At 38.5% G+C, this 255663-nt stretch overlaps 1 protein-coding gene across 1 annotated transcript; it reads right to left on the bottom strand.

The window, feature by feature from the left end:
• Nucleotides 1-61971: 61971 nt before the first annotated feature.
• Nucleotides 61972-205583, bottom strand: GLIS3 (GLIS family zinc finger 3). Its single transcript, XM_062513254.1, has 10 exons — nt 205541-205583; nt 177297-177504; nt 172609-173713; nt 102090-102251; nt 100852-100962; nt 85455-85596; nt 76228-76387; nt 69955-70136; nt 63261-63440; nt 61972-62108 (listed from the first exon to the last, which is right to left on the bottom strand). Exons 2-10 carry the CDS (start codon nt 177425-177427, stop codon nt 61972-61974), a joined length of 2310 nt encoding a protein of 769 aa, XP_062369238.1. The 5' UTR covers nt 177428-177504; nt 205541-205583.
• Between the last annotated feature and the right edge of the window lie 50080 nt (nt 205584-255663).

Raw genomic sequence — 255663 nt, 5'->3', positions numbered from 1 at the left:
GAAAATGAGACACAACTATAAGCAATCATATTTAACAAAAATAGATGGAAATGCATTCAGTTAATTCAATGAAAGATAAAAGATATTTTTATAAGCATCTTTCATTCTATCTAGCAAATATATATTTTAATTTAGCTTGTATATGGGAAGGTTTCATGATTTGTGTTTCAAACAATTTTAAATTTCATATTAACAAGGTGAAAACCAAATAGTGGTATTGTATACTGAGTAATTTTACCAGAAAACTGTTGCCAGAGTGATGTGACCTAATTCCAAGGTAAAGCTTTACAACATTCATGTCATCTATGTTGCTAAAGAAAGCATTGACCTTAAGTATTTTAATTCTGGATATTTTCTGTTGTGTCAGTTGTCACTTGCATTGTTATGTGCTTGGCAACCTTAGTAGGGTGAGCTGTGGTGAATGTGGTAAAGTTGGACTTTGAATGTTGGGCTGTTGATTTTTCTTCCTGAAGTCATGGACCTTATGTGTCTGTCTGTGTGGAAAGAATAAATCAAGGCCTTGGCAGAAATTTAAAATATATGTATAAATATCCCTATACATCTTCCCTGAGCCAGTATATTTGCAAATATTTTAATCTATAGCAACATTTCAGTCTGCCAGAAAATTATTAATCTCTTTGTCAAAGAGAAGTAGCTACTTTTGTTACAGGAAGATTATTTAATCACTTTTATATTTTGATGTTTCCATCTATGAAGATAATTTGCAGAGGTACCCACTTAGATTACTCAGGACCTAGTGGAACCTGTTTCAAATAATTTAAAATAAATTTCTGCAAATTTGTATCCCAACATTTTATCAATTTGATCTTTATCAAAGAATACATGTCTCATCTTTATTTTTGATGAAGCTTTTTTTTATTTATTCAACAGTTATTTGCTGCAAGACAATCCACAAAACATTCAGTCCCTTCATAGAATTTTTGTAACTAATGGCAGTATTAAACAACCTGCCAAATTTAAATATGAAAACGGTGTTGATTAAAAGTGGTTGTGTTGCTAAAAGATTTCTGTTTTGCAGTTAGATGCAGAATATGCTGCATATATCAAAGTAATTTTATACCTTACTATGTGGATAAGAAATAATCAAAATATAGTCAAAGTTTTGGTTGGACAGAAGTTGCTCATGTACCTGGAAAATTATCACTTTTTATTGCCAGATTTGAAATTTCAGCACCTCTGAAAAAAATATCTGGGGTCATATGCAGGAATTTCTACTGCAATTTTGTATGTTGAAAATGGTAATGGAAGAAAGACTCTTCCTATTAATGACTTTTTTTTTTTTAATACTAGGTTTATAATGCTTTTAAGTTTTCTGTTTTCAACAGAGCTACATTGCTATCCCTCAGAACTTTTCCAAAATACAGAACCTTACACAGTTTGGATATTTTTTATAAAGTTGTAATTACTCTGTCTGGTAATTTCATATAATATTACCCATTTTATATTTAAGTCCATTTCATAGGTTGTTTGCATTTCCAAATGGCTTTCAGATACGTTCTGCGATTTGTAGCATGAAAACATGAAGCAGTAGCATGAAATCTGAAACGTACCATAAGTCATTCCTGTCAGCCATGCTGCGCAGAACACAGTAGCTGTCTATCTTATGAAACAGGATGAAGACAATCCAAAACACTGAAGTGAAAGTGCATGAGAGCAATCAAACTGTACTCATCGGTACATCTAGTCCAGTATACTTACTGGTCCAGATAATGTAAGTTAATGCCTAGACAAGTGCAATAAGAAGCATAAGCACATTTTGCTTGTTTAACTTTGCCACTCTATGGCCATTTCCAGCTCAGTGATTCTCTGAACCCTCCATGATTAATCTTTTTTTATATACATCAGAAAATCTTTTCCAAGTACTTTTGTAGTTGTCCCTTAAACTCATGTATAAGCTTTGCATTTGCAAAATCTTTTGTCGAGAAAAGCCAACTGCCTGGAAGCTTTTCTATGAGGAAACAAGCCCTTTTGCTTTCTCTGAAGTCAAGTCCCATTGATTTTTGTGGTTTTAATTCTGAAGAGTGCTCATGATATGGGTTAAAAAGGCAAAGGAGGTATGTATGGATGCTGATGTTAAAGGATAGGCAATTTAGGCAGATCTAGAGACTGCTATGTCCAGTTGCTTGCCAGGCATGATTCGTTTGGATACTGTCACAAATATACAGAGGACTAACAATTCCACTTAAGTAAGTTAGTTACTTAGTTATTACTTACCTTTTGGGTAATGATAGGACATACCACAATCTTATTCTTCCATTATCTAATAGCCATTACAAGTAATTCACGTGAGTATTTTCTGCTTATCCCAGTGTATTAGTTTGGAAGACAGGTGTCTGCTAGGAAGGGCGGCGGGAGCCTCCCTTGGAATGCAAAATGTAAACCCCCTCCCTCTGAATTGTTATAATTTTGAAATTAAGGGGCTCTCAGGCAAAGATATGAGAATAGGAATAGCAGTCCTTTACTAGTGTGTGTAACAAGGCAAACAAACAACAACCATCTCAGCATCACCCACAACCAGAACAGGAACCCAGGACCCTTCTGGCCGCGGGCGCTTTCCGCCGGGTGCAGTTCCGGGCACAGCCAGCAGGGGCGCCGGTGGCTCCCGGCGGGCAGGGCGGGCGATGATTCCCCCGCGCCTGCAGGGGGCGCTGTGGGGCGGGCTCGGGGAGCCGCGGTGATGGCGGCCGGGCCCGGCCGGGAAGGGATGGGAGAGAGGCTTTGCTTCACAAACCTGGGGCAGCCGATCCCCGTGCCCCTGCGGGACTCTGAGGAGCACCGGGCCGGAGCAGCAAGATGTATCGGCAGGCAGGGAGTGAGGGGTACAGCGTAGAGAAACCCAGAGCGGTGCTGAAGAAGCAGCGGGGACGGGACAGCGGCGGCCTGGCTCTGAGCAGGGCAGGGAGAGGCGAGCGCGGGATCCCGGGCGCTCGAGCAGGTGGGGATAGGTCCCTCTCTTAGTGAGGTAGGTGATAACAAGGTCCCAGTTCCCCTGATGAGCAGAGGCTCACCCCCTGGCAGAGCAGCAGCTCTGGGCTGGGCTCTGGTGGCAGCAGTGAATTCCCTTTCCCAAGTGGCAGCTCCGACCACCCTCCTCTGAGGCTGAGAATGAGAGAACCAGCAGCTGCCCCAACCCCTGTCCTTTACCTGTCCAATTCTCACGGTATCTCTGTCCCTTGGAGAGAAGCTCCCCAGATGATAGAAGAGCAACCAGATGCCCTCCTTCCCCCTGAGCTTGGCCGCTTCTTCATTTTCTTAAGTACCCAGTAGTTAGTGTGTCTTAATAACTTATGGGAAAAATTCTATAGGTAAAAAGGAACAAAAGGAAAGAAGCTTTACCCCCAACACGCCCTTTTGGAATGAACATGCCCTCGTACTTGGTGGTCTGTATACCTTTACTCCATTACTCCATCTAGATGTGGTACATGTTCTCCAAATGCCTACTAATCGTTTGAGTTTTGTATAAGGTTAGGTGAAGATGTCTTGGTCCATAGAGCCAGTCCCTTGCAGTTTGCATGAACAATATATGGGGTTTTTATGTTGACTTTTCTTCTTCAGTTAGCATCCTGGAATGTCACAGGATATAACTAAAATATTTTGTGTTAGAAGGGTCTTTTAAAGGTCATCCAAACATCCTGCAGTGAGCAGGGACATGTCCTGTTAGATCAGGTTGCTCAGATCTGTGTCCAGCATGACCTTGAGTGGTTCTGGGTCATCCACCAGCTCTCTGGAAAACCTTCGGCAATGTTTGCCCCCCTTGTTGTAAAATATTTCTTCCAAATATCTAGTCTGTATACCCTTCTTATGCTTAAAATCATTACCCCGTCCTATTGCTACGTGCCCTACTGAAAGGTCTGTGTTAATTTTTCTTGTAAATCCCCTTTATGAGTACTAAAAGGATGATTAGATTTCCCAAGAGCCTTTTCTTCTCCAGGCTATTCAACCCCAAATCTCTCAGCCTTTTCTTATAGCAGAGGTACTCCAGCCCGAAGCTTTGTGGCCCTCCTCTGAACCTGCTCCAGTACATCCATGTCTTTCCTGTACCAAAGATTCCAGAGCTGGATGCACTACTTCAGGTGGAGTCTCACTAGAGCAGAGTAAGAGGGGACAGTCACCTCCCTGGTTAATCATTCAGGTACACCAGGATTTCTCTATCAGTCTGTACCAGGTAGGTGAAAACTGAGACTCCTTTTCCTCTACTGACTTAACTGCCCGTACAGTCTGCATGTTTGACCTTGGGGATGGGAACAGATGGCTTCACTGCTTTGCTGGGCAGGAGACTCAGGTGTGCGTACACTTTAGGGTTGCCTAGGAGCTCTGTTATACTGCTGTGCTGCTCTGCAAGTCCTGGGCTCTGGTGAGGATAAGTTGATACCTTTTCCACATAGATAATAATTGGTTTTCTTAAACTATATTTTGTCCTGACTGTTGGTCCTCTCATCAGTAGCTGATGAGACATCACTGGTAGACCATCAGTTTGATGTCTTCCTTGTACTATGAGCTCTCTGTCCACACAGTTTTACAAGAAGTGCACTTTTCCTGGATTCCCTGTAGGTTCCTGTATGGCCCCCTGTTGATAATTCTGAGACACAAGTGTGGGCAATACCATCATTTGCAGGAATAAGGAAGGGGTAAGATTGCAAAAATTGATTATAAAGTCTGATCATAAAGAGCATATGTAAAACTGGTGACACCTAGCCTCTTATGTGTATGAAAAGCACTACATAAGCTGTACATACTGAGAGCTTTCTGCTCCCACCTCTGTATTCTTAAGTGGGTGCAGCTTGATCACTGAGCTGAGGCTCTTGCATCTACATTAGCAAATGAAACCTGTGAACTCATGGAATGCACCTTTCCTTGGTTACATTGGAAAGTGTTTTGAAAAGCTGTATGAAGTTTGTATATACCAAGATGGTATCATGAAGGGAATCAAAGCACAATAACTGAATGGGATAGATTTGCTTTGGCAGTGTATGAGCTTTAGTATGAACTAAAATACTGTAGTAACACATCCATGGATAATTCAGAAGCTTGACATGTTAATCAGTATTTTCAGTTTAATTAGGAACTTAGAGATACAAAGGGAGGGTGTATGACCTTTGGAAGAATAAGTAGGTAACTCAGGAGGAGTACAAAGATGTCATTGGCACACGAGAGAGAAAATTAGAAAGGCAAAAGCTCAAGTAGACCTTAATCTGGCCACTGCTGTGAAAGATAATGAGAAGTGCTTTTATAAACACCTCAACAAAAGGAAGGCCGAGGAAAATATACATCCTTTATTGGGCACGGAGGAGAACATTGTCACCAAGAATGAGGTAAAGGCTGAGGTCTTTAATGTCTTCTTTGCCTCAGTGTTCAATAGTTAGACTCTTATCCTAAGGGCAACCAGCCCCCTGAGCTGGGATACAGGGAGCAGAACAGATCTTCTGCAATACACAATGAAATAGTGAGCCATTTAGACACTCAGGAATAGATGGAATTGGATGGGATTCATTCAGGGGTACTGAGGGAGCTGGCAGAAGCGCTCACCAAGAAAATTGTCACCATTAGTCCTTGCTAACCGGGAAGGTCTCAGACCTGGAGGCTGGCCAATGTGATGCTCATCCACAAAAAGGGCCAGAAGGAGGATCTGGGGAAGTAAAGGCTGGTCAGTCTGACCTCAGTGCTGGGGAAGGTTATGTAACAGATTATCTTGATTGTGGTCATTCAGCAGATAGAGGACAACCACGGGATCAGGCCCAGCCAGCAGGGTTTTAGGAAAGGCAGGTCCTACTTGGTCAATTCAATCTCCTTTTATGACCTGCCTGGTGGATGGCGGAAGACCTGTGAATATTGTCTACCTGAACTTCAGCAAAGCCTTCAATATTGTTGCACATGGCATTTTTCTGTAAAAGCTGGGAGCCCATGTCTGGACTGGACACTGTTCATTGGGTTAAAATCTGGCTGGGTGGCCAGGCCCAGAAAGTGGTGGTGGATAGAGTTACATCCAGCTGGTGGCCAGTCACGAGTGGTGTTCCCCAGGGCTACTAGAACCAGTTCTGTATAGTATCTTCATCAATGACTCATCAATGACCTGTATGAGGGTGTCAAGTCTACCCTTGCTAAGTCTGCGGACAACACAAAGTTGGGTAGCTGTGTTGGTCTGCTGGAGAGTGGGAAGTTTTTTCAGAGAGATCTGGACAGGCTGGATCATGGGCCAAGGTTGCCAGATCCTGCCCTTGGGTCACAACAGCCCCAGGCAGTGCCACAGGCTGGGACAGAGTGGCTGCAAAGCTGCCCACAGGAAAAGGACCTGGGGGCACTGGGGACAGCAGCTGAACATGAGCCAGCAGTGCCCAGGTGGCCAAGAAGGACAATGGCATCCTGGGCTGTTCCAGCAATAGTGTGGGCAGCAGGACCAGGACAGGGATTGTCCCTCTGTACTCAGCACTGGTGAGGCCACACCTCAAGTCCAGTTCTGGACTCAGTACAAGAAGGAAATTGAGGTGCTGGAGCCTGTACAGAGAAGGGCAGTGGAGCTGGGGAAGGGTCTGGAGCACAAGTCCTGTGAGAAGTGGCTGATGCAGTTGGGGTGTTTGGACTGGAGAAAAGGAGGCTCAGGGGAGACCTGGTCACTCTCTACAACTGCTTGAAAGAAGGTTATAGCCAGATGGGGTTTGGGCTCTTCTCCTAGGCAGCAAGTGACTGCACAAGAGGAAATGGCATAAAGCTGTGCCAGGGGAGGTTCAGGCTGGACATCAGGAAGACTTTCTTCACTGAAAGGGTTATTAAGCATTGGAATGGGCTGCTCAGGGAGTTGGTGAAGTCACAGTTCCTGGAGGATTTCAAGAAATTACTGGATGTGACACTAAGTGCTATGGTTGATTTGACAAGGTGGTGATGTGTCAAAGGTTGGACTTGATGATCTTAGGAGTTTTTTCCAACCTAGTGATTCTGTGCTCATGTGATTTGAAGTTGCTTAGAGTTTGGTTGCACTGTGTTTTTAATAAACAAGTATCATACACAGAAGTGTTAGTCATTATTTTTTAAATTATATTGAGATATGTTCCTAGAGCACCTTTACCTGTATAATGAGTAAAAATAACGCAGGATAAGACATTTGTTGTTCTGCAGTATCTGATATTACAAATATAGAATATATTTTGTAGGCATGTATTATGCCACATTGTATTTGAAATAAAGAAATACAAAATTGTTTGGTTGCCATGCAAAATCTGAGATTTTAGAGCCACTCAGTATCTGTATTTCTTTTCAGAAAATTACAAAAATTTTCAGCCCTATTCCTGAAAGAAATTCCTGTGATTTTAGAATTCAGGGTCTTTAGTTGTTTAACCAGAGTTGGGATAGTCATTTAAACAATTGCTGCAAAAGTAATTTTGCTTCAAATTTTTAATGTCAGGGAATGGTGCCAAATTGATGACTTTTGTAGGTGTAGCAGTTTCAGATGTTGCTGAGTCTAAGCAGTGGTGTTAGTACAGACACCAGAGAAGTGTTTGGCTGGCTGGCTAGCCATAGATGAGGCTTTAAAATTTTTTCTTTGCACTCAAAGACAATGGCAGAATAGTCTTTGGATGCGTGGATAAAATCATCCTCTTGATCTGTTCTGATTAAATCAGTCCACTCTGGACAGTGACAAAGGATAAAGTAATTAATTGTCACCCTCTGCACGCTGGTGTCCAGCAGAGTTAGTGCAAGTCCTTGCCTTCATCACAGTATGGCTGGACTTCATAACTGCTGTGAAGATCAAGTGAGCATTGTCCTTTCCAGAAAAACAACTTTCAGGCACCTGAAGTAGTAAATGAATGCAGCACACAGTACTGGTTGTGAGAACTCTACTGCCTACTCCATGAGTGGGTGATACTGCAGATGAAATTTAAGAATCTAGTAGAGACCTTCTGTAATACAAATATCCACCCAGAAGAACATATGCCTAGTAGATCTTAATTTAAATTCAGCATACAATTATAAACCAAATCATCCACATCCATTTACATAGATTTGGCTTCTTTGCTGAAGTCAAATGGGGATACTTCATCACTGGCTAGGCTAGAGTAGACCAATCTAGGGTCTTCTAGTAGGCTTGGCATCTGTAAACAACAGCCTTTGTTTGTATATAAGGCTTTGGATGTTGAGTCAGCGAGCCAGCCACAATGTTATGAAAAACAAGTATGCAGTGGGAGTTGTGGTATACAGTCAAGGGCATTATAGCCTTCCTTTAGTATAAATATCTACGGTTTTGCACTACAGTTTTTTACTCATTGCAGTGAGCTTGGAGAAAACATTTATTCAAACCTCTTATGTATGTTTTCATTTCTCTCCTAATGTGTACAATCAAATCTGTCAAATTCAAAGCCTGTTACATACTAACACTTAAAATCTGTTGCTATTTTGGGATTTATTTTTTTTCTTTTTGGTAGCATCTACAATTAAAATAATGTAAAAAGACTCAAAAAGGGTACATCACATTCCACATAAGCAGAGTCCCATTTACTTGACTGCAGCGATGTGGGGTTCTCCATCATATTTTCAGAGTATGTACTGCTCCTGGTTGCTGGCCTTGCAATGGAACAAGGCTGTCTTTGCACATGGGTGGTGGCTGTAGGGCTGTGAAATGGAGGCAGACAGGTGTGTCGCAGCAATGACAGTCAAGCAACAGGGGCTGCAAGTGCCCAAAAGGCCTGCTCCGGGAGGCTGGTGGGGGACTTGGGCTGTGCAACCACAACAAATCTCATGCTTGTTTAAAGCAGCAGGAGACAGGAAGAGCAGAAGTACTATTTGTAGAAGCTTGATAATCAAGGCAGGTGCAACTTCTTCCAGCAAGCCTGACCATAATTTGGCACCTCACTCAAGAGGTGAAACAAGCTCCAGTTCTTTGAAGAACATGGCTGTAAAATCCTTCCTTGCTAAGAGGATTGCATGAGCTTCCTCAGCAAGCTACCCTGGGCTGTGCAGGACCATCTTATGGGTAGTTGTAGGCCAGAGTAAGTAGAGTATTTTGTGAGTGTAGAACTTCCTCACCAGGCTGCTGGTCATGGGATTGCCAGGCAGGAGCATGGCATGGCAGCACAGCAGGTAAGTCAACACAGGGGAGCCCTGGACGCATTGTGCCCTGCAACAGCAACTATGAAAGGCAAAGGCCAAGACTCAAGGCAAAAAGTGAATAGTCAAAAAAAGGGGCACTGCCATTAGAAAGAAGCAGAAACAAATCTTGTTTTTCATCCCTCTTCCGGCTAAACCCTCTTTCCCCTCCCCACCCCAGGTGCTGTTTTGTTTTCTTAAAGCATGTGAAATATAGTATGAGAGACTACAGATATGCTCCAAGTGCCCTTGTACTTTCTGAATACAAATTCATATCTATTCTTTCTTGTTGAGAGAATATTGACAGTGTGTCCAGTCTTTGTTCCTGTGACTGTGCTATGCCACCATTGGGTCTAACTGAGGTTCCAGCTCCAGAACTGTAGAAGCATCAAAGCTAGTTGGCACCTCTGGAGCACACACAGTCCCATCCCTGCTCAGAAGAGGTCAGCCACAGCAGATTGCTTAGGGCTGTGTGTCCGGCTAAGTTTGAATATTTCTAAGGATGGAGACTTCACAACTTCTCTGAGCATCTTGTTCCCAACCACCCTCGTTCAGCCTTCAATCAGTCACTATCACAGTAAAGAACCTCCCTCTTACTTTTGAAAGCAATTTTGTGTATTTTGATTTTTGCTGTTTCTTCTGTCACTGGGGACCACTGAGAGGACCTTGGCTTTGTCTTTACTCTGCTTGTCAGATTTTTACATAAGCTCTTCCTGAGATTTCTCCATGCACAGCTCTCTCAGTCTTTTCTTTGGTGAGAGATGCTTCAATCTCTTTATCATTTTGACCCTTTGCTGGACTCACTCCTGTATGTTCATATATGACTTTTGCTGGAGAACAAGTGCACAGCACTCCAGGTGTCTCTTATTGGGGCTGAGCAGAGAGTAAGGATGAAATCTCCCTGGCTGCTGGCAAGACTCTTCCTGATGCAAAGAGGCTGTTGGCCTCTGCTTGTTGGAATTCTGAAGCCTGGGAGTTTTGAACTTTCCGTAATGTCAGGCACTGATCCTCAGAGGAGCACTGCTTTCCACTTGAGGCCTTGGAGAAGGCTTCCAAAACTGAGTGATGGAGTTAGAATCACTAGTGTGTAGTTTGGATAGAAGTGTGTAATATCACATGGTAAAAGGTTTGGAATTTGGGGTTTTAGAATATAGTAATGAGTATGCGACAAGATGGAAGTTTTGGGGCAGAGGTTTTTTCTTCCTTCTTGTTCCTTCTTGATTTTCAGTAGTACTTTTTAAATTGGATAGAAAGTGCTGCACTGCGGGTCAGAGGTGTTTGATCATTGGGTCAAAAGTAAAAATAATGTAGGTGTTAGCTTTTAATTGGACTGTTTGGCTTTAAAAACCTTGTAGCGAGCGAGATACAGCTCCATTTTTTAGCTTTTAACTCGTTAGGTAGAAGTGCTGTAGCACTCACTGTACTATAGATAAGAATTAATGATCAGCTTAGTCCAAACATGAAACTGTCTCTCATGCTTTCAATCCCAACTCTGACTGAAGAGGAAAAAATAAGTTAAACAGTAATATCTGCTGTAAATGCTTGTTGCTGGCTCATGGTCTACTCATCCTCCAGGCCCTCCAGATGTTTTTTGGTCAAAGCTGCTTTCCAGCTGGTCAGTCCTCAGTCTGTGGTGGTGTGGAGGCTTATTTCCCCCCAAGTGCAGTACTTTGCATTTTTCCCTGATGTTTCTGTTGACCCATTCCTCCAGCCTGTCCAGATCTGTCTGAATAGCAATGCTCATCTCAGTTTTGAATCATCTGCAAATTTTCTAAGGTTGCACACTTGTCCCACCACTTCTAGGTCCTTAATGAAATGTTAAATAATAGTGGACTCAGTCTCAATCCCTGTAGCATACCAGTAGTGACCACCCCACACCAGCTGGTGTGTATGCAAGTCACTATAACCCTTTTAGCCTGGAATTGAGGTGAGGATGGTAAGTTTGTAGTTTTCTGAATCCTCCTTTGTGCCCTTCTTGAAGATGGGGCTGGCATTTGTTTTTTTCCAGTACTCAGGAACCTCTTCCAGTTGCAGTGACTTTCAAAGATACTTGAGAGTGGCCTCACGAGGACAAGGACCAATTCCCTCAGCACTCATTGTACACCCTCAGTACAACCTGTCGTGTCCTGTGGTTGCATGAATGTCCAGTCTATTTCAGTGTTCTCTAACCTGCTCCTCCTCCACCAAGGATAAGTATTCCTGGCATGAATCTTTCTCCATGTTCTTAGTGAACTGGAATAGCTTTGTCTCTTAAGACTGAGGTGAAGAAGGTATTGACTTCTTGGCCTTTCCCATGTCCCTTACTTCTAGATCCCTGACTATTCAGCAATGAGTCCACATTTTCCCTTCTCTTTTTCCCAACAATGAACCTGCAGAAAGCTTTCTTTTTCTCCCCATATCCCTCATCAGAATCAATTTTCCTAGCCCTTCATAAACACCTATCTTCACATTAGGATCTGCCTAGTAATCCTTAGCCATCATACCCAGCCACCTCATCACCCATCCTAAGCCAGAAAGCCAGCCCAGGGCAGAGACCCGTGCATCCTGACTGCTCTCTCACATAGATGATGATGTCCCTTCCGCACCTTCCCAGCCTGTCCTTCTTGCAGACCCTGAATCTGCCCATTGCAGTTCTCCCATTCTGTGAACTGTCCCAGCATTCTCTGTGAACACCAAATCTTGTTTCAAGCCTTATAGTTATTGTATATTGGTGCTTTTAAGCACAAAGTAACTGTCACTGTCAAGATGATGAATGTATTTTCATAATCTTTTTGTGTATCACAAAAATCCTATTGCACTTCAGTATTTGGACCTCATTTTACAAGAATCTAAATAAAATATATGTGATAAAAGTGCACTCTTACTTTACATCACTCTTAAGAAAAGTCAGGAGTATATTTTCTGAATTTAGACATCCCTTATACAGAATTTCATGTAAGGTTTTAGTTGAATGCATTTTTAAATGACCGTGATTAAGTGGATGTATCACAAATTATAAGTTATTTCAAGTAACTGTAGCATGTTTTATCTTTTATTTTTGGCAAGGTGTAGGGGGAACAGTAAGATCTAGATTGTGCAAGTTGCTTACTGCCAAATTCAGTGTATATTCAAATACAATTATATCATCCAAAGGAGTACAAAGACAGTTTTTGAAGACAGGAGAACAGAAACATGAAGAAGTGTGAAGATTTTTCCGGGATCATACACTGAAGCAACAGGTCAAAAAACTTGGATCCTCATATTCTGCATCTTGCTAAGAATATTTTACTTCTCTGATACGTGTACAATTATTACATAAGTTCATAAGGTACAATTTAAAGCCAGGAATTTCATGACACTGTTATTATCTTTATTTCCATTCAGAGAGTACAGTCTGTAAATTGTGGTTTGTGGCTGCAGAGACACAAGAAGAAATTTTGGCATACAGTCCAAAAAGTATATGTTCATTGTCTCAGTAAGCATGTCACTCTGTCATAGAAGGAGATTGAGTTGATCAAGCAGCACCTGATTTTCACAAACCCTTATTGACTGTCTCTGATCCCCTTGGTTGCTCTATATTTGCCACATGATGAGACTCAGGATGATCTATCCCATGACCTACCATGGTACCAAGGCTGACAGGCCTGTAGCTCCCCAGGTCCTCTTTCCAGCTCTTCAGATAAATAGAAGTCACATTTGTCAAAATCCAGTCAGCTAGGACCCTCCTGGGTACCTGGTTTTGCCAATAAATCGTGGAAAATGGCTCAGCAAATATTTCCACTAGCTCCCTTAATACCTCTGGTTGCATCCCATCTGGTCTTATAGACCTGTGTGTCTAAGTGGTGTAGCAAGCCAGTGACTTGTTTCCCCTTGGATTGTGTGAGCTTTGTCATTCCCTGCAAATGTCAAGAGAGAGGAGAACAAACACTACCTGTGCTCCTGACCCCTTAACCACTCATCCCAAGGCCCTAAAATCTCTTTTTTGCCCTTGGACAGAGACCAGTAGAGCCATGAGGCTCTGGTTCCCCCTACTTTCTGCTCCATATTGTGTATTTGTGAGCAAAATCCCAGGAAGGGGAGAAAGAGCAACGTGAAGGTATTTGTTTCTGCAAATCAGAATGAAGAGGTCTGTAGGAAGAAGGAGACAATATGTCCTAAAAGCAAGGCCAAAAAGAAGACAGGAAGAAATTGTATTAGTAGCAGGTAAGCATTTTGACAGACCATTTTTAGTAGGTGTTAAGTTGAAGGGCAGTAAAAGAATAAAATAAAATACTAAGATTTGTTATGTTACAAGTTTTTTTGCGTATAGCAGCTTGTTGTCCTTCACCTCTTTGATACCTAGTGCCATTTTGCTGTGTTACCCCTAGTAGTAGGATGCAGTCATTGCACATTGCTTTTGATGCAGACAGCAAAGATGTTGTGATTGTAAATGATATGGTGTTGGGTGTCCCTTTTGTATGTAAAGATTTTGGCATAATAAATGAGCTACTGAGGCAGCTCTAAGTTTAAAATTAAAGTCTGATTCTGGCATTTCTGGAATTTTAAGCATAACTTCACAAATTTAATATTCTTTCAACCCATTTTTTCTGTAGGGAATGTTAAAAGAATCAGCAGTAGAGATAATTCTGTCATGTATATTCACAGCCAATTAGACTCTCTTCAACTTCCCAAATACTCACACATGATTATATGTAATTCTCTGTCTACAAACCCAAAGAGCCAGGAGGATGCCTTCAGAAAGAATTTGTATACTTATTTATGCAGTTTCAATAGTTGAAGGAATAGGATTCTAGAACAAAATGATTGTGAAATTATTAATTCTAATATGTACTTTCTTATAAATGTAATGCATTTTGTTTTTAATACAAGAATGTTTTCTTTTTACAAGTTTTCATACAGTAGTTCTTCCTTTATAATTACTTTGGGGTTTATGTTTTGTTTTGGGTTGATTTTTGGTTTTATTTTGTGATTTGGGATTTTTTTGGGGGGGTATTTTGGTGCTTTGATTTAGTTTGGGGTTTTGATTATTTTAAGTGCTTGGTTGGGTTTTTTGGTTTTGGTGTTTTGTTTATTTTTTTGTTTTGTTTTGGTTTGGTCTTTTTTAGTAAATTCCATGGAGATCTCAAGATTATTGCAGCTCTGTTTTTTATTTCACATTTTGTATTTTTTTAAATACAATATATGATGCAAAATCAGTGGTATTCTATTGGATTCTCCCTCAATATATATTGCACTTTTCTTGTTTGGATTCAAATAGACTTACTCAAAACATGAAAAGCAATTTCTCTTGTGCTGGACCTGTTGATTAAGTCTCTAGGATCCATGCTTATGGAATCTATATAATTATTAGTTTACTTAGCAAGATAGTTAATTTCAAATTATGATCTTTTCACTTCTCACCAAAAAAAAAAGTCCAGTATATGTTAATAATTAAAGTATCTGAAAAGTGACTACATAATATAGCACCTTTTTTATTAGGCAAAGACTCTGTATATACAGACATGACATATGTGACGTGAACCCTGGAGATCTCATAAGCATTGTGAGAGACAGGGGAAGAACTAAACAAGAGAGGAGGAAAAACTAACCTTCACACATGCATGTAAGCCCTGTAGGACTTCCTGTCCATCTACTGAGAGAAGAGCCCAGTTGCCCCAAATGAAAAAGGATTAAAGGAAGAGCCTGGGGTTTTGCACTGTTTGCTTGGGTTTTTATGCTCCAACAGGAAACAAATAGCTTGGGAGCCAGCTTAGGATGCATTTAACCATTGCAAAAGGTAGCATGCCAAGCATTGACTTTATCCACTACTCTTCAGCCTTCTGTTTGTGTACTGGAATGTGTTTATGCCTTTCAGGTGACATTTTGGAAATAATAACCCAAATATAAGTGACTGCAGTGATAGGAAGGGAGAAACTGAGTAGCATTCAAGAACTAATCAGAGATAATTTAAAAGCAGAAGAGGAAAGTGCCTGTGTGATATTGTGGGGCTAACAAGATGCACTGTGGATGGTAGCTTGCTGCTACCATTGCTGGCTGCTAGTTTATGGAAAGTGTCATTCTACTATTCTCCTTCAATGCTCCAGTAAGTCTGCCTGGCAGTGCCTGAAAGTAAAAAAGTTGCACTGAAATTTTGAGTGCATAATGCAGCAAGTAGCCTCAAATTCTCTCTTTTTTTTCCCCTATATGATGGGTTTGTGAACACACAAGTCCTTTTCTAATCAATCATTTTTGGAAGGAAGCTAGCTCAGCACTTTTAGGAAGCCTTCCCGGAAGACTCTCTCTAAAGTAATTCTGAAAACTTAGAGTAAATTTTCAAATATAAGAAAATTTGAGTTCTTACAGCAGTCCAAAGCAAACTAAGCCTAGAACTGTCAATCTTTCTGCACTGAGCTTCCATTACATACAAAAATTCAAGAATGGAAAACTGCCCTTAAGGCGTTCTCTGTTAGTCCTGCCTCTGCTGTTTCTAAAACTTTGGAAATCTCACCCCTCCACACTCCAACTCAGATTGCAACTTCTTGGTGCGTGTTAGGAAGGAAATGCTGAATCTCATTTTCTGGTATATAAAAATATCTATGTGGCTGTAACCAGCATGTATCAGTACTAGAAAAACACCAGGGAAGTGGTAAATCTGAACACCGGTTAATGCTATCAAAGCATTTTGACTTATCATAGTTCGATTTTGCCAAGGTTTCCCAAAAGAGCTGGACAAAGGAATACTGCCACAGTATCTGGGACTAGCACCATCAAAAGTACGAGTAAGGAGCAAATCAAAACAAGTAGGTTGCTAATGGCTCTTCTACCCTCAAAAAATGGCTGTACAGATTGTACTGTGTCTCCTGCTGAGAGAAAATATAGGAAACTCCGTTGTAACCTTTCCTGTTTGTCAGGGCCAGAAGCTATGCTGCGCCTGCTGCCTGGTAGCTAAGTGTTTATACAGACCATTAGCCCACTCTTGGTCCCTAATAGCCACATTTATAGGACCTTCAAAATACTAGCTGTCAGTCTAATGCGGTAAAAATAAGTGGCAGAATTTTACTGACTTGTCAGCAAAACTGTGTAAGAACTAAACTTAAGTAATCCTGATGCTGATAGAACAATTTTATCTATTTTTACCTTTGGAAAGCTAATGTGGAAACCAGTTAGAAGGTTTCTGCCATAGGATAACATTAATTTAGTTTAGTATTTCCACTTTCACATGAGTAACAACATGTCTCAAACTGAAAAGAAATGAAAGAAACAAATGGTAAGGAAATGTTTTTCCAGCTTGAAATTTTAAAGATTTTTAGAGACTGTACTTGCTCAGTCTGTATTTACCTTGGCAAGTATTCTTCCTGAGTCACAGGTACCCAAAATGAAGTCATGTTTAAAAGTCAAAATACAGCCTTAAATACGTGTGAGATATTTTCTCTAGATGTGGAAGGACAACTCCTTTAATCCTCAGCCATTACAAGACAAACAACATGCCTTTTCATCCTTTTAAGCATTAGTGTATTGCAACATTTTACTCAGGTCTTGCCTCCAATTACTTTGCAGTTTATTCTTTCTATTCCTGCATCTCATTGACTTAGCTTCTCTTCTCACTTTAGGGTTCTAGTGTATATTTTCCAACATCTCTTTCGCTTCTCACATTTTCTAAGCAGCATTTCACAGTGCCCTGTTCAAATCAACTCTCTTCCCCATACACAGAAGGACAGCAAATCCTCGTAACCTGGTTTTAATTTTATTTTTTTTTAAAGGTGGACAACAACAACAACAGCAAAAGCCATTTGGAAAGCATTTTAGCATCAACTTAACTTCTAAGAATGCCTGTTTACTGAAAATTCAAGTCTGCAGTAATTTAAGACACCTATGTGTGTATAAAAATTTTCTGACTTGGAGCAAGCAATGCTGCAATGCTTTGCTTTCAAGCTAGCAGAGCAATATCAGCATATCAAAGCTCAAAGATTGCTGCTGTAATGTATCAACTAAAATTGGGATAATTAATTCATATATGTAACCTGCATGGGTTTTCTTTCAGTCTGAATTTTCCACTGAACTGTACTAGCTTATTTTCTGACTTAATTAGAAAACAAATACTAATTTTAGGGAAAAGGTGTCTATTCTGTTGACTTCAGCCCTGCAGAAAGCAATGGAAATGCATGGGCTTTTGAGTGGTAAAAGGAGAGTGCTGAGCATTTTACCAGTTACTTACCGAAATATACACACCAAGGTTAGTATGTGGTAACATAAATAAATTAACAAATGGATATAATATACATTTCCTACAATGTCTTGGAAAAAGTTGAAACCAGTCCAAACCATGTGCATTACAATAATAAAGGTAAAGATAAAGATAAAGATAAAGATGCTTAATAATAATGATAATGATAATGGTAATGATACTGATAATGATAAATTAAAAAAAAATCAAGTGAAGATGGAACTAAGAAGCATTTAACCATTTCTCTTGGAAGAGGATTAGGTGTAACTGTGGGATAACACAAATGACAGCATTATTATAGGCCAAAATACTGCACTAAACCAGCTGAAATAGTTCAGAAAAGAAAATATTTGCAAAATGCTTTCTACATACCAAAAGACAGTATAAATTTACATTGGAGGAAGCCCTCCTGGGGTCACTAATGTTTAAATTTTTGTCTTAGCATCTGATTTGTGTCATCCATTGCCAGCTGTTAGGTGTAAAGGGAATGGCTTATCATCTGAGCTTGACTTGGGGACCAACAGGCTGCTTTGGAGCCTGCTGTTCTCTCACAGCTACTTTAAATGCCATTAGCTTCCAAGAAATGAATATTTGGAGTCACTGGAATAAAAATCTCTACTAGGATTAGTGCAGTTACTGCAGCAATACTCAACCACAGTCCTTTCATAGAAGTCAAAAGTCTCACTTTGACACAAAGACCTAAAAAAAGCCAAATTGTGACCAAAAGATGAAAGGCAGACAAAGCTAAAAGTGGAAATACTCTGATTTCATTGTTCTGCCAATACACAAATTTAATTAGATTATTTTCCTTTATATTTAAAATTATGCGTGTTTACTCTTTCATTCTTCTGGAAATAGAGGAAATGATGGCAAGAAATGACTGAAGGGTGAAGATGGCTAGAGACAGATAGGACAGATTTTAGTACAACCAACAAAGCTTAGCACATCAGAGTTAAATAGTCAATGAGGTTTCTCACAGGTATTTCCATTTTTATAAAGTAGGAGCTTTGGTGGAGTCTGAGAAAACAGAGACGAGAGGGATCAGATGAAGGTATGATTTATAGCCTTCATGATCTGTCTGCATTGGCCTTGAATGCACAGAAGGAGCTGAGGAACTTCCACGGGGCAGGTAAAACCCCTCCACCAGCCTGTTGGTCCACAAATCATGGGGGACCTCTGCAGCCTGTGTCTGATCTTTTCCAATAATTTTTGTGGTACAGTTAGTATTGAATTTATGTGCTAGAAAAGTGCTTGGCCACAGATGTGAAATCAGTAATGAAATAATTAGGAGAGACATTGTTTCATTTCCCTCAGAGTATAAAATGAATTATTTTAGTATTTGAGAGGAAAGGCCACAGTTTGATATTGAAACGGAGAGTGGCAAATTAAGCGCTAGTTGCACCAGCTAGCACTAGTTGACCTGCACAGTCTTCTGTGTAGACCTGTGAGCTAGCTGAACATTGCATCTAGTGAACTCACATTGCAGAACAGCTTCATGACAATACTTTAATTAAACCTGCAAAACATCAGGCAAGCATATTTTAAAGAACAGGGATGCTTCCAAAACCTGAACCGTCTCAGCATGTCTTCATAGAAGATTTGGTCCAGCCCTCTGGTAATGTTCATGGCCCTCTGGATTTACTCCCATAGAAGTCCTATAGCTGGATACAGCACTCCAGATGGGGGTCTCATGAGACCAGAGTTGTGGGAGAGAATCCCCTCCCTTGCCCTGCTGGGTGAGCTGCTTTGGCTGCATTCCAGGACACCGCTGACTCTCTGGGATGCAAGCGCACATTGCTGGTTCATGCTGAGGTTCTCATCTACCAACACGCTCAAGTCCATCTTTGCAGGGCTGCTCTCAGTCCATTTATCATCCATACTGTATCCATGTTTGGGATTGCCCTAACTCAGCTTCAGGACTTAACATCTGGCTGTATTGAGCTTCATAAAACTCACACTGGCCCATTTCTCAAGCTTGTAAAGGTCTCTCTCAATGGCATTCCCTCTTTCTAGAATATCAACTGCACCTAGAACATCAATTAAGCTTAGCAAGTAAACTTGCAGAGGGTGCACTCAATTCCACTCTCCATGTTGCCAACAAAGAGGTAAAATAATATTCATCTTAGTACAGATCCCAGAGGGACCCAAGTAATTACTGGTCTCCACCTGGACATCAAGCTGTTGGCTGCATTTTTCTGAGTGAAACATCCAGCCTATCCCTTATCCATCAAATGTTTCACCCATGAAATCAGTGTCTCCCCAGTGCAGAGAAAAGGATGTAGTATGGAACAGTATCAAATGCTTTGTATGAGGACAAGTGGATTATGTCAGTCATTCTTCCCCTATCCACAGATGCTGTAACCCCATCTAGGAGGCCATCAAATCAGGCAAGCACAATTTGTCCATAGTGAAACCATGTTAGCTGTCACCAGTCACTTCCCTGTCCTCTGTACCAGTCACTTCCCTGTCCTCCATACACCTCAGCATAGTTTCCAGGAGGATTTGCTCCATTGTCTTGCCAGGGGCTGAGGTGAGACTGACTGGGTCTCATATTTCATTTTCCCTGGGTCTTCCTTTTTAATCCTTTTTAAAAATGTGAATTATGTTCCCCTTTTTCAATCACTGGGAACTTTACCAGTTTCAGTGAAACAATATCTCCTTTAGCCTTTACTAATATCCTTGTTTGGCCTGATGGGACCATCATTTCTCTAGGGATTGCTGTTTTTTTGTAAGAGAACATGGTGCATCCATCCTGTGAAAAGAAAGCTAAAGTGGATTGTATTTTTTTCTCAGTCATTAAGTATACTCTGCTTAAGTACAACTCCTTTCATTGCTGGACATATATGACTGTTCCTAGAATTATACTTGAAATCTTTATAGTAATCTTCAATTCTATTAAAAAATTACAGTATCATACTCATAAAAACTGTTCACAGCATAACACACCATATTATTCCTAGTTCATGCAACCATCCCCAAACAAAACTAAATATGGGAAAGAAATACATGTTAGAGTCACTTACACTATATACAGGCATGTCTGAAAAAGACAGTTTAATAAAATGTAAAAGTCCCTATTGGGTAATCTAGACAATTGATATTTAAAACCAAAACAAATTCAAATGGATTAGGTTAATCTATATGATATGATAATAATTCTGAGCTTTGTTGCAAGGAACCTAAAGGTAAAATTAGAGTTTCTTGTGCATCTAATATATTGAGACAGGTATTGTTTTTAAAATATACTCTATAGAATAAGAAGTAGCTAAATCTGTCTCTACCTGTAATCTGTTCAGTTGAAATCTGTTCTGTCATATCTATTTATGATGTTTTTTTCCTCACCTGTTCAAAAAGCAGTGATGAAGATTTTGAAACTTATTTTACACTTTTCTAGTGGTTAAATCACCAAACGTACTGTGCAGTATATATAGAAGTGATCTTAGGAAGAAGTGATCTTAAAACATGCTTATAGGTAATAGGATTTTAAAGAATTTCTGAGGCATTTTGGAGGACGTATATATACAAAGGTACAATCTAAAACTGTTTTGAGAAATTAGCTAATAGTTTTTTCATTAATGTTAATTATTCCTAACTACACAAAAGGACTAGATGAAAGCTGCTTAGGCATTCATTAAAATTACTGCATCACACATACCAACTGAAATGATTGAAACCTTTCAAAAATCATGCTCACAGGAAGTGGAGAAAACGCACATTATTATCTATCTTCTTCATGGGACATGAAGACTTAGAAAATCAAGGTTAAATACATTAGAACAAGCTTAATTCCTGGCAAAAGTTTATAAATTAATGGCAGGTCAAGGGGAAAAGTATGGCTAAGGTTGGAATACACTGTGCTTTTGAGCATGTGTAACTTCAGGCTAAATAATGTTTCATTAAGAGTAAACATTATATTTCCTCTCTGTCAAATATATCTCTTTCTTTTTTTTCCAGTTTATGTCATGATCTCCACTCATGTTGACACTAAAAAAAAGGTAAGAAACCCCAAACCTTAAATGTTAGTAGTAGTAATATTAATTATAATAGTAAAACATATACTATAAAGTGGGATATAAGCAGACAAATATAGGGTAAGAAATCAAGCTTTTGTATTAATGCAGTAAAGCTAGACAATTAAAATGGAAATCTCATGGGACTGTTTGTTCTGCCCATTCTTGCTGCTGCCATGTGATACCGGCATAAAATTTATCTGAAGTTTTTCATCATGATGGTCTTGATTCCACATTACCACATGATTTTGATCTTATAATCCTGCTATAGTGAAAACTCTCACAGAAGGAAGGGAAATAAATCTGGTATTAAGGAATATCACCTTTGTTTAAGACATAACTCATTATATAACTGAAACATTTCATTTACACATTTAAACTGACTTTTAGCAAGGCAGCAGCTCTACAGAGGAGTCTTGGCTATTGAACAATAGTGAATAAAGGGCTCCACACTTTTCCCCATCTGCTTTTCCAATTATTGAAATAAAAATAACAACTCTGAATGGGAATGAAGTATAATTTTATATAACACTGCCTTGCAAAAAATACATTTTTAGTGTTGTTAATTTAAAATTTCTTGATCTGAAATCTCCTCAGTACTGATTCCATCCTGCAAACTTTATTCTCTTGAGATTAGTCTTTAGTAACACAGCTATTAACTGCCAGAAGCTTAAACACGTCCTGCCTTTGTATTATCACAGTGTAACAGAGGTGATCATGTCTGCAAAAGATCTTGTTGCCAGCTGACGAGCAATACTGCCAGGTCCAACCTCTTCCTGGCAGAAGAAACTGAGAGATACAGAAGAACACCCACTATGTTCTTCTAAATTGCTGCTGAGTTTAGATTAATAGTTTCAAGGCCATGACTTCAGGATTCTCAGTTCACCAGGTTACACACTTAGCCAACAGCCAAGCAATAAAACAAATAAGCGTCACTGACAGATTATCCACATAAATTTAAAAAACAAAACTTGTTTCTGGTCAAGACAATACTTTGAGGCTATTGACTTACCACCTTCCTTTTATTTAGTTTATGCTTTTCTGTTAAGTAACAGATGGATCCAGCTTAAATGAGGAAAATAAGTTACTTCTCAAAATTGTGCAACTCTTGGTATACACATGGAAACAAAAGCTTTTATCTCATGTGCTGGAAGGAATCACCAGCCATTTAACTACTGATCTTCTTGAAGTTCAATTAAATCAGAGCTGTCTAGAGACACTTCACTGAAAGAGGCAAGGGCCCTGGCTCTGGGGCATTCATAAGAGACACTAGAACCTAATGATTAAAACAGACTGTTAGGATTAAGACAATATAAAAACAGTTCTCAGTAGCTATGACAATGTACATGGAACTGCAGCTCAGGAGCACTTTTTTCCTTTCAATGAGACAAGCTATAGGAAAAAATAAAGCTATACAGCTTGTGTTGTTGTCCCCATCTTCTGATCTTAAGGCCAGACAGAAACTGGGGATGGGTTGTGTATTACTTCAAGATCTCACAGTCAGATGAATAGTTAAATGTCACTCTGAAGATAAATTGTATCAACCACACACCTCTACCATCTATTGAACACTGAAGTGCCTTACTACTCAGAGCTGCTTTCAAGCACCTCCTGTTGTCATCTGGATGTGTATATCAGGTCCTCATTAGAAGTGTCTTTCTTGGTTATTTTAGAAATTATAAAATGAGAAAGGTATCAGGAGACTTGAGCCCAAAGGCACTGCACCTGTTACTAGCACAGTGAAATCAAATACCATTCTGTGCATATTTTGCTCACCATAACTATAAAATAAACATTTCCTTGCATTTTGCCCTTACACAAAGCAAGAAAAATTCTTCAAAGATTTTGACAGACCCCTTTTGTGCAGCATATCACCTGGAGACATATGTGCTAATCAGCATCCATGAGTTTTTCTAGGCATATTGGAGAAAATATTGGAAATTAGGATTGCTGAAGAAGGCCATATGGACATGCATAAAATCAGAAGATGACGTATGTTCTGTGTGCTTTGTAAACATCCAGAGGAGCTGACTTTACTGTGATATCTGTATCTATTAGGGCAGCATTAACTCTTCATTCACAAGCAAAATTACTTATTTTGATATTAATGTTTTGGTTTGTGGACTGCCATGTGAAAAAAAATGTACCATACTTAGTCAGCAAAGTCAACTTGAAGATGGTGGTCAGAGAACCTTCCTTGCCATACTTACTCAAAGCCTCAGAAATAAAGCAAACATTAAATTCTTAATATGAAACAAGCCAATGTTCAGACTTGTATCATAAATTTGTACCATGATTATTCTTCACCTCATATGAGTGATTCTCAGAAGTTTTTATACCACATTCATTCTTTCAGTTAATCAGATTCATGAATCTCCCTTTCAAAATAAAGACAATGCATTGATCACAGCCCTCATTACTCTGTACAGCTTCAAGCTGAGAGATGAAGTGGAAGTACTCTTTAGTAATAAATAGATGAACTGCATATTTATTTCACCAGAACAATAATGAAAGAAAAAACTGTCAGCCTGATTATCATCTGCGAAGATGTACTTCATGTACATCAGCACTGAAGATGATGAAAATAGACATATTTACATTAGCATTACCTTCAGTCCAAGCATGAATTATAGGGTGTTTTACTGTTGTGAACAAGATGCTCTGGAGTAAAAGCATATCACTGTAAAATAATGCCATTCATCATGACTGAGAAAGAAAAAAAAGGAAGAAAAAATAAACAGCTTGTGCTGACAAACACTGTCAGTTCTGTGTTTAGTCTTCTACCGACTTGTGCACTTTGGTAACATTATGTAAAAAAACACATTCTTGCATGTTCATGATTTGTTCAAGTACCATCTGCCAGGACTGGGAAAAGCTGACTGGGTGCCTGCAAATGCAATTTCTGCAGAGAAACGTCTCTTTTGGCTGCAGGAAAGGCAGCTTCACCTAGTGACATTTCTGTCTGTCTGTCTGATTTTTAAAGGGTGGAGAGATTACTTAAAAATGCCATCTAGTCTCATTTCCCAGAGGAAATGCAGTTCCCAAAATACTGCCAATTAAGTTCTGAGCTCTAAAGCCAGCAGTTAACACTCTTTGGATATCTCAATCATTCTGTAGATTCAACTACTTAAAACATTACTTTCTGATAGTATGATATCTTTCAAAAGAATTTCCCTGGCACACTTTAAATGAGATATCAGTTTGACTTTAACTGTGATCTCTCCTGAAATAGCATAAGTCTACCTATTTACTTTTGATCTCCTAGTATTTTTTTGTATTGCAGATAATCAAATATTTATCTTTATAACCTAGAGCATATTAGTCCTCAAAGGTCTTTCAAAGAATTTTTCAAGAAAAGGCAAACTTTTGTCAGGTTTGTTTTAGATGGAGCATTACTTGTACTTGGTACATGAGGGATTTTTCCAAGACAATACCTAATGCATGGTCAATGCCATTGAGTCAAATAAGACTCGACTTGGACAGTGTCACAATTTGGAAGTGGATGACTCACACCTTCTGAGTAAAACTTGGTCTATGACCTGACAAAGACTGCTTCTGACTCCTTTAGTACAAGTCAGAGAAACTGAAAGCACACCTTTGAAGTGGCCAGATGTGAAAAGATGAAAATATGTGTTGTGCCCTGAACGGCCTAGACTGACTGCTGTAATGAGATGTTTGGGTGGAAATGTGAGTGAAGTGAGCTTGATCGGAATGCTAATGCAGCCATAAGTAGAGCTGACCTGATTTCTACTGACTGAGTGGATGGGAAATTAATTTACACAACCTTTATTGTGCTTTTTCTGGGAAGGGAAGATGTCAAGTACACATGCATTCCAGGTTGTCACAAGAATTAATTATTTTTTAAAATTCTATATGGCACAGTTTTGCCATCAGATTTTGCAGAATTTTGAATAATTTGGCAGATTTTGCAGAATTTTGAATAATTTGGCTTAATTCACTCACTTAGAAAAAGTAAACTTCTAAGTCAAAACAGACTTGTCTTGTTTGCTTGACTTTGTTGCCTGTGTACTCCCTTTCACTAATCAGGCTTTTTTCCCTAGTTTGATTCACATTTGCAAAAGTGAAAATTGGCTTATCCAGTGTTAGTGATAAACATTGGTCAGTCCCTTAACATTTCCAGTAGATGGCTACTCAGCTAAAAGCAACTTGTAGTGGAACATTAATCACAACTTGCAAGAGAACCTTGCTACAGGTGAAGACATGCAAAGGCAGGAACAAGAGAGTACCTCTGTGGCAGATTTGATGTTGCAAGTATTACCTGGAAAAAACAGTAATGCCAGTAAAAACACATATGGGGTGTTTATCACTACAATAGTGCCCAGTTCCGTGTAGAAGAAGATTGGTTTTCAGACTCAATCTACATATAAATATAAAAATTGCAAACTGCTCTAAAGCTTGAGGACCCGTGCCTTAAGAGCTTCCCTAGCAGCTACTCACTGAGTAAGTAAGCTACTCACTAAATGAGTAGCTTCAGCCAGTGTCCTGGTTTGAAAGACAGGTGTTTGCCAAGGAAAGCAGAAGCTTCCCCTTGGACTGAAAAAAAAAATGTGATTCTTCCGATTATTATAATTTTGGAATTAAGAGAGCTCTCAGGCAAAGATATGGAGGTAGGAATAACAGTTCTTTACTAGTATATCTAACACGACAAACAAGAACAACAGCAGCTATGAAATTACCCACAAACAGAACAGTAACTCAGTCCCAGTGGTTTTTTTTGGCTGCAGGCACCTTTTCCCTGAGCTGCAGTTCCCGGTGCTGGGGGCGGGCGGGTCCCGCAGAGCCGCAGGAGGGCTGGGGGTGATGGCAGCGCTGTCCCAGGGGGAGAGAGAGATGGAGAGAGAGCCCTCCACTCACGGTGTGGGTCCTGGTGCTCAGCAGAGTGCTGGATGGTGGTAGTCCACAGCGAGAAGACAGCCAGGCAGGGTCCGATGGTGTTTTCCCAACGCTGGGATGGGACACAGGCAGCGATTGTCCTTCTCGTCCGAACTCCGCGGGGGAAATGGGCCGAGGCCCAGCCTTCCGCTTCCTCTTCTGGCTGTTTGAATCTCGCGGGGCTTCCCTCTTCCCTCCCGTCCCCCACCCCTTGTCACCAGGGCCCAGTCAACAGGTATCTTAGCATGACAATGGGGAAAATTCCACAGAGGGAAAAAAAAAGGAGAGAACTAACCCTCAACATTATCCACCCCGAATTTTCCCCTACCATCATGCTAAATCAAATAAAAATCTTCAAATTATAGACATCCATACAGTTACAGATACAGGCACAGTATTGTAGGTAGTTCACCCTAAAACAAGGTCTCCTTGGGGTATGCATCTGGTCTTTCCATCCCTTTGCATCACCCAACAGGTACAACCTGGCCCTTGAGCAAAAACCACCCCACGAATTGGATTGTCTTTGCTGGAGGCAGGGTTCACCCAAACAGTTTTTCCTAGCATACCTCTCATATGCACCACTGGAACCTTGTCCCCATCTGGTGTTCTCAAGGGCTCAGACTGGGCAGGGCCTGCTCGATTAGTGGAACCTCGGGTGTTCACTAACCATGTGGCCTTTGGTAAATTAATCTCCCAGTTCTTGAAAGTCCCCCCACCCAGTGCCTTCAAGGTAGTTTTAAGCAGCCCATTGCACCGTTCCACTTTCCCAGCCACTGGTGCATGATAAGGAATGTGGTACACCCACTCGATGCCGTGTTCTCTGGCCCAGGTGTTTATGAGGCTGTTCTTGAAATGAGTCCCATTGTCTGACTCAATTCTCTCAGGGGTACCATGTCTCCAAAGGACTTGTTTTTCCAGGCCCAGGATGGTGTTACGGACAGTGGCATGAGGCACAGGGTAGGTCTCCAACCATTGAGTGGTGGCTTCCACCATGGTCAGCACGTAGCGCTTGCCTTGGCGTGTCTGAGGCAGTGTGATGTAGTCAATCTGCCAGGCCTCCCCATACTTATATTTGGACCACCGCCCCCCATACCAGAGGGGCTTCACTCGCTTGGCTTGCTTGATGGCAGCACACGTCTCATAGTCATGGATAACCTGGGAAATACTGTCCATGGTGAGATCCACCCCTCGGTCTCGTGCCCACTTATGGGTAGCATCTCTGCCTTGGTGACCTGAGGCATCGTGGGCCCATTGAGCCAGAAACAACTCTCCCTTGTGTTGCCAGTCTAAGTCTATCTGTGACACCTCTATCCTTGCAGCCTGATCTACTTGCTTATTGTGTTGGTGCTCCTCATTAGCCCAACTCTTGGGGACATGGGCATCTACATGACGGACCTTTATGGGTAGCTTCTCTACCCGACTGGCAATGTCTTTCCACTCATCAGCAGCCCAGATTGGTTTTCCCCTACGTTGCCAGTTAGCTTTTTTCCATCTTTCCAGCCAGCCCCACAGAGCATTGGCTACCATCCATGAATCAGTGTAAAGGTAAAGCTTTGGCCACTTCTCTCTTTCAGCAATGTCCAGGGCCAGCTGAACGGCTTTGAGTTCAGCAAGTTGACTTGATCCACCTTCTCCTTCGGTACCTTGTGCAACCTGTCGTGTGGGGCTCCATACGGCTGCTTTCCACTTCCGGTTCATCCCCACGATGCGACAGGAACCGTCAGTGAAAAGAGCGTAGTGAGTTTCATCTGCTGGCAGTTGGTTGTATGGCGGGGCTTCATCAGCCCGGGTCACTTGTTCTTGCTCCTCTTCATCGGCAAGACCAAAATTTTCACCTTCTGGCCAGTTTGTAATTATTTCCAAAATCCCAGGGCGATTTGGGTTTCCGATACGGGCGCGCTGTGTGATGAGGGCAATCCACTTGCTCCATGTGGCATCGGTGGCGTGGTGGGTAGAGGGGACCTTCCCTTTAAACATCCACCCTAGCACTGGTAGTTGGGGTACCAGGAGGAGCTGTGCTTCTGTGCCAATCACCTCTGAGGCAGCTTGAACTCCTTCATAAGCAGCCAAGATCTCCTTCTCTGTTGGGGTGTAGTTGGCTTCAGACCCTCCGTAACTTCGGCTCCAGAATCCCAGAGGTCGGCCTCGGGTCTCACCAGGTACCTTCTGCCAAAGGCTCCAGGACAAGCCCTTGTTCCCGGCTGCAGAGTAGAGCACATTCTTCACCTCTGGTCCTGTCCTGACTGGGCCGAGGGCTACAGCATGAGCGATCTCCTGCTTGATCTGGGCAAAGGCTTGCTGCTGCTCAGGGCCCCAGTGGAATTCGTTCTTCTTCCGGGTGACCAGGTAGAGAGGGCTGACGATCTGGCTGTACTCAGGAATGGGCATTCTCCAAAAGCCTATGGCACCTAGGAAAGCTTGTGTTTCCTTCTTGTTGGTTGGTGGAGACATCGCGGTGATCTTATTGATGACCTCAGTGGGGATTTGGCGCCTCCCGTCTTGCCACTTTACTCCCAGGAACTGGATCTCTCGGGCAGGACCTTTGACTTTGCTCCTCTTGATGGCAAAACCGGCTCCCAGCAGAATTTGGATGATCTTTTCTCCTTTCTCAAATACTTCCATTGCCGTGTTCCCCCACACAATGATGTCATCAATGTATTGCAGATGTTCTGGAGCTTCACCCTTTTCCAGTGCAGCCTGGATCAGTCCATGGCAGACGGTGGGGCTGTGTTTCCACCCCTGGGGCAGTCGGTTCCAGGTGTACTGCACGCCCCTCCAGGTGAAAGCAAACTGAGGCCTGCACTCTGCTGCCAGAGGAATGGAGAAAAATGCATTGGCAATGTCAATGGTGGCGTACCACTTTGCTGCCTTGGACTCCAGCTCGTACTGGAGTTCCAGCATGTCCGGCACGGCAGCGCTCAGCGGTGGAGTCACTTCATTCAATGCACGATAGTCCCCAGTCAATCTCCATTCTCTGTCAGACTTGCACACAGGCCAGATGGGGCTGTTGAAGGGTGAGTGGGTTTTGCTGACCACCCCTTGGCCCTCCAGCTCACGGATCATCTTGTGGATGGGGATCACGGCATCTCGATTTGTCCTGTACTGCCTGTGGTGCACTGTGGAGGTGGCAATTGGCACTTGCTGCTCCTTCACCTTCAGGAGTCCCACTACAGATGGGTTCTCTGACAGTCCAAGCAAGGTGTTCAATTGCTTAATGTTTTCTGCCTCTACAGCAGCTATTCCAAAAGCCCACCTGAGTCCCTTTGGGTCTTTGTAATAGCCATTCCTCAGGAAGTCTATGCCTAGAATACACGGTGCCTCTGGGCCAGTCACAATTGGATGCTTCTGCCACTCTTTCCCAGTCAGGCTCACCTCAGCCTCCAGCAAAGTCAATTCCTGTGATCCCCCTGTCACCCCAGCAATAGAAACAGGCTCTTCCCCCACATGTTCTGATGGTATTAGGGTGCACTGTGAACCAGTATCAACTAATGCCCTATATTTTTGTGGCTCTGATGTGCCAGGCCATCGGATCCACACCGTCCAAAAGACCCGGTTTTCCCGTGCCTCTCCCTGGCTAGAGGCAGGGCCCCTCTAGCACTGGTTATTATTTCCTTCCTGGGCATACATGTTGGAGGTTCCCTCAAGGGGATCTGACAAATCATCCTCCCTTTTGTAGTACCCTGCATCTTGGTTATGGGAAGTTGAGGCTACCTTCACTTTAGTGGAGCTCTTTTGGTTAGTGTTTCCCTCCCTGAGTTGACGCACCCACGCTGCCAGGTCAGAAGTGGGTTTCCCATCCCACCTCCTCATGTCTTCCCCATGGTCACGCAGAAAGAACCACAGGTCAGCTCGTGGGGTGTATCCTCTCTCCCCAGCTGGGGGACGTTGGGCTCTAACTCTGGCATCTGTGACTCGCACTGGTGCTGTACTGACCTTCTTCATCTCCTCCCTCATCTCTCTCATCTCCTCTCTGAGTTCCCTAATCACAGCAGAGACCTGAGCCTGCATTGGGCCATTCATTATACTCTCAAAATTTCTGAGCTTATTGGCAACAGAACCCACTGTCTCGTGGTTGGTGTCAGCATTAATGGCTGCAATGAATGTGGTGTATTGAGATGGCCCCAGGTGTGCCAGATTCCACAACAGCTGCCCTGTGCACCTGACCTTGTCGGGGTCATTGTCATGTTGTCCACCCCTCCCAAAGAGTATCTCCAGTACTGCCACTTCTCTCAGCTGTTGGATCCCCTCCTCAGCGGTTTTCCAGCGCATTCTATGGTGGTGCTCCTGCATTCTCTCTCTATGGACAAACCTCTCTCTTACACTCATTAAAAGCCGCTCCCAGAGGGAAAGGGGGCCTGGCTCCCTTACGAATATGTGATCCACACCTGAGTCCTGGGTCAGGGGTCCCAAATTCCTTGCCTCAGTACCATCCAGCTGCACACCTGTACCCATAAGGCCCTAGACCCGCAGTAACCACGTTGTAAAAGCCTCACGGCCCCTTCGTACAACATCTTTACGAAGATTACGGAGACTCTCGTATGACAGGGACTCTGTGACGATCTCAACCTCTGGCTCCCCTGCTGGTTGTGAGGGCCCTGCTTTCTGATCATTATTATCCAGGTGCTTTGTTTTCACCTTAGACTTTCTAGTTTCCACAGGGGCAACTACTGCTGGCTGTGAGTGCCCTTGCAGTTCAGCTGGAACCTGGCGAGATGTAACATCTGTGGGTTCCACTGCTGCACCATCAGGTTCTCCCTCTTTAAGGCAGGGGGAGAGTTTCTCAAGAGCTGGGGAAAGGTACTCCTTCAGTATTTGGCCCATCTCCTTCACTAGAAACCCCACCCACTCTGGATGGTTCCTTTCTGAGGTGAGCTCTGGGGCAGAATCAGGCTCAGGGGCAACATCCTTAGCCTCTGGGGCAGAATCCTTAGTCTCTAGGGCAGAATCCTTAGTCTCTGGGGCAGAATCCTTAGTCTCTGGGGGAGAATCCTTAGTCTCTGGGGCAGGGGCAGGCTCTGGGACAGAATCCTTAGTCTCTGGGGCAGAATCCTTAGTCTCTGGGGCAGGGGCAGGGCAAGGGTCAGGCTCTGGGGCAGAGTCCTTAGTCTCTGGGGCAGAGCCAGGCTCTGGGGCAGGGCCAGGCTCTGGGGCAGGATCCCTATTCCTTGGGGGACGTATCAGGGTTGTCATCCAAGTCAATCTCCCCTCATCTCGGAATGTTAAATAGAACAGGTTTACAAGGCCTATTAGCAATGTCAGCCACTGTATGACATCATTACTGCTTAGAAGAGATTTGAACCCCTCAAAAGCTGGTGGAGCAGACCCAAAAAACTGTGTAAGGGGTTGGGACAAAATTTTCCCTGGTGTCATATCCTCATAATATGTACCATTATTAAAGTAACCCCAAAAACATACAGTTAGAGTGTGATAGCTCTGAATCCATGTGCTCACCTTCCAGAGGAAGTTAAAAATCCATGAATTTCTCATGTTATCAGCCCACAAAAGGAACTGGATAATAGTTACAGCAGCCTGAGTTATAGGACCCATGTTCAAGTAAGGGATTGCAAATGGGAGAGATAAAGCTGTGGCCACATGGAGCCCAAACCATGGTAAGCTGGACAACATGATGCCACCTAACACAAAACTGAGGTAGCTCAAGAACTGTTATTCCTTTTTCACCCTTTTCTCTCAATGCCCTCGGGCCCCAAGTTGGGTGGCCAAAATCTGTCCTGGTTTGAAAGACAGGTGTTTGCCAAGGAAAGCAGAAGCTTCCCCTTGGACTGAAAAAAAAAAATGTGATTTTTCCGATTATTATAATTTTGGAATTAAGAGAGCTCTCAGGCAAAGATATGGAGGTAGGAATAACAGTTCTTTACTAGTGTATCTAACATGACAAACAAGAACAACAACGGCTATGAAATTACCCACAAACAGAACAGTAACTCAGTCCCAGTGTTTTTTGGCTGCAGGCACCTTTTCCCCGAGCTGCAGTTCCCGGTGCTGGGGGCGGGCGGGTCCCGCAGAGCTGCAGGAGGGCTGGGGGTGATGGCAGCGCTGTCCCAGGGGGACAGAGAGATGGAGAGAGAGCCCTCCGCTCACGGTGTCAGTCCCGCTGCTCAGCAGAATGCTGGATGGTGGTAGTTCACAGCGAGAAGGGAGCAGGGCAGGGTCCGATGGTGGTTTCCCGACGCTGGGATGGAGGACAGGCGGCTATCGTCCTTCTCGTCCGAACTCCGCGGGGGAAATGGGCCAAGGCCCAGCCTTCCGCTTCCTCTTCTGGCTGTTTGAATCTCGCGGGGCTTTACCTCTTCCCTCCCGTCCCCTCCCCCTTGTCACCAGGGCCCAGTCAACAGGTATCTTAGCATGACAATGGGGAAAATTCCACAGAGGGAAAAAAAAAGGAGAGAACTAACCCTCAACAGCCAGTATCTGAGAAATTATGGAGTGTAGACGCAGAAACTGATATCTCTCAGATTTGAGAAAAAGCTGCTTTGTGTTCATTTAGTCTTTCAGTGGCAGGAGTGCTAATTTTAATGGTGAAGGGGTAAATACACCAGCACTTACTTCCACCAGAGAGGTATCACAAACATTGTCAGGTAAGCATGTAAATGGTCCACCCAGGTTGCTGTTGAAAACCAAGTTTGGAAGAGAACTCTTGTTTCATAGGTTTCTTAGGCTGTTGCCTCTCCTATAGCTCTAGCTGAAGTAAACCAACTCTGCCTCAGAACCTAGGGTCCTAACTATTCTTTAATACAGGACTTCCATTCATCATGTCTGATGTTTCTTTGCTGAGTAGCTGCATGTGCATTATTTCATTATCGTGCTGGAATACAACTTACTCAGTACAAGAAGAACTCATTGTGGCCCAAGGTCAGAAGTATTTCAACAATATAAAATTGACCCTTAGAATTTCTCTGTTACAACAGCAGATGTGGTTCCATCTGTGGTTTTCAAAGACACATTACACATGTCATAAATGTAAAGAATGTAATGCTTCGGGAGCTATGTATGGCAGCTCTCAGAAGCAAAACAATTTGTTCCATTGTTTGTCAGGTGATTAAACATAACCATGTCAAAAATCCTCTGTAATGAAGTTGTACCCCTTAGCAATAAATGCATTAAATTAACTGAGTTAAGTTCTTCATTTTCAGATGAGTAAGACAGCACTGGCTTTTTTCAGGTTTTTAAAGCAGCTTCACAGGTGCAAGACTGATATTCAGAATAATTTCAGAAAGGATCCTAGTCAAGAAACAAGGGAATAAAAGAGTGTGCTAGAAAGGAAGACTGATGACAGACAGGTAGATCACCAAAATTCTGTAAGAAAACATAGAGCTAGATGCAAAATTAAAAAAAAAAATTACTCCTTCCTAGAGAAGCTGTCTGTGTGGAGTCTGCTAACACTACTGCTCAACAGTATAGGGGTATAGTTTTATTAATAATTTTCAGACAAAGGCTTGCCAAATTGTGTCACTAGTTTTTGATCTCTACAGAAGACCCTTCTGTAGATCTCTAAAAATTCCCTGTTATGTGAATAAAGGATATGATTATTAGCACATTTTCCAAGACACACAATTTTATGAAAAATGAATACCCTCATATTTCTTTCTCATTTGGTTTCTGGCTCATATCTCTTCCAGTTCTTTATCCCCATCATTTTTTTGTTCAAGCCTACTATTCTATTTCCTCCTCTGTCTTGAGAACTTGAATTTTGCTGTTGGCTTATATTCTGTTATTATGAAGTCACAGTATGAGATAACTTACTGTAGGTCCACTGAGCCCCAGAAGATACTGCTTCAGTAGAAAATGTGGACCCCTTGCTAAGGACTGTAATGAAAATGAGGATAGTAGTCTATTGTCCACAGCAGTTTCATTTAATGACTTCAAAAAGACTCAGGGTAGTACATCATTACATCATTAACTGCTGAGAAATTCCTGAAATTGGTGTAAATTTAGTATGGGGAAAGAATGGAGACTAAAAGACTCTTAAATTTACCATCTGTGAGTTATTTAATGGCATGTTAAGAAAGTGAGGGTATAAAAATTATTTCTGCATAGTTTCGTAAAAATCCATTTTCTTCTGTTTTCTTTTCCTCTCTCCTTCCTACAAAAGATATAAAATTTTATAGTTTTATTGTTAACATCCACTTTGCCAGGCCTTAATTTCTTGAGGATCTTTAAACTACCAATAGCATGAAAATAGTTTAATCTGAAATCATATTTGAAATACATAATAAAGAATCAGACTTTAAAGTCTGTAGTTTGTCATTGTTTAAATTCTTAACTGATTTTCTGTTTTGTTTCCCTGTTTTATTTTTTCCATTTTGGTACGTAAGATTGTTGGTTGTTGCCATGGAAATTCTAATTTTTTTCTATTATTGAAGCTTTTCAGAAGAGAAGCCCTTCTTTATGCACATTTTATTTCCTGTAGAACAAATTATCACACTGACTGCTATTCAAGTATATAATGTAGCATCATCTTCAACACAGCATTATGCCTAGATCCCCAAATTCTTGCCATAATGAACTCTTGTATACAGTTCCTGAATGAAATCTGAGGTAAGGCCTTTCTGATCTATCCACACAAATAAGAAATGTCTTTCAGGGCTCAGCTACCATCTTAATTTTCAACGTAAATATGTCAACACTATTTTATCTCTGAGCAAAGCAAAATGTTTCACTTACAGCTCTTCACCATGCTAATGCAAACATACTTTCACTAAACTGTGGTTTTCATTACCTACCTGTACCCTGCTGCACTCTGGAAATTTCTCTTTCACCAACCATAAAATACCGATTTTCATTTTTATGTCTCCTTTTAGTCTTACCTCCCATGTTTTATTCCCTCACCCTCAGGAATTCAGCTTCTTTGTCTAATCTGTCTATAGTAGTAGTCTTTGTTGCCTGTTGTTAGTACACACAAATTAACATTTTCACATACTTCCTTATGGTTAGAGACAACTTAGAGACTAACTACCTTAGCCTAAATTATTTCTATTGCAAGTGTAAGGATTTTGATGGGAACATCATCAGAAACTTCAGTAGAATTGTTTTGTTGTCAGTCATAGTTTTAAAAATGCTATTAAATGTGTTTATTTATATTCTGGTGTCATTTCAGGCATCTATTAACAGAAGGGAAACAGATCATCTCATGTGTTGTGATCGTGTCCACATTTTGCAATCTATAGTGTTTAGTCAAGCACAAATATTTGTAGTTTTGTGCAATATATATACACATATATCTAGTTGTATCTACAACTGTATGTATAAATATATATCTAAAATATATGTACCTCTCCATATGTATATTTTAAAAATTATAATTTAAGTTTACATTATTTTTTTTAATCTGAGGAGATGAAAAACATAGGAGGAAAGCACTTTCTCAAGCTTTTCTATAAAAACACAGAGAATAGGATTCCTAAACAGAAGAGTCTAGAAGTTTCTTGAAAAGATGTGATAATTGCAGAAGTGTAATAGCACTAGAAGGCCTGCAGATGTCTTTGACAATCGGCAACATTTTTTTCTTTATTCATTGTCTCATAAAGGAGGAGTAAAACCAGGGCAGTCTCCAGACAGCTCTGCAGGCTCAAGACCAAACCAATATAGAAAACAGTTCCCTGTTTCTTTGCTAAGGTATACAGCTGCTTGCCTGTAAACTTATCAACAAAGATTTATGTTTGTGTTTGCTTTTGTTTTTATCCCTATCAGACGAGTACAGTTCCATTTCAGGGAACTGTCCACTTGGCATTCACACCCTCAGCTCTCACTCTGAATTAGCATTACCCCTCTGGTTCCACAGAACCAAAATGGTGCTTGAGAGCAGCCTGTGAGGGGAAGCGTGTTCAACTTCTCTGTGCATGGTACCTCAGTGAGAAAATTCAGGACTCATCACTTCCACTCTGAAAGCACAGAGCACAGTAAATCTCTTTCTGTGGCATATTGAGGTTTTGCTGCACTATGACTCCTCTAGTCTTGTTATCTTCTGTTTGTGCTGCGGAAACACTCTGTGGCCAGTTACTGTTTGGGCTGCTTGGGAATAGGAAATGAAGCTTTAACACCATTAGTCCCATTATTGTTCAACATGTTAGGATAATTCTTTTCAGATTTACAAAAATTATCAAAGAGCTTTCCTAAATAGAGCTTGAATGTCTTAAAAATAAATCTCTGAGTCTTTAATGCTCTACAATTATCTTGTCTATTATCTCATCTTCCACTTAATCTTTCATGCCTTCTCCTGATCTTTTAACTATATGGAGGGATTCCCATTTAAAAAAAAAATATGACTTCAAACAAATTCTGGGCTTTTTTTCCCCCCTCTTCTGATGCTTCATAAAATACACTTGAAGGAAATTAGTTTTGGGTCCTCCTACAAAGATCACTGGCTATTTCAAACTTGAAAATAGTATCAAATTATGTGATTGCATTAGAGTACCTAAATTTAAAACAAAAATATTCTTTGACTTGCCTAAAGGACAAAATTATAATGCTATTACTTTCCTGTGTTAGTTTGTATACAAAGTTTTTCTGCCCAGACATAGCATTAAGGTGATTTTGGAAGGTAGGTCTGTGTGGGTCAATTTCTAGATTTTTCTGCAAATACATGAACTTGTCCCACACAGGATTAGATACATAGGCTCAACAACATTGACTTAGAGACAATATACCACCAAAGTAATTTGGCTTCATTCTATGTTTTAATGCATTTTTCATCCATATTTTATAGAAGTTAATTCATCACAGCTGTTGCTAGAAGTGTAAGAGGCCCAGTAGTTGGTTCCTGCCTTATTTTGACTGGTTAATTCTGCACAACCAAGTACCTAGGGAGCAGGTAGAGGGAAGCAGGTTACCTCCTGCTTCCAAGATAACTGAAGGCCAGAGATCGCAATTAAATGTATAGACAATTTATTCAACAATATCCCAGTCTATGACCACTGCCAGAGTGAAAAGTTTTATCTTGTGTTTGCATGGAATTTTGCACATTTCTTTGGGTAGAGAAGAGGGTGGGGAGGGTGGAATCTCTCCCTGTCTCACTGGCAGTCCTCCCAGTGCTCCCCAGGAGCCTCTTGGCCTTTTGGGCACAGGGCACACCACCAGTGCCCTTTGCATGTTGATGTCTCCAGGCCCTCCAGGCCCTTCCCTACCAAGTGGAGGTGAATCCCACAGGAATGCAGCGCAGGGGCCTCACTGGCTGTGGGAACTCTGCCAGCAGGGCTGGGGACCCATGTGGGATGTGGGATAAGTCTGTGGGGCTGCCCCAGCACTGTAATAGGAGATTGCTGCAGAGCTGCTGGAAGTGTTCAAGTCTGGTGTTGGTGTGTCTGGGGAAAGGATTGAAAATGAGGGACTGGCATGGGCCCAGTGAGACTCAGAGGTGAAGGGGGTGGGAAGCCCATGTTTTGGCCCCTGGCACAGACATGCTTTGCTTGCATGCCGGTCTGCTTCTTGGGTGGCTCCCAAAGTCCCAGGATGCTTGGAGTTTAGAGCTTTGCTCTCCAAAAAACACCAAGCCAAGGTGTGCAGATCAGCAGATGGTCCCTAGCAGTATCTTTTGTGAAGCCTGAACCCAGCCCTCTCCTGCATTCCAGCCATGGCAGTGGGGTTTGGGGCTGGAGGAGTTGGGCTGCTGCTGTATGGAAGTGTCAGAGGAAGGCTCAGAGGGCTGTGACAGGGGGATGACCGAATTCATTTGGGTGTGGAAGCACCAGGAGGGAGCGGGTTGTCAGCATGGCCTGCATCCATGGATCTGGCTTTGCTCCAGGTCAGGCATTCTATTCTGGTTGATGGCCACAGAGCTTGGGCAGCAGGGCTCTGGTGCTTGGGGAGCTCAAGTGAAAGGGATTCTGTTGCAGCATTGATATAAAGAAATACACAGCATATTCCTGTTTTGTTCTCCTACACTAACAAGGCACTATTAGAAAGCATTGCCTGAAGTAGCTTTCTTTGGTTTTGAGAGAATCCTGCTCTGAAAAGCTTCAGTGTCCAAAAAGCCAGTGGGTTTCCAGCACCAGCACAATGAAGTGGAGAACCCCAGCCAGCAACCAAGATGCATGCACCCACTTACCCACCCCCTCCCCACTGGGGAGGAGTATTGGAAAGAAAAGAATAAACCTTTTGGGTTAAGAACACTTTAATAATTTTAAAAATACCAATACTATTATGACTAATAATAATAATAATAATAATAATAGGAATGAAAAAGACAGACGGAGATAAAATAACACCCCCACCTGCTTAGTGTATTCACATGCAATACAGCAAGGGTTTGTGAGAGAAGCGTGCCCCCGAAAGCCTCTGGCCGTTCATCCCAGGAGCAGGAGGGCCATGAGCCGCGCCCCCAGCACGTGCGAGGGGACGACAGGTCCAGCGGCAGGGCCGGCCGAGCGCCGCCCCGCAGCCTACGGGGCAGAGGTGCCGGAGCTCCTTGGAGGTCTCCCTCGGCCCCTCGCCGGCCGCCCCCTGCTCTCGGCAGCGGGCTGGCGGTGGGGCCGCGGGCGCAGCCGGGAGCGCCAGTGCGGGGATGCGCCGCGCACCCTGCGCCCGGCCGCGGCGCTCTGCCGGCGGCCGGACGGGCCGACCTCGTACTCCTGGTAGTCGTCGTCCGCCCTGACCGTGTGCAGGATGCGGCCGAAGAGCTGCCTGCAGAGCGGGCAGGCGGCGCGCACGGCGGCCCACCGCCGGATGCAGCCGAAGCAGAAGGTGTGCAGGCAGGTGCCCACGTGGGCCGCGTTGTCCACGTCGCCCAGGCAGATGGGGCACGGCCCGGCTGCCTCCGGCTCCCGCTGGGCCCCGCTCGAGCCGGCCGGCGTGGCTGAGCCGCTCTCCTGCAGAGCCTCCTCGGCACCGCGCGCCATGGGCTGCAAGAGACGGGGCCGAGTGCCGGAGCTGCTGTGGAGCCAGGAACCGGCAGCGGAGAAGGGCCCGGAGCGTGGGCAGAGAGGGGAGACGGGAGCCTCCCGAAGGGTCTCGGTGTGGGGCACACAGGGGGGACAGGAGCCTCCCGAAGGGTCTCGGTGTGGGGCACACAGGGGGGACAGGAGCATCCCGAAGGGTCTCGGTGTGGGGCACACAGGGGGGACAGGAGCCTCCCGGAGGGTCTCGGTGTGGGGCACACAGGGGGGACAGGAGCCTCCCGAAGGGTCTCGGTGTGGGGCACACAGGGGGGACAGGAGCCTCCCGAAGGGTCTCGGTGTGGGGCACACAGGGGGGACAGGAGCCTCCCGAAGGGTCTCGGTGTGGGGCACACAGGGGGGACAGGAGTCTCCCTCAGGTCGCAGGGAAAGATCTCGCTGGAAAGTGACGGAGCAGCCCCTCCACTGCCTTCCACAGGGGCCTCCCCCTCCGTTCCCCTCAGGCGCTCTGCCCCCATTCCAGGAGAAATGTCCCTTGCGCTGCTCCCGCCCAGCCAGCGGGACTCGGCTGGCACGAGGTACCTGCCCGGGCCGGTCGGGACGGAGGAAGTGACCGGGAGCCCTCGGCGGTGCTGTGGGGCACTGACAGCGCGGGGCCGGGGTCCCGCTGGAGGCCGCACGCCGGGCCGGGGCTGCGAGCACAGGAGCCTGCGGCACCCGGCTGATGCCTGGTGAGCACAACAAACAGCCCAGAGGGCGCAGACCCAGCTCCACGGCGTGTCCGATGTCTTCTGGTGGCCTTAAATCCCCAGTTTGTCAGGTCCCGGGTGAGCCTGGTGCCGCCGTGTCTTCTCCAGGGTGAACTGTCCCAGCTCTCGGCTTTCCCGCACGGGAGGCACTCCAGTTCCCTCACTGTGTTTGTGGCTCTCCCCTGGGCTCTCCCCAGTATCTCCTCACGTCTCCTGGGCTGGAGAGCCCGGAGCTGGGCACAGCGCTCCAGAGGGCAGGATCCCTCCGTGTCCCCCTGGCTGCACTCCCAGTGACCCTGGCAGGGTATGGGGGCGCTCACCGCTGGCACGAGTTCCTCCTGAGCCTTTCTGGTTGAGCCTTGCTGGTTCTTGGGGGTTATTGCTCCCCAGGTGCAGCACTTGGAATCTCCTTTTGTTAAACTGCATGAGGCTCCTGTTGGCTGCTTTCTCCAGCCATTTAAATAAAATTGTTGAAAAAAGACAGTTGTTTCGAAAAACAAATGTGATAAGGCAATAGTAGGAATGTCTAGGTTAAGAGGTCCCCTTTTCCTTCAAGGGAGACCAGAGAGAAGAGGAACAAGAATGAAGAATTAAATTTTCATTCTTTTTGAAGAAAAAATGGTGGTTTGTGATCCAGTTGCAAGGTGAATTAAAACAATCATACTAGTACATCATTGCTCTCTTTTATGCTACTCTTGACTCTGAGAGGCTTTTTCTACCTCACTTTTGGCCTTCAGAAATTTGTTGTCTTGGTTTGTTTAGTTTTTTTCCCTAAAATCTAGGATATCATATTTTCAGTGATAAAAGATTTTTATTGGGAGGTTCAAACAAAAGGTTTAGTCTCACCCCTGTACCTTCAGTTTCCACATCTTCTCATTCTTTTGTCCTTTTTAAAGTCAAATTTTTATAAATTAATACTGGTAAATGTACATTAGTGATCCTATAGCATCTGAGTCATTCTGCAGTATAGCCGTGAATTGTAGTGAATCCTCAAACTAGTCTCCCATGTGTTTGTAGGTTTGCATTTCATGAAAAAGAACCTGAATGGTAGTAACTGATATTTTAAAGCATTGTTATATGTACTGAATTATTTATGCAGGTTTAAGGTTGAAACCAGATGTTTTTCTAAATCACAAAATCACAGAATCATAGAATGCTAAAGGTTGGAAGGGACCTTAAAGACCATCTAGTCCCAATGTCCCTGCCATGACACCTTCCACTCAACTAGGTTGCTCAGGACCTTATCCAACCTGAAAAATAAACATCTGCTTGGAATATTCCTCTTCATCTCTAGAATGTTTTTTTCTTCAGAAAAAAATTCATCAACTTTCAAAGTAGATTTCTGAAAAAAAACATTTAGATAATATATAGAAGTCACTGACTTAAAAATTGGCATGTATTACATGAAAACACACACTTGATCTGGTGGATATAATAACAATAATAATAATAACTGATGGATGTAATAACAATGTCCTAGAGAGCTACAACAGCAGTTGTTATCTGTAGTTCAAGAATGCTGCACGTGAGTATTGAGGTGCCTGCTGCATGAGCAATAACATCATCATAGGAAACTGTATCTCTTGGCATATGCAGATTTGCTCTTAGGTGTTTGCAATGATTTGCAACCCACTTCCGATTCTGTCCTGGAGCTGCAAGTAGAATGTTGCAGGTGACAATAAAGAAAAAAAAAACAAACACATCATAATGATTTTGTAATGATATCTCAAAATTTGCGTGTTTGTCTTATCAGAACCTTGTTGTCCTTTAGGTAGTACATAAAATTCCTGATACTTTCAGAGAGAGCAAGAGCAAGCTTTAAAAAGAAGGGCAAGGAGGGAAAACGCATGAAGTAATTTTGGGTACTAAAGGCAGCTACTGAAGCAAACCTCTATTCTATTTTTCAGTAACATTTTCTTGTCCTTTTGAAGTACTCTGTACAAGTTTTACACAATCAACAAGGGAAACTGGTAGCAATAATGAGGGGGATTAGGGTAATAAGTTGTGATGAAATATATTGCAATAGTGAAAAGGAATCTCTCTCTCTGTTAGTTTAAAAGATAACCAAAGACACTTGTAATAGAAATGCATTAACATTTGGGGATCAATGGTAAGTCGTATTCAATTTTGTACAGTAGAGTGCATTGAAAGTAAGCTTCTTCCTGCAGGAGATTTCAGCTCAATGCCACAATACCATATTACCACGAGACAACATGTTAAAATAAATGCACCTTAAAACGAGTCTGTGGTGTGGTCTACTGTGGTGGCCAACAGCTGGCCTGGAGGCCTCACAGAAATAGGTAGCCGTAATTATAATTAAGTAACTAATATATAACTAATTAGGTAACTAATGATTACATAACTGGACCAGTAGAGGCGGCTCGGGACGCGATTGGCCAGCTGGCTGGGTGGCGGCAGCGGAATTCAGCCAATCAGCACCAACCGCGTGGGTTTTCGGGCAGTGTTTAAAGGGAACCGCGCCCAATAAAAATCGGCTGTTGTCTCATGACCCTCGAGTGTTGTGTCCTGTGCCTGTGTTAACTGTGACAGTCTGCTTTTGTTGTTACAACTGACAAAAAAAGGAAAAAAGAGACACATCAAAAATGGTTCGCATAAAAGGGATTTTTTTTTTAATTGAAGTTTCTTAGTAAAATATATTTTCAAGTGCATGTTTTAGCCCATTAGTGTCCCTTTCAGTTTGTGAGATCAGGTGGAGAAACTTCTTACACCTACACAACTTTCACACTGCCCTGAGGGCTGGCAATTAGTAAGGTAAGTACATCTCTATTTGCAAAAATAATGTTTTTTGCCACTTTTGATTCTCTAGAAGTTTCAGAGAAAGGAATTGTCTATTTGATTGAAATGCTACATTCTACCTTGCCTCACAAAAAAAGATCACGGTATAAAAGAAATTCAGGTAACACTATTCTTTTCACAGTAGGCTACAAAGGAAAAAGCTTAAACTGATCTATACAAGCCATATGAAGTAACACAAATAGCTTGTATCTTAGACGCATTTAATTCAATAAACATACTGTCAAGTTACAACAAAAAAACTCTTTCTAGCTGTAAGAGAGGCCTAGCATCTCTTCAGGGTAATGGCTGCCTTATTGAGCAATCAGATAATAGTAAATCCTCTTGCTAGAAGCATCAAATTGTTTTTCACAGTAACTCAAAATAGTTTTTCGTTTGTATAACAGTCTATATAAAAGATCGCAGTGTATTTGGTGCATGAAGAAGATTTTTGTGTGGACATAATACAGCTACAAATCGAAATAATATGTTTACTGTTGAGGATTACCCAGTCTTTAAGGCCTTACTTCATGACATTGGGCTACAATGCTTATTTGATTTAAATGTGGTGAAATATTTTGGTGAGGACAGCAACAAGAACTGATTGGATTCCTCTCTTCTTCCTATGTATGTGTCTGGAAGTATTTTACCTTTTTCTACTAGTAGAGAAAAACTGCAAAGATCTGTATTTTCACTGATTTCACAGGCATCTTCAGGTGACCCAATATCTAGCAATGTAAATTAATTATGCAGATTGTATATTCTCTGTGGTATATCTGTATCCTAAACCACTGACCAGATGATAACACAGTTTTGTGTTTTGACTGAAGCAGTACTTTCCTGGCACCCTTATTTTCCCCGTTCATTATGTTGCTACCGCTGCTAGCTATTAGGTCAGTGATGTCAGTTATATAATGTACTGATTCAGGTTAAAAAACAACCATTAAATGTGACAAGAGGTTTCTTCATCCCCCATATTATGTTATTGATTTGTTCGACAGAACAGTGGCAGGGTTTTCTTGTGACACTTTCACACATTGTGTTGGATCACATGTAACTATAACCTAAAATGTCAAGTGACAGCCCAAGATATATATATATATATAGTATCACAGGCTGTCTTTCAATTGTCCCCCACAAATGAAGGACACATGATGCTTAATGAAAGTTGGCAGATTAGCCTGACAGAGAAAGGTTCCTTTTATGTTTGTAGCTGGGTTGAGTGTTAATTTTGGTGCCATGGTTTTTTGAATTTGACACGATTTTTGTTTAGAGACCAAATGCTGCTTTTTAATAAGTTTTGAAGAAATACAAGGTTCTTGTGTTCTGTAGAGCTGCCCTCCTTTGAATGCCTAGAGGAAGTGTGCAAAGCAAGCCTAGCTTCCATAAGAAATGTGGGAAGCTGATTGTCCTGATGCTCCTTTTTGTGGGTCAGCAGAGTTTTGTCTTGCCACTTCAGGGATGGTCGCTTTCCCAGCTCTGCCTCCATTCCTTCTCTTGAAAAGAGCTGCTGGGTAGGAGAAAACAGCATCATCCAGGCTTTTTGCAGTGACCCTTCAATTTTCCTGCTTTTCTAAAAAAAAAAAAAAAAAGAAAAAAAATTAATTTCCAATAAATACTTTGTTTTCTGTAACATTTCTGAAATTCCTGGTGAGAAATAAATTTGTCTGGCTTTGTTATTCTGAAGTCTAAGATGATGGAGAAGAGCAAGATGGGGAATTTCAACCATGTGTGAAACTCAGAACTGCCTGCAAAAATATTAAGCCACACTAAGAAATTCTTCAGTCTGTTTCATAGTTTGAATGTTATTGATAAATTTTATAACTGATTAATAGAAGTGTTATGTCTAAATTCTGGTGATTTTACAACCCCTTTCATTGAGTTGTAAAAATGTCTTTCACTTCAGCTCTAAGTTTGCAGTTCTCTTTTGTGTCTTACACATGTGCTAGATTTCACTGCCAAAAGACCAGGAATGGTGGAGAAATGTCTACAGATGGCCTGTATTGTACATATATTGCTTACCTGTAATAAATTATTTGTCTTACCTATAAAACAGACATAACTTTTACACATCTGTGTAGCTTAGACACTTTCTACTTTATATGCATTCCCATATGAAATAAGTTCTATGCAATTAATTCACAAATTTCAGCTTCTTTCTTTAAAACAATATTAAAAAATTAGTTTAACATTTCAGACACAGTGTAAAAAATTCCAAATGTTTTCTATGGCTGTTGTGATGCAACAACCTATATATCATGCTGTGCTTTTATAGAGGAGTTTATATGGTGTGTTATCATAGTCATTGTAGGAATTTAAAGTAATTAAATTAAAGGAATTAAAGTAAAAGAGAGAAATAATTTTCTAACTCCACATTGCCCTTAACTGTTCTCCAGAGAAGTGCACTGAGGAAGAGTCACTGAGTTGATTTGATGAAGGGCTTCCCATCATTAATACATGACTCCAAAAGGAAGAGCTTAACATAGGCTTAGCACACAGTGTTTGCAGAAAGAGCTGTTGTGGAAAGGAACAGCAGGAACCTCCTCAGTGCTCTAAGCAGTCAAACAGTGCAGGAAGTGTCTGGGTTCTATTTGTGATTGCTGTACCATTTAAAGGTTCCTCTTCTCTGGAAAGAAATATAGCATTTGTACAGTAAAATAATTTTCATCTGACCTTTTTTTTTTTTAATGGATACAAGATTGTAGTTTATTAGATTAAACCTGTTTTAAGATATTATACTATCTTGTAATCTCTCAGGTCTGGTGCTAGTCCAGCTGCAGAAGACCTGTTTTATTTGGCCTCTTGTGAAACAATGTGTCCTCAAAAAAAAGCCATGCAACCTTTTCTTTGGTTTTTTGATGATACTGAGCATTGAACTACTCTTCCAAGTACATCTTGACTTATAATTTAAATGCAGTGCTTAGTTTATTCAGCAGGGGTCATCAAAGGTCTGGATTTTCTTTGTCTACTGAGGTGAACTGAATTATGACATTTCACAGATTTCTTCAGGACTTGGCATTTGGAAATGTTCGTTACATTAATTTCCTCTTACAGCTGTATTGCTCAATCTGTTGTAACTACAGAATGCATTCTGAAGACTTATTTCAAACATCTAAGACCACAGTGTTTGCTTTGGCATACAACTTAATTCAAGAGTCTTTTTTTATATGGTATTATTTTTCTGTTAGTGAATAGTGTAAATGAAACTGTTAGAAAATGCAAGAGCCGTAATTTGTTCTTTGCAAATATTTGTAAAAGCAAATATGGGATAAAGTGGCAAAGCTCGCATTAGGTACAAATTTGATCTTACTCTGAACTCTGGACTATTTTGACAGCAGACAAAACACTTTTCATATTTGATGACATTATAATGTCTCTGAAAGGCAGCAACAAGGAAGAAAGCAGATGCACATTTTTTTAATGAAACACTTCAAGTAACTCCTTTTCCAGCACTGGAAGAAATGTGTACTGCTGGGGATAAACAATGCAGTGTAACGTCAATATGACTCATGTTATCCATAGGCTTTTGTCACTATAATGCTACAGAAGAAGTGCATATTTTCCTGAACCAAACTTGTTGATGCTGAATTATCAGATCAAGCATGTTCTCCATCAACTTCAGAGACTTTTGGATGTAAACCGGAAACAGTTTAACTCACTTTGCCAGGCACTTGCGTATGTACTTCCTAATCCAAGCCTGACAACAGAGTCAACAAGAGCCAAGTTCTGGGTGGCCACAGCAAAATCAGCAGCTTGAGCTGCTCCAACTGAATCCGAGGTGCTTTTCTTACTGCTAGTGAATAATGGCAGCTCCTTAACCCTAAGATTTTGTGGCACAGAAAATTATTTCTAAAAGGCTGGGATAGTCAGGTAGTGTGATTAAAGCATGTGTATTAGAATGTTGGGTAGAGAGATGAGCCCAACAGACCACAGTTCAGACAGTAATAAATGTCCTGGCATTACTCTGTCATGCCTAATAGTCTGTGGTAACCTACTGTCTGCTCTAAACTTCATTATTGCTTTCCATGGTAGGTGTATTTAGTGATCACCTCACTTCCATTAGAACTAAATACCAGACCTGTGACACATGAGTTTGTCTCTTTTTGGGGAACCTCTAAGTTCTCTGTAAAGTATACCTTCCACCCAAGACATTAGCCACCTTCAGAATTGCCATCTTTGAGACAACTTAGAAAAACAAATTCAATTTCTATCTGCCTCTTATAATTGTCTTAAACACGATCACCAAAGGATTTTGCCTACTATGGCAAAGTATATAAAATCTGCCACTGAAGCCCAAATATCTACCCGCAGGGAATATGCTTGGTGTTCCCACATATACCTGAACATGTATGAACCCATTGAACTCTCTGCTTTGTGGATACCCCTACTACTGAGTAGACCAGAAGAAGAGGATGAAAAGGCCAGCATCGGCTCCACAAGGAAGGTGATTATCTTTCTGTTTAATCTGTCCTTCACGTCACCCTGCCCTCCTCTCTTTTCTATTTCTTTCTCTCTTCACCTAGCATATACTGTTAAATAAATTCTGTACCACTGACTTTGGCAGATGGTCTCTTTTGCTCCTTAATTTGGGCAGAGGCATCTCTAATAATTAGATCATAACACTCTCCTAGGTGGAAGGCAATATAGCAAGTCATTAATACTCATTAATGTAAGTATGGACATTGACAAAACATTCCTAATTTACAAATACACAGGTAATCTGGGTTTAGGCTGTGAAAGTAGGAGTGTGTGTTTGCTTTTTTATGGCAGTGAGGCTTTTTGTTTCCTGGCAGACAGCAGTTTATCTTTACTTGTGTTTCATTTATGAAACTGTAAGAGTCAAAAGTAGCACATGGGTTTGCTATCAATGTTATCTATGAAATTGTAACAATGGGATATGTTGCAGACTCCATTAAATATGGGGTGCAGTAATACTGAAACTGACAATTTGAAGTATGAGAATGCACTTTACCATCGTTTGCCATCTTTGGAGCAGATGTAATTGATTCAGTATTCACTTCTTTCTTCAATCTATTTGGAACAATTCTTGCAAGTTGAGCAACTTTTATGTCCTCTCATAAATGGGTGCAATTACCTGTACACTCCCCAGAGTAACAAATGTTTCTGTGCTGCAGAAGGGAAGAAAAGTGGAAAGAAAATTGTGATTGTAGCACTGAATAATACTTGCTGTGATTCTATGACTCCTCATGATTAAACAACTGTTATATCATGCTTCCCGTGCCTTGCAGACAAGCAATACAATTGAAAATGTTTTGCAGAAAGAATAATGCCGTTATTTAGGTGCTTTTGCTTTTTTTCCCATTTCATAAAGCTGTTATAGCTTTCTTAGTTGAAGCTCCATTTAGAAATAAATACACAGAATAAAAAAAAAAATAGCAATTTTTTTATTGATTTTAAGACTTGTTGTCTTAAAGACATATGTCCTTAGACTTAATGTCCTTGCCATTAAAAATGTGGCTTTAAATTACTCAACTTTACTTTTCATGGAAGTGTGGGGTTTCTTTGTTGTTGTTGTTGTTGTTTGTTTGTTTTGTTCTGGTGTGGTTTTTTTTTTTCCTGTTACTATTGTTGTTGGTTTGGTATTGGGGTGGGGGGTGTTGTGGATTTTTTTTATTTGTTTTTAACCTGGGGGAAACAACATAACTGTAAGAAAACAGCATAAAAACAGTCTCTAAATTAATTGCTGGAATTACATGTAAAGGTGTAGGAAAAAAATGTGAGGGGGGTTTCTTTGGACAGATTAATCAAAAGAGTATCTTTACTTTTTAGAAGTAATTCACTTTATATGCTATTACCCCTGTAAATGGATGGATTATATGAGAAAAGTTAAATATACTAAAGCCAAACCTTTTGAAATTTATAAACCAAATAAAATTAATTATCAGATGCAAGCAATAGCAGTAGGAAGTGTGATAGCACAAAATAGCGAGTAGTCATTGTACTACTTCCCAGTCACAATTTTTGAAGACTCTTACAAGAAAACCCTCTTGGTTTTATTTCATTTTGGCTTTGTTTTCTCCTTTGTTGTTAGTAGAAATAACGTACTGTGAAATACTAGTGAAATCTATTAATTTTATCCATTAAAAATCTATAACTTTGGCTTGAAGGTTTCTTCTTAGGTTTTAAAGAGGAAGGCTGAGAGGATCTTTACTGCTCTAGCTATGGATTTTGCCATCTATTTTCTGCATGTCCTTTACTTGATATGCCATATAATTGCCATCATTAAATGCTACACAGTACTGGAGTTCCTTCAGCTGGCTGCTAATAACCTGGCAAACATGCTGCAGGATATTTTCATATTAATTATATATCCTTACTGTCTTTTCCAGGTAACTTAAAGTGTTGAACTATGACAAATAAAAAGTTTTCAAAATGGGTTTAGAAGTAATTTTCTTAGTCATTTTCTTTCAAAAACATTTCGATGCCTGTCTGTTTCTTGAATTAGTTTCTCAGCAGTAATGCACTTGGAATTGAAGATCAGTAGTTTATTCATAAAGTTGTAATTTAAGCTAATCATTGCAGTTGGTACATTTCCAACTTGTACTGTTTTTTTCTCCCAAATTACTTCTTTGACTGATAGATTACTGTTAAGATATGACAGTTGTGCTTCTATGCTTTTAAATAGCACTTCAGTTAAAATCTCCTAGACTTTCCACTGGATTTCCCTTTTTTTTTTTAATAAACCATTGTTAGTTCTGCTGTTTGCAGCATTTCAGAGTCCTTTGTTACTTGTTTAATAGCTATTGGATTTTTCATTTTAAAGCTCTTTTAGTTGGGAAACTCAAAATATCTTCCCTTATTTGTTGTTTGTTACTATGGCAAATTCTGTCCCAGCAAATATTTCATTACAAATCAAGTATCAAAAGTGGGAAGTGAGAGACTGGAAGTTTGCTACAAACTCTACATTGAAGCTGATTGTGTTTCCTTTAAAGGTACTTGCTGTACCTCTATGTAAAGCCTGGACATTTTTAATTGGTTTTGACAGCAAGTAGTAATATTCTGAGTTGTTCCAGGGATATGATGTTTAGAAATTTGGTTAAGGTTTTCATCATACCCAAATATCTGTGGTGAGAGATTTTTGCTGTTGAATAGTCTCTGTTACTGCTGAGTTGAAGGTGATCTAGGTCAAGAGTCTAGTTTGCACTTTACCTCAGTCACTTCCATTACTCAGACTTAAAACATTTTCCTGGCATTACACTTAATAGAATTGAGAGATTTTACTATTCTTCTTCTTGACAAAATCTTTCACTTCCCTAATCTTGACCTTGGTCTTCCCCTTCAGCTTCTCTGGATTTTAACTTTCTATTTTTATTTCCATGTGATTGGAAACACTGCACTGGTTTGTTCTGGCTGTTTGAATTCTTTTACAAAAAGATTACAGGGGCTTTGGGTTTTGTGATTTTGGTTTGTTGTTGGGTTTTTTTGTTTGTGTTTTTGGAGTTGGTTTGATTGTTTGTTTGTTTGGGGGTTCTTTATACTGATAATTTACTATTACTTGAAAAATCTGTTGCTTTTTTTGCTTAAAGTCTTTCCACACTTCCCTGTTGTGTTGAATAGCACAAGCTTGTCCATTAAAAACTTACTAAACAGGATTTTGCAACTTCACAGTTTTAATTATACCCTTAATGGTTGAGAAAAATATATTAATTGTTTTTTGGTCAATATTTACAAAAATGTGCTCATAAATAGTTAAAAGTGTGCAAAAAGTACTGAAGAGAAGAAAAAAAAATTACATGTTGTTTTGAGATAATAAGATAAAATAAAAATCCATAATTTCTTAGAAGTTTTTGAGGGTGGCCAAAATGCATAATAAGAAACTTTTAAATCTGGGGCCAGATTTACTGCAGTTGATTCTGACTCAAAGCAGACAGAAATTTCAAGATAAAAATTATAATTTACTTATCAGTTGTCATATTGGAGATTTGTATCTTTGCCTTCTCTTCCAGTTGCAGACATCCTACAAATACATACAGCTAGTTTGTTTTGCTTTACATACAAACCGTACAAGAATATGGAACAAAATCTAAACAGTCCTTAGAAAAGTAAATAAATACTGCTTCAAGATGCATGACTCAAGTATTCATCATCATCTGTGGCTCTTTTAAACTTACTCTTACAGAGATTTTGGGACAATAAGAAATCAGATTTGCATTTTGAAATACTATACAGTTTACAGCTTACAGTTTACAGTTAATGAATGGTAGACAAAGATGAAAGATGTGCAGTGCATATAGTTTCTCTCAGCATTACCAAGAGAATTACTTAATGTTATCATACAGTCATCACAAATATGGGATTAATGGTTAACCATGAAGTGTACGAGTCATGATGCCTTCTGCTGGTGCTTGCTCCAGAGGCTCTTTTCTACTGGTATAACGTGAGAAGAAATATTACGGATTTCTGTCTAAGGATCTAATTTTAAAATGAACAACAAACCAAACACAAAAAGGACCAGCAAAAAATGTCTTTGCCTCTGAGAATAAATTGTTAATAGTTTTGCTGTATTCTCTCAGCTGAATTTAAGAACACATAATCATTTCAGTCCAGACTTCACTGTAGTTTGACTGTGGTAATGAGAACATTTTACCCACACTCCATCTTGCTTTTTAAGACTGCTAAGAAATAAACTTCTCACGTCATTCACTTTTCAGTCACCTCATGTTGCCACATCTGTGGCAGATTTGCTTTTGAAAAGTAAAGAATGTGACATTAATGACAAATTACTATGCATCTGCTTGCAAATAGTTTGTAGTTTCTTTATAGCCCATCTTGTTACCCAGAACATTATAGAGAAGATCCTCAGAGCAATATATAACTGCTACCAGCTGTCTTAAAAACCAAAATTAATTTAATTTTTATAGTAGGGTGTTCTTTTGAGTTCTTCAGAGTCAGGGCTCCAAGGGAATGGAATCGCATTTTCCAGCATGGTCACCTTCTAAGGCTGAATGCCTGATTCTGATTCTGCCAATACCGATTTCTGTCAAGCTAGTACCAGGAATTTCAGAGAAACTGCTGTGGGATTATAACTGCCATCATAACACAAATACATATCTGATCAGTACCAGCTTCCTACAGAAAGGAAAAAAAATCCTGTGAGCTCATTTTAAAATACCTCCTAAAATTTGACTGTACTTTCCCATGTACAGAAAACTGATTTTTGCATTTCATAAGCATCATAATAACTTCCCAAATATTTTTATGAACAACCTTTCAAATATCAATAAAGTACACAGCACATTTCTGCTAAACACAAACATTCTGTGTATTCCTACTGTAAGCATAAAATTAATTCCATGGAAACAGAGTGAAACCACTTCAAACTCAAGAGTAACTTAGCTCAAAACTGGAACTATCAAACATAAAGAAAGGAAGTGGAACAAAATTAGCATTGTCAAGCAGTAGGACTGAGGACTGAGACGGTCAACAGATTTAGAAATATCACATACCAACTGAATGAGGCACAGGAACAGTTACAGGAGTGATGGAACAGTTTCTTAGAATTCTATGACTCAGCAATGTTATTTGGGTTGGCATAAGATTAGATTTTTTAAACAATTTTTATATTTTCACTTGTCTTATGCAAGTGCCACATGTGTTACTAGGGCTTGTTGCTCTGAAACATGTAGAGACCTTATCCTCTGTTTTGTTGATTTTGTTTGTGCACATAATTTTTCTTGGTTTTATGCAGGTTTAAAAAGTCTCTTGAATAGTAGAAGAAACACATACTTGCAGTTGCTCTGCTGCTTGAAACATTTTTCTTTCTAATTTCACTTTTTGCTTTTTGGAATTGAAGTAACTCAGTGGCCAGTACCAGCTTTTGTCTTTCGTTGTGTATGTTTTTAAGTTGTTTTACACAACAAAGAATCCCTTGAGTTCAACAAGGCATAAGGAGACCTTTCCTGACATTCTTAAGAATATTCTAGACAACTGTGACCCTAAGGGAGCAGGCAGGTGTGGGGCCTAGATCTCTCAGCAAATGCAGAAAAATGCAGAACCCAGGCAGAGCATGCTGTTATTTTTATCAGCACTCTTCTCTTGAGGCAGACAGAGGAAGGTAAAAGGGATAAAGCCTCAAGGTTGTTTCACTCAATTCCTGCATTTTAGATAGCAGCTGTTATTGTCTCAACATGTTATTCCATAATAGAACTTACCTTGGATGAAGAGAAGTTTTGCTAACCAGCATCCCTGAGTTTTCGTCAGTTGCTAACCTTGTAGTACCATGAGTATCACTGAAATTGGATTTGTTACCTTCAGAGATGCTTGATGATAACCTTGTAGAAAGACAGCAACTCCAGGAGAAAATCTGGGCAATGCATCTTTCCAATATATCCTCACTTAGAAAATGCACACCCACAGAGGAGAGACTGGGGGGCAGGGGTGGTGGGACATTATCTTTGCTCTGAATTTGGTTTGGGACATAACTTGATTCTGCTTTTCAATTTTTTTTCCAGACATGCCAAGCATATATTTTAGGGGACTATCAGAATTATGCTATTCAAATAATTCCTTAAGAATGAAACCCCTTGAAGAGGTTTGGTCAGGCAACCTTCTTCACCCTGTTGTTTCTGGAGTGCCCTTGCACCCCACTGGATTTTGTTACTGTGAAGAGACATGTTTAAAATTTCCACGTACATTTTTCAGGATTAACTGGAGGAGATTCAGAGAAGCGAAGAACCTCCCAATTCTTGCATGTAAAATACAACCCTGCTGCAACAAGCTTGTATGCACTTATGCAGGTTAAATGATGTACAAACAGGTGACACCATTATTAGCTACCATTTTTCATCAAGTAATCCATCTTTTCCGCTGAGAAAAACGAGCCTATCTAGAGTGCATGAAATGTTGTACTGAAAGCGTTATCCTAGACATCTCAGTGAATTATTAACATGCCATCATGTCAGGTGCTCTTTTCTTTGTCCCCTTTTTCTCTCACTCACTTCTGATAATTAGTTGAAACTCAGCATTCAAGAATACTGCCTTTGTTAAATGCCTGTGGGATGAGGTAAGGCTACAGGATTAATTCCAACATTTTACAGACCTACACAGTTTAGCAAGTAGCAGTTTTGAGAGGCAGAAGAAGTAGATTACTTACTTCTTCTCTCCTCTACACCAAACCCCAAGTATATGAAATTTAGATGAGCTTTTAGTGTGTTACTTGCTAAACTTGATTTAGTATTCATGTTCATTACATACTTTTGCACTATAGACTGTAGGAGAATCACTCCTTGTTCAGTTCAAACGGGGCCTGGATTAAAGTTAACATTTCTATGTCACTCTTTCAGAGACTTCTCTATTATCCCCACTTCAACAGAAATCTGGATGAGAAGATTACAGAGGTTCTTCCTGACTTTGGGGTGATATTTTCTATACTTCCCACATAAGCACATTTGTTGTACAATGTATTCTGTAGGTGCCACAGAAATACCAAGGAAGACTGTATTCCAGGTATCAGTTCTCTCTCAAAAAAATAATGTGAGACAAAAAAAGAGTCAAGGAATAAAAGAACAGGAATTTGTGAATGCAAAATTCTCCTCTGTGGTATAGTTTATGCAGTTGGTTGTGTAGGGAAAGTATGGGTGTACAACTTTGCCATGCCAAAATGATAGTATTTCTGAAACTTGTTACTAGGAGGTACATATAGTAAAGTGCCATTGAGAATCTGCTCAAGCATTTACATGGAATTGAAGTAAGACTCTCAAGTGCAGTGGGCATAAAATCAAGGTAAGACAAAATTAGAAGGCACACATCACCATTGCATGTTTTCCATGTTGTAAGCAACTTATGCCTTCTCATAAGCAGTGATTTCAGTTTCTGATTATGTTTGCAATGGCTTTACCTATACAGAGAATATGTAGTTTGTAGTCTTATAAGTGCCACTGGGAACTGAAACCCAAAATTTAGGTTAATGATGCCTTCTCCTCTTGGTTTAGGAAAAAGCCTTGAGAGCTTGGAAAGAAAAAAGCTTTCATCAACTCTTGTATGTAATTTCTCTGTCTCTGCACATATAGAGAGATATATGTGTTGTACTATGACTTTTTATTTTTTCCTTCATTTATCACATTTCTCTCAGTCATGTATTTGCTGAACTTATCTCTGACTTATTTTTGCTTTTGAATCCAAATGTCAAATTTAGATTTGTGTATAATTCTCAAGCAAGACATACAACATCAGTTTTTTCTACTTACTTTTTTCTGCAAAGAGAAAGGGGTAAAACTTACCCTCATTCACATTTGTGCAGTCCCAAAATTATTTAAATGTTTAGTGTGCTTTGTCAGGAAGACTTTCTGAACAACAAAAGAGAAAATATATCATAGGAGAGAGAACAGAAAAGAAAAGATAATTTTCCCCTCTCCTTTCTTAGTACTGCTTATAGTATAAAAAAAGTATGCTAAAGCCACTAAACGGAAAGATACAGCAGTAAAAACAGGACAGTATTAATGGGGATTAATTTGATACACTATGTTGCATTAATTGGGAAACCACCCAATATTAGGTTTATGCTCCAGTTTTTCTTTAGTGCAGGCAGCCAAAATTATATCGAGTGCCTTTGGTAACCATAATCCTCCCAAGTCCATTGTACAATGCAGCTGGCCAATCTTCTGAGGATCCTTCCTGTGGTGGGATTCTCAGGCAGTGAGAGACACCAAAACCACTGACCTTTGCAGAGAGTGTGCAGGCTGTGGTCAGCTGTGGGCCACATTGGTCTCCAATTGCTTCAGTGAACCTTTTGCCTTCAGAGTCCTCCAGTTTTCATCACCAGGCCCAGCACTGGTGCTCCCTTGGCCTAAAGGAGCATCAAGGTCCCTTTTAGCTATCATTTCCCTTAAGGTCCTTGTTTATCTGTTAACAGACTTCATTGTGTGTGATGACTGTGATGTGTGTAAGTCCATAATTCATACAGTGAAAATAACAACTTCATCAGTAAGGCATGAAAAACTGATCAGACAAGAATTCTGTCTTCTCATTCATTGTTCCTCAATGGTAAATGTCCTGTTAGAGGTCACATAGTGATGTGAAAATAAAATGGACGATGGGACTAGCATGATCAATTATTTTAGTCCTTTAAGCCATTAAGCGTAGCCTCCTTGACTGTCATGTTAGGGTTAACTACAGCTTAATTACAACTGTGTGCTATGCAAAATGGTGGGTTGATGAGTGAAATCACAGTGCTGCCAGTCTAGTTGTTAGGACTGTAAATATGGCAGTCCAAGTTGCAGAAGCCACTTTGGGTTTTATTTTTTTAACATTCCTGGAATAGCTGGAGCTAGATAGTTTATATGCAGCCAAGCTTGAAGTTTTCCCACTGATACATTTTTGATAAAAAGGAAAAAAGTATAATATTGAGGAATGGTTATATTTTTTTCTGTCTGCCTAGGTATATTTGTAGTGCTTTATCCTGTGTACCTAGCTGCAACCATGCATAAGGTTTGCATTTTTTGGTTATAACAAAGGCATGTTGGAGCGTTTAACTAGACACACAGAAAGGTGTTCTTTGTTACAGTTCACTGAACTAACCTATCTCATTTGTGAATCATTAATGATACTGACTGCTGGGTAAATTTGCTTTGGTTGTAAATCTATAAATGGCATGGGAAGATGTGGTAGAATGATTTTTCATACTTAACTTCTAAATGAGAACATTACAGTTTCAAAGAAGGTGAAGGAAAAATTATAAATTAACATTCTGTAAGAAGACATAGGAACCTTACAAGAGCTAACGTTTTTCATTCTGTATGATTAATTTTACCATTCTGTTTCTTGTTATTGCAGTGAGTATACACAGTCATGCACAAGTTGTTCACTTTAAGACTATCCATTATGGGAGAACATTTCTAAAACTGTTTTTTAAGGAGTCCTATCTACAGTGGGTAACAGACAAAGGGAAAAAAAAAACCAAGGAATTCAAAACATATATATGATGTTACTTGGAGTTACAAAGTGATCCAAGGTAGGAAACAGCAAGTTTGAATGAGAAGCATTTTCTTGAAGATCATGGCAAGAATTTTCCTGAGGAGCATGGTCTAGGAAAATGGTCATCTTTGTTTGCATATAGAAATCCTCATTCTTATCTGCAAATATAAGGTATTGTGTAATTAGGAGCAGTAAATATAAGTAGATACAAATTGAGAATGGAAGAATTATATTTATTTTTTCCCCCTTTTGAAGGAGATTGCTGTACATAAAGCTTTATTGAAGTATTTTCCATTAGGGCAAAGCTGCTATGAAGTCACAAATACAGTGGGCTTTGGCACTTGGGAGAACTCATAGCTGTTAAGTACAAACAAGCAATGAATTCACATAGTCTCTCCTGCCCCCCAAATTTTTATCTTGTATGAATTTCTGATGATTCAAAAAGGGATTCTGTTCTGAAATAGGAAAACCCCAAACACCAACACTTTATAAAATAAAATGTTTAGACAACTTTCATTCAGAAGTTATGTTATTTGGAGGAATATACCTGTCATATAATGACATAATAATGACTATTTTTCTATAGGATAGTTTGCAGGACATCATGAAACATTGGTCCAGCTCAAGTACACAGGATAAAGCACATGGCTTTGAGGTATTTTGAGCACGTTACTTTCCACTGCATATATACTTCTTGTATACTTCTCATTTTAAGAGCTCTCCACTAAAAAGAAAAAATTGAATTTCGGAACATGTGAATTCAGCAACTCTCAGTTGTTCATAGTAGCTTATAGAATTCACTAACAATATTTGCTAAACCATGGAGTATTCTACATGGAATTTTCTACATTAAATTAAGATGCAGGGTAAATAAGATTGCACTAGGCAAAGCTAATTTTTAGCAAGACTCTACAGGATGACATATGTAAGTGTCAGTGACTTGGGCTTAGTAGTTTTTTATCTGCTCATGGTTGACACAGGTCCAACCATGTCAATAATTTCATAGTAAGATCAACTAGGACCATTCTTTTCAAAGGTGTCCTTACAATCCCGTAACAGGATTTTTCTGCACTTAATTATTTTATTGGTTTGTATTTTGTCTTTTGATTTCTAGTCCAATATGTGGGTGTGGTACGAGGTAATTTCTTATCTCTCTGTTGGGTTCTCAGGATGTGTTTTTGGATATAAGCATGCATCAACTTCTGTCTCTGTGTTTTGTCTTTATTTTGTCTAATGCAGTGTTTAAAAAAATGCTCTTTTTCTTACATTAAGTGCTCTGAAATAGTTTCATTGCTTGAGTATGTTATAAACAATAACCAGGAAAAAAGCAAAATACCTTGATATGTTGTACTGTCAAATCACATGACCAAAGAAACTCATAAAAATTAAAAATTATCACAGCCCAAAAATATAATTAAATTTTCATCTTTTATTTGTGTTTCCACCCAGAGTGTAAACACACACTGAGGCATTCATTTATCCCTACAAATATCCAGCCTCATCATAACAAGAATTAAATTCAGACTTAAAACTCAGAGCCAAGTCGGTTTTTTTGAGAAATCTCCAAGAGTTTATTTCCTATTTCTGTTTCTAAGTATAGGAATCAATACAAATAGCAGTAGTTTTATGGTGAAGGACAATGGCTGGAGCTCTTTATAGGCATATCACAATATTATGTTCTAAAGGTAATGTAATGGAGTTACAATCTTCCAGTTTTATTTTGTACCATGCACATACACCTTTCACTTTTACCTTTTACATAAAACAGAATGTTATAAAACAGGACAAAATAACTTATGATTGTATGAAAAAAACCTGTAAAAATCACAAAATAACACATACTAGTAGAGCAAAAGGTGTAACTAATTCTTTTGAATTTTTGTTTTTTTTTTTCATGACATGCAACAGACATTTCTTTAGAGCAAGATATATCAGCCAGATATACAGTATGGCAAATTAAGATCATATGTATATATGTAAGCATGTATAAATATGTAGATTACTCTGTAAGGTTTAGGAAAAAACATAATCCCACTTTCTCTCCTCACCAAAGTGCTTTGTATAAAAAATGTTGCACAAGATGCTGCTTTCTGTACAGATGCTGCCTTCTGTACAGCACAAAAGAATTTATTTTTCTTAAATAAAAACTCACTGAGCTAATTTTAATTTGTGGTCTTTTTCTTTTGCTTTACCTGCTTCAAGGAAATATACATACACACACAAAAAGCCCCAAACCAAGAACAAAATTTCATACAAACAAGAAAAAAGTGCCATTAAAAAAATTGATATAAAATTACACAGGGAAAACAGAATAAACCATTAAAATGTAATTTTTATACTCATTCACACATTTTCAAGAAAAGCTGAAAACAGTGGCCTTAGCACTGCAATTCTTCAGCATCTGGTAGTAGTGATCCACAATGCCTGTATGTCTGTGTGTGTACATACATAGAAAGGGAGACCCAAATCCACATGTGCACTCATACACTTCCACTTATACACATGCACTTTGTAATTTCAACTCCAGTGTAGAACCATTTCTAATGCAGATATTAAAAAAACACTGATTCGGTACACAGTTGAATTGTATAAAGGAAAACTGTAAATAATTTCTTTTGAATATTGTTTAATGTCCGTAGTCTAAAATAACTTCATCTCTTAGATATTAATCCCTTTAGAAAGTTAACAATACAGCAAGTAGAGTAACTACACAAAACTCACTGAGGCACAAGTATTTGCAAATAACTCAGTTATGCAGATAACCCACAAAACTGTATTTCCTCAAGCACCATTTTTGATTATGACAAACAGGATTCCCTGTATAAACATCCAATATATATGAGATACAATGGGGCTCTTTATGCAACTGCCCTCAGTGATTAAAACAATCCCTTGAAGTCAGTCTAACTCCAAAGAGAATAATAAATAATAGTGAAAAATCCTCTTTGTCTCTGAATGGGAAGTAAACAAAGGCATACTTTTTACAGACTGGTAGTTGAAATTAATGTGTTTTGGCTGTTCTCTAGGGCCTTCTTTGCAGGTTTAAGGCTCGTGGAAAGCTGAAAATATATATATTATATGTATGTGGAAGAACAACTTAATGACTTGCAAACATTTTCTTTTTTAAATGTAGCTGATGAACCCCCAAGTTAAAAATGCCCTTTTTGAATTCTGTACTCTCACTTTCCCTTTGGTCAGCATGTTTCAAAATGTATAATCCCCCAACTCTATAGAACAACTTGAACATTCAGATGCTAGAAAAAAATTATTTCAAAAGATTTAAAAGTCAATGCAGTATACAGATCTGAAGACAGCAACAGTATTTCGGTTTTGTAAACAGCAGTGGAAAAATTCTGGACAATCATGTGGTTAAAAGAATTTTGAAGGATTTATGTATACAAAAGTATATAGGCACATGTCTAGGTACATGTCTATGTCTTCATGTAGTCTGATCCTGCCATTGGTGACTTTGGTGGAACAAAACACAATTCCACACATTTGAAATGGAAGTGTTCAGTCTGACTAATTATTCCTACTTTACCACATCACGCTTGTGTAGTTACACAGAATGGGCTTTAAGATAGTACAAAATTAAAGCTTTATTAAATAGCAAAACTTGCGGTCAATGCAAAAGGACTGTCTTTTTGATTGCACATGTATAGCTGTGAAGGATGCCTGGTGTCATTTAACCCAATGCAAATCACATGTGGTAACATCTAGACCTCTTAGTGCAAGCTGGAGAAGAGGGACACACTCTCTTGTGATGTGAGAAGCAGAATGTATGGGGGAAGATCTTGGCACAAAAATAGCTGTATTTTAGTTACTTCACTTCTTGTTGTACTTCATTTATGCGCATGTGGTTTATTCATATGTTCTATGTATCAGATGAAAAATCTCTCCATTAAATATTTAAGCACATGACTGCACATAAGAATATACTTCATGAATACAAACCTCTAAAGATTTCCAGTGTTCACAAACACCTGGGCATGAATTCATCCACATAACTGCAGATTAGATTTGAGCCAAATTGGACCTAACAATTCTCAAAAGCTTGCCAGGAAAACAAAAGAGTTTGTATGAACCTTCTTTTTAAGTTTATCTTTTTAGAAGAGTGATTTCAGAAGCATAGTTATGGTCCAGACTGCAAGAATGAATTTTTCTGTCCTTACTTTATCAGGTCATGAGAATATTGAGGTGTACCATACACAGTAAGAAGTCCAAAAAATGGATGAATAAGAATTAAAACAAAAAACTCAGTCTTACTAATGTAAGAGTTGTTTTCCAAGTATACAGGATCACAGTGATGACATATCCACTGCAAAATACTGGCTTAAACTTTTAACATTGTATGTTAAGCATAACCTACTTTGCTTGCATCCTAGACTAAATTTGACGACCTTGAGCCTGACATTGATCAGAAAAATGAAAACCACCAAACCAGTCCAGTTTTGTCTCCCTATGTAACCAGAGAAAACATAGTACACTTAAGAATAGTTCTCTCTTCCTTCTGAAAATGTGTTATGGATAAAGATTAGGACAACCAAAATTTAATTGAATCAGTACAGATATCCTTTTAAAGAAATATTTGGAATTTAAGGAAGAATCTTTCCTACATAATATTTTAAATCTTCCTGCAGAATACTATAGCACATACAGCAACAAAATGCTCTACAATCTAATTAAAAGCAACTGAAAGTTAAAATGTGTTTATGGTTATCTGGCAGATGTGCTAAATAGAGACAAAGTCAACATAATTTCTTGTGTATTTAAACCTTCTTATTCATGCTTAAAGGGTCAGAATGAATATTGGGAAAACAGTAATAGCCATACTGTATGGCATAAAATAAAGAGGGAAGGAAAGGACACCTAACCTGAGGATTGTAAGAAATCCTCTACCAACAACGTTTGATCCAAAAAGAAGCCACACCAATGCCTCCAATAGGTAGTGCCAACATATATGTCAAATTCCTCTTCCTTCTGGATACTGGTGTGGGTTAAACTTTGGAAGTATCATATGCAGATAGGTTGTGCAAAAACTGAATGCCTTTGAACTGTTTGTAGAAAACTCCGGTTTTGCTTCTTTTCCTTTTTTGAAAATGGAATTTTCTAAAGCTGTGTTCTTCTGTAAGTGCACCCATTCAGCTTGAAAGGATTATAGCCAACAACCAGTTTTCTTATTTGGTCTCTTAATTCCCTTTGAGAAATTAAAATAAGAAATAATTTAAAAAGTATAGTTGCTGTACCACAGATGAGAAGAAATGGTTGCTAAGGTTGTGGCAAAGCTTGCTTTATCCAAACATTCTCCTTCGTACTTGGCTACTTGCAGTTCCTCTCCATTATGTATGTATATTTAGTCATATCCCCATACATACATGGCAGTTTCATGGAGAGAAAAAATTTGAAGGGAAATAAGAGAGGGGCAAGATGAAACAGAATCAAGTTCTTGTAACTAGACATACATTACTTTAGCCTTCAGTGTATACAGAAGAAAGCTGGCTGGAACAATGATCCACTGCATTTACTTGTAGGAAACTGCTGTCATCTGGCATGCTGCAAGCTGAATCACCAAAGATACCTACAGACCCTGCTGGAAAGTCATATACTGGGAGAAGAAACAAAACAAAAAAAACACAGTTAATAAGTAGGATAACTATATAATTATGTCTGACTACTTATGCATAGCACTGGAAATGGTTTTAGCTCAAATACACAAATAAAATAAATAAGCCAATATATGCATGAAATTAATTACATAACTTAATGCTAACCAAAGGAGGAATTTTCCGTTCTGTCAGAATCAATTCTGAAGTAGAGCAGATTTCATTGCAACTAACACCTCCCCATTTAAGGGTGTTAAAACTGTGATCATTAGAGAAAATAAACTTCATGCTTGTTTAACAAATTTCATCATATTGAACACAAGATAAAAGACAACAAAATATAAAAGTCAAGTAGACCCTGGCACAGAAATTACTACCTTGTACAAGTGGCAATAGTAAGCCCAATAGTAACTGCAGACACACTCCCATCTTTTGGATAACACGTTTACATACTGTGAGATACCTCTTTGTAATTTTAGGTGCAAAAGGCACTTCCAAAGCACAATAATTATTAAATGGATTCATCCTGTGTGGAAGGACAGTAGAAGACCTGGGCATTAGTTGAGCACTAAGATTAGGCTCACTGTCTTGTACTGATCTTTTGCACAGAGATCTTTCATCCTTACAGAGCAGCATGCAAGCCCCTTAACTACTTTTCATCTAGGCACAGACTAAGTTAAGTGCACACAGGTGAGTGTGCATCTAGGCAGTTTTTGTCATGGAAATGTGAATAATTGAAATTCAAGACTGATAAAAAAGAAGAATGCATCAAGCAAAATCAGTAGTTTGAATCATCTCAGGTCCCTGCCACAATACGTGCAGTGGAGTGGAGTGGCTGCACAAATATCACAGAGGGCTCAAAGGACTGTATTATTTCTAGTCAAATACACAAGCCAGAGTCTGTCTAAGCCCCAGAGGCTAGAACCTTGAGGAGTCCTCAGCAGCATGCAGACTGTGCATAGGCCAGTTGTTACTGCCACCCTCAACAATGGCTGGCCTCAACACAACCACTCCATGAAGGTCTGGAAACATCTCCTCTTTGTAAAGAGTCAAATCCATCATGACATATCCCACCCAAACACACAGCTCGAGCACATCTGCCAAAACTCACAAACTGGACGCAATCACACAGGGAGCCACCAGCTGTTATTTACCTTTGATACCAGAATGATCTGAAAAACTTGGATGGAAAATGCCAGGCCCTGCCTGGCCCGCTGATGTGAGAGCTGAGCAGTCAACAGGAGGAGCCATATTGCAAGAAACACTGTCTTGTATGTTTTTCTGAGTGTCAGAATAATGTGGAGGGCAGAAAGTCTGAAGCTGCCCATGAAAACCTAGAATGAGAAGAAGGCCATCAGTAAAAGACCTGGACAGAGATGCAAAGGATAGTTTTGTGTAACCATGGCCATGAGAATGATAAAAACGTCAAGTGTCCTACCACTCGGTTTTCAATAATTTTAAACAAATAAAACAATATTGATACGATGCTCCCTAAAACTCCCTCAAGTTGCTGTTAATTTCAAACATAATCTACTCCATGGACATTCTGATTCCAGCATGACCTGTGAGAGGAGCTGACTGGTTGGAAGCTGAAATTTTTCAGGAAATTTCTCCCTATACTGCGCAATCCTATGTTTGAACTGGTACTCTCCAGAGGCACACTGTGCATCTGCCTGAAAATCTAGGAAAATGCTAAATTCAAAATAAATGACTACCCAAGTTAAGTTTGAATAAAATCCAAGGATCTATCATTGATGCCAAGACAGCTGGCTGATAGTAGAGTTATGCATAGAGACTCTAATCAAAATTTTTTTACGATGGAAGGAGATCACGGAAAAGTAATGTAATTTTCCTAGATACAAATTCTTTTCACAATTTAGTGTCAATTATCAATCTTTTTAAATAGAGAGTCATAAACAAAAATTAAGTATATGTAGTTCCCTTTCCCTCAGTTAGTTAGCAGTATTCTTAATGCGTTTGTGTGCATCTGCAGTGCATCAAGGCACAGTGCTGAGGTCTTAGAGCTGGAGACCAGCATGACAAAGCAAAATTTCCTAACCTGGTGTCTTCAGAGCCAAAGATAATAATCTACAATACAGCTGAATGTAGGATAACATGAAAGTATATCCAACTCAGGCAGTAGCCCCTGACCATACTTGAGATATCTGTTAGGTAACTAACTGTACCATCAGTTTTCTGTGTTTCCATGCAGCACTGGAAAAAACTAAAAAAAAAAAGGCAAATGGGCTGGCTAATAAAGCTCCAGCAACTGTTGATTTCAGCTCCAACTCTTCATTGTAAAATCTTGTGTCTTATTAAACGATTTAAATCACACACTAGCACAGGGTTACATCAGCTGTGTTTCTTTGAATCAGTACACTACAGCCAAGATTCATGATGTCAAGGTACAGAACAAATAGCTACTCTTCTGACATGACAGCATTACTTCCCTAGGAAAGTGAAATATTTTTGAATATGGTAGAAGAACTGTAAGCTGTTAGAATTGCTTCTAAAAGCAAGAAGTTCTTGTTTTTTATCACATAAAGAGCCTTGTCCTGAAAGATGCTGAATATCTAAAAAGTCCTGGTAGACAGCTCAGCTCAAATTCATACATACAGTTGTCCACATAAATTCATAATAACATACTTATCCTATTGAACTGTTGTGGACGGAGATTTCATTATAGATATGTAATGAATGACTGCCACAATTATTATTTCCATATGGTAGGAAGTTTCTGATGGACATCTATTTTCTCCTCAGTCATATCTCTGCCTGTCACAAAAAAGAGAATATTTTCTCAAGAAAATCACTGTAGTTGCCATTCAGAAATGCATGTCACATGTGAATAGTCTTTGCTGCTATGGCATGTAAAAATTCCAGCTGTCTTTGGCCTGAAATACTTCAAGATAGTGTTTCTTTGTGGTATATTTCTGCATGTCCACTAGCCAAATTACACCAACACCAAGTAATCATGTGGTACCATCTATCTGTTAACAAAAGGAAAAGAAAGAGTAAGAGAGAGAGACACAAGTTACATACTGTACTAATTTGCAAATCATTAATACTGGATTTGCAAATGTGAAAAAAATAGAAATGTTTCTGTTTATTAAAATCTTAGTATTTGTAATTTAAAGATAGCTGTTACTGTATAGAGTCACTAATATAACTAACTCATATCAGCTAATTTTTTATTTTAAATAAGTGACAACATTTTATTTTCTTTAAATGAATACTTTGCTGCTTTTTTTTTTATTTCTTCCATAACTCAGACAGCTCTGGTCATCAGATTAAGTCACAAATACGTGTGAGAAGAGTTACAGACACCATTTTAAACCAGGTTTCTGAAGCAAAAATGTTTGCAGTATCAGGTGCATCCAAAAGCAAGTCAGCTTTGTCCATTCCCAAAGTTTTACCTTAGTCTATGATACACAGCACAGAAATTTTCTTACTGTGAAGAGGGAACTTCTGTTGCTGCTCTTTCCTGTCATACCTAGCATGTCTCTTCTGGTTTGTCTCAGAGCTAGCCATACTTTATTCCTGCAGCTGCCTGTGTACTGTAGGTGCCTGTGTCTTCAGACACCTCTCTTGAGAGTAGCTTTTCGTGGTTGAAAAGAATCACCAGTGCAGTGCAGGTGTTGGGCCAGTTGTTGCAGATTTTGGCATGCAATATCTACCTGGGAAGCTGTCATTCCAGTCTCCAGGTCAGGATAGTTTCAGATTTACGGAATGGTAATGCAGTAAAAGATACTACAATCTAATGAAAGGAAAATAAGAGCTTCACTTCTACAGCTTAGTGAGGTATCTAACATCATCACTTAAAAACATTCCATGCAGCAAAGAATATTGCGAATTTCACGAGAGCAAGAAAAGGGAATATTGAGTCAATTATGTAATATTAACTGAGGTAAAAGAAAGTCCTCTCTGACATTACCATGTACGTTGACAATCACTCAGAACAAATAATGAAACTTGAACTGTAGACAATATTCTTCCAAGAAAAAGACATTTCACAATACAAGTAGCTATTAAATACAAGAAGGCTGTCAGTCTTAGATCTCATACATATTTCTCTCTAAAGGATAGTACTCCGAGATCACCATGATCTTTTAAGATGTTCAGGCTTTCAGAAACTGCATCTGTTTAGAACTTGTTTTCCTCAAAAAGCTTTTGGATAATGAAACTCTTTCTTCCTTGATAAAGCAAATTTAAATGGAACTGACAAGTTTAAGACTACATACTGAGGCAAATTGTCACTTTTGTCTGGTAGCAGACTGAGCTGAAGTGGCTATAGTTACAGCACTTTAAGTCTTGAAAAGGCAGGTTATGAACTGCAGGAGATAGAAATTAACAGAACTTCCCACAGCCACTTCTTGTATACATAATAGTATTGTGTGGAGATAACTCTATGGTGTTTTTCTGCATTGTAATGAATTGACCAAGGAACACAGCAATCTTTGTGCTGGTACTGAGAAAACATGAACTCTTGAAGAATCTGCTTTTGAGAGAGAGAGTTTAGGTAAGCCTTTAAGGCACACAGGACAACACTTACAGTGCAGCACATAGGATGAGAAAGCTGTGCTTAAGCTGGAGGGAGTACATTCCGACAGAATACCTTGTACAGTGACAATAGGTTACTTGATCTTTGAAAAAACATTTAATACCCACATTGTGGGTTAAAGTTCAATCTACATTGTCTTCATGCCAGTTTCAAGTGCAAAGATCTTTAGAATTTGAACTTTGAGTTGTTATCTGTGTGCATATAATTTCTGTCAGCAGTATCTATTTTCAAAACAGGCTTTCCTAAGAGAGTGAGGCAGACACAGTAATGATAATGTGGGGCTAAGTAAGGTACAAGTTTAAGGTCCAAGCCCTTGAAAGTCAACAATTTATTGATCTCAGAAGATAGTATTAAATTGACTTTTAAATTTGTACATGTAATAGGACTTCAATTCAAATGTGACATTCACTCAGATGAGGATCTCTACTGGGCCTTCTTATGAAGAATGATAACCCACATATTTTGTTCTTTTAAATCCTCTTTGGACTGTAGGAGAGAGAGATGGGAACACAATAGCATTGTTCTGGCCTGCCCTGAGGAGAAGATGGCCAAGGAGATATGAAGGCTGCTACACAAGCCAGCACAAGTCCTGTTTGGAGCAACAATTAATCCAGGGTGATTTGTGAACCCCTGGGAGGCAGGATTCTTTGGAAAGTCTACTTTTAAGCAACTGGTTGTGCTCCCAGTTTCTAGGATACCTAAAACTACCATGCCCATGAAAGAAAGAATGTGGTAAAGCCATGTGTATAATTGAAAGACAATTGTTGTTCCAGGCAGGAAGACAGACCCTAATATCTGGATGCCTTTCCAGAAGATGAGTTCTTGCCAAATGCTAGCAAAAAACGGAATCAAATAAAATGTGTTTTACTGGGCAAACAGGATGGCTAACCTGATCTCTTCAAGTCTTGCACAAGGAATTTACTGGATTTGTTCTGGCATGTTTTTGAATATGTCATATGACAACGACTGTATATTAAGAAATTTCACCCTGTACTCCATTGGTCATACAGTATTAGTGAAACTTCCATCAGAGAATATAGAAAGCCAACAATAACTGCTTATGTCCATTGGTAAATTTCTTCTAGTACTATCAGTGGGGTAAGGAATTACCACTTTGTGGAGAAAACCACCTCTGTCAGATCCTGCTTCTCTGTGGCTAGTACAATAAAAAGACTATAACAGGATTGGCATTTTTCTTTCTCTGCTTCACATTTATGAACTCGGGGAGATGCCTGTTTCCTCTCTGCCTAGAGAGACTGCTTACATCAGTGGAAGAAAATAAAAGAAGCCTTGTGTTGTGGTTTGACACTGGCCAAATGCCAGACACCCATGAGAGTAACTCACTCACCCTCCCCAGCTACAGCTGGGCAGCAGATGGAAAAAGAGAAAATAATTAACGTAGGGCTCCTGAATGAGATAAAGGCCAGGAGAAAACTTCAAGGGCTCAACTTAAGGTTGCAAAGTGAAATTTACTACTAACAGAATCAGAGGAGGATAATGAATGTGAAATAAGCCCTTATAACACCTTCCTCCCCCCACCCCCAGCCCCTCCCTGCATCCCACTGACAGAACAGGGAGACAGGGCTTGGGAGTTTTGGTCAGTTCATCACTGAGATTTTCTTCTGCTGCTCAGGGAGAGCAGTCCTGTGAGGCCATGGGGTCCCTCCCTCGGGCACATAATTCTCCATGAACTTCCCTGGCATGGCTCCAAATCTCATGAGCAGCAGTCCTGCCGAAACTACTGCAATGTAAGTCCCTTCCTCGGGCACACAGTCCTCCTGAACTGCTGTGGCTTGGGTCATTCTTCCACAGGGTGCAGTCCTCCAAGAACAGGCTGCTCCAGTTTGGAATCTGGGCCCTCTCTCTCCACCAGGTCTCCAAATGGATTACAGCCTCATCCAGGCATCCACCTGCTCCAGCATGGGCACCTTCCCCATGGGCTGTGGGTGGATCTCTGCATCCCCCATGGATCCCCACGGGCTGTGGGTGGATCTCTGCATCCCCCATGGATCCCCACGGGCTGTGGGTGGATCTCTGCATCCCCCATGGATCCCCACGGGCTGTGGGTGGATCTCTGCATTCCCCATAGATCCCCATGGGCTGTGGGTGGATCTCTCCATCCCCCGTGGATCCCCATGGCTGCAGGGTCACTGCTGCTTCACCACGGTCTCACCACAGCCTCCAGAGGAATCTCACCTCCAGCACCTGGAGCACCTCCTGCCCTCCTTCTGCACTGACCTTGGTGTCTCCATGTTGTTTCCCTCACACGTTCTCACCTCCTCCTCTTCTCTGGCTAGGAAAAGCTGTGCCTACTTTGTTTTGAATTTCTTCTTCAGTCTGTTATCACAGAGGTGTTACCAGCATCTCTGGTTGGCCCAGGCTTGGCCAGCAGCATGTCCATCTTCAGAGCCATCAGGGATTGTCTCTGCTGGACATGGTGGAAGCTTCCAGTAGCTTCTCACAGAAGCTGCCTTTGTGCTCACCCGCACTACCAAAAGCCAGACTATGCAAAGCCAATATACCTTACTCTTCTCAGGATGTTTCCTGTGATATCTACAAGAGTAATTCTCAGGAAGCCTGACCAATAAACAGATTCCTAAGACCTTTAGAAGTCCAGTTTGCTATGCACCTTGTGTCGACAAATATGGCAAACCATGTATTTAAACAGTTGAGAGGAAACAACACTACTGCTGTCAACACACTCCTGAAATGTTAAGGTAATTAGCATTCAGTCTCCACCAGCTAGGAAAAACAAACAAACAAAACAACCTACAAGCTGATTATTTTCTTCTTGGTTACAGAAAAAATATACAGTATTGAAGAGAAAGGTCTTGTAGTAGCTGATTACACAGCACAAGTGGGAACACAGCTGCAGGAGTCTTCTGTGCTTACAGAACAAGAGTTTTCCATCTCTCCACAAGTACAAAAGAGAAAAATATCCTACCTCTTGAAAACCTGGTTAACACTTACATGCTAAATCAGGAGGGATTAGAAGTGTAACATTAGAAAATTAATAGCCATCACAGAATTTTTTGCCATTCTGTTTCAGGAGCAGAGCTGAAAATCAGTCTGAAGAGAAACATGTAACTCCATACCAGGATGAATAACAAGTAGCTAAGGTAAGAATTTTAAAGAAGTCTGAAGGCAGCATTCTGAAGGCTACCTCCCAGGGTCTTTCAAGGAAAAGTGCCTGAAAAATATCAGTGCCAGTCCCTGAAGCACTTAATTTGAAGATAAGCAATAGCAACAAACTACTAACATCAGTGATGAAGATTCTTCCTTCTTACCCTGAATGTGAAGGGCATTTGGCGGAAAAGAAGGGCTTTCTGCAGGTTGGTATGTCTTCAGAGGCATCCCTGCAAGTTGTAGAAGCTGAGGAGGTTGTGGAGTCTGTCTCTGCATCATGGGCTGTTGAATTGACATTCCCTGGGGACTGATGTGCTGAGGAGAAAGAGCTGGAGCAACAAACCTAGAAGTTCAAAACGATAAAAACTGTTAAATCTCTGATACATAAGAGCTAAAGATTGTTTTTACTTTATTTAGATAACTTTAGTTATATGCACAGATACAGATTTCCAAAATAAGAGTGAGCAGCTTAAATAGAGATGACGTATTTTTAAATGGTGATATATCATTTGACTTGACATCTGGGAAATTAACTGGCTGAATTGTCCCTTATCATGGAAAACTACTATTAACCCACTCCTTCTGTGCATGTGTCTAAGTCATAATAGGAGGATATGCCTCAATGGGGACCTGATTTTGGAGGCACTGCCAGCTGTTTACTGTAAGGCTTTGTATCAACTTTATTTATCAATAAATAGCTGCTCTTGCTCACTGACAGTGAGAGATGAGTTCAGGTCACTGGTCACTGAGGCGTTAGGTATTAGGTTCAGGACCAGGTTTCAGGCTCTAGTAAACTTTGTATGTTACACAGAGCTACTTGAAAATAAACAATCTGATGGCAATATAATGCAGGTAAGGGCAAGTGTTAAATTACTTCCGGAATCTGACCACATCCAAATGTTAATCTGAATTCAAACTATAAATTTAGAAGCCTGGAAGAGGAGAGAATGCTTGAGAACAAATCTGGTAGCACTGCAGCCATAGAAGTTACTCACCTCAGTTGTATGTTTCACACTGCCCTGTCACTGCTGCCACTACAAGCACACATACTACTTTTGAAGATTTTACACAAGAGTTTTATGGAATTTGATTTTTTACTCATTTTTTTTTCTGCATACCTCGAAGTACAGATAGGTCATACAATCTGTTCTGCAGTCAGAAAGCTAGGATTTTAAGAGCTTCAGAAAGCCCTGTCTGTGCCCCAAATAACCCAATAGACTGATGGGATCCAGCTAGTTGTTAATGAAAGCTCAGGAATGGCTCTGGGCCACTTTTTCATCCATGAGAGGAGACCTGGAAATGTTCCCAAAGACCAAAAAAGAACCATGATATTTCTGCAAGAGGGTGAATGGAAAGTGACGTGGTGATCCCGTTGCAGGTCAGCCTGTCTCTCCACCACTAAAAATAAGTCACAGGTCTGCTAAGGAGGAATACCCTTCTCTGTGTGCCCAGTGGCTGCTGCTAGGAGGGATCAGTACCTTCAGTTAACACAGTCTGCCGGTGTTCTAAAGCATGGATCTGGTCCCTATTGTCCTGAGACTGGACTTCAATTTACTAGATAATTTTTTTTTTTAACCTAATAAAAAACCCACATTTTTCCTAAAGAAGTGTAAGGAAGTTCTTATCACACCCTGAATACAACAGAAGGTGCAAATCCAGCAGCAGCTCTAAAGAACACCCCTGGGCAGAGTCATCATACAGATTATAACTGTATTTAAACCCAAGTCACTTGAGATTTTTTATGCTGCAGCTAAGAATCTGCATTTTCCACATGTTTTCTATGTAATTTTGACTTCATTTGAAAGGTGTTTACTACATTTCTGGTGAACCATAATCTACATTTGCAGTGTAACAGCTATCAAGATGAACTTTGGGTGATGTACTGCCTATTCAGTTTTCTGTGAAAAGCACATTTTAAAGCATATTAGGTAGGGTTTGGATGGTCCTGGTGCTGATGTGATATTAACTTAATAAATATATATTACTTCAGAAATGCTACATGGAGGGAGGAAATTAAGATGTTACTACTGAGCCAATGAGTCTTAAATGTGTCAAATATTTCATTGTTCCAGATAACTAATGCAGAGTAGACTGAAAGACTTAACAGGGATGAAGAGAACAAAACATGCACATATTTCACAGTAAGAATAGAGAACATTTTTTTTAGAAAATCATTAGGTATTTTGTGTTAAAAATGTCAAGAGGTATTTAAAAGGTGCTATAATTACCTGCCTATATGTCTCCTGAGTAGTAACTGACATTGGTTTTTTGTATATGAAACACATAGAAAGACTGTTAGCTCCTGCAAGAGATTGAGAGCCAAGTACAGACAGTCTAAATGCTGTTATTATTTTAAAAATCATGGGATATCATCCTTTGTGTTTTCAGGATTTCAGGATTAATTTGTGAAAATTAATTGCTGAAAAATTATTTTAACCAGTGGCCACTAATGGGAAAAAAGCTTCCTCCCAATTATAATGCACTATATTTTGCAGACAGAGAGAACTCCTTTTTAGTAGACATGATTTAGTATAAATAAACTTTATAACATATAAAGGTCTTTCTAATTATTCATAAATCAACCTGGCTTACTCATATCCACGAACATAGTTATCTACTTTTTCTTTCCTTCTGCTTAACAAAAGAGAAACTTATACTTGACACAGCCCAGATTTGTCTCTGAACAAATCTCATTATATCCCTGGGAGAGCAGCTAATTAAATTTTGCTCCTGAAACACTCCGGACCAGCTTGTAACCACTTGGAAACTGCAATCAAGAGCTGTAGTCAAGCCCAGGTGTCAAGTCACTCAAGAACCAGCCAGATTTGCAGAAAGTTGCCCTTCCCTATACCTGATAGGTGTAAAATCTGAGCGGGAATATTTCTGGAGCCATTAAGAAAATCTGGGACTCTATGGCTCAGGTTCAGGGTTAGCCTTCCTGACACCTCTGACTCAAGCATTCGTCATTTATATGTGTCGTTTGCCCACTAAAAAGAAAACCTAATTGAAAGACATAATTAATCCTCTGAAGTGTCCCATGCCTGGAAATAAATTAATGTACTTATTTTGAAACCACACTGTTAACCAAAGACCCTCTTCTAGACAGCCCTATGTATGCTACATACAAAGGGCTTTGTAACATGTGAAGGTTGAGTGTCTTGACTTCTTGGGTAGGACTTCCAGATGCTTTTGCTTCTGGAAGTCTATCTTGGAGCTACTTACTATTCTACAGTGAAATCACAAAGTGAATATAACTACACACTCAAGCAAAAAGAATCACTGTTGCAGAACTCATTGTAGCATAATGGCACTGCTAAACGGAACCCTTTGGCCCTAAGTTCTTCTTGTCAGCATGACACAGTCTCTAGAAATTCCTGCAAAGCTGCAATCATGCTTTAGGGACATACTAGCTGTGGTTCACACGCGGATAAAAAAAATCACCTGGAACATCAAGTCCATGAAAAATTTTGTTCTTGTCTCACGCTGATTAACAAGTTAATTATTGCTCAAAAGTAAGCTGTATATTTGGATAATTCATTATGTAAAGAAAGAATTTAAAAATATTAATTTCAAGCATTTAGCACCACCAGTTTTGGGGCACTCAGCCACATATGTTAACTCTGTCATAAAAACCTGTAATTTTTGATCTGAGTTTTAATTAGATTTTTCTTTCAGTTTATTTGTACACTTATGTCTTCTCGTGTTACAGAAGTGAGTTAAAAGGAAGTGAAGTACATATTACCTGTTATAGATATGCTTTTGGGTACACATTTGGTACCTTCACTGAATAGCTGCAGTAATTCATATTAGTGGAACACTCAAAGTTAATATCAAAGAGCTGGGACTGACAAAATATAAATTTGCACTTTCATCATTTATACTGTCTCCTTTGATAAATGAAGTGGTTTCTCAGATTCAAACTCTCTAACTACCTTGCACTATATGTTCTCAAAGTTTTGTACACATAACGAATGCAATGTAAGATGTGTTCCATGTTTGGGTCAGTTTCTCACATTAATAAGGCTTAATCAAGTCTGCACTTTGCCTCACGCCACCTCGAAGGGAAAGACACAAACTATCTGGAATATCTGGAAAGTATCTGGAAATGCAGAGAAAGTGCTTATTTCCTTCTGCTTCTGTCTCTCATAAATCTGAATCTGCTGTCCAAAAAGTGGCACAGACTTGCCTCCCAGCATCTTTAAACAGCCAGGCCAGTTTGGATCAGCTTCAGTCCAACAAATACAGCCTTCTGCTGGAGCAAGGGCTAGCCAGCCTTTCCTAGCTCTGTCAGTTCTGTGTCAGGAACCACACAGCATGGAACCACAGAACAGTCTGGGCTGGAAGGGACCCTCAAAGGTCATCCAGTCCAACCCTTACAAGCATGTGGGACAACAAACCCTCTCCTTGCACCCCTACATCCTGCAGTCCGCTCAACATTGAGGTTGAAATAAACAGGATGATTCACACTTGTCCAAGACACTATCTCTGCCACTTTCTCTACTGAAGGTTTGTTCACATTTTCACCATTCTCATTACACCCATGAAGTGAGGTGAGAGACTACTCACAAGGCCCCCAGGTGAGTGCATGTATTAGATTCAAAATGCACATTCTGTCTCAGTTCTTCTTTTAAACATTTCCCTTAATTTTTTGTATTGTAATCAAACCAACGCTGCTGTAGTACTTTTTCTCTTTTCTGAACTTCAATTACCATTTGTTACACTACCTAAATGAAGACACTGGAAGATTTTTTTTAATCCAAAGTAGCTCCACATAAGGGAGTTAGCACTTAAAGCCTTTTTAGAGGGTGTGTAAACACTTAACACATTAAAAAGGAATATACCATGCTAGCTTTTTTATTATTCTGTAGAGTACTCTCTTAGCTTGACATCTGAAATTCATTCAATCGAGTTAATGAAGTCTCACTCTAGGCACCTCTGCTATGGTTTTGCAGCAGAAGAACCTCAGAAATGGGCAAATAACATAATTGTTTTTTATAATGACATTTATACCTATAACAGCTATTAATGTGTCTGTGCCTGTCACCTCATGTCTGGCAATCATTGGGTTTGCATGGATGAGGACATGCACTGAACAGAAAACTATACTGGGACAGAAAAGCCTCTGTGTCAGGGGAGCATGGACAGTCCCAGAGGGTGTGCACAGAGGGCCAGAGCCAGCACAAGGGAAAAAGATCAGGGTCATGGGGGCAGGAGTGGGGAGGAAGGAATGAACCAAGTAAGTAGGTGAGCTCTAGTGATCATGAGGCATAGGCTCCATCTCAGACTGATGTACAAAAAGCTCAACAACTTCCAGTGGCTCCAGAACTGCCTGAATTCATGTGAAGTCTGAAATAAAAATGTACTTTCACCTTTTGTTAGCTTCTCAAGACATTGTGTTCCTCTATCTTCCTGATAGAAGCAAGAGTGAATATTGCTTTCATCTAAAGAAATTATGCTCATTTATGAGTAACTGAGATCTAGTGAATGTTGTTTTCAGGTTTATAATTGGGGATTTCGTACTCTTCAAATTACTGTCATATCTGTCACTCAAGGAAATTAAATACTTTGAAATATGTTAGTGAAATACAGCAATTTATCACTTAGAGCACTGAAAAAGAAATCTAAAAATAATGTTTAAGTATCCATGAGCAGACAGTAAGAGTTTAGTAGTTTGTGTGATGATGACATGACATCTTCATGACTTTTCCACTAAAATCCATTTACTTAGACCTCTTCTGACTTGTGATTTGATAGACTTCTGGTTTAATGAGCTATAGATTTCCACATCTGCAGTACGTAAATCTTGGCAAGATTGCTGAAAATAATTTAGGGAATGTCTAACAATGAAAATCAAAACACATCCAAGCAATTGGTTTTTATGCCACTGAAATATCTAAAATAATAGAATTTAAAATATATGGAACTGTCATAAAATAAGTCCTGATTATAAATGAAACTCTGAAACTAGTGAAATAAAATTTTGCTAATTATCTATTGTTCTTCATAAAATGGCAATTAAGAAAAACAAGGCAAAGTCCTCCTTCAGAAATGCTTACTATAGGGAGAATATTGACAGAATATGACTCTTCTACAAGTAAACAGAAACATGAATCTCAGGGCCTCCATTACGTAAAATACAGCTGCAGTCATCAGTGTGCCAGCTGGTACCACTTTCCTTGCTTGGACCCTTTGTTGGGATCAAGAAGGGATTGGAGGAAGTCCTTGAAATGGAGATGGGTGGAAAGTCTCCCTCCCAGGCCGGAACAACACTGTTCATTTCACCTCCTCCTCCTGATAAATCCCTACCCAGAACAGTTGTTAGGCCAGGGTGCCACCAGTGCCTTTCTGCACACCAACAATTGCATTTGCCCCCATCCTCACAGCTCTGAAGACAGCCAAACCTCAATCTCCAGCTGGGAAACACAGGGTCTTACCTCTCTGAGTCTGCAGCTGCAAGAAGAGGTATCTGGGGAGGATGCAGAGGACTGCCCTGTATGTTATGACCTGGGGAAGAGTGGCTGCTGGAGTGGGACAAGGACACTGCTCCAGCTGCTGTTCCACTTTGATTAATCTGTGTGCTGGGGATCACAGCTGCTGAAAGTAAGAGAGAAATAATGCTCATCAGGCAGGAAACAACACTGATAACTGACCAAACAGCAACAATATTGACAAATGACCAAATACCAACATGCAACCCCTCCTGTCAAGCTCAAATGCCAACTCCTAGCTGCTGAGAAAACGAAAGGTTTTATGAAGTGTTGTTTTCCATACACAGGAAAGAAGAAAACCACATGAAAATAAGTAAGTATTCTTTACTGCTTCCAAATGACATTTCTGTGAAACAAGGCATGAATGATCCCAGCCATGCTCATTGTCTTGGAATTTTTTGTCTGAATAGGGCTGCAAATCTTCCATAGTTTTCTGTTGTAGAAGAGGTGTCAAATACTTCCTAAGATATGTATTTTTAGAACTAGTGAACAGAAAGAACATTTTCAAAAAATGTGAAATGCTTTCTACATTTTCCCTTCAGCTGTAAAAATCACAAATTTCTTGAAAAGCAATATTGCTATCATTGGCCCAGATTCCTCACTAATACACACAAAAATTTTAAACCGTCCTTAACAGTGTAATAATTTTCTACGAGTTTTCTCTTGTATTCTTTCCAATAAGGAAAGTTTCCTGACTGTTCCCTTCGTACAATACAGGACTTTGTTTGAATGTTGTAATTAGTTGGTCCCAAATCCTGTAGCCTTATTTTCTTTTAGCCCTTTCAAAAAAAAAAAAGTTTAAATCAGAAAAATTTAAGTCTTTCTAATCTCTGAAAATCTAGTTACCCCACTGTTTCTACTGACATCTGAGTCAGGTAGCTTGTGCTGATGTTGACTGGCAGACAAATACATTTAAATACTTTATGAACCCAGAGAATGAATTAGATAGTCTGTCTAAAAGATAAAAACCACCTCTCCTGTTTGTCTGTTGTATCTTCCAATCTCTTTTTTTAAAAAGTATTGTTCAGGCATAGTTTACAGAGTAAAATTCTACCTATAATATTTACATTATACTAGTGAGTATCTTGGAGTGAATGATTTCAGCTTGTTGATGAAATTCTAGAGTTAAACCAGTTCCCCAGGGGGCACTGTCACCAGTAAAACATCTTGCTAGGCTGAAATACGTGCATGGATGCTGCAATCCTAGCAGAAGAAAGACTGCTTTAGAGGTAGCCTCACTACAGGTAAGTCTTCAAGAAAATGATTTCACAGGTCATCAGTTTCTCATTCACAGGTGTGAATTTTGCTACAGAAGATCAAAAGGGTGAAAATTCACCTCACCTCCCAACTCCTCAGCCTGTTTTTGGAAAGACTAAATTAATCTTTACAAGTCTGCCTTTGTGACACACTGGGTTTTCACCAAGACAGAGTGAAGAAAAGGCTCATGCTGTAGTCTCATTAATGAGCAGTCTTGGACATCTTTTGGCTGGTGGAAATGACACACAGTGCAAGATGACAGGGAGGAAACCACTTTGTAAATAAAAACATCCAACACAGATGATGTAGAGGTAGTGTCAAAGATTAAGGGAAGTTGACACTGGTGGTCAAAGGTGGAGGAGTGGAGGCTGACCTTGGTGCCAGGCTCTGCTCTTTCCTAATTTGTGTGTGCACCAGAGCCTCCTAATCACAGCCTAAGTGACAACAAACATCTGACAGTAGATGTCCCAAACCTTAAAGAGGACTGGAGGAGGCAGATCCCACAGGAAGATGAGACATGACTTAAGACAGCAGAGTAACTCACAAAGAAATGGATGAGGACATTCTCTTACTAAGACAGGGGAATGGATTTACTCCACTTGGCTCATGCACCCCAAAAGCTACTTTCTTCATGTCTGTCTCTCAGGGTAACATCAAGACAGAATGCAAAAACAAAGGAATGAACTTTTGAAATTCTTATCTTACATGCAGCACAGAAGAAAATACTGAAAAACAACCAAACACACATTCTGACAGCAAAAGCAGAGAGAATATTTAATGAATCAGTACACTGCAAAGGAAAGCCCTGATTGTCTAAATAAAACGAGACTAAATTATTTCTTGGCAAAATAGGGTAACCTGCATTTTACCATGACAAAAACTGATAAAACTGTAAAAAATATACAATGACTTAGTTTACTAGTACTGTGGTCTTTGCATTTAAAATTAACCTCTTCAGGATCAGGAGTAAAAAGACTGGATTATGACCAGGTCTTCAGCACAATGTAGCTGCTCTTCCTGATGCAGCTATTCTCTACCAAAGCCATTATTAGCATTCCATGCAAGTATTTTGTAAGCCACGCTTGCACATTTTCTGGCTGGTCCAGGCTGTGGTAGCACAGGCTCCCATAGCACTGCCCAAGACATGGTGGCTCTGTTTCTGGGAAAAGGTTATCTGTAGTCAAGCATGGGCAGCCACTGCCAACCTTCTGGCTAGCTTTCCCAGCAGTACTTTATTTTTCTGTTTCTCATGAAGAGAGAGTACACAGTATAAAGTAAGAGGCACTACAACAGGCACTAGAGGACTAGATAGGATATTTAAGGATAAAAACACATACGTATTAGCTGCAAAAATATATTCTTTTACCCGGGGTATGTTAAATACTCACAGCATGCTGAGTGTATCTGGGCTCCCATTTTGTAATAAAGCAATATGGGAAACCAGGGAACACCTACTGGCAGAGAACACCTACTACCAACAACTTTTGTCAGTGCAACTTCTTTCAAGATACCGTGTTAATAAAAGCACCTCCTTGGGCACCCGATGAAGTGAAATCACAATACCAGCAGCTGCTGCTTGGCAAAAATGCAACTATTGAAACTTCCCAGTGTAGACATGACACTGATCCAAGCTTCTGCCTGAATCTTGTAATTACGACCTGAAGGGAAACACTGTCAGTCATTAGCAGTGTACAGATATATAGCACTTGAAAGATACTGTCACTGACAGGTTACTTCACTAGTGAAGACTGATAAAAAACTGGGGATGCTATTTCAGTAACTGCTAGAAAACTTGACCACAAACTTGGCCAGCAGTGTGCCCTGGTGGCCACGAAGGCCAATGGCATCCTGGCCTGTGTCAGGAACAGTGTGGCCAGCAGGAGCAGGGAGGTCATTCTTCCCCTGTACTGGGCACTGGTGAGACTGCACCTTGAGTGCTGTGTCCAGTTCTGTGCCCCTCAGTTTAGGAAGGATGTTGAGACACTTGAGCACATCCAGAGGAGGCAACAAGGCTGTGAGGAACAACTGAGGGAGCTGGGAGTGTTTAGCCTGGAGAAAAGGACTCAGGGTGACCATATCACTCTCTACAGCTCCCTGAAAGGTGTTTGTAGTCAGGTGGGGTTGGTCTCTTTCTCCAGGCAGCAACTGACAGAACAAGAGGACACAGTCTTCAGCTGTGCCAATAGGTTGGATATTAGGAAAAAGTTTTTATGGAAAGAGTGATAAGGTACTGGAATTGTCTGTCTGGGGAGGTGGTGGAGTCACCGTCCCTGGATGTGTTTTAAAAAAGACTGGATGTGGCACTCGGTGCCATGGTTTAGCTGAGGTGTTAGGGCATGGGGTGGACTCAATGACCTTGTTGGTCTCTTCCAACTGTGTGATTCTGTGATATGTTTGTGACAGCCAGCATGCACACTGACTCCAGTATAGCACCACCACCTATGTCCACACACAATGATATGTAGAATTAAGTATTAGTTTTAAGTGGATTTTAAACAAATAGAGAAGAGGTATAGATTAGATGTTAGGAAGAAATTCTTTACTGTGAGGGTGGTGAGACACTGGAAAAAGTTGCCCAGAGAAGCTATGGATACCCCATCCCTGGAAGTGTTCAAGGCCAGGCTGGATGGGTCTTTGAGAAACCTGGTCTAGTGGAAGGTGTCCCTGCCCATGGCAGGGAGGCTGGAACCAGATGATCTTTAGGAATTTTTTCAATGCAAACCATTCTATGATTCTATCATTCTATGATTACTTAACAAAAAGGGTTGCTACAAGAATGCTTTTCCCTTTATCAATTCAAGATAAACTAACACTTTTAAAGCAGTTTTAAACATATTCAGATATCTTGAAAAAAACCCCAAACAACCTCAAACTAATAAAAGCCAAAGAATTGTGAATGCTGTTCCTCTGTATCCCTTAAAAAGTCCAAGCTACAACATTATTTACGAGATAGATATAGCTTAGTCCCAACTTAGTCCTGACTGTGAGCCTCAGATTCGGTGACAGGCACAAAGTTTCAGTCAAAGAGAGGAAGGAGTCGTGTTTTCTTTTCTGGAGTCTTGTCACATATCCATTCATCAGTACATAAGAATTTTCCATAAGAATATTTCTGCAAACAATTCTTGATGGGAAACTAAACTCACATGTATCCTCAAAATGCATAGGAACAAGTTAGGGGGTTGCAAGAGAAAAAGGTGATTCTGAATAAAGTTTCTCTAAGAAAAAGAAAGCAAAAAAGTAGCACTTCAAGTGTCACAGAATCTAAGACCAAAAAAAGTAATTTTTTCAATGGAGTCAGAAACTTATAATTTCATGGAAATATTTAAATGCAGAAATTTTAAAATTACCAAAAATGCTCTAATTGAAGAGGATCTTGGACTTACTACCATCAAATCAGCACTCTTAAAAACAATTTCTGCCACCAAAATACCTCACCTCTAATTATTGACAGTATAAATTTGGAGTAGGGCTGAGAGTTCTTATCATGTAGAGTAAGAGTGTGCAGGTCTAATTTTGTAGATCAGTTAGTTACATATATACATACATTTGCAGTGTTGCTCTTTTAAAATTACTAAATATAGCTTTCTATTTTTGTGAGGAATATTTATGAGATCCTTGACAACAACTGATTTACTACTGCACAGAAGGAAAAATATGGAATATTTTTTGGACTCAGAAGCATCACTTGCATATATTCTCCTCTTTCACTTCCCCTAGGAAGTCCACACTTCCCTACAGGATTTTGTAGCCAGGAATATGTGGATATGTGCTGTATTGAGTTGTAAGTGGCAAGCCCAGCAAATGAAAAACCTATTTTCTGGTCTGCCTTTGTCTTCAGCTCATCTGTAAATCTGAAGTCTCCTGAGAACATGAAACTCCAGAAGCCATCGTGCATCAAGAGGTACAGTAGAAGTAAAAATTGCATTTTCAACATTATAAGTCTGTCTCCAAAGCTGGTCTGTCACCTGGACTGTGTGCACTGATGGCCTTTTTCTCTTTTAGGTATTTTGCAGGCAGATCATAGGTACTGGAAAACATTAAAATACTGAATAAATAGAGCAGGGTCTAGACCACCATTTTAAGCCATTCCTGAAATGGCATCTCTAGATCACATCCCTGACTTTCATTTTCTTCTTTTTTAGTGGATTGTGGTTTCTGAAGTTCAGTCTCATGATGCATGTGACTATAAATAATGCAAGTGGCCATGTTACCTAAAATGTTTGTAGCAGTCCATTGGTAAATGTTCATAAAAAAAGGAACCCAAACATTACATCCATTTTTGGAGTGCCATTAATTTCAAAATAGAAATCATAAACTCCTAAGTAAAATTGGTAAATAAAAGGGCATGTCTGAGAGGAAGCAAATTATCCTCCTTAAACTAAGATATTAACATTTTTTTGCCCCCTGTAATGTGTGTATGGTGCTACCTGGGACTACATCACATTAAGCAGGAATTCTCGATACATATGCAACACATAAATTCAGCCTAAAAGGTTAAAACAGAGATCCTCTGCATTACTGGCAGTCCTACATTACTGCTCTTTTTGCATCCATTCCCTCTGCATCAATACAATTCTGTTTTTCACAGCAAGGGCTATTCATGTGTCAGTTCTTCCTTCTCATTCTTGTTTTATTTCTTACAGGAATATGCTGTAGCTACTTTCCAAGGCTGTCATCCTTAACAAACTACTTTCTAAAGAAAAAAACAGACCCATTTTTTAAAAAAAAAAAAATAAGACTGGGTTTTTTTTCAGACATCTCTTCAGAACTCACTAGGACAATTGCTTTAATAAAATTCTTTCATTAATTAATCATTTCATTAATCTATTCCTGTATGTGTCCCTGTCCTCTACGTACCTGTTGTACCTACTTGCTTTCCTATCATTACCTTAGATACAAACACCTCGGGGATTGGATTTTTTTCTTATTATGTGCACAGAGCACCCAGCCTAGTACTATGTCAGTGGGGAGAAAAGCCCAAAGAAAAGTGTTACTCAAGCAAAGCACAGCAAGTCATATGCATAGAAGTAGTTAGGTCAAAGTTTCACAATACAGCAGAAGACATTATTTTAAAAATACTTAGAATTCAAAGAAGTTCTGTAATTTTACTGATCCAATTTTAAAATCCCAATTTGCAAAGAAAATCATGCACTTGACAAGCTTTAGAAAGATCCTTTGCTAGCTCTGAAGCAGTGCTTGGTGTGATATTCAGTAACAACTTATAAATTAATTAGACATTCTGGATTATGCTTAAATATGAAATGGTGATGTTTTACCCAAACAGCACAGTAAAAAGATGGGGGTAATTTCTGCTGCATTATTTATGATTCTTCCAGTTTTAGTGATTCCAGATTTCCCTATACAAAGTAAGTTCACACTATTTCATGGTAGAAAAGAAATTCATCCCCATGTTGCTATTGTGAGTGCATTGCTTGCATCTTTATTCTGTGAACTGAGTAAACCCAAATTCCTAGGTATTGTTCAAAATTAAAACCTAGACACTACCACAATGCTTGGCCCTTAGTCTATCTGCTTGCTTTAGACCCATAAATGTAATTTTGTGTTAGTTTTAAGCAAAGAATGTGTCACGCTACCTCACTGTATTAGTAAGATTATAGTCAGTTTTGATTTCTTCTACTAAATCATAAAGACTACAAGATAAGGAAAAAAACACTTTTGGAGACTTAACTCCATGTACCAGATGTGTAATAAAAATACAGTTTGTATTTCATTTAAATGTATCTATGTTTATAGGTTCTGTATGTTAACAGTACTGAGAAACTATAGTTGTCTCTACAGGTGTTCTGCTATGTAAGTGAAAATGGACTCGCATCTAAACACATACTTGAGGCAACACACTTATGCTTTTGTGTATTTTACTTTTCTCTCTATGGGTCATGAACAATTTTCATGTTGCCATTTCAATAAAATAATTACCTGCCTGTTGGAGTTATCTCATTTGTTCACGCAGTATATTATCCTGCAGCAGCCCTGATGAGTAGTTAATGAAACAATTTACTTCCACTGGATTAGGTAGTTGTCAAAATGGAGTGACACGGATTGATCTATACCTGACATATACCTGACTCAGTTAACTGATGTGAAACAACACAAGTGAATGGGACTGTGAGAAATTTGCCAAGTTACAGATAGCTGGGAGCACATGGAAGAGAAAGCAGATTATTACTTACACAGAAATTAATGCTGATAAGAGCACATTGATTAATTACCATAAAAATTAACTTACCATAAAAATTGCCATACAATAGGAAGCAGTGCCAGGAAAGAATAAATAAATTATTATATCAAAGAGGGTTCACAGTTAGTAGTGCTGCAAACATCAAGTACTGAAAGACAATGCATGAGTGAGACCACAGAAAGTAAAGTCTCAGACTCAGAAGCTGTCTGTGAAACATCATGATGACAGACAATTACCAGCTGAGGGCTGGCTGGGGGCAGGAGCTTTACCCAGCTTGTCATGGGCAGCAGCTTGTTCAAGCCACTGCCAGCCTGTGTTTGGAGTTACCCAGCAGAAAGAGCTGGACATTTAATATGGGCTGGAAGCTAGGGAGGGGTGCTCAACAGATTGCTGTGGCAATCTCCTGTGAAAATATCCTCAATTTCTGCAACCTGACACACTGTCCCATCCCAGCTTCCATTCTGTCTAGGAACTTGAAAAGAAAACTTAAAGCTGAGTCTTCATTGTTTCTCAGTTTTGCATGTTACACTTGGTGAAACCATTATATATTTTTTTTTAAATCTCAACATCCCTCACTATCCAACTCCCTCTCAATCTACAATGTAAAATAAACAACTATAATCAATCACATGTTCTCTGTAAGTGAGCTTCTCTGCCAAAAATCACATTTTTAAAATCTTAAACTTCCCTCTTCTTTCACGTAACAAATGTCACACTTAGTCTGTGCTCAGACTAAGGCATTTAAAAGTTAACAGCATACAAGCAATACCAACTACTTAATAAACTAGAATACAATCAATCACAGCTTTAAATGTCCTGATTTTTGTCATATAAACCTACATCATCACCACCTATTGTGTGACTTACAGAAGCCTTGACAAAAACATGAAATAGAATTGATAGCTTTACAAGCCTCTCAGTAAAATAAAACCAGTTATTGAAGTGGGCACTTCATATAATGTCATTTTCATCACAGCAGAGAACATCAATGAAGCCTATTCATTTACTTCCTACATCTGGTTCTCACTTAAAAGTTGAAGTGATAAAAGACATAATGCATTCTGCTTGAAAGTTAGAAACAGATGCCCTCATAACCACTAAAATATTACATTAAATAATACCCATTGCCCTCTTGAGCTTTAAGGTTTATTATCACTCAAAACTTACCAATTGTTTAACATTTATTTGAAATGTTAGCAAAAATTGTACATGTAGGCAGTTACGACAAAGGTATCTTAATAGGAAAATCTCAGATACTTAACTGAAACAACACAACAGGACCATTACATTCATAGTGTAAATGTGTTGGTTATATATTTATAGTCAAAAGTATGTGAACTCATAATGCAGCATTTCAGTTTCTTAATGTAGACTGATATGTGATTCATGAATAAGGCAGAGGGAAAATACTGTGATTTTAAATGAAGCTTAATGTATTCAAGATGTCTACAAGGAATGGTAGAAGTAAATTGGTAGCAGAATAAAAATTTAGAGCAAAAATACCCATCTGTGTTGCATTAGGTCTTTTCATGGGTATAGTATGATTTGTTCTGCTTCCCTCTGAAAAACATAGAAAAGCATGTTCTTACGTTATTTTCCATATTCTGTCCTTCTTATGAGATAGATTTGGATTTCAGAGTCCATTCTAATCTAGAAAATTATTCCTAATATTAAGTGAAGAATAACACAACAGCTGTTTATATGTCTTATTCTATACCTGGGTAAATATCACAAGCAGGCCCTGGGGAGTGTCCCATTGTATTATCCACAGCATCATGTGGTGACAGGGCTGGCTGGAGAGGCTGAATTGCAAGGCAGTCATTCAGGATGTCCTGGCCAATCTCTGAGCTTGATCGCAACTGAAAAACAAGAGATAAAAAAGGAGAAATTATAATGAAAGATGGACATGGACAAAAGAAAAGAAATAAACACAAAAACCTTAATGTTGAAGTTAAAGAAATGGAGCATAATTAGAAATCTTCTCTTTTAAATCCTCATTAATACCATCCTTTCATTCTAGCAGGCACTTTTTGAATCTGAGGAAGAAAACACTTCCAGATGCTTAACAAGACAATAAAGGACAAGGACTACTTGTACAGGTGGGATCTTGGACAGAAGGACTTCAGTGTGCCCTTCTGTCACACACTGCAGAAGAGAGGAGAAGCCTACTTAATAGGCATTGGAGGTTTATCAGATGTCTGACATTACTTCTGTCATCAGAGGGGTACTATAATGTATGCAAATATTTCCGTGCTGAGTTAGTGCCTCACCACAGGACCAGAAGAGCAAAGGTGCTTGTAACACTGGAAATGAGGGACTGGGAACAAGCAGCCAGGAGAGGTAATATACAGGCAAGTCAGGATGGAAATGGGACTACTTCATATGGACTAAAGTTATCTTGAGATCCCATTCTTAAACAGAAGAGGACTACATTTGTTTCGTATTACAGCACAATTGTGTGTGCTCTGTCACTGCCAGTCATCCTACATGCATGCATTGCCACTTGCCTGGTACCTGAACCATCACCAGCAAGTCTGTTAATCTGGCTGATCACCAGAAAATTCACTAAGCAAACAACTAATAAACAAATTCATAACAAGATTTTTCCTTTGGATGAAACTGGATGGAGAGTCTAAGTGTCTAAGTGTGAGGCTGCAATAAAATACAGTAAAAAAAACTACAATTAAAAAAAAAATCCCAACACCAAATTAAGGAAAAGGGAGAAAGTCTGATACAGCACCCTAACAAGGATGGCACAGCTGTAATGCCTGAGGCTTGCTGTGCCCTGAGGTTTAGGGCAGGTTATGGATGCTGCTGCAGGCTGCTGTGACTGATGCCTGTCCTGATCTGCTGCCTGATGTTAATGGTATACATAACAAAAATTTGGCTGTTCCTTAAAGTCATTTTGGCTGGTGTATTTGTTTTAAAGCCTGGAAAATGAAGGTCTGTGCTTACTAGCATGTGGAGTACTGCAGTGTCTGAGATGCACTGTCATGCCATCCAGGTTCATGCAGCATGATGGAAAGAACCCTGACCTAGTGCACTTGGATGTGCTGCACTTTCCCAAGAAGCAAATCTCACAGAGGCCACTGAGGCTTCACCTCACTTGTTTGGTGACATGGGGGGTGAGCAGCTAATAGTTAACTAGAACATAGCCTAGCACCACTAAAAACCTCCTAAGGGGAGGAGGAAGAACAGGAAGACAAATTTCTGCACATACTATACTCAGAAATGAATCACAGAATGTTTTTAATATAAGGAACCAAGTTCCAACCCCCCCTGCCACAGGCATAGACACTAGATTCCACTAGATCAGACTGTTCAGAGCCCCAACCTTGCCTTGAACACCCCAGGGACAGGGCAGATGAAGAAAGAAGAGTAAGAGGACATAATTTTGAATGCAATCATAAAAAGACCCATTGCCACAAGATGACCCATGTGCCACAAAATGCCGATAAACATTCCAATTACTTTTGGTAATATGCACTGCTGCAAAACCATGGCAACTGAGTGGAGAGTTGGTCTTACACATCATAAGCACCTGACCCTGTAGCTGGAGATACTACATAGCCTGAGGTACCTATGCACACACTCTGCGTGCTCGAGGTTCCTTCTCTTAAAAACTCACCCAGTCATTATTAAGTCTGAAGTCACACTATCTCTGTGAGGTGCATTTGTTATTCTAAAATTGTATGAAGGGGGAGAATGGATGGGAAAGAGGGAGAAGGGAATAAATACCCCAACAAATGATTTTGTTTATTATCCATATTTACAGTCTGTTATAAGTACAAACAAAGCTTCTTCCACTTTGGCACACATCATTGTCTGCTATTAACCAGTCACTGTGCTAGGTTTGCTGATATCACTAGTAACATGGCTTTTTCATGAAACTTGGTGCTTGTGAAATTAAATTGTAAAGTTAAATGTCCTCATTCATATCCTCACAGTTATTAATAAGCCTTACGTGAATTTAAATTTCTATGGAAACCAAAGTGACTATAATATGAAAAGTCTGACTTCTATAAAAGAATCAGTGTTCTATCATGCATAATACACAATCACAGAAGTTGCCTGTGTAAAGTTGTCTCAATATTCTTTTTAAGAAACAGATCCATTTTCTATGTCAAATGACACTCACGGATAAAACAGTGAGAAAAACAAGAAAAGGAGAGCTAAGTATTTACACATTAGTTATAAATATTAAGTAATTCTTGTAAAATAGAATAGGCAACCACCTATTTCACAGATTGTTCTAATTTGGACTGTTCAGGAATCTTGCATTCACAAATGCTTTGATGTTTAGAACAAATCTATGTTGACAATCTGTGCTGGCATAAATTTTCTGGCTTTTCAAAACTTATAAAAACCAAGAAAACCTAGGATCATCAACAGAAAAATATAAATAGAGATAGAAACACTGTGAGACAGCTCCGATCTGATTTCTGAGGATAGTTTTTATTTCATGCATTGGCTATTGTTGATTAGTATTTAAAATCACAAGGGCTAGAAATACAATTACAAGGGCTATAAACTTAAACATGCATACATAGGTGTAAATATACACATCACAGCATGTAATATATTAATAAAATGTGTGATTTTAGATTGACAGGGTATGTATTTAATGTACATATGATGAAATATCCTGATCAAGAGGTGGAACTCCACTGACTTGTGCAATAGCAGGTGCACGCTGCTAATTCAAATTTCCATTAAAAAATACTACCACAGGCATTCTATACAAACTTGCTGGGAGTAATTTTAATGTCCCCTGCTGCCAGGAATGCCTGTAATTTGCCCTTTAAGAGTAATTACTTTAAGAGTAATTACTGGAAAGAGGAGAGCAAAGGCTAGAGAAGCCTTCCTTACCCTACTCCTTGAGTAGCAGGACCAGAAATGGGAAAGTTTCCTTCAGCAGAGCCAACCATTAAATGACAGCTGTTTCCCAAACAAGTGACAGCTATAAAACTCTATTTCTTATCATTACAGTTTTCTCTTGACCTAGGCAGTAACAATGCTTTCTACAGTTACTGGTCCCCCTTCCTCTGCCATTTAAAGCTCATCCTCCTAATGTTTTCCCAGATCTTTTCTCTGTAAGGAGGCATACACTGTGGCATTTTTAGAATAAAATAGAGGGCAAAACACAGATTCTGGTTCAAACACAGTTGATCAAGGCATTTCTTTTTCTTGTAAAGACACTGAGAGTAAAAACCCACTCTATCTTAGTCACATATTTCTACATATTTCACAGAAAACTTGTAATTAAAATTTTCAACTGAAAGCAATGTCTTGCATTTTGACAAATGCAGGGAAATTAGGGCTATGATTCTTCTTCAGTATGTCAAGAAACACAGAACAGACAATGAAAAGATGAATGATCTTAAAACAAAGCAAAATCCACTAACTATTCACTACAACGGTAGAATTTTATTTTCAGTTAAAAAAGTTAGAAAGGAGGAATAATTGACCAGCTATGACTGCTGCCATCCATTTCTTGCTCTGTTCTAACAACACTGTATTTCTTTTCAAGCCTGGACTGTAGACTTGCCATTCAAGTGCAAAGGGAAGTTGACACTCTCTTTGACTTCTATATGAATTGTATCCCAGCACTGTGACTCCCAGATCTCCCAGCACTGTGACTGAAATATATCACTTCCCCATGACCATCTTGCTTCTCTCATGATCACTCAGCTGAGCACCAGTACAATCATGCTGGGACTGAAATCCTGGCAATCTGTTTTTAAGAACTGTATGGTTAGAAAGTTACCTCACTGAGTGGTGAAATGAAAAACTGACAAATCTGCCATGCTGAGCACAGCCATTTTCTGTGTGCTGTAATGTAACCTGAACTTATGGCTGGCCAAAGTGCAAGCTAACAATCAATTGCTCTGCTCACTTAAAACTCCCCTGTATTTGATATTTGTTCCAATTAGTAGTTTTTGAATTTAATAGCTCAGTTTTATTGTAAAACTTGTGAAGTTTTGTATTTGGAAATACAGAAGCACTTCCATTATCACAATGTGGTAGGTTTTTTGTAATATATAAGACAAATAATTTTTCAGTCATGGTTTACAACTGTTTTACTTCTGTGTCAATCAGCTAATATTTATCACCTTTCAGAGCAATGGATGGAAATTCTACTCTTTTACATTTTGCACATAAATAAGTAATTACCCAAATTAAATGAAACAAGCAGAAATAATTAGAAAGGAGTAAGATTCTTATTCCTCAGTTTTCAATTCCATTATATTTGAGTTCAAAAGCAGAGGCGTGCTGTTGATTTGATGCATGACCTAATCCCAGAGAAAATGTCTCCTTACAAGAAAATATATTTTTTTTCATATTTCTCTCACCAGTGTGTGGTCTGTCTGAGATCTGCACATTTTTGTACCACCTGGGTAGTTTCTTCAGCACTGCTTCCTGTACAGAAGTCAGACACCATCAAGGAAAACATGGTACGTGTGTTTATGAACACACTTTGTAGGAAAAGAAACAGTATTGCTTGAGAGATGCTAAACCACACTAAATAGTTCAGTAATTTCAAAACCTGCCTGCATGTACTCAGATTAATTTGATTAATTCTTCAGCAAAGTCTAGACTCCTTCAGTCATTCAAACATGCCAGTTATCTCATCAAATCATAGCATTTTAAATCTCACACAAACGTGTGCTTAATATACATGCATGTTGTGCACCTAGTCAAGCATTTATATATGTAAGTGAGACATTAGTATAATCTATTTTTTTAGTGCAGGTTAGATATGTGTCTGCTGCATCTAAAACCAGCAAGAAACCCCCCTTAAATACTGGTATGTTTCATTGACAGGAATATATTTACACTAACTGTAATAGTTCTAGAGATGTATTTTTGTTTTGCGCATAAAGACAAGGAGGAATTTCTGCTATTCACATGGTCTGTGTATTAAGTTTCCTAATGTCAAGTACACAGTAAGTCAGTAGTTTTTACTTACTTTCATTGTCTGTAATTTATGCTGGCATTTTGAAAGCAAAGCATGACCTGTCTATGCAGAGCCACATTTTTATTGTACTAGTTTTTCTGAAGGAGTACACAGAATTTAATATTTACTTGTACAGTTAGAGTAAAATAATGTCCTGTTAGTATCATGACATTAAAAGTACACAGAAGTCACCACCAGAAAAATTTAAGTTCACTATGAAGCAAAGTTGTAAGACAGTATTTACTCATGTTATAGTTTTTCTTGTTAGATACAGATCATCCTTTGATTCACATAGATCAGCTTCAAGGTCCAGCACTTTCTTGCACAGTACTAAACCTTTCTGACAACAGACAGTGACACAGAATCAGTAAAAATTGTCCTAATTCTTGGCTCTGGAGGCTACAGACATCTTGGGGCAAAGAAGCAATGCAGACAGACGGGATTTCTCTGTGCCCTTTGTTTTCAGTGTGTGCAGGACTCCCAGAGAGAAACGTTCTGCTAATTGTCTACCACAGCTTTCAGATATGCTTCTGGGTGAGTGTGTGTGTGTGTGTTCTACTTTTCCCTACTTTAAGACCTAATTTCAATTAAGCACTTGGCCAGAAAAACAATAAAAATCAAGTTAAACTAGCCTACCTGCACAGTAGCGATGTTAGGTTCTATTCAAGTTAGTTATTTTTGCTACTCTCAAAGTTTTACTGTATTGAACATTTGAGTTCAATATAAAAAAGGTTTCCACCTTCATGTTCTAGCATAGATCAGGAAAACATATCAAAAATGTTTTTTACTGTCTTGCATTAAAAATCTAAAGTACCTGAAACCTACACAATTACAAAACTTAGGCAAATTTCAAGTCAAGAAGAAATTCTGATTTTAAAGCAATAGTACAAGAGGAAAACACTATTCATTCTGCTTTTATTATGTGTAGAAAAGAGAGTTTTATTTTGGTTGTTATTACTCTAATTTGAGGAATATTTTGGATTATATCATTACTAAAAGATACAGACCACCAAGAAGACCACTTTAAGGGGAAAAACTGGAGCTGGGACAGATCCGAAAGGAAACTTCAAATTTACAGAAATCTGTAAACAATCAAATCCACCAAACAATCTGAGAACCTTACTTTAAAGAAGGGAAGTACAGTCTGAGTGAGTTTGGTGGCCTTTTTCTAAAATAAACAAAACAGCCACAGTTCTGTTGAAAATTACTATTTTGCTCTACACAACTGGAAAGCACTCATATAGATCTTTGAGCACACACACACACACATATATATATATTACCTCTTTTCCTGTCCCACATCAGGTTGTATCAAATCTGAAATAAATTATACCTGTGACCCTTTCTATTTCATCCTCTTCTTCAGGCAGTTCCAAGAGGCTTGTAGCTGATTTGTTTGTGAACATTAGTCTAATAGCTGGCCTGTTCAATTCAAAAAGCAGGAAAAAACCTACTGTTTCATGCCAGACTGATTTGGGAATATAGTTATTATGATATTGCTAAGCTTCAGTTTTTCCAAGTAAATGCAGCCTGACAAAGAAAACACTTGTACTGCAGAATTATTTGTTTTCCTTTTCTGAATATATATCTGTTTGGCAAATTTTCACTTAATGGGAGGAAAAATGTGTAAAATAAACACATACTTATCCACCAGGTGCTTCATTTAACACAAACATATTTTTCTTCATATTACAGATTACCAAAAATTGCCATGGCAATCTGGAGATAATACCAACAATTGCTAGTATACAGAAACAGGTTTTCAGATTTAATTTTTAAATTTTTCCTTCTTTAACTGAAGCATCCTTTATATTACACTAGCCTTCACTTTAAATATTTGATTCTTTATCTCCACTGGAGCCTAAATGCCCACATGTACCAGGCCATACATGAAAGTACTCTCTTCAAAATAATATCTCAATAGAGACTAGGATTAGAACTGAAAAACTCTACCACTCTACTATCAAGAAGTCAAAATTATTAGCCTTCAGGCATACAATTTTTCTTTTCAAAGCTTCCTCAGGACATCCCTGTACATTTTCATTCACTGTCTGTGAGCTGTCTGTTTAGTGTGCTACATGGTGTGGTACAGACATCAGCCAGATAGGAACTTTCTAACAGTTTTGGTTGTTAGAGAGCAGGCATTCTTTAGTGCAGTGTGCTGGTTACTCAGGGGATCCTTCCTCCAGCTGAGTGCCCTGAGGAGCATCATAAAAACAGAGTGTTTATCTTACACACCAATCACATATTCTTTAGCTATCCCTTATCAGATGTATATCTACTACTTTATTTTACATAGTTGCACCCCTTATCAGAAGTCCTTATAGGTTCTTTGGGGTCTTCTTTGATGGTTTTCCACATCCCATGTCCTTTGTATGTGGCTCGAGCCCTGCTTTTGTGTAAGTGCAATATCATTTTGCATAACTTCTGCTTCATCAGCAGAGCTGAGCTGCCATCCTGCTTGCATTTTGTGTGGCTTCTGTTTGCCTAAATTACATCCTTCATCTATTTCTCCAAGGCTGTGCTGTTCTATTCTCCTTATCAGAGTAAAATGTTGTTCTGTTCTACTGTCCTTATCAAAGCAAGACAATGATATGAAGTGTTGGCTAGGCTAGCACAGCTAACTTTCCAAGTTTTTACTGCCTCTGGTTTACTGCAGGACATTTCTGTGTCAGGCTGGGGTTTTTGTAGTTGTTAAAACTCATCTTACAGAGCAGTCTCACAAAGTGTTGTGCCAGAAAAAGGGCAGAGCTCTGCATCTCAAGGAGGAAACAAATGGGCACTGCAAGTGAGGCCAATATATAACATTGCTTCAGTATTACAGTAGTGAGTATTAGTATAGTAAGGAGGACTCCAAAATCAGTACCTGCCAATGCAGCTGCCCACACCCATATCCAACTGTGTGAAATCACAGAGGAGGTCTCAGCCTGGAACAGGAACATTTGCTGAGGACAGTACTAAAGACTTGAAGGGTATTTGCGCTGGTGTCAGGGTGCTGAACTGCAGCCTCCTGGGCATCCCATGCACAGTTTAAATCTTGCTTGCTCAGACCATGATGATGCTTAAGGAGCATAATGAACAGGACTGTGCATTCAAAGCCCAGACTGAAGTGTGAGAGACTAATGAGAATCACAGAGTTATGGAATCATAGAATCATTTAGGTTGAAAAATACCAGTATCATCACCAAGTCCAAGTGTACACCCAGCACTTCCAAGTCCACCCATAGACTCTCTTTACCAGGCTACTAAAAGAAAGATTCCTGTTCTGTCAAGACTATGCTCATGCATATGCTGTGGCAGGGAAGTGAAGACAAAGAAATAGAGAAAAGGATATAGTTTGATATCAAAAATGGACCTGAAGAACATGAAATGCTATGAGCATGAACTGACAGCTGTTTACAGAATTTTGAGACAATCTGGATTTCTTTTTCCTGCCATGGGTGTAAATGTAATGAAGGTGACAGCACTTATTCTTTCTTATGCACTTTTCAACATGTCACACTGCCAGAGCTCACAGGAGTATAAGCTCAGGACAGAAACCAGGAAGGAATCAATACACAGAATAACAAACACTAACCCATAAGTAAAATGAAGTAACAATCTCCTGGTTATGAAACTGCCACAGCTGTCAGAACACCATGAAAACCCCTGGGGGTATATCACCTTTTCCTTATCCCTGGTGAACAAATTTTAAATGTAGAGCAGGCAAAGCATATCCCCCACAGTGGATCTTCCTAGAGAGGCATGCCTTGTGCACCCCACTACAGCACACACACTGCTGCTGGTGGGGCACAGGGCAGTCACCACAGCCAGTGCTACACTGCTTTCACAACCTGTTTTCCTGGGTCTCACTGGCCACACTCAAAAGAACTGGTCATTCTGAATCTCAAAAGTTTTCCAACACATTGTATGATTAAATTCCTTAAACACTGCTGCCCATTCGTAATCCCTTTCTACAAACGTGCCTTTCATGAAAAATTGTTGAACGCCATGGTGTCTGATTCATATTTCATTCTGGAGACAGGAAGCAAAGGGATTAAACTTGGGGATTAAAACACTTACTCCTTACTGCATTTTCTTCTGCAGAATAGTTTCTTAGTTGCCATGGGCACTGCTCACTGTCCCTGTGGCCCTGAATGCACTTCTTTTTGCATTAGTGACATCTTTTAAGTGGACTTTATAGAGAACAAATGAGGAAAAATATCCTTATTTTCAACTGCTCTCAAAGCAAGAAAATAGATTTGCTTCTCTTTCAACCCATTCTCTCCCATTTGCAGTTTAAACAGTGAAATCTGAACTAAGAGTCTCAATAAGGTTAAGCAAAAACTGAAAGACATAGAAACCACTTACCTCATATGGTAGTATGTTTGCTCCCCATGAGGAAGGTGTTCACAAACAGAGCAACTCCTCCAGATTAATATAGTCACATAATGGAGACTGTCACTGGTAATTAGCTTAGTGCCTGGATGACCTTCTGAAACCCCAGTGATGTAATGATCTAACCCTCCTCAGTTCCCTCCTTCCTCATCAATTAAACATTCTGAATTAGAAAAAAAATTTTAAAAATAATTTCTTTCATGTAAGAAACAGAATAAGCACTGCATTTCTTGAGTTGCAAAAAAAGCTTTGTTCAAATACTGAGAAAGAAAGGAAAGAAAAAACCTGGAAACCCATCATGAAATTAACAAGCAAAGGGTACTAGCTAAAATAAATAATCCCTAGACACTGTTTCCTTCTCATGTTATTCACAAAATCTAAAGACTGGTATAAAATTTTGGTTTTTCTAGAATCTTTAAAAAAACTGGTAGCTTCATCAGTTGTGTGGTAAAATCAATATGTAGTCTCAATAAATAGCCTGTTTCTGCTGTACTGTAAGGGTATTAAAAAGTGAACCATCAAGAGGTATGTAGCTCTGTAAGAGCCAAGAGGTCTGTATTACTCTGCTTAGGGAATGGAGTATTTGTTGACATAGCCCACATAACAGAAAGCCAGACAATCTCTCAAAACTTACAGAACAAGATGGCTTCTGTAAAGTTCAGGTGGGAGCCCTCATCAAGATCAGCAGAAGCCACTCGGAAAGGGAATGCCAGTAATTGCTTTGGCCAGACCATTTATATCCTTGTGCCACTGTTTTCAGTGTGCTCCACACCTAGTGTGGACTGTCTGCTCTACTATTAGCCTCTGCTACAGTCTGGAGTAGGAGAGGATCTGGCTGTCATACTGCCTGCTTCATCTCAGCAGTGCAGTCTGTCACAATTTTTCTTATTGTAATCACAAATAATATTCTGAAAACTACCTACCACTGCTAGCTGATCAATCTTGGAAGAGCAACAAATGTAACAAGGGAGAAATCATGCATAAATAGCATCAGAGAGAGAAATTCTGATTGCCTTCTGTGCTTTATTCTTGCACAGCAAAATAACACCTGAAAAAACCTCCTTTCAGTCAGATATCACAGGAACAAATGATAGAAGCATTCCATCATGATTGAGATAACGTTTTGCTAACTTCCCAAAAGTGACTGTTCAGCCATCATTTTACAGCTGACCAATCTGTATGAAAAAGAAAGTTTATCAGGCAGAAATAATTGAGTCTTGAAACCCTGCACATAACCCTCATCTTCTTTGGTCTCACCACTCCCTCCATTCCTTAGTGATTTGGCACATATACCATATAAACTGCAATTTTTAAAAATCCCCATCATGTCTAGATAACTTTCAGAAATATCCTTTGGACTGCCTTTCCTGAAGCTATGCCTCTATTATATTTGATTTCTGGCAGAGAGAGTACAAAAATTTTTGTCCCTGGAAAAAAACAGAAAAATAAATATAGTTCTTGTGTTAGGCCAAGACTAAGTCATAACCTAGGAGTATCAGTGATGCATCTGCTGAGGTGTTAACCTATCTGGTCAGTTGAACCCTTGTGTGGGCTCCTCCAGACCCATTTGAATGATCTAAGATGGTTTACAGGACCAACAGCTTTTAGAGGCAGTTGTCAGGCAAGCATTCAGTACCTCAAACCTTGTGTAAATAATATATATGACCCTTAAATAATTTTAATAAAAAGACCAAAGAAATGATCTGGTCAATATTGGAACTGCCAAGGAATCAAAGGCTGGTCAGCTGAATGAGGAAATTATTTGGTATTAGTCATCATTCAATTCGAAGTCCAGACTAAGGCTTTTGCATTCTCTTTAGCTTGTCTTGCTTATGTTAACTGTTCAAATTATCTCTTCCTTTTTTTCACAAAGATGGAGCTAATTACTTTTTAAATAATAATAATAATAATAATAATAATTTATTATTGTATTATAATATAATAAAAATAACAAATAAATCTTTAATTATTTAACATTATTTTAATTAAATATAAACAGTCTTTTAAATCTTTGTCAATTTTGGTTTTTTTGGAAGGACAAATAGACTTAAAGTACTATTATATATGACAATATTTACTGGTATGGATAAAATTAAAACTATCTAAAAGCATATCTACTGCATTGTTCAGATGATAAGGTCAATGTTACTGACTGATCTTGTTTTTGCCAAACATCTGCACAAAATCAGAACAATCTTCTGTCCTCTTAAAATTATCCCTTATCTGTTTGACAGTGTACTTTTAAAAGAGAAAACCTTTAAAAAAGGCAATAGACATTGCAAGAATTCATTACAAGATCTACAAATCCAGTGGAGATTCCATTCCATTCCATTCCATTCCATTCCATTCCATTCCATTCCATTCCATTCCATTCCATTCCATTCCATTCCATTCCATTCCATTCCATTCCATTCCCAGTGGGAATTGCACTGAAGTATTTGAAAGTGAATTAAATACTTTCTTTAGATTTACAAATACTGATTTCTTCAGCATGACTGCTACAGAAGTAGCAAATTACTTTTCATGGTACACTTGAATGGAAAAGACAATGATCTCATGTTTGTACAAGGCTGACTGCTATCTTACCCGACAAATGGATCTTCATGATGACCATAATAGTGGTATTGACCTTCTATACAGGCTTCAAACCACTGGGTCTCTCTTGCAAAGAAGGCTGGGGAGATGGGCCTGCTCACCTTGAGAAGAGATGACTGAGAGGGGACCTCATCAATGCCTGCAAGTCTCTGAAGGGAGGATGTCAGAGGCTTTTCTCAGCAGTGTCAGGCAATAGGACAAGAGGCAACAGGCAGAAACTGAGGCACAGAAAATTGCACCTGAACACGAGGAAGAACTGCTTCACTGCAAGTGTGAGTGAACTCTGGAACAGATTGCCCAGAGAGGTTGTGGAGTCTCTCTCATTGGGGATATTCAAAAACTGTCACACAATCCTGTGCAGTGTGCTCTGGGATGCTCAGAGCAGGGAGGTTGGACCAGATGACCCCTGTGATCCCTTCCAACCTGACCCATATTGTGGTTATGTGCTCTAAAAACACAGGATCTGGATTTTGTTAATGCCATGGACGTGATAATGAGTACAATGATATGAATGATATGAGTAGAACAGAACAGCATTTACTCCTACCAAGGACAGTAGAACAAAACAGCACAGCCTTGGAGAAACAGATAAAGGATGTAACTTAGGCAAATAGAACCCATACAAAATGCAAGCAGAACGCCAGCCCTGCTCTGCAAGGCTGACATAGCAGAAGTAATGCAAAAAATGATACTGCACTTACTCAAGAGCAGGGGTCAAGGAACAGGTACCTAAAAAGGACATGGGACATTGAAGACAGACCCCAAGGAACCTGTATTGACTTGATAAGGGGTGAGATTATGTAAAATGAAATAAAACTGGATGTATATCCAGTCAGAGGGGATATCTAATGAATCAGAGATCATTTTTGTGTAATAAACACTGTTTACTCAACACTTGGGCATTCTATTGGAGACAGTATCCTCTGAGTGACTGGCACACTGCACTAAAGAATCCCTGCTCTCTAATACCCACCATGTTAGAAAGTTTCTATCTAAAAGCCATGTTAGAAAGTTTCTCTCTGGTTGACTGTAGTATCCATGACAGTGTTCCATAATTTCATTTTCATTATCTTCAATAAAAAGACTTACAAACTTAAAGAGCTATGGATTCTTGATTTTGAATACAATGCCATCAGTTCACAGATTAAAGATATTTGTGCTTTACTGATATCAAAAAACTGCAGCCAACTGAAAATAGGCTTACTTGTCTAGTCAGCTTACAAAAAAATCTTGTAAATTGTTGTCCTTTCAAAGCCGAAATGAGAACAAGATTAAAAAGAGAACACATTTCAAAAGTAATTGTAGTTGAGGGGCATGCTGTACCTTAACATTCCTCTCAACATCACTTTAATCTCTTATTTTGGGAACTGACTAATTTTCTTTCACTGACTTCCTAGCTTAGAATAAACCTCATCTATCTTCCCAATGGAAAGATGAAATCCTGTCAGAGTCAGCAATTTTTGCTTTTAAAAATATGACAGTAAACACTGCTTTTCACCCCACCAAAATATTTTAAAATTACAGACTGAGAATATTATGATGTGTAGAGATTATAAGCTTAAAATGTTTTACTATAAATTTTCAGCATCTGTTCCCAGATATCTACATGCTATTTGTGTACATGTTTGCCCTCATTTCTATGAAGAATTTTTCAAATTACACAAAGGTGATTAAAGCAGGCATGACTATCTTTACTCTCTCATGGGCCTGCTTCTGTTTGAAGACTAAATGAAATTTTATTGTACAATCCATTAAATTACATTTACTAAATGCATTTGTGCTTGGATTTTCTTGGTATATAGGATTTCATGTCATTACCTGGCGGGATTCCCAGTTCAATGTATTTAGTGGATAACTAGGGCTTGGGAAGTGAAGGGGAACAGTGGCTGCATTACAGATTTGCAGAAAAGGAATTTTGCCATATATGGTAAATCACAGACACACATCAACAGAAGTTGCTTAAAAAAACTGAGAGATGGAAATTTACCTATATCCCCTTGCATAATCCCATCTTTGAGACCCAAGGAAAGAGTCAAATCTTCGAAGAAACATCTACAGAATCCAGGGTGAAGACTCAATGTAAATATCAGCACAGTACCTAAGATTTCACTTCTGTGAATATATTTCATCCTGATATTTAAGTCTATGCAACATCAAAGACACATTTGCAGGTACAGTCCTGGAGAGCCAGGAACTTAAGATGCCACAATAATGTCACCTGGTATGCAGGGGGAGGTTAAAGGAAGGATTAAAACCAGTCAGGCACGATATATTAAAGGAATCCATGACTAACAGGGTGTGACAGCAAAGGGTTTCATTCTTTTCAACAGAAAAGATCCCTAGGGTTTGAAGTATTAGTCCACTGTGCCTTTATCACCTTGGAATTTTTATGGTTATTTTTGATGAATTCACATTTTTGTAATAACCTTTTTGGTATTAAGCCAGTTTTCACTTTTAATTAAATCCATAAATAACCTTAGTTCTTCATTAAAAGGTTTGTTGTTCTTATTTTTTTGTTATTATTACTGTCAGGAAATATTTCAAATACCAAAGTATAATGTTAGTCAGTAATTATAACTTCACAAAGGTCCAGCAACTGTCTGTGTTGTACCTCATAAACATTATGCCAGTGATTAAAAGGCGATATGATGAAAAATGCTACAAGAAAAAAATTCCTTTAGGTCACAGCTCTTTAGAGATGCACTTATACATATAAACAGTTGATGACTCATGGACTTGACATCCACAGGGAATCAGCACTGTGAAATATCTTGGCATTATTGGAAGTACCTGGAATATGGAAACGCAATTTAGAGCTTAGTCCCACAAAACCTATCCTTCTATGTGAGACTGGCCAGTATTTTGCAATTCTGTGTATTTGCCAAGTGGCAGAATTCGAAACAAAGCATTTCTGTTTGCAAAAGTTATTTTTATTTGCCTTGTTGTGTGCCTTTAGTGATTAACCATCACATCAGAAAACATAAAGCATTAAATCAGGCAGCCCCATTAAGTCAAAAATGAACTTACCTATATATGAACCACATCAATCTATAATTTGCTCTTTTTTCTAATTTAATGTCCAAAATCAACCCAAGTATTTGAAGATGCATTGAAACATCTAATATTTTATAACACTGATTTCTTCACATAAACTTTACGCCGGTCAAGAAAGCAGAAAAATTACCTTTTTCCTGACTTGTTGATCTTTGGAAGAATGAGCTTTCACATGTTTTCTCAGGGAACTTGGATCTGTGTATCGCTTAGTACATCCTGGAATCTCACATGCATAAGGTTTCTAAATTAAAAAGAAAAAGGATAATGCTACTGTTATATCACAGATTATTTTAATTCAAGAGAATCCTTTTTTTGAACCTTAGGATGCTGCAAACCACATTACTACAGAACAAAAACATTGTACATTATTACAAGCAGAACGCTTGACAATTTGTTAGAAAAGGAAAGGATGAAGCAAAGCTTTAAAGGAAGACAAACAAAAGGAAAGCTTTAATTTATAGCAGCATTCATGATTACCTTTTTTTTTCTTAGTAGTACAGTGAATATTGCTAGATATACTTACAATTCTTCCACCCACAGAGCAATCTTTGACTTAATCAAAAATTACAGTCTTTAGTGAATCAGATAAAGAAACAGCAGTAAAGGCCCAGAAAGACTGTTTAGGATTACAGAAGGATCTGCTTCAGAAAAAGAGAACAAGAAAAAGTGTTAGTTTTCTATATTACAAAGAAGGGAAGCAAAAACCCAATCAAGCATTGAATACTGAAGTTCAGAGGTATTACACACAAAAAAATAATTATGCATTTTAATGTCAAGTACTTACTGACCAACTCCTCCAGTTCACATTCTCTAATAATACATCATTTTAGAAAAACACCTGTAAAACATCCTGTTATATCCTTATAGTTTTCTGAAAAGAATGCCTAATAAACTCTGACTCATATAAATACCTCACCTTGGCTGTTCTATCTGTCTGTCTCCCCTGAAGACTTGTGGGTGCACTAAGTATATTATTTATTTACTTAAATATATTTATATTTATTAAATATATTTTATATATTTAATATACAATATATATAATATTTATATTATATTTACACTTTTCTATATTTATATGGTGTATTTTATACTAATGCTAAGCAGAAAATGAACATTAGGTCCAACTACTTTCTGAAAGTAGCTATTCAGCAATTTATCCACTTACATTTTACAAAGAATTGCTGAAAAAACCTTGTACACATTACTAACTTGCCAACCAGAGCACTGACTACTCAAAATGGGTGATTTATTTCTTTTAACGGCCATTTAATTCAAATGGCACTGTTGTAATTGTATTTCCTCAAGCTGGAGGAAAGGAGCAGATGGTCTAATGCACAGGGGACTGCAAAGGGACCGCCGTGTCCTTACGGTGTCCAAGTGTGTCCTCTGGTGCTTGGCGCGGTCGCTGGAGTTGCTGAACGCTTTCTGGCAGCCAGGGTGCTGGCAAAGGTACGGCTTCTCACCCGTGTGGCTCCTTAAGTGAATCTTGAGGTTTTCTAGTCTGGAAAAGGCTTTCTTGCAACCCTCAAACTGGAAAAGAGAAAGAAATCGTTTGAAAGGAAAAGCCCACACAGTAATCTGCAGCAGCAAACACCCAACAGAAGGGTAAAAGGGTGTGCAGAGACTTCCAGCCTGCTACGGCTGGGTAGCTCTGCAGGACCTGGCTTCCCAATGTGGGTGTTGCTGCAGAGTTCAAACCATTTATACTGTAAAAAAATGTACCTATCCTTCCTGCATACAGCTGAATTAGGAGAGTATGTCCTACATTCTGCAGATGGCACACTGAGACCCAAAGGGACCAACCAGCTGAGAGTGCAGCACCTGTCTGGGAAACACAGCACTAGCTGATTCTCCTCCCTGTAGCACACAGAGAGCAAAGTGGTCACTGTGAGGTTCCCAAGACCTCTGCTAACTATCCCTGTCTCAGCTTCAGACTTCTGTGGATATTAGGAACTGAGCCTAACAGAGGCATCTCTCAGTACCAACCCAACCTAAAGAGCAACAGCAAAGACATGCAGGGAAATTTCAGTCTGCTCTGCCTTTCTAATGGTGATACAAAAAGTGAAATGACTTAGTAAATATATTTTTACCTTTCTGCCATAGCTAAATGTATGAAGTACTGAAAAGAATGCAAGCCTGTCAAAATAGGATGTAATTTCTATGGGGAACCAATAATCATGTGGCATAGTACTTCTGTACCCAATCAAGTACTGCATCGGAGGGAGAAATCTATGCTTATATGAACAGAAAACAAGTTTTTCATCCATCATGCTCTCACAGTATACTGTAACCTAAGGGAAACTAAAAGATCCCTTCTATTTGGCACCAGCATTTTTATATACACTTGATTTCAATTAGACCTAAATATTTGTGAATATCAGAAGTATAGGCTTTCTAAAATTCTATCAGTCAGGATCAATTAATTACATTAGTTTCAGCTGCTACATATCCCACTATCCAACATCCATCTAAAGGTTCTGATGCATAACAAACTGCTAGTTTGTGTTTCTTGCATGCTTGCAAAAATGATAATTCTGTAGCAGAGATATCAAACGTTTCTAAAGCTAACACAAAAATTTCCATCATTTCACTACCTATTAATTTTATTCACTTGAAAAGAAACGGGCCATTTTACACTGGTGTCAGAATGACACAACTAAATTTTATAATATATTATGAAGTGCATGTATGTTTACAAAAGCACAAGTAGGAAAACTGACATAATTATGGTCATAAATAGCATGCCTTTCTTACAAATCTGTAACATTTTCAAAAAGAAGAGAAAAAATATATAAAATCTGTATCACTTGATTTTAAGCACATCTTTTGGATTACTGCAAAAAAAAATTCACAAGTTCAAAGAATAAAGTATAAAACACATTAATTACAGTAATTAAAGTATAAAACACATTTTAACATATAAATGAATTAAAGTATAAAACACATATATTACCTATAAACCAGAAGTATTAAACTTAAGAAATTAAAGCTTGATATAGAGGATGAATTATGCCTGCTACACCATAATTGCAATTTATCTTTCTTACATATGCACTTCAGAAAATGTCTCAACCCATGAAACCTTTTATTTATATTCTATCCCTTTATCCAAACCAAACCAGTGTTTTTCAGATTATCTAGTTTTTATCACTGAACATTAACTTATGCTTGTATAGTGTTGCCTTTATGTTCACAGAGTGCAAGTGTAAAATATTTTTACTCTTAAGGATATATTTTTAGAAAATAGTACAGGATAAAAAAAATACACCAATATATCTTAAAACTGCCCTGATAAAAATATCACATTTTTCTAGGAAAAAGTAAAGATTGGAGACAGCACAAAAACATGAGAGGTGAAAAACTGATATAATAAATTAATCACAAAAGTGATACAATTACAGAAGTGGGCTGGAAGGGATCCAAAGGATCATTTAGTTCCAGCTCCCCTGCCATGAGTACATAGTCCTGCTGAAACAGGCTGCTCAATGCTCCATCCAGCCTTGGCTTGAACACTTCCAGGGATGAGACAACTTCTCTGGGCAACCTGTGCCACTGTCTCACCACCCTCACAATAATAAATTTCTTTCTAACATCTAATATAAATGTACTCTTTCAGTTTTAAGACTTCAAAAATTACTTTCATAAAAGCAAAATAATTCAAGAACACCTCTGTTAAAATCAGACAGGTATTTACTGATTAGCCTTATACAGACAAGTTATTATTTTGTAATAACATCATGAAAAAACAACCATACATCCTAAAGACTGTAACTATGCTTTACATAAGAATAATTGCAATACCTCAAGAAGCCATTAATTTTGTAGGGTAAAACTCAACCAGTGAAGAAATTGTAGAAGCATGACTCTGTTTTGTTTATTTTGCAGCTTATTCAACTGAATTTTAAAGTATGCAAATGAACTTAAACATGCAAATAATTGTTTATATGGCTGTAAAAGTACCATTAATTTTAAATAGGAAAAATTGCTTACGTAAGCAGAACTGGGGAATCTTAATATACAAGTTTAAAAATTATTATTTCTGAGGGCTTCTGCATTGCTGAGCATAAATTGGAAGAAAAGATAGTTCTCTCTTCCCTCCACAGCTTCAAATTACTGTCTGGCATATTCACAAGGCAATATATAGTTTTGTGTTGCTGGAAATGTCATTCCAGCAAAACAGTCTACAAGCCTGTATTATTAAAAAGACCATCTTTACTCAACAGTTAGTGAATGTTTCTTCTATAAATCTTAAAGCCGTAGAAATCTCTGATACTTAAGATAAAAGGAATTGAAAAGATACTCTTTTCATCAACACAGAACATTTCAGTGGAAAATTTCAGTGGAAGTATCATGACAAGACATGATCACTTATGGGGGAAAAAGGTCAGGTAGTTGATAGATGTTTTTGAAATGGAACTCATAATTTTCTAAGATATCAACTGTTGTAGTCACTTAAGTATATGGCATACCTTTAGCATTCTGAATATGTTTAACAGTCCTAAACATATGCTGATTAAACCAGATATTTTGCAAGTCTTATGTGAAGTTAAACGTGCAATGTTTTCTTAAACTGCAGTACAGAAATCAGTTACTGAGCTTTATTTTTAGTGCTGCATGCAAACTGAAACCATTTAAGTAGCTCATACAGAAAATTTCCTCTGTGTACTTCTTAAAGTTCTTTTTAAAATACATTCATGTTTACTTTCTCCTTTTATAAGGACAATTATGAAAAGCAAGAAACAATATATTTACAGGGAAAGGTAATATGTCAACAGAAAAATGTCAACAGAAAGAAAAAAGCAGTGTTATGACTTTAAAACATTTGTGCTCTCGTGAGTTAACTGTTCATCCTTGTTTACACAGAGATGATATTCAGCACACCAGGCAACTCACCTGTAAAATGACAATGTAATTTCATAAGTTATATAAAAAAAAATATATGCAACATGCAAAGCCCTGCTGGATGAACCATGCATTTCTGAGTCCTGACTGGAATTCATGACAAAATATATTTAGACTCCTGAACTATAGAACAGTAAGGTAATACCTGTGTGAATACTTCAGTATCCATAGCAGACAGTCAGTGACTAAGTGACTAAGAAATTAGTCAGTTTTCTTTGCAAAAGGAATTGTTCTGATTATCTCAGTTGATCACTAGTATTGCAAGGATTGAAGTACTTGTTCTGGCAGACATCTGTCTGAGCTCTGATCCATTCACTGAAAAGCATGTAGTCTTCATATAAAAGTCAAACACAGCCAGCCTAGCTTCTTAATCCAGTATTTAATATTATCTGGTATTAAATATATTCATGTTTTCCCGTCTGAATTGGCTTTGCTTCAGCACCCAGGCAGTGTATTTTCTTTTGTCATTTTTCTGCTGTATTTACATTATAAGTAATGTAAAAAGTAACTTTTTTGATTCTAGTTATTTTCTGTTATCAAGTAATCTAACATTCTCCCAAACAATTTATACACATCAAAAGTATTTGCCTTTTCACTATATGCAATATTTTCTCAGACTTACTTCAAAATTTAATCGAAACCTCAAAAAACCAAAATTAAATTAACTGCTTTTAGAAATATTGACACCTGATCAATATTTGATTTAATAGAAATGTGCAATCTGGTATACAACATAATGTTACTGTCCTCAAGTTTGGGTTTTTTGTATCTTTTTTCATCTGAACCAGTTACAAAGTGATCCACAATTATTTCTAAGCACCACTGTATGTGGCAAAGGACAATCATTTATTTTTTTGAAGTGTGAAGGATTGTCATGTGTGAAAAAATATTTATGGGATATTATAATGAATACATTTCATTATATGTTCCTCATCTTGTCTGTCTCTAAGCTTACTAGGAGGGGGTGGTTTTCCTTTTTAAATTTTACTTTGCTAAGCATTAGCCTGCCTATAACCATTAAATTGCAGCAGCTGGCTTTCTGTGTACAAGAGCTAGCTATTTCCCACACAAAATCTCAATAACAAACCTAGATTCTTCAGGGACAGAATATATTTTTTCTTCAATAAAACAGAATACATGTCTTAGGAAAGAAGCAGAAGAGACTGAGAGCCCCTCAAAAGGCTGTGATACAGGGTAACACATGAACTGCATTCAATTGATCTGAGAAAGTTAGATATGGCATGTGCTCGACAGAAAGGAGAAAAACTCTTCAAATTTCTGCCAATCTGACCTGGGAGAAATCAACCCAACCCTAAGTACACATAGAGGATGAATTAACCAAGCAGTTCAAATGCATGCCCGGAGTTGCAAAACACCAGCTCATATGTCTTAGGAATCTGTTCAGTCATGGGGAATCTTTCATGATGCAAAATGAGGAGAAAAATGTGCACCCAGAAACCCTTCTAGTGAAATTTGGTACAAAAAACTTAAAATCAGAGCACCATGGATTTTTTTAGGTTGGAAAAGACCCCTCAGATTGAGTCCAACCATCAGATCGAGCCCAACCACTACCCCAGCTCTGCCAAGTCCACCACTAAACCATGTCACCAAGCACCACATCTAAAGGTCTTCTTAGTATCTACAGGGATGGTGACTCTGCTGCTTACATGAACAATCTCTTCCAATGCTTGACAACGCTTTCAGTGAAGAACTTTCCGCTAATATCCAATCTAATCCTTCCCTGGCACAACTTGGAAGTTATTTTCTTTCATCCTAGCACTTGTTACTTGGAAGAAGAGAGGGACACCCACCCCAGAGCACTGTACTGACTAATGTATATATTGATCCATACCCAGTTACAACAGCAAATTGCTGTCTGAGATTGGCTTGACAAGCTGCTTGACTTGCTTACTTTTGTAATATTCATAAACTGACCCTACGCATGACAAGTAAAAGTTCTAAATATTAAAATTTGAAGGGAGATATCTTAATAGAAATACAAGCCATTCCTAGATTTTAGGAAATCCTGTAATACATGAATACCTATGTGCAAATGGAAGGAATGGTATTCATAAAAAATGTCCAGGAAAAAAAATAAATCTAGAGTAGCATATACATAAGGTCCTAAAATAAACATTTGAATTATTCAATATTCATGCAGCATTTTTTAAGATTCATTAGCAGCTAAAAGGCACATTAATTATTTAACAATGTCCATCTGTCAAATAATTTTGAATGCTTTGAAATGCTGACCAGGTAGGCTCTTCTGTGTCAGCACCAAGGCGAGTGGCATGACAAGGACAAGGTATCTCTTTGCAGCTGTGTATTTATCACACAAACAGATGTAAAAGCTGTTCCTTACATGGCTTTCAAACAAAAACAATGTATTTCAAGCATTAATTAATAGTCTTGTAACCATTTTTCTTTTTCAACAGTATTAGCAAGGTGCTGCTCTACAAAAGATGTGTTTGCAAAAACATGAGAGTCAGACCTCATATGAAAACCTTTTAAATAGCTTTTTATACCCCTAGACTCTCCAGCCTGGCAATCTTGTGGATGACACATAATTAGTGTCAGACATCATTCAAACTGCTAACATCAGGTGCTCTCTGACAAGGAGGCTGCAGTCACAGCTGAGATTTAAAGGTCCAGGTTCATCTAGTGCAAAGTAAGTGCTGTGCTTTTAACCCTTGAAGTGTTTAAATGGGGGAAAATGTAGCATTCAGAGCAGCACTTCACCTTAGTGCCTATCTGAACAGAACACATTTTCTAATGTGGTGGCTGAATGCTTTTGTGAATGCACTAGCTTATATAAGGTCATATATTTTCCTCAAAAGTGTCCAAAGGCTGGCATTTATTTTTTGCTTTTATAGTTAGGCTGATGAAATTATACAATGTCTTGGAATTTATTGTTCCAGTAAATAATGACAGATTATGTTTATATGTGTTACATAGATTATAGCAGGTATTTCTTTGCCCAGTCTTTCAATGACAATTTGGTCCAGAGGTAAATAGTCTCTTTTTCATTCCTCTGAAATAGAAAGTTCCCTTCACCACAGTATCCTCCCTTCATGTTTTTTTCTGGCAGATTCCTTAAAATTTTATGATCCAGCATGCATAAATATAAATGCAAGCAGAAGATAATTACAGACCATGACAAAATCTAAAATAATTTGTTATTTAGCTTCACTGAACTTCCTACCTTAAGTTAAAAGGCTTATTATACTCAATAGAATAAAGTTCATACTATTAGAGAGATGTAAGACTTATGGGACTAGTCAGTAGGTACAGCTATAGGGCTCATATTTTAAGATCTTATGACTAAGAAGCACATAATGTCTTTTTTTTTATGTGTGTCTGGATTGAACAAGATTAATAGACTGTATCCTAATCTGACTTCAGTTTTCCAATACATCCATCTCTTTGGGTATTTTTAAGTAAGAAGATACACATGCTACTATACAGGCAATGAAATCAATGGAAAAGAGGATATATCAATACAGAGCAAAAATCTACACATCAGTTCACATGGGAAACTGAACCAGGCTACTTTTTCAGACAGATGTACATCGAAAGGTTAGGTTCTTGCATCCCCTTTGAACAATCCTCATGTGTTTTGGTCACACTGTACACGCTTGATTATTATTGTATATAGACAGATTACTTGAGTGTCTCAATAAAATTTGCTTTTAATCTCCTTTCCAGGGAGACTGGTATTCTGATGTCAGTTCTGTTAGGACAGTGGACAAAGCATGGCATCACATTGCAGTACAGGAAGAGGTATATGAGTAAGTAACTGTCCCTGCCCACCACACTATTTCACTGCAAAACTCTCCTTACAGAAGTTTTTTTTTATTCCTGTGTTTTTTATAAACGTAGCATGCTCCTTTTTTTCTTTTCATATTAGATCTCCAGAGGTCTTCATGCTTTTCATGTTCTAGAGATGTGTGGCACAATGTAACTTTATTTTCTAGGTAACACCATGCCTAAGGACAAAAATACCTCAGTTGAAATTAAGCACATTGCAATGAATGTTATTTATCCCTGAAATAATGGTGTCAAGAGATTCATTCACCATGGTAATGTCTCTTGTTTTCATCAGTCTTAGTAAGCATGGCCATTTCAGCCTCAGAAGCTATTTCTGTTGCTGTAGAGAAGGTAAATATTATGACAAGTCCCTTCAAAAGAAACTATTACTGAATATATCAGCTGCTACTGATTAAAAAACCATATGGTACGGAAACTATTAGAAGAAAAATGAACATTTTGGGAATTCTTTCTTTTCTTCCTTTTAGAAGACCATGATTGCATTTTATTTTTTTTACTAGTTTTACTCCTTTCGTTCTCTTCCTCTTTGGCTTTTCTAAAAGGTTGTCTTTGAGTCTCAAGTAACTGAAGCTATCTGTAATCATGAAGTTTTCTCTACTGAAAGTTGTTCACTGCTAAGGCAGCTGCTATTATGGTCAAGCCCAAGAGTAGTCCTAAGCATTTGAATACTTCTTCCTTCTTGTAGACACACAAGAACTAAACAACCTTTTCTCAAGTAAAAAGACCCAGTTATTTCCTTTCAGGTATTTGAAAAGACATATGCAGAAATACCATCTTCAAAAAAAAAAAAAAAAAAGCAAATGCTACATCTCACTTCTGTAGTTCTGTTCTCTACACATTTTCATGCCAGAGTTACACTATAAATTGCGATCATAGGCGTTCATATATGGAGATGAGTAGTGTAAATCACATTCTCATCAGGAACATTCTGTTGTTTTAGAATTTGCTCTTCATTAATTTCACAAAGGACTAAAATCTGATCTCTATTATGCTAGGGGAAAAAAGGAATAAATAGCCAGGAAAGCTCTGAAACCAGGAAGTAGAAATGGGAAAGAAACTGTTTTGAGGATTGTTCCTCACCATACTCCATGGTAAGACTACCATTCATAATTCATTCTGTTTTCTATAAATAGTAACATCATACAAATATCTACCACAGAAATAAGAGTATTCCATTTCACCCTGTCCTATCATGTCCTAACCTTTCCTATTTATAAACATGCAAATTGAGACTGAAAAACTGGAACAAATATGCATGCTGTTCTACAAACACTAAAAAAGTATTTCTTCTTATAGTTATTTGAAAATATTAACACCCAATTGCCATTTTCACAGATACAAGGATAATACAGACAGAAGAGCACTAAGACAGTTCTCAGGTAACTCTCAGTTATGATGCATAGATCACAGCTGATACTGTAAAACTTTCAGCATAGTGTTCAACAAATCTAGAAATGAGGTTCTTTTTATTCCCAGTAAATGCACATAAGGCCAGCTGCTATCTGGCACGGGGTCTCTTGGTAAACTCTATTTATCATTTTAAAAGTCAAGCCTTAACTTTCTGAGTTTGGTTTTTTTTGTGTTTTTTTTTGTTTTGTTTTGTTTTTTGTTTTTTTGGTCTTTTTCTTTAATTAAAAAGGCCATTAGACCACTGTCAAGAGCAAAATGGGCAGTAAGAAATCCATTTGATATTTCCAGAGTGCAGCATTTGCACTCAAATGCAAACATGCCCAAGATACAGTAGAACATCTCTAAAAATGCTAACTTCATGTCCAAAGAAATTATGTACTTTTGCTATCCTGGAAGAAAAAACTTGACTAACTCCAAATTTGACAAGCTGACACTGATATAACTTAAAGGGCCTGGTTAAACTAGTTTTATTAAAGCAAAAGCATAAGCATAATTTCATGGGTTATAGGCAGTATGCAGCTTGAAGTGCCTCAGACAAAAAGCACAGTGCATACAGGAAGAGGCATCATTAGTAGAAAGAAATTTGCTTGGCCAAACCTGAATTTAGAAGATCAATTTTCACTCTATAAATGCACCAAACAGTATCCTGAAAAGGCATTTATCTTAAATTGAATACAATATTTACATATCTGATGCACTATTTTCTTCTGCCAAATTGTCTCAAACATATGTAACCTCTAACATAAACACAATTTTTACACATGCAAGTTGAATACTTTATTGTTAATATAACAGGATTAAACTGTGCCAGTATGTAATGGTTTGAGAAAGTATGCTCTCAAAGTATGCTCTTTTGTAGGGATGCACAGGAAGCACACTGTTTGATTTCAAGGACCAAAAAGTCTGATATTCTCCATTGTGTAACAACAATCTTATCAGGGGACAGAATTTTTTTGCAAATTTCATATGTCAAAAATTTATTTGACTCTTCCATAAGATAGATAGTGCTTCTAGAATGTTTCTTATGGAATTAGTAAACTCAAGCTATTCAATCCATAGTGTATTCATGGTCTAGTCAGTTCATAATGGAGAAAGAACTGGTTCTGCTACACTATGCCAGAACCTCTGCCTGTAACTATGATTTATAAAAAAGATGCAGTGGTGATCAGAACTTTATAGATATTATTTCAAAATTTTATTTCTTGCTCTGCTTTTTAGTAGTTTTTTCCCCCTCAAAATATAGCATATACATCCTTATAGCCATGGCTGTAACAGCAATGGGAGATATGCACCACTTAATTAGAGGTTTGTTTTAGGAATTTTTGGTTTTATTTAGTGCCAGGAATAACAAATACACAATGGAAATGGATTTTTTTCTGTTTGGGCTTGGTTGTTTATTAAATTTTATTAAAAAGTACAGATTGTATGACAACACTTCTAGCTTTTAGCCAGAAGTGAGGAAAATGGAGCACAATCTAGTTGCTATAAGGTCTTTTAAAGCTAAACAGTTCAATAGAGAATTAATACTTATATTATTTATACTTTTAACAATAATTAAATTTCCATGACCTCTATTGTGACACTGACTGACCAACTAGAAACTACTACTTGAAACTCACGAAGAAGAAGGAAGAAGGAAGATGAACACTGAAAAAGACAACGCCCAAAATTCTCCATATTGTCCTATACCCATTACTATACTAAAAATACCATTAATTTAAAACCCATCACCATTTGAAAGCACACACTTTTAATTAACTACACACCCATGATTCTAACTTCATCACTCATATTTAGAAGCCTTCTCCAAGGCCTCAGGTCAAAAGCAGTGTTTTCCAAGGGGCCAGTGCCTGACAGCACAGAATGCTCAAAAATCTCAGGTTTCTGGGATCCAACACATGGCCATCTAGTATACTTGTACATATGGCTATAAGAATTACTTGGCTATCCTCTAACTATACTACTAACTTCAAATTTCCATCCTTATGGAAGACAGGCAAGACTCATACTGTTTCTTTCTACCTCTGTTTCATAATGCTTGCTCTACCAAGATAATGCCATCTCACTGATATTCATGAGAAATTTTAATCCTGATAATTGTACATAAGAAGCAAACAAGAGTATATTACCTTATGATGCTTTTAACTATTTGGATGGAAGTAAATCATAGAGAAGTTACAGTCAAGGCTATATACATCAGTAGATATTCAACATTTTCTAATACTTGAAGTGGATATTTTGGGGTTAACGCATTCACTTGAACAGCCTGAAGCATACTTAATCAAAATACTCTGCAATAGCTAAAAGCTACCCCACAAACCCCAAAGCTGAATAATTAGAAAGTAAAGAAAATTCATATTTTAATGTTTATTTTCTAAGTTCCAGAACTTTATAAAACATTACTTTTAAATCAGATTAATTGGTGCTCTATTGAAAAGCATCCAGATTAGTATTTATAGCTACTGAAAAAATCTGGACCAGAAAATGCCACAAAATCTACTATTCAGCAAAAACTTAAATAAATTAAAATGGACCAAAGGTGAATTCTTAAACAACCTTAGCATGGCTGCATTACTGCCAAACACTACACTCATACAGTTATTACACTCAAACAGTTGTGTCATAATAACCAGGTCCTAATTCTGCATTACTTAAATATACCACACTTTCACTGAAGTCAGTGAGAATTCTGAATATGCAAGGAATGTAGAATTACAAGTAGTTTCCTAATCCCTAGGTCAAAAGCCAAGATAATTATAATGCCTCAACTCATAATGTTGCTGGCTGAACCACTCTGCAGCACCTTTTAGGGCATTAACAGCAGGATTTTGCTGAATTAGTCTAAAAATCATATCAAGAACTTGCCTCTGCACTCTGATTTGTAATAGGTAATTTAAACTAAGCAACCAAAAGATTAGAATGAAACGTATTTGAGCTGTTTAGCAATGTAGCCTTACCTCTTCTTTCCTCTTTGTCCCCTGTTAAAGTGGAAACCAATAATACAAATCAACATTTTAAATCCTCATTTTATCCTTCTCTGAGCAGAGCTACTTACACAGCTGTCTTTTCAGGGCAAAATACAGACCACTCGCAAAAAAGAACAGTTGTGGAAAACAAGGCAAGAGTGCTTGCATTTTAATCAGTGGGAGTCCATCACAATAGCAAACAGCCAAGGAGGTTTATTTTTTGCCCCACAAATAAACCACATAAAAATTTTCAGCAGCAGTCAAAATGCACTTTTCAGCCCAGTAACTGTTTTCTGTTCTTGGCTGCTTAAAACTCTCAGCTTTTTTTCAAATACGAACTGTGTGTTCAATTAAAGAATGAAAAAAGAGCAAGAAAAAAAGAAATAAAGCTTTAATGAAAGGATTAAGCCCTGTATTTTATGGAGAAAGAACATAAATTAGAAATTCTTTTCAAATCTGGAGTATGAATTCTTTAATCTTCTGCCCTGCTGTGAAGTGTAATAAGAATAAAGGCAGAAAGAAGTTTTTTGCTTCATTGAATTTGTTCAGTGGAAGATGTGCTTTTGACTATCTGCAACTAAATCTCAAAATTCATGACAACTCAGATAATACTCCCACATTTTATAAGCCTGTGTATTAAAAAGAGAGCTAGGAGAGCTTACAGAAACCCACCTAGTGAGCAAGCTCTCCATATTCAAAAGGGCAAGTCAGGAGGCCATGTGGATGTGAAGCAAACAAGCCATGACTGTGAGAAGCTGGTAACAAGACTTCACGTACTGGCAATGCAGCTCTTCAGTGTGGTGTGGCTTCATAAGCAAAATAATATTCAAAGTAGCCAACAGAACTGATTGGTGGGTGTGAGTTAGAGATAAGAAAACCAATGGAAGAGGTTAAAGGTTGGACAAGGTCAAAGTGTTGATTACTGTTCATTGCTTCTTTGCAGAATAATTTACTAAAATCTAAATGTTATGCTTTGAATTTAAAATTAAAACAAAGGTAATTTGATGAAAAAGACAGAAGTCAACAGCAATGCTAAAAGCAGAAATAAGCATAATTTTCCTTTCAGGATAGCAAATCCCCTTGTGCCATGTCAAACTGAGAAAGATTTTTGAGATCCCATGACAGTAAAAACAGCCCAAAAAATGAAAATATAAATACTGAGAAGTTATTTTCCTCTGTTTGATGCAGTGCACCTAAGTGCAAAGAACCAATATGTACATACAAAAGGAAAGAAAACAAGGCTGATGGTTCCTCCTCTTCCTCCTCCCTCTCAACACCAAAAAAACCCATAGGAAGGAAGCAATATGAACTTCAGGTAATGGCTATGGTTTACTGCTTTCTGACATTCCATTTAATGCCAGCAAAGCTCATCCCTTGCCTCCAACAAGTTGAGTACGTACTGCATCACCTAAAATTCCATTTACATGCACCAGACCCTCTTGCCTCTTGCAGACATGCCTCACAGCAGATAGAAGAAAACATGTGGTGTGCTCAGAAATCACACTGTGAAGGTAGTTGGGGCTGTATTGCAGGCAGGAGTCTGGCCACGAGCCTGGGCTAGACCATGGCTGCAGTCAGGACAAATGGCAGTCACTTCACCACGACTGTCCCCAGGGAGTACGGGTTGATGGCTAAGATAACAACGTGATGCAGAATCTGGGAGCACAAATATTTGGGTTAGACCTTGGTTTGGAAGGAGGCCGGGCCATATCTAAACCAACAAATGTGTCTGGCTACCAGGAACAGGACTCAGGGCTCAGGGCAAGGCTAAGTACACAGAGCAGTCTGAACGGCCAGGCTAGGAGATGGACTGTGCTCTACAGAGCTGCTGGCACACAGCTGCTGCTTGTAAAACTCTGGTTAGGGCACAGTATGTTTTTTTTATTATTATTTTTTTTTTTCTAAAGAGCTCAGCAGCCAACAGCTTCTGGCTCAGGAAAATGCCAATGTCAGTATTTTCTGACTCACTACAGTCATTATTTCTTCTACCACATAGATGGTATAAAAGATTCAAGTTTCCAAAAACAGAAGATAAGGTAGTGAAAAACCTAGGTGGATCCCTGTACTCATTTAAGTCACTCATATAATAAGGGATTTTGGTCCCATCTACTGAGATGATGCCTTATCCAAACAAAATCCTTGTGACAAAAGACCTGTGGTAAAGGGACTGAGAGGGATAAATGCAGAACAGTTCCCTCGGGTGAGCCAAAACAGCTGCTCAACAATGAAAATGTTAATACAGGGAAAGTTGAGGAATAAGGTAATAAAGTCATTGTGGTGTTGAACATATTTTTATTTTCCATTTTTCTAATAAAGTTCAATTATTCATACAACATTACATCACACAACCAACCTCTAAAACACTGAAGACCTTCTAACCAGCAATATAAGCATGTTGGGATTTCAAATCAGGCATATCTTAGATCTGTGCTGAACATTTTTCTTTTCCTGGGACTCCTGAGAAAAGTAGCATGACAGTGACTCAGAAAAAGAATTCCTATGTAATTTAGGATTAAATCACGTTCTCTGCTCTATAGCATAGATTGTTCAGTGCATGTAGGAATGCATTTCTTCCCCTCATATTATGAGGAGATGAGTCTCTTACATGGAAGGGGTTCTCACCATAATTGAGGTTTCAGCTATAATAAGCCTTAGGTGATCATTAGAGAAGGGCAAAATTGAGTGAATACAGGAATTCAGTAATAAATGTAGGGTGACAGTGGAATAATCACAAGCCTTGATAAATGTAATGATTTTGTTCCTATCATGAAAGAGATAATTTTCAAGGGAAGGCTCAAAGGGTTTACAGACTTTACAGAAGCAAAACACTTCTGGAATGAATCAAAAGCTAGGATGAGAGAAGCCAGTCCAAAACACACAGGGCCAAGCAGACGAATGAGATGCACAAAATAGGGCAGGTGGAAAAATAAGACTGGTACACATGGCATAATTACTAAGGGGAAGTACATACACCCTTTCTCAATGGGTGAATTACTAGACTTTGTTTATTTAAGTGGTATGTCTGACACCACAACTGGTTGTGGAATACCCAGAGGGCATTTTAGATAACAGCAGGTTAGTGACTGTGCCTAATTTTTATTGCTTATGAGTCCAGCCAAAGAGAACAAAAGACCCAAATACCTGCAGATACAGATATACAGGGGATAAGCTCTACAATTTTCTGAGAGCAAGGATAAAAAAAGCTTCAAATTTCATCAAGGGAAAATAAAAGTATGACTCAGTAAATAACTTTGTGCAATTAGGGATTTTTTTTTCTCCTCTTTTTAGTGGACATTACATTCTTCTTAAAATATATTTCCCCAGGGCAACTAAACTTTTACTTCATTCCCTGTGAATCATTACAGCATTCAATAGTCTTTGAAATTAATCTTTTCCCACTGTCAAAGGAAGTTTTAGAGAATCTACAACAGGTATCTGAGCTATTCTTACACTGTTGGACATTCATCATGCCTGGTTTTTCTTAGCTGAAAACACAAACTTTATTTTCTATTTTAATTGTTTGTACCATTAACACAGAGCGAGATGATAAAAAATACAGATAAGTGCACAACATCAGGACTAATTGAGAATGAATAGCAGATGAAGCTTACTTTAGCTAATGGAAAGAGAAGACTAACTCTGAGCCTGGATTATGCTCATTTCCTAATCAAGTGCAATGCTAAAAGTGCATGTTGATGTATGTCAGAAAATCAGCAGAAAAGCTTTATTGCACTTCACCTCTTTGGAGTTTCTGTTTCAAAATAACTTTATGTTTACACTGCTATGGAAAACGTTACCATATGCTAGACAGATTTCCAAAGGCAGAGTAAGAAAATCTGGTATCTGTATTACAAATATATTAAGTGGATTGATAAAACTGATAGGCATTTGTAATCAATAACTTCATAGATAGAGAGGCCTGATTATTTTCAGGTAACAACCACACAAAATAAGTGTGCAGGAAGGAGGGAATGAAGAGTGAGGGGTAAAGTGGCATGATTTTAGAGATCTGGAAGAATCAAGAAGCTGAAGTGAATAGGCAGGCTCAGGATAGAACATGCTTGACTGAACACTTATTGTCTCCAGTCATACCAGCAGAACTGTGAAAAACACCTCTGATACCTATATTCTGTTCTTCCCTTTCTATCTTATATACTAATAAAGCATTGAAACTGGAATGGTTTATCCTTGAAGATCAATTGAGTTTCAAACCTTGGAGATAACTCAAAGAAGGTGTACTGCGCTGGCAACTTGTGCAACCCCTAGAAAACTGACCATCTGCAGAAAACATGAGGGTTTCATTTATTTATTTTCAGCATTGTTACAGAGGGAACTAGAGCCCAGCAACGACGAGGAATGTTGATGATGATATTGCTGGTAAAATGGTGATATGGATTATTCTCCTTCCTGCATTAGTGTTCACTTATAAGAAGGCTGCAGATCTTATAACCTTTGCTAGCTCTGCTAGCAGTGACCTTTGGAAGCTTATTAACAGTGTATGCTGTATTTACAAAACAACATACATTATGAGATGCTGATGTTAAGGCTATGTTTCGATAATGGTTACATTCTCTTTAGAAAAAGATATGTTCAGATCAAACATTAAACATCTCCATTAACTGCCTGCCAGCTGTTACTTCGCTGCTTACATTACTTAATTTCTTCATTTTGGTTGCTTTGTCCTACAGTCTAAAAACCCAGGGAAAGCCTGAATAAGTCTTTTGTGTCCAGCTAAATCAGCATACACACACTTACCTGAAACAGTGCAAGACACTATTGTTCATAAAAGTCTAAAGGCTTTTATGAAGATTCGTCTTTAGTTTCTACAATGTATAGCATGAACACTGTTTGAAAGGCTGTTGTTTCCTTCAGTTTCCTGATATCCCACCAAAGCAAATGGAATTGATTGAAATACAGCCTACTGATGCTTTTGTATCATTTTAGAAGCTAATGGCAACCTTCCACCTCTTTTGTTGAATGGTGTAATTGGCCTGCCAGAGAGGATCTGGTATTTTAGCATGTTTCTTGTTTGTCTGAGCTAACCAATTATTTTGCAGTTGCTATCCAGGCTGCCAACTTTTCTTTATTGGGGTCATTAAGCTTGTCAAAACTAGTTTGTCACCACAACTGCTGACCCTCATTGCTTTTGACAGCAGCACAAGTGTCAGACTAAAGAGGCCTTTGCATTACAAGAAACAAAATGACTGATCAGAGCTCACCAAGCATCCTGACCATATGCCACAGCATGCCCTTCTGACACCAAGAGAGGTGGAAACAGTACCAACTAAATTACATGAGGTCACCTAACAACACCACTAATCATTTTGTAGAATATGTAAACAAAGCATTAAACAGCTAAAGAGGAAGAATACTTGAAGGCAGTATGTGACTACATGGATGATAGTGAAGCATTGGGTTGTTTTCATTTTAGTTAAAAGATGATGCAAGTCACTTAGTCTGAAACAAAACTGTGAAAGAAGTTACCAGCTGAGTCAGACCATATTTTTGGAAAGCTGATCAGACCCAGCAGCTGGCAGTAGCACAGTTTTAGCCCAATCCAGCAGATCATTACTGGGTAATCCTCCCTATATTCTTGGCCACCCAAGTGACATCTGAATCAGGCCAGTGTCAGGTTCCTTATCTGATGTAACACTAGCCATTAAATACTTAATACCAAACCGCACTTACTAAAATTTATCATTAAACCATCTGCATATACCTAGATTTTTTTTCACTGAAAGTACAAGATGTAAGAGCCTTATGATGGAATTAATCCCTTCTAATTATCCATATCATTTTATTTTGGTGGCATAAAATTCATAACTGGCTCCTTCACTGTTGTGATTATGATCACAACATTATATATTAATGAGGAAGCTTGGAATTAGCACCATGACTTCAGTTGCTATAGGGTATTTGACAGAAGAAAATAAATAAATGAGAAGTGTCAGAGGAACATTTTCTCTCATTGCATTCCTAACTAATCAAGGCACCAGTTCTGGAAGAGCCTTTATCCCCAGTACCATAAGAGCTCCTACTTGGTTCAGTTGAGATTACTTGCACTGCCATAAATTAATTCCTTAAATAAATCTTCACAGTGTCAGGACCTTCACCTGTATGCTACCCTATAGTACAAGAAAAGTTCTGTAAATACAGTGGCAGCAAGATGTGTTCAGTTTTCCCCCTAGAAGCCTTGAAATTCCATCACCTTTTCTCCCTACTTTTTGTAAAGCAGTTATTTTTCTAAGCCTTTAGAAAGACATCCTTTTAATGAAAGCAGGTACATGCAATGTAGCTCAGCAAACACAATCCAGTCTTAAGATACAATGACTGCTGTTGGATTGTATGTCTATGTGAAATATACTTATTTAAACAAAGCTGAGTGACTTAATGTAATGTAATGACTTTGAATATCCCTGTTCCCATTTTAAAAAAGAAAATAAAAGAAGACCAAAAGAGACAAAGAAGAAAGAAAAGCAGAGTAGTGTTTCATAGGATCCCAGGATTCTGTGTAGTCTTAATGATGTCATTCAGTATTTAATCTCTGGTGACAAGAAGGCTTTTTTTCCCTCCTTTCAGCAAGAAAGGAAATTCAACATGAACAAAGCCCTGTATCTGAAGCCAAGATTGGATGTGAATCTTAATTGTTCCTAGTCTTTTCTATCCCTTCCCCCTGGACGTAAAGAGTAGCCACAACCAAAAGGTTATGCTTGAAAAAGTCACATAATTATTTTGAGCTTATTTTTAATTTATATTTGGGATAGGGTTGTACAAAAGGACTATTCCATTCACTGTCAAAAAAAAAAAAATTACAATGGTCACTGTAGTGAGAGTTGGGGAAATGACAAATACTGCAACTTGCCAAGCATCACAGACAAAAGTTTTTAAAATCTGCACATTCCTTGAGTGGCAAGTTTAAAATCAGGCAGGAGTGAAACCAAACTGAAAAGCAAAACCAGGGAAAGAAACTGACATGACACTCTTCATATTTCCTAACTGCTGATCATTTCTAGAGTGAGGTACTCCTCATGGAAAACAAATTACATTATTTTTGATGTTTTTTATTTCATGGAACAGGTTTGATATTAAGAGTTGGTATATGCAGAGGAAGGAGAAAAAAATGTTTTTCTTTCTGTTTACCATAATGTTTAGCCTTCACACACAGCCAGATGAACTCTTGCTATCATGTGTTGTACATCAGAATTTTGCAGTGTCAAAGTGTTGAGTAGGCCAAGTAAATATTAAAACCCAATATTCCTAGTTTGCATCAGGAAACCTTAATTTAGAATTTTTTATGATTGTCCACTAGCAACCTGAAGCAGTAAAAGTTCAATGCAGAAACAATGGCTAAATGCATTTGAACAGTTCCACAAAGATTCTAAGTTAGGGAAGAAGCTCCTTAAGTTGCAAAGCAGTTTGTGTCCTTGTTTGTTTGTTTGTTTGTTTGTTAAGGATTTTCATCAAAAGGCATAGGAAAATAAACCCATTATTATATAGCTTTTGTTTTCTGAAAAACTAAGAAATACACCCACCAAATGCAGATTCTTACCGTACTAAGTGTAACGTACCATATATCACCAACAGGTGCCAGGGAATGACAATAGAAAGAAAAGTAATAAATGTACCATGCAAAAGGTACACAATAAACCATCTGCATGTCAATAATCCTCTGTCATCTTCTCATCATTCTTTTAATGTGCCCTTAACTTATAACTGTTCCAGGAACCAACAGGGAGGAATCAGATTTGTTCAGATTACTGTCATAATTTCAACCAGAAATCTGTGACCCTTGACTCCTGAAGGCAGAGTCAGAGAAGTACAGCAGTGATGAAAAACTGCATTTTGATAGTAGCTTTTCAGAGTAGTCATTCATTCCACAGCTAGACTTACCAGTTTAAAACTCGAGGTCAAGTCGCTATACCTAACTGACCTTCTGCACTGTAGAATCACTCTTGGGGGGTTTTTTGTAGGAATAAAGCACATTTTTCAGTGTTAGGGATTCCTACAAAACTATCCCCTTAACTGGTATGTGGATCTGGCTGCTATCAGAAATCATACTTTATAAATATTAGAATGGACAGAAGCTGACTAGAACGGCGAAGCTGTGAAAGACAGCACAGTACAGCGACATGTAAAGATGGAATTAGGTTTCCAAGTATTGTTTATAGTCAAGTCTAAAACAGATCTCTAATTAGTTTGAGCATTCTGCAAATCTACGTATTTTAGCACAGTTTTATAAAAAAAATATTTCAAACTGGCATTCATGGCTATCCAGGGGAAACACCCTTTAATGTATTCCTAAATATTTGTGCTGTTTATACAAGAACATGGATAATTTTAAATAATAAAACACAGCCTGTGTACCCATCCAGAATATAAAAATTGTTTAGAGTAAAGGGCTCAATGAAAAACATTAGGATCAGTATGTGAACATAAGAGTTGTCTTTTTATGCAAAGAATTTCACGAGTGAGAAATTAATGTGAACAAGATAAAAAAGCACCTGTAGAAGATGTGGCATTTCACATTCATTTTAATTACATATAAATACCTACACAAGTGCAGCAACATCAACAATCAAACCTAAGGAAAATTATCTCATATTCTTTATTACAAAGTACATCCGAGGCTGAAATATGCTACAGGAAATAAACTGTTCTATGAATATGCAAAAAAACAGATGTGCTTACAAGCCATTCTATATTTAGTATAGAAGAAAAACTAGACCTGCGTTTTTTAGATTATCAGTCATTAAGTAGTGACCTGGATTGGAAAATGGTTAAAGATCCTGTTGTTAAAGAGATGCTGTTTACAGCTCCAGGGTATATTGTCATAGGACAAGCAGAAATGGCTTTAAACAAAAGAGGATATGTTCAGATTAGGTATAAATTAGGATTAGGAGAAAACATTTGTTGTGAGGGGGACCAGGCACAGGAACAGGGTTGTACAGAGAAATTGTGTTTGCATTTTTCCTGGCAATGTTCAAGGCCAGGTTGGTACAGTTTTGAGCAATCTGGTCCTGTGGAAGGTGTCCCTGTTTATGACAGGGAGACTTAAACTAGATGATCTTCAAAGCCCCTTACAACACAAAGCATTCTATGACTATGAAACCAGCTGACTGTATCTTTGAATCAAAAATATACTTTGCTAGTTAATTTAACGTAGTGATTTTAACACTGTTCTCACTTGATTGACATATATGGAACAGGTCTATAAGATAAGGTAACTGATGTGTACTGGTGCCAGCCAAAGCTGACTCCAACTTTAACAGCACAGTGACACCAAATGGTTTCCTAATTGCTCCACCAACACCTCTGAGGGAAGTGATGATATTGCAGTGTCATCCTTCATCTATAAAGTCAGGTAGGGTAGTTTCTATCATTAGTATTTAAGCAAGAAGCCTTAACAAATATGCATACGACTATGGAAAAATCTATGCAATTATGCAACTTTCAAAGCCAGCAAAACACTGGAAGAATAAATGTCAGCAGAAACCAGCTACTGGGAAAAGCTTTGTACTGTGTTATTCCACTGTCCAAAAAACACACTATCTATGGTTGTGCCTGAGTAGTCTGGATTTTTTTCAAACTGTTAACACTTGTATTACAAAGCAATATAAATTTGTTCCTCGTTACTTTGTAGACCTATCTTTTCCAATAATTCATCAGCTCATAAAAGCCTCAGTAGAGCCTTCTCAAGCAAATGACAAGGTCAGAAGAGCTTCTCATCAACTTTCTGGTGAGTGTGAATTTACAGCTTCATCCACAGGCACATTAGAATGTCAGGTATCTTTCTACATATGATAACAAAGAAAAGGAGAAAAAGTGAGAGAGGATGAGGAATCTGAAGATTTTCTTTCCAGGGAAACTCTAAGATTCATCTTTAGATTTCAATGTAAGTTATTAAGTTTTCACTCATCCAAATACAAAGTAGAATTTCTCAAAAATAAATTTTAAACAAGTCAGAAGAGAAACTCCAACTCACTGAAAGCTGGACCCTGGCAGCAGCAATTCAGTGAAATTATTGCCAGGATCCCCTTCTCTACACCTCCTACCTAGCCACAGGCAGTGATGGTCCTAGGTTTTTCTAGGTTAAACCTACATGCAAGTTAATATGACTTAACAATGTTCTGTGTGAAAGCTCAGTTAAATTTTTGACTAATTATTGGCTTGATTGTGGTCCTGTGCTTTACTATCAAGACCAAACCAAAAAATTTCAACATTGAGTTGAATCATACAATGTATGCAAACAAATTAGTTGTTGCCTGCCAGCTGTAAACCTTGAGCTCTTCACAAGACACATATGCATCACAGAGCTCCAAAAAGCAGGTCTTCAGCATTTAAAGCTGTGCCCTCTGATCTCTGCTGTTCCAGTATCCCTCCCTTCCAGTGCATGGTGTAGACAAATACACTTCTAACCTGTATAAACATAAATTAATATACTAATATTAACTGGATTTCCAGATGTGTCTTACAGAGTCTACATCTCATTATTATTTTCCACTTTAATTGCATTAATTTCCACTTCAATTTTGACATTGTTCTGGTAGTGATCAACATGATTAAGATTTTTCAAAATGCCACTACATGTTGAAATTACACGCTTTTACCATAGGTTTTCATGTTTGATAATCAGCACTTCTCTCTCTTGTTTCTTTAGCAGCCAGCAAGTCAATTTAAAATTTTATTTTCTTCTATTGTAAATGCAAAGAGAATGCTGTTAATGTAACTTGAAAACATTCATAATTTTGTCTTCCAGTAAGACATTAAACACAAGCAGTGCTCTGGCACTAAAGAGCAGAAATAAACAAGTAAACAAGATCCCAAAGTACGTTCCTTTGGAAGCTGTCAAGAAAGTGAAACAAATAAATTTGAATCAGAGTTTAGTTTTCCTGGCATGTATTTTATCTACTTCCAATGGAAAAGAAAATTTAAAGCAATTCACTGAGAATTTAGGACAAGATTTTTATAAGACTTCAAACAACCAGACTTTTTTTTCATATATGGAAAGCTAGAGTACAGACTGCATGTGAATGAGTTCTTGGAATTTCAGTTTATGGGACTTTAATGTGTCTGACATAATAAAACCTAAGGACATAAATAGCAAAATAATCTAATTTACTAAAACAATTTCACCTTGCCTAGGGTAAATTAACTTCAGTCTCGTTACTTGAAAAATTAAGTGTATATTTTTCCAGTTTTTACAATGTCAAAAGACAACTGGAAAATCATGACTAAAACAAGCTATATTAACTTCTCAAAACCCTATAATAACTTACTATATAACTATAATAACTTACATATATGTTATTCTCCTCAAATTACATTGTGTTACAAAGCAGAGAACAAAGACTCAAGAATTTTCTAATTACAGCTGTCTGTGCCACAGAGCTGGATTACAAATCACTGTTTTCTCCCTCTAATGAGAAAGCAATGGGGTATTTACTTCAAGCAAGGTCCCACTAACCAGAAAGGATTATGCAGTCTTGATCAGGTATATTTCAGCTATTAAAAATTAATCTAAATGGGAAAAGATACAGCACTTTGCAGACAAAACTGGGCTAAAACTCCACAAGTTAGTGCTGATGATGGAAGACATGTAGTTTTGTCCCTCCAAACAGTACAAGTTTTCCTTGTCCACCACTATCTTTATGATCCTCTACATATGCACAGAGTTTCTGAAAACGGTTTCTTCCAAGGTTTATGGCTGTACATACTGAGGTTATTAGCAGGTGGATAAGCTTTGTAAAATCTGTCTCACTTTTCAGCCTTATTTGGTTGGGCAGTCTCTAGAGAAGCACAATTTCTTTAAAAATGAACAGAGAAATCTCTCATTACAGTTACGTGTGGCTCTGCTGGAAGAAAAACAGCAAACAGCAATTCTTGTTAGTTGCTGCAAAATATTCCATGTGAAATAAGTTATTTAAACATGAAGCATGGTTACAATAATTTATAGCCAATACTTTGAGTGACAGGTACAGCCAGAGCCTCTCACAGATTTTACAGTGCTCCTACTCTCCTTTTAGATTCAGTGCAGCAGTACCAAGCGTACACTTAGCACAGAAAAGGGTCTCCTCTCCAGTTTACTCTTGAAAATCCCACAAAACATGGACACTAACAGGTATGAATACAGTTTATACCAACACAGAATATATTCCTCTTTGTAAACTGCTTTGCAGGTTAACATTTTATTTCTTTTCTCTTTTTCTCAATGCTGGCATAGCCTATGGTAGGATTTCACCTGGTTTATTTAAATAAACTTGGTTGCCTTTTTCTCCAAGCAGTGATAAATTTCTACCAAAATTCCCAGCTGTAAAGAGTATTAGTGTACTTTTCTGAAACATAAAGCAAAGAAGAAGGAAACTTCTCTTAAAACCAATACAAGGACACTGTCAAAACCCATGATATGCTTATTTCCAGGGCTACTGGTTAGCTTGAATCAAAGCCTGTGAATTTTAATCTTGATTTTAAAAATTATTTTGGCTGATTGCAAGAAAAGCATAAACATGTGTTTAATTTTTTGCTAAAAATGCAAAAAAATGTTATTTTAAAATCTTGAATATGACAAAAGTAACAATGCAAAAATGTATTTCTGCTACTAAAACATATTTAAAATTGTGTTATCTCACTTCATGCAGAAAGTTTTAAAACTTTTTATTTTACGCTTACTTTTTGGAGCGTTTGGAGTTTTTAAAAGTATACCTCACCACCTAATTTCTCATGACAGAAAAAATTGAGATGAAACCTCCCAGTTTTCAAACGACAAAGAGAAGACAGACACCCAAGAAGAAGAGGGGACATGTAACTCATGAGCTAATAAAGAAGAAGACCATGATAATAAAGTAGAATGGAAGGAGGCTGAAAACATCATCATTCCCCCATCTGTTGCAGAAAAAGCTGACCATGGAGGTAGGAAACCTCCTCCAAGGCTAGAAAGGGTGCTTGCAGTGGAAGCTTAGCAGAACTAGGAAACAAAAAAGCCCCTAGCTTTCTGCAGATTGTAGCCTTCTGTTTTTGCAGTTTAGGAAATCAGGAGTTGAAACAGCTTTACCACAACCATCACACCTTTGGCAGGGAAAAATGGTGCACAACATTAGGATATCTTTGACTCACCTCTGTCTGCATCAATCTGGTTCAATATTGCAATGTGGCTGTCTGGGTACTGCCAGTAAAGGATGTTTTTGTGAACACTTCAACTTTTGGAGAGTAACAAAAAAGAACAGGCATGATAATAACCCTGCTCTTTGCTGTGATTCAGTTAGTTCACTGTTTCACTTCTAAGAGAAATTTTCCTTCCTTTCTCAGAAATCATGGCCTACTGCTGTGCTTCATTCAAACCCAGTAAAACCTATGGACATAGAAACCTTGGTAAATTCATACTAACAGCTGACATCTTTGAAATTATCAAAATTACTCTCACAATGAAGTTCTCCTGGTTTTTTTGGCACTAATTACACACACACACCAAATCACAGAGTTGAAGATGAAAATTCTTAGGTAATTATCATTAGTCAAAAGTAAACAAAATGGGAATAATTGAAAGCTCAAAACTATTAACAATGTTAATTCACAAAACATGGACTGAAACCTAAAAATTCAGCCAGAATTCAATTTAGCAAAGTAACATGAAATAGATAAAACTAAGAGCAAAATTTACTGAAGTTTAACTCATATATTTAAACATCCAAGAAATCTATAGAACACATAAATGTGCTTAGACACACACTGTCCTATTCAAGTGAAAAATAAGTATTTAGAAAATACATAAGATGTCACAGATTTCTCTGAGGAGCAGCCCTCTAGGCCCTTCAAAGCTTCACTGCCCTTCTCTGGACACGTTCCAGCCCCTCTGTGTCTTTCTTACAGTGAGGGACCCAAAACTGAACACAGGATTTGAGGTGTGGCCTCACCAGTGCTGAGTACAGAGGGACAATCCCTGCCCTGGTCCTGCTGCCCACACTATTGCTGGAACAGCCCAGGATGCCATTGTCCTTCTTGGCCACCTGGGCACTGCTGGCTCATGTTCAGCTGCTGTCCCCAGCACCCCCAGGTCCTTTTCCTGTGGGCAGCTTTGCAGCCACTCTGTCCCAGCCTGTGGCACTGCCTGGGGCTGTTGTGACCCAAGGGCAGGACCCAGCACTGGGGCTTGTTGAACCTCACACCACTGGCCCTGGCCATGATCCAGCCTGTCCAGATCCCTCTGCAGAGCCTTCCTGCCCTCCAGCACATCAAAAATCCCGTTCAATTTAGCTTTATATGCTAAGGATACTGAGGATACACTCAATTGCCTCATTCAGATCATCAAGAAACACACAAAACAGAGCTGGTCAGAATGCTGAGCCTTGGGGAGCCCCACTGGTGACTGGTTGCCAGCTGGAGCCGACACTGTTCACTGGCACTCTTCTGGCCTGGCCATCCAGACAGTTCTTAACCTCAGATTGCACCTTGTCCAAGCTATGGGCTGCCAGGTTTTCCAAGAGAATGCCATGAGGGAACTCCGTCAAAGGCTTTGCTGATGTCCAAGTAGACAACATGCACAGCCTTTCTCTCAACCATTAGGCAGGCCTTATGGGGTATTCAGGATCTTGTAGGAGCTTCGTAGATATAAAGAATTTGGGATGAGCTAAACTGAAACACAGATTTTCTTCCAGTTATCAGTTATATAAAAGAACATAATCTTGCAAGCTAAATGTTTAGATTTTATAAAAAGATGCTTTCAGCACAATACACTTTTGACTTCTAGCATACAGTATGCATGTAAGCCTAGGGAAATTCATGAAAACACCTTATTTAACTCTCACCTCAGCTAACAGTGAAAAATGAGGGTCACTGCTTTAACAGGAGAGAACAGTATTATTTAGACCCATAATCATAACATGATTTGTACTTGATATCAAAAAATAGAAGGGTTCCATAAAAGACTGGGAAAGTGTGTGCACCAGTTCAGTAAGAAATATTTCTTAATTCAAGTTCTGTAATCACAGCTATTAAAAATGGAAAAAGTACTACTGACCCTATCTTCTGTCTGAATCAGTACAGACTGTCTGGCTCTTTTGTTCTCTTTTTTGCTTGCTTTCTTTCTTTCAGAATTTTATTCTCACTTCCCTGTAGCTGGTTTCCAACAACTCAGCTAATTAAATACCACAGTGGTGACAGTGAATTTCAATGAGTACTACATGATTGCCCCATGGACTCTTGCCAGCTTCCTTAGCCATCAGAGAAGTTCTCCCTGTACAGTTGAAGCCAATTCATCATGTTTCTGCATATATAGATCACTGGCTCAGTAAAACATGGGTTGGCATTTTATTTCATGCTGTAAGAAAAGGCAGCTAACTGCCCCTTCAAGTACTTGCCATAAAGAAAATAAACAATAAAGAAAAGGTTGTGGCATATCTAACAAAAAATACCACTCTTGCAAAGATGTCAATGTTATGCTTTTCAGTGAATGGAAAAGCTTCAGTAAGGAGACAAGCTAAAGAGAAAGAAAATTGAAGAATGTAAAGCAGCAACTATGTAGGTAAAGAAGGGAAGAATGGAGGAAACTTTTGATTTATGGGCAGTACAGAGAAAATCCAGGGAAAATGCTCTATGAAAAATGTTTCTTTTACAGGTTCCAGCAGATGCTTCTATCAGGTTGAGTATTTGAAAGCAACTGCTTCTTGACCTAGATTTATTTCTAAACTGAATTTGGATAAAAGCTGTTACCCCACTTTGTGTCCCCAAAGAGATGGTATATGTCTACTGCAGAGATGGGTTTAGATGGCAAAACTAAAGCAAGGACAACCCTGTCTGAGCCATGGTTTATTCCCAGTAATCAACACAGAGGTGGAAAACCTAAGGAATACTTACCTGGAGACCCTGCAGCCCTCTCTGATACCACATTTCTAAGTTCCAAGTCCTAGGAAGCATTCACATCCAAGATTGTGAATACTTCACAGATACACCCATAGTTTTTGGGTTTACATGCCTATAGTTTTTGAGTGGGACCTGGTGTTCAACAGTACTCTGTGGGAACACATCCACAGATCTTTAATATATCAGAAAAGCATGAATTTAAGACGAAGAATAATCAAGACAATAGAAACATCCCACTTCCAATTTCTTGGTCAGATTTCTTGGCATATTTATGAAGTTTAAAAACATAAACAAACAAACCTACTACAATTAAGGATAAATAATCCTCAAGTTTCTTATAAATTGATATAGGGTCTTATGCCATTAGCAGAATCATATTTGTGAGTAAGAAACAGACACAACTTTGAAATTCATAAACTTGAACCTTCTCAGGTAGTAAACATTAGCATTTCCAGGACTCAAAGGATCTGACTAAGGTCTAGATTCAAATAATTTTAGAGCTGAACAAATGAATCTTTAGTCCTTAAAATGCTTTTTTTTTTCTTCACTTTGCAACTAAACAATGTCCCTCCAAGTTGCTTCTTGGAATGGAAATAGAATTTACAGCTTCTCTAAATAAATACCTGAGAAGATACAGGATGAATTCTTTTACATGCTCTGCTTGTGAGCGTCTTGTTACAGAGATTCTGCATAATCCTTTAAATTACTGTTCAGAAAGAACGCCCCCAGTTCCTGAACAGACAAACTTGGTTCTTTTAGTGGTATGCCTGCCATAAAACTTTCACTCATGTTCCTTGCTGTGATTGTCATACTTTTAAAAGCAGCTTGCTAAGTTGCAGGGTTTTTTTTAATATACTGCACATGAAAGCAACAGGTTACTTGCACCGAGCTGTCCAAATTACACAGCAGACAGCAGAAGTAATATATCATGTAGACCTTATCCAATCACAGTAATGTTCTCACTGCATATTCTTTAAAATAATTTCTCAGCATGTTTTGGATAAATTTGATGCAAAAAGACATGTTATTGTTATACATTAGTGTAGTATGTCAACACTGAGTTATTGCAAAAAAGAGTGTTTTTGCTCTTTGATCAGGATACTTAGACTTCATGACAGGACAAACACAACCAGCTTTTGCAGTCATGCTCAGCAAAAAAAACAAAACAAAACAAAACAAAAAAACCAACACAACCACCTTCATAAGTTTCCAGTGTACTTCCTGTATCATTAGTAGGATAAGACACATCGTGGATGGATTTTCATTTTAACATAATTCTGACTGCAACTGAGGCAGAGTGAAAGGGAAACACTATGGTTTTATTTTTGACACATTTATGAAGCTTTTGTGGAAAAAGAGGGTAAATATAAGCCCAGCTTAGGGTGCAAACAGTCACATGAATGGAGTACTGTCTTAATGGATGGAAAAAGTAAGGGATACAGGTCTAACTTTGGTATAAACATCCTACACTTGGACACTGTGATTAGCAGAATTAGCCCTGGAATAAGAACAGGCTCCACATTTAGTCATTCTCAAAATACCATGTGTGAGAACAGCTTTCCATTTGGTATCCATGAAGGATCAGCATTTAAACATTTCCGTTTTGTTCCAGTACCCTGCTTTCTAAATCAGTAATACTGGTTCATGTAAAAAAGTGAATCTTTATTTCAACTACAATCTAAATGGTTTGGTTTACGTTGGTTTTTTTTTAAGTTATTCTGAACTTTCTTCTGTGAGTTCATTACTACTTTACAGAATAGTACACTTTTAATTCCTTTGTTTTGTTGCAGAACTATGGTATCTACTTACAGAAAAGAACATGACATTAAAAAATGCATTATTTTTCATAATTTGTTCTGCCTCCAGCAGCATGTGGTAAGACTACTCTGAATTTTAATACAGTTGTATATATAACAAACTAGAATATTAATTACTAGAATATTATTTTTTTTAAAGGCCAGCATGTTAATTGCAGACCACTTCCAGAAGCATCTCAATTTTCCATTTGTTCTTGCAGTGAAAATTTTAAAACTTTGCAAGATGACATGCTTTTTTCACACTAATAGGTTAACCGTGCTCTTCTTTTTCAGTGTCCATTTATACATAACAAAGACAATCTGCCCATTTGCTCTGTGGCCTCTCCTTCCACTCATGGTATAAAACCCATTCAGGAAATAATAATAATTAAAGAAGAAAATGCTCAAAAAATAATCTCCAAGCAACTGAGGAATTCCTTTTCTGGAAAGACTTCATTGCTGGTACATTATATATGTAAGTGTGAATATTGTAAGCATCAAGTTTGGATTCACATTATCATTAGCATCCCAGGAACTTCTGCTGCAGCCACCTAAAGCTGAGAATACTTTAGTCTAAACACTAACATGCTTCAGTGCCAACAGCTGAAATGTGCAGCTTTTCCTTCCAGCTCCTAAGCTAAGGGTGCTCCGGTGTTTCATATATTTAATGTGTATAAAATAAAAAAATACCAACTGCATTCTTCAGCCTAACTTTATTCATTCAACAAACACACAAAGCAACACACAAATTCACCATAAAGAGAAAAAATAAAGATTATATTTATGGAATGACATTGAGAGTTCTAATGTCTTTGATTGAGGGGTGTAGTTGGTTTACCATTGTCAGACTTATAAATGTGTAACTCTGTGCTTAAAAATAAAAAGTATTTCAATTAGAGGCATAATTTGTAAACTAACATAAATAGCACAATAAATTTCTATAGTTAAGCTTTGATCATATTATGATATGATGATAACATAATAATAGAGATTATCATATCTATAATTTTATACAATTTTATCATCAATCCATATTATTTAGCTCATAAAATCAAGGAAAATTACTTCATGGGAAAAAAGTAGTAATTCTTCATAACCTTGTAACAATTTGAGCAGGAGACATTTGAATAACTATTGTGCAAAAAACAAGTGTCAAGTTTGAGCACAGGAGTATGGGTTGTGGAGTAAACAGCACAGCAGTAAAAATTTATTGCCCATACAGGGAGACCAGTAGAGTGTTTTTGTAAGTGCTCTCATTTTCCAAGATGTTCCATAAAGGTTTTATTTTTTTTCCCCTCACCTTCTGTCAGTACTTAAATAATACTTCCTGTGCCTGCAATCACTATAGTTCCCCCTCCTATCTACCCTGCCTTACCTCTTCAGCCCTTCCTGCAACTCCAGCTCTCTCCTGGGACAAACAGCTACCTATGACACAGCAAGGTTGGAATAAAGGGCACTGACTGGACACGGTGTTTCCACCAATCTGAATGATTGCATGATAAATGCATTTCCCTTAACAGAAGTAATTACTTAGGCTCCTACTGGATCAAGTTACCAATTTTCACACAAGCTACAGGAACTTCAGATGCACTTCAGGACACAGCCCGTCTTCTCTGTTTCTCTCTATGGCCAGGAGCTGCAATAGTGAAGCTTTTCCTCTACCTGTGTATCAGAAATATCATTTTTCATTTGTATCAGATTTGCTGTATTTATGCTACATACATCTTAAAACCATTTGAGTTATCTGCAGTCTACAGATCTTTAATCTGTGTGTCAAAACCAGAAAATTATAAACTGAAACAGGCATATCTTTCAGAGAGCTATCCAACTGTAGTTTAAAAACTCTGTATTCCTTGGAAGATATAATGTTCATCAGTAAAGTATTTCATCACACTTTTATCCTCACAGTCACATTAATGACTCATTTAGGGTTAGCTTCCATAGGTTCAGCTAACCCAAATGACATTTTTACTTTCAGCTAGATTTTGCTTGCTGAGTCATCCCAAATATTCATTTATATGGATAACTGCAGGATGTGATCTTGCAACATTTGAATGTTCTTTCCAGCTGTGGTCCTTCAATCTCATTTCTCTCTGTGACAAAGTCATATTCTCTGCCTCAACCTCTCCACCACAAGGAGTGTTTTCAGAAATACGTATTTCACAAGCATTTTCTTTCAGGCTGTGTTCAAGTTCTATATCATTATAATGAGTGATAGATTTTTTGTGCCAGGGTTAGTGTGGAAATTCTGCTCTATATTTGTGAGGGATTGAAGAAGAACTGTTCTTCAGTACTCTATTCTTTAGATAAAGCTAACACAGCCTTTGTGTAGTGTCTAGGGTCTTCCTGGACCCTAGGAGTGAGGCTTTTCAACTGGTTCATGTCTACTTGAACTGCAGTGTTTAACTGGAGAGATTATAACTGGACTAAGAATAAGTTAGGGATGGTTTCCCATGTTACACAGACAGGATTACTACCTACAAATCCCTTGTCCTCAAAGTCTCATTTGCATTTGCAGCACAACAAAATTACTTAATGAAACTCAGCTTGAAGATCATTATTGTATTCCTTCTTTTTTCCTGACAAATCTGTTACCTGTTTTTCCCTGACAAATCTACATGGCTCCTTATTACTGCCTAAGTACAATCCCTTATTTTTGTTCTTACTGATATCAACAAAAAAAAAAAAAAAAAAAAAAAAAAAAAAAAAAAAGTTTTGTATTCTGATCTTGATTACTCAAGTTCTGACTACATTGCTCCGATGTTTATAATGTGTCTCATGTGCAATCACAAAAAGCTTTCACAAAGAACAGTCACGGCATCTATGCACTCATAAGTGTCCTCTCAAAAGGAGTACTGGTGTCAGATATAAACTAAAACCAGACAAGCAACTGCTCTTTAGAATGAAGCTGAGCCTTTAATAATAGAGCAGATATTTGAGAACAAGGATGATGTCATGAATACGTCTTTGCTCAGTTGAAAGAATCCAAATTATTTCTTCAGTTGTCTGGCTGGAGTCCTTATTTACACAGACTGACTCATGGATGAAGAAATTTGGGAGGGAGGAATCACTTGAATCATGCAGGCTGACTGGGCATCATCCATACAGCTACTCACTGTATTTCCCTGAAGTCTCAGCTCAACTGTATTTACATATTTTGGGTGATAATTTCTAGTGCCTCCTTGTCTGTCTAGTCTGCTAGCACATTATTCATGCCATTTGGATTTTTTCCTACCTCAACATCTAATGTCTGACTAAATCCAGAGTGACCAAGTACATGAGTCAAGTTCTCTATTTTCACTTAGTGTCAGAGTATACAGTGTCAATTACTACCCTGTTTTAGGACTCCATAAATTTTCAGTGAATTTTTTTTGTTGTTTGTAAGAATGAGTTTTTGAAATTAAAAACTCAGATGCTTTGACAAGCACATGAAAGATCATGCATTAAAGATCATCTAGTTCCAATTCCCCCCTGTTCCACTGGATCAGGTTGCTCAGAGACCCATCCAACCAGGACTTGAACACTTCCAGGGATGAGGCATCCACAGATTATCTAGGCACCCATTTCTAGTGCCTCACCACCCTCACAGTAAAGAATTTATTCCTAATATATAATTAAAGTTACTCTCTCTTTGAAGCTATTCCTCCTTATCCTGTCACTACATGCCACTGTAAAAAAGTCTTTCTCCAGGTTTTCTTTAGGCTCCCTTCAGATACTAGAAGGCTGTAATTAGGTCACCCCAAAACCTTCTTTTCTCCAGGCTGAACAAATCCAATTCTCTCAGCCTTTCCTCATAGAAGAGGTGCTTCAATCCCTCCAATATGATGGGTACCCTTCCTCTGGACTCTCTCCAGCAGGTCCATGTTGTTCCTGTGTTGGTACCCCAGAGCTGGATGCAGCACTGGAGGTGGGGTCACACCAGAGCAAAGCAGAGGGACAGAATCCCCTCCCTGGCCCTGCTGCCCACACTGCTCTGGATGCAGCCCAGGACATGTTTGGCTTTATGGGTTGGGAGTGCCCATGGCTGGGTCATGTCCAGCCTCTCACCCACCAGCAACCCCAAATCCTTCTGGGCAGGGCTGCTCTGATCTGTTCATCCCCAGCCTGTGCTGGTACCAGTGACTGCCCCAACCCAGGTACAGCACCTTAGACTTGGCTGTGTTCAAACACATGAGATTCCCACAGATTCACTCCATGAGATTGTCCAGGTCACTCTGGATGGCATCCCATCCTTCAGGTGTGTCGAGCATATCACTATTCAGCTTGGTGTCATCTGCAAATTTGCTGAGGGTACACTCAATCCCTCTGTCTGTGTCACTAATGAAGACGTTAAATAAAGACTAACCCCTGAGGGACACCACTTGTTCCTGATGTCCATCAAGACTCTGAGCCATTGACCACTACCCTCTGGATGCCACTGACCAACCACTTTCTTATCCATCTGACAGTCCACACATGAAATCCCTCTTTTTCAGTTTTAACAAAGAAGGATGTTGTGGGGGCCTTTACAAAGGCTTTACAGAAGTCCACATAAATGACATCTGTCACCCTTTCCCTACCCACTGATGGCATCACCCCATCATAGAAAGCCACTGGGTTGATCAGGCAGGACCTGCCCTTGGTGCAGCTGTGCTGGCTCTCCCAAACCACCTTCCTGTCCTACATGTGCCTTAGCACAACCTGTGGGAGGGTCTGTTCTGTCATCTTGCCAGGCACAGAGGTGAGGCTGACAGGCTGGTAGTTACCTCAGACAAAGAAAACCTTCTGTAGACAACTAAATGGCATTCAATTGGAAAACTGTGTTTTCTGTGGTAAATATGTCCATGTCTACTTCCTCTGACATGACTGTACAATGGTGCATGAGACTGGAGTGGATGTCCCTTGTATTTCAGCATAAGGGAACTTGATGATGCATAGTTTTAAACCTTCAATCATTTACTAATAGTAGGGGTTTTATTTGGCTTGTGTTTGTAGGTTGGTTTTGAGTTGTTTTGGATTTTTTGACATTGGTTGGTTGGTTTGGTTTGTTTTTGGGTTTTTGGATTTATTTTATTTTGTTGGTGTTGTTTTAAGTTTTTCCTAACTATACCCTCTGAAAGTATAAAAACCCCCTCTTTTATCATCTTTCTTAGCCTTGTTTCTCTGTGATCAAACACAGGTGTCACTTGCAAGCCCTGAAAAAGTGAAAAGTGACTCCAGTTGAAGTCCAGCAGTGACAGTATTCAGAATTGACTGTAAGGTTCAAAGTCCCATTTTCTACACTGCAGTCCTCACATGAAGTAATAATTTGTTCCCGACGGCTTTATAAGTGTGGTTAAGTTGTGTTATTAGATGCTTGATCCAGGCAGTTTTCATGTGTTACAATAATAAATTGTGAATCACACCATTACAAGAAAAGAGCTGAACCTGCAGCTGACTGCTGCTGAGTAGCACCCATCCTTCAGGGCAAACAGCTTACAGCTGGAATCAGTATGACATGACTCAGTGAAGTAAGGGTCTGTAGTCAGCACCCCTAAACATGATCCCCTACAAACCATGGGCAAACACAGGAGGCAATTAATCTCCTGTATAAGAGCTGAAAAACCCTGCCTGCAAGATTCAAATAAGCTGTAATTTTTATGTGTTCAAAGATCAAAAGGCACACAGATTAAACTTTAGAACCTCAAATATATTACAACAGTAATCTGAAGATCAATCAGTTAGGATGTAAATTTCTAGAAGATTAAATAATTACTTACTCCAATGTTAATTCAGAAAAGAGCTCCAGCTCAGATACAGGACTTTGTAAAGGTTAAAGAAAAATGCCAGTGGAAATCAAAGTCATAGCAGACCATAGATACAAGAATAGCAACTGCAGGTCTTCAAGATTGTCTTAATAGATTAGTCCATATCCAAAGGCATACATAGAAAAGAGCATACAGCAAATGCTAATGAAGTTAATTTGGAAAATAAAGCAAGAAAGAAAGAAAAAGAAAGAAAAAGAAAGAAAGAAAAAAGAAAGAATAAAGGATGAAAAAGAAAGAAAGAAAAAGAAAGAAAGAAAAAGAAAGAAAAAAGAATGAAAGAAAAAAGAATGAAAAAGAAAGAAAGAAAAAGAAAGAAAGAAAAAAGAAAAAATAAAGGATGAAAAAGAAAGAAAGAAAAAGAAAGAAAGAAAAAGAAAGAAAGAAAAAGAAAGAAAAAAGAATGAAAGAAAAAAGAATGAAAGAAAAAAGAATGAAAAAGAAAGAAAGAAAAAGAAAGAAAAAGAAAGAAAGAAAAAAGAAAGAAAAAGAAATAGAAAGAAAAAAGAAAGAAAAAGAAAGAAAGAAAAAAGAATGAAAAAGAAAGAAAGAAAAAAGAAAGAAAAAGAAAGAAAAAAGAATGAAAAAGAAAGAAAGAAAAAAGAAAGAAAAAGAAAGAAAAAAGAATGAAAAAGAAAGAAAAAGAAAGAAAAAGAAAGAAAAAGAAAGAAAAAAGAATGAAAAAGAATGAAAAAAGAATGAAAAAGAATGAAAAAGAAAGAAAAAGAAAGAAAAAAGAATGAAAAAGAATGAAAAAAGAATGAAAAAGAATGAAAAAAGAAAAAAAAAGAAAGAAAAAAGAATGAAAAAGAATGAAATAAAGAAAGAAAAAGAATGAAAAAGAAAGAAAAAAGAAAGAAAGAAAGAAAGAGAAAGTAAGAAAAAGAAAGAAAGACAAAGTAACAAAAAGAAAGAAAGAGAAAGAAAGAGAAAGAAAGAAAGAGAAAGAAAGAAAAAGAAAGAAAGAAAAAGAAAAAGAAAGGAAAAGAAAGAGAAAAAAAGAAAAAGAAAGGAAAAGAAAGAGAAAAAAAGAAAAAGAAAGGAAAAGAAAGAGAAAGAAAGAAAGAAAGAGAAAGAAAGAAAAAGAAAGAGAAAGAAAGAAAAAGAAAGAGAAAGAAAGAAAGAGAAAGAAAGAGAAAGAAAGAAAGAAAAAGAAAAAGAAAGAAAGAAAATTAAAGCACATGACTGAAGAAGTCATGAGCTATAATTCAAAAATCTTGAATGGGCAGTAATTCCTAGCAAAAACATCAGATCCAGCATATCATACAGACTACATGCCATAATGGCAGTCTATAAGCATGGAATTAGCAGTTCAAGGAAAGTACCAACATCCCACAAACAGCACTATATATATGCAGCTTGTTTAACTGTGTTTTTCCAATCTTCAGTGTTTTCCAGTTTGCATTAACCAAACTCTGTGAGTTCTTCACAAAGCTTAGAAAAAATAATTTGTCACTTTCTATGGATTTGCCTGAAATCTGTACTGTAACTTAGTCTCACCTATGCATTTGTGCTGATAATTTGAGAAACTTCATGTACACACACAAACATAATCACTCACAAACACACACCCACATCCACACACCCACCTGTTCCTTACATTACTATGCAGGGTGTAAGGTTAGACAGCCACACATAAAAACGAAGTGCGTGTTACCTTGTAGTCAATCCTGCAAAATTCTGCCCTCAGCATGCACAGGTTTTAACATAATAGACAAAAGCAGCAAAAGCATACAGAAAGGTGGAGGTTTTCATGCAAGTGCCATATGCCACATACCCCAGTAACTGACCCTGTGCAGTGTCTGGGAAGCCTGGCTGCATCCCAAGGACACTTCAGCAGATGCTAGAGCAATCATCCAGGCATGGGGATGAGGTGACAGGGCCACGGGAGGAGACACACCCTGTGATTACAGGATTGATATCCCTCTTCAGTAGCCTTGCCAGCAACACAGAGGAGCACTGGCTTCCCTGAAGTGAAGCGCATGTTCAAAACACACACATTCTATTTTCTGCTGTTTGGATGGGTTTGTATTTTTTTTAAAAAAATCAAATCTCAAATGAGACCTGTGTCCTCTAAAACAATGAAAAGCCCCGGGGCACTCCAGAACAGTATAGCTTATCCTGGCTGTGGTGGGCAGACTGCATGAGCCTGCCTCTCTCAGCCTCCTCTCTCAACCATGCTTCCCAGCAGGAACCTGAATACAGCCTTCAAGTACCAGCTGGGTAAAATTTCTGCTATGTGGGTGGGTAATGAATGACCACATAGCGAACTCTAAAATATGGGCTAACTATAGTCAGGTACATTTTGGTTTAAAACAACCACTGACAAGAGAACAGAAAAAGCTAGTTCAGAAAGGATGTTCACTTTTTTGTGCTTCAGTCTTGTATGCTGAGCATGTTTTGAACACCACTGCTGTATCTCATGCTTCAACCAGGCTGGTCAGGAAAATTGCAGAAAAAAAACAGTCAGGCAAGGCCAGCTAACCCAGACAAATTTTTCACAAGAATAAGCAAGTCTGACTAAATATGCACATGGAAACTATTTTTCCAGCCATATATACACTGTTTCCATACCCTCATGCCGCATTTTTCTATAAAACTAAAATCTATAAAATTATTATACATCTAAATAAGAATGCTATAATAAATGTTTAAAACTTTAAGAACATTTCAATTTACTGAATTTCAAATGCTTCATCTAAGCTTTAGGTGCAGCTCTTCAGCAAAAGCATATAATCTGCAATGGTCTGATATAGACCATAATGGGTTTTGTACTGAATTGTTTGTGTAAGGAACATGTACTCATGGCTTCTAGGTTACATTTCCATGTCATACCTAATCACATTGGCTAAACTGCATAAGGTCTGTAATCTCAGCCACAAATTGTGAGCAGGCTAATCATAGCTGCTGTAGGTTATGTCTGGCAGAGAACATGACTAAGCTCTGGTCTGGAAAGTTAACAGGAGGGATCAGAGTAGACAGACAGCCCCATTTCTGACTTAAGTACAGGCCCCTACCCTGACAGAGGTGGGGACCAAAACACCAGTTTAACCACTGACTATATCTGGCAAAGACAGGGGTGTAAGAAGCATACCCTGAGCCAGATCTCCCTGCCCAAATCTAGCTCTCAGGAGGAGTGGTCTGAAGGCATGGCGTTGCTGTGCCCAGACTCCCTGCATTTCCTTCCATGTGTGCAAACTCTGCTAAGGAAAAGCAAATGTTAGGATCTCTGAGCTTGGCAAGATGGTGATGATTTAAGGATTGATTGCAAAATAGGCAAAATATTTGGTGCTACAGAAATCACAATCAAGCACTGAAAAAGTAAGTATTCACTAACTTTCTGTGATGCTAGTTTATCCTACATGAGAAGAACACCAGCAAAAACCTCTTAGAAACACCTTTAAAAGATGCTGCCCTGATGAGAAAACAAATTCCACATAAAAAAGAATGCAGTGTTTCATGCCACTCTTACATCGCACCTCTCCTCAATTCTGGCACTTAAGTCTGAACCTGCAAATTTTATTTCTCTGTTTACTTGTGGGACAGAGCTCATTATACATGAAGGGTTGTTAGACTTTTGATAGACCTAAGGAAATAAACCTCTAGAACCTCTAGATTAATTCAAAGTTCAAAGTGATTTTCTAGAATCCTAGAGAAGGTACAATTAATGCACTACACATGCAGGAGAAGCCAAGTTTGGGGTAAGATTTCAAGTGCAACATCATCCTGTAAGTCATACCTTGTAACTAGCCTTCATCCATTTATCTTAATTTTAATGAACATCTAATAAAATGTCTACTGGTCAATTCCATATATGTACGTAGTAAATTACTGTTTTGTCATTTTTGTGATAGCTTGGAGTTCAGCATATATAAGATTCAAAATTAAGTCAAACAAAATATGTTTGTAAAGCTAACCAGAATACAAAACTAAAGCCTTACCCCATAAACAGCTGCACAGAGGATTCAACTCAAGAGTTATGGGCCATCTAGGTCTTGCTTCCAGCCACCCCTTACCTTCTTATGGGAGAATCTGAGGTGCAGTTTTTCACAGGGAACAAGGACAATCTCCCATTTAACTTAAGGGCACAGTTGTGCAGTCATCAAACTGCAAACAGCTGTTTTGTCCAGCCAAGGGTGAGCCAGTATCTGTGCTCACTACTGTGTTTAACATGCACTGACCTCAGCTTGTCCTGTGGCACCCCTGTGCACAGCAGGAGGCTGCCAGACATGATCACTCCAGCTTCTCCTTCCTTGGGTCTTCCTAGGAAGGACTCCCTTCCTCCTTCTCCACTGGTACTCTCACCTGGCCACTTGATACCTGTTGCTCCAGCACAGCCTCTCTCCAGTCACACTGGCAGAACATGGCTAAGACAAAAGCATGTGTTTGTGCTTCTGTGCTGCTGTCCACAGGTTAAATCCTCAGAAACAGGTGCCCTGTTATCGAATCTGTGAGTAACTGTTCACCCTGAAACTCAGGCAAAACCCTTTTAATTATCATTCCATTTTACTCCTTGATACAAAATATATTAAAGAAAGATATCTTGTTGCAGCTTGCAGCTTGGCTTTTTTTTTTTTGTGGGTTGGTTTTTTGTTTTTTGGGTTTTTTTTTTGTTTTTTTGCTTGTTTTGTTTTTGTTCATTTGTTTGTTTGTTTGTTTTTTAGTTTTTTGGGTTTTGGCATTTAAAGGATTAAAAACAGGGAAAATAGATTACCAAATTAAGCCTTCCTAAATAAACCTGTGCTTATGTATTCTTCAGAAAGCCAGCAAAATGCAAGCAGAAGATGATAATGTGGGCTTGCAGCATCCTTTATACTGCCCCCAACTCAGCACAGACCATCCTTCCCGAGAATTATGTGGTTTCTGTGCATACTTTAAAACTCCCACACAAGGAGTCCCAAATCACTCTTTTCTTATTAAGTGAAACACTGAAGTATACTGCTACTCAGTATTTGTCATATTCTTTGAGGGTTTTGATGACTGCAACATTGTTCAAAGCCATTACAATCCCATCACCAGATGGCAGATGGTCACATAATACAGCCACCATACAAAAACACTTACACTGGAGGGATTGATTAAGTCTCAGTGGTGAACAATGAAGCTCAGGAAATTTTCTGGTGTATCATCTGCAGCTACAGGTCTCAACAAGCGACATTTCTATTGCTGAAGAGAGAGCATATGTGAGCTTGCTCTTACAGTCATGTTATCTAGTCTTGAGTGCTGAGGGGGACACAGACAAGAGCTCTTTCTCACAATTCAAGAAATTTTGTGCCATTCAGAAGTGCTTTTCTGGGTGTTTCAAAGTCACATACTCTCTTAGTAAAAGTTTTTGTGCCTGGGAGAAATATATTAGCCTAGGCAACAAAATAACCCCATGTTATCTTTGAAAGATTACTATTTGTCATGCATTTTACTTGGAATAATGTGACCATCTGCCATAAAGACTCTAAATCAGACAGACTAGTGCATTTAATCAATTAAAAATAGTAATAGCTCAGATCTCCTGACGCATGTTTTCCCTTAGCAGAAATAGTAATTAGCTGAATCTGAACAGTTTGTCAGAGACAGCAAAACGGGATATTGAAAGCACAGGTCAAAAGCCAGAATCTTGTCAACCCTAGCCTGGCAAACAAAATATTATTGGACACTGAGAAAGTCACTTAGTATTAAATTCAGCCAGGAATATAAATACTTTAACATTTATAATGCTAAGTTTTGGACTTTCTGTGTTGCATGCAGAGCACAGGGGAAAAAAATGAGGCAAAGGAAGCCACTGCCATCATATTTTCCGTCAGACTCATACAAAAATATGGTTGGTATTTCCCAAAAACGCCAGCTTGATTGAGCCCTCAAGGAACAGACAGAAAGACAACTATTTTATGACCTGACTGGGAGTCAAGAATGAAAACTGTGCTGAGTCACTCAGCTCTGTCAACACCAAATATTTGCACACACCGTCACCCAGAACTGCAGGTGCTCATGGGACTTCATGGTTCAAAAATTGCATGTTTATGGACCTGCCTAAAGCCAGTAGTTAAAGAAGGATTTTCAGGGCTCTCCAGTGCCAGCAGGGACATGGGGTTTCCTCTTCTGGGTCTCACTGTCTCTCTGTAATAAATAAAGGACTGCCTTCTAGCAATGGTCTGTGCCCTCTGAGTAAATGCCTCACAGCTGCACTGAAAGGTGAGACAGCATTTCCAATCCATAAAAGAGAAGCAGCTTCCTCCCTACCTTTTCCTCCATTACAGTACTCAAATTTGGCATTTTGGGATCCAGGCTTAGGAGTTAATCCTCTGGTTACTGAATTACACAGTGACAGACGGAAGGTACATCCAGTCCAGTGAATGAGGTATTAATTATTGCTACATTAAAACAGAAGAAGAGATGCATAAATTTAACTCCATGTATTTTTCACATGAAGGAAAGGCGAGAGACACTTGAAACCCCAAAACTTCCAGATGCTGACTAGTTTACATAGACAAACAGCAAAAGACTAAAATGTACTTAGACAAAGTAATACAAGAATATCATAACTGCGTTGTTTCCCTGATTACAAGCAACTACCCAGCTACTTCTATCTAAAATAAAAATTCCTATTCCTATAACAAATTCTCTTCCCGATGTGTTCTTCCATGCCTATATGTCCTTTTACCAGAGCTAAAAAAGCCCGTGGACACAAGAAGTACATGAAGACACAAGACTCCAAATTAATAAATCTCCCTCAATTTAGAATGGATGCAGCACTTGCAGAAAATAGTTTGTACACAGCTTTTAACAGCGGGGTTTTTGTTTGGGTGTAGAGAGAAAACGTTTACCGAACAAAGTAAAATAATTAAAAACCCTGTTACAGTCAACTTATAAAAGGTATCCTGAAAAAATCCTAAACTTAACCTTTGGGACCTATAACCATCCTACCCGCCACAGACATGCACATGCAAAAGGCATATACATTAGAGAATGAAATTATACATGAAAAATGGCAATTTATAACCAACCTATCAGAAATTTTCCAAGACAGCAAAAACACCTATAAATTATTTTTTTTTCCTGAATTAGTTAATGTTCTAAAAACCCTATTTAATTTTTGTATTTATTTAATTGCAGAATATCTGTCTTGGGTAAAAAAAAATCTTAATTTTCTTTATTTGAAGACTTTCATCTCAACCTTCTAACTTCTTTCTCCATTACTGTAGGCTAATTTTCCTTTCAAATTAATATTTCATCTCATCTCACTTCCTATGTCATATTTCACTTTATTTTGTCTTCTTCCCCATCTCTAAGACATGAAATACATTTTAAGTCAGAAATGTTATTGTAAAACAAGCCTAAATAAATATCCTGTGACCCCTTGCAGTTATTGATCCCTATTCTGCACTAGAAAGGAAGTGGGACCATCCAGACCTTACTTTGAGGAGATGGATGTTTACCCAGCTCTGCAGGAGCTCATGCCTTTTAATGAGGCAAATCCACTTTCAGCTACTACTAAGAAGTACCAAACTAACTAGTCAGTGAGGGCTGAATGTTCCCTTTGTAATCCCCTCTGCAGACTGAGTCATAATCCAAGAATGAGCTTTGTGATGAGCTGTTGACTCAGTATACCTCAGCATCCCCCAGATTAGCCCTTGTTGTAAGTGATGGCAGCCATCAGAAAAGTGTAAATGCTGTTCTGAGACTTCTAGCACTCTATATCTGATGTTACAATTAGTAAGAAACAAGTTCTAAAAACTGGCAGCAGCCGCAAATTAATAATTGCACCATCAGCTAACAAGGACTGAGAAAAGACAGGAGAGAAAATCCGTGCCTGACTATTTTCATCCCAGCTTGTATGGGATGTTAGAAGTCTTCTCTGTTAGAAGACCTGGGGTCTAGAACAGAAAAAGTACATGTTAAGGACTCTTTTTCTCTTAGCTTTTCCTTTGCTGAAAGACTGAAGCATCAGTAGCAGGATAAGAAGTTACAGGAGTCTGAGTAGTGTGGACAGTGTAAGAGCAGTGTCCAGTGAATAATTGCTGGACAAGTGACCTCAGAAAGCTAAAGATTTATGGCAGCCAGCATCTCCTCTACCCACCTGTTTCTGGAAAAAGTTAGCAGAGACACTGTAGAAAAGTTGAGATAACCCATCCAGTGACTGTTTTAGGATCGGATGAATTGCCCCTTCGGAAATGTTTATGTATGCCTCCCTCCACAGAATTTGGAGAGCCTAGACAACTTCCTGAGGAGAGTCAAATCCCATCAATGGAGTGCAGAAATTAGGGCAGGAACAGTTACCAAGAGCTAAATAGCAGAACCCACATCTGCATGGCAGGTTTTTTTTTCTTCTATATTTGTGTAATAAAAGAGCTCTGGTTGCTAATAACTGCACAGGAAGAGTTGCAAACAAACAGGCAAATTAAAAAGATAAATAGGTTTGAAAGTATACTCCTACTCAGGCTGTTTCTAGGAAGGATTCATCTACTAACAGTGACCCAAAAGGACCTTCCAAGATCACTTGTAGTTTTTAAACTTGCTTTGGAGAAAGGCCAAAGTGTACACATTTCTGTAGCTTAGGCAGACTATCAATATTGTTTCTACACATGATGTTGCTATTCATAATATATTTTGAGAGATATATTTCAAGTTTATTTGAAATTTGCCTGATATACTACAAATATATTTAAATTTGAGACAGCGTCTGAAACTTAAATAAACTAATAAGAAAGATCTAATATGGTAGGAGGGTCTGTAGACTACTTTCAAATCACACAGATAAAAAAAAATATATAGTCCCCTAACATCTACTGTCTTTCGGTAGTACTCCTGGTACTACCTCTGGTAATACAGAATTCAGTGAACATTAGAAAAAGTGACTCTGTTTTCTCTGTGATTCATTGCTTCAAATATATTTCAGGCAAGAACAAAGCCATATAGAAAAATGTTACTTTCATAGCATCTGAGTGATCCTGCTGAGGCAGAGACTACCATGGAGATATCCCTCACTCCTCAGGATATAAAAGAGAAATCAGGCTTTGGTGCTTTTACATGCCCAGCCACAGAGTTGATTTTGCAAACTTTATTATACTTTCCATTACTGCTGACAGGCTGTACATTCCTGCTCACACTTGAAAACTTCACCAAAGGTAGATCAGCGCTCTTCAGCATCCTGATTTCTCACCCAGGAGAGAAACCCTGGTTCCTATCTGAGAAACTAGAATGCGCCCAGGTGCATCCTAGACTGAAATCACAGAAAATCAAAGTGCTGCAGGGATGGGGAAGGACTGGCTGATGCAGATGGGACAACTACAGCTTCTTGGTATAAGAGTGGCTCTTGCCTGTCAAACTATAAATCCTCATGCTACTGTATAGTGATTAATTTATCCTGAAACATTTCCAGGCAGAAATGGTTCTATTCAAGAGGTTATTGTATTCATACCACTGAAGCAATTTTCATATTTTCTGATTTTTGAGAATTTCCTTTGTGAGTATCTCTAAAATTTATAGCAGAAATAGTTAATCAATCTTCAACAGAAATAGTTAATTTCTACGATGCAATTATTATTTATTTAGAGGATTATCCATGGAGGCAAAAAACACTTTAGTATATGCTTTACTCACATACCTCAACATCCTGAGTAGTGCTGCCTCTCTGAAACTGAACCATGGAAAAATACTTATCCATTTGCAAATGAACAAGCACATAATTATTTCTGCTTCTATCCTTTTGACTCATTGCAGGAGGCCCACAAAAAGCCCAGATTGCCACAGGAATTCCTTCAGTCCTTTACTGCCCTTCCCCTTATGCAAAGATTATACTTTTTCTCCCTGGACCTGGTAAAAAAAGAACACACTCTCTAAGATACAAAAAGCAAAATACAGGAGATAAATGCAGTAACTGAATAGAAGCGAATATTTAGGATGCACATCTACGTTGGTATACTTAATTATATAGAAAGTTGCAAAAGAGTAATTATGACACAATCAGACAGACTGTTAAAAAGAACAGTTAGGTTTTTGATAAAAAACCTTGCAATGCTTCAGCTAATAAAATGCATCGCTGGAAATGATCACATCCTTTAATAAAATCACAGAATGTTTTGAGTTGGAAGGGACCTTTACAGATCACAGAGTCCACCCCACCCCTAGTACACCTGTGCTCCATGAACACAGACCCATACTGCATCAAGTTGCAGAAAAGCCCCATCCAAACTGGCACTGAACACTTCCAGGGATAAGAAAGACAATCCTTGTAGGTAAGGAAGATTTTTTGGGAAAAGAAAGTAACCTTCTTTGGAGGTCTGACTCAACTCTGACTCCTCTCAAGACTCACATTATTTTCTCGCTTGTATGTTACCCATTCCTCCATATTTTTCTGGTGGGTTTGTTTTTTGATTGGTTGGTTGGTTTATTTTGGTTTTTTGTTTTTGTTTTTGTTTTTTTGGTTTTTTTTTTAAGGTGAAGCAGCTGTACATAACAGCAAGTACCTCTGCTTGCAGTACTGAATGCTAAAGAGGGCAACTACACAGGTTGCCTTGACCTTTCTTATCTGAAATTCCTTGGTGTAATATGAAATAAATTCTAATGTCTGTCTTCTCTTACTTTAAATGTCTCTAGCATTTTCAAGCACCAAGCATAGTTTTGTTCTACCTCCTCAAACATATACTAAGACTCAAATATTTACAGAAAGCATTTAGTTGTCTTTGCATTGGTTCCTAACAGACTGCAGAAAGGAAGCAAGTCTTCCTTGCTCATTACTTGCTTATTAACAAGAGATAGGGATGTATATATGTCAAATTGATACCTCATCATAAAAATTTTATTTAATTCCTTCTATGCAAAATGAGAAAGATAAGATGAACACTCCTATTTTTATGCAGCATCATCTTTAACAAAAGTAAGTTTGGGTAGAAGCACTAGAAAAATCCTAGCAGAGATCTACAATTTGTGCCTTATGTTTTATCAAAGAAGTCTGGAAATTACTCAGGTCAGAAATAGTTTTGTTTGATGACTGTGCATAATTAAAGATGTGATTTGTATGAAATGTAGCAAACCATTTCTATATGCAATACTGGTAAACTACTCTTAAGTCGTAGAATAATTTTCTCTAAATGAGAAACAAATTTTAAGCATGACCCACAATGGCTTCTACGTGCTAGCACAGACAGATATTCAGAGAGAGTAATTACAATATATATTCTCAAATATCCATATAAAAACCAAACCTAAAATCCCACCCACCTGATTCCTATTTGAATTCTGTTCTCCTGCAGTATCTGGATTAGCTCACCTGTATCAACCAGAAGGGGCTGGGAAAGCATTATGCATGCTGAAATCAGTTCTGGATAAGGAGTGCCAATGTGGCCTCAAAAACTTCGAACATAGAAACATCTCTCAAAGCATCCTGCTCTCTCACCACATTTTTAGGCAGAAACAGAATATAACTGATGCTCCATACTTTAAAATGTTCTTTCTGCATTCACTAGACTCTGATCATTGTGGGATTATGGCTGTGTTGGCCTTTTAAAGAGCACTTGCACAAAACAGCAGGGTGTTTCAGGCTCTTCCCATACAACAGTACATACCATACAGAGGGTCAGGGACAAACTGTTTGGGAAACTTGTCAGGCTTTTCAGAAATGACAGTATAAATGATTTTTCTTTTCTTTCCTTTAATTTTTAGTATTTGCTCAGCTGTGTGAAATACCTGCATGTCTATGACATACAATGATTAGTTTCCCATTAAATGAGATAACACTGTTAAAAGCAAGGTACTTTTATACAAACAAGAGTAATTTTGGTCGAGGAGGAGAGTCTGAAAATTCTCTAGACGGGGGAAAAATGCTAAAATGTCACTCAGTTTACCTGTAGTAGCAGCAGAAGTGGCATCTAATTTGATGGACAAATCTATCAAAGGCAAAACTTTTATGTCTGATATGGAAGAAATTAACATATCCAACATACAGACCTAGTTATGCATCCAGGACAAGTACACCTGAACAACAGTAATGTGTGTTCAACTTCTTGGGGGACAGCAGGAGCCAATTTGAAAAATAAGAACTGGAGGGAGGGGCAGCAGCATGCATGTGCACAAAAATACACCCACATCTGAAATAATGGTGCACAGAACAAGATGTGGGGGAAAGAAAATTAGCTGTTTCCTTAGCCTTTTCTGAATGGCCACTAACAGCCAATGGTATTTGCAAAACATACTTAACTCAGAAGTTTAAAAAAATTTTACCACTCTGTCCATCAAATAGAAATAGTGCAATACTTAGCAGCATTGCACGAGTTAACACAAGTATATGGGAGAAGGTTAAAAAAAAAAGTTAGCATTGATGGGATATCAATGGTCTTTACCCCCTAGGAAGACAGTGCAAGACTTAAATAGGAGGTCTTTGGGAATCCATTTCTCAGTCTGCATCTTGGAAGTGTGCCTGGGGCTTCAGGTAGCAGTGGGTGTGACTCAGTGCCTCACACAACCAAGTAACTACCTGGCTTTCTCTGGGAATATGCATCTATCTTCTGAGGACCACACATAATCTGCAGCAGTAAGAAGTGTGCAGCCACAAGGAGCACACCACCCTGCAGTGGTCCAACATGGACAGCAAGGCTGGTACAGAGACCACCACAGAGCCCAAAGACAGCCACACAGCTCATCAGCAAAAATGGGATAGTGCTACAAGTGCAAAGCAGTACAGCCCCTTGAATCTGAGAATCAGGGTTTATTAGCATGATCTTTTTTCTCAACAAAAGTTACAAAACTGGCTGAGTGTGCATTGGTTTACTGCTCTTCACTACACATATTAGAATTAAGTGGTCCAAGCTGAAGACTCCGCTCTGTGGAGTGAATACCTAAATACCTGATTTGAGATCTTAAGGTGTTCTGTAAAACTGACTGCATTCATTTGTAATTTTGCCTCTTATTTTATTTTATTTATTCTTACTGAATACTTCGATATACAGAAGTGTTAGACCTCTCCTTTCTGTCCTGCCAGGACTTTCCAACATATATGAGGAAACAAACTCAAGATGCACAATTATAAAACACTTTGGTGTTCAAGGTAGGCATTTTGGAGTATGCAAAATATGGCTAATAATATATAATGGGAATAATACATATGGCAATAAAATTTCAAATATTAGTACCCTGAATGTTCATTTCCTGATGTTGCCAGATTCTTTTATGTGTGTAAAAACAGAATAAGCGAAGACTAGTGTTTAAAAAGCGCACAGCACCCCTTGAACACCAGCTGAGCCAGCCCTGTTTTTTAACGCATAATGGGCCCATCACCTTCATCTAGACTGGCATCTTGAAAAAAAAAAAAAACAAACATAATCAGTAATCTTGAGAATAGGAAATTGTTCATGCTCACTTTTAAAGTAAATTTTATGTAGTCCAGTAACTTATGATTTAAGTAGAAAGTATGGTTTTAAAAAACATCCAATGTCAGTGTTGATGTTAGAAAGCAAAGGGGAAATTAATCTAAACAGTCCTATAAATAAGTATTTCCCCCTCTGATTTCCAAGTTCACTTTAGAAATTAAATTAATAAATTCTGCTTTTAATCAGGTAGAATTCTTCATGGCTTTTATTCTTTATTTGCTGTCTAATATTGACTTACAGCAGCGGAAATGTGCCAGAGCAAAGATGTGGAAGTTCCAGAGCTCACTTTCCCCCAGCAGGATTTGGTGATGTTTCTTCTGCCATTCTTGCAGATTAGCACTGAAAAATGCCCTGCCCTGCTGATGGTACAGAGAAGGTGGCTGTGAGCTCTCTTTTCACAGTCCAAGAGAATACAAAAAGGAACAGAAGGATGTACCTGCATTCTGCTTCATGACCCCAGCTATACAGAAATGGTTTGAAATGTGTCATAATCAGTCACATTACTGGGTCAAATGCATCTGCTGTGGTGCTTATGGATGCAAATATCATGGAAGCCACAGATAAATTAGTTGGAAAGTGAAATGGCAGTGGAGGAGAATACAAGTAGAGAACTACAGTAGATGCTCAATGGATACTGCAAATATCTTTAGAAAAACAAGGGCACTGATATCGAGAACATTATAAAAAAAACACAGTGTTAATTAGGCCCTGTGCTGATCCAGCCAACTCACAGGCAGGATGGTTCTGTACAGCCTGTACAGAAACTAAACTACCCCTTAGAGGATGCTAAGGAAAGGCTGATAAGGGCCCTGTCCTTCAGATAAAACCCAGATCAACCTTCTACAAGAATAATGCACAACATGCTAGAGTTTTGACCCTGATAATCAACATTTTTAGTCTCTCAAGTCAGGATTTTGAAAATATTAATTCCTATGACAAATCTCACTAAGATACATATTCTGTATAACTCTCTTACAAGAAAATTCTTTCCAGCACATAAAAAAACCAATGTGGTATCTTTGGCACATTTCACAAATACACCTCAGGATTATTTAGCTTTTTCTTGAACATTAAAAATCTGCAATAAACATTTTTAAACTATTTTACTGTTTCAGAGGTCAAAAAACTTAAAAACTATCAGATTTCAACTTCACCTAATAGCTAAGGACAAAGCATTGCTAAATCATGCTTTAAAAGAAGGTATTTAGATAGATGTTACCATATTTTCAGCAGAATGCCACTGCAGGTAAAAAGAATCTGACTTAATATCTGCAGTGACAGATTACAGAAAACTGTTAGCTATTCTGAATAACAGAAACACTCTTCTTAAATATAGACTGTAGCCCACACATTTTATTTAATTGAAGCTAACTGCTTGATATTTTGTTTTCTTCAGAGAAATTTATTTTATGTCTCTATTTGAGCAAACATGAGAAATGTTTTTCTATAGCTACATCATACAGCACTAATAACACAATGTAATGCTTACATTGTGCTTACATTACATAATGCTTGGTCTTAAGTTTTTGTAAATATTCACTTGCTGTTTAAAGGACACCAGGCTTACTACTTAATTTGATTGATTTAGCAGTAGAAAAGATGTTTTGAGCATTAGATTAATGCTCAAAAGCTTAAACTATACAAATAAAAATCAGCAAAAGGACACATTTTAAAAATGAAATTTTAATTGATCTTGCAGATAAGATACTACTATAACTACTGATTCTTTCTTCCTGAGGTTTTCAAGATTAAATGTCTTTCTGTAAAGGCTATTTCAATTCTTCATCAATTACTAGTTCAAAGTTTAACTGCATAGAAGTCCCCATTAGAGGGCTAATTATTTAGAGACTAACAGTATCTCAAAGTCCCTCTCAACAAAAGAAGAGACCTGTCTCTTTCATCCTGAGTTCTTCAGAACATGTTTACTCATCTGAGAGCCTGCTGCATTGTTTCACACATGTGAATCATGCTTGTATCACACAGACAGCACTTACTCAAAACTCAGCACATCAGCACCACATCAGTTGAACTCCTGATCTCACTAAAAATCCTAGTTTGTGAACCTTCTTCAGGTTTCACTGAATGCTAACAGTAACAGGTCTATTCAAGGCATGGTAAAGATTTATAGTCTTCCTTATGCACTTAAGGAAAGCAATAATTTCAAATACTGGAGAAATATAAACATAAAGAGTAATTTCTACCCCTTCTATACTTTCAGACTGTTATGCTCATGTGCCATCAGATGCCAAAGAGGGGACTTTTAGACCATTAGAATATACTACACACTCAGCATTCTGGAAATGTAACCCTGTCTGATCCCTTTAGGGAAAAAAAAGAGTTAGTCATTAAGGAGAACTATTCAACGGTCATCTGTTAGCTGAGTTCAGGCATTTCTCCTTTCTCCCCACACTGTGGTACAATTGCTGACATTAATCTTAATGCTGTTGCCAAATTAAATAAGACCTTTAGAAGCAAATAGGTATTAGGAAAAAAAATTGCTAAAAGCACACAGGTTCTCAGTTTATCTGGTTTTAATTTCAAGTTGTGTCTTCATGCACATTGCATATTCTCTGGGGCTGTTTATGGTCTTGGGAATCTTTGATTACATATGCATCTCTGCTGATGTATCCCACCACAATATAGTGTCCGTTCTTTGGCTTCCTCCTCACAGAACAGACCCAACACTGTATCAGGTAGATTAGAGATGAAGTCTTCTCAGAAGCTGTTCCACTCTTATATTTTGGATAGAGAATAAGAATGGTGGTCACACACTGATGTTTGGGGTTTTTTCTAAGTTGTGTTTATCCCAAGCCAAGGAATATTTTTAATTTGTCTCTTTCTCCACCAGTGAGGAGGTGAGCAAAAGAAACTGTGAGAAACCACAGTTGGGACAGGTGACCAGAACTGTCCAAAAGGATATTCCACACCTCAGAACATCATGCCCAGTATATAAACTGGGGGGAATTACCTGGAAGGGGCTGGTCTGGGTTCAGGAAGAGGGGTCTGACAGCAGTCTGTGGGGGATGAGCAACTGCAGTGTGCATCTCTTGTTTTCTCCCTTTTATTATCATTATTATCATTTCCCATTATCACTGTGCTTCATTTTATTTTCAATTATTACACTATTCTTATCTTAACACACAAGTTTTGCTTCAATTATCCTCCCATTCCACTGGGGTGGAGGGAAGGAGAGGGAGGACTGAGCAAGTAGCTCTGCACTTTTATCTCCAGCTGGGCTTAAACCAGAACAAGCACTAAACCAGATATCAGTAGAATTAAAGAATAGGATACCAGAGCCAGTAGCTAGAGGAAACTTTTTTTGTTTGGTTGTTTTTTGTTTTTTTTTAATTTTAATAGCACTTGTCAATTGATACTGTCCAAGGTCCCTCCTACTGTGGGGAATCCCTGGCCAAAACAACATTGCAGACCCATCATCCTGTCATCATGTGTAAAGAATGTCTTCAAGATGAGAAAACTGACTCAAAAGCAGTTCATTAAACTAAAGAGGAAAAGCAGTTCGAGGATCTAGTCCAGATTATTTCATTAAAATGTCTGAAAATGTTCTCATATACAGAGGCAAAAAAAAAATACAGAATGGTCTCAAAAACAGCATAGAGCTACATAAAATGTCACCAGATGGCACTATTAACATAGTCTTCAAGCTCTTCCAAGCATGTGAGCAAGTTTTTACCTTAAAGATAGTTTATCTTCTTTGTTCTTGTTTTGGTTGTGAGGTACACAAAATAAGTGTCTTTGTAGATAAGACTCTTGTTAGAGCCTAGGGGACAAAACCTCTCCCAGAGAGTTTAGCAGCATCAAAGAGACAGACTATGAGTCCTGGGTGCAAATCTTATATTGTTTATAGGTAATTCAAGGGAGTTGCACTTGCAATAATTCCCTGATTTTACAGAGAACCACAGATCTCTTTTCTGAAGCTTTCTTTCCACTGCTGCCTTCAGAAATCGAGAAGCATCTGTGAAGCAGAGCTGAACTACCTTGTAGGTACTGCAGTTGTAAAGTAATTGCTTTATCCATATGAATAAAACTTCAAAGTTTTATTCAAGATACTTTCCTTCTTTGTCTCCTAGGAGAGACCATATTCACTTGGAAAATAAAATTCTAAGAATAACGAGAAAGTGGTGTAAGCTAAAAATTCACTATTTCTACCCAAGTTTTGCAGTGATGTGAGGTGTACAGTGAACCTTCCACTAAAGTGTCATAATTTGGTGCTGCCTGATGTTTAGCCAATCTAAGCACTTTAAAAATCTGGAATAGATTCCAAAAATTATATATCCTGTTCTTTATATCACTTGCACAATGAGTCCTAAAGTATTCTATTTATGCAGATGGAAAATTATGTAGCCAAACATGTCCAACTGAATGGTGTAATGACAATATTTCAGACAACTCAAGATTTTTGTCTTAAGCAATGTTCATTCCTGTCTTAATACTTCATAACACTGAGTCATAAGCACCAAGGAGGAAAACAGTAATGAATATTGGCTACTTCTCCTTGCCTATTACATACCTTTGCATAGTGGAGTTCTCAGAAAGATATTCCTGAGATACCAAGTTTTGAACACAGATTTTAAAAATCTAGACTACTACAATAATGTAAGTAAATGTAGTGTAACTTTTACAATAACATAAAAGTAATAAAGATGTCCCATATCTCTATGGAACACTAGTGACTATTCTCCTAAAAACCATCATGAAGGAATGACAGCTTACCGCCTCTGACTGGGTGGTTGCTCTACATGCTTCAGTTCTATTACAGAAATTCCAAATCTTCAAAGAATTTGCTGGGGAGTATAATGAGTAACTCTTTGCATTAGAAAGATTGACAGAACTTTGATCACTGTCCCAGGAAGCATCAGGTCACTGCGAACTACACAAGCTGATTAGTGTCAACCATCATCATTCTACATGTAAGCATTGCTGTTGTCAATTGCCCTTTCAACCACAGCAAAATACACTCAGTAATAACCATTCATATCTGATGTGCTAACTAGGAATTTAGCTACTTAATTTGTATTGAAGTAATTGTGAAGCTTTTCATCTATCAAGGTAATTCCATAGAAAATTAAATCAAGCCATAGTATCTTGACAAAAGAGACTGTAGTGATTCACGTGTTAGTGGTTCACTTTGTTGCTGGTTTCATAGGAGAAGCTCAAAATACATCTCTGAAACTACCTAGAAAAACTTCTGTGTTTTAAATGTCTGAGTCAACAGCCATACACATTTTGAATTAAAACACTTTACTTCTATTTCGTGATCCTTCATTTCCATTCTATAGTCAGCCTACGAGTTTAATTACTGAGAATGAATTAAACAAAATAAATGTTAAAAAACCCATTAGCCTACCCATCTTATCCTTCTCCCTCCATTAAAATGGTCTAGTAATTTTATTATGTTCACTAATTGTACTTACAGTACACATACTCTCTACATTGCACAGGAGCATGACCTGTGGGTGTTCTCCCCTAACTAGTCACTTAAGAGACTGCAAACCACTGCAGCAAAGCATGATTCTCAGGCATCCTGAATAACTGAGGCCAAGGTGGAAGCTACACTTTGAAGAGCCTCTCAGGAAGTTCTTTTCCCTCTCAGGACATCATCTGTCCCAGACAGGCAACCTGCTACACAATGCCATATGTCAATTATTCTTTGATTAGGAATAATTGATTTAGAAACAGTTCAGCCTAAATAAAATAACCAAGATGCACCTGGCCACTTCTGTGCTTCCATAAATCAGTATACCAGGACATGAAAGGCAAGACCGTGAAGCTGGCAGAATAGCCTGGAAGCACCAGGATACAGCATAGATCCTCACACACTGCTCAGTCCTAAATCCTGCACCACTATTCTGTATCAGATAAAAATCTTTAGTCTTTAGTGCTCTGTTCTAGCTACTGCTTTTTAACCATTGGCTCATGGACTGCTTAGGTTTCCAATCTAGTCCTAATCTGAATTTCTAGCCCAGGCTCCACTGACTGCTGCTTTGAGCCAATGGATGCCAGATGCTCTTGATAAGTTATTTTTTTTAAAAAAAGTGTGTTTCTTGGCCTCTTTTATTGGACTATAATTTACCTGATAGGGGCACACAGCTCTGCCCTTGATCATTGCCTGGGTCTGGCCATTAGAACTGACCACACCTATCGTCTACAGAAATTTCTCAGACATGAAACGTACACTACTATTTTAGTTTTTAACTGGAAAATGCACTTTTCTCTTGTTACACCTGTACTCGAAAACACCTGAGTTAATCCTATCTAATCTGAATAAACACTGACTATAAACACAGTGATATGTTCTTGATGTATCTACTTAGGAATGCATGAGAGAAGATTCTGTTTCTTGCTGTATTCTGCTTTCCTCTGTATTTAGAAGCATATGGCAGTCTGATTTACAAGATACGTGGATGTCAGTTTGGTAAAACATAGAGCACAAAAAGAAATAGAGATCACTTAAAATGGGAGCTGCATCTCATTGAAAACAAAATTCTTATGCATCTTTCAGCTGCAGAAAGATGTAAGATTTTGGTGCAAAAACACATTAAAATGACACATACCCTGACATTATTATATATAATTATAAAAAAAGGTGGTTTTCAACATGTGGAAATCTCTCCTTATGCCACTTAAGAACTGGACTTTTAATCTGATGCATGGACCTTATTTTTCTTCCCTGTGAAGAGCAATATTTAGTAGTTCACTGCAATGGACAAGTCACTCTTGCTAACAGATGCCTTTCCTTTAGGGTACCAGATGTCTCACACCACTGGTGCTAAAAAATTTTCCAACTGGAATAACATGAGGAGAACAAACTGCTCATTTTTAACCTGTTTAAAGTAAGACAGTTAAAATATTCAACTTGCATCCCACCCTTGGGGTGCTCAGTCACATTTCAAGTCAAAGAATTTTTTAATTTAGCTGCTGTTCACTGGAGCCAAGGTATACAGTCTTCACTCAATACCTTACTGCAAGAAGCTATGCACTGTGTGGCATACAGCTTGGAGATTTCATATTGTTCATTTACCTGACTGTGAATTCCTATTTGTGAGTCAGAACTGTTCAGCTTGAAAGCAGCTGTAATTAAGCTGACATGCCATTCAGTGACCTTGGCATAATCCTAATGAGATATAAGTCACAGACAACAATTCCTGAAAAAAATAGAGGTACAGTTCAAACAAAGGAGAAAGTACTAACATTTTCCATGAGCAAGATCAATGTACTTTACAGAAAAGAAACATAATAAACTGCTTTATTAGCTAAGTCTCCTTAGCCACCAGAAAAAGTGGCTTGTACCTGGATAGCACATCTGGCAACAGAATCCAGCAAACAAATTATTCTAGGAGATTAACTGACTGAAAACTAAGGCCTTTAATAGTGCTTCTTTCAACAGACAAAACACAATGCAGGCATGCCTTTTTAAAAAGTCAGCAATCAATACCACTCCAGAGCCAGCCAAGTTTTGTAGTTACTGTTCTACACTGCAGTGAGGAAAATTCACTTATGCATTTTGCTGTCATTCCTGTTAATGGTCTCCTGCTTGAAGTGAGAAATCAGCTTTCGCCTCTCTTTGAGAGGTTATCAGCCCTTAAAACATAGAGGTATTTTATTCTACTCGTAACTAACTTAAAAGGGCATTTTAAAAGCATTTAAGGGTTTTTACAGAAATGCTAAAAGCATCCATGTTTCAGAGTGCTATTATATATATTGTTGATGACAGGTGTTCAATTAAGGGAAAAATTTATGCCTAATACCTTTATAAAATTAAGAGAATTGGTATAAAAACCTAATTATGTTAGGTAGTAACAGCCATTTTTATTAGGAAAAGCCAAATGACAGGATAACAATGCAGTTTTGTTACTTTGGCTTAATTTTAAGCATACAATTCCCACTACCAGTTGAAAATCCGATGCACGGTTAGCCAGAAAAGACCCTTGCTGACAGCTATAGCAGTCAGCTTTAGCTATTCTTACAGGGTATGGTGATACTTCTGATAGATTTCTGTTCAAATATTTCTGAATCGCCCAAATTTCTCAAAATAAATCTGTTATCTATAAAAGGATTAGTCTTGTAACTTAGCTATTTGTAGTGGTCCAAATTTGTGTTACTTTGTAATATACCTCTAATTAATGTTCCACCATGCACACATGATATGGTATAATTCCTCATAACAGATGAGAAAGGAACTTGTGATCCTCCCTAACAGGTGGGTATTCTGATACATCACCACTTAAAACAAAGGGCATCCACAGTAATGCTATAACATTTTTATTGCCACAAACTATGAAGATCATACATTTGTCAAATAGCCAAGACTGAGATACTTCATTTGCTGTTCTAACAGGCAGCAAAGGGAGCCAGCATGTTTTATATAAGACATATTTTATGGAAAAAGCTATTTATAACAAACAAAAACTTGTCTTTCAGAAAAATGCAGTTCTCAAAAATCAAAATGTCTGTTTATATATATGATGTGAAGCAAAACTTATCAAAACATGTTTTAAACAGCTTCTTTACATAATGCAATTTGCAACTAACTCTGGACTCAGGGAAAGCCTGAGTGAGGAAAAGTGAGGAAAAACTTCAAATTTCCTGGGATGGGTACCCTGGGACATAGATGAATGGACAACCTACCATACACCTGCATGCTTATCAGGACACATCTCAGCCACTTAAGTAAAATAATTAAACAATGGTATGATAAAATCCACCTGACCTCCTGAATATAGCAAGTTGTTCCAGGTGATAATGATGGTTTTCCTAAGAGGCTAGCTTCAAGCACAGTAGGAGGGGTATTTCTCTGTGAAGTACTCATTGCCCCATAGAAAATACAAAAAAAGAAAATGCCCTGGGTATCTTTGATGTAAGGAACATGATCAAGTTCTTTGCTGTTTCCCTCTAATTTCCCACAACATTTGCAAAGCTCTTAAATGTGATCAAATCCTTGATTTATTGTAAGGTTCAGGTTTTTGCACCATAAGGATCAATGTATAAATTTGAGTGATTACAGGCCACAATTAACTAGGAAAAAGTACTCCCAATTTTCAACAATTACTTTTTTTCTATCAGTTATAATATGCTTCAAAAATTTTCTCACCAAAATAAACAACTAGTCACACACAAGAGTCAAAAATGATGCATCCTTTCTTTGCATCCATGTTCACTGACAAGACCAGCTCTTACAAATCTCTGACCCACAAAATCAGGATAAGGAATTTTACAAGGAAAACTTTCTCCTGTTCAAGTATGACTGGGTTAGAGATCACCTAGGTAAAGTGGATATCCACAAGTCTGTGGGCCCTAATGGAATACATCCATGAATGCTGAGAGAGCTAGCAGACAACACCATGGCACTGCTCACGGCCATCTTTGAAAGGTCACAGAAATCAGGATAGGTGCCTGAGGATTGGAAGAAAGCAAACATCATTCCAATCTCCACAACAAATGTGACCAACTTGATTGCCTCTACAATGAAACAAGTATATGGATGGATGAGGGAAGAGCAGTGGATATTGCCAACTTTAGCAAGTATTTCAACACTGTATCTCACAATATCCTCAAAGACAAACTTGGGAAGTGTGGACTGGGTGAGTAGACAGTGAGATGAATTGAGAATGGTGGGACGGCAGATCTCAAAAGTCATACTGAGTATCACAGCTTCTATTTGGAGGCCTGTCTCTAGTGGTGTCCTCAAAGGTTCAAAACTTGTCCAGTTCTATCAATACCTTCAATAAAGGGAGAGATGCATCCTCAGTGAGTTCACTCACTATGTAAAGCTGGGAGAAGTGGCCAATATCCCAGGGAGCTGTGCAGCCCTTCAGAGGAATCTCAACATGGTGGAGAGATGAGCAGAGAAGAACTGAAAGTCAGCAAAGGCAAATGCAGGGTCCTGCACCTGGGGAACAGTAACCCTGGACACCAATAGAGACTGGGAACTGACCTGCTGGGAAGTAGCTCTATAAGGAAGGACCTGAATGTCCTGGTGGACAGTAAGTTGTCCATGAGCCAGCAGCGTGTCCTGGTGTCCAAGAAGGCCAATAGGAGGGCATTAGGAAGAGAATTGTCAGCAGGCTGAGGGAGGGGATCCTTTCCCTCTACTCAGCTCTGATAAGGCCACATCTGAAATGCTGTGTCCAGTTCTGGGCTCCCCAGTACAGGGGAGACATGAAGCTCCTGGAGCAGGTCCAGAGGAGGAGAATGAAGATAATTTAAGAGTCTGGAGCATCTCTTACAAGAAAAGACTGGGGTAGCTGTGTCTGTTAAGCCTTGAGAAGAGGTGGACGATAGATCTCATTAATGTGTTTATATATTTGAAGGGAGTGTGTCAAGAGGATGGAGTAATGGGCAGAAACTGATGTACAGGAAGTTCCACCTGAAAACGAGGACAAAATTCTTCACTGTGAGTGTGACTGCACACTGGAACAGATTGCCCAGAGAGGTTGTGGAGTCTCCCTCAGTGGGAATATTCAAGACTGTCTGGACATAATTGTGTGCCATATGTTCTGGGATGACCTTGGCTGACCTGGGAGGTTGGACCAGATGACGCACTGAGGTTCCTTCTGTCCTGACCTGTTCTGTGATTCTGTGAACTACGAGTATTTTAGAGACCAGGCTTACTGAAACCAACACAGGATGTTTTTCAATTCTGACAGTTCCTTCTCTTACACAGTTAATAGGTACACTTGAAAGCCAACAAGGTACTAACAATTCACAAGTTACTACTTATTAATTATTGTATACTGTATGTATATAAACAGTCTACTCCAAAAGGGAAATAAAATGCATGTGTGAACTCAGGAGCTGTAACAGACTAAGTGTTCAGAAACTATGATTTACCATGGCTTTGCAGGAGGCCAGCAACATGCAAAGGTCAGGTAATACAATCATTTGAAACTTAATGCTCATAATTGTAGATTAGTTAATCTTCTCACACTACAAAATCTTGCACATAATTTTATCAGTAAATGAAGAAAACTATAATACTTTTCCTAACTTGAGAAATTGTTCTTCAGATTTTCATACCAACAAGTCTGAATGACCAAAAATTGCTAGCAGGTCTGGTATGACAGTCAGAAAACAGAACCTCAGAATAGAGCATTTTATCTCACCCTGCAGGCAGATACAGACAAAGATACTAAAAGAAGATAAATAATTAATAAATAAATGTGCCTGCTGCTTAACAGGGACAGATATGTTCCACTTAGTATTTTAGCTTTCCTGAAATATATATGCCTTTTCTACCCTGGCTGAATACTTCCCAACTTCCTGTGCAACTTTAAATGGCACATTTAAATTATTTTCTTCTTCTGCATTTGTTTCTGAAGTGATGACTGGGGAGGAGGGCATAATGTTTTATGAGATAATGACCTTAAAAATTTAAACTACTGTGAATGTATAGAATGAAAAATTATTTTTCTAGGTCTCAAGTCCAAACATTTTTCTTTGTAGATATTTTAAGCAACTTTAAAAAAAAAAAAGCTACCTGTTAGTAAACTAGACCCCCATTTCATTTAGAGAAATTGCATTTTGTCTACACATTTAACTTCAGCAGAAAGTTACTGCACATTTCAGTTTCTGGGAAGCCTTCTGGCCAAGCAAACCAAAATATTGTATAAATTAACAAAAAGAACCCCAAGTATCATTCAAAAATTAAAGAGTTCAAGCTATTTAATCCAGCCCTCTCTTTCCACACAAAGGGACTCCTAAAAGTAGGGTTGTTTGTTTGCTTGCTTGTTTGTTTTTAAAAGCCTTTCAATAGACATGAAAACTGATGGAATACACAGCATCATAAGGCGTATCTACCAAACACACAGCCACGAGTCAGATTCAAAAACATCTACGGAATAGCTCTTGTAGCTTCCCTTGAGTCACTCTAGAGGTAAAACAAAATACCTGTGTTTTGATTTCCTCCACCATTTTAGAAAATATGTTATTGTTTTTAGGGCTCATCGGTATACTGAGGGATCACTGCCAGGATCAGCAACATTGTCTACCTATAGGTCTCAAAGAGATAGAAGTGAGAAGACTGCCTAAACTCTGAGCTTACTGGATACATGCTATAATAGATCAAAATACCACATATCCAGAACTAGTGTTGTGGCCTCCTTCCTCCACAATTGCACAAGGACTGAAGAATCTTTACAACTAGTACAAAAGTGACTGAATCCTGTCTATAAAGTTTAAAAATTGAGGGAAAAAAATGAAAATTTTAAGCATGCAAAACCAAGAATGCCTCAAATCCAGGTTTGCTGTCATTTTCTCCTCTTCCTTGTGATGACATGTCGAAGTTAAACTACTCAACCATTTCCTTCCATCTCATCCTCTGGAGAAACAAGTAGCAGCAGCAAGAAATACCACAAGCAGCAGGTTATCTAAGAGGACACATCACAGCATATGTTTCCAGGCTCTGCAGCCAGCAGTCTGCTCCAGAAATGTTCAACATCCCTATACCCCTAGACATGCTAGACATCCCTGAGACATGACTCCACCATTACCTCTGAAAGGAATATGCAGCTGTCTCACCCTGTTGGAAGCTTGTTTTGCATTGTCTGAGCCACTAAAGGCCTCAGGCTTCTCAGTCATATCACATACACTCTATTGAAGAAAAAAGCATTATCTCAAGTTAAGGCCTGAGAGATGGATAACCTACTAGTAATCCACTATAAAGACTGGTTTTTACTGCAACAAGTTCTCATAGTTATTCATCCTTACCAAAGCAGTTCATTTCTATCTTTTGCTCTTCTTTAAATACTCCTAATATCTTTGACATAAAATTGTATGAGGACTCCACAGCCATGTAAGTCTTCAAGGGCTGGATAACCACTGTCCTCTTCCATATAAGCAACCTAGAACTCTCCTTATTCAGGTCACTTTGGCCTTTTCTATCTCCCTCAGGTTCAAAGAGTGTCCAGGTATACCTCTTCCTTGCTGACCAGACTGCATTTTTGCCTAATGGTAACAGAGGGTCTGTCACACTAACAAAATACAACATGAAATAGCACAATGTTAACATTTTAACCTTAATTCAGCTTCAAAAGCCATGTTGACAGATTCAGTGACCCATTTACTCTTTCCTAATGAAAAAAATTAAGTACCCAGCTACTATTATGACAAGCATAAGAACTGAAGCTAGTAAACAGAACCTGCTATAATAAGTTTATTTCTGATGTCTTCTTAGCCTTACGAAGACTATCTAAAAGCTTTTCACTGTAGATAGTTGAAGGAGGATGGGAGATGAGTGTCTAAAGTGGCCATCACCATTTTTCCAGATCCCTGATGATTCAGACTCATTATTCGAGATTAGCGTTGCATTCAGTGGCCCTTCAGCTACTCTAACAATCAGAACTATTACTAGCAAACCTCTGCCTTCAGAGAAAATGTCATCTCTCACAAATTTGCATGACAGACTTTTGAGAACCTTCTTGCAATTAAAGCAGGTCAACAATCCTTTAGACAGCTGGCTTTTAATTTGGAACCAAACTCTCTGCTGATTCACTGAAATGCCACGTCCTCCAACCCAGGCTTCACAGAGATTCATTTAACTAACTTTAACAGTCTGAGTTTAATTGGGAAGATACTGCATATTTTCAGTTACTGTGCCCACAGGGCTATCAATTATAATGATTTCTACAGTATTTTCTCAATCTGTATGTCTCCTTGACAACTTACGTGATGCCGGACCTGCTTCACTGGTGCAGACATAAAATCAGCGCCACAACTTAGCAGCTCACATTGTCAATTTACATAATGGATTCAGACCACAATTATCCAGTCATTCAAAACTCAAGAGTCCTTGTGACACAGTCAGAGCTGAGCAACCTTTTTTCTCAACAGTGGCTCATTTTTAAAAACGCAGTCTCAATAATTTCATCAGTCTCAACATAAATATTCTCTAATTCAGTTTAGGCTTATCCTACTCCTTTAAACAAACAAAGCAGACCTCATGTTCATGCCATTTACCAACTTCTGTAACAGATTACCATCAAATACCTAAAACAAAGTTGGACAAGTGTATCTGAATCCCTTGGAAACTTTAGGATCACAGGACTGAAACTTTGTCATACCAATTATGTAAAGCCATTGGAAAGAAATCCATGCATTTTTGCAAGCAGGCAAAGCAGGCTTTTCATAGAACAATAGGAGCCTTGTCTTTTTCTGTTATGTGACAACTCCTAATTAAAATAAATGATTTTTTATTGTTGGCCCAGATAAGCTTGTTTGCATAGCTGCAACTTCTTAAAGCAGAAACCTGAATGTTATTAGGAAAAGACATCCATTGACAGTACAGCAGACCTTGAAGAGTAGTGGCATTGCTTGATGTTAACATCTGATTGACCTTGGAAGCAATTCTGCAAAAGTTAAACAGTAAAGAACATAGTATAGAGCAAAAGGAATTTAATTTTACTTTAACGTATTTATAGCATTGTAACCAAGAATACTCATAATGGCATTCTGTGATTTTATCTTGAGCTTGTGCCAGTTGATGACCAATAAAAAGCATTCAAAATGAGAAAAAGAGATAGTGGGAAATTATTTATAACCACTCTGTATCAAGCACATTCTTTCATGGACAGCTGAGTAACATTACATTTCATGAAGAAATAACTCATAAAAAAAATTCTTACCACAGTGACATTTCTCTAAAATGATTCACTTGTGATCTTGAACTTTGTAATTATGAGTATTAATTCTCAAGAGCTGAATACCCATGGAATAAAATTGCTGTATATCCATAAAAACAATGGTAAGAAAATATCAAACCCAAATTGAAACAGTGAGCATTCTGAGTGGATAGAAGTGGTTTCAGAAAGCAATCAGCAGGTGGTTACAAAAACATTTAGCAAACCCTGATGCATTTAACAGACCACCGCAGTTCTAGAGACAACAGTCACAGCATCCTCACTAGCTCCTTTCTGAATTTGCTTTTCTTAATTAGTCCAGCAGTCTACACAGACACAGACTGAACTTTCACAGTGACTAACTCTAAAAAGACCACCCTGTTTCCATGCACCCTGCTCAGAAAGATTTGTTCAACAGCTATTCAAACCCAACATGAACAGCAGCTGTTTTTCTGTGACAGAGCACTCCAATGCACTGGCTGTATTTGGTAACATCCTTGTTCAAGGTGCCTCTTTCAACCACTTACAGGAAGAGTTCACTACAATCACATTCTGAACAGTGCTTAGTTCTTATCCAGTCCAGGTTCACTGGAAACCTACCCAACAGGTAGGTATCTGTATAAGCAACAAACTTTTAGCATTTGCTAAAAGCTCCCCCAGCTAATTGGGAATATAATAGCCATAAGACAGAATTGCTTCAGGGATCAGAGTGAATCAAGATGACTCTTGTCTTCTCAGTGTTTGGATTACTGTGCTTGAGGTTCAGGAGACCTTACTGCTCTCTACAACTTCCAAAACGAAGCTGCAATAAAGGGGGGTAGTTGTCTTCTCCCAGGTGCTGGGTAAACAGTTGTACTCTGTGATCTTAAAGGCCTTTTCCAACCTAAATGGCTCTGTGATTCCAGACGTGTGATAGAAGTCAATGGAATCACTGAATTGTGCATGATTCTGCCTGGACAAATCTCACTGAAGTCTACAAGACTTTAGCCTTAGTAACTTCACAGCTTACCCTTTAAAATAGAACCAGTCCCTTCCCTTGAGTCCTTTAAGCATTTAGCCAGTAACAGTATCTTACACTAAATCTGAAAAAAGAAAAAATGTCAAAGACTGCCTCAGGATGTATAAATGCTTCAGCAAACATCTACATTTGGCTTTCAACATGTAATTAAGTATATGTAGTGCACTAAACACATTTAGTGCAAAAAGCTATTTGGCATTTTTCCATTTCATAACTACTCAGTACAAATAATCCAATGATTGTTCTATGCAGCTTAATGCTTAACATTTGTAATTAAAGCCTAAGTTCACAGATATAACATAAGACTTAGATGTCTGAGAAGTTTTCCACAGAATGCCAGAAGCATTAATTAAATCCCTAATCCTGAGGAAATCAGTGTCAATCATCTGAATAAAGCCGACAGTGTGTTTATTTTTATGTAAAACTGTATTTCCTTCCTGAAGGAGTAACATTGCAATGGATGGAACAATCTTTTAACTAGTTCCCTCGACTTCTCTCTTCCTTTCTTTAAAACAGAAAAACATTTTTTTCTGGGAAAGGTCCCTGCCTGTTTCTGTTATAACTGTATCACAACTTGAATTTTCTGTTTTTCCATCAGATATTGCTAGCCTTTTCTATCACTAAATTGAAAGTTTCAAAATTTAATGATCCAGTTCCTGATAGAGGTCCCATCACCAACCAAACAGGGGTGCTGGAAAGGCAAAAGAAAATTAGCAGGAAAGAGCAGAAATTATCTAAAAAGATTTCCTGACTTGGACAGTAATCCAGCCTTCACACAAACATGCTCCAAACCATCAACAATAACTTTACCCCCTACCCTCTCAGCTTTGAACTCATGTAATTGTCTGGTTTAAAACCAGTTTAAAAAACAAACAAACAAAAACCCAAAAACACTAATCCAACTACAACCAACCAGAAACCCAACACCAAAATACCATCCAAATTTCTTGCAGCTAAAATTCTGGCAAATGTAAAGTATGTTGTAGGATTCCTTACTTCAAGTAAGGAATTCCTTACTTGAAGTAGATGAAATTTAAGAGTTCTTAATTTTTTAAGTTTACCATTTATTTATAGTTTGGTATAGCAATGAAAAACATCTAAAATATATTTCATTAAAATTATGCCACAGGTAAATAAAAATAATTAAAATATATTTTTGTGCCTAACAAACACAGAGAGGTAATAAATTAGAAACCTTTCCACACAAATGTAGGTATTTGTGCAATTAGGAATGTTCATTTTTATTTTGGGATACTTCACATTCATGTTCTGGATTACAATGAAACTAAAAATAAGCCTGTTTGCAAAACTACATGAAAACTCTGTTTCAAATTTTTCAATTATCTCAGTCAAAAGGCAAAAAAAAGCTGATTCAAATTCTTAATATCAAAATCGTATTATCAATTAGAAGAAAAATAATAAAATTAGGTGTTTCACAAGAATTTTCTTCCAAAACCTAAAATATGGCTCTCTGGCTATCCTTTTTCACTATCATCAGTTCTACATCTACACATAGAAAGGATCTTGCTCTGCATATTTTGATTGCTTAAAGAGACGTTCTTCTATTGAGGATCAGTACCCTGGGTACCAGAGGCCCTCTTATCCTCACTGAACTCAAGTGCAAGTTGTGCATCCTCAGCAGCCAAAGAAAAAGCACTATCATTACATTTTGAACTATGAACACAGTATATATTTCATACTGAAAGGATAATACTGAAAGGCCATTAGTACCATTGCTGAGAGGCAAAATTCATTAGTTTGGAGTAGATGCCGTCTGAGGTGATCATGTGAGCTTGAGCTGCTTATGGAGGCACACCTAGAATTCAATATTAGTTTTTTCTTTAAGCAACTAAGACATCATAACCATGACCAGAAGATTACTAACATTGCACGAACTTGTGAGAACTAGTGAGGCTTAGCTTTATAACTGACAACTAAAGCCCAACTTTCTGTGTCCATATACCATGATATAGTCTAATTAATTATACATCTCTGCTTTTTCTATGGTATTTCTGTTTCAGTTCGTTTACTGAGTTAATGAAAGAATCAGCAATGGGCAAATGTAAATTCAGCTCTTTCTAATTTTCAGCAACTTGACTCAACACTTGTATTACCATTATTGTGACATTCTTTAAGACAAAGTGCTCAAATGCTACTTTAGCATAGTGGAAAAGTCTTCTGCAAGCATATAAGGAAAAACAAATTAAAAACTGTTTAAATTCTCCATTTGATCAATAATGCAATATTCAGTGCAATATAGAATGTGATATGGCCTTAACAAGAAATAGGGCATGTACTGTAAATAAAATATTTGCACATGCAATATATAAGATACCATTTGAAGACACAATGACCAAAGACAGAAAAAAATTCCCAATCATTTCTACAGAATGCATTTCTGATTTTAATCAAAAATTCCACTTGAACACCATTTTCCAAGGACATATTCTTCAAACAACACACACCCCCATCCATCCAAATACTCATACTCACCCAAAGAAGCTTGCTTGTGTCTCAAAAAAAAAAAAAAAAAAAAAAAAAACTGTTCTAAGTTTCATGTTCTTTTTTCACATACCTTCTGTTTTATATGCTTTGCAGACTGATGTGTTGTGGGATAATTTCAGTTATTTAGCAGATGTTAAATGAATGTTGCCTCGAATCTGACAGGAATACTAGAAATTTTTATTGGTTTATATCATGCCAAAAAATCTGCACTAAAAATGTGGTCTTGTATTACTATCAGTACTAAAGGCATTGGACTGAAGCATAGCCCAGAGTTTATAGAGACCAACAAGAGTTAATTGAGCTTCCAAAGGGGAACCATTCTTAGTGTAACTTTAAAAGTAAAAATGTTCACTATAAAAGAAGGGAACCTGAGTAGAAAATAAGCTCACAGGTAGAGACAAAGAGAACAAAGGTCAGCATTTGCCAATTGCTACTCTGAGGTTTCAGCAGCTACTGAATTCAGCCTTTTCTAATCCAAACAAAATCTGTGGAAGCTTTAAATGCCATTGTGAGGTAAATTGTGAGGTAATCTCTGCTGTGAGAGATTATATCTCAACCACTGTTTTACTTACTATTTGTGTTTCACTATGATTGTTTTCACCTTTTTTTTTATTTGTCTTATTCTTACATGGTACAAACTAATGCACAGATTAAAAGATAAATGCAACACATTAGAAACTGCTCTACCTACTTTATATGAAGAAGTGTAGGAGCAGACACTAAGTATGCATTACCATGTCATGAATATTGTTTTTTAGTCACCAAACCAGGTCACTGAAAATAAGAATGTTTCCCAGGTGATGTAAGTTAGAACAGAACATGAAAGGTGTTCAATGAACAGTAAGGGAACCCGTGCATTTTAACAACTATTTAAAGAATTGTTATTCCAAACAAATTCTTTAAGTTTGGATCTGATTATCCTGATTTTCACAGAATGAGCAGGAACTAAAGAGTAGAATATCGCTTGCTGCTTCAGTTTTTGCCCTAACTTTTTGTTACATAGATAAATAGATATTAACTCAGATGTGGCAAAACAAATGTTGAGGCCCCTTGACTCTGATTTTAACCATAAGCATCATTCTGGTTTTAATGATAAGCACATCTAGTATGGAAATGCTAGCTCTTCTCCAAGTCTCTTCTGAACTACATGATTTCATCATCACAAAACAATAATAGAGAAGAATAAAATTATGTTACAAAGTTCAGTTTATGAAGTTGTGTATCTGATTTCACATTATCTCTACTGCTTTTACAATAATGCAACTAAGAAGTAACCCTCACCTTCCTTCCCTTTTCCTGCTTGGTCTTCTGGACTTCCTCTTATTACACTGCAAACTGCAGTGGCGATAGAGACTATTAATTTATAATCATTTCAGAGAAACAGGCATGCTACACCTAGAACCAGAAAATAAATTATAAAAAGACCCTGGATGGACAAATACAGATTAAAAATGGATTGTTTTGATTTTGCACTTGAAATCACAGACTTGTAGAGGTTTCATGAAAATTTTCAGATTTCTTTTGCATAATTTGTTGTTAATTGGGAAACCATTCTTCATTATAATCTTGCCCAAGATGTTCTCTTAAATACCTCACTTAAAATCTTTGTTTAAAACCTTACGTGTCATGGATATGATTGCAAATTTCACTGCTTGGTGAGAAAGGTATGATGTTTGACTGAAGTAAATTTTCTAAACACATCAAGAAACTATAGCTGCTGGACATTAGAAAGGCAAATACATTTTTCCAAATTCACACTATTTGTGAAATGACAAAGGAATAAACCAGCAAGTTATTTAATTCAAACCATGCTAAAAAATGCCATTTCTGCTTGCTTATCCCAAGAAAGGGGACCTATGTTCCAGATTTACACTCACTTTATGAGGATTATCATATCACCCTCAGTATTTCCACATTTCATTACAATTCTCAACATGAAAGAAAGAAAGAAAGGTAAGTATGTGGGTACTGTTTCTGATATATGAACTTCTTGTTGCTATCCAGCAATGCTTGCTTCAGTTCAGTAAAATTAACCACACTCTAATGTTTAAAAAGGAATCAGTCGTTCAGAAGCTGATATAGACACCTCCTATTTTTTGGCGTCACAGCAAGACTTGGTGTGCACTCTAGTTCTGGCTTAGTAATTTCAGAAACTTTATCATATGAAATACCTTATCACTTACACATTATTTATCATCAGTGAATGATCTTCAAAACTAAGACTCCTCAAGGAGGCTTTATAATCAAGAGGTCATTGTAAGCAACCTTTCTGAACAGGGAGGGCAGGGAGCTTAGAGTGTTACCAACAAAAGGTTTTCCCCAGAATTACAAGATCCTTCATCAAAATTCTTCTATTATGGAGACCTTGCATAGTTGGATTTACTCTTTTTCAGTGCTCCTTCATCATTACTGCCCTCTTCATCCTGTTGTGTGTCCTTACTCATCCACTGATGTATGGAGATACATTTTATTACGTGATATTCCCCTGAAAAAGAAATTTCTTAACTCACAATTTTTTTCCTCTCTCTTCCTATAAAGGTGATGAGAAATCCTTAAGTAAGAACTGAAATTAATGGCAAACCCTAACCCAGTATACCCGAAGAGCAGAAAAAGATTATGGAATTTTAAAAAAATATTCAGAGAGCAGAGGCTCTGGTGCAACAAAAGGAAATAATAAAAAGCCTTTTTAGTGTCATGATATAATTTCTACCATGTTCTTTAAATTCAGGAGAGAAATCTGGAAAGATATTCACTCTATCCTGCAGGACGCTGGCCTTTTGAAACAAAACAACAGTAAAAGAAATCAATTTCTTCTCTTAACTGTACAAGCAAACATCTACATCATGATAAAAATATTATTCAACAAGGCATACACTGATATAGACTCCAAGCACCAATTTAAATTTCACCGCATGAAAACATATTTTTTAAATCAATGGTTATTCTTAGAAATTATATACTCATCATCATTTATGATGGGGACTCCAAAACTGCACTGGTGAGGTTGCTGTCTGATGACACTAAATAAGCACTTAGTAAGGAGTTATCCTTGTCATACAGGGATTGTTATCTGAAATACAGACCATATGTAAGGCAATTCAAGAATCTGAATTACAGAGATTATAGACGGTGAAGAGGAGACCAAATAGAAACTGATTACAGCCAGATTATTAACCCATGTGATGACCTGTGTATTAGACTGACTTGCAGTGACCTTAAGAAAAACACCAAGAAAAACATTACTTCAGGGGTTGAATGCTCACTGCTATAATCTGTGAACAGAAAAATAATTATGGGATTTATTCTTAATGTATTAATGGAAAGAGGTATGTGGGTTAGGGTTTTTTTTAGTAGTAGTACAAACAACTGCCTTAAAAAATGCCCAACCCTTCTCAGTTTCCTGTGGGAACATTATGCAAGGTCTTGAAAATTCCCCAAGTCAAAAAGGTATAACCTGATGCAGGAATATGTCAGGATAAATTGTGACATTTATTCTGCAGCACTTTTCCTGCATGTACCCCTCATGCAAATACTTAAGTACTGACTGTGCTTCAGTGTTACCTTATGAAGGTTTACCATGTCACTTTTTGCACTCTACAGTAAAAGTTTATAAATGTAGAAAATACAACATTTTGTCTAATCCTAGCAGTTGGTATGTATCAAACTAAAGAACACCTTTCTATTTAAGTGGGAAGATGGAACAGTCTTTCATTCTCACTGTCTAGTTCAAAAAGTACACCATTAAATGGGAGAAACAAAGGCAGAATTACAACTTCGCCGTATTTTCCATAAGTAATAGAGAGCCTTTAGTCGGTAAGAAAGACAGAACTCAGACTTACCGTGCATTTGTTCGGCTTCTCTCCTGAGTGGACTCTCATGTGAATCAGCAGTTTGTAGCGGGCATTAAATGGTTTGAACCTCCGAGGGCACCCAGCCCAGAAGCAGGTGAAGTCCTCTCCCTTCCTCTGGTCTATGTGGATCTTCTCAATGTGCCGCACAAGCTCCTCTCGATGGTCATACAGCTTCCCGCAGTCAACCCAGCAACAGCTGTGCTTCCCACTGAAATCGTCCGGCCCACCATCTTCCTCCAGCAGGGTCCCCAGGGCAGGAGGTGGCAGCTGCAGAGGGTGGAGGCGGCTGGGGAGGCTGTGCTGGTGAGCGTGGTACGGCGGGGGCGGCCCCTGTGGAGGAGCTGGTGGCAGCACCAGGGGTGACAGAGGCATGTCAACAAGAGGGCCTGAGAAGTCATCCAGATGTTCATTTTTCAGGATATCTATCGCCTGGCTGTCCACAGGCAGCACACCCTGCTGGATCACCATGTTATTTGTGGCAACCATCTGCAAGCTGGCTTGCTCCAGCTGCTGTGTCCGATGGTACTCACCCGTCCCATTCTCAATGTACCCTGGAAAAGGGATATCGCCATTTGCCATGTGGAAGCCTTTCTGGGCAGTTGGAACAGAACAGTTTTGGGGTATACAGCTTCCTCTCACTCCCAAAAAATGCCCATAGACCTCAGGCTGTGGGGAGATGTTTGCTGGTGATGTCCTGGAGCTGTTGATGTAGGCCACCAGAGAAGTTGGGGATGTACGAATGATTGTATTGAACTCGATCCCAATGCCGTCAGACAGAGGAGATAGAGACAGTGTTCTCTTTTTGGAGCGGGCTGATTGAGACCAGACTGAGGACTGGCAAGGACTAGAGTAAAGGGAATTCTTACTTTCCATGCCATATAAGTAGGATGGTAATGAGTTACTAGACATAGATGTTTCAGGTAAAAAATTTATTAAGTCCCCCAGCTCACTACCATTTTGTAAACCGTGGTCAGGTGGAACAGAAGAAAGTGTCCTGTACCTATGTGACCACTCTTGTTCAACACTCAAAGGGGGGTGACTTTCTGACAAGCTTAACGTCGTAGAGGCCAGAGACTCACATGACAAGAGTGACCTGAAATAAAGGCATGATAAAGTAAGCAGTTAGACAGTTCAGAAGTAGATCTTTTACCTTCACATACACACTTAAAATTAAGAAAAGGCTACATGTGAAAAAAGTTCTCACTAATATTAGGTACTCAAGTTTAGTACACTCATTCACTGTACCTGCAGTTACACAAAGGCAATATACACGTAGAAAGGTCATGTAGGAAACCAACATTAAAACTTGAAGATTTTGAAAGAAAGTCGCTACAAACATTCTTGATCCACCCCTGCAGAAATTACTGCATGTCTTTTCATCAATTGTGGTGTAAATAGGTTTGGGCTTCCAAAGGCAAACCATTATGTTCCCATATTTTATGAAACTCATACTGATTTAAGTCATCTATTATTTTTGCTTGAAAAAAACAGAAAGAAAACTAATCCACAGAGAATAAATATTCAACCTGAATGACTTTGTCACTTGTAATGCATACAAATACTACAAATACTTCCCTACAGAAGCTTTATATATCCAGTTTATAAATATAGATAATACCTAACTTGACAAAACAAACAAAATAAATGAGTAGTGTAGGAGTACTGGTTAAAGAGATTTCTTAGATTTGATTTGAAGATGTATTTGCCTCCAAGTCAGCAATCAAAATTTTTCACCAAAGTGTAATCTCACTGTAACCAGTCACTTTTCACAAAGATATTATGAAACTTCTTTATGCTGCAAATATTCTTTGGATAGCTTAAAAACCCTCAACATATAGGCTCTTAAAAGTATTGCTTCTACAGAAAGGGATAAAAAGGAAATAAAAGGGACATCAAGGGCCCTGATTCAGGGCTGAAATGCTGGCTAAAGGTTAACTGGATTTGTTTCTTTTTTTCCAGTTCACACCCAGGCAGACTTGGATTTCCTGCCAGCTCATGGTGCTATCAGTATATAAATTTCTATTTTTATAAGAGGAGCTCTTACAATAGGAAGAACTGGCTGTGTATCTAGATAAACCTGACAAGCTCACAGAAGCCTCTACATCTTATGTTTTGAGGATCAGTTCTTAGCTTTATTATTTTCACAATACAGTTTTGAAGAAGCATGGAATTTCAGCGATGGATCAAGGACACAGGAGGGAAAGCTTGGCACCGCCTGAGAGAGAGAGAAAGTAGCTTGCAGGTGCTGTGTCTGTAGGACAGCTCACAAACAGGGAAAATGTAGCTGGAAAGAACATCAAGCCTTGCTGTGGTGACCAGTGGGAGAGATGGTTAAATGCCCCTTTGTGCAAGACACTTGCTTTATAATGCATGGTGGGCCTGATGTATCAGAGTAAGAAACATCCTGTTTGATTCAGCATCAGGGTACGGTCATGGACCTTATGTTACTCCATCAGGGTTTAAATGGCACTTGCAAAACAGACCACAGAGAAAATGCACACTTAGCAGGCTGACTAAAATTTGCATTGAGAGAAACTAGAAAAAAGAGACTGCTCTATCAGGTCAGTTGTGTGTACCATTTAGATCTAACGGGACGACTGTTTGGGAAAAAGTTGATTTAGGTTGTTGTCAACGGGCTTTGTTAAAGCACAGGTCATTATGGGGCAATTAAATCATGCTAGTATGTTGTGACCCCAAGTACAGATCCACAGATTTCCACATGTCAGTAAAGTTTGATTTCTACATGCTATGATGTATATATTTACACCTAGAAAGTATAAGGAGAGGGTAGGGGTGTTTTGCTAGTTTTTCGTTAAATTTTCATTTTCTCTTTTATTAATAAAGAAAAACAAATCATGCATCAATAAAAGGTCTATTTTTGTACTGACAAGAATTTTAAACAGATGCATAGCAGGACCAGTGTCATAAAAAAAGCTACTGATGTCTAACACAAAGGGGCATATCCATCAGTGAATCTGAAGGAAAACTGTTTTTTTTAAAAAGTCTCATAGTTGGACAAAAATAAAAAGCTGGCCCAGAATTTCAAGTACACAATAAGTAAGAGCCAATTATTCTAAAGAAGCTGCAGCACTTTAGCATCTAAATGATAAAAAATTAAAAATTCCTGCTCCCAAAAAATGAAATTTATTTTAAATTTAGCCTACATTGTGACTAGTAGTTTTCTAATGGGGGAAAATAAATACACTTAATATGAAAATGAGGGACCAGATCTATCAGTGTGCCAGATTCTCAGATGGTATTAATTGGTGCATCTGTTTATTGTAAACTAAACCAACATGAGTTCGGACCAGATCTTTCATTAACATTTACAAAAGATTATTTGCAATTACATTGTATTCTCCCTCTGTGTACAGAGGCCACAAAGTCAGAGTATAATCCAGAATCTTAAACATAAACATGGAAGAGTGAAAACTGCATTTTTCTCTCTTTTCATGGTTTTCTATTTACTAGCAAGAAGCCTTTGCTCTTTCCTAGGTGCTGTCCTGAGTTGTGTCAAAGTGAATGGCAGTATTACATCTGGTTTCATGCAATACAACTGAATACTCCAAAAAGGTTTTGCAGAAACTCAAAAAAAGGGGAAGGTTTTATCGCCCATGGTCTATACACCACAATCTGATGCTATCTGACATGTATACATAGGAAACATAATTAATTTTGCAAATTTTCCCAGGGAGTCATTCTTCACAACTAAAGTGACAGAAATGTTAAAAATTATCTTAGAAGTAAAGCAAGGTTTCATTCCATTTGCACGGCACCAATTTTAACTATTTCAGGAACATCCCTTGGCTTGTAATAAAGCAACAGAGTAAATGTAAACTGCTTTGAGAGTAAAAACTCTAGTGGACTTTTGTAAATAAGAAACTACATTTCAACTCAGGAGGCAATGGGGAATGTAGATTCCAAAATAATACCCTAAAATATTTTCTCACTGTATGTTTAAGATCTAGGGATGTGCCTAATGTACTTATAGGATGGTTCTCAAATATCTGTTTTGCTCTACTTCATGTTCCTTCACAAAAATCAAAGTCATAATCTAAAAACTTATTTAAGCATTTAAAATTAATTAGTAAATACTTACCTGTGGGGTAGTGATATAAAAAGGCAACATTTACAGGAAGTGGTCATAGTTTTCTTTACCTACTCAACAGAACTAGAAAAACTAACAAGTTTTCAAGGACAATTGATCTGATTAATTATTTAAACCAACCATTTGGAAGCAAAAGCATTTGATAAGGAGAGAGGAACATGTGCAGAACATTTACGGATTTTTTTGTCTGTCCTTGGTGTTATTTGAAAGGCACTAACATGGCACACTTAGCACTATGTAGATGTAACATGTGAACTATTTCTGCTTTCATCCTCCATAATACTTCCTATACCTAGTACAAAAATCCAGTTTGTGACTATAAAACAGCCTTTCTCTAATAAAAAAAAGTCCTATCATACACAGATTTTGTGTGACCAAATTTCACCCATTATTTGAATGATCCAAACAGTATGATTGTAACAGTATTATCTGAATTAAATTGCATGGAATGCAATTCCTCATGGCACAACAGAGAATGATTTTCTGATTTTAATAATCAGAAATGTCACCATTTAATTACAGAAAAACCTCCTCTTAAAGTACTGAATACGAAAAGGTAGTTGAGGACCTTTGAGTGGATGGGGAAGCACTCGGGCTGGAAGCATCCATAGACCTTTGTGAGCTAGGGCTGATCTGGCTGCATGCTGTTGAAAGCTGATTTTCTGAAGGTGAAGGAGGTCCCAGCTGCTGAACTGTCATGGGATTGCTGGTGACTACTGCATTGCTGTTGCTGCCTTTTCCAATGGACTTGCACTTGTGTCCATAACCAAGACTTCCTAAAATATACAAAGCAGGTTAGTATTTATCCATCATGAGCCTACGATGAGGCACAGAGCTCACATCACTGTGTAACCTCCAGAAAGTAGCAGGAATCCTCAGGTGAGGACCAAAAAGGGGACCAGCACAAGAATTCTACAAACTTCTCAAAACACGAACAGCAATATTCTACAGGGAAATTAATAGATTATGCACGTGTAAAACATGTGTTGAGGTACATAAACTAAAGACCAGGCAGGACAGAAAAACATCAGAGAAAGCACCAGGTAAAAGAGCCCTCAGCTGAGGGACAACTCTCTATGAAGAAGACAGGAAGAGAGAACCCAAGGAGGCTGCCAGAACAGCACCATGGCCCCAGTCCTACCAAACCCTGCAGCTGCAATCCACTGCAAGCCCTTCCACCATTCCTACCACTACCCATGCCAGAAGTAAGGAGACCATCAATATGCACACAGACGGCAGTGCTGGCTGTGCAGTTTCACTAGCAGGAGAGAGTTACAGCTGGAACCCAGCATTCCTCAGATTCTTCAGTCTAGGTAGAGGAATCTGAGCTGAATCAAACTGAGAAGTGTTCTGGACTTTCTTTAAAGGCCACAGTCTGCTCTTAATCATTTCTGCCATGACTCAAACTGATGGCTACTACACAGTAGCACAAAAGGCAGCTGGCCACCAGGACACACCTTCAAAATGCCCAGTGTACTTTGTGTTGTGATTTTGATCACAGGTGGTGGTTTACAAGATTGCCTCCATTAAAACACACCAAGATTAAAAAGCTGAAATGCAGGTCATAATATGGACGTCGTTGGACACCGAGCAAATTCTCATCACAGCTGGAAATTAATAACTAGACAATTCACATTTCTAGCTACTTCCCTGTGTGAGGAATACTCCACAAAGTAGGATAGCAACATCAGAACAAAAGTGAGAAGTATTTCAATGTAAACCATTTTCCTGAATTAAATCTACTTTTTATATACACACAACTTTTCCCCCAGATTCTTCATATCAGTTGTGGACTGCAGAAAGAAGTACATTAAGGCATTTATGGTTGTCCCAGTCAAAGGAAGAAAATCCTTCAATCCCCTCCAAATCAAATAGTTGCAAGGACAAACATGTAAAGAAAATTCTTTATTCTGCACTCAACTCCACTGTGGACACCACAACAAAGCATTTAAACTCTTGCAGGATTACTGTCTGTTCCCAATACAGATGTTCAATTAAATTAAAAGAAAAAGATAAGGTATTTTCTTTCCTGTGAAGCAGGGAAGTGCATATTTTGAACCCACTAAAGCTGAATCAATGTCCTACTCAGCAGTTGATTTTTTAATGTTACGGAGAATTAAATTGTAATAAGTATCAAATACTAGGCAAGAAATGTAAGTTACCTCTGGTAATAATAACATGAACAGTACTCCTCCTAGGAAAAAGTTGTATGGGATGAAATAAAAAATGTACAAGCCCCATTCACACTATAAAAAATTAATAATAAACATCATATGCCTATATGTGTGCATGTATCATAAATGTTCAGTTAGCTATTTTTTAGAAAAGTGCCTTTAGTATGTAGAACCAAAGACGTTCTGCACCAAATATAAAGAAGAGAAGTGCAATGTTGGAATCCCAACTGGGTTTGACACTGAAATACAGTTGTAATACTTGGAGAGTGTATATATGTGTACATATATATATGTGTGTGTGTGTGTGTGTGTATATATATACACATATATGGAATACTTAATAATATATAAAATCTACTATTTAGCATTGAGAAAATCTACCAAATATATACTGATCCTTTCCTGGATTATGTCGTTCACTTAAAGGCCACTTAAAACAAATTTCAGTAGTAACAATAATATTTGCTTTATCACATCAGGAAAGCAAGGACTGTGGATTTGTCAGGTTTCCATTAGGGAAAGGCCATATGTTATCCCAAATAAAAATCTGCAACAATAAGTGAAATTGCTATTTATTCATTACTAAATCTGAGCTGCTTGAAATTTATATGTCAGAAAAGGACAAAATCCCAGCCAAAAACAGGAAAGGGAATAGTGCCAAACCAGTGCTGTTAAATAGAGAAAGTTGCATCTCCAATGCATCCTGGTTTCCCTTTCAATTACAGGGTCTGGTATTATATCTGTGTATAAACAGTACCTCAGGGATGCCAACAGCAGGTAAGACATTTGCTGTGTTACGGTAAAGGTGATGACCAAAAATGGCTTGGTTGCTAGCCACTGAAAGAGAAACATGAGAAATTGAATAATTTGGAGAGACTGTATTACTGGAATGACAAAAGTTATCAAAGACTCTAGGAACATTTTTCTGGACTTTTCTCTGATGTGGGAACAGAAGCAAATTGCTTTGTTCTTTCTACCACTGACAAACATTTGCTGTTATAAGGAAAAATACCAATTCTTCCACTGAAAAAAAGGCAGGGGAAATTATCATGGAATAATAAATCATCAGCTCCCTCCACTGAAAGAGACCAAAACAGCACAGTAAAAGATTGCTGCTGTGAAAAGCAAAGTCGTAACATTTCATCAGCTGCTTCATATAGGCATAAATGAGTCCAAAAAACATAATTAATACCTTGTCTATGCCCTGCAGGTCACTGAACAGCATCAATTCAATCTGAATCAGGCAGCAGCATGCAATCCTATCCATGTTGAACTAAGTCTGAACACAAGACAGAAAGCTTATGCTGACTTCAAGCCCTAAAGTACAGACCTAATTTGATTTAACATAAAGTTAAATGGAGACAACATGGACATCAGGCCTGTCATGAGCCTGCTGCTAAAAGCAAGCTGTCAGAATGTGTGTTCAAAAGCTCTCAATAAATATCAGCTGTCAGAATGACTATGTCCAGCATCAGCAATTGGCACCACATACCTAGAGTGCCAGAGGAGCCCTCAGTCTAGGTTTCCTGTATCATTGTCCCAAAGCCTGAAAATTTCAGGATGGTGAAAGGACAACCAGAAATTCTTCAATGCCTTGAATCCACATCAGCTGAGATAAACAGGAAACTCTCAGGAGGATACCAGTTGGTTTAAATGACACTGTAGAGTCTATTAAAAATAAGTAAGTTAATATTTTAAATAAGCAAAAGAAGTAGCTTCTTTTCTTTTATACTAGGATATAAATCATGAGACAGCCCAATAAAGCCAACAACTAAGGAGGCAGAATCAGTCCTGCAGTAGCTCACTGTAAGAGTTACAGCTGACCAGAGCACGTACCTTATTCCAAATAAACATAACAACACATAAGTCAAAGCTGTTCCTTGTCAACAAACAACAGTAATCGTTAACAAGTGGAAACAGCAAAAAAATTTATGGAAATATTTTAATCTATTCACTTCCTCATTCACTAGGCTGCCTATTTTCCCTGTTTATTCTCAATATTTGGTTAATAGCTAAGCTTCACTCAACCTTGAAATGCAAAATTATTTCACTGCAATTTTCTGAAGAACATTCAAAGAATGCAGAAAAATACAATTACTTTAGATATACAAAATTCCAGATGAGATTTTCTTAATTTATGTAATTCTCTTTTTAGAGGAAGAGCCCAACATTAAATCATTTTAATTTAAAAACCATTTTCTTTTATTAGATATTGACTGAAAATCAACCAATTTCTTTGTCTACTTCTCCATGTCAAAAGCAGTAATTTGCTAATTCTGCCAAGTATCTCAGGATAAAAAATGAAACTATTTAACCAAATCTTTGAAATTGTAAACTATGCCTTCCATACATAAATCATGGTCAACAAAAACATATAAAAGCAAAACCAATTTTAATTGTTCGGTGTTCTGAAACACACTACATACATACCAAATACATAACATCAGAAAAAAATCAAAAATCTTTTTGATTAATAAATTCTAGTTGCTGAACTAATCACTATGAAATAAAGCTACTAAAGTAATCTGAAAACCTGTCCCTTGCTACTATTAGAGCAACAGCTGGAGGTAAAAGAATTGTAATAAGAGAGCAAAAGTTAATTTCCCCAGGGGATTTCCTGTGTCCACTTACACAGAAAATGTACATATTAAGAGCTTTGGAAGAGGTTGGTTTTAATGTTTGCCATGTATTAGGCTTCCACTCTTGTTTCTGTGGACTCTATTCACCAAAATGGGAAGAAAAAGGCACAAGCAAAAAAGTGTGCTGTAAGACAATAAATACAGAACAGGACAAAGACCAAAGGAATAAGATAGATGGTGTGAATGTATTCTTCATATAGACTAAACTCACCAAGGTTGTTTGAAAACACATTTGGCCTTTTTCTGCAACACGTTTAATCTTCTGGATGTTGCAGTCCCCAGCTACCACATACATCTTTACAGCCCTTCACCGTATTTGCAGGGTTATTGACACCCTATTTGGAGGGGGATGGGGACTTCACAGTAGCTGGTAACTCAAAAAACTCAACAGTTTGCACAGAAGACTTGCTTCCCAACGGTAATATCTCAGTCCCTCTCACCTTGAGCCTGCTGGAGTTTTCAAGCTTCCCCTGCAGCAATTTTAATTATATTATAAATGACTGCTAGAGAGCTAGCACTTGTCCCTTTGTCCTTAAACTAAACAGCCAGTTTTCTATTGTTTCTACAGTCACCTAAGAGACACTATTGCACAACAACTATGTAGACAGAGACACTAGCTGCAGGGCAGTGGATATCAGACCTCTGTGAACCCACTTTAAGTGTGTCAAACTAGAGCTTCAAAGGGGAAAAAATATATTTTTTTTTTAAAGGCAGGATAGGGATAATATTGTTATGTGCTTCTCTGACCATATGATCAAATAAAATCTTTGCCAATTTGGAAATCCGAACTTCTTCAAGTTAGCATCATACCCCGAGTCCAATCTTTTTGGAAGACCTTGAGGTTTCTAGGCAAGCTAGACAAAAATTCAGTCACAAGTACATTAGATTTTTTTATGGCATGCAAGCTGAAGTTTTTCAGTGTACAAGTAAATTATTAAACTATGACTCAAAAAGTAGCTGAATTATCATTTGTGTTGCAAGTCTTACAAAATACTGTAGTTTCTCAACTACAATACACCACACAGACACTACATGCTAGTGAAACAGTGATTCTTAGCATTTATTATCTTTTAAAAAAAAGCAAAACAAATCAAGGATTTGTAGTTAGAGAGAAAAATCCTGAAAATAAGATTGTAAAAGCTCACTGTTTTCAACATCTTTATGCTTGACTTTTTAGTAAAAAATTTTCTCCAAATCCTCTGTCAGTGTCCACTGAACACTGAGTTAGACACACCATCAATCTTACTAGTATTGGATGCACCCATGTTCTTAACTGCTTACAGAGACCTAATCTTTATAATCATATAAATAATCTCAAGAAAATACACTAAGCAGAATTTTATGACGGCATGGTATTAAGAGAAAGTACAGTGTATGCACTTGAAAGATTCTTCATACTCTGTCTTGTAAAGGCAGCTTTTTCACTATCAGAGTGCACTCAGTAAATCAACTTGCACAAATTTCCAATGCTATTTGCAATCTTTGTATGAAGTAAACAAGCATGTACTTTCAGCTACCCTACTGTGAGACAAAAGAGACTGACAAAGCACAATGAAAAACAATGTCTCCCTTCAACTGGAACCAAGGTAAAAAATTATCCAGAGCCAACCAGTGAAAACAATACCTCACAGGTGATTAACTTAGCTGGTTTAGAGCAGACAGCAATGAGATCACCTACTTCTATGGAACACTAGCCACTAAATTTAAACAAATGAAAACAGCGGTCCTGTAATGACTAAACTAAGAATATATTATGAAACAGTTAGGTACAGGAAACCTCCAGGAGACAACAGACACAGTAAAACCAGGTTTTTCAATCAGAGATCTACAGACAGTTCCACAGTTTTGAATCTGTTTTATCTATATCAGGAAGACCTATCACTTATTAAAAAGTTATTTTGAAAGCTACTTTGTTTTTTTTATTTTGCATAAAACATAAGAGGTTATCAGTTAACTAGTACACACACATGTTAATATTTAACTGAACTAAAATATAATTGTTTTAGCTGCAATGGGTAACTCCTTATTTGTTATCAGTAACATTAGATGACTTCGGCTTTTGTCCTTACTAGGATAATATGGCATGTGCTTTTTTATTGCAAAAAACTTATAGCTTTACACTTTTGGTTTGTGCTACTACTTTTCCATAGTATTAGTTTCTATTTACAGTTTCTATTTACCAACTTAGCCTATTTAGTTTATATTTCTGAAATATTAATATATTGTGCAAGCCTCATTATCAAATAACTGGTATAAATCAAGAGAAACTCCACTAGAAGTGGATATGAATTGAATGGTGAATAATATCAGGTGAAATACACAACAAGTTTCATGGTTTAAGTTTCAGTATTGGTCAGCTTCTCAGAATACTAATACAATACAGACAAAGACAAAAGTATTATTATAATCAAAATGGAAATTTACAGGTTTTGAAAGAACAGAAGATAATTGTATTGGAATTAGAGATAAGAAGAGATAATACCTTCCAGCTGCAGTGCCACTTGGGAATTAATGCCTGAATATGACTTAAATAAACAGAGCATATATCAGTATGTGTGTGAGAGCACAGACTACAATTTCACTTACATGTGGCATTACCTGGGAAGCAAATAAAAAAAGATACTTTTAAAACTTCCTCCTACATTATTAATTACTGGACTCAAATGAAATCAATAGGGAAACACTTTGCCCACTGTTTAATAGTGTTGTAGTCATCTGTAAAATAAGTGAATTGATTCCAGCAATTTTGCTGGAATACTTCTTTGTTGATATTATCTGATTGCAAGCCAGCCAGCTATGGAGGGGCAATATGAAAACATTCCAGAAAATATAATTCTCTGTACTGTGTAACACTTCATCTGCTGCAACAGCTTCCAGAATTGTTCAACCTTCACTGCACATTCGTGCTTTTATTCATGTTAGAAACACATTCTTAGGATATTTTCCGTTAATTACTGATTTTCTTTTCCCTCAGCTTTAATTAAAACATGCTCAGATAACTTCTGTTATCTGAATGTTCTTGGTGTTTTTGAAAATACCACATAGAAGCCTTGCTATCTGCAACTCTGGGCACATGCAGATCCATTACTCAAAAGATCTTATCATTCCATGTATCAAAGCAAATCAGCACAGCACTGCACCTTCTGTTCAGACAGTAATTTCTGATTTCTTGCTGTGTTCACTGGACTGCTGTCTATCTTCCTTGTGGCACACCTTATATGTGCTTCTCCTGTCAGCCTGCCTGCATAGGCAGTGATGGGAAGAAGAAGAGCCCTTCCTTCCTCCATGCCCCAGGCGAAGGGAAGATCTTCTGCCTCCTTTACTCACTCAGAAGAGGGGATGCAGCAGAGCACCAAGAGTAAGGGGACAGATTCTCAGCAGGTGAAGGTTGCCTTAACTCCAGTGCTCTATGCAACATCCTCCAAGCAAAACCTGCTGTCATTCGTGCAGGAGTCCTGAGCAAAACAGAGAAGAGCAAGAAGTTGGCCTTCTACCTCCAGCATGGGCCAGGCCTCAGTCTTTGCCCGTATTTGCTTTATTTGGCACTTCAGACGTCAGTGCCAGACTGTGCTGCACATCATGAACCAGTAACAGCATGAGTTCAGCAAAAAAAGCATGCAATAAAGTTGTTGTTTAATGTTAAACTCCAATCCCACATGACGCTTTCTAAATCTTTACAGATAATCCAAGGTATTTGACTGCTCTTTCTCAGAGAAGCATCTTTCCTCCTCTAAGAGACAAAAATGTACAAGAAGCAGGAAAAAACAAAAAAACAAAGAAGAAAAAGAGTGAGAGAGAAGATAAATGCCAACCTGTTTAACAGTGATACCCATTTAAAACAGGTGACAAATGTTAACTTGGAAAGAATTTCAGAAACTGCAGTATGGAAGCAGGAATTTTAGTAACTTGCAGTCACATTCAGTTTTTATTTCCCAGATAAAGTCATTTGTTCAAGGACACCGCTATTTTTCAAACAGTATTGTCCCTGAGATTCTCAGCAGTACATTTTTTTCTTTCATCACACAACAAAAAACAAAATACTGTTTAAGGCTGTTTCTCCTAAAAGGTAAGAATGTTATCCTAGTTGTCAGTTTAACTAGGCAGAAATAACAAGCATACAGCCTACATAATATACATATTGTAAGAGGCTTTATACTCAGTTAATTAGTTTAACTATAGCTTTCATGGTTCATTTAAGTCTTCCATGCTTCATTAAATATCAATATATTTTATCACATCTGAAAAACTTCTCAGTAAAAATACAATTGTATTTTCAAATGATAATCTTGTTAACTAATATATACATTTCAACCATGTCTATCGAAGGATATCAAAGTTTGAAATGCTACAGTAGCAGTATCTGAAACCATTATGCAAATTTCTTTCCTCACGCAATGGAAACAAAAGTACTTCTGCTGAAACAAAAGTACTTTGTCAAGAAAATTATTTTGACACGTTATTTTCATCATTATAAAAGCTCTCACACTGATCTTTTGGTGTTCCATCTTCACAGCAATCAGCTCAAACATATCCTGGATTTAGTAACTGAAACTATCTTGCCAAAAGTCCTCAGTTCATGAAGTCAGAAGATCAGGTCCTTAAGGAAGCATGAAGACCAATGAAACTAATAGTTACAAGTATGTAGAAGCCAAAAGCCAAGTGCAACTCGTAAAACAGACTCCTGAGGTTAAGAGAACATCTGTCCTACCAGAAAGGCTTACTTACTTATGCACAGTATGAATTTTCTCAATTCATGATATAGGAATATGTCAGAGCTACTTGGAAGGACATTTTCTAGACTGAGAAACTAGTCCTTACAAGTTCACCTGCATGATTACCAAAATTCTCCAGACATTTCTATTATCATCTTCATATGCAATCTTGTTCTGTGAAATATGTGGCCAGTAAGGTACATTGCAATAAAGAATTACAGTGGTTCTTATTATTCAAGCTGACTTTTAGAGGAGGCCACTATTAGCATTTTCATGGTCCAAACAAAATTATCTACTTGTCTTGCCACCTTAGCTCTTCATGACAATGAGAGGCAAATCCTGGGAAAATTATACAAACAGACAGAAGTATTTAAAATCTGTATTGACACTACATGCTTCCACTCCTCTCAAAGCTTTTTTCTTTCAATTTTATTCTTTATTCTTTATTCTTTTCATCAGTGCAAGCCATACTAATTAATCAGAGTTTCCCAGGTCTTTTGTTGCTGTGAACAAAAAGAAAAGACCAAAATGAAAGCTTGTTTCATCTTTTTAAAGTGAGTCCATCTACCTTCCACAAAGCCAAGCTAATAAGAGGGAGGATTAAGGCCAACTGAATGGCTTAGGCCCCTAAATACAAGTCCTGCTCATGCCCTTAGTTGTCATCCTTGCCAAAATTGATTTACAAAGAATGACGTCTTAACCACAGCTATTACTTTGCAAAGAGGAGGCTGCTGTGTTGGCAGGGTTTGGCAGCCAAAGTTGGCTCTTGACTAAGGTCTGAGGTAAGGACACAGGAAACCACAGTGGTATCCCAGTGCAGCAGTGTCTGCAAGGGCCATCTGAACGGCGGAAAGAAGTGCTCACAAAGGCATAAAAAAGGCTAAGGCTTTTTGCCTTTGCATGCTCTGCTGAGCTGAGCACCTTCCTCAAGGGGTGGAAACGGGCACAAGCATCCTGATGGACACAGAAATCTCTTTAAGAAGCCGGTCAACCCAACTGTGTATCTCTCCTCCATGCCTCTAAAAAAATCATCTTCATATTAGTTTGAGAGAGACAATGTGCTAAATAGGTACGAGTAAAACATTCAAAATGGATCACATGGTTTTTGAGGACATTGTCCTAGTAAACTTCAGTGACCTTAAATTCACAAGTACATAATTAATCTTTTACAAACAGAACCTGGCCTTACGAGCTGCTTAGGTAATTTTTCAAACTTCTGCTATATGCAAGTGTTCGTGTATTCTTCATAAAATTTAGTGTGTGTTCTTTTAGTATTCTGGTGTGATTTTCATTAAATTGCAGGGATTTGATTCCCCTCAACTCAGGGACTGCAATTCTCTGAAGTTAATTTGAATGGGATATAAATCACTGTATCCCAAAAATGCTGAAACTCACAATCTATTATGCCGTTCATGGGATTCTATGTTGAAAGACATGTTTACTTTTGAAGTACTTACAATACATATTGCATTCTAAAAATGCAAAGCAAAGTCTGTTCCACTTCCAAAAAGCTACAGAAGATTAAATCAGAAATCCACTTATCTCTAAAAAAGAGAAGACTTAAAATCCTTATAATTGAAGAAAAGGTAATAACCCAAACAATTGTTATAGCACTTTATATGATTAGCTTCTCTTCCTCAAGCAACATTCAAGAATCAAGTCTGCATGGACAGGCTGAGAGAAGAAAAGAGTATGTATTTGCAGTCTGGTTTTGAGGGTTTTCAGTGAGTGACCAGATGTTGTCAGATGCCCATCCAGCTGGTCTCTCCCCCTGCACCCACAATAGTACAGATAGCACAAGAGAAAAGAAGATGGAAAAAGCTCCTGGGTCACGATACGGATAGTTTATTTAAAAAAGGCAAAAACTTCATGCTGAGGCAAAGCAAAATAAGAAATATATTCATTATTTCCCATCAGCAAGCAGGTGTCCAGCCACTTCCTCAGTCTGTGTAGCAGTTGCTCAGGAAGATAAATGCCATCACCACAGATGCCCTTACATCCTCCTCCTTTCTCTCAGCTTTCATGACTGAGCACATGATACAATATGCAACATCCCTTTGGTAAGCCAGGGTCAGGTGTCTTGGCTGTGCTCCCTCCCAACCTCTTGCATACCCCCTTCCTAGTAGCCTTTTTTTTGGTAGGATGATGGAGAGAAAACCTTGACTCTGTGCAAGCACTGCTTACCAAGGATCAAAACAGAAGTTTGTTATCACTGGTCTGCTGTCAAGACTGGTCAAAAATGCAAACCCCAGCACTGTATGGGGTACTATGAAGAAAGCTAACTGCATCCAGACAGATGCAGTATACTTCCTGTAGAAAAGCCCAAATAAGTGTTAGGAGACTCCTCTGGAAAAGTAAAATACATGGGGAGCCAACTCAGAGGGATAAGGAGGAGAAGCACTTCCCAGGGAATGTCCAGACCTCAGGCATCACTGCAGAACTCAAATTTACTTCTAAAAGCATTATCATTTTGAAATGAGAAATGTTTTCCCAATGTGATTTTAGTTTAAAATATGTGAGAAAAATTGAATCTGTATTGAGTAGATATTAAACACTCAGCTTTCTATTGAAATAATGTAGTTGTAGAATTTCATAAGGCTTAGATTTTCAGGAAAGAAAGTATTTTGTTTTAAAACCAGAGATATCTTACTGGTTTCAGAAGACATCAAGAACTTTGATTATGAATACTTTCATTTTATTCACTCTGAATAATAAAAAGCCAGTTTCTGTTTTTATCTCGCATAGGTTGTTGCTCTTTTAATCAGCAGGTGTTCTTTTAAAATTATGTTTTGTCCTAAGAAACCCAAGAAATGAGGAATCCTGAAGGCTCAGTGGAATATATGTCTACTTTCCCCCCGTATATGTACCCATTAGGTGGTGAAACAAACTTAACATGTGATTAAATACAATATGATTTGTTTAATATGCATTCTTAGCCATACCCAAGTATAATACCTGCTGAGAAACAATGATATCATTACTGTAGCAGCTATTTGTTATGTGAGGCTGATTGTGCTGCATTTCTGCTCATGGAACAATATTTTTAAAAGAAAAAAACCATTCTTAAATTAACAGCTCAAACAGATATCTGTGAAATCTGAAGCTTTCATGACCACATGTTTATGTCCTCCATGTTTTCTGCTCTTCTAATCCTCTCTTATGAGGAAAGACTCCAGGAGCTGGGTCTGTTTACTCTGGAGAAGAGAGAACAGAGGAGTTCTCATCAATACACACAAATATCTCAAAGGTGGGTGCCAGGAGGATTGTGCCAGACTCTTTTCAGTGGTGCACATGCCAGAATGAGGAGCAATGGCCATGAACTAAAACACAACAAGTTCCAATTCAACATGGGCACTGGAACAGGCTGCCCAGGGATGTTGTGGAGTCTCCTGCTCTGGAGATATTCAAAGCACAGCTGGATGTGTTTCTGTGAAACTTGCTCTGGGTGACCTGCCTTGGCAGAGGAGTTGGACTAAATGATCTCCCAAGATCCCTTCCAAGCCTGAAAATGCTGTGATTCTGTACTCTACATGATATTAGTTTGAATAGGTACAACATGGTCGGCCAAAAGGATAAACAACCCAACAACCTGACCATGTGCAGTGATGTGAATACTTGGGAATAGGCTATCTCACACCAGTAAAGATGTGTAAATTCTTAGCACTGGATATCACTGGATCACAGCTATGATCAGAATAAACCTATACATTTCAATTAAATAATACAAATCTCAATAGCAGCACTAAAATTTTCTATTTTAAAGAAACAATAAAAGTTGCTTTACTGGGAGCAGTTTTGTTAGGACCAAAGCTTAGCCCTTGGTTTCTGGTTTACAGGTCTTAAAAAATAATTTCTTTCTCTATGAATTTTTTTAAAGAAAGAAATCTTAGTCAACTTATAACATGCTAGGTAGTCAAGAAGGAAAAAAAATGAGATTATTATCATTATGTTCTATGTTCAAACCCCTTGCAAAAGATTCCAGTATCTAATTTAAGAGACTAATTTTAGAGATGTGTGGGTAAAGAATTATTCAAATAAATCAGTTTGACCATTAATGAACTTATAGGTTAGTATGCAGTGAAGGAATTCACAGAAGCAATCATGTGGAAAGAAACTACTCATGACTGCTATTTGTTCTTGTTTTGCAACACTTTTTTTTTTTTTGTCCTATCAATGTGGTTTCTTTTTTTCTGGTTTAATATACTAAAAAGCTTTTTAGGTCTTCTCAGAGACTGAGGAATTCACAATCTTTCTTGAACTAGAATCCCTAAAACTGAATATAAAATAAATGCAAAATAAAGATTACCAAAAAAATCATGGTTATTTTTCGCACAGAATCAACGTCCTGATGTCTGCTATAATGACTGTACAAAAGCAGGCTAATTGCTGGAGCTCTTGAAGAGCATTTTTATTAGTCGGGAATAGGAATATATATTTCTTGTATTCTTAAATACTCCCAATTCTACTTATAAATCAACACCAGTACAAGATAAATTTACTTTTATAAAAATCAGCTGTGAGGAAAAAAGTTAAAGATCACACTAAACACAGTTTTCCCCACATTAAAACTCCAGGTTGTAAACAGATTTTTTGCTAAAAATACTTGGTTTTACATGTTTTTTTTCCCTTGAGGTTTTTGCTGAGTTACTTATTACACATAAAAAGAGTGACAGAAGGCACTGCATGCCTCAAATGGTGTTAGTGACTTGACATTCATCAACATTTTTTAACCACAGAGCCATCTGTAAATGTAGTTATGTGCACTTTCTTTTCACAGTCAAGCCAAGCAGGACTGGCAAGGGTGCTGAGAAGACCCTGCTTGTCCTCCACCCCCAACACCAAGGACACTGAGCTCATGTTTATCAGATGGCAACATGAGAATACCAAGAGCAGGATGTTTCAGCTACCCTCTGCTGTGCAAGAATCCAACTAGATATTACCATGATGTCTGCAACAGCAGGGAATTTGCTCAGTCCGGTTCCCCACCTACAGCTCCTCATTATACCTGCGCTGCACTTAGTCCCCACCTCTACGTCTAAAAACGTAAAGTGAGATTTTCAAAAAGTGCCAGCAAACCTTCTCATTCACCTACACCACATTAAGACTTCAGGATCAGACAAAGTGGAACCACTTCTGAAGGCTTAAAAACAAGCAATACCAGACTAATACAGCTATTCTCTGCTCAGGGCACAGCAACAGGACAACACACACTCCAAGGCTGACCCTACAGTGCTGGTTTAGAAAATGGCAGACAGTAGTAAAGAGTAAAGAAAAGAAAATAAATCAGAACTGCATCTGCAAGTGAAACCTGTGAACTCTGAGGCACAATACTTCCCAGGTCTCTCCTTCAGGAAGAACAACTTTGCAAAACTTCTCAAGTAACCTGAATGTCATTTACACAGATTTGGTCCTTGGTGTTCCACTTGGCTTGTAGCAGAGCAATTAGCAGCATAGTCCCTTTGTCCAGCTGACAGAATTTTACTATGGTTAAGTAAACATGGGGCACGTACACTTTGTTCTCCCTCTTCCTCCCACAGGTATCCCTTCACACACTTTCAGCTCTGACACACAATTTCAATTAGTATCGGTTTTACCAAAAGTCAAAGGCAAAGTAATGAAATCTGCATCAACAAAACATATTACCTTGTTGTGCAAGAAGACTTCAGTCATTCACAGAGCAGACATTTCACACTTCAGCTGTACCTGCTCTGTATGCATGCTTTTCTGTAGCTGTATATAAACTATGCCTTTTAACACTAGAACATATCTGCTTATCATGAGTGCTGTCACAGCTCTTCATCACTCTATAAAGAAGTTGGAGACTGAGAGAGGATTTGACCACTGCTTCGAAAAGTCTAAAAATAGAAGGTAGTAATGATGGGGAAATAACTCGAGCACAACAAGGATGGTAGAAGACAGACTAGAAACAAAATCACAGATACCTGAAAAGCAAAAGTCACACTTTTTAAGGCCCTCCACCTTATTTGAGTTCACTGCCTCTGTTAAAGGACCACTTCCCCAAGGGCACTTCTGACATGCACTATCAGTATGGGGAAATGAGAAGTACTAACTGGAGTCTTCACTGTGTTATCATTCCTGTCACAAGAACCAATCTGTGCTTATAATACTAATTTGTGAGCAGTGATACTACTCACTGTTGCCAGGAAAACACCTTCCACATTCAATTACAGGCTTAAAGCAAAGGATCAAGCTGTAACATTTTCAATTGGACTCAGTGGCATGTTTAAAATGTTTATCAACATGGATAGACAGGGTCCATTTCAGACAAGAAGACACACAGAAGGAAAGTGACAGGTATGAGAGAGGTATGACCACAAGCATTTACACAGATAATGAGACACTTCTTTAATTTGCAGTTCTGCATTTTTGTGTTGTAACAGTCACAGATTTTGACAGGGTAAAATCTGTTGCTAGTAGCAACAACTATTAGCAACAACTAAGAGCAACAACTCAGAGCACCTGGAGCAGGAATTGCTAGTGACAAGGCAGCAGAACTGGAGTCAAGGGAAAGAAATAGTTTTCCACAAAAGGTGATACACATTATTACAATGCAGATATTTCCTTTCATGTGCAGTAGGCTGTTTTGGTCTTGTGTTTTGGTTTTTTTTTTAATACAGGGGGAATATGAAATCATGTCTTACTGTAATATAAATAAGGCAGCTGATGTGGCTTTTTGCTTTGGTGGTGAGTGTATTATCACAAACACAGAGCAGTAATCAGTGGCCACTATTTATCTGTTTAGAAGTTAGACAGCTACACTAACTGATTAATATGTACATAGGAATAAAGGACATTTTCATCTCTCAGTTTGAATTTGTGCTGCACAAAAAATGGCATGTAAAATTAGGATATGTGCATATACTATGTAAATAGATAATAAGCAGAAATACTGTAAATAATTAGAATACTCACCAGGAAAATGGATGAGAATAGACTCTAAGAAGAAAACCCTAAACTGAATACTGCATTAGCATCAGCAGCTGACTAATTAGAATGAACTGATCTGAACTTCAGACTGCACTTTTCACAACCAAGTATGAACGACTGAAAATACTGATACTCAGTGTTTTCTTTCCATAATTCAAATAATTTTTAAAAATGTTTCCAGTCATAAATGAAATGCCTTGTTATTACTTTAACAGTTTGTATTTTATCTTTTCTAGAACAACTCAAGGCTTTTTTGGAAGTTTACAAAAGAGAGCTAGACGAAAAAAGTCCCATGTATCCTTATCTTTCAAAGATCCTATTAATCTGTAAGTGATTCCTCTTTGACAGTTTTTAATCCAAACTCAATTGACTTCCTTTTAACATTACTTTACCATATTAATTTCAACAAAATTGGATCTATGTGGAATTCCATATTACAGGATTTAATTAAAATTAAATAAACCAGTTTACATATTTGTAATCTGATACAAACTTTTCTTCTATACATTCAACATTTCCAGAGAAACAGCTCGTGTCAGAATAGTTTTCTATTAGATTCTATGGAACCCCAGCATTTTCTAATAAAACTTCTATGACTCCTCCACAAATGCTAAAAACCAACAGCTCCAGCAACCTTTTATTCAAAGCTTCAAGATCACCTTTTGACAAAGAGAAGTTGTTACAATCTGAAAGAAATTGCTTTTCCAGCAGCACAGACATAGCACCCCTTTCAATGGAAGAGATTAATTTTAAAAATCTTCAGATTAAAAGAGGAACTAATGATAGAGACAGGGAATAGCCATGCAGTAATATCTGACAATAAAAATGCAAAAATTCCAGTTTTCATGGCCAACAGAAGACACAGCTGTGTAGAAAAACCTCCCAGACTGTATTTTCAGAACTCTCTGAGAGAGCACTGGGGCTTATCTTCCCACTCTCCAGGCCCCATAGATAACCATATTTTCTCCTCACTTTCAATCCTCTCCTGACTATGGTACAGTTTTCAAGTACCATAGTCATTGAAGTTGCAATACTGATGCATCAGCCTTCTACAGAATGCACACAAAGATCTTTTTCCCTTTACTAGGTGGAAGATTTGTGCACTCCGTTTTAGGCTTGAAGACTTCAGCCATTTCAAAGTAAATATAAAAAAATATATTTTATCCCTTAAAAATCATAGTGCACAATGATAAGAAAATCCACAAGCCTAAGGAAGTATTTTGAATATTAAGACTGAAGCTATAAAAACAAACTTACAAACCCCACACAAGAACTGAAGCAAATCACAAGCTAAGCTCAGTTCAAGAGTAGTGTTGGTAAGTAATTATATGTGCATTTGAATTACCCTTTCCAGCTCCAATCCTGGTTGCCCTATGTACACTGACATTTTCATCTCCTGTGGTACAGATGATGATCCTTCACTTCCACTAGCCCTTAACTTTATACAGAGTAATACATAGGAGGCAAAAGGTTTTCAGTAGCTGTTCCCTGTATCAGGTAATATTTATATCTGTCAAAGGCAAAATTTAAAATCAGCATCTATTTAGACTGATTTTTCATATTGAACTCCTCAGTGGACTTGGGGAGATTCGTGTTTCCCCACACAAGTGAAAGAGAGAATCCTTGCAAGCCCCAAGTTTCAGTTTCTCCACCTCTCAAAATTACAATTCACTGTTCTTGCTCTTTGTACAAGCTAGCTTTGCTTTCCATCACTGCTGTTGACACACCTGGAAGAAGCTGAGCTGCAGGAAGTCAAGAGGAGTGCCAAGAAGATACAAATGAGAAGGGGAAGGTGCAGGTATCTGAGGTACAGGATGAAGCTCCAAGGCACACACTGCACAAGTGTGTTGGTTTCTAGAAATGCTAGTTGACAGAGCTGTCATAGAGGGAAGGAAGACAGAATTGGCTTTCTGGGGACACTTACCCACATCCCAGCTGGTAGGGACCAGTGGCCTTTGGTAATTACCACACAGAAGACTCTGCAGAAAAGGCATGGGTGAATAGTTTTCCAGCAGCTAACTGGACATGTGGTCTGATTCATTTGTTTCTCAAGTATTTCCTCAGGCACACTCAAAGCTGCTATACATTTCAAATGCCCAGTAAGTTTAATATCATGGTGAGATATCAACCCTACCTAACTTGTGCACAGGAGTGCCATGAGGCCAGTTAAAGTTATAAAACATTCAGCAGTTCCATATTTAGCAAGTGATTTTTCTTTTGTGAGAAAGGAATTGAAAGCAGACATTAGAAAAAAAGTTAAATTAATGGGCTTGGTCTCATACAAGTTTCTAAGCAGAGTTAGTAATTTGACTATTAATTACACAAAGCCATGTTATCAAACAAATGCTTTCAAACCCCACTCCAGTTTAAGAGTAATAGAATGAGCAAAAATTGACAGTTTTACTGGGATTTGAATACTACCCAGTGTTTGTGATTACAAATTAAAGAACTAATGTGAAAACATAAATCAATATAAAATAATGTCCTCATTTCTTTTCTCTCTCCATTAATTTTTTTAATCCTTTCAATGAACCAAAAAAACAATTCATTATAACTTCTCTACTTCTTCTTCCATCTTGACAGCAAAAGAAGTGCAGTTAAACAATTCACTGCAACCAAACAAGATGTCAGAAACAATATTCCCATCACAGGAAACCAGTAATTTCAGAGACAAATATGGCAGAAATTTCCCTATGAACACACATGATGCATTCAAAAATAAATGGCTTTTCACATGGAACTAAGATGTGTAACCATACTTCACGCCAAAAAAGAGAAGTAGTGGAGAAAGTACATGCAAAATTGGAAAGGTATGGACACAGAAAGAACTCAATATAGAAAACCACTCCTGGTGGTGCAGCTAAACTATCAAGAATCCCAGTATAGTTTAAGCAGGTGAAACACACCAGTCTTGCATCTCTTTGGACAAAGAAAAGTCAGGGAGCTGGATTAACAATCCCACTGCTCATGGGTAGGCCAGGGAAGGTACACCATGGCAAACCCATCTTCCATCAGGCCATCTTGAGGTCCTAAGATGAACAGCATTTCTCTTATATTACTAAAAGATTTTTTAACACTTCCTTCTATTTGAAATTCAACTAATTTTATAGGTACTTGTTTAAGCAAGTAATTATCGAAGCAGTCTTCTCTTAGTGCTAAAAGCGTCAAAACATTCACAAGAAACAGTGAATTGTGTTAGAAGATATATTTCACTAATTAATTGACATCAATACTGGGTCAGTAGTTTTTTTACAAACAACATTTATTTGTGAATTCTGATTGACAGGCCAATTACAGTTTGGTTAGCTGGAACTTGACAGCCAACTGCAGATTTATTAACAAATGTTCAAACACTAGCATACAACAAGTGTAAGTTCAATCTAGGTCAAATATGCCACAACTGAACTCTGAAACAAGCCATTAGGAATGTCTCAGGAGGACAGAACAAGCATGTTAAATTGTGTATTATACAATTAAGAACTGTATTTAGCTGCCAAAGTGATATGTCAGCAATGATGATGACTGCCTGTCATATTTATACTGGTATTTGAATAAAGCATGAATTATAAAGTTCTGGATTTTCTCAAGTGCCATTTCAGTAAGAGTACCTCTTTTCTTTTTAACTTTCTAAGTAAAAACTTACTAACTGCATATAGAGATTTCTTTTTCCTTCTTTAAACATGTACTTATGATATTTCCAAAAGGTTCCTAGTAAAACTCTTGGTAACCCCAAGGCCTTTACACTGGCCAAATCTCATACAAGTCCCAGAAATAGACAGACTCAGACATACTGTACTGTTTAACTTCCAGTAAAGGTAACTTTTCTTTTGTGCAAAAGGCAGAATTTAACACTAGTTGAAAGTACTCAAATAACATTAATGAAAAGAGACATTCAGGTGAAATAAAGTGAAACATTTGTCATCAAAACCCCAAGATTTAAGGATACTGAAAAGCAAAGAGCTTTTTCATTTCTGTATTTCCATCTTCAGTCCAGTCAGTACTAAGTACCACCTCAACAGAAAAACCTGCACAATTTCCTTTGCTCATATGAAATCTTCACTCTTGGTGTTCATAACCAAGAAAATCTGAATAAATTATAATGTTAATAAAACATAATCCCCTTTCTGAATGGAAATTCAAAACCTTTTTGGAACCTTTTTTTATTGGAAATGACATGATAACATTTCTTCTTTCTTGAAACATTCTCAATATGCTTTCAAGGTCTTCTATCTCACAGCTGCTGAAAATGCAAAGAAGTTGGGACAGCTTGACCCGAGCAGTATGCTCCTGGTTGCATGGGCTCCTTTTAGAAGGAACAGCACCAAGGTCACCCCTGGAAAAGAGAGGAGCTGCTGGGCAGCTTTTGGCAACTGCTGGGCTAGTGGAGGGAGAGAGGGCTGGAGGGACTACAGGGTACAACACAAGGCCACGATGGAGCAGAAGCAGAGCTGTGGGTGGACAGAAAGTCACACCTCAGGGGAAAGAGGCACAGGCACAGAAACTTGCAAAAGGGCTGGGAAGAACCATGCCTCACTGCACTCAAATCCCTGCACTGGTTGCCAGTAAGGACTCTCTACATACAGACCATAGGGCATTTATTAATGAACATTTTGATTTCTCTTCTTACTGCTTTTACTCTTTTTTTTATGTTAGCTCTAGTTAGTATCTACCTCTAGTCTCTTCTCTAGTTATGTTAGCTACCCTATTTTTTATAATAGCTTAATTTAGAAAAATTATGTAGGGCCTGGCATATCTGTTGCATAAAGGCCAACCAACCTTCTCCATCAGCATTAACAGCTGTTACCTCCACTAACAACTGGAGAACTGGATCAGACATTGCACAGAGATTCCATTTCCAAAACCTTCTTAGTACTATTTAGTAGAGGTAAACCAGTTAGGGACAACAGACCAAGAAAGAAAATCTGTCAAATTTAATTATTTATATTTTCAGTATAATCTTCAATCAATAGGAAAAAGAGAGAACATTCTGGGGCAAAAGTGACTTTGAAGCTTGCCATTTCCAGTTGGCATTTGCTATTTTCAATTTGCCAGCTCCAAATATTTGTCAGTGTTTTTTTAGCCACATTGCAAATTTTAATCTATTGGTGCTTTTTAAACTACTAGTTTTAATCTACTGATAAATATTTTAGTAATTAATTCTTCAAATCTCAATTCTGTAAAGGACTTTAACTAAATACAAGGTAGGAATCACTCAAAAAATATTTGTAAAAGTAGAAGAACCTGGATTCTCCAGCAGATGATAGCAGTTCCGGCAGGGAATCTGCAGGGAAAGAACATTATCCCACTGCTCTGCTGGAAACCAAAATATGAGTTCTTTAGTGGGAGAAAGATTTTAATCTGATGGAGTTTATTTCCCTGCAGATGAGATACAGACCAGATAGCAGTGGCCAAGCACATTTTCTCTATTATTTTCTTTTTGTTTGTTTGATTTTAGGGGAAAAGGGGGATTGACACTAGAAGGAAGTAAAAATGCAAAAGTATGTGATTACCATGTATACCATCCACTCACAATCACTCAATCACAACACTCAAACAAAGCTTAACTCATGGTTTAACTCCAGCCAGCAACTAAACCCCCACACAGCCACCACACCAATAATGTGTCAAATGGTTAGACTAAATAGACTTCTCTAAAAAGCCCAGGAAAAACCACTTAAACCATTGATTTTATCAACTGTATCTGTACAACTGACTACATGAAACCTCAATGAAATGAGACTTTTATCTCGAGTTCCATTTCATGTATTTAGAGCTGCAACTGGAGAACATTGTCTGAACATGTAATTTGTTTGCTTGGGTTTGTTGTTTTTCATTTTTTCCACAAGGGCCTATGTATTCAGCTGTATCCTGTGTCACAAAACTCAGGCAAAGGGCTCACAGAAGAAAAAAACTCATTCCCTACTCCTGCCCCAGGCTCTCCTACATTTCATGTGAGATGTGTTCTTTACATCCCCTTCAGGGGAACTTCTGGTCCCCCCACATTCTGGAGAGACTACTGAGCTGATTTCCAACTTCAAAAATATTCAACACTTCATCAGCTTCAGCAGCACATGTGACACCTAAACCATTCTAAATCTCTCTAGAACCAATGTCTACGAAACAAGAGAAGGCCATGTTTATCACAAACAGAATTTAACAAGCATCAGTACAAAATGGCAGTGTTTGACTTAGCCCCACAAATATGACAGTTAAATGCATACCTTTATCTCTGTATTCCATACCTCGTGCCCCTTCTACTCCACTCAACACATACTGAGCTCGTATCTCAAGTCTGCTGGAAAAGTGGTGTACACTATTACCACTACCAGTGAAAGATATGCTCTACAAGTTGAATATATGGTAAATATAAGGTATATAAATATGCCTGCAAACACTTCAGTGGCCTGAAAAGAAATTTAGCCTGGAAAGTATAAGAGGAACAGAAACATAAACAAAGGGACACGAGCAAGCTGTTTATAACCCAGTTAGAAACTGGTCAGGTACATGTTAAGGGGTTTAGTGTCCAAGCAAGCCAAAGTTCAAACATGGAAGCCTGGTCCTTTAAAAAAGTCATACTTTTTGCCCCAGATTCCTTGAACTCTGAGAGAGAACTAATTACAAAATTCAGCTTTGGAAAAACTAAGCATAAATAAAATAGAAAACAAAAAAAATCTCATCAGTGCAGACAATTTCTGATTTCTTTAGGTCATTCCCACTTCTACTCACAGATGAATTGTAGAATCATAAAATCACAGCATGTTTCAAGCTGGAATGGACCTATATGAATTATTAACTTCAACTCCCTTCTCCTTGCAGGAGTGTTCTCTGCATTTATAACTGTACGAGGACCCTGAAAGTAAACAAAAGATAGCTTTGCATTTTAGGTACAGAATAAATGTCAGAAGAGCAGCTTCTGTTCTCCTTGTTTGCTGTGGGTGAATGGTAGGAGAGAGCAGCTAAATCAAAGGAAACAGTGGGTTTGCTTCCTGATCAGCACCATCTAACAGAAGTCTGCAGCAGCAGGGACCAAATAAAGAAATACATTACCATGGTGAAGATAATGTTACAGGACTGCTAGGAAAGGCAATATAGTTCTGGAAGAACACAGTAAAAATATGCCAAAACACCAAATCCAACTGCAAAATTTAGTAACTTTAGACTTCTATGCTGAAGTGTGTGCGGGACAGCTTCTTGGTAGCCTGTTCCTCTATGAAAAGACATAGACAACCTGTTCCCTCTCTATAGGTGCACACACAGGTCTAAAATTAATTTTGTATTTGACAATAAATTGCACTTTATGTGGAGATCTCAAATCACTTTATGAATGTAAAAATAACTTCCCAAAAATTTGCCAACAAAAATAATAGAGGCACTGAAAATTTACGTGACTTACCCATATTCATACCAAAATGGTGAAATCTTAATTCACCCAGAGGAGCAGGTGGCCTCAATATAGTTTTCAAGAATTTTCAGGTACAAAACTTCCAGAACTTTCATACTTCAACTGGATTTTTATTACTAATTTCCACTATAAAAGGTGGCTGAAACATTGATCTCCCTGCACTAAAACAGATTTTGTTAGTGCCATCTCCTGGTGATAGAACAAAAGTGAAAAATCATTAACTAGAGTTGATTCTCAGCGTAAAGTGAAAATATAATGGCTTGATCTGGTTTGGTATTCTTGTTTATGATGGCTTGACCTGAGGCATCTAATTTTCCTCCCTGTAAACTTGGAGGATACAGAACTCATTAGCCAGTTTTAGGATGGCATCAATAAGTATCAGTGACAGTGAAGAAAAATCATAAGCTGTCATCATCCTGAAAACAGGTGTCATAAAGCTATTGATAAATACACCTCATCTCCTTCATTGGGTTTGCCCCAGTCAGAAAGATTAACTAAAAATTAGTCTGGGTAAATCAAAGAAATGTGAGCCTTACTTAAACCAACACCTTTGCTATACTGTATTTTGGATGGCTGCCGTTAATTTTAAATCTCACTGTCCAAGTCCACAAGGTGGAGGGTAAAGGGTATAAGATGCAGTACAAGAGAAGTTAAAATACACTCAACACAGATTGGGTAACTGTTGGCAATATGCCTAATACTCTTGAGTGGTTTTACAGTTCTTGTGTAAAGTAGCTCATTTTGGCATTAAGCCTAAGACTCTTCAGGGCATTTTTCTAAGTTGCCTGGAGCCTTTATAACACATAGTACAATATGCATTTTGGCATCACTAGCTTTTTTAATTTTCTTCAGCATTTTGTTCTGAAATGTAATTCTGAATGTTTAAGATAAAGATTTTAAAAGTACAGAGTCAATATAAATAATTCCCTACCATCCGTCATTTCTGTTTAGGAGCTGCCTGAATATCATTTTTGTTCAGGAGTTGAACATACCTGAAATATGAAAGATAAGGGAGAAAAGAAATAAGCCTGAAATAAGCACTCCAAAGGAGTGGCAGCAACAGGCATCTATGCACTAGCTTTTACATAAAAGTTAAGTAAACTTTTTGCACACTCTAGGACAGGCATACCAACAGCAACAGTGAACCTGCTCAAGCCCAGACAGGACTGCTGGTCATCCAGCCCTTAAGACTAATTGCAGATTTAAACTCAGGGAGTCTCATGTTCACAGCTGTGCCATTTCGGAAAGTCCTAGATAAAAGAATGTACCAAGGCCCATCCTTACTGTCTTCCAAATGGATTTCCTCAAACAACTGCCAGAGCTGCAATGCCAATGCATTCCTTGCACTGATGGATTCTATGTTATTTTTCAAGCATATCAAGGCCACCAAAATTACGCAAAGCTGAGAAATGTGTCATGCTGGATAAAACTAAGATCATTGTGACTTACCTTTTTATACTTAAATTTCATCAATAACCAGGCTTTAAAACTGCCTGGTTATTGATCATAGAAAACAACTGAATAAGAAAGTGAGTCTTGAGTAAAGCTTTCTGCATAGGGAACTGCATGGAATACTGATTAATGTCTTTTTTCAGACTGCGCCAACTGACACATAAAAAACAAAAGTACTAGAGGGCAAAACAAGTATGTTAAAGAGATTTCAAGTGTGGCTCAATCTGCTTACTGATTAACATTTCAGCATATAACACTCCTCACAGACCTGTGTGGTTATTGTTCAAAAGTGAAACAAGGCTCTTTTGGCAACTGAAGACAAATTATCCTCCCTGACCAAGTTCACAGTTCTCACACAGCTTACTAGCACTGGAGCTATTTCTTCTTCCAGAGTTTCTGGAGGGAAAATCAAATCAAATCAAATACCAAGATGTAATGTCTGTCACCTATTTCCAGGATAATAAAGAGCTCTAATGATCTCTAACAGAATACAAGCTCATCTTACACATGAACAAATGAGCTAATTGACTCATTTTACCATAAAAAAATTACAGAAACATTTGCAAGAAAGCAGAAAGTAATATATAGAATTGTCTTTATGTCAGAAATAACACAATAGAAAACTCAGAAATGGACAATGACAGGTCTCTTTTCAATACCTGGAAAAGTACAACAAAGGAGGTCCATGACTATCTGCACAAATTTCTGTATTTCTTATTGAAGTGCCCCAGCTAGGGGGTAGACGTCTAGATCTGCTTCCTCAAACTCCATTTTAAGCATATTTATGTCAAGTCTTCACAACTCTAACACAGAGTCTTCAACACACACCCACATGCTGACTGCTCTGGTTATAGTAGAGCAGTCAAGCTAGAACAAAAGGCCAGACTGGTTTCAAGGCTTGAATTCCCCCCATATGTAATGTCACCTGCTTCCAGGGAGAACAGCGGACACAAGGGGATGGCTAAGGCACTCACGACTGTGAGCCACTCAAAATTACAGAAAATCCTGCCAGACACACCAGCTCAAACCACAACCACAGGAAGGCCAAAAAACAGGCTGACAGGCTGCCTCTCCCCTCACCCTGTCCACACTGGACCTCTCCAACACGTTGTGAGTGCTGTGGCTGGAGGTGCTGCAGCTAACAGCATGTCACTGTGACATTTTGGTCACAGAAAAAAATTCTTCATCAGCCAAATTCAGGCTGCTTCAAGACTACAGTATATTGTATTACTGCTCCTAAACTTTGAATGAATTGTCCTAATGTGTTAAGTATGACCTTTGTGATTCAGATTAAAGGATCCAACTTCCCCAGCAGGGTCCTCCCTCCTGTAGTGTCCACCAATAATGCTGAGGGCAAAACAGAATGTGAGGTCCTTAATTATTCCCACAGCTACCTCCTGCAACTACCTACACCAGCAGGGATAGGTTTATCTTTAATACTTCTCAATGAACTTCAAAAATATCTTTCCATTAACTGAAGATGAGAAACAAGTAGAACTGTTGAACATACTGGTGCTTTCAGAAAATATGTGTTGTTTCCAGAAAGATCAGGGATTTTTATTACAATAGACAAGACATGAGAACACTCAAGATTTGCCTGAACATGGTCCAGCTCACACCCACAAGTCCATTGTCTGCGCGTAGGAATGAACAGACAAACAATAAGAATAGCTACTAGACTTCCTAGGAAACAAAATTACTATTCAGATGTGCATAAAGCACATATATTCTGGCACTAAATCCTCAAATGACAAACTTTTGGACATCACAACACTAAATCACAGTTCTAATTTGACCGGCTTGAAATGTACAAATCTTAAAATAAATTACTTTCTTAGAATAATATCCAGTAAAAAGCTTTCTTTTAAAAACTGTATTATTTTTCACGACAAAACTTATGCCAAAAGAGCTGCATTGATGAGAGGTGGTGCAGTGCTGGTATCTGAAGTCCACAGTATTTTACCATGTCCACAGTGTTTATACACAATCTTCCCTAATGCCAGCCCTTCAGCTGAATTTTCTACTTCCTATCCTCCCCAAAAAATGGACTATATTACATGTGTGCAAGATAATCAGGCCAAGAAGGAAAGGCAGAATTGGCAGCATCTAGGAACACAGCAATCAGGCACAGCAGATAAAAATCCCAGTTCAAAATAAACAAACCAGGGACACTGAAGTGGCTGATGTACTCTTCACCTTCTTGTGCTGCTCTGCAACACATACTGTAGGTGGATTAGCTATTATGTAGGGCTACTTTAAAGATCCCAGTATTGATTCTCAGTCTTTAGACATATAATTTTGAAGACAGCAAGAGTCAGGCTCTGCCTGTAGTGAAAGAGAGATAGAAAAGTTCCTCCAAAACGATCATGTGGAGAGTCCACCTCTTTTCTCTCTGTGTGCTGTGGATTACACCCACCACCTCCACCACTTTGAGCACCAGATCAGTGATCTCAGAGGTCACACAATGAATATGTATTTGTATTACCCCTGGTCTGACTCAGCAGAGCACTCAACATGCAGTTAACTTTCAACTAGCTCTGGAATGATACTGCTTCAAGTTTGCAAGCCTTGAGGAAGAGGGACAGACTTGTTGAGTTTTCAAAGGGAAATAGTGAAGAAAAACAGAAAATGGACAGAAGCAACACACTTGGAATAAAATGGGAAATCTCCCTCCTTTTCTCCACTTTCACTTGGATATCAACCGGTGTCTTTTTTTCATTTATTTAATTTATTTAATGTTAATTCTTTTCTATACATTAAATTCTCATGTCTATGTACAGTAAATTTTGAAAATATTATAAATAACTCCTCCAAAGGAGTATCCTCATCTCCAGCATGTCCAGAGCCAATAAGTATTGCAAACTTAAATGTTCTGTTTTGACTTGCAAGACTCAAGAGCAGATGGTCAAGTACTTTTTCATCTGATGCACAAGAACTTATTCACAGAGAACCAGACTCCAAATTTTGTGAGAGTTATGCATCATTAATTTCTACAGCATAAACAGTGGTTTCCAGAAGTGGTTTCAATTGCAAATCTATGGTCAAGAGAAAGTACTCTACAGCATGTCCAGCCTAGACACCTTATAAAAGCATGACTATTGCTGCTTTCATCAGTAAGCAGCTGTTAGTCACCAATGGAAAGGTGTATTCATGCATCCCAGGAGTATTCCTGATAGCACTGACAAAATTCATAACATAAAAATATTCTGTGGATTTGTTGAGTCAAAAGGTTAGGTTATTCTGTTTATAAAGAATCTTACAACAACACAGTTATTACAAGCAACTGCTATGTAGTACAAAGTCCCTGAGCATAATCAAATTATGAGTTTATTTTGTGGAAAATATCAAGACATCTTGTTGCACTAGGAAAAGAGTGGTAAAGAAGTGACTGATTTCTGTCTACTTAAACCAATACCATCTGGATACATGCTATTAGAGAAAAATTGCTATTACTGATGGCAGTAGAAAATTAGTATTATGTTCACCTCTGCATGGGGAGAAAGTATTTGAAAATTCTTGCTGTTTTGGCCTTAAAAACTGTGGGACTGGCAGTTCTGGGGGCTGTGGGACTTGTAATAAAGGCTTCTCGTTTGTAACCACACATTCCTCAGAATTTAGGGCAAGGGAGTGAATAGAACTGTCAATGTTGCTGCTCTGAGGAGTTATTCCTCTTTCAAGTGCAGGCTGGCAGGCAAGTTTACAGTAGTTGAGGTTGGGGTGCTGCTATTTGAAGATGGGCAAGGTGTTCCTGCATGAATTCTGATAGGTGAGATCTACTGTCTACAGATGATCCTGTGTCCATGAGGAATACCTGCTGTCCAGTGGTTCAAACTGTATGACCTCCCATTCCTTTTTAAGAAGTTAAGGTAATCAAAGTGTGTTTTCACGGACCCATAGCTATGACTGATACCAATCCAAAGTCAGTGAGAAATCTACTGTGCATTGCACCTGTTTAAAAAATATACATAAAATAAAACAAATTATATTGTAGTAAGTAACAGTTGAAAGAGGTCTGGGCATGACTGTTAATTTTGTGACTTTACTGGTGACAAGAAACAAAGTACAAGCTCTATATGGTCTCTCAGGAAGAAAGAATAAAGCCAAGCTCTAACACAAAGAAAACCTTTTTTCCCCTCTCCATTCTTCAAAAAACTGAAGTTTGCAATAACATTAGCTGCCTTCACATTATCTAAATCAGCCATGACATCAAGTGAATGCTGACCAAGTACAATCCAGCAGCTAGGATTGAAAGGATTCTCTTATAGGGAATTGTCATTAGAATGAACTCAGCTACTGCACTTTCTTTCTGCCATCTCCTCAGTCTATGCTGGAAAGCACATGCAGTAGGGAAGCACCATATAGATACTGATGAAAAAGGAGAAATAGAGCTCACATTCTAAAGGATATGCATAAAACAATATGCAGAGAAATCATCAAAACCACATAAAAGACTCTGTGGTCCCTCAAGCTCTGTGGCACTTCACAACAGAGAAGTACTGGAGGAAAGCACAGTACAGAAGCATATATAAACACAACTGCAATCACTTCAAAACTGGATGCTGATTATAAGACTATTATAAGACTGCCATAACTGAAATGTAATCACATAGTAGCAAATCTTCAAGGACATCTTTCCGAATCCACCAATAATTTTTGAACTTTGACTTTTTTTTTGTCACTTATGTTTTCCTATTATTTAAATCTTACAGGACTGGTAAGGTGTTTGAGAGATCATATCAGCCAATGCCTACCCCAAGGTTAGATTCAAGGCAGAATCAACTAGATCTAAATATTTCCTGACATAAAAAAGATTTTTAGGCAAAAGCTGCACTTGTCAGTGTAAGTCACTGGGCTAAGACATCATACAGATGGGGTATAACTTCAGCCCTAATTCACTTGAACAGCTCAGGCCCAATTTCTATCACTAGGTTCATCTGTTTAGCATTAAGCACATGTTGAAGCAGTTTGTTCAATCAGAGACTCAGTGTCTAATTTGCTTGTTCAGACAAACAAATCAAGTTGACAGAAACGACACTGAAGTATGGCTTCCATCATGGTTTTAATTCATATATACATTAAGGTTTTAATTAAGTGTTATGCCCTTCTTGCAACAAAACACTGAACTGCAACTTTATCTTCAGCACAAAATTTTCAACACTGAGGCCAATAAGATTCCAACCAGTATATTCATTACTGAATTTAATGTAAAACCTTCATTCTTAAGCCTTTTCTTACTCTCATTCTGCAGCGTCTTCATTTTCTCCATCTGTGAACAGTCAAAAAACACAAAGCATCGTGTTTATTTCACAAAACTGCATTCACAGCACACTTCTAGACTGAAAGTCATCTAAATATCTACAGAGACATCTATGTAGAGTTATTCACACACACTTTCTAGGTAAAACTCACTAAAAATGGAAGGCCTAAGCATGTTATCTTCAAAGGCAAGAGCAAATTTCCTAACTAGGAGAGATATGCCTTAACCACATTTTAATGGTCATAAAAGTTTTATTCCACATACTATTTTTATTGTTACATTTTTGTGTTGTGGGAAGAAAAATTATAAAGTACAACAATAAAAACCAGTATTATTTGCTTTCATGCCTGGGTGAAGCATAAATCACTCTCTTCAATTCAGCTGAGGACAGGGAGAGCTGAATGTTCTTAAATTCTCAGAGGTTATTCTAAAAGCAGAAAGTCCCTTGCCTTTACACAGGTGAGTAAGTCTTTAGAAAAGGACATTAGAAGAACCAAAAAAAAAATCACACACACACAAAATAAAAAAAAGCATGTTTTGCTGGCAAGAGTTTATACGATGTCACTATGAACTGGCTACAAATAAAAATCATTCTTCCCTGTAGTTCTTGTCTGCAATTTTAACTACATTAGGAAAGCACAAACATAATGAAGAAAAGATTATAACATGATGAATTCATTAGCTTTGTTCAACAAAAGTATGTTTAGTTTAATCAACAGAATTTTTGTACATAGGTTACACAGACCTACAAGGCCTATAAAACTGAGGTCAACATACAACTTGTGTTGTTATAATGCTGATGTACCTTGCTCTTCTTCTCTAGCAATATCATATTTTACAAGGAATGACAGTGTTCTATACTATTGTCTTTTCTCATTAGCTACTGTTGTAGTTTTCACATTTGAAGAAAGGCTTCTGAACTCAGAATTTCTTTTCTCATGTTAATAAACCAAACTTTTTTATGAGAGTAGAAACACGTTCAGTCATTCTTCTGCATTTTCTCCCTCAAGTCTGCCTTCTGATTCAATCATGAAAATGATACATTACACTGACATGTAAACGAATATATTATTTCTTTAAAATATTAAAGCACCTTGGAGAGCGTAAGTCTTCCCATTATAAAAATTATTTTGTGGTATTTTAGTATCAATTTCCAGATTGATTTCCTGATCAGGAAATCAGGACCATCTCGTATTAGTGGCCAGACTGAATCAGATCAAAGCATCAGATCTAGAGGGCATTAAATCATACATAACTAATTAAATGTCAACTGAATGTGAATTATTTTCTAAGCGTCTAACTAATTTTTACACCAAATCCATAAACAGCTACCCATAATAGTAAAACCCTGTACACTTCTAATCAAAGTGATCTTGGAAATTGTGAGAGTACAGTGAATATAATGCCTCATCTAGAAATGACCTTTGCAATCCTGAATAGGGTTGGAACCTTATGTGCTGAGTTAAAACACACAAAAATTCCCAAACAAAAAAAAAATCCAAACAAACAAACAAAAAAAATCCAGAAACTATAATAACCTAAAACTGAATGTCTGTACTGACAAATTCTTTTGTTCTATCAAGAGAACAGAAGCATATTCCCTCTTTTAATGCAATATTTCTGTCCATCAGTAAGATACTGTAGAGACCTTTTTGTGCCTCCACAGATGTCAAAAGAACACTTTCGTCCACTGCTTCTAAAATCTCTTTTTTCCTAAGCTGATATTGCTAAAAGTTCTCTGACTCTGCATCAATAACATTACGATAATGTAAGTACTCAAAATCCGTAGCAACGATTCATAAATTCACTTTCATCACAATAAAATTTAAATTCAAGCTGAACTGAAGCTTTGGAAGACCCAAATACTAGTCATTCAGAAAGCAAAAGAATAATTCACAAATCTATGTCTGTAGCACATATGCTACTTTTACAGTGCAGTTTTGAGAGTTTTAATCAGACCTGGCTTACTGCTTCACCTACTGAAAGAGTGAAATTGTTTCAATTTTAAGAAAAGCTAAATTACTTCACTGCAGAGATCAGTTTAAGGACTAGTAAATCCATCTCAGGAGTTGTTCTTATAAAAGTAGTTATCAGACACCGACATTTTGCACATAGCATAGCAAGCACTATCCCAAAGGAGAAGACTGAAAGACAAGGTATTGAACGTCCTATTTTTCCTTCCTATTTTTCCACTGGACATATCTCACCTCTACAACAGCTACCAGATGCTACAGAAAGCAAACATGAAACACAACCCTCTCCTTTGGGACTGCACTTTCCAAGACTGTGAGTGCCCTCATCCCAAACATGAATATGGACAGCCACGCCTCTCACCACTCACCATGCTCCCCTCCACATTTCCTTGGCACAATTCCAGGAAAAAAAATTCACTTCCTCCCAGGGCTGAGCAACCACACGGCCACCCAAAGGGTCTACCTATCCTTTGCGCTCTATTCTCCCTTATCAAATCTTTCTGTTTTTGCATGGCCATGGTTTTTGGAGCATCGTCTCTCAGTGGCACCATAGTGGAATACTCAGAAGTATTGATGTCACACCCCTGATGAGCCAGTCTGAATGGACAGGACTGTGTCCAGAGGGGGAAGGAACAGCATATATGGATGCTTCACCTCAGCCTCACTGACTCCTGAGGTTTTTGTGTCTCACAACTACTTGTGAGAAAGACACACCCCAATATAGGTGTAAACCGCCATGCATTTTCTAAATAGAGCACACATGCGTAGGAAGTGTTACAGTTTTTGTACAGTTATCTGGCTGTAGTTCGCAGACCAGAGCATGATAATAAATTCTCCTTGAAAAGGAAAACCACATAGAGATTTAACTAGGCAAGAAAAAATAACAGAGTTCAAAATTAGGATTGGAACAATAGGTACATTAAGAATCCCAACTGCAATAAAGGAAGACAATGTGCTTTCAAAAGTGAGGCTAAAAAATAAGATTTTCTCTCAATTTATATAGAATATCTTCCCCGCCCTCCATGTCTGCCAGCATCTCAGAAATCACGCACTACTGAGAATAATAAATGCATCATATTAGCATCCACTGTTTTGGTAATTTGTATCTATTTCTTGACAGTTGTATTCTTGAAGTACCACAGGGGGCTTCATTCCAAACTGCAGTACTCTGAAAACTTTTTAGGCCCAGGTCGTCAGCCAAGGACAACTAGAAAAGGTCACACAATCTGAAAGCTTTTAGTTCTTGAGTATCATCAGAATGCCCTCTCAATACATCTTGAACAAGCAAGGCAAATAACAGCTAAAGATCTTCCACAGCACTCGAGGCAACCAGCCCCCAAACATGATTGAGTTTCTCAGAGCTAGTATAATGAAATCTACTAATTACTTATTACTTGCATCACTATAATTCCTAGGAAGATTAGTCACAGAAAGGAATGCCTTTGTGCAAGGGACTGTACAAACACAGAGCAGAGCACAGTCATTGATACTGCTGCAACTTCCACCAAAAGGGCCACTATCAGTGGACAGGATGATGTATATCCCAGTGTAGTTATCATTTTTGCTAGTCTTCCCAAGAAACCTTCTCAGGTTTATTATGTTAATTAAGGTCTCCTAAACTTCTTCTTTAGTAGGATCTTAAATATCAGAGCTGAGCTACTGCAAGTGGTTGCTCCAAAAGAGCAGCATGAGCGTTCCAGGAGCAAAGTTATTCCCAGCAGGGCTAACTACAACCTTCAGACAAGATGCTTGAAAAACCCAATACCAATCAAGCAGCACTGAGTACTTGATTCTGATGCAGGCTTTTTGACACGCCATCAATAGCTGCAGCATCCTAACCAAGCAGACAAAGGTTCCTGCAAGCCTCGATGTGTGCACCTTTTACTCTCAGTGCTGCCTTGCTCACTTTGCCTAAAACGGCTTTGAACTTTCCAGGAGTGCAGGCGAAATTGCCAATGCTGCAGTGTCAGCAACGCTGAGGTCTTCAGTCCACGCAGGACATAGGAAACCACCAGCCATGTCCCCGTGTGAGCCGACGGCAGTGCGAAGGCAGAGGCACGGGGCCCTGGACACCTGCACTGCCTTGTTGCCCCCGCCGTGACCTCCACACGTGGGGCAGTGCAGGAGGCCACCATACGCTACCCGGGTGATGTCCCGGGGGACAATTACCGCCACTCTCATCACAACCACGGCTAACCCCACAGATCTCGCAGCCAACGCGTGAGCAGATTCGACCGGGGCAAGAAGCGAAAAAAGGGAGGAGGGCCCAGTTAAAAGCCATGAATTTCGAGTCTTTTAAGTTTAAGAGGCTGGAGCTGATACCAACATACCGGCCGGCAGAAGAACAGAGCTGTCACCTCACCAAGCACGACGCTCTGGTCTCTCGCACAAGGGGACAGCCCTTGGACGAGAGGAAGCCCCGAGAGGGATACAGCCCGGCATCAGAGCCACGAGCCTCGGCGCGGCAGCCCCGCGGGATGCGCATCCCTCCGGCCGGCACCCCGGCCGCTCCCGGCTTCCCGCCCGCACCGCTCCGCAGCCTCCCTCCGCGGGTACCTATCTCCGGTTATTCACCAGCGGGATGACAAATCTCCCGGGCGTGTGTCTGTCCCGTCCTTCCAGACAGCGCTGCCTCCCCATCTCGGCGGCGGACCGGCCGGCGAGGTGAGTAACCGCGAACTGACGGCACCACAAGAGCGTTTGTTTTGCTTTCCCTTCTCCTCCGCCCTCCCCGAGCTGACACGGAGGCCGTGAGCCGCCGACTCACCCTGTCCGTCCCGGCGCGGGGCTGGGAGCAGCCCCGGGGAGCAGGGCAGCGGGGGGGCCGTGCCGTGCCGTGCCGTGCCGTGCCGTGCCGTGCCGTGCCGCACGCCCCCGGGCGCGGGCAGGCTCGGCGGGGCGCGGCGGGGCTCGGGGCACTCACCCACCTCCCGCCCGCCCGCCCCGCCGGCAGCGCGCAGCTCCCGCCGAGCCCTCCCGCCCGTGCCCCGCCGTCATGTGCCCGCCGCCCCGCCGTTAACCCTTCCCGCCCGGGCCCCGCCGTTAACCCTTCCCGCCCGGGCCCCGCCGTTAACCCTTCCCGCCGCCCGGGCCGGCCCCTCCGAGCCGCGCCCGCTCCGCCGGGCAGGGGGAGCGCGGCCCCGAGGGGACGCGTGGGGAGCGGGGGACACGGCTGTGCAGGGGCGGGGAGAGCCGGGCGTCCCGCAGGTGGTGGAGGGGATGGCCCGGTAGGGGCTGGAAGATGCCGGGGGTCAGGCTGGGGGGAGGGGGCTGCACGGGCGCTGGAGGGGATGGGGGAACGGAGGGGTGCCCCGGAGGTGCTGGCAGCAGGGGACGTGGGGGCGGATTTTGTGTCTGTGTGTAACGGGACCGGGGGAAGCTGCGGGGCTGCACCAGTTCTGAAGGAGGAGTGTCTAGAGCCCTAGGGGCTGCAGGCTCCCTGGAGGATAGCCTGGGGCATACAGGGTATGGGCTTTATGGGGTATGCCTGCGGATTGCACGGAGCCTGTAATGGGGCCTGGACGGGACCTGTGTGTGAGGTGTACGAGAAAACCCAACCATAGGGCAGGGGAGCAGGCAAAATAGAGGAACTGGACTTCGGAAGTGGGAAAGAGGATGAAGGGGTTTAGTGTCTGGTGGCATTTTCCCACCAGCATCGAAAGCTGTGATATGCATGCAAGAGCCTTTCTCATTTAGAAGGAAATCTGACTTGGAAATACCACAGAACTAGCAGTGTGATAAGTATCCACTCAGAGCAAAAGCACAGGGATGCTGTGGAGCCAGGTTGATGATCAGCTCTTGCAGGAACAGTTGCAGCCAAGAGGTAAATGCCATGAAGACCACCATTTTTCCTGAAAAGACATGAACATGTGCAGGATATGGCCCAGCAACTGAAACACGCTGGTTCTTCCAGTTTGGGCTGATCTTATTCCTCTCTAGTGTAATTGGGGAATTGAGAATATAAATGAGCTGAAGCTCGAGGTGAATGAAGAAGCTGAAAAGCCAGGCTTAGAGAGCAGCAAATTGCCCTATCACTCTACCAGCATGAGCATGCAGACCTCATGGCAGGGCACCCGATCAGCCAGGGAGTCTCCAAGCAAGGGAGCCCACTAGCATGGTTGGGCAATTGAAGAGTGCAGTAGGTGTGGGCCTTTCATGCCAAGCATGGCCAGCCCTGCATTTAAAACAATTTTTAATCCCAGTTCTCCCAGAATGAGAATGGCACTGTGGCAGTCTGGATTGCTTCTTCCAAGGAGAAGGGTAGTCTGTATACCTTCAAGCTTGTATTCCTGCAAGAGCTGTTAGGAGGAGAGGTGAGGGAGGGGGATGTGTTTTAGTGTGTCCACATCATTGGGCACTTCAAGGTCAGCCTTGTTCCTTAGCTGAATAAACTCTTCCAAGCTAAGGATCCTTTGTCATTCACTCATATTACATCCAATTAATGTGACTGTGAAGTTCATAAGAAGTCAGTATTGTGTTCTTTATATACCCAGAAAACTTAGCAGAGATATTGAGGTTTCAGTCTTTCTTTTAAAGTTTCATTGCTTTCCAGTGTTTTGACATTTTTTTTGGAGTGCATGGATGCTTAGAGATTGAGACACTTGTAAATAAATTTACTATTCACAGCACATTTAAAGCAAATATTAATATTTGTAAGCTGTGTCTCACTTTAAAAATCATATTAAAAAACCTGACAGCCGAAGGGGTCTTTTCCACATGAAAGCACAGAATTTACTTGCGAGTTTTTTTTTTCAATGAGTTTTTTGTTTACTGTCTCTTTACTGGTGCTATCTGCCAGTATTTTCTATGCAATTATCATTTAATTGGAAGTCATCACTAAAAAGTTCAAACTAACTATCCCCCAAAGTAACATGATAGCCATGGTAATGACAGGGGAACACACACTGAAAATGAGCAATGCAGACAACAAAAAAAGCATATACTTTCAAAGTGCTCATTTTAATTGAAATCTTCCAAATTGGTGAGTTTGCTTTAAATACACTGCTTTAAATAAAGCCTGGCAATATCAGAAACCAAATCTAACCACCATTAAAAAAAATCTATTTGCCTTATCAAGTTAATTCTATGTATGGGAAGTAAATTGTCTTAGTTTTACAAATGAAAAGAAGTGATGAATCCTATCAATGTACCACCTTGAGAAATACATGGTCTAAAACACAAAATAAAGGCAGCCTTTACATACAGGATAAGAGTTTTTGTTGTCATGGATGAAACCTGCTAAGAAGTCCTGAGCATGAAGTAAGAAGGACAATCAGAACCTCATACTAACAACGTTAATGTTGGAAACTGCAACTTGTATCTAAAGATAAACCTTGATTTTTTTGGTGAGCTGAAATAACAGCAAATTTTATGTAAAATAAGCCAGGTAAGGCTAATAAGTGCATTAAAAGTAAGTGCATCCAAAGTTTTCTTAGTGGGTAACACTACTGCATGTTCATGCCTGTCATACACCGTTGCATATTCATATCCATCAGTATGAACCCATATTGATTCCTGACATAAAACACACATCCCAGTTATGAACAGGCCTTAGTCCTTCAGAAAACTACTACTATTTTATTTTCTATATCCACATTTCATAAATATTACTTTTTGGTAGGTTTTACTTGCTACGAAGGAGATAAGGCAATATATTTCTCCTCCAACACTTATGAAGAGCATATTGCTAGGATTGTCAAAGTTCCTAACAGCATTTAGATACCCTTATAACAAATCAGTTCCTCTCCTTGCACCTCCAGCAACTCACTCTGCACTGTGAATTGATTTAAAAAAGCTGTTCCATCCACACTCTTAAATGTAAGCTGTCAGATGGAGAGAAAGCTGTCTGTGGAGTAAATATGAAAAAAATACATGCATTCTACTAACCTCTTCAAAGAAATTGAGTTTGATTCCCCAACATTCTTAAATAGACAAAGCTAGCATTGGCAAATAGGATTCATTTATTAAATTGTAGTCTAGTTTTATTGGTACAAAAACACATGCAGAACCTTTGCAGAAGAATGCAGTCACTATCTGTAAACATATTTGATGATGCCATGTACCTTTAGGGTCAGAAAATAAAATTATTAGCTGAAAATTAATTGAAAGAGAGTTCTACATTCCTATAATGCACCTGAAGAAGCTGTAACTGAGACTGATGAGTAGAATTAATTTTCCAATTCTCCTAAAAATAATCATCAGAAAGACATAATATCAGCAGTGGAGTTTAGCTAGGATATGTTAAGACTTAACTGCCACTTTTTCTAGATATTTCCCATGCTGGGATTCAGGTCACAAAGTGAAAATATCATGTACGTCCGCAAACAGGTGAAGAGAACAGAGGCACTGCATTTGCTTGGGAACCTGTCTTCATGCCTGAATAGAGTTTGAAGTAAAACTGAACTTGATGTGGACCAACGTATAGTAAGTTAAACATGTCTGATTTTCATTGAGAAAGTGTAAGGGATTTCAGGCTAGCATGATATTCTTTCCCTAATATCTACTGATGAATAACACTGCCAGAAATAGCGTTATAGGTAGGATGCTAACAGAAGGCAAAGTAAGAAAAAAAAAAGGAAATTTCCCACAGTCCACTTAGAAACCTTAGAAGAAAATGCTGTGATAAAGTGGAACTACTGTTTGTCCTACAGTAAGATCTTCTGATATTAATAATGATTTCTTTTGTAGGCCCCAGCAATTTTAGATTGAATACCAGATAAATACAATGTTGAAACTCACTTTTCTTGTTTGGGAGAGAAGCATTTTAATAATCACTGCAGTGGTTTGCATATACGAATGCAATTTTTTTCCTACTCTTGTTTCTGTGCCTATTCACCTCAACATTGATTTTTAATGTTAAATTTTACTTCATACCTTTTAATAAATACTGATGTGTGTAGTTAGCTTTCTTCATTGTAGTATCTTTGGGCTTCTACGAAAGAAACTAATTTAGTTCAGAAAATACTGGCAGAAAACACACTAAAAAGTAGGTCCTTGATCAATCAGATATTGAACAATTCACCCCAAACGTGGCTATCTCCAGCAGTGTGCCTCTTCACAAAAGTGATGTGCAATTAAGGAAGGGGTCTGGGGGAGACACATGGGTGAAGTTATGATGTTGCACACATAGTGTTGCCACAGTACACCCATTACCTGTAACAGGGCAATGGGTGTCTCCATGAAGCCCAAGTAAAAGGTATCTTGACTTTGTACTCTCTACCATGTCCTTAACAAAATCTTGCACACTCCTTTCTTTTCATGGCTTCAGTATATTTCCATCATGAGAAGATGTGCAATTTAAAAACAACATGTGAATAATTTAATGTTACTCTTTTTGTTGTTGTTGTTGTTGTTGTTCAATTTTACATGGAATTCACTCTGATGGAAATCTAACCTCTTCCTAGAATAATATATTTCACAGTTAGAATGTGTTTCTTATGTCTTCTGCTTCTGCACCACTGAATTTGATGCCTAAAATAGTATTTCTCTACTTGGAGTTAGAAAGGACTCCTATAGCCTCTAGTGAAATTAAATTGAAGTGCAAATATATGGCTGGTCACACAGTATTCTCAAAAGTTCATCCTTAGACAGAAGTAAGAAATAGGAAAGTTGTCTATATGCTAGCCAAGTGTCAAAATACTGACTTATCTGACTTTGTTCTCGCAAGAGCACTCACTCATATTCCCAGCCTAGTTCCTACAACTGTATAAACATATCTTCACATTTAATTAGCTCTGTAAGAATTACAGAGATATAGTAGATTGGAAACTCATCTCCTGAGTCTTGCCTTGAATTTAAGTAAAGCAATGCTAACAACTTCTCTCTTTTCATCCATTTGTAAAATGGATATGAAAACAGCCATGATGATGTATACAATACTACACTACAATCTTTGCTTACTTCCATCTGTTATTCTAAGCTATTCTAAATAAGAGTCTACATTGCACAAAAAAACCCTCCTTATAAATGTTGCCAATTCCCTATTATACTTCTTTGGTCAAGTTTAAAGAACCCAAAACAGAAAATAATAACACCAAGTCACATGGTCCATTCTTTCTGGAAATATGATATGTCTCAGAAATGATGAAAAATCCACAAGTGTGCCTGAATTTTTTAATAGGTTGCATTTTTACTTATTATTTCATATACGACACAAAATTCCATTCTATGGTATGTCTATGCAATTGACTAACTTCTGTGAGCCTGAAAATACATAACCATAAGTGGTTTAGGTGCATTTCTATCTATTTCCTCCTATTTCCTTCTTGTTGCTAAAAATATATTCTGATCCTCCCAAAATGCTACTTTTTTGTATTTTTAATTTATTCTGTAAGGAGCTCCCTTTTAAAATGTCTCAATTCAAGGCAACTTACTAATTTTCTGTGCCCTGTAACTGAAGGGGTTTGCAGCTCCACAAAAAATCTCTGGCATTCATGGATTTAAATGGAGTTGACTTGAACAAATCCCACTGTCAGTAAAATTCTAAAATATAAGGATAAGACAAAAAAAATCCAGTGAGCTTTAGCTGTAGGAGAAAAATCTATCAAGAGAAGTGCTGTGACACTTAATGAGATCTCTTTCCTTTAATTTTCTAACTTCCTGGTAGCATCTGTAATTAAGACTGAGTCCTGACTTTCAGAAACACTTATAAATTATTTCTTGTGCAGTTGGATTTGGATGTTTGTTGTTGCTGGGTTAGATTCAAAGTGTCATACGTGCTAGTATAGTTCTTTCTTTTTCTGACAACTCTGATGACATAAAATGTTGCATAGCATGGGTATCCATAAATTGTGGAAAAACCTGACCACAGAGAAACAGGAAAATTTTATACAAGCAATCTTTATAAAGCATTGTGTCATTGTTTTCTTTCTTGTTGCCATCCAAGAATTTTGGTATAATCTATTTTTTGCAAGAGATACCATATAGCTAGAGAGAATATATGTACACACATATGCACGTATGAGACTCATGCACATGTGCACACTCAAGAATCCAAGCAAAAGTAATTGTATCAATATCTAATGAAAGCTTGTACCCATTAAGACAAAACAATACTGTATGCTAGTAATGAATGTCAATACCTAACATTTTTGTTGTGCTCCTCAGATCCTTTTTTTTTCCTGGAATTTTCACAGCACCTGCCTGTTACTATTACAGGGAAACATTTTAAAGACTTGAATTGGTTTGATTTCAATAGAAAAATATGAAAAATAGCTGAAATTAAACAAGTTTTAAATGTTTAGCTGGACTGCAGACATGGCTTTCGGTATTTCACAAGGCAGGTACACCAGGAAAGAAGGAAAATACAGGAAGAAATGCTGTCTGGCTAGAAAGCATAGGTAACCAGAAAGGCATTCCTCAAGCTAATGATTTTTCAGAGCATATGCCTTTGTGTACAGGCACAAACGAAAACCTAATCTCTAAAGTAGATGCTAATTAACTTTCACTGATGCACCATTAATACATTCCCAGGTGCTTCTCAGCTTTGATGTTATAGTGTCTGGGAGAGGGGAAACTTCTGGCTGCCTGTTCAGTCTCCTTTTCCTTTGTGTGCCTCATTCCGTGAAATATATTTGCCAGGCCAGGACTGTCCTACAGGCCCTGATACATTGTGAGAGAGAGAGTAAGAAAAGGGCACCCAGACATGAGAATGAGGCACTGGGTCTTATTTATTGAGAGCCTGGCATCACATTTTTCTGCTCAGATCTTGATGGAGCTCCTCAAAACCTGTACTTTGAAAGACCACAAGCACCTCAGGTCTTAATAGAACAGAATTTTATTCTCCATTCTGGTCTGGATGATGTTTTTGGCTAACTATTAATACTCCACGGTGAGTCTTTTTTAAATTTCAGGCTAAACTAACAAATTCAGGGCTGCCCCATCCCAGGTGCAGAAAACTCTAGTGCCATGGGAAAACACAGGACACACAGTGATTCCAAGGACTGCAGAACCCCACCACAGCCAAAGCTGGAATTTCCATAAGTTCAGAAATCAAGGTCTAAATCAAAGTCTTTGAGGTCCGAATCCAGCTGTCAGCCTGCATGTTCTCCTTCAGTATTGACTTTAAAAATAGCAATGTAGGATATAGAGAGAAGCATGATATGGGCTTTTTTCCTAAAGCTTATTTCAGTGGTTTGGAAACCATGTTCCTAAAATATGTCAGGGGTAAAGAACCACTATGTCTTCTTTCACCACTTGCACTTCAACACTGCAGATAAACACTTGAACAGTAATCCAAAAAATAAACCTGCAATTTAATATAATCATATTACTATTAAATAAGGGTTAGCATCTGAGAAAACTTTTCCCTAAATGCAATCTGAGGTTCAATCCAAGCATTGAAACTGGTTTTTCAAAGGTATTATTAGCTTTTTTTCTAATTTTAAAAACACTGTTTCACCACTCTTCAACACTGAAAAACAATAAAAATATTTCACCAAAAATCATAGACACAATGTCACAGACATCTGTGAAATTGCACACCTACTTAAGGTAGGAGAAAATCAGAAGTTCAAGACTGCAAGTTTTATTCTGACTTAGAGATGTGTGTCCATTTTTTAAAAACAGGATGAGCTAGAATCTTATTTTTTTCTTTTTCCTGGTTCAGAGAAGTCAAAACACAATGTTTACTGATGTCTTGCTCTCAAACTTTCACTGAAACTGTCTGAAAGGATATACGACATTTTCATTTGTCACTGTGCAAACATGTGAGACATAAATAAATACTGGTGATAGACAAAGACACTTCAGCCTGCATTCAGTGTTAGTGTGATAATATGGCACACACCAGCATTGCAGTTTTCTCAGAAGTGGGTTTGCAGTGACCTCTGTAGGACAGACCTGAGATAGAGTCTTTCCATGCTCCGGACTCACTTTTTTGGGAAGCCATAATTATACCGGACACTGCTCCTGCTTCAACATAATCCCAGTGCAGATTTTCTGCCTACTCATACTAAGTTACCTTTACACAGAAAGTAAGCTACACCTTAGATGTGGTGTGAAGGAGAATCCCTGTGTAACAAGCAGTGACAGAAGTTGGACTTATCTAATACGGAAAAGATATTTCTGGCAAGTGAAACAGTTTTTTGATAACAGTAGGATGTTCAGCCTGAAGAGACATTTGTACTTCAGCAGCTACTTTGACATTTAGTTGCTTCCATTAAAAATCTATTGTTTCATTTTAATTTGTTGTAGGAGCTATAATGTCTTGGAGGATTCTTGCTGCCAAGATGAGTTACCAGAGGAGGAGATCAGGCTGTATAGCATAAGGGAGGAGGAAAGAGAGATAGGACATTCTCTGAGACTTGGCAGCTTGAAAAGCCACCACCCCACCTGAGAGGTTGACAGTGCTCACCCCTAATATGAAGGTAAGTGCAACATCTGGAGAATGGAAGAGATGGAAGCCGGTGACTTAGGGCACAATGAGGAAGGTTCTTTTCTCACCTAAAGGCTTGCAGCTACACAACGGGTTCACTATCCTCAAAGCTGAGTAGGAGCTTCATGCACCTTCAGACAAATGATCTGGTCCACCTGACCCAAAAACAGGCAATACCACTAGGAGGAGACTGTGATTAACTGAAGTGGGTGACTCCTTGCTTCAGGAGACAGAAGAAACCCTATGTTGACCTGACATTTCAACTGGAGAGATTTGCTGCCTGCCAGGGTCCTCTGTCCAAGGTAATGTGTAGGGACTGCAGAAGCTTGTCTGACTCTAATACCTCTACTGATCATCCATGGGAAAGGAAATTAAAACTTGGCTCTTGGGCCCAGCTGGTGTTCTCAGTCCTGCTGATGAAAGAAAAGAACATGCATGTACATACAGAAGATTAGGGGACCAGATGAGGGGCATCCCGGAGTCCTGAGGGAATTGTCTGATGTACTTGCCAAGCTACTCTCCATTATATTTGAAAAGTGATGGCAATCAGGTGAAGTCACACTGATTGCAAAAAGAAAACACTGTACCCACGTTTTAAAAGAGAGGAGAGTAACCTTGTAAACTGCTAATCTGTCAGCCTTCCCTCCCTACCTGGGAAGATCAAGGAACAGACCCACCCCCAGGTTGTGCTAAGGCACATGTAGGACAGGAAGGTGGTTTGGGAGAGCCAGCACAGCTGCACCAAGGGCAGGTCCTGCCTGATCAACCCAGTGGCTTTCTATGATGGGGTGATGCCATCAGTGGACAGCAACAGATGCCATTTATCTGGACTTCCATAAAGCCTTTCACACAGGCCCCTATAATATCTTTCTCCCTTAAAATGGAGAGAGAGGGACTTCATGGGTGGACAGTTAGGTGGATAACAGATTAGTGAGGTAGTGGCATCCAGAGGGTTGTTGTCAATGGCTGAGAGTCCCAAAGGACATCAGGGATAAGTGGTGCTCCTCAGGGGTCTGTACTGGGACCAGCATTATTTAATATTTTCATTTATGGGATTGAGTACAGATTTGCAGATAATGCCAAGCTGAGTGATATGCTCGACACACCTGAATGATGGGATGTCATCCAGAGTGACCTGGACAAGCTCAGGAAGGGGAACCATGAGGTTTAACAAGAGCAAGTGCAACTTGGGCAACTTCTGGTACCAACACAATCTGGGGATGAACAGATCAGAGCAGCCCTGCCCAGAAGGATTTGGGGGTGCTGGTGGGTGAGAGGCTGGACATGACCCAGCCATGGGCACTCCCAACCCATAAAGCCAAACGTGTCCTGGGCTGCATCCAGAGCAGTGTGGGCAGCAGGGCCAGGGAGGGGATTCTGTCCCTCTGCTTTGCTCTGGTGTGACCCCACCTCCAGTGCTGCATCCAGCTCTGGGGTCCCATCACAGGAAGGACATGGACCTGCTGGAGAGAGTCCAGAGGAAGGGTACCCTTCATATTGGAGGGATTGAAGCACCTCTTCTATGAGGAAAGGCTGAGAGAATTGGATTTGTTCAGCCTGGAGAAAAGAAGGTTTTGGGGTGACCTAATTACAGCCTTCCAGTACCTGAAGGGAGCCTAAAGAAAACCTGGAGAAAGACTTTTTACAGTGGCATGTAGTGACAGGACAAAGGGGAATGGCTTTAAACTCAAATAGAGTAGATTTGGATTAGATATCAGGAAATATTCTTACTGTGAGGGTCATGAGACACTGGAACAGGTATCCCAGATATTTTTTGGATGTCCTGGAAATGTCCAAGACCAGACTGGATGGGGACCTGAGCAAGCTGATCTAGTGGAAGGTGTCCCTCCTCACAGCAGGGAGCGTTTGGAACTAGATGATCTTTAAGGCCCCTTCCACTCAAATCATTCTATGTTCTGTGATTCTTTGACATGGAGAACACTGTGGTACAGAATGCCTTCTTTGCCTCAGTCTTTACTAGCAATCCCATCTTTCAGAAAACCCAGAGACACATGAAAAATTTGGAGGAAGGAAAGTGCGTAGAGAATTCTCCCCTGGTGTAAGAGGATCAGGTCAAGGAACAATTAAGCAAATATCATTTGTATATCACACTAAAAGAAATGACAAATAACTTCCAATTATTTTTCAAACTTTGACCTTACATGGTGATAAGTTACTTAATGCTACTGCCAAAAATATTTCTGAAGAGGTAAAATACTAATAGTAACCTGGATAAAGCTCTCTAGCCAATTTGAAGTGTTATATGAGAGAGCAGAATTAGGCAATTAACAATGCTTATCATAAGTTTTTGCCATTGTTTTCAACACAGTTCAAGATATGCATCTCTGACCCCTTGCTTTGTAGTTTATTCCTGCTATCAGACCTAGACCAGATTGTACAAAACATGGGCAGTTCAGACATTTAGTTTTCTACACACAAACTCTAAGACATGAAATCCCTGATTTTTCTAACTTTTTTTTTTCTTGTGATCATTGAAAAGCTTTTGTGCAAATATGTATCTTAGTCCTTCTGGTATTCCCAGAGGTGGGTGAGGTACTTGCTGATCATATTGGTTCTATATATCATAGTCCTCTTACTACTAAGGCTATAGAATTTCAGCCCTAGATGCAACAATGCTTTACTTAATGTCGTGATGCTTTACTTAATTGTGGTGTTACTTGTACAAGTGCAGACTGCTGATTTCCACCAAAACTGATCACTTGCATTGGTTCTGCCGTGGGTGCTTGGGCTGTGCCTTGGAAAGGGAATTTCCCTTGTCCTCCTCATTAAAGTTTCAGCACCTAACTGAAATCCAAGTCTGCTTTCATGTTGCAGGCATTATTTCATTTGTTCATTGCTAAGTATAACACATATGTGGGACTCTTACAAACTGTTCTCTAAACCATATATTTTGCCCTTGCATTAAGCAATTCACAGGGTTAGATATCGTTTGTTGTAGTCTGTAAGTCAGGAGTCTCCCTGAATTTTTCAGAATCAGAATGCAAGGATTGAATTAAAAGGTTTGGATGTATTGAAGTATGTTAAGTCACTCACACATAAAGTAGAGGTGTAAGTTTAAGTTTTAGAATAAGTAAGCAAGCAAGCAAGCTTTAAGTGCTTTTAGTGGATAAAAGATTTCAGATGCTAGTGCAGAAGTACAAGTTCTAGTGAAGGTTGAAAAACATAGTCCTAAGTATTAATGTCTTTGTGGAGGCTCCAGGAACATAGTTTTAGACAAAATTATAGCAATATTGTTTACATTTTTTAGATACCACAAGATAGACCATATGCATAGTTTATACATAACTTGGCATGGTAAAAAACTAGAATTCTAATAGGTTAAGGAGTATCAGTTCAAGTTTGTATCTTAGCTTGTTGGAAAGTTTCTATATAAGAACATGCACTGGGGAGAGCTGGTGCTTTCTGCCATTTACTTTTGCTTTGCTTTGCTTTGCTTTTTGTTCTTGCTCTCTCACCACCATCAACAATACCCAAGAAGAAGACAGGAGCTGCACAGCAACGTCAGCCCTGCTGGGATTTTTGGGAGCAGTTTCTGCTTCTGTTTGGGACTTTATACCAAAACTTAGCATGGCCTTTAGCGCCTGTGAGGCTAATGTGCTTCTGCAATAAGCAACTTTATAGCAACTATTAGCTGCTAGACTTATTAAAGTAGACAACCCAACAAATTGGTGCCTAGAACACTGGAAATTTAACCCAGCAATCCTTGGCTAGCATTCATGGCAGCTGCACCTTTCCTGCCTATTTCCTTTCCTAGCTCTGTAGCATACCCCTCACTTTAAACAGAACATATAGAGGGCCAGGAAAAATTACAACATAAAAACCTCAACCATATTTTCTGCAAGGGTAGATAAAACTATCCATGTCACTATTACTATGTTAGGCAGCCATAAAATTATTTCACTTGACAGTTTGTCCTACCACTCGCCATATAGTGACACTTTCTTTCTTGTTAGTGACCAGGATAAGGTATTTTGGTTTAAAAGGACAAATAAAACTCAGATTTTTACAGGATTCATCAGTTGTGTTCTTTACTGTACTGTACTAACACTGATAATTCTTATTTAGTAGTGGATTTTCTCTGTAGCTTTGGGAATGACAAAATATCCATGTCATTTTGTGTAGTCAGAACACATATGAGAGGGGAGGCTTAGGACTGTGACATTAGCAGACCCCAGTCCAGGGTTACAAATACACTTCCCCATCTGTCCCTCACCTTTATTAACTAGCCCTTTTCAGCAAGAGTTTACTCTTTTCTGAAAGAAATTATTAACTTTCTGGTGCAGACTAATTACAGTTATAACTGGTTTAATTTATTTTCTCCTTTCTGTGGCTGGAGTGAGATTTCTTTTGACACTTAATTTAGGCTAGTTTTATTTTATTAAAATATGTAGTATCTCCTCAGCATGGAGCCATACACTGCATTTTTATCAATTGCAGGACTCCATCACTCATAAGTAAGTAAATCTGCAGAATAAGGATAACAAAAAGCTCCAGGTGTTATTTACCTTGACTAAAATTACCACAAGATGTCATCAGTGTCAAATACAAGAAAGTACAAAAATATTTTAGAGGCTTTTTCAGAAGTCTTTGCAAAGCTGGTTTACAAAATACACATGCTATAAAAATCACCACTGTTGAAAAATTTGTCCAGTTAAAGCAAGAATTTTTCTAATACATACCAGTAACTGGTATTACACCAATCTTCTATCTTGGTTTAAACAAAGACTTAGTATGTGGTTGTTGCTTGCATCTAAACCAGTTTCTTGGGTTTGATTTTAAACTTTTAACACTTACGAAAATATGGATTCAAATAAAATATTGCGATATTGAATAGATGTTCTCTGAGTAACCAAAATTTTTCCTGAACTTTGTGTGTTGCACACTTTTTCAATGAATTAATTTCTTTAACATTGGCTATTTTCACAATTCTAAGTTAGGAGGATTTTGAAAGTAATTTCATAGTTGGAAAGACCTTCTCTTTTCTTGTAGTTTTCTTCAGAGTTTTATGGTTATTTGGTTGGGCTTTTTTTTTAGATGATGTGTGTTATGTTTGGAGACACTGCTTGAAATCTTGCCTTTTAAATAACTTGCATCAGCAAAGTTTAATACATTATCCCTCTAATCTGCTATTGTTTTGTATCTACGTTGTGTTAGTAAAAAGAAGATAAAATGAAGATGTAAGGTTGTGATAGCTCCAGATGTTAGCTCAAAACTGTACCTACTTGTTTCATTTCCAGGGCTGTCAGTTAAGACGTGTCATCACCATTTTAGTGATGTCATTTTAGTGACAGTTATCTCAATTTTATCATTGTTCATATACAAAAATAGAGAAAGTAAGTAACTTGATCCCAGATAGATAAGAAACTGGACCCTGTCCAGAGCACTGAGTCATCAACGGATTCCCAGGGAGGGAGTTCCTATTCTACCAGTATCTTCAGTAGCCAAAACCAATAAAGTTACCAGGAATGCAAATATTGCTGTTCTAAATTGACTCCAAACTCCTTATCTTTCATACTTTACCATAGCCAGCCACATTTATCTCAATAAACCTCAGTCTTTTCAAAGTCCTCCCTCTGGAAGGTTTTGATTCTAATTGTTCTCATTCAAAAGTGTGTTAGAAAGCAACTTCTGATGGAGCTGTGCACTTCTTTCCATGAAAATTCTTCTCAGAAGATACTTGAACACTGTGGCCCAAATACAGCTTCAACCACACATATTTCTGACACCAAGAGGGGATGTCCCTGCTCTGCCATTTGTCCACATAAATTATTTTTAAGTAAGTTTTTATCATATGACTGTGATGATCCTCAAACATAATGGTTAAGCCTTGATGTGTTTGCCCCTATTTTATAGCTATGTGAATCGATGCCTTAGGATTTTAGCTTTCATATTTTTCATATATTTGTAATCATGCAATTCATTAGTGTATAACTCTAAACTCCATATAGTGAGTTAGCTACTGCTTTCCCATTTTTGTCAGACAAAACTATTCCTCTCCAGCCCTGGGACTCAAGGACACCTTACTGTCTCAGGCCCTGAGAAATGTAAACAAAAGTGAGTTGAGAGGGAGCGAACTTGGGGTGAATTACTTCATTGCCTGATGCTGAAAATGGGAAATTAACCCCCAATATGCAAATAGAACAAACTTTAAAAAATGTGAAAACCCATGACCCATCATCTATTTTTTGTGTGTACCCCCTGGTGGGGGGCCTTAATCTGCCCAAAATGTACCTGAAGGCCCTTCAATAAATATAACTGCTTGTTATTCCATTAATTTTCTCTGGCCTCTGTTTTTAAGTAGTCCTGTAAGGCATCAAAACCATGTAGAGAAGATGATCAATGGCCAAAAGCCAGAGAAGCTTCACTGAAACAGGAATAAGAAACACAGTATCTGAAAAAATTAAGAGCCTACAGAAGCAGCAATATTAATATCTGCCTGAAAATATCACAGTACATGACTGGCAAGAAGAAGTGATACAGATTATGGATGTGTGGGATGTGAGCTTCAGCAAGAGGGAGAGCCACTGGAGCCATGGGGCCTTTCTGTCTCTCACTCCTAGGGCTCAGGGAGCACCTAAGGAGCTCACTACACATCCCAGAGCTGACACACTGTGAGTGCAGAGAGAGCTTGGGCATTACTGCTCTCCTTCTACCTTGCTTTCCTCATTTGCCTTTGAATGCAATAATCAACTGAATAGTAAAGCTTAGGAGCTGGGTTTCTCATCACAAAGTTATTCCACTGGTCAGGCAGGAGAGATGGGTGGGCTACTGCCCCATGAATGCACTGTCCTCTGTGGGACACACAGAAGAAATAGGGCCATGTTGGAGTAATCATGATTTCCTATGTAAGTGTCTGTCAGAAATGCTTGGAAGAAAAGCATCTGCTGACTGGTCTGCCAGAGGACAGCTGTAAGCTGAGGTCTCAGCATCCTCACAATAAAAAAGTGTTTCCTCATGTCCAGAGGGAACCTGCTGTATTTCAATAGGTGAAGGAAGCACACAGGGGTAGGCTAGTGGTGCCAACTGTTTTTTGCAGCAGTACCAAAAGACATCCAACAGCACAGATACCCCTGTGTCTCCTTCCTTTTTTTTCTGGAGAAAAGATGTGTGACAGAGGAAGGAACTAGGTAACCACAGCTCTCCCAGCAGCTGAAAACCAGGAAGCAGCCCCAGACATTGGGCTGCCTGTCTGTTGCAGGCTTCAGAGACAAGAATGGGAATAGTCATGACACTAAGTCTACCATGAAGCACAAATGCAGTGCGTGAAAAGTACTTTTTGAGTGTGATATATTTTCTTCCTTTAACTCCTGTTGCGACATCATGGAAGCACAAATATAAACACTCCTTTCTCTCCCCGTCTCCCAGTCAATTTCCCAAGTTGGGTGAAATCAGGGGGTTTGAGTTTGGGTGACTTCTAAGTCACCTGAAGCAGTTATCTCCATTTCATATCAACATTCAATTCTGCTTCAAAGATGTGCTTTATCTTTTATCTTTGTGCCAGGGAGAACAAATTCTCTAATTCAGAGTACAGTTTCTTTCAAAGCTGCCTTTGTACATAGTCCTTGAAAATAGCCACAGTGTTTCTTCATCAATCCCATGCTAAGTAAAGGAGTTAAGACACTTCTATAATCATACTGCCTGTGGATGTCTGGCAAAAACATTTTAAAACTGCTCTTTTGTAGATCTGTCCCTATCCCTGGCTAAACCAGATTCTACCACACCCAGGGACTTGCAGCAAACTGCAAAGGTTCAGTCTAGAGTATTTCCTGTCTTCCAAAATAGATTTTTTTAGCAATAAATGATGTGGAAAAAAATGTGAAACAGAAGTGCCAAAAATCTCTTTTATACATTTAGATTATAAATGTTGTTTGTTTCAGGTGCTGCTGTCCTGATCTAGTTTCAGAGTATGTTAAGTTATTAAGTACAGGAGAAATAGCAAGAGAGACACAGGATCAAGAACAGGTAGAACAAAAATAAACCAAAGCCCCCAGCTGAGTAATACTGCCACTTTCCCTGTTCATCAATGCAGCATTGTGTACACCTGTCTGAATAGAAATGTAGTATGGACTACACAGTCCCTTCTGGGAAAATGACCTGAGACCACTGGCCTGGTGGTCCAGTACCAAGACTGGTATCAGTCTTGGTTCACTATCAAGACTGATCAATCTTTTCATGTGCTTATTCTGGGCTGAGTGTATTAGCAAGTACTTGGAAAATACCTAATTTTTCCCTGCAGCAAACATTTCTCAGTCAGTGACTAGTTTTTCATAATGAGGTTCTTTACTGTTTCCATCTTTAGCTGTGTATTGTGGACACTAAACTGTTGCTCTACCTTCTGAGCAACACCCAGCTAACCACTCTACTTTACTCCTGCAGAGAGCTTAATATGCTAATTGCTTTACAAAGATTGTTGTTCACTTCTTTTCACTGTGTGCACCATGAAAAGGCGTTCATGTTCCTTAAGGTCACCACCAACTTCATTGCAGTGAGTACGAAGGGTTGTGTGGCCTTCAGAGGAGTCACAACACAGGTTTGGTACAGGCTGTAGCTTTGCAGCTTTGTAACAAAACTCTGGGATAAGAAAAGTGGCTTTGCGGGACAAAATGGTAAGAGTCAGCACTAGACAAAGTGGAGATAATTTCCACAGAGTCTGAGGGTTCCCAAGTGATAGCAGTATATCTCAGTGTCTTATTTCATCAGCTGGGCAGGAATGGCAGAGAAGTTTGCTGCTGGGAGACAATAAGCTCTACTACAATGCAGGCAAACCAGAAACAGGCATTTCACACACACCCTATTGTCTGCAAGGGAATTATCTAGGTCATATCTAACCTTTCATCTCACTACTTTGACTTCAGACATTACACCCCTTTTATTTCAGGTTGAATAAAGACTCTGTAAAACACCCTGAAGGAATGAAATGCAGATAGTTTACTGTCTTTGAGGTTGTGCACCATTAATGGCAGCCTTTTATTATAATAATTTGAGAAAGCACATTTTTCTTATGCACATCAAGCTTTTGAAAAGCTTGAAAATCTACTTAAAACCAGTTGTAGAACAAACCTTTTAAAAAAAAATTGTCTGAACAAGAACTGGCTTCTTCTCCCCCCCCCAGCCTTAAGGCACTGTTTTGTAATGGTGTGCCATTACACACACAGCTACAAAAAACAAAGTATGTCAGGTCATAGAGTCATAGAGTCAAGCCTTCAAAAGCCAGGAAATAACTAAATTCAGGACTGGTGTCATTGGCATCTGTTTCTGGAAAACAGTGATGAAAAGTTTGAGACCAGGTGTTTTGTTGATGCCAGGCTGCTTGAATGCAGCTTCCCACAGTGATGAGTAACTGCACTGAGCTAAACAGACATGTAACCCACTCTAAACTCCTTCCTATCATACACCACTCACATGCAGAGTTGAATCTCAGTGATGTTTTTTATAATGCATGAGAAAATATGACAGTACCATAATTTTGAGTGTTATATTTTGCAACTTGAAGTATGAATATTATGAATAAAAGGTTCTGGGGTACAAAATATATGACTAAGGATTTTGCTATTGCCATGCTTTTGAGCTAAACAACACAAAAAGAAAGAATTTAGTAAACACTCAGGTTCCAGACTGTTTTGCACTGTAGTCAGTGATAAACATATCTTCAAAGATACTGATGTGAGTATTTGAAAGCAGTGTTAGTGATGCACTGCAGTGTGTTGCTCTTCTACTGCAGTGTGTTGCTCTTCTATTTTCTCACTAGAGCCAGTTCCCATCTTTTTGGGGTTTGGGGTGACATGCAGGACTAGTTCAGATATACAATGCTGTAATATAGAAAAAGCAGCAGAACCCTCCATCAAAAGGAGGGTTGATGGTAAATCTTAGGTAATCAGAATTCAAAAAATACCCTGAATACAGTTATCTCTGTGTCCTGCTCCACCTTGCTGTGGATGTCCATACCAACAAAAAGCACCCCATCCACACTGTAACTGAAGGCACAAAATTACCTAGGCTTTTTTCACCTGGATGCAGCCTCCTTCAAATCCCATGCACTCCTCCAAGAATGTGGGTGTGGAAGTGTCCCAGTGTGTCAAATATGTTGTATATTTTTCTGTGCACCAGGTCCAGTGATCCAAAATGAGCAACTTCAATGAGTAAGTGATCCTCGACAATGTTGTCTTGATCTTTTTTTTCCATTATAGATATTTGCATTTGTGGATATTCTGCGAGTTGTCACAACAATGTAGTAACAGTCACTCGCTGTTTAATACTATTGTCTTTGTGGTTCCCCATGAAGATAAATTTTAGTTTTAACTGAACTTTGTGGACTATTGGCTGCATTTTTTCACACTGAACAGAAAATAAATCACCCTAGTGTTAAAAAGTTGCTAAGTCTCCAGATCTATGCATAGCTTTAATACAAATGTTTGAAAGAATAATCAGAACCCCATGCTGTTTTCTGTTCCCAGAATTGACAGTCACGCCTGGGAAAGCCCTTCAGACCTATTCAGCATTTATGTCTCCTCCCATTTTTGTATTTGTTTTGGAAACCAGTGCAGGAGAGGCAGATTAGCCAAAACTAACACCATATTGCATATGTCAGCTTCATACAAACTCTCTTCATCCACAGCTAGGTCAAGAGAACTGTAACATGATCTCATTTGCCCTTTGCACTGCCAAACTATAATGGAAGGCTACTTTCCAATGAATTGTGACAACAGAAAGTATATACAAAATCAGAGGTTTTTTTAAAAAATAGTAATACTGCTTGATTTTTGTCTGCTGCAGAAGAAACAAGGAAGAGCTAGGCAGGATTCCTCACATATTTCTTGTCTACATAACTGGGAGAGGCAAATGCATCCAGACATTTCAGACCTTCAGGTCTTCACAAGTTTTTTGCCAGTTTGGTTTTAAAAGCTGAGATTTTTCTTTCTACAGCCCCACTTCATTTGAGGTGATGGGCCAGAAGACACTTTAGGTCTGTCTGTAGAGCTGTACTTTTTTTCTGCATTGATTACCCAGTAAAATGGGTCCCCTTGTTGCTATCTAGAAGTAGGAGAATGCTAAACACTGGGATGAGTTCTCTCTGCAGTTTTCCAACATTTTTTTCATCTACATGTTTAGAAGGAGAACATATCTCAAATGACACGGACATGCTCAGAATTTCAGCATCTAGGTCTCTGAATACAGTGAATTTTCAAATTTATAAATGCTCCACACATTCCAGATGTGCAGCTATATGTGACTGTTCCTTCCCTGTCTACCTCATTTTGTTGAAAAGTTGTCCTTGCTATATGAAGCCTTAAGAATTTGAAGGACACTGTGCTAGCAGACTGAGAAATCTTAACTTCTGAAACTTCAAAATGCCAACAGGTCCTTCGGAGAGGATGATGCAGTCTGTTTCCCAACAACTCTTCCTTGAGGCATTCTCCATCAAGACTGTCAGCTGTATATCAACAGGATATCCTGGCAGAGAAGAAAGGATGGATACAGTAAACCAAAGGATCTTTGCCAGACCTGTATTGTGAAAGCAAACTCTCTCCTGTTAAACTGGAAACTGTTCCACAGAGGCACGCGTAACTTCCTCCACTCTTGGTGCAAACCAAACACCTAAGAGCCTGTTTGAATACAAGACTGAGCATAAAATTATTTGACAAATTATGTCAGTGCACACTAGTTACTGTGACAGCAAGCCCCTATTAAGAAGCATAATTACTCTAATAAATTAAAATTCTTTTCAGTTCCTACCCTAAATATTCAGAATCTAATAATTGCTTTCAAAATTGTGGTGTGTGACTCTCTCACATCCTAACACTGCTCTATTATGAATTGTCCTTTATGAAAAAATACTAATTCATCATACACAGTCGATGTTTGCATGCTCTTAATAACCTGGCTTTAATTCACAGGATATATGTAGTCACTGTTAGATAAAAGAAAAAAAAAGCAACATTTAGACTACTGATAAAAAATCTGAAATCGAGTACTTACTCAACATACTGGATTTCAAATATAGAAAATGGCTGGTGATTTGATTTTCATTATCTGATATTACTTTCTTTCCTGTTGTATTCTCACTTACAGTATTCATTTCACATCATTTGTTTTGATCCCATATACAGTCTTATCACCTTTCATTATTACTAGATCACCCACCACCCTACAGACCAGCATCTACTCAGTGCAAACTCTCACTTCACAACAAACCATTCCTCTGCTGTCATTGCATTCAGAGGTTATGTGGTCATTTCTCCAGTTCAGAAAAAAACAGGTTTTCCTCCTTTCACTTCTCAATTCTTCTGATGCTGCATCAAGAATTATACTTTGCATGTTAGCCCCAGTTATTCAATCTGCACTTCAAGAAAATCCCCAGGAAAACAGCTTTGCATGAAACAAGAAGCACTTTATCCTGCCTCTCTGCCCTGCATTTCACCTCTTTGCAGAAGGGTGTGGTGTAGCCCAATTCCTGAAATGGGACTTTGAAGATAAGTGTCATGGACCAGCCTGCTGTGCCAAGTCTGCCTGGACTAACAGAACAAAAGACAAAAAGGCAGCCATGGGTGAGAGCATGATATAACGTGCACTCAGAGAAATCCCACCAGAAGACTTACTCCTAAGGTGTAGAAGCTTCATTTCACAGCACAAATTCAGTCACCAATTTTGTTGTACTACTCTGTATCAGTAGTAGAAACTGTTATCTGTCTTTTCTAGCAATGGAAGCTGTATGAGACAGTGATGGGTGGTAGAACCCCCTCTGACAGCAGACAATCCTTCCAATCACAGAGAATAAACTTTTAGGAAAAATATATGGGTGAGGGCATTTGATTGACAATACTATTAGAAAAAAACGTGACATTCCCCCTCACGTACACACAACAGGAGAAATATTGTCCATACTAAAAAAGAGGCAAAACCATAAGGAGCGTATGAGATCACTTGTTCTGTTCAGTCTGGAGAAGAGGAGACTGAGGAGACACCTCATTGCAGTCCTCCCCTGTTAAGTGAAAAGGAGGGGCAGGCACTGATCTCTTCTCTTTGGTGACAGTGACAGGACCCGAAGAAATGGCCTGAAGTTGTGTCAGGGGAGTTTTAGATTAGGTATCAGGAAAAGATTCTTCACCCAGAAGATGATTAGGCACCGGAACAGGGTCTGCAGTGAAGTGGTCACAGCACCAAGCCTGACAGAGTTCAAGAAGTTTGGACAATGGTGTTAGGCACATGGTGGGATTCTTGGGTTGTTCCGTGCAGAGCCAGCAGTTGGACTCGATGATCCTTATGGATCTCTTCCAGCTCAGGACATTCTGTGATTCTGTGGGGGGAAAGAAATCATCTCAAATTCAAGGAAAATGCTTAAGGTGTTTGGAGAAGAAAAAAAAAATGCACCCAATTCTAGGATCATATTAATTACCCTCTCTAAAGTTAAAGCACTATGATGATGTCACATATCAAAGAGTCTCTTCTTCATAGTATAAATCCAAGAAGAAAATGCAATGAACACATTCAAATCCAAAAAATCCAATTATTTAAATATCTAATGAACTCCCTTTCTTATAGATGTCATACATTATTTCCTCAGCAGGGTTTTTATGTCTTCTGTCTCATGTGACTCGCAGAAATTTTGTATCTTGAGACTGTCTTTGCATGTAACTAAGGATTCTTGAGGTGCAAAAGTCATTCCAAGAGGGAAGCAAATGCATGCACAGATACACACAAACATATTCACTGGCAAGAATGCAGGATCAGATAAGCCTCCTCCTCTAGGAAACAAGAGTAACCAAAAATGTTACTGATGATAAACTCCACAGAAGCTCTTTAAAATAAATTAAACACATGAACTTTTATAAACTGATTTGATCAAAAACTAGTCCACTTGTCATCTGCTAACTGTTTAGTAGCCTCCAGCCCCATTCCTAATGAATGGTGACCCATAACAGGTATCCTGTAAATAATGATGTCACAGAAAACAGAAAATCAATGCTGTGAAAACTCAGCTCCCCTTTGCCCCATCAGTCAGCACAGGATTGCCTACACTGGTTGATGTATGTTTTTTGTTGTAGGTGAAGGGCTTCAGTTTCCACATCCATCTGCCTGATATCTTTCATGAGAACTGATGCAGAATAAAAAAAATGTGAGCAAACGAACTGCTCACCATCAAAATGGTATCTGATCAGAAGCAGATAGAAAGAATGAACAACAGCATATGAAGAGCAAAGAGAGAAAAGATGCTCCTACTTCCATGATTCCATTCTTCCATCCTTTGCATTAGTGCTCCCTAGTATATCAGAATAAAGCATTGTCCTTGCACTGCTCTGGTACTCATAGAAAGTCCCTGTGACCACAAACATTGCATATCTATGCTTTCAAAGCTGCAATCGAAAGATTTGAGCTCTTCTACACAAAATATCACTTTCTCATTTAGACTGCCTCAACATCTCTCCTTCCACCTGTCTTCTCACATTGTTATCATCAACACCAACAGATCATTGCTGGCACATGTGCAGTTACCTTATTTATTTTCAACGACCAACACATATCGTAGCAAAATTCCCCTAGTTTCAGGTATATCTACTGAGAGTTAAAAACAAGACAATAGAAACAAGAGACTGGAAGGTAATGTAACTGCATGCTTAAGAGCAGGAGAGAGTTCACAAGAATGGGAGGCAAATTAATTTCCATGATGCTTCTGGTACTGACTATTACTAGGGAGAGGATATGAGCATAAACAGACCTCAGCCCTGACCCAGAATGCTAATAACTGTTTTTTAATACAACCATTGACAGATGATGTAGGCAAGGATTTATTTCTACCCAAGGAATGAAAGGACACACAGCAAGACCAATCACTAAACCATGACCAGGGAGCTGATCACTATAACAGTGAATTTAGAATAACAAGAAGGAAAACAACATCGGCCCTAATGAATATTAATGGATAGCCACACCACCTGGGAATGGAGAATTTATTTTCCCACGTATGAGATCCCTTACAAAATCTTGATGAGATTGTAGCTGCTGAACAGGGAGGAAACCAATGTGTACAAGCATCAAGTTTTTGTGCAGGGTAAGAGATAAAAATAATCTGATAAAAATAATCTTTTGAGACAAAAGAGCCATATCAAATCAGTACATTAAAAGTTCAGCAGAAAATTCTAACCACAGAATCATTATTACGTGTATTAAATAGGTGTTTTTGCTTCAAGGCAGTCAAGAGGAATTTTGTTACATGATGAAAATTTTAAATGTTCTTCATTTGAAGGCTGAAGGAAAATTTTTATTTTATTTACTAATTCCCCATATGAAATAAAATCAGAAGCTTAGCAGCCCAGATTTTCAGCTACATAATATAAAAAAAACCAAAACAAAAACACCACTATAGGTCCTAGAAGTACAAGTGATTTCTGTGTTCAGCTGAGAGTAGACAACTTTGAACCAAGTAGAAGTGCATACAAAATTGGACAGAGACATGAGGCACAAAGTTTTAGCAGAAAGCAGTAACGGGTCCTCCCATACCCTTCAAAACAGAGCATGGAGATTGGCATATGATCTGCTAAATCCCTCTAATGACTGATGATCTGTGTATATTAGGAGGTCCTCCCTTGGTAGAGCTCAAGATCAGAATGTGCAATGAAAGCAGAATAATTGGCTACATCAGGTTTCTCTTTTGATGCTGTTATAACTTTCAATAAATAAATGGATAACTATGGTGTTTGCACATAACAGTGCACTTGGCATTACTGGAGATTTTTCACCAACAGATTTGACAGACATGCTTACAGTAATGGCAACCGTAACTGGGAAAGGGAAATTGATTAAATTTCTCAAAGTCTCTTCCATTCCTATTTTATCTTGTTCTGTGAATTTCTTGAAACCATTTAACTCTGTGGTTGTTACACGGTAGTTTTAGTTGTGTTTTTCATGTTCTACTGCCCTGGCAATAACAAATACATTCTAATATTAACTCAATTAGACAAGTATGTTCAAAGTTGCATTCTATTTTCACCACACTGGAGTAAATTAAGACAATTCTAGTCCTTGAGAGTGCAGGGAATTTGGAATGTGCCACATAAACAACTAGCCCAACCCAGTTTGCTACATCAGTATTTACTATTATTCAGTGAGCATGAGCCAGAGTTTCTAGTTTCAGATGCATGTTCACAATCCTTAAGACTATTAGATTATAGCAAAGATCAGAATTTGACTGCAGGGAAGTACACTTTTGAACTTTTACTGTGCTTCTGTATGCAGTAAAAGGGATGATGCTGTAAAACAAACTTTCGTTCTGAACATTATGAAGTTTGTTATAAGTTAGATTCTGTCAAGAATTAAAATGAAAATTTGAAGTAGCTAGTTCTTTGCATAGTGAAATGCTAAAAGCGTAATTCAGAAACTACAGGTAACATGTTCTTTGGTAGATTAGTAGAGACATGTACTTGTGATCAGCCCTGCATCCCAGACACTTACGGTTCTTAAGGCTGTCTCCATAGAGAGTGATGTCTGCTTCTGTCTCTGACTCTGCCAGGCTCTGTCCTGCAGGGTAGAGCTGCCACTGAGCCAGGGAGGCATTGCTTCAGCCTGTGAGCAATCACCAGACCAAGATGCACTGCAGGAGACGCGGGTCATCCAGAGATGCCTTTGGCACATACAGGTGATGAGAGGTGTCAGGATGCTGTACTCCAATTCCCTTCAGACAATGTATCCAAATAATGACATTCAGGCTAATGTCATACTGTCTTCTGCACTGAGGAAGGGTAAGTTTATTGTTATCTAGATTTTTTTTCATTATTTTGGTCTGGAGTTTAAAACTTCTAAAATAATTTACATTTAACAGGAGGTGTAAATAATTGCAGCATTGTTTCTTCCCATATTGATAACCAACTCAACAAAATTAATTAGGAATTAAACAGCTCTTGCTGGTCTTGTATTCACCATTAAAGAATTTTATTTAAATATCAAAATAATCTGCACAGGATTTCTGAACTGGTTTTCCTAGAAAGTCAGCTAAAAATACCTAATACATGAGACATTAAAGAAGCAGTAAAGATGAAGATAATTATACCTGTGGAAAGGAGGAGCAATCGGTGGAAAACCCCCTTTCCAAGATTTGCGGTTACCATACTGAAAATACTGTCTCTAAGCCTAGGCATTCGATTTCTTCCTGGAACACCTGACCCAGCACAGGTAGGAGAATATGTTTGTCACCCCTCAGCTGAGCACAACTACCCCTTGTTTCTTTTCTCATTTTCCTGAAGCACAGAGACAATTAAAATGCAGAGAATCATCCAGTAGTCCTCATTCATCTAATGTGGTTGCAGAAAGCTCAAGATGCAATACAGAAGGTGGCAGACAAAGAATACATACTCTTGTCTGGTATTCTACAATACAGGTAAGATGACTTGGCTGTGCAATATTTGCCCTTACTGCTGTTTTTTCTTCAACATCTTATTGAAGAGATCATATTTGCAAGAAAATATTGAAACCCCTTCCCACTCCAAAGTTATCATTCACCTAGGTTAAAGGGATCAAAAAGTCCAGCCAGGGCACTTACCTCAACACCTAAATTAAATTACAACCTTCTACAAAGCAGCATGTTGTAAAGTGATATGTTTTTCTAAATGTTGCAGCACAGAATAAGCCTGCCCACCACTCTGAGACATCACACATGTCAAATAACAGCCAAACATTCATGAAACAATACTAACAATTTTTCTACGTTAAAAGAGCCATAGTTCTGCCTTGACCATATGGAATCCACTCAACAGCAGCTGAGTGATGCAGAGAGGAAACTGTACACTCAGTTTTTTCCACACAACACACCTACCTGTGGCTTAGAAACAAATAGACTGAAGTTTACCATGTACTAACCCTTTCTTCTGCTTCCCAGTCCATGGAATTTTGATCAGTGTCTATAAATATAAGAAAGGTGTATCTCAAAGAAATGCCTCTATAGTTGCAAAAGCAATAATAATTTATGTCAGCCTGAGCCAAAGTCAGCTGTGCACACCACCTTCTGGTACAGTGTTTTCTTATAAGATTAAGAGTACCTGGCATGCAGGACTGAGCAAAGACCACTGCAGTGCCAGGGAAGAAGATGAATCCTCTAACCTTCAGAAAATACCTTAGTAAAGTCCACTATACCTGGTTTGAGCTTTTTTTAAAGCAAATTTGTCCCTGTATCATTTTCTGTCAAATCATCATCTTCTTTAAATGGCTATCATCAGCTACTCCTTGTATTTAAAACATGTTACAGCTAAACTAATGAGTTCGTTCTTGCTACAAGCTTGTTCCATAACCTATATTTTTTTAATGCTGCAAAGATATGAAGATAAATAACAGTGGCTAAAATATATTCTGGGGACTTGTACACTTGCTAAATTAGCATGCCTTTTTCCATTTTGATGGCCTGTCAAGCTTCTCTGGTTTTACTTATCTTTTACTTTACTTTAATCATCAAAGCTGAAACTGTATATGCCAGCTGCCTAACAATAATTGATAATTTCTCTTAATTTTATTGAAAAAAATTATTGGAAGAGTTCCATTGTTTATAAGAACAGGCCTAGAGAATACATTCCTTTACTGAAGTTAAAAATTCGAGCAAAGCATCCATGAGAAACTTAAGAGTCCTCCTTAAACTGGGCAGAAAATTAACATGTGGGTCTAAAGGCATCAGAAGAGAGGACAGATCACAAAAGCAACTGGCAATCTGTTTCCCAGTTCTGATGACACACAGTGGTGATGCAAGAGTTTCTCCATCCTCACATCTACTGCTGAAAACCTTAACCAAGCTGTAGGCCAGTACTCCAGTAGGAAAAATAACCCTCCCTGCTCCAGTCTGTCTTAATAGGTTTCTCTTCCATTCTGAGAGACAAATAATGCTCTCTTCCATAGTATGTAGAAGATGGCCAACAAAAGGACAGGAAATAAATACATCCAATAAATTAAAACCTTTATTACATCAGTGCTTCCTGTTCTTTATGAATCATAACTGCAAATTCAGAAAAAGCAAAAGAAAGCTGTTGGTTTGAAACAGGCCAATGCTCGCAATGCATATCTGAATGTTCAGCTAGAAGTGCAGATAGCATCATATAATTCCCTGTGCCTCTTTGGATCTGCTTTTTTCTGTGAAATCTCTTCTCTGTTACTGTGCAAAAAAAAATGCTATGCATTGTAATTAAAAGGTGTATGCCAATATATATGTGGAAAAGCAAGGAATCAAAGTTGAGTGAAAACTAATCCTGGAAGCTTCTGGCCTTTTAAGTTTGACCAAGCCACTCTAATAAAACTTATGTCCGGTTACATGGCATAACTATAATTGACTATTTTGGAAGTACACTATTTCCTACCACTTGAAGACACAGACACATAATCTGTAGAAACTGGGAGTTTCCTTGCTAGTGATAAGCACACAAATTTCTTTCATTATCCTACTTAAACGCATAAGTAGCAAAAAAAAAAAAAAAAAAAAAGAGCCTTTATCCTAGATCCACATTTCCATATACTTTGAAACACAGTGGTCTTTCAATTCCTTTGCCTTATAGACTCAGAGCCTGAATTCATCCCCGGATAAGCTTGCTGCATTCCATCTTGTTTGTGAAGTATCCACTCTGTGATACCAGCTGTTTAATGGTGTCCTACAAGAGGATTTGGATTCACAGATTTCTGTCTGCATCCCAATAACTTGTTAAACACTGCTTACAGCATTCCCAGAAATGTTTATTTTGTTCTTCCTAGTCGTTGTTTTAAAATACCTCATTCTTTTGTTTTATACAGTTACACTTTGCTGTCACTCTTCATGTGTAAAAAACCATCTGGATGGCCAGGCCCAGAGAGTGGTGGTGGTGAATGAAGTTAAATCCTGTTGATGGTCCAGTGGGACTCTCCATGTCTTAGTATTGGAGCCAGTTCTGTTTGATTTCTTTGTTGAAAACCTGGACAAGGAGATCGAGTGCTTCCTCAAGCAATTTGTAGGCAAGTTGGGCCAGAGTACCGATTTCCTGGAGGGCAGGAAGTCTCTGCAGAGGGATCTGGACAGGCTGGATCATGGCCCAGGGCCAGTGGTGTGAGGTTCAACAAGCCCCAGTGCTGGGTCCTGCCCTTGGCTCACAACAGCCCCAGGCAGTGCCACAGGCTGGGGCAGAGTGGCTGCAAAGCTGCCCACAGGAAAAGGACCTGAGGGTGCTGGGGACAGCAGCTGAACATGAGCCAGCAGTGCCCAGGTGGCCAAGAAGGACAATGACAATCTGCCTTTTCAATAAACTGTTCCTTTTCTCCATAGCAAGCATTCAGTAGAGTCAGAAAATGACATATATTACAGTTCATTTGTATTAAGAGGATGCACGAGGAAAACTCTCAAAAGCTTCTTTCGTGATCCTTCCCTTCCCTTCCCTTCCCTTCCCTTCCCTTCCCTTCCCTTCCCTTCCCTTCCCTTCCCTTCCCTTCCCTTCCCTTCCCTTCCCTTCCCTTCCCTTCCCTTCCCTTCCCTTCCCTTCCCTTCCCTTCCCTTCCCTTCCCTTCCCTTCCCTTCCCGGAACTTCCCGGAACTTCCCGGAACTTCCCTTCCCTTCCCGGAACTTCCCTTCCCTTCCCTTCCCGGAACTTCCCTTCCCGGAACTTCCCTTCCCTTCCCGGAACTTCCCTTCCCGGAACTTCCCTTCCCGGAACTTCCCTTCCCTTCCCTTCCCGGAACTTCCCTTCCCGGAACTTCCCTTCCCTTCCCTTCCCGGAACTTCCCTTCCCCTCCCTTCCCTTCCCGGAACTTCCCTTCCCGGAACTTCCCTTCCCGGAACTTCCCGGAACTTCCCTTCCCTTCCCGGAACTTCCCTTCCCAGAACTTCCCTTCCCTTCCCGGAACTTCCCTTCCCGGAACTTCCCTTCCCGGAACTTCCCTTCCCTTCCCGGAACTTCCCTTCCATCTTTACCAAATGATGTTGACCAGTTGCTATAAAATCTGTCAGTGTTCTGTATTCTATGTCCAGGAGAAAACATAGTACACTTTGATTAAAGACAACTCTGTTAATCATTTCCTACCTTTCATTATGCCTCTTTCACCCTTGTTTGGAGTGCTGTTGACTTGTCTAAGTAATGAATAGCATGTCTCTAAATGTTTTTTCAGATAAATAAAACCATTCAGCCAAAGTGTATTCAGGAGCTCATAATACCTTTTCTTCTTGTCTACTTGCATATTTAAAAAGAGATATTTTAATATAAAAATGTAGATGTGGAGTCTTTTCACAGGATCACACAATTAACTAGGTTGGAGTAGACCTTTTGAGATGATCAAGTCCTACATATTCCTAACAACTCCTCATCAACTAAATCACAGCACTGAGTGCCACATCCAGTCTTTATCGTCTTTATATTTTTTATAATTTTTTGACCAAATCATGAGAGGGAATTGGTGAGCAAGATGAAAAAAAACAACAACAAAGTCCTTTCAACTGCTTTTCTAAGGTTGTGCTTACTTATTCTGGTTGCATGCACATAAAATTTGCCTTTTTTAGGGACACCATCTAGAATTCCATGGAAGTTTGAAGTGCAACAACTGCCCACCTGCTCACAGCCTACACTTTACCCTGTATATATTGATCATGGCCTCTGGGCACACCTTCAGATTCACTCTTCACTAGCAGATTTTCAAGGAAAAATGTGATTCAGGGCAATATAGGATAACTTGCATTTACCTGGAAAATAGCCAATTTAGACTGAACCTGATGTTTACTCACTGTGTGGAGGAATGTGGGAAGGAAAATCTGAGACAGAGGGTTTTTTTTCTCTTAGGTGTGAACTGTATATGTATACAAAGAGACCTTTTTCTGAAATCTGGGAACATTCCCATACATGGAAAATATGGAAAATACTTCTTATGGATGGTATATAGATTATGCAATGAATTCATTTGAAATACATGCAGATTACAGACACAGAAATTATTTCACAGTTAATGTCAGCCTGATTGCCAAGGTCTTGTAAGGAGGTTAACAGTTCATATATCGGACAAGAGTAAGACAACTGACTCATTAGTCACAGCATAATTTCCTCTCACTTGTCCTCCTTTTTCAAGTTTGGAGCATGTACAAACAACATCAGATGTCATTTTCAAGTACTTGTAGCTGAACCCACAGAAAATTCATGGTCAGATTCTCTCTCTTTCCAAAACAACGTGGACCAAAAATTAATAAAAAGGGGCAAGACAGCACCATTCTGTGAAAACATAAACTACTCCAATAATTTAATTTCTCTGTAAAGTTCCTGCCTATTCAAATGCAAGGTACCAAATATCTTAGATATGGCTTATAACATAGATGAATATTTCATATCTTTCTTGTGTTTCCCTGAATCAAGAATTTTATGCTGTCATTGAAAGCTTTCTAGACCTTTGAAAAGTTAAGTGTCTTGCTCAGGCACAAAAGGAGAGCAGAATAATAGTAATAGTAGAGCATAATCCATCTTGCTGAAATTAGAGACGTCAAAGGGCCCTTGACATAACTAAGAGTAGGACTACCTTATCTCTAAAACATTTGGATGAAAATATCTCCTTTTAAAGATGAATGCATCAGCAATTATTTCTTAGAACAGCATTAGTATTACAACTGCTTGTGTAAGCTCTGTTGCAATGCAGTGAGGTGAAACAATTGCTTGATAATAAAAGGACACTTCCACTGGGCATAGAGAGAGAGTATGACAGACAAATACATCATGCTTAGCCTGCAGATCCAAGTGCACAAACCAAAGCATACTGGAAAACATCCACACACGCAAATAGAAGCAATAATGGATAGGCATGGGTGGATGAAATTATAAAAATACAGCATTAAAGATGATCCTCACTGCTTTCAGAAATGGATCAAGACATAATTATCAGGCCATTATCAAACATTTCCCAAGTGTGATGTTGAGCATCCATCTGGAGATACAGAATCTGAGTTTTCAAAGTGCTGAAGATGAGCAAGTCAAAGACAAACATAGCATGACAAAAACCAAATCAATCTGCTTACTGCTGAGAGCACAAAATCTAAGCAATTCTGAACTATTTCAAAGTTGGGTGCCTATTTTCCAACTACTTAAAATTCCAAGAAACTGAATTATTAGAGTCCCATTCAGGAATAAGGAGCCTGTTAAATGATATGGAGTAATGTAAGCAATCAGAAGCAGTCACCTTATTTTAACATGAACAGATCCTAAAAAAAACATGGTACAAGTCTCATGCTTGCACAATAATATTGAAATCATTTTACTAGTTATTGTGATTACTTTTATTCTGCAAAATAAATCATACAAGCAAAGTGATTTTAGAGAAATAACAAGAAATAAATTAACATAGAAAATCCTAACTATTTAGGGACTACTCTTACTGTTTTTATAATTTTTTTGTCCAGACTTAAATTTGAATCAAAAAAGTGTCTTAATATACACATACATATTAATTATATCATATCATGCCATATTGTATCATATTTGTAGAATTCAGGAAAACTTCTGACAACAGACATAACATCAAACTCACAGCTGAAGTGATGTAAAATGGAAATTGGAAAAACAATTCAAACCATGAATTGCAAACTACATTGCCAAAAAATGGCTTTTACAGGATAAGTTATGTGTTGGTTTGGTTGGGTTTTTTTTCAAACTGAGAAAAATATAAGCCAAAAAATAAACACACAAACAAAAAATAAAAAAAATAAGAGAAACATGACCGTTTACTCAATTCATTAACAGTTGCATGAGAAAAAGAGCTCTTGCAAACTGCCCAGTTATGGTGATTGCACTATACAGATGTTTAACTATAACTGATTCCTTCAGACAAGCATATTCCATCTCATCACTAGTGGTGTTCCCTAGGAAACAGTGCTGGGACAGTTTACTATCCTTATCGTTGATCTGGATGAGAGGCTTGAGTCTACCATTAGCAAATTCATCGAGGACACCAATTTGTGTGGGAGTGTTGATGTGCTGGAGGGCAGGAAGTCTCTGCAGAGGGATCTGGACAGGCTGGATCATGGCCCAGGGCCAGTGGTGTGAGGTTCAACAAGCCCCAGTGCTGGGTCCTGCCCTTGGCTCACAACAGCCCCAGGCAGTGCCACAGGCTGGGGCAGAGTGGCTGCAAAGCTGCCCACAGGAAAAGGACCTGGGGGTGCTGGGGACAGCAGCTGAACATGAGCCAGCAGTGCCCAGGTGGCCAAGAAGGACAATGGCATCCTGGGCTGTTCCAGCAATAGTGTGGGCAGCAGGACCAGGACAGGGATTGTCCCTCTGTACTCAGTACTGGTGAGGCCACACCTCAAATCCTGGGTTCAGTTCTGGGCCCCTCAGTTCATGCAGGACATTAGAGTGATGGAATAAGTCCAGAGAAGAGTAGTGAAGTTAGTAAGGAGTCTGGAATGCTTGTCCTGTAAGGGAACTGAGATCATTTAGCCTGGAGAGGAAGACGATCAAGGGTGACTTTATTACTTTATGCAACTCCCTGAAAGAAGGCTGTAGACAGGTGGAAGGCAGCATTTTCTCCCAGGCAGCTATGAATATTAGAAGAGGACATAGTCTTAAGCTTCTCAAAGGGAGGTTTAGGTGGGACATTAGGAGGCATTTCTTCAAACAAAGGGTGATAGACAAACTAAGGGTGACACCCAGGGACATGGTGACTTCACGGACCCTGGAGATGGTTAAGGAAAGAAATGTGTCACTCAGTGATATGGTACGGTTGACAAGATGGTGTTCAGTTATAGGTTGGACTGGATGATCTCAAAGGTCCTTTCCAAATAAGCTGATTCTCTGATTCTGTATTTCTTAACACATACACTCAAAAATCCCATGTTCTGTGATTTTTGGGCCTTGATCTGTCCAAGTTGAATTCTTTGCTGTTTCCTGCAACTCATGAAGATGTGTAATGCCATTATATCTGAAAACTGAGTGACCAACACACCACTGAAAATAAATTTACTGGGCAAATGTCTCCCTGCATGTATCTTCTTACGTTTTTGCAAAGGCCACAAAGGCAACATAACAAGGCAGTAGAAAAGATTAGCAGCCCCAAATTATCCACATACTCTTTCACCTTAAAGCAAGAAATTTTTAGACGACTATTTTTAACATCCAGGCTCTACCAAAAAAAAAAAAAAAAAAAAAAAAAAAAAAAAAAAAAAAAAAAAAAAAAAAAAACACCCAAAAAACTCCAAAATAAAAGCAAACAAACAAACAAACAAATAAACAAAAAAACCTTACATTATTCACTTGCTTGGGGTGGTGTCACAGTAAAGAACAGTAAAGTTAACTACTGCTGACTTTTACATTCACAAGATTTAAGACTAGGAAAATCAGTGCTACAACAGACTCTATCCCTGCCATTACATTTTCATTTTCAATATAGAATGTACTTTAATTTTCAAGAAATCATGTAGTCAAAATAAGAAAGTAACAGAATTTAAATGTAATCAGGATTTCTTTAGACTACAGGTGACACTAATGGAATACCCCACAGACACATTAGATGAAAATAAGTACCCCACTACTAGCTGACATTGTGAAGATTATGCAAGATGATTTCTGTGATGTGACACCTGTTTTGACAAAAAACATGTTTGACTCCTTCCTGCTGGTGGATTGCATGAGAACCATCATATTCATATCTTTGTATGGTCTCCAGATAAGAGACACGTCCGGAAATTCTAAAGTGAACCTACAACTGAATCTACTAACTTGAAATACAGTATTGCTACACATCTGGCCCCAGGCCCTCACTGTTCTTTAGCAGGTGAAAAGAGGATACAAGGGGATGAACAGACACACATGCACTGATCTATCTGAATTTATGTACAGACTGCTTATTGAACACTTTCTGCTGTTGCCATGGGAAAGAGCTGCTTTCTGCAGGCTTCTGATACTGACCAGCAGTGTGAGGTCATTTTCATGCAGTCCTTTCGCTAGCACAGGACAAAATAACCTGCCCAGTTGTCAAAATATTTTCGTATTTCATTAGACAAAAACCTTATAATTCAAATTTGCTGTACTGCAGTCATGTCCTCATGCATGGAGGGACTTTATGTCATTTTGGATCACAAAGAGTTTCCATGGCTATTTCTCAGGAGATTTTGCCTCTCCAAAGGCTATTTTCAGAAATTTTGTTTGTTCTTACAGGAGATTTCTATTGGAACAGTGAAATTATGCTTAAACTGCCCTGAAGTAACTTAATTAGAAAGCTTGCTAGAAGTATAGGTTGAAGTCCTGCTTACTGCTGGTGACCACAAGTTTCTGTCAGGCTGGAAAAGCCAGCTGCTTCAAGCCCAGCAGCATTTCCATTACAACGCTGTGTAAAAAAACCCTCATTTTAAAACCTAAAAAACCCCTCATTTTAAAGCCGAAAAAAAAAGCTGGAGCTGCTGGCTGCCACCCTGCTGTGGAGAGAGAGCCCCTGCACTCACATCTCTGCTGCCACTGTGGCTGCGGGGAGAGAGGGAGAGCCTGCACTGATACTGCTGCCACCACCGGAGTGAGCACCTCTGCATCACTGCTCCTTATTTGGAAAAAGTAGTTTTCCAAGTTTTGTTTTGTCCCTGTTTTCCATTGTTTCTGGGCTGGAGAGGAGGAGGTTGAGCCACAGCAGCCTCCCTGGCATGCTGCCACTGTTTTGCTGGGCGCCATGTGGTGATGGTCTCTATTTTGCCTGTGTTTAGAGATCATGCTGATTGCTGCCCAGGAGGATGTTTGGTGGTGAATACCCTTTCGTGGGTAAAACTCTCTCCTTCTCTCTCTCCCTCTTGTATACTCTTTTTTATTAATATTTTTGTGATTTTTTTTCAGTAAGGTGTGATTCCAATTTATAATCTCCCATTATCAGACAGGGCAGGGGGAAAGGGGACAGTTGCAATGGGTTTGATCTTTCACCTGGGCTTTAAACCAGAACAAAATGAAGCAATGAAAGGCATAAATATGACAAAATTAGTCAAAAGCAGAAAAGAAGACACTGAGAATGACAGTAAATGTCATATCTCCTAAGAACTACTTTCAACAGCATCCCCTACATGATATATTGAAATAATGACCATATAACTGTACAAACTGCTTGCATAATTTACACTAAAATATTGTCTCTTGTATACTAACAGCTGTGTATGAGATTTACTTACCACACTGACTGAGCATTCACCTGACTCCTCTGCACTACACTGCTTTCATTTTCCCTCCTTGTTCTTAGCAGGTTTTTCTGCAGTTAATGCACTGAGACAAATGCTTGGCTGTCTAAGGCCTTCCTACAACCATGAAAATTTGGCCTATGACTTCCAGTGCAGCTTCAACCAAAGCCCAAAGCCAAGATTCAAGTCTCAAAATAATATTGCCTCCAAATCATGGGCATTTTCTAACACCTTACAATTTTGGCATACATTTTATTGCAATTCAGGGAGGGCTATAATTTGTCAGCCAGCACTTCATCTATATTTGTGGAGATATGGTGACCAGTGGTGTTCACCCTGCTCTTCCTGGGTTAATGTACCCTTCGACAGCTTTCCTCCCCCAGCTCTTGAAGAAATTCTGTCTCTTAGAAGAAGTTTCACAGCATGGAGAAAGGATACACGGAATGAATGCTCCAAGGTCAAGTGTATTTTGAGATAAACCTGATGAGATACACCTGCAGATCCTGAGGAAATTGATGGAGAAAGTGGCTAAGATATCCATCATATTTGAGAACTTGTGGCAATCCACTGGCTGGTAAAGCAGAAATACAATCCCCATTTTTAAAAAGGGAAATAGGGAAGACCCAGGAAACTACAGGCCCATCAGTCTCATCTCAGTGCCTGGCAAGGTCATGTAGCATATCCTCCTGGAATGGAGGTACAGGGGGGTGATTGGTGACAGCCAGCATGGCTTCACTAAGGGCAAATTTTGCCTGACAAATTTGGAGGCCTTCTATGACAGGATTATAATGTTGGTGGATGAAGGAGGAACAACTGACATCATTTACCTGGACTTGTGCAATACAGTTGACACTGTCCCACATGACATCCTAGTCTCTAAACTTGAGAGACACAAATTTGGTGGATGGAACACTATGTGGATAAGGAATTGGCTGGATGGTAGCATTCAGAGGGTTGTGGAAACAGCTTGATGTCCAAGTGGAGACCAGTGATGAGTGGCATTCCCCAGAGGACCAGTGCTACACAGTATCCATGACAGTGATGGGGACAGTAGAAGCACCCTCAGCAAGTCTGCTGAGGACACCAGTCTGTGGGTGGCCAACGTACCCACAATACAGGGATGCTGTCCAGAGGACAGGCTGGAGAGGTGAGCCTGTGCAAAACTCTGGAAGTTGAACAAGGGTCAGATAAAAAGGCCTACCTCTGTGTTGGGTCATCTCGAACATGGATACCGGCTGAGTAATGAATGAGTGGAAAGCTGTCCTGAGGACAAGGGCTGTTGTTTGATAAGACTGACATGACATAGCAATGTGTGCTTGCAGCCCAGAAAGCCAGCCATGTCCCAGCTGCACCACAAGAAGTGTGGCCAGCAGATTGAGGGAGGTAATTCTGCTCATCTATTCCACTCTTGTGAGACCCAGCCTATAGTACTGGATCCAGCTCTGGGATCCCCAATATAAGAAGGACATGGACCTGTTCGAGTGAATGGCCACAGTGGTGACTAGAGGGCTGGACCACCATTTTTATGAAGATGTGCTGAGACAGTTTGAGTTTTCCAGCTTGGAAAAGGCTCAAGGAAGACCTTCTAGCAGACTTACAGCACCTAAAAGAGATCTACAATTTTTACAAGGGCATATGGTGAAATGACAAGAGCAAATGGTCAAAGAGACTAGATTTAGAATCATGGAATGGTTGTGCTTGGCAGGGAGCTTAAAGATTACCTAATTCTGATTCCCCTGTCGTGGACAGGGAAACCTTCCAGTGGGCCAGATCACTCAGAACTTCATCCAGCCTGGTCTTGAACACCTCAAGGGATATGACATCAACCATTTCTCTAGACAAACAACCTGCCACTGTCTTCCCACCCTCACAATAAAGAATCCTGATATCTAATATAAACCTACTCTCTTGAAGTTTGAAGCCATTCTCCCTTGTCCTGTCACTACATGCTCTTGTAAAATGTCTGTCTCCATCATTCTTGTACGCTCCCTTCAAATACTGGAAAGAAGGCTAAGTATCAGATATAATGAGATTTTAAAATATTTAAAAGATTATTTCTTTCCTCAAACCATTTATATAGTGCATTACCGTCATATTTTTCCACCATTTTTTCATATTCTTTTGGAGTAGTATCCTAGATCACAATTGGATGTTTTTATTCTACCTTGTGCAGGCAAATAAAAAAGCTGAGGCTTAGATACAGACTATGTTAAAGCTCTTGAAATCTTGTGATAAATTTCTCAGAACAGATTTGGAATACAATGATTGTTTAGCTCTGCCTAGAAAGGATGCCAAGGACACTGAGAATTTTAAAGCTCTTGAAATATCCCAGAAGGTCAGATCATATGCCTATAATTCATTTTTGAGTTGCACAGCAATAATTCTGAATGTCTTTTTCAACTTCACTCTTCAGATCTCCAGCTATCTAAGTTAACATATTACCTCAAACTTGCTGAACATCTTCTAAATTAGTGTTCACCCACTCATCCATTTCAATCTGCTACCAATAGATTTGACTTCCAAAATAATTTTGTCATTTGCTATGATTATCTTCTATCAAGAAAACGTTCTGCTTCATTACATCTTCATCAAAATAAATCTCCAAATGGAGTGTGGGTGAACAGTGCCCTTCAATTTAATTTATGTCATTTGTGAAGACTGGTAAAGAGCAACTGCCTGCTAGAATCAATAATTTTATAATTACATACATATTAGTGTGGCTACTTGTATGTTATATCACATAATGAGGCATCTTGCAGAGTTGCTGGAGCAGCAGTAGAATATTATCCTGTAATTTTTGCTTTCTTCACCATCACCTTGTATTAATACATATGCTCTTTGTGTAGTATGGTTAAACAATGCTACTCCAATATGGCAAGCAAATATAACCATCTTCATTTGGGGAACAAATATTATTATGCTAATAAAATGGTATTTGTTCAACATAGTTTCACCTCTTAATTTTTCAAGATTTTTCAAGATAAGACATGATTGCCACTACTGTAAGGATCGAGTCTTTTCACATAGTCCTAGAGGTCACATGCTGGTGCTGCTGTGAAGTAATTCTTGTTCTGAGGTGGAATTGTCTTGTTGATATTGGTGTGCTAAAGAGCAATATTAAATACCTTCCTTCCTGTGCAACACCCAATACTAAGTCACATCTGAAAACAATAATGCCTGATCCACAGCTCAAAAACCTTGGAAGTGTATATCAGGTCTAATTCAAATTCCTTTTGGTCATTTGCCTTCAGCAGTGTTGATTTCTGCGTAAGCAGGTGGGAAGATATTACAGAAACCAGAAGTGAAAAGGTAAGCCTCCACTCCAGACAGTAGATGTATTTATCTTCTCTACTAAGATCTAAAAGTTGGTTACTGAATAAAATTTTGCCCATGAAGGCATCATCCTTCCACAGAAACCTCATCCCTGCCATGCTTATATTCTGACAGACATTTTTAAATGCTTTGCAGAAACTTAGACATTTTTAGTCTCCATGCAAATTTAATTCATTTTTTATTACTACAAGAACTCCTTCTCACATGAGGCTAAAGAAAGGTGTTGTGAGAAATATGTGTTTTTCATACTTATCCTTGTTGTTCACACTTACCCATTTTGAGAAATTAAGAAGAAAAACTGTTTGCAATCATGTTGGTCTAGGTTTTTCATGGACTCCTAAGTGGCTGAATCTTTAAGAAAATGAAGAAACATTTTTAAAATCATTACCATAGTATGCACCTGGATTTACACAGATGCTAGTTCATGATCTTCACAGATATGCCATCATACTTTCTAGGCAAATGAGAAATTTTGGACTTTGTAAAATTTATTTTCTTGTGGTGATTTTCAGAGCTTGGCTTTCACTCAGCCTTCTGTGAATAGTACGTAACTACCAGTTAAATCTTGATCTGTGAAATACATTTGATGCTACCTTCCTACTCTGCTTGCCTACCTTCTTACAACATAAAATGTCTGCAGCAAGGAAAATGCACAAGGATATCATGAAATATTTACACTACTTGAAACAAGAAAAAACAATCAAACCATTTCTCACTGATAGAAATTTCTCCAAGTAAGACATGGACACAACATCTTCCAAATTTCATTAAAATAAGTGACAATATACACAGTATCTTTACTAGGGCAAAGAATACAATTAAAAAAACCCAAGCAGACGTGATCATGAAAGTAGGGTTCCACATTCAAGGTTTTAAAAGCATAACAAGTAAACCATTATCAAGTAATTCTAGTATGTTTTCATCTTTATTTTTTTTATGTTAGTTTGACACAGATGAGTTTTGATACCAGCAGTGAAAAATGGCTGATAAAATAACATCCAGTTGAGATGGAACAAAACTGGGTTTTGGAAGGAAAAAACTATCCAGTATTAGAGGGCTATAAGCTAGCAAGCAAAAATCCCATCTGCGGCTGTTGTCTTTTTCCCAGATGTGGTCCCAATGACTCCAACAAAGATAAAAATCTCATTGATCTGGCACAGGATTTAATTTAATTACGAAAAAAACCAAAACTAAACTAAATTAAACCCCAACACCCACTGACACCCTCCCAAAACAAGTAAACAAAGAACCAAGACCCTAACAAAAACTCCCAATGTTCTGTCTTTGTCAATTTTAGACTAAATCCAGATTTTTTATCTACTATTAATGTATCTTAACCCATAATTGAACAATTCTAAAAAGTCTTAGTTGAAGAAAACATGAAGAATTACTAATTTGATAAGGTTTAGAGTGTCTTAGGGTGAGTAGAAAAGCACGTGCGAACAGAAGATTAAGCACGTACTGGTAATGTTGTGGATATTCTAAGTAGCTAAGATGGATCTCTCTGTGCATTCAGAATCAGCTACTGAAATAAAAATATATATGAATTTAAAACTATAAGAGAGGGTTGGGTTAATTAAATACAACATTAAAGGTTCTGTTAGTTTAAATCTACAATGCATTAAACAGCATCTCTGAAAGAAAAGGCATTACTGCTATTAAACCAGTATCATGGCCAGATATAAAATCAGCACCCTATCAGCTCTGCCCTGGAGGACAATCAGTGCATCTGTCAAGTAAAACTCAGTGGAGGAACATACATTTTTTCTTATCACATATGCTATATTATATAGCATATACGGAACTTAAACTTTGAGGTCAGATGTCATGAAGCACATGTTCCAGGCTATAAGGAAAAACTGTTATTTTGGGTGCTTGGTAACACTAAAGTACTTACAGATATAAGAAACAGATTCGTTCATTTTCTTCCACATGCCGTTCTGCTTCACTGAATGTAAAAATGCTACAATTTTTATTGGATTATTTTCTCCTTAAGACAAGAGATATTAGACAGGAACTGATCAGTTTGTTTTCAAATGTTGTATGTATTCATGGCTTTATGTTATTTAAAAACTATTGCAAAGTTCCTATCTGGTGGACTGGCCTCATATTAAAAAAAAAAGCAAAACCCTCAATTATTCTACTTGTATTTTATGTAGATTATTAGCACACATTTTTTTGAAATATTTTTAAATACTGCTGTTTTAATCAAAGCAATTTTAAAAATACAATACTAAAAATTTCATTAATTCCCTTTTGATGCAGTTTATTTTCTATACTCACCATAAACTATGGGAAAAAGGCACTTCATTAGTTTTCTAAGGAAAAAATCAACTGTCACCAAAATTTACACAAATGATATTAATAAGCTAACATAGGCAGATAAAGTTGAAGGTATAAATAAGTAAAATGGAAGTGACTTTTCCTGTCTTAACTAGAATCACTGAAGATTTTTTTTTCAAGATGTACTAAAGAGCAAGCTTCCACTTGCTACACTGCACTGCAATGTACTGTACATGCTCTAGTAGGACTGCTCTGCATCTCCCAGCACAAAATACTCGCATGCCCCAAAATGTTGAAAATATTCCTAGCCTGGTCTTAAGTAATTAACTTCAAATGTAGTTAATACAGTTCTACAGATTGGGAGTTATTGTTGAGACAGGGCTGTGAAAGTATCGGGTCACCATGTGGTAATAATTCTTGTCAATAGAATGGTTATTTAGGTACGCTCCTAATTCTGCAACAAAGTAATCTGAATTACTTTAGTTTTCAGGAAAATAAAAAATAAAAAACAAACATGGTCTATGGAAGTCATTGTCTCCCAGGATGGTGTTCACATTTTCAAGACTGATTCCTCTGTATGTTTCATTAATATTAAAAAAAGAAAAAAACTAAACACAAAAAAAATATTTTTTCATGCAGTCTTAAGCATTATCTACTCTGACCACTTTGTAACAATGATCAATATAGTTACAGAATATATTCTTATCATCTTCACAGAAAAAGTGTGTTGGCATCTTTTCACAAATCCATTCTATTAATTTCATAACGATTCCAGGATGTCTCAAAATCAAAGTCTAAAATGTTTTAAATAGAGTTTAGATTTATCTTTGCTCAGTAGCTGCACTTACTAGGTGTACAAGCAGTCAGTCTCACAAAGTATTATGTCTTTTACTCCTTTTTAATAGATGAATTAACTTTTAGAATAATTTTAACATTTCAAAAACGATCCATGGAGTTGGGCTACATTTCTTTTCCATTTTACTAGGAGACTTTTTTTGTGATGTTGGGTTTTTCAATTTATAGCTCCCTTTACAGAAACTGCCAGCTTGACTCTAATTCCAGGATCAAAGCCAATGCCCATCATTCTATAATAGGAAAATGAAATTTAAAACAGCTTGCTCATCAGAATGTTAAAAAAAAATCCCTATTTCACCAGCCTAAATATTTTTAGGGACAAAACACTAGCAGAAAAGAATAGAACATTGCACTGTTACAGGAAACAAAAGGTATATAGAGGTCTTCAATACTATTCCACGTATATTGTTTTGCTGTTGCAGAGCACAAAAATAAGATCTGTCTCTAGCCTTCACGAGTTGTAAAGCATAATTGTATTATGTTTTTTCTAAGGTTGTGCAACTCCTTTAAGGTACTGCAAGCTCCAGGAAGAAATATATCACTTACAATCACATTGTTTTATACCTGCAGAAGGGCATTTTTCTGTCCTAAGAATGCTGCAGGTAATTCTAGATCTACCAAGAAGGTACTATGAAATACTTAATGTGAAAAAAAGGATACTTAATACTTTAGGATCAAGAGAAACGCGCAAATTGCATAGAGAAGAAAGTAAATTCTAATCTTATTTGAGCTAGTCTTCAGGAACTGAATTGGAATAATTTCCCCTAGCTCACCAAAACAGCTCAAAAGAGAAGCAGATTAAGTTATAAGAAGGGGTACGTGAGAAGGTGAATAGAGAGAAAATTAAAAGAAGGCCTAAATTCTGAAGATGCCTTGCAAGTCATTTTGTTTTTACTGTCTAGAGGCATCAATTCACCACCTCCTAGGGCAGATCAGACATTTGACTTACTGAAAGCAATATCTGAGACTCCAGGTAGATATGAGAGGGAAAAAAACCTGACCCTGTGGCAATGAGATCCAAAGTCAGAGCCCTTCCGCAGAAGGTATGCCTGTGCCTTTTTCTTCTTGTATTTCATTAGCACCACTCATATGTTGTGACATTTCCATACCACAGTCTAGGCATAGTCATGGTGTTTCTTACCATTTCTTTGCATTCATTATTTTTGTTTTGCTTTGCTGTATCTCGTAATGTGGTATTATGCCAGCCTTCCTTTTAAGTGGTCTGAAACCTTTAATGACTTAATTAAACTAATATGATACTTACTCATCTGCTTCCCTTCCACCACTAGGCTTCCTCTTATTTTTTAAATTAAATTCTCCTGATGACAAATGCAAACAAATCACTTCAGTCATTCTATCCATCTGAAAAATATGGACAATTTTAGGTGTCTCTATATTAATTTATGCA

The sequence above is a fragment of the Cinclus cinclus genome, chromosome Z, assembly GCF_963662255.1.
Source record: "Cinclus cinclus chromosome Z, bCinCin1.1, whole genome shotgun sequence".
NCBI lineage: Eukaryota > Metazoa > Chordata > Aves > Passeriformes > Cinclidae > Cinclus > Cinclus cinclus.
This window is presented reverse-complemented; position numbering and strand designations above follow the sequence as displayed.

Excerpts from the sequence above, each read along its gene's own strand:
- GLIS3 (XM_062513254.1), bottom strand. The coding sequence starts at position 177,427 with ATGACAGTTCAGCAGCTGGGACCTCCTTCACCTTCAGAAAATCAGCTT. Across the intron at positions 173,714-177,296 it reads GCTTCCCCATCCACTCAAAG|GTCACTCTTGTCATGTGAGT; the intron begins GTCCTCAACTAC and ends CCTTTATTTCAG. Across the intron at positions 85,597-100,851 it reads ATCAACAAGTCAGGAAAAAG|TTGCGATCAAGCTCAGAGAT; the intron begins GTAATTTTTCTG and ends CTTGTTTTTCAG.